The sequence below is a fragment of the Dreissena polymorpha genome, chromosome 1, assembly GCF_020536995.1.
Source record: "Dreissena polymorpha isolate Duluth1 chromosome 1, UMN_Dpol_1.0, whole genome shotgun sequence".
Lineage (NCBI taxonomy): Eukaryota > Metazoa > Mollusca > Bivalvia > Myida > Dreissenidae > Dreissena > Dreissena polymorpha.
This window is the reverse complement of record NC_068355.1, coordinates 5,783,159-6,071,516: the sequence shown is the minus strand read 5'-3', so window position 1 is coordinate 6,071,516 and position 288,358 is coordinate 5,783,159. Positions and strand designations below refer to the sequence as shown.

The window sequence follows — 288,358 nt, the reverse complement described above, 5'->3', positions numbered from 1 at the left end:
TACATGTCGCGTGACCTATCTTTTTATTGCTTAAATCAATTCGGCTTGGAATGCTCTTCGAGAAAAGGTATGGTTATGAGGGTCTCTATGCGCAAAAGTTTGACTTTATTTTTCGTTAAAGTTATTGCATTTACATTGAATTTGTGTAGGAAATCTTTTACTATATTGTAACCTAAACTAGCTTTAGGTAAAAAATGTAATATCATCTGCAAGTGCAAAATATGACTGGGAAAGCTGATTTTTGGTCATTTCTTAGCAAAAGAGAAGAAAATTAGTGCATTAAATGCATGAATTCAGATTATTTGACCTGGAATAGTTGTTTTTCAAGTTGACCCCCCACCCTTGTATAGCCAAATAAGGGCTTAATTGCTTTCCGACTTAAATTCAAAGGCATTTTGGTTGACCGTGTAGCGTTATTGTGCTACATGCAGTCAGAATTCAACGCCAAGGACTCCGCAATCCAGTAACGCAACAATAGCTTGTGCGTAAAGCATGAACATTCAAACAGAGCCCCATTTACCTACATGGAATGGCGGACATTTTTACAGTTTTGACAGTGCAACAGATGCTTAACTGAGCCAGCTTTCATATTTAGTACAATCATGCATATAACAAGCTTTATCACCTCATATTATTCATAGAAATACACTTAAAATACATAAATGCATGTTTTTTCTTCATTTTATATCTATTTCTATTGGGTATTTTGACTTTTTCAGGTAGAAGAATGTCTGCGACTAAGCCGAGGGCCACTTGATAAGGGTTGTTGATGGTAAAACAGGTAATAATACTAATTTATTATCATGTACACAGGCAAATAAGCATATTTATGATGCTTAAGGTGTGAAATACTGTCCTAATCAGTTTTGTGGTCACTCAAACTCTTGCCGTCGTGCAATTCCCATGCAGTTTGTATCGATTATTCCGCGTCCTGACACGTAAAGCTCCTGCTCTGTTGGCAGCAGAAGTTGGCACTCAACATGTTTATCCTTGTTCCTGAGCATGTATGCAGCACAGCTGAGTTGATTTGCTACTTGTTACCCTACAATTAGCTTGTGTTTGGTACTGTTTTCTCACAATATGCTTACAGTCATGGTTCCGGCTTGAGAAGATGTCGCGTCCGACTTAAACATAGGATTGTTGTAGCGAGTGTCCCCTTCATCGTTTACATTAGAGGGATCTTTTTGACAAAATTTGGCACTTTCAGCAACCAGTTTTGTTTTTTATTTGGTAAATGCTTCTCTCATTCAGTGATTTAAGGGCAGTATTGACTTTATTCGCTTGTCTTTGCATACAGAGGTGACATGGATCAATGATGTTTGATGTGTTGAGAATTCTGCGGGAAGCTGTGTCCCCAAAAGAAGTACTAGAAACCCCTTTCAGGAAGCCTGCATTGATCTGAGCTGCCTTTCTGCCCTGTTACTACATGGAACCTCATTTCTAAGCTTAAAATGCTTGCCTACATATATGTATCTTGTTCATTTTAACCTTTCCGTCCATTCTATACCCCCAAAATGAGCATTTTTCTTTCGCTTGGTTCTGAATCCCCATTTTTTACCCAGATTGCCACCATAAAAATAGTCAAAAGTACTTATTTTGTGCCCAAAATATGAAATTTGTATTCTCTTGAACCTCTAAATGAGAGCTGGCAATGCATATTGACCATCTGCTGCAGTTTAAAGGCACCCATGACATTATATGCTAGGATATATCATTGGCCTCTGGCAAATAAATGGGCTCCGAGCGACAAGGCGCGTTTCAAGATTTCACACTTTTATTGGTGCTAAACAACAAGTTATTGGAAGCTTATTGATTTCTTCTCTTCAAAGTATCTTTGATCTCTCATTTGTACTAATTTGTTATTGTCTTGGATGAAATTGGATTTTCTTTGCTTTGAAATTGACATTTTTGGGGTGATTTAAAAAAAAAAACACAAAAAAGACATTATCAAAATTGCTTAGAGTGAAAATATCTAACAAATTCATTCTTTCACCACCCCGCATAAGCCCCACGTGCATGTCCATTTGGTTTGTTTTGGTATTTTGTTGCAGATATTGAACTTAGCACATTTAAACCTTAAAGGGACATTTAAGCTTTAACAGGCCTAAAATGGCCTTCTTTGGACCGAAAACACCTGCGTGTGAAAATATGAAAAAAAATGGCCAAACGGACAGATAATCCAGCCAAACTTATTACATGTGTGCAATATGAATAGGAAGATAAGAATATGCAAGAAAAACACATTTTAATCAGAAGATATTTTTCCTTTAGGTTACAATATACTAAATCTTTTGGAGTGCAATGCTATACTCTCTAAAAACATGAACATCATTTATTTGAAGACACGGTTCTCTGTAGGGTCACTTGCCATGACTTTATTTTAGTATATTTCTGTGTGCATGTGGCAGGGAAAACATTGTTGTTTACTAGAAATTCACTCTTTTATCTGAAGATTGGAGACTACATAAGACTTTGACAGATGGCGGGAAACCCTCATGAACTGGATAGAAGCCGGTAAATAGATGGCCGTAAAACAGTGACTTTTGATTCGTGGCGAGTTCTTTCTTACATGTCGCGTGACCTATCTTTTTATTGCTTAAATCAATTCGGCTTGGAATGCTCTTCGAGAAAAGGTATGGTTATGAGGGTCTCTATGCGCAAAAGTTTGACTTTATTTTTCGTTAAAGTTATTGCATTTACATTGAATTTGTGTAGGAAATCTTTTACTATATTGTAACCTAAACTAGCTTTAGGTAAAAAATGTAATATCATCTGCAAGTGCAAAATATGACTGGGAAAGCTGATTTTTGGTCATTTCTTAGCAAAAGAGAAGAAAATTAGTGCATTAAATGCATGAATTCAGATTATTTGACCTGGAATAGTTGTTTTTCAAGTTGACCCCCCACCCTTGTATAGCCAAATAAGGGCTTAATTGCTTTCCGACTTAAATTCAAAGGCATTTTGGTTGACCGTGTAGCGTTATTGTGCTACATGCAGTCAGAATTCAACGCCAAGGACTCCGCAATCCAGTAACGCAACAATAGCTTGTGCGTAAAGCATGAACATTCAAACAGAGCCCCATTTTACCTACATGGAATGGCGGACATTTTTACAGTTTTGACAGTGCAACAGATGCTTAACTGAGCCAGCTTTCATATTTAGTACAATCATGCATATAACAAGCTTTATCACCTCATATTATTCATAGAAATACACTTAAAATACATAAATGCATGTTTTTTTTCTTCATTATATCTATTTCTATTGGGTATTTTGACTTTTTCAGGTAGAAGAATGTCTGCGACTAAGCCGAGGGCCACTTGATAAGGGTTGTTGATGGTAAAACAGGTAATAATACTAATTTATTATCATGTACACAGGCAAATAAGCATATTTATGATGCTTAAGGTGTGAAATACTGTCCTAATCAGTTTTGTGGTCACTCAAACTCTTGCCGTCGTGCAATTCCCATGCAGTTTGTATCGATTATTCCGCGTCCTGACACGTAAAGCTCCTGCTCTGTTGGCAGCAGAAGTTGGCACTCAACATGTTTATCCTTGTTCCTGAGCATGTATGCAGCACAGCTGAGTTGATTTGCTACTTGTTACCCTACAATTAGCTTGTGTTTGGTACTGTTTTCTCACAATATGCTTACAGTCATGGTTCCGGCTTGAGAAGATGTCGCGTCCGACTTAAACATAGGATTGTTGTAGCGAGTGTCCCCTTCATCGTTTACATTAGAGGGATCTTTTTGACAAAATTTGGCACTTTCAGCAACCAGTTTTGTTTTTTATTTGGTAAATGCTTCTCTCATTCAGTGATTTAAGGGCAGTATTGACTTTATTCGCTTGTCTTTGCATACAGAGGTGACATGGATCAATGATGTTTGATGTGTTGAGAATTCTGCGGGAAGCTGTGTCCCCAAAAGAAGTACTAGAAACCCCTTTCAGGAAGCCTGCATTGATCTGAGCTGCCTTTCTGCCCCTGTTACTACATGGAACCTCATTTCTAAGCTTAAAATGCTTGCCTACATATATGTATCTTGTTCATTTTAACCTTTCCGTCCATTCTATACCCCCAAAATGAGCATTTTTTCTTTCGCTTGGTTCTGAATCCCCATTTTTTACCCAGATTGCCACCATAAAAATAGTCAAAAGTACTTATTTTGTGCCCAAAATATGAAATTTTGTATTCTCTTGAACCTCTAAATGAGAGCTGGCAATGCATATTGACCATCTGCTGCAGTTTAAAGGCACCCATGACATTATATGCTAGGATATATCATTGGCCTCTGGCAAATAAATGGGCTCCGAGCGACAAGGCGCGTTTCAAGATTTCACACTTTTATTGGTGCTAAACAACAAGTTATTGGAAGCTTATTGATTTCTTCTCTTCAAAGTATCTTTGATCTCTCATTTGTACTAATTTGTTTATTGTCTTGGATGAAATTGGATTTTCTTTGCTTTGAAATTGACATTTTTGGGGTGATTTAAAAAAAAACACACAAAAAAAGACATTATCAAAATTGCTTAGAGTGAAAATATCTAACAAATTCATTCTTTCACACCCCGCATAAGCCCCACGTGCATGTCCATTTGGTTTGTTTTGGTATTTTGTTGCAGATATTGAACTTAGCACATTTAAACCTTAAAGGGACATTTAAGCTTTAACAGGCCTAAAATGGCCTCTTTGGACCGAAAACACCTGCGTGTGAAAATATGAAAAAAAATGGCCAAACGGACAGATAATCCAGCCAAACTTATTACATGTGTGCAATATGAATAGGAAGATAAGAATATGCAAGAAAAACACATTTTAATCAGAAGATATTTTTCCTTTAGGTTACAATATACTAAATCTTTTTGGAGTGCAATGCTATACTCTCTAAAAACATGAACATCATTTATTTGAAGACACGGTTCTCTGTAGGGTCACTTGCCATGACTTTTTTTAGTATATTTCTGTGTGCATGTGGCAGGGAAAACATTGTTGTTTACTAGAAATTCACTCTTTTATCTGAAGATTGGAGACTACATAAGACTTTGACAGATGGCGGGAAACCCTCATGAACTGGATAGAAGCCGGTAAATAGATGGCCGTAAAACAGTGACTTTTGATTCGTGGCGAGTTCTTTCTTACATGTCGCGTGACCTATCTTTTTTATTGCTTAAATCAATTCGGCTTGGAATGCTCTTCGAGAAAAGGTATGGTTATGAGGGTCTCTATGCGCAAAAGTTTGACTTTATTTTTCGTTAAAGTTATTGCATTTACATTGAATTTGTGTAGGAAATCTTTTACTATATTGTAACCTAAACTAGCTTTAGGTAAAAAATGTAATATCATCTGCAAGTGCAAAATATGACTGGGAAAGCTGATTTTTGGTCATTTCTTAGCAAAAGAGAAGAAAATTAGTGCATTAAATGCATGAATTCAGATTATTTGACCTGGAATAGTTGTTTTTCAAGTTGACCCCCCACCCTTGTATAGCCAAATAAGGGCTTAATTGCTTTCCGACTTAAATTCAAAGGCATTTTGGTTGACCGTGTAGCGTTATTGTGCTACATGCAGTCAGAATTCAACGCCAAGGACTCCGCAATCCAGTAACGCAACAATAGCTTGTGCGTAAAGCATGAACATTCAAACAGAGCCCCATTTACCTACATGGAATGGCGGACATTTTTACAGTTTTGACAGTGCAACAGATGCTTAACTGAGCCAGCTTTCATATTTAGTACAATCATGCATATAACAAGCTTTATCACCTCATATTATTCATAGAAATACACTTAAAATACATAAATGCATGTTTTTTCTTCATTTTATATCTATTTCTATTGGGTATTTTGACTTTTTCAGGTAGAAGAATGTCTGCGACTAAGCCGAGGGCCACTTGATAAGGGTTGTTGATGGTAAAACAGGTAATAATACTAATTTATTATCATGTACACAGGCAAATAAGCATATTTATGATGCTTAAGGTGTGAAATACTGTCCTAATCAGTTTTGTGGTCACTCAAACTCTTGCCGTCGTGCAATTCCCATGCACTTTTGTATCGCTTATTCCGCGTCCTGACACGTAAAGCTCCTGCCTCTGTTTGGCAGCAGACGTTGGCCACTCCAACATGTTTATTCCTTGTTCCTGAGCCATGTATGCAGCACAGCTGAGTTTGATTTGCTACTTGTTACCCTACAATTAGCTTGTGGTTTGTTACGTTTCTCACAATTATGCTTACAGTCATGGTTCCGGCTTGAGAAGATGTCGCGTCCGACTACTTAAACATAGGATTGTTTGTAGCGAGTGTCCCCTTCATCGTTTACATTAGAGGGATCTTTTTGACAAAATTTGGCACTTTCAGCAACCAGTTTTGTTTTTATTTGGTAAATGCTTCTCTATTCAGTGATTTAAGGGGCAGTATTGACTTATTCGCTTGTCTTGCATTCACAGAGGTGACATGGATCAATGATGTTTGATGTGTGTTGAGAATTCTGCGGGAAGCTGTGTCCCCAAAAGAAGTACTAGAAACCTCTTTCAGGAAGCCTGCATTGATCTGAGCTGCCTTTCTGCCCCTGTTACTACATGGAACCTCATTTCTAAGCTTAAAATGCTTGCCTACATATATGTATCTTGTTCATTTAACCTTTCCGTCCATTCTATACCCCCAAAATGAGCATTTTTTCTTTCGCTTGGTTCTGAATCCCCATTTTTTACCCAGATTGCACCATAAAAATAGTCAAAAGTACTTATTTTGTGCCCAAAATATGAAATTTTGTATTCTCTTGAACCTCTAAATGAGAGCTGGCAATGCATATTGACCATCTGCTGCAGTTTAAAGGCACCCATGACATTATATGCTAGGATATATCATTGGCCTCTGGCAAATAAATGGGCTCCGAGCGACAAGGCGCGTTTCAAGATTTCACACTTTTATTGGTGCTAAACAACAAGTTATTGGAAGCTTATTGATTTTCTTCTCTTCAAAGTATCTTTGATCTCTCATTTGTACTAATTTGTTATTGTCTTGGATGAAATTGGATTTTCTTTGCTTTGAAATTGACATTTTGGGGTGATTTAAAAAAAAACACACAAAAAAGACATTATCAAAATTGCTTAGAGTGAAAATATCTAACAAATTCATTCTTTCACCACCCCGCATAAGCCCCACGTGCATGTCCATTTGGTTTGTTTTTGGTATTTTGTTGCAGATATTGAACTTAGCACATTTAACCTTAAAGGGACATTTAAGCTTTAACAGGCCTAAAATGGCCTTCTTTGGACCGAAAACACCTGCGTGTGAAAATATGAAAAAAATGGCCAAACGGACAGATAATCCAGCCAAACTTATTACATGTGTGCAATATGAATAGGAAGATAAGAATATGCAAGAAAAACACATTTTAATCAGAAGATATTTTTCCTTTAGGTTACAATATACTAAATCTTTTGGAGTGCAATGCTATACTCTCTAAAACATGAACATCATTTATTTGAAGACACGGTTCTCTGTAGGGTCACTTGCCATGACTTATTTTAGTATATTTCTGTGTGCATGTGGCAGGGAAAAACATTGTTGTTTACTAGAAATTCACTCTTTTATCTGAAGATTGGAGACTACATAAGACTTTGACAGATGGCGGGAAACCCTCATGAACTGGATAGAAGCCGGTAAATAGATGGCCGTAAAACAGTGACTTTTGATTCGTGGCGAGTTCTTTCTTACATGTCTCGTGACCTATCTTTTTTATTGCTTAAATCAATTCGGCTTGGAATGCTCTTCGAGAAAAGGTATGGTTATGAGGGTCTCTATGCGCAAAGTTTGACTTTATTTTTCGTTTAAAGTTATTGCATTTACATTTGAATTTGTGTAGGAAATCTTTTACTATATTGTAACCTAAACTAGCTTTAGGTAAAAAATGTAATATCATCTGCAAGTGCAAAATATGACTGGGAAAGCTGATTTTGGTCATTTCTTAGCAAAAGAAAGAAAATTAGTGCATTAAATGCATGAATTCAGATTATTTGACCTGGAAATAGTTGTTTTTCAAGTTGACCCCCCCCACCCTTGTATAGCCAAATAAGGGCCTTAATTGCTTTCCGACTTAAATTCAAAGGCATTTTGGTTGACCGTTGTAGCGTTATTGTGCTACATGCAGTCAGAATTCAACGCCAAGGACTCCGCAATCCAGTAACGCAACAATAGCTTGTGCGGTTAAAGCATGAACATTCAAACAGAGCCCCATTTTACCTACATGGAATGGCGGACATTTTTACAGTTTTGACAGTGCAACAGATGCTTTAACTGAGCCAGCTTTCATATTTAGTACAATCATGCATATACAAGCTTTATCACCTCATATTATTCATAGAAATACACTTAAAATACATAAATGCATGTTTTTTTCTTCATTTTATATCTATTTCTATTGGGTATTTTGACTTTTTCAGGTAGAAGAATGTCTGCGACTAAGCCGAGGGCCACTTGATAAGGGTTGTTGATGGTTAAAACAGGTAATAATACTAATTTATTATCATGTACACAGGCAAATAAGCATATTTATGATGCTTAAGGTGTGAATACTGTCCCTAATCAGTTTTGTGGTCACTCAAAATCTTGCTGTCGTGCAATTCCATGCAGTTTTGTATCGATTATTCCGCGTCCTGACACGTAAAGCTCCTGCTCTGTTGGCAGCAGAAGTTGGCACTCAAACATGTTTATCCTTGTTCCTGAGCATGTATGCAGCACAGCTGAGTGATTTGCTACTTGTTACCCTACAATTAGCTTGTGTTTGGTACTGTTTTCTCACAATATGCTTACAGTCATGGTTCCGGCTTGAGAAGATGTTGCGTCCGACTTAAACATAGGATTGTTGTAGCGAGTGGTCCCCCTTCATCGTTTACATTAGAGGATCTTTTTGACAAAATTTGGCACTTTCAGCAACCAGTTTTGTTTTTTATTTGGTAAATGCTTCTCTCATTCAGTGATTTAAGGGCAGTATTGACTTTATTCGCTTGTCTTTGCATACAGAGGTGACATGGATCAATGATGTTTGATGTGTTGAGAATCTGCGGGAAGCTGGTCCCAAAAGAAGTACTAGAAAACCCTTTCAGGAGCCTGCATTGATCTGAGCTGCCTTTCTGCCCCTGTTACTACATGGAACCTCATTTCTAAGCTTAAAATGCTTGCCTACATATATGTATCTTGTTCATTTTAACCTTTCCGTCCATTCTATACCCCCAAAATGAGCATTTTTTCTTTCGCTTGGTTCTGAATCCCCATTTTTTACCCAGATTGCCACCATAAAAATAGTCAAAAGTACTTATTTTGTGCCCAAAAATATGAAATTTTGTATTCTCTTGAACCTCTAAATGAGAGCTGGCAATGCATATTGACCATCTGCTGCAGTTTAAAGGCACCCATGACATTATATGCTAGGATATATCATTGGCCTCTGGCAAATAAATGGGCTCCGAGCGACAAGGCGCGTTTCAGATTTCACACTTTTATTGGTGCTAAACAACAAGTTATTGGAAGCTTATTGATTTCTTCTCTTCAAAGTATCTTTGATCTCTCATTTGTACTAATTTGTTTATTGTCTTGGATGAAATTGGATTTTCTTGCTTTGAAATTGGACATTTTTGGGTGATTTAAAAAAAAAACACACAAAAAAGACATTATCAAAATGCTTAGAGTGAAATATCTAACAAATTCATTCTTTCACACCCCGCATAAGCCCCACGTGCATGTCCATTTGGTTTGTTTTGGTATTTTGTTGCAGATATTGAACTTAGCACATTTAAACCTTAAAGGGACATTTAAGCTTTAACAGGCCTAAAATGCCTTCTTTGGACCGAAAACACCTGCGTGTGAAAATATGAAAAAAAATGGCCAAACGGACAGATAATCCAGCCAAACTTATTACATGTGTGCAATATGAATAGGAAGATAAGAATATGCAAGAAAAACACATTTTAATCAGAAGATATTTTTCCTTTAGGTTAACATATACTAAATCTTTTTGGAGTGCAATGCTATAACTCTCTAAAACATGAACATCATTTATTTGAAGACACGGTTCTCTGTAGGGTCACTTGCCATGACTTTATTTTAGTATATTTCTGTGTGCATGTGGCAGGGAAAACATTGTTTTACATAGAATTCACTCTTTTATCTGAAGATTGGAGACTACATAAGACTTTGACAGATGGCGGGAAACCCTCATGAACTGGATAGAAGCCGGTAAATAGATGGCCGTAAAACAGTGACTTTTTGATTCGTGGCGAGTTCTTTCTTACATTCGCGTGACCTATCTTTTTATTGCTTAATTAAATTCATTCGGCTTGAATGCTCTTCGAGAAAAGGTATGGTTATGAGGGGTCTCTATGCGCAAAAGTTTGACTTTATTTTTCGTTAAAGTTATTGCGATTTACATTGAATTTGATGTAGGAATCTTTTACTATATTGTTGAACCCTAACTACTGCTTAGGTAAAAAATGTAATATCATCTGCAAGTGCAAATATGACTGGGAAAGCTGATTTTTGGTCATTTCTTAGCAAAGAGAAGAAAATTAGGTGCAGTAAATGCATGAATTCAGATTATTTGACCTGGAATAGTTTGTTTTTAAGATGACCCCCCACCCGGTATAGCCAAATAAGGGTCTAATTGCTTTCCGCCTTAATTCAAAGGCATTTTGGTTGACCGTGTAGCGTTTATGTGCTACAGCAGTCAGAATTCAACGCCAAGACTCCGCAATCCAGTAACGCAACAATAGCTTGTGCGTAAAGCATGAACATTCAAACAGAGCCCCATTTTACCTACATGGAATGGCGGACATTTTTACAGTTTTGACAGTATGCAACAGATGCTTTACTGAGCCAGCTTTCATATTTAGTACAATCATGCATATAACAAGCTTTATCACCTCATATTATTCATAGAAATTACACTTAAAATACATAAATGCATGTTTTTTTCTTCATTTTATATCTATTTCTATTGGGTATTTTGACTTTTTCAGGTAGACAGAATGTCTGCGACTAGCCAAGGGCCACTTGATAAGGGTTGTTGATGGTAAAACAGGTAATAATACTAATTTATTATCATGTACACAGGCAAATAAGCATATTTATGATGCTTAAGGTGTGAAATACTGTCCTAATCAGTTTTGTGGTCACTCAAACTTGCCGTCGTGCAATTCCCATGCAGTTTGTATCGATTATTCCGCGTCCTGACACGTAAAGCTCCTGCTCTGTTGGCAGCAGAAGTTGGCACTCAACATGTTTATCCTTGTTCCTGAGCATGTATGCAGCACAGCTGAGTTGATTTGCTACTTGTTACCCTACAATTAGCTTGTGTTTGGTACTGTTTTCTCACAATATGCTTACAGTCATGGTTCCGGCTTGAGAAGATGTCGCGTCCGACTTAAACATAGGATTGTTGTAGCGAGTGTCCCCTTCATCGTTTACATTAGAGGGATCTTTTTGACAAAATTTGGCACTTTCAGCAACCAGTTTTGTTTTTTATTTGGTAAATGCTTCTCTCATTCAGTGATTTAAGGGCAGTATTGACTTATTTATTCTCTTGTCTTTGCATACAGAGGTGACATGGATCATGATGTTTGATGTGTTGAGAATTACTGCGGGAGCTGTGTCCCCAAAAGAAGTACTAGAAACCCCCTGTCAGGAAGCCTGCATATGATCTGAGTGCCTTCCTTTCTGCCCATGTTACTACATGGAACCTTCATTTCTAAGCTTAAAGGCTTGCATACTCTATGTATCTTGTTCATTTTAACCGTTCCGTCCATTTATACCCCAACAAAATGAGACATTTTTTTCTTTCGGCTTGGTTCTGAATCCCCATTTTTACAAGATTGCACCATCAAAAATAGTCAAAAGTACTTATTTGGCCCCACAAAATTCAATTTTGTAGTCTATTTTGAACCTCTAAATGAGAGTGGAATGCATATGACAGCTGCTGCAGTTTAAAGGCACCACATGACATTATATGCTAGGTCATATATCATTGGCCTTCTGGCAAATAAACGGGCTACGAGCTAGCGACAAGGAGCGTTTCAAGATTTCACACTTTTATTGGTGCTAAACAACAAGTTATTGGAAGCTTATTGATTTCTTCTCTTCAAAGTATCTTTGATCTCTCATTTGTACTAATTGTTTATTTCTTGGATGAAATGGATTTTCTTTGCTTTGAAATTGACATTTTTGGGGTGATTTAAAAAAAAACACAAAAAAAGACATTATCAAAATTGCTTAGAGTGAAAATATCTAACAAATTCATTCTTTCACCACCCCGCATAAGCCCCACGTGCATGTCCATTTGGTTTGTTTTGGTATTTTGTTGCAGATATTGAACTTAGCACATTTAAACCTTAAAGGGACATTTAAGCTTTAACAGGCCTAAAATGGCCTTCTTTGGACCGAAAACACCTGCGTGTGAAAATATGAAAAAAAATGGCCAAACGGACAGATAATCCAGCCAAACTTATTACATGTGTGCAATATGAATAGGAAGATAAGAATATGCAAGAAAAACACATTTTAATCAGAAGATATTTTTCCTTTAGGTTACAATATACTAAATCTTTTGGAGTGCAATGCTATACTCTCTAAAAACATGAACATCATTTATTTGAAGACACGGTTCTCTGTAGGGTCACTTGCCATGACTTTATTTTAGTATATTTCTGTGTGCATGTGGCAGGGAAAACATTGTTGTTTACTAGAAATTCACTCTTTTATCTGAAGATTGGAGACTACATAAGACTTTGACAGATGGCGGGAAACCCTCATGAACTGGATAGAAGCCGGTAAATAGATGGCGCGTAAAACAGTGACTTTTGATTCGTGGCGAGTTCTTTCTTACATGTCGCGTGACCTATCTTTTTATTGCTTAAATCAATTCGGCTTGGAATGCTCTTCGAGAAAAGGTATGGTTATGAGGGTCTCTATGCGCAAAAGTTTGACTTTATTTTTCGTTAAAGTTATTGCATTTACATTGAATTTGTGTAGGAAATCTTTTACTATATTGTAACCTAAACTAGCTTTAGGTAAAAAATGTAATATCATCTGCAAGTGCAAAATATGACTGGGAAAGCTGATTTTTGGTCATTTCTTAGCAAAAGAGAAGAAAATTAGTGCATTAAATGCATGAATTCAGATTATTTGACCTGGAATAGTTGTTTTTCAAGTTGACCCCCCACCCTTGTATAGCCAAATAAGGGCTTAATTGCTTTCCGACTTAAATTCAAAGGCATTTTGGTTGACCGTGTAGCGTTATTGTGCTACATGCAGTCAGAATTCAACGCCAAGGACTCCGCAATCCAGTAACGCAACAATAGCTTGTGCGTAAAGCATGAACATTCAAACAGAGCCCCATTTACCTACATGGAATGGCGGACATTTTTACAGTTTTGACAGTGCAACAGATGCTTAACTGAGCCAGCTTTCATATTTAGTACAATCATGCATATAACAAGCTTTATCACCTCATATATTCATAGAAATACACTAAAAAAATACAAATGCATGTTTTTTTCTTCATTTATATCTATTTCTATTGGGTATTTTGACTTTTTCAGGTAGTAGAAGAATGTCTGCGACTAAGCCGAGGGCCACTTGATAAGGGTTGTTGATGGTTATAAAACAGGTAATAATACTAATTTATTATCATGTACACAGGCAAATAAGCATATTTATGATGCTTAAGGTGTGAAATACTGTCCTAATCAGTTTTGTGGTCACTCAAACTCTTGCCGTCGTGCAATTCCCATGCAGTTTGTATCGATTATTCCGCGTCCTGACACGTAAAGCTCCTGCTCTGTTGGCAGCAGAAGTTGGCACTCAACATGTTTATCCTTGTTCCTGAGCATGTATGCAGCACAGCTGAGTTGATTTGCTACTTGTTACCCTACAATTAGCTGTGTTTGGTACTGTTTTCTCACAATATGCTTACAGTCATGGTTCCGGCTTGAGAAGATGTCGCGTCCGACTTAAACATAGGATTGTTGTAGCGAGTGTCCCCTTCATCGTTTACATTAGAGGGATCTTTTTGACAAAATTTGGCACTTTCAGCAACCAGTTTTGTTTTTTATTTGGTAAATGCTTCTCTCATTCAGTGATTTAAGGGCAGTATTGACTTTATTCGCTTGTCTTTGCATACAGAGGTGACATGGATCAATGATGTTTGATGTGTTGAGAATTCTGCGGGAAGCTGTGTGTCCCAAAAGAAGTACTAGAAACCCTTTCAGGAAGCCTGCATTGATCTGAGCTGCCTTTCTGCCCTGTTACTACATGGAACCTCATTTCTAAGCTTAAAATGCTTGCCTACATATATGTATCTTGTTCATTTTAACCTTTCCGTCCATTCTATACCCCAAAATGAGCATTTTTTCTTTCGCTTGGTTCTGAATCCCCATTTTTTACCCAGATTGCCACCATAAAAATAGTCAAAAGTACTTATTTTGTGCCCAAAATATGAAATTTTGTATTCTCTTGAACCTCTAAATGAGAGCTGGCAATGCATATTGACCATCTGCTGCAGTTTAAAGGCACCCATGACATATGCTAGGATATATCATTGGCCTCTGGCAAATAAATGGGCTCCGAGCGACAAGGCGCGTTTCAAGATTTCACACTTTTATTGGTGCTAAACAACAAGTTATTGGAAGCTTATTGATTTCTTCTCTTCAAAGTATCTTTGATCTCTCATTTGTACTAATTTGTTTATTGTCTTGGATGAAATTGGATTTTCTTTGCTTTGAAATTGACATTTTTGGGGTGATTTAAAAAAAAACACACAAAAAAGACATTATCAAAATTGCTTAGAGTGAAAATATCTAACAAATTCATTCTTTCACCACCCCGCATAAGCCCCACGTGCATGTCCATTTGGTTTGTTTTGGTATTTGTTGCAGATATTGAACTTAGCACATTTAAACTTAAAGGGACATTTAAGCTTTAACAGGCCTAAAATGGCCTTCTTTGGACCGAAAACACCTGCGTGTGAAAATATGAAAAAAAATGGCCAAACGGACAGATAATCCAGCCAAACTTATTACATGTGTGCAATATGAATAGGAAGATAAGAATATGCAAGAAAAACACATTTTAATCAGAAGATATTTTCCTTTAGGTTACAATATACTAAATCTTTTGGAGTGCAATGCTATACTCTCTAAAAACATGAACATCATTTATTTGAAGACACGGTTCTCTGTAGGGTCACTTGCCATGACTTTATTTTAGTATATTTCTGTGTGCATGTGGCAGGGAAAACATTGTTGTTTACTAGAAATTCACTCTTTTATCTGAAGATTGGAGACTACATAAGACTTTGACAGATGGCGGGAAACCCTCATGAACTGGATAGAAGCCGGTAAATAGATGGCCGTAAAACAGTGACTTTTGATTCGTGGCGAGTTCTTTCTTACATGTCGCGTGACCTATCTTTTTTATTGCTTAAATCAATTCGGCTTGGAATGCTCTTCGAGAAAAGGTATGGTTATGAGGGTCTCTATGCGCAAAAGTTTGACTTTATTTTCGTTAAAGTTATTGCATTTACATTGAATTTGTGTAGGAAATCTTTTACTATATTGTAACCTAAACTAGCTTTAGGTAAAAAATGTAATATCATCTGCAAGTGCAAAATATGACTGGGAAAGCTGATTTTTGGTCATTTCTTAGCAAAAGAGAAGAAAATTAGTGCATTAAATGCATGAATTCAGATTATTTGACCTGGAATAGTTGTTTTTCAAGTTGACCCCCCACCCTTGTATAGCCAAATAAGGGCTTAATTGCTTTCCGACTTAAATTCAAAGGCATTTTGGTTGACCGTGTAGCGTTATTGTGCTACATGCAGTCAGAATTCAACGCCAAGGACTCCGCAATCCAGTAACGCAACAATAGCTTGTGCGTGCGTAAAGCATGAACATTCAAACAGAGCCCCATTTTACCTACATGGAATGGCGGACATTTTTACAGTTTTGACAGTGCAACAGATGCTTAACTGAGCCAGCTTTCATATTTAGTACAATCATGCATATAACAAGCTTTATCACCTCATATTATTCATAGAAATACACTTAAAATACATAAATGCATGTTTTTTTCTTCATTTTATATCTATTTCTATTGGGTATTTTGACTTTTTCAGGTAGAAGAATGTCTGCGACTAAGCCGAGGGCCACTTGATAAGGGTTGTTGATGGTTAAAACAGGTAATAATACTAATTTATTATCATGTACACAGGCAAATAAGCATATTTATGATGCTTAAGGTGTGAAATACTGTCCTAATCAGTTTTGTGGTCACTCAAACTCTTGCCGTCGTGCAATTCCCATGCAGTTTGTATCGATTATTCCGCGTCCTGACACGTAAAGCTCTGCTCTGTTGGCAGCAGAAGTTGGCACTCAACATGATATCTTATCCTTGTTCCTGAGCATGTATGCAGCACAGCTGAGTTGATTTGCTACTTGTTACCCTACAATTAGCTTGTGTTTGGTACTGTTTTCTCACAATATGCTTACAGTCATGGTTCCGGCTTGAGAAGATGTCGCGTCCGACTTAAACATAGGATTGTTGTAGCGAGTGTCCCCTTCATCGTTTACATTAGAGGGATCTTTTTGACAAAATTTGGCACTTTCAGCAACCAGTTTTGTTTTTTATTTGGTAAATGCTTCTCTCATTCAGTGATTTAAGGGCAGTATTGACTTTATTCGCTTGTCTTTGCATACAGAGGTGACATGGATCAATGATGTTTGATGTGTTGAGAATTCTGCGGGAAGCTGTGTCCCCAAAAGAAGTACTAGAAACCCCTTTCAGGAAGCCTGCATTGATCTGAGCTGCCTTTCTGCCCCTGTTACTACATGGAACCTCATTTCTAAGCTTAAAATGCTTGCCTACATATATGTATCTTGTTCATTTAACCTTTCCGTCCATTCTATACCCCCAAAATGAGCATTTTTCTTTCGCTTGGTTCTGAATCCCCATTTTTACCCAGATTGCCACCATAAAAATAGTCAAAAGTACTTATTTTGTGCCCAAAATATGAAATTTTGTATTCTCTTGAACCTCTAAATGAGAGCTGGCAATGCATATTGACCATCTGCTGCAGTTTAAAGGCACCCATGACATTATATGCTAGGATATATCATTGGCCTCTGGCAAATAAATGGGCTCCGAGCGACAAGGCGCGTTTCAAGATTTCACACTTTTATTGGTGCTAAACAACAAGTTATTGGAAGCTTATTGATTTCTTCTCTTCAAAGTATCTTTGATCTCTCATTTGTACTAATTTGTTTATTGTCTTGGATGAAATTGGATTTTCTTTGCTTTGAAATTGACATTTTTGGGGTGATTTAAAAAAAAAACACAAAAAAGACATTATCAAAATTGCTTAGAGTGAAAATATCTAACAAATTCATTCTTTCACCACCCCGCATAAGCCCCACGTGCATGTCCATTTGGTTTGTTTTGGTATTTTGTTGCAGATATTGAACTTAGCACATTTAAACTTAAAGGGACATTTAAGCTTTAACAGGCCTAAAATGGCCTTCTTTGGACCGAAAACACCTGCGTGTGAAAATATGAAAAAAAATGGCCAAACGGACAGATAATCCAGCCAAACTTATTACATGTGTGCAATATGAATAGGAAGATAAGAATATGCAAGAAAAACACATTTTAATCAGAAGATATTTTCCTTTAGGTTACAATATACTAAATCTTTTTGGAGTGCAATGCTATACTCTCTAAAAACATGAACATCATTTATTTGAAGACACGGTTCTCTGTAGGGTCACTTGCCATGACTTTATTTTAGTATATTTCTGTGTGCATGTGGCAGGGAAAACATTGTTGTTTACTAGAAATTCACTCTTTTATCTGAAGATTGGAGACTACATAAGACTTTGACAGATGGCGGGAAACCCTCATGAACTGGATAGAAGCCGGTAAATAGATGGCCGTAAAACAGTGACTTTTGATTCGTGGCGAGTTCTTTCTTACATGTCGCGTGACCTATCTTTTTTATTGCTTAAATCAATTCGGCTTGGAATGCTCTTCGAGAAAAGGTATGGTTATGAGGGTCTCTATGCGCAAAAGTTTGACTTTATTTTCGTTAAAGTTATTGCATTTACATTGAATTTGTGTAGGAAATCTTTTTACTATATTGTAACCTAAACTAGCTTTAGGTAAAAAATGTAATATCATCTGCAAGTGCAAAATATGACTGGGAAAGCTGATTTTGGTCATTCTTAGCAAAAGAGAAGAAAATTAGTGCATTAAATGCATGAATTCAGATTATTTGACCTGGAATAGTTGTTTTTCAAGTTGACCCCCACACCCTTGTATAGCCAAATAAGGGCTTAATTGCTTTCCGACTTAAATTCAAAGGCATTTTGGTTGACCGTGTAGCGTTATTGTGCTACATGCAGTCAGAATTCAACGCCAAGGACTCCGCAATCCAGTAACGCAACAATAGCTTGTGCGTAAAGCATGAACATTCAAACAGAGCCCCATTTTACCTACATGGAATGGCGGACATTTTTACAGTTTTGACAGTGCAACAGATGCTTAACTGAGCCAGCTTTCATATTTAGTACAATCATGCATATAACAAGCTTTATCACCTCATATTATTCATAGAGAAATACACTTAAAATACATAAATGCATGTTTTTTTCTTCATTTTATATCTATTTCTATTGGGTATTTTGACTTTTTCAGGTAGAAGAATGTCTGCGACTAAGCCGAGGGCCACTTGATAAGGGTTGTTGATGGTTAAAACAGGTAATAATACTAATTTATTATCATGTACACAGGCAAATAAGCATATTTATGATGCTTAAGGTGTGAAATACTGTCCTAATCAGTTTTGTGGTCACTCAAACTCTTGCCGTCGTGCAATTCCATGCAGTTGTATCGATTATTCCGCGTCCTGACACGTAAAGCTCCTGCTCTGTTGGCAGCAGAAGTTGGCACTCAACATGTTTATCCTTGTTCCTGAGCATGTATGCAGCACAGCTGAGTTGATTTGCTACTTGTTACCCTACAATTAGCTTGTGTTTGGTACTGTTTTCTCACAATATGCTTACAGTCATGGTTCCGGCTTGAGAAGATGTCGCGTCCGACTTAAACATAGGATTGTTGTAGCGAGTGTCCCTTCATCGTTTACATTAGAGGGATCTTTTTGACAAAATTTGGCACTTTCAGCAACCAGTTTTGTTTTTATTTGGTAAATGCTTCTCTCATTCAGTGATTTAAGGGCAGTATTGACTTTATTCGCTTGTCTTTGCATACAGAGGTGACATGGATCAATGATGTTTGATGTGTTGAGAATTCTGCGGGAAGCTGTGTCCCCAAAAGAAGTACTAGAAACCCCTTTCAGGAAGCCTGCATTGATCTGAGCTGCCTTTCTGCCCCTGTTACTACATGGAACCTCATTTCTAAGCTTAAAATGCTTGCCTACATATATGTATCTTGTTCATTTTAACCTTTCCGTCCATTCTATACCCCCAAAATGAGCATTTTTTCTTTCGCTTGGTTCTGAATCCCCATTTTTACCCAGATTGCCACCATAAAAATAGTCAAAAGTACTTATTTTGTGCCCAAAATATGAAATTTTGTATTCTCTTGAACCTCTAAATGAGAGCTGGCAATGCATATTGACCATCTGCTGCAGTTTAAAGGCACCCATGACATTATATGCTAGGATATATCATTGGCCTCTGGCAAATAAATGGGCTCCGAGCGACAAGGCGCGTTTCAAGATTTCACACTTTTATTGGTGCTAAACAACAAGTTTTGGAAGCTTATTGATTTCTTCTCTTCAAAGTATCTTTGATCTCTCATTTGTACTAATTTGTTTATTGTCTTGGATGAAATTGGATTTTCTTTGCTTTGAAATTGACATTTTTGGGGTGATTTAAAAAAAAACACACAAAAAAGACATTATCAAAATTGCTTAGAGTGAAAATATCTAACAAATTCATTCTTTCACCACCCCGCATAAGCCCCACGTGCATGTCCATTTGGTTTGTTTTGGTATTTTGTTGCAGATATTGAACTTAGCACATTTAAACCTTAAAGGGACATTTAAGCTTTAACAGGCCTAAAATGGCCTTCTTTGGACCGAAAACACCTGCGTGTGAAAATATGAAAAAAAATGGCCCAAACGGACAGATAATCCAGCCAAACTTATTACATGTGTGCAATATGAATAGGAAGATAAGAATATGCAAGAAAAACACATTTTAATCAGAAGATATTTTTCCTTTAGGTTACAATATACTAAATCTTTTTGGAGTGCAATGCTATACTCTCTAAAACATGAACATCATTTATTTGAAGACACGGTTCTCTGTAGGGTCACTTGCCATGACTTTATTTTAGTATATTTCTGTGTGCATGTGGCAGGGAAAACATTGTTGTTTACTAGAAATTCACTCTTTTATCTGAAGATTGGAGACTACATAAGACTTTGACAGATGGCGGGAAACCCTCATGAACTGGATAGAAGCCGGTAAATAGATGGCCGTAAAACAGTGACTTTTGATTCGTGGCGAGTTCTTTCTTACATGTCGCGTGACCTATCTTTTTTATTGCTTAAATCAATTCGGCTTGGAATGCTCTTCGAAAAGGAGTATGGTTATGAGGTCTCTATGCGCAAAAGTTTGACTTTTTTTTCGTTAAAGTTATTGCATTTACATTGAATGTGTAGGAAATCTTTTACTATATTGTAACCTATGTTAGAAAGGTCTACATGTAATGATCATACCAAGCGTTCATCATGAGGTTAACAGTATAATTAAACAATCCTTGCCACGGACGTTACATGCGTGCACTGCATTAAAGAAAACCATCTCAACATGTATCTTAAATCAGTCTTCTTAATTCATTCTTATAAAATTGATTATGGTTTCTTGAGTAATTTGAAACCAACATACATAAACAAGTCGAAGCCAATTCCTAACGTCACTCAATAAACATTATGTTCAAATTGTTGAATTTGTAAAGTGGTGAAATTGAAATGATTCCATCTGCGTAAATGGGCAATAAAATAGTTCAAAGAGTTGCATTTAAAACTCGCAAGTTTTTGCCCGATTTTCGTAAATTTAAAGGTCATATTTCTTAATTCCATGCATTGGCGATTTAAATATCCAATCAACTATATTTGAATGCGTTGCCATCGGTTTAGATATTTATAGACAAAATGGCGCGTGAGCCATGTTCGCAGAGTGGTATTGAGGCAAGGAACGACAACTATGCGTGGAGATTGTCCGAACGCGTGAAATAAAAAATATTGATTGCGCATGATTGTCGCGCGTCCGTATCGAGCCAATTTTGTCAATCGTAACATATTTCAAGAATATGTATTCACAGTTTTAACTCTGATTTGTGACTTGTTTTTGTTAACTTCTGTTATTGTTATTGGTGTGTTAATTCAGATATGGTAAATGTATAAGTGGTGTTTTGAATAGTGTGTGTGGCGGGTTATGTGCGTGTGTTTGACGTGCGGCATTTAGAGTGTGTCATATGGGAAAATGTAATCAACCAAAACATTTATATTCTTAAATACTTCTGTTAATAAATATTTGTCCTTGAGAACATTTCAATATTGGGAAGAGAATTAATAATATAAGAGAAGTCGTATAATATTTGCTTTGTTGACACTTCTATTACACTGTTACAGTATCTATGTCCGTCGACATCTTTGCATTAAATGTAGAAAATGGATATACATACCATAGTTGTTTGAAGGCCTCATTGAAAAATAAGATTGCCATTGTAAACTGTTTGCATGACTTTGTTTATATCAATGTTTGTCTAATGAGTACCTTCCGGAAAATAAAGAGGTATTATATTATATTATTATTATAATGGGACGAGGAAATGATACCTTCAGGTACGTTGTTTTTAGCTTATTCGTAACCGAATTTATTTGTTTATTCCTTCGGAAAATTAAGACAGGCAAAGAATATTAATGTATTTATGATTGCAACATTTTTAATGGGATTCCTCGGAAATGAAAAATTAAAGCGAAAACAGTCCTATGCGGTGCCGTATGTGTAACTGGGTCATGCACCTGGGTGTGTACAATTCATAGATTATTGTTGAACGCGCTAACTTAAAATTTTTTAAAGGCTCGATGAATACTAGTACAAAACAATTCAATGTCATTCCGTAAATATTGTCAATAATTAAACTAACACTTGTCGTTGTATAACAAGAAAGACAACCAATTTTCTTTGATATTTGTATGAGTGTCTAATCAATTTGATATATAATCGCAGGTTTAAAGTTTTATGTTGTTTGGGTATATGCATTGTGAAAAGGAGGAAAGGAACGTTATCAGTAAGATATCAACGATGTCCGAATATAAACTTATTGGAAAAAAAGAGATTAGTAAGAAATAAAGGCCTAATTAATCATACGCAGCCGGATCTCACTCCACATATAAACTGGGTCCTTAGTTTATGCGCCTTATAATCCACAGGTCATGTGTAAAAACGCGGTGAACAAATTTTTTTATTATGTGAGCAATTACAAAAGAATGGGTTATCATAACAAAAATGCTATTATACAAATAGATATGTATTCTACAACGCTTGGAATCAAAATCAAGAGAAATGGCAAAAACAGAATTAGATTCTTAAAAGAATGTGGCGGTGACGTCAACTGGACACAACGCGACTGACACGAGGCTTCGTCCATGTTATTACGGATTGAATTGTAGCTGAGCCATTATCGCGTTTATGGTCCACTTTGAAAATCAATATAGTGTTATTTGATATAGTTTTTCATCACGTTTAATTGAAAGCGTGTGCTGCAATGTTTGCACGCAAATCGTTATTTAGTGTATGCTTACGGTGCCAGAACGTGATGTGGACAAAATCTTTGAATTCATAAATTTTAAATGCTTTTGATATTATTTGACATTTCGCGAAAACGTTTGTATATGCAATAAAATTCCATAAATGACGTGATTTACGATTTTAAAAGAACGCATTTCTCTTGAAGTTCAATGAATATGCTTAAAGCGACAATCTGTAATCATTTCGAAACTTTGAAATTGTGTGCATTCGGCACCTGTTTTTCTTTGCTGTTTAAAAAATGCGCGTCAAAATCCAAAAGGCTTTCCGTTTTAAGGAGTAACGTAAGGCACCAGAGGCAGAAAAACTCAAGAGTCAAGGGAACTTCATTGTCAATAGGTTTCTTTAAATTTAAACGTCTTGACTGGTATATACCTGTATACCTGTACATTCGGACTGTTACATCCCGAGCTTATAGACTTATAGTTATTATCTTAATGCAATGCTGTACGCTTTCTATATGCATGAGAAGTCTTTAAAGATGTCTTCTCACGGTTTGGTAAATTGACAAAATTGAAAAAAGTGTTTCAGTTTCGCAAAGTTCGCTTTACTTTGATATTTGTGAGGGAAACAGGATTGCTGAACATTTACCATAGTCATATAGCATTAAATGTATCTTTTGACGATTTGAAAACCTAAAAAATTATAAAGCGTTGCACGCGAAACGATTGAATAATTATTGGAGAGTTCTGTTGTTGTCGTTAAATTACGAAACTACGAAGATTGCTTACATAAGGGTAAATATACCTAAACTGTGTAAAACCCGGCGGAATAGCCGAGCGGCTAATGCGTTTTTACCTCAGACTTACTCCAGGACTCCGGGGTCACTAGTGCGAGCCCTGGTACCGGCTTCTTTTCTCCTTTTTTTTAAATTTTATTTGATTTTTACTAGAGCTTTTAAGATCCAGTTACATTATAATATAAAGCATTTAATGACAAACTTCAAAAATATCCAAAATCTGTGAAAACGGCCCCTTAAAAGATGAAAGTAATACTCATGTAGATCTTTTTAAAAGTATTGTCTACCACACGATCCGATATCAAATACTTCAAAAACCGAATAATCGAATACCGATTTGCTTATCATATATAAGTCTTGCCTTTTACATTTCTGAAACTAACATATGTCTTGGTTATCGTAGGGATGTGTCCTCAAGTTAATGTTAACATTATCGAGGGTTAAGAGAAAATAAGAAGTAGTCACCCAATTGTGTACGAAGAAATGATGCTACTATTCTATTGTATTTTTGTTGTCGCTGTGTTTAAAAAAAATAAAACATCTGTCAACGATCTGTTATCGTTTTTCGAAACTCGGATAACTTAACAAATTTTGTTTTCATGACTATATCAAATCACAAAAAAAAAAAATACAAACTCTTTCCTCTGGTATCTCATGCTTATTTTTAACGGACGCTTTTTGACCTTTGTCCCGAAATAAAAGCAAACTAAATGATAGATGCTCATTATTAATTTGAATACCAAATCCCTGTTAATGTGTACATTTAGTGAACATAATAACCGCAACATATTCCAAATGCACTACGTATACTTAATGTGTACACAACTTATAATGAACAAGCAGATGTTACAGTTCGTCTAAGGCTCTTGGACACATGGTACATCGTGCGTGCACATGGAAAATGAAGGCGATCGGCTCTTGTCGATTGTGGGTTCTGGTCGTGGGCAAGCTACTCTTGACGAAAGGTTAGTTCTCACTTAATACTTTCTGGAATAATTAAATATATATCAATTGCTAGATTGGTAAACATGTATTGATTATATTATGCATCTAGCTATTTTATCCCCACGCTTTTAAAAGCAATGGGATATTGTATTGATCTCCGCTTTCTGTCCGTCCGCCCTGGCCACTATCCCCTCCTACACTATTAGCACTAAAACCTGAAGAAATTTACGCGCATGGTAGCTATGAGCATATGTGCGACGGTGACGGCGACGGAATTGATCGGACCCCCATGCCAAAAATTATGGGTGGTAAATAAATGGGTAAAAGGGTAAAAATAACTATGTTTTCTACTAACAAACTACGACGCGCATGATTATAACTTTTGACCCAGGGGTCAGATCAAAATTCCAAATAGTGCACCGTCGCACATATGCTCATAGCTACCATGTGTATTAGTTTCAAGGTTCTAGTGCTGATACTGAACATCTCTTTTAACAACATGAATTCATTTTTCAGTATCGTATTTGTTTTTTATGTTTAATTTTCTTTTATTCAATAATTATGGTACAAATAATAAATTCTTTTTTTCAGGTCTAAGATGCGATTGAGGGATCATTAACGATTGTAATGACTTTATGTAATGTGACGATCAACAGGTCATCCGTAAGTTAAGAATTGATCATGTGTTTGAAACATACATGTACTATTAAAAGCGTTACATTTTATTCATAAGCAGTATCGGTCAATCTGTATGTATGCCGGCAACTTGTTACTGCGTGATGCATGGTTTTTGCATAATAATGTTTTTCGCCTTTTTTCCTCTTTTTTTTCTTCAAGAACCTATACAAGAGAAAGTGGTGCAACATCGACATGAAAGGTTCGTTGATTACTTTGACTAATTCTAAATATATATTGTCTAGTGGACTATTCGTATGTACTCACGCATTTAATGATGCTAAGGAAATTAGTTACAGTGGTGTCACTAGATATCTTTAAATTGGCCTTATGTTTAACTGCATTGTCCTGACAGCAATTTGGTTCATGTCGTCATTGCGCATATGACCTAGACACGAGTAAATGACTAATTCGAGTACACAGCTTTTGTCGAAGAAGTCAAAGATATTTTTAAAAATAAGTAGATATCCGAGTGGTATGACAGAATGAATAGTAACACTTGTCCTTATAGAAAAGGAGGTAATAAAAATTGTGTCTGTATAAATGTGTTGATTCTGAACATGTTACTGAACAATACTGTAAATTAATTATCCAACGACAAGCACAATAAGTTTGGAATTAATTTATTAGTTAAGTTTGGCAAAATATCTGTCAAGGCTGAGTTTAAACAACAAATGCATAGTTATCTTTTGTAAGAAATAAAACATTAACAAAAATTATACAATACAATTATTATAGCTTATATCCCCCGACCCCGGAAGGATGTGTTATAATAGGATCATGCCAAAAAGATTCTCGAAAGAAACTCGTTGAGTGAGAGAATCTTCCGCAAAAAAGCGGGCGTGGTGGCATGGCAATATGAAAGTAATAAGCCGATAAATTTCAAGTACTGAAACCAATATAACAGCTCAATGAATAAATATAGTGATGACGTCATCAACTTCACTGCTTTAATTACCTTTGCAAATGATAAGAGCACAAATAAAGTTTATTTATGTGTGAATTTAAAAAAAATGTATTAAACCATAAAAGTAATATTGTTAATAAAAACGGAAAGTGAACAATGTTATAAACAACGAGTTCAATAGAATGCAAAACCAACGTAAACGTATAATTTAAATAGTCTTATTAATAAAAACGGAAAGTGAACACTGTTTAAAACGATCATTTTAAATTAAATATGGAATTGAAATTCAAAAACTCATGTTTACAATATAACAACATGCAAGACAAAATTATTCACTAAAATACATGTTCGCTAAATAGTCACAAAATTGTAGCTGAATTTAAGCTTTGCTTAATAATACAAAAGTAAACAAAACAAACCACGAACAAAATAAACAGATCCCGAACAAGATAAACAGATCCCGAACAAGATAAACAGATCCCCAGTGAAACACGAACAGCTTTCAAAATGTAAGCCGCTTTCAAAATGTCAAAAAACTGCACCACAAACAAATGGTTGAAGTAGACTTTAGCTGTTTATTTATAGATTCAAATATCGATAATCATACAGACACGTGATCGATCTATGTTATATCTAATCTTATATTTAATCTTATATCTAAAATCCAAAATATTATTATATTTCCCCGAAAAATATATGTACTAAATGTTTAGATAATAAATAACAGTACGAAAAACATTTTTAACTTTTACATAAACATCGAAATGCATTTAAAATAATACTTCAGACAAATTGTTTAAGACCAAACGCGTCGTCGGCCTATCTTAAATCTAAGAACTCATAAATATATATAAATATGTAAACTTATTTCGATATACTAACATGTATAAGCGACAAAAACAATTTAAGAGGTGCTCATTTGATAAGAGCTAAATAAAATTACACCACCATTTTATATACTAAAAAAGCGACAAAAACAATTTAAGAGGTGCTCATTTGAAAAGAGATAAATAAAAATTACACAGCCATTTTATAAACTAAAATGTTCAATCATGCGACATTTTTTTGTAAAATAAATTTTTAAGTAAATAATGAAATGGCAACTTACTCAGCAGTGAGACACTAGGGTAAAAAAACGCACTACACGTGGAATAAGAGCCTACTATATACTATGGTTCAGCGCCCTTACGCGGGGAAATAATTTTCATGAAAGAGAACCCTTGTATGACGGATAATACGTATAAATATAGTTAAATAGCTTGCGTTGGATAAAATGGTTTATTCTTAAGCGAATAAACACTAGTTATGCCACCTAGACATAGATCTGCGTTTTGTAAGTTCAAGTGTGGGGTAGCTCCTATTGGAATCGAAACCGGCAGGTTTGAAGGTTTACCAATTCAGGAAAGACATTGTCCATTTTGTAATAATGTTGAAGATGAGTACCATGTATTGTTCCATTGCCCAGTGTACTGAGAAACTTTGTTTAATCGTGCTTCCGAGACAAATGTGTCGTTCTTAACACCAAATGATGTTGACAAATTTAACTAACTGTTTTCCAATTATAATATCATACGAGCTTGTGCAAAAACCTGCTATCTCATGCTACAGAGCAGAGCCGTAGCCAGACCCAAATTTAAACCTAGGCAGTATCTTAGGTCCTTATAGGGGGGTCCGTGGGCATGCCCCCCCCCCCCTGAATTTTTTTTACCTAGAACGTCTCTGGTGCGTTTTAAAGGCCATTTAAACTAAATTTTATACCTAAATTATCGGAATCGTTACATATTAACGTTTGGTAACAATAAAGTTAAAAAATAAAATCTGCTACAAGTTCATTGTCAATTTTATATTCTGGTACCATAAACGGTGTTTGAAGTGACTATGATGTAACAAACTTAACTACAGAAAAATAGTCATATACTTCATTTGAAGTCAGATAGAAAAAAAATGAGACGCAGCTCTCTTACACAAGCCATAGTATGTATATGAATAATATAATGTGCTATACATATTATTATTGAAATACTAAAATAAAATAGATATACCTTATACTATGAAGAAACAGATCTATCAAACATTTTAGCGAATTATGTTTCATGAACATGTTTTTTTATTCTTCAACTTTTAAATATCAATCTTATTGAACGCCAATTCAACTCTCCTGTCTCCAGTCGAATCCTACATTTGAAGAATTTGTTTTCGATCAACTGGAATGTGTTTATGCACAAACATTCAAGCGATGCCATTAAGCCGTTCTCTTTCATAGTAGAACGTGTCCATGTTGTAAGCCTTCGCAATGCGCTTAAACTCCGCTCACATGTACAAGAACCAATAAAAATATTATTTCGTAAGTAAACATCAAATCAGCTTCCGCAAACTTGCTGTAGTAGTTCAGACAAGTTCACCGTGAAAAAATTCGTGGACGATTTGTTTTTCCATTTAGAGCTTGAAAGCACAATTGGGCTCTTTAAAGAAATATGTAAATGCATTAAATCAAAAGCGTTTTCAATCATAAACACATATCAAAAGGATCATTGATGGAATTTACTTAAACACGGACCTACTGGGATTCGAACCAACGCAGTGACAATATAATAGTGAGCAATAGATCCAGAGCCTGACGCCTTACCGATTGCGTCACATGAGCATATTGCTTATCATGAGGAGTACACGTTTTTAACTTAAATCAGTAAAGTTTTTGGCCATTTTTTTTCAATTTTCTTGTGTAACATTTTGTTTTAGCACTGCGCCATCATTTTCTGTCAGTGGACAGTTCTATCATCAACGTTCTATCATCAACTTCATTGACTATTAAAAAGAAAAGACTTGAACTTCTTTATATCAAAAAAGTTTAACACGCGGGATATCATAATTTGAAAATTCTAATGTAAACAAAGATTGTTACCACCTGAAACGGTCCCGGATTAAACTCGACGCCGGCCATAAAGAGGAGAATTCCAATAAAGGCGAAAACGCCAACCACCCGAAGTGTGTCTAGGTCCAAAATAGACGCAGACCTGGCCGTAAAACACCCGATCCTCGCTCGGTACGTTCCGATGTCCACAATGATTGTAAAATCGAAGTGTACAGTGCGACGCTTTGTTTAATATACGGATTTTCCTAATCATTTTGCTGAGCCATTTAGCATCATTTGAAGTTATTAAAATGAAATAATTTTCTTCCTCAACATGAACCAATTGTACTCAATGATACTATTTGTTTGTGAATATCATTGTGCCTTAAATTCATTAAATTGCCTCAATTTCTTATATAGATTTTATTCTTTGACATGAATTTTCCTTTTTTTCCTTGTAATCTCAACATTGCTCTGCAAATTTTAGCCTCGGCGACTGCCTCGGTGTGCCTCAGCGGGGCTACGGCGCATTTGTATTGTTATCACCATGTAAGTATATTGCTCAGACTTAAATAAAGATATACTACTACAGCTTGTGAATATTGTTCATGAGATTTTAATTCGGTATTTATTTGAATGTAGACACGATTCAATGTCAATCACATTGATTATCTGCACACAATTGTACACACAAATAGATATTACATGAGTAGGCATTCAAATACAGAATCAACATTGTCTAATATAAAGTTCGAGTTTCTGTCATGTGTTTAGTTAACTACATGTATGTGTATTTATTGACGGCCTGTGATGAGAAATGTATATGAACTATAAAAGGCTAACATTCTACTTCACTTATACTGAAATATCGAAATTAAAACATGACAATAACCACTGGTAAGACCATTCATGTTAATTAACCCGTTAACAATACTTTGAATGCTTTCCTATAGTTTTTGTTTATACATCGCAAATACCACAATACATACCCAAAACTGTAACAAACACAATGTTAAGATGCTGATAATTTTATTTTTAAATATCAAATCTCTATAACATGTAAACATACAGTTTCACAATGCAATATAGTCCATATGCATGTATAAATCTCCTAATGTCAAATAAAATTACAAAATAATGATTTATTCGCTGTTCTTTCTTCTGTCTCTTAACACTACGATATTTAAAACAAGAAGCAAGTTCTAATTTCAATATGTTATTTTTGCATTTTCCTGAAAGATGGAGATCATGAAAATTTTGTAATGATTGCTTTGGTATTTTTGTAGTCAAAAACATCGTTCAATCTTCCTCACACCATGTTTAACAAAACAAAACCTTATTTGTAAGCAGCCATTTGTACGAGCAAACGAAAAACTATAGGCTTTTACCCAGTATGTTATCATTTCAAAAACTTCTCTCCAATGGAAAGACAAAACTGTGATTAACAATGAATGAAAAACAAGTTTATAGTCCAAAACAATGACGTCAATGAGTCTATTGCGCGGATATTGGATGCCTATTCTTCGACACAAGATGAGTTGGACATGCACGTTGACACTGAGTGCGATTGGGCGTTGTCGATTGTGGGGTCCTCTTCGTTTACAAGCTATCACAACCACTCTGATGAAATGGTTGTCTTCATCTACTACTTGCCTGTAACAGAAACACATACATAATGCTAGAAATTATCTACATGTACATGTCATTTATGGCGTGATTAATCAAATCTCTCATCAAGCTTAGTGCTTCGGTTTAATTAAAACAAAATAATGGCCAATCTGATTAGCGAGTAACGCAAGCTTGTCGATTATAATGTTGACTATGCATTTGAAAAGACACACATAAAACATATTGACGTCAATACTGAAGAAAACGTAAGGTCAGAAACTAAGTCGTACCTCCTTTTCCTCCCATAGGCATCATCATCATCATTGGCATACCGCCGCCCATTGGCATACCGCCTTCACCGCCCATCGGCATTATCATTGGCATGCCACCATCCATGGGCATACCGCCCTCTCCCATTGGCATCATCATGAGCATACCGCCACCCATTGCTCCTTTGCCGGGCATACCGCCCATGGGCACACCACCACCCATTCCGCCACCCATCATCATTTGCATCATCATCTGTAAGATAAAGAATAACAATTACATGCACACATGTGGCCTAAATAAATTTTCTTGGAATTATGAAAAAAGTTGACAGCATTTATTAAATTGCACGTATAATTTGTTTTCAAGAAAACTTGCATAATTTTTATTAACGAATATCGGTGAAATTAATTTATCGCGGACCTATGTGAAATTTGATTTAAAAAAGTTAAAGTCGCTAAAGTGAACACCATTTGATGTTCTACAAAGTTTTTATCGTTTGAATTTAGAAAATAGAAATTAAACCACTTTTTGTATTTCAAAAACATGCCGATTTAAAGAAACTCATAGAAGCAATTACGGGCGATTAAACCACACAAGTTTCCGATTGATTTTTTGTTCAACATGTATTAACAATTGCTATTCACTTTTAAACAAACATACTTCTTCCACCGTAAATGTAGAAAAGGAAAATAAACACAATATACATGTATTTGAAGATGTAGACAGCGACAATGTTTAAATGTTTTTGTGGAGCTGAGAGATGCATTCGATACATTTGAAACTCTTTAAATTCTACAAATTACCTTACATGATATTGACATTACAGATATTTCACTGGATGGATTCATATAAGTCAGATAGTCTCGTTTCAATTGTTCTGACGCGCTAAACGGAACTCTATAAAGGTGCTTAAGCCGCTAAATTGCTGTCAGAAATGCACTTGTAGAATGAAACAACCCTTCCTTGGCTATTAAATACTTTAGCAACCGAAATTTCAATATATTGCAGCTGAAATATTGGTAAATACCTTGCAATAATAAGTACATAGGGACGGATGGGATGTACACTAAGATTTTACCCTAATAAGGGGATTTGAAATTGAATACACTCAGAATAGAGGTTGAATTGTTTCCTTTGCATTTTGTTGTGAACTTTGCACACATATCCACGAAAACCAGACCATTTGTAATTTGACTTTTTAATTTATCAATCTTATCCTATTCACGTGATTATACAGCCGTGTTCGAAGGCACTTCGTTATCCACAAATGAGACTAATGTTATTGTCCGTATAGGCAGGACGGAAAGAAAGGACAAACCCATTACGTTGGATAAAAATGCCCCTTAAACGGTTGTGGCACAAGGTTAAAATACACTTGAAGGCAGATAAAAACTGAAATCAAATGCAATTTGTGCTGTTAAATTTGCACTAAAAAGCTCTTTACTGTGCAAATCACTGAAAAGGCTTCTGAATTGCATTTAGATAATATTCTTAGCGCTTTCAAGATGTATGCTACCTATTGAAGTTAGTCTTACCAACACGACTGGCGTAGCGCTTGTAGCCTGAAAGAACACACACGACAAAATAAGAAAAATGCATTTTAAAACCAATTTAGTTTGATGAGCAAAACAGTAAATGTGTCATGAACATTAATTATTAGATTTTTAAAAGCAGTTTTCAAATTGTGTTTTACAGGAATCTTGTTCCAGATCTTCTTAACATTTACTTTATGGTATGTGCACATTTATTTTTATAGTTGAATTAAACATCGAAATCCTTTTAGCGCGAAAATTCACATTAATTTCAAAATTATGCACGGGTTTATTATAAAGATCCTTGTTAAGTTCTTGATCGAAAAAAAAAAGATTTATTTTTACATATATAATATTACATAAATTTGCCAACTAACGTTTTCCGCTGCCTGCAATTTGAAGTTCAATAAAAAAAAATCAGTTATATGGATCTTTTCCTGCTAGTCATATATGCATAACAAGATAGGATAGACAACAATAAAATGGCTATGCAGAGACTCATTCAAACCAAATAATCGATTTTAACGCGCTAATAATAGTATATAATATCTTTCAATACGAATATATTTCATATTGACTTATCAAATAATGATGTGCTCAATTTTAATGACAACAATCACGTTTAAATGTTTCAAAGTAGATATCGATTATCAGCGATCACTGTAAGACTTGAAATTTGAATTATAATACAATCTTTCACAGTTTTATGCGAACAACTTTTGGCATTACCTCCACCTGGCATTGGCATAGGCGTTTGCATCGGCATTGGCATCATCGGCATAGGCATGGGCATCCCACCACCCATCTTTCCCATGGGCATACCACCACCTTTACCACCACCCATTGGCATCATTCCCATACCTCCGCCCATTTCAATTAGCATACCACCGCCCATTCCACCGCCCATATGCATCATTTTCATACCACCACCCATCTCAATGGGCATACCGCCCATACCACCACACATAGGGATCCTTTCCATTCCACCGCCCATTCCCATTGGCATTCCACCGCCCATATGCATCATTTCACCCATCTTTCCCATGGGCATTCCACCGCCTCCACCTGTTCAGTCAAAAGAAAAATATAAAATATAAATAATGTTAGTTATCTTAAACTATTTCAATGGTGGCTACGTTAATAAGTTTTATTTTCGTGTCTTGTTACCAAGGTTATCTGATATATTTAAATATAATTTAAAACGCTTTTAACAGATTCGACGAGTCCACTAACATCCGTAGGCATACGAAATGGCAAAAAAATGCCGAGACGAGAGAGATCGATCTTCGCGGAGTCATCTTGGATGCTTTTCTGAAACGAGAGAAATTTAACCCATTGATGCCTAGTGGACTCTCCCATCCTTCTAAATAGGATCAATTTATTTCCAAAATTAGGATTGTCTATTATATTTATTTTTATATTCAGAATATTTCGTCATCATCAATTGGTAATAAAATCAACACAATGTCATCTTTATTAAAACCAGTGTTAATTTTGTCTTGTGGACTAAGTTCAAGGTCCTCAACAAATAAAAAAAACACAATCGGCTACATAACAATGTCTTGCCTCAGTCCAACCGCATGACTACAATAATCTAAACAAGGTGAACATGGTTAATAAAATTGCACTGTAGTGAATACAATATTCGTCCAAAATACAAGCACTTCCTGATGACTTATTTCGTTTTAAATATTTCATTTTACAGCTAACGCTTTCTACAGATATAGGTACGTCATGTTCTGGAAATGAATAATTTTCTAAGTTAAAATCATTATTTTAACAGAAATAATCTGTTTCAGAATAGATCTACCAAAAATCATATATATTGTTACTAAGTTTTCAAACAAAAAACGTTGTAGATTCTTCAAAAGATATTTTTTTTGTCATTACGTTGTCTTTCATTTCATTTTTCACCTCCAACATGCTTTCTCTTACAACAGGCATTCTTCTTACGAATAAAGTCCTGATAATTTATTTTACTTGTACATGATTTTTTTCTGTTTATATAACATATCGTTACTATATATAGTAACAAAATGAAGTCGCGAGCGAGACATTATTCGTATCTGGCGGGCCAATAGGGGAGACCAGGGCAAAGTGTTACATTTGAATTTTTAAACTCGTGACGTCATATTTTGCGTCATTTATTTTGTAACCTCAACAGAATATGTATCCCGCAATTTTTGTCGGGTCGTCGCCAGAATTCCATTTCGTGCGTGATCGTTTTTCAAAGATTGTTCCATTTTTCCGCCATGTAAGTAAATTTAAAATATATTTTCAAATGCCAATTTAGAAGTTGTTCACTCTTTTACTGGCAATTGAGTACAAGTGATCAGAATAAAGTAGGCATTCTACAATATGTTTAAAAATAAATTTTGACTCGAGCTTCCTTTTTTATTTTATATTGATTTAACTGTTGTATATGTGACTGGGGCAAAGTATCACAGGCCCCCGGGATATAGTGTTACAGTGTAACAAATTGCACCATTCGACCTTTGATCACCAGTTTGCCGTTCTAACAATGATCTTACGGAAAATTAGTCGACAGTTAATGGCTGAAACGCATACAAAGACCATGTTTCTTTCAACTATTAACAATTCTAACATCATGTCCTACAAATCCAATGCTTGAAATAATCTGTTTCCATTAATATAATTTAGCCATTTTTTCGCACGATCTAATTCCAGTAGAAATGCATATACGCACATTTGTTTCAACAGATCTAGATATTGACACAATCTATTTGAAATAGCCAATGCTAGGGTCTATTTGACTAATATAATTATAGCTATATTTCTTCTTGTTACAGAATGGTTCGAAACTACAAACGAAAAGTCTCATCAAAGAAAGTCCCGACGGATGTCATACAGCGAGCAGTCAACGATGTAATCAATATAGGACGAAGCATAAGATCCGTTGCTAACAAAACAAATATTAATCCAATGACGCTATGCAGGTACATCAAAAATGCAAAGCAATTAGGGTGAGACAAAATTGCAACTTTCTCAGATCGGACATTAAAGTCTGTCTTCACGGACACGCAAGAGATATTACTAAAATCATATCTCAAAAACTACAGCAAATGCTTACTTTGGTCTTAGCCCAAAAGAAGTCCGTGTATTAGCGTATGAATGTGCTGAGACATTTGTGTTTTAAATGCCAAATTCTTGGATTAGAGATAAATGTGCCGGGCCGGGCTGGTTTTCGAATTTCATGAAGAGAAATACGCAGTTGGCAATAAGAACTCCAGAAGCCACAAGTATGTCACTGGCAACCAGTTTCAACTGGGCGAACGTTAATCTTTTCTTTGACAAGCTCGCGCTTGTTATGGACCGAGAAAAATTCCAAGCAGGTGACATTTGGAATTTAGATGAGACTGGTGTGACAACAGTTCAGAAGACTCGAAGTGTGGTTGCAGCCAAAGGGTTGAAACAAGTTGGTTCACTAACTTCGGCAGAGCGAGGAGAACTTGTAACTTTGTGTGTAGCTGTCAGTGCTAGCGGTAATTCGGTCCCGCCAATGTTTATTTTCCCTATAGTTAAATACCAAGACCACTTTGTTCGCGACGGTCCAGTTGATTGCCTTGGCACAGTACACCCTTCTCGTTGGATGACAAGTGAACATTTCTTGAAATTCCTCATGCATTTTGTCACACACGAAAGCGTCCAAACAGAAAAAGGTGTTATTGCTGCTTGATAATCATGAGTCTCATCTTCACATTGACATTATAAATTACACACGTGACAATGGGGTTGTAATGCTATCGTTTCCTCCACATTGCTCTCATAAGTTGCAACCCTTGGGTCGATCTGATCAGCCTGCAAGTTGCACAATTAATTTAATTAGCATCACTTTCTGCCTAGACTAGTTTTATTATTGAAAATATTTTTTTAAAGAGACTTTCTTTTAAACGAAAAATTCCATAAATGTGGAAAGTGTCATCCCAGATTACCCTACTCTTTACATGCATGCATTAGTCCCGTTTTCTTTCCCAGAGCACTGTTGAAAAACTTCTATCAAAGTGTAACCCTACCTCGGAGAAAGACGAGGAAGGTGACACATGTTTGCTGGTGGCCCGGCTGTTAGCCTTACTGCTGGAGGGTGAGTTCTTCCCGCTGTTAGTGTAACCCCCATCGTGGTCCACCTCGGGCGTGATACCGCAGCCGTACACAAAGCTGGACAGAGCGTGGAAGTGGGAGAGGAGTATCAGGGCGTGCACGAGCTCCGATATAGACCAGTTGTCCTTGCCACTGGCTAGGCTCTGAAAAATGAAGCAAGAGATTTGCGTAATTTTTTATCACTTTTACGCTGTTGTTGTCCCTTAGAAAATGTAATTTCTTTCTTGCTCACATATACATTACAACTCATTTGTAATCCTTTAGAAAATTAAAATTAAATTTAATACCTTTCTTACTGGATTCAAGTTTAAAAGGCTTTTAAGGCCACTGGCATCTTACATATCCAATTTACTACTAAAATTTCTGAAAATATTTAAAAATAAAGCAAATAATTAAAATTGTCTGATGCAACTAAAGATTTTGGTTACTTGTTTTGAAACCTTTGTGTCAAAATTATCATTTGTATACATTTTCTAGACTCGATGCATGAACACCTTTTAATTTGCAAGTTCAAGAACCCAAACTTACTGCTATGTGTTCTTTTGAGATCATCCACGGGCGGTGTGCCAGTATTTTGTTCAACTCATACAGGTCTCGCAGTTTGTTCGGGATGTTTCCCAGCCCGTTCAACCAGGAAGGGTCACCGCCCGCAAGAATGAACTCCTGCGTGTGTAGGTTGATCAGGTAACTGCAATGGTGTCTGCCTGCAGCCTGCAAGACACAAAGTCTGTTAAGCCAAACAAGCTTGAGATTAATAGGGGTCTCTATAAGACTCAAGAGCCAAGTACATTACCCTGTTACTTTAACCAATCTTTTTAACGATAACTTGGCCCAGTGTCATGAATATTCTAAATTATCAGATCAACTCAGAAGAAGTTTTGAGTTAAGCTGAGCACTGAGAATGATGGTCAACTAATGACAAATCCTAAGTCTCAGCCATTTGCATACTCACATAAGGGGGCAAAGAAAGGTACCATGTGACATTGAAATTAGAAGGCACATGGTACCTTTTTGCGCAAGTGGGGTGATATGCTATTCATGCTCAGATTCATAGTTGAGTGAGACTCAATTATCTATGAACACCAAGATGATCATGATAATTATTCTAATCTATTTTGTTTAAAGTCAGAGTCAGAATATTGTAAGTATGTTTATGATACTAACCAGGCTCCTTTTAAAGCTTGGGTGAAAATTAAAACTTCAAATTCCTCTTCCAGTTTTGCATTGCATCCACCAACTTTGAAATGTTATAGAGATGGAATATTTCTCTGTTTAAGACTAAGAGGTAAATAACAGAAACTGATTGAATGATCCAAATGGTTTACTTCAAATTCTTGGTAAAGGAAATTAAAGGGCTAATGGGAGGTGAAGTGCTTTACAGCTACTGGTTAATTCATGTAGCCGGCACATGTGTAAACAATCATAAAGTAGGGAAATTTAAACAAGGGCTGTTTGTAAAACATGCATGCCCCCCATATGGGCTGTCCGTTGTAGTGGCAGCCATTGTGTAAATACGATTTTTGTCACTGTGAACTTGACCTTTGACCTAGTGACCTGAAAATCAATAGTGGTCATCTGCGAGTCACGATCAATGTACCTAAGAAGTGTCATGATCCCAGGCAAAAGCGTTCTTGAGTTATCATCCAAAAATCATTTTACTATTTCGGGTCACCATGACCTTGACCTTTGACCTTGTGACCTCAAAATCAATAGGGGTCATCTGCAAGTCATGATCAATCTACCTATCAAGTTTCATGATCCTAGGCGTATGCGTTCTTGAGTTATCATCCGAAAACCATTTTACTATTTCGGGTCACCGTGACCTTGACCTTTTACCTAGTGACCTCAATATCAATAGGGGTCATCTGCGAGTTATGATCAATCTACCCATGAAGTATCATGATCCTAGGCGTATGCGTTCTTGAGTTATCATCCGGAAACCATTTTACTATTTCGGGTAACCGTGACCTTGACATTTGACCTAGTGACATCAAAATCAATAGGGGTCATCAGCGAGTCACGATCAATCTACCCATGAAGTTTCATGATTCTAAGCGTATGTGTTCTTGAGTTATCATTAAAAAACCATCTTACTATTTCTGGTCACCGTGACCTTGACCTTTGACCTAGTGACCTCAAAATCAATAGGGGTCATCTGCGTGTCATGATCAATGTACCTATGAAGTTTCATGATCCTAGGCCCAAGCGTTCTTGAGTTATCGTCTGACAACCACCTGGTGGACGGATGAGCAAAGCAATATACCCCCTCTTCTTCGAAGGGGGGCATAAAAATAGTAGTAGTAGTAGTAGAAGTGGTAGTAGTAGTAGTAGAAGTAGTAGTAGTAGTAGTAGTAGTAGTAGTAGTAGTAGTAGTAGTAGTAGTAGTAGTAGTAGTAGTAGAAGTAGTAGTAGTAGTAGTAGTAGTAGTAGTAGTAGTAGTAGTAGTAGTAGTAGTAGTAGTAGTAGTAGTAGAGTAGTAGTAGAAGTAGTAGTAGTAGTAGTAGTAGTAGTAGTAGAAGTAGTAGTAGTAGTAGTAGCAGTAGTAGTAGTAGTAGAAGTAGTAGAAGTAGTAGCAGTAGAAGTAGTAGTAGTAGTAGTAGTAGTAGTAGTAGTAGTAGTAGTAGTAGCAGTAGTAGTAGTAGTACTAGTAGTAGTAGTAGTAGTAGTAGAAGTAGTAGTAGTAGTAGTAGCAGCAGCAGCAGCAGCAGCAGCAGCAGCAGCAGCAGCAGCAGCAGCAGCAGCAGCAGTAGTAGTAGTAGTAGTAGTAGTAGTAGTAGTAGTAGTAGTAGTAGTAGTAGTAGTAGTAGTAGTAGTAGAAGTAGTAGTAGTAGTAGTAGTAGTAGTAGTAGTAGTAGTAGTAGTAGTCGTATGCATTACAAAAATGCTGTTAGCCTTACATTTGGTAAAATTTAATTATATTACAAGGGAGGCAAATCTGTAACAATAAATTCAAACTTATTGCATTTGTTTCCCCTGTAATGTATTATCTCCCCTGTCCTGCGTATATTTATATTAATGAACAAAATTAAACATTAACACAATATTTAATATACAAAATATACAAAAAAATCTCATATTCTGATAATATTTTTACTGATCCATTGTATTTTACTAAAAGGATGATGTTTCATTGGACTGATAATTATAGATTTAGGATTACAGACCAGTTGCTTCAGTAATATTGTTCAGAGTGTGCCCTGTTGGCCGCGTATGCATTCTTGAATTATCATTCAAAAACCATTTTACTATTTCGAGTCACCATGACCTTGACCTTTGACCTAGTGACCTCAAAATCAATAGGGGTCATCTGCGAGTCATGATCAATGTACCTATGAAGTTTCATGATCCTAGGCCCAAGCGTTCTTGAGCTATCATCCGGAAACCACCTGGTAGACGGACGTACCGACACCTGGTGGACGTACCAACCGACCTACCGACATGAGCAAACCAATATACCCCCTCTTCTTCGAAGGGGGGCATAAAATGTTGCAAAACAGTCCTTTTTTTACTTTTGACAAATTCTTCTTGGTTCGTACATGACATATCTTTTTTATTGCACGAATCGACTCCGCTTAGAATGGCCTTTAAGAAAAGTTATGGGTACTGGGGTCTCTATGTGCAAAATCTGGCATTTATTTTCGCTTAAAGATGTCGCTTTTACATTGAATTATATAGGGAAACTATTTAGTATATTGTGACCTTAAATGTGTTACATGACCAGCTTTCCGCACTTTTATTTTCATTCAATTGATAACGAAATTTATGACGTATGTGACGTAATTTCTGTGACGAAACACAGTAGTTTTAGCTAGACTCTTCTGGATTTTAGTGAAACTATTTCGGACGTGGAGGGTGTTTATTTAACAGCAAATTATTTTAAGCCTCGAACGAATCCAAAGCGTATTTCGGACTGTTTGTTTGACACACAGGTACTTGAAAAAAATCGGTCCTTATTAATATAATAAGAACCAAAAACAAATTTTTCAAGTACCTGTGTACCTGCTGTAAATGTCAGAAAAAGTTAACAGTCAAATAACCACTTAATTTTATATAACTAGAACTACTTGTAAAACTGGTAGATGACTTCTAACTAACATAAAATCGATTGATGCTCCACGACATGATTAATAATTCTCCATTTTTTTTTCAAGATCATTTTTGTCGTGATAAGTTTGAATTTCTTTTAAGTAATCATAATGATTCGAATAATTAATTTTTTCTTTAAGGTCTCAGATTGAATGGTCAAGCGTTAGTAAAGAAATAGTCATCTTTGGTACTTACTATTAGATGTGTTTTAATTTTATTGATAAGCAGTATCGGTGAATCTGTATGTATGCCGGAAACCTGTAACTGCATGATAAATGTTTTTTGTATAATTATGTTTTTCGTTGTTTCCTCATTAAAATAAAGAACGTATACAAGAGAAAGTGTTGCAAGATCCACACGAAAGGTTCGTTGTTTACTTTAACCTATTCTAAATAAATCGTGCATAGTGGATTATTCTTCTGTGTTCACGCATTTAATAATGCTAAATAAATTAGTTACAATAGTGTCAATAGATGTCTTTAAATTGGCCTTATGTTTAACTGCATTGTCCAGACGGCAACCTGGTTCCTGCCGTCGTTGCGCATATGCCCTAGACACGAGTAAATGACTAATTCGAGTACACAGCTTGCGGGTATTTATGCGATTTTAATTGGGTATTTAATTGAATTTAGACACGATTCACTGCCAATCAACTTGATTATTTGCACACAAATGTACATACAAATAGCAATTACATGCGTTAGCCTTCAAAAACCGAATCCATTATCCAATATTAAGTTTGTGTCATGTGTTTAGTTCCGTATGTGCATTTATCGACGGCCTGTGACTCATCAATGTACCTGAACTATAAAAGGCTAAAATCTACTTTACTTATATACTGAAATATCGAAATTAAAATACATACATCGCAAGTACCACAATTCATACCCAAAACTGTAACAAACTCAATGTTAAGATGCTGATTATTTTATTTTTAATCTCTATTACATGTATACATAGTGTTTCACAAGGCAATATAGTCCATATGCATGTATAACTCTCCTAATGTTCAAATAAAATTACAAAATAATGATTTATTCGCTGTTCTTTCTTCGGTCTCTTAACACTACGATATTTAAAACAAAAGTTTCAATTTCAATATGTTATACTGGCATTTTACTGAAAGTCGCAGCTCATTACAATTCGAACAAGCGAAAAACTACTGGCTTTTACCCGGTATGTTATCACTTCAAAAACTTCTCAATGGTAAGACAAAACTTTGATTAACAATAAACGAAAAACAAGTTAATAGTCCAAAACAATGACGTCAATGAGTCTATTGCGCGGACGTTGGAAGCACCTGTCACCGATTCTTGGACACAAGAAGATTTTGACATGCACATGGACAATGAGTGCGATTGGGCGTTGTCGATTGTGGGGTCCAGGTCGTTTACAAGCTACTATAACCACTCTGATGAAAGGGTTGTCTTCATCTAATACTTGCCTGTAACAGACAAACATACACAATGCTAGAATAACATGTACATGTCATTTATGGCGTGATTAACCCAGTTATGCTTAGCATCTAGAAAAAAGGCATTGGCAAACAGCTTAGATTCAGATGAGACGCCGCATGATGTGGAGTCTCATCAGGATCTTCGCTGTTTGCTTAAAGGAATTTCTGTAAGAAATATTCTAAATATAGAAATAAATATACTAGAAATCCCTAATTTTCGAAATAAATTGATCCAACTTAGAAGGATAGGAGAGTCCACGAGGCATAATGGGTTAATCAAAGCTCTAATCGAGCTTATTGCTTCGGTATAATTAAAAAAAAGGCCACGTTAGTGAGTAACGCCAGCTTGTATGTATAATATTGACTATGCATCTGAAAAGACACACATTACACATAATGACGCCAAGAACGAAAAAAACGTAAGGTTAGAAACTAAGTCGTACCTCCTTTTCCTCCCATAGGCATCATCATCATCATTGGCATACCACCGCCCATGGGCATACCGCCTTCACCGCCCATTGGCATCATCATTGGCATACCACCACCCATGGGCATACCACCCTCTCCCATTGGCATCATCATGGGCATACCGCCACCCATTGCTCCTTTGCCGGGCATACCGCCGCCCATGGGCATACCGCCGCCCATTGGCATACCGCCTTCACCGCCCATTGGCATCATCATAGGCATACCGCCACCCATTGCTCCTTTGCCGGGCATACCGCCCATGGGCATACCACCACCCATTCCCCCACCCATCATCATTTGCATCATCATCTGTAAGATAAAGAAAAACAATGACATGCAAACATGTGACCTAAGATGTTTGTCTTGGAATTATGAAAAAAGATGACAGCATTTATTAAATTGCGCGTATAATTTGTTTTCAAGAAAACCAAAATACACAAACGTTCCAACTAAGTGTAATTCGTACCCCTTCCATCGGCATTCCTCCGCCCATTCCACCTTTATCTCCCTTTGGCATTGGCATTGGCATCGGCATCGGCATTGGCATAGGCATAGGCATAGGCATTGGCATAGGCATTGGCATAGGCATTGGCATCGGCATCATTCCTCCATTCATTCCACCTCCCATACCACCGTTGCCTGTGTAGTAAATTATATACGTTGTGTTTACATTCGCGGACAATTGTGTGTAAGAAAATGCCTTCGATAAAAGTTCATACAGTTAGTGTAAGTCTAATAAAATTGAGAGTTTAGTTGTATAATTTTGTTAACGAGTATCGCTGAAATAAATTCATCGCGGTCCTATGTGAAATTTGATTTTAAGGTAGTGCACCTCTAATGATTTCCCGCGATTTCTTCGAAGGTTGAAGAGCCTACTATTAGGTGCCGTAGCCTAGTGGTTAAGGCGATAGACTAGAAATATTTTGGGATATTCCCGCGCAGGTTCGAATCCGGCCGACGACGTATACTTTTTTGCGACGCGTTTTATTTATTTTCTAACGTAATTTGATTTAATATGGCATATAAGCTATATTTATTGTTAAATATGTTGCAATTTTTATGCACATTTTTCAATTATTTAAATTAAAACAACGTTATGGCGAAATTGGGTGATTTACTGTTGAAAATACGAACCATGCATGTTGCATTTTTATTTTTATTTAAAAAAGTAAACGGTAAATCTGTCTAGTTCTTGGTATTTATGCTGTATATAGTGTTTCTATAAAAACTAAGTTTAAAATATGACTTAAATGATACTATTTTGAATTTTATGACACTTTGTTTTTAACCGACCCAATTTTTACTTGGCTGAAATCACTTACATTTCATGGTGCTCTTCCATAGATAAAAATTTGTAAAAAATAAATGTCTGTAAAAGAATACTTATTTCATCTTGTTTAAACTTTAAACACCTTTACAGCATCTGTACACACCAACTGCATGCCCATATTTGGAAATTTGAATGAATTATGGAACTTTTATATACCCCAGGGGTGAAAATAAACTGGACAAAAGCCGAGCGTGGGGGTGGTTTTGAAAAAATCGGTATATTTTTTTAAAAAGCATGGAAAGCCTATCTACAAATTTGCATGTAGTTCAGTGAAATGATGCTGCTTAAGAAAATAATTAATTAGATTATATTTGGATATGTGCCCATTAGAGGTGCACTACCTTAAAAAGTTTAAGTCGCTAAAGTGAACACCATTTGATGTTCTACAAAGTTTTTATCGGTTGAATTAATAAAATAGATATTATACCACTTTTGGTATTTAAAAAAAATGCGGATATCAAGAAACGCATTAAAGCAATAACGGGCGATTAAACCACACAAGTTTCCGATTGATTTTTTGTTCAACATGTATTACCAATTGCTATTCACTTTAAAACAAACATACTTCTTCCAACGTAAATGTAGAAACGGAAAATAAACGCAATATATTTAAAGATGTAGACAGCGACAATGTTAAATTTTTTTTTATGGAGCTATGAAATCCATTCGATACATTTCACTTTTTTTTTTAATTCTACAAATTACCTTACATGATATTGACATAACATATATTTCACTATATGGATTAATATAAGTCAGATAGTCTTGTTTCAATTGTACTGACGTGCTAAACGGAACTCTTTGAAGGTGCTTAGGCCGCCAAATTGCTGTCAATAGTGCACTTGTAGAATGAAACAACCCTTCCTTGGCTACTAAATACTTAAGTCACCGAAAATTCAATATATTGCAGCTGAAATATTGATAAATACCTTGCAATATGCGTACATGGGGACTTATGGGAAGTACACTAAGATTTTAACCCAATAAGGGAATTTGAAATTGAATACATTCAGAATAGAGGTTGAATTGTTTACTTTGCATTTTGTTGTGAACTTTGCACACATATCAACGAAAACCAGACAATTTGTAATTTGACTTGTAAACTTATCAATCTTATCCTATTCACGTGATTATACAGCCGTGTTCGAAGGCAGTTCGTTATCCACAAATGAGACTTATGTTATTGCCCGTATAGGCAGGACGGAAAGAAAGGACAAACCCATTACGTTGGATTCAAATGCTCCTTAAACAGTTGTGAAACAAGGTTAAAATACACTTGAAGGCATATACAAACTGAAATCAAATTCCATTTGTGCTGTAAAATTTGCACGTAAAAGCTCTTTACCGCATGCATATCACTGAAAAGGGTTCTAAATTGCATTTATATAATATTCTAAGTGCATGCAAGATGAATGCTACTAAATGAAGCCAGTCTTACCACCACGACTGGCGTAGCGCTTGTAGCCTGTAAGAACACACAACACAAAATAAGGAAAATAGAATTTTAAAACCAATTTAGTTTGATGAGAAAACATATTAAATGTGTCATAAATATATTATAAGATTTTTAAAAGCAATATTCAAATTAAGTTTTACAGGAATCTTGTTTCAGACGTTCTTAACATTTACTTTATGGTATGTGCACATTTATTTTTTTAGTTGAATTAAACATCGAAATTCTTGTAGCACGATAATTCTCATTAATATCAAAATTATGCCCGGGTTTATTATAAAGATCATTGTTAAATTATTGATCGGAAAAAATATTTGTTTTGACATAAAAAATAATACATAACATTGCCCACTTACGTTTTCCGCTTCCTGCAATTTGAAGATCAATAAAATATAATTATTACTTATATGGATCTCCCTGCTAGTCATATAAACATTACAATGTAGGATAGACAACAATAAAATGGCTATGCTGAGACTCATTCAAACCAAATAATCGATTATAACGCGCTAATGATAGTATAAAATATCTTTAAATACGAATATATTTTATATTGACTTATCATGCTTAATTTTATAACAACAATCACGTTAACATGTTTCAAAGTAGATTTCTATTATCAGCGATCACTGTAAGACTTGAAATTTGAATTGTAATTCAATCTTTCACAGTTTTATGCGAACAACTTTTGGCATTACCTCCACCTGGCATTGGCATAGGCATAGGCATCGGCATTGGCATCATCGGCATTGGCATGGGCATTCCACCACCCATCTTTCCCATGGGCATACCACCGCCCATTCCACCGCTCATAGGCATCATTCCCATACCACCACCCATCTCCATGGGCATACCGCCCATACCACCACTCATAGGCATCATTTCCATTCCACCACCCATTGGCATCATTCCCATACCACCAGCCATAGGCATCATTTCCATTCCACCGCCCATGCCCATGGGCATTCCACCGCCCATGGGTATCATTCCACCCATCTTTCCCATGGGCAAACCGCCCATACCACCACCCATAGGCATCATTTCCATTCCACCGCCTATTCCCATCATTCCCATTCCACCCATCTTTCCCATGGGCATTCCACCGCCCATTGGCATCATTCCTCCCCCGCCTCCACCTGTTCAGTCAAAAGTAAATATAAATAATGTTAGTTATCTTAAACTATTTACATGGTGGCTACGTTAATAAGCTTTATTTTTGCGTCTTGTTACCAAGGTTATGTAATATATTTTAATATAATTTAAAACGCTTTTAACAGATTTGACGAGTTTACTAACCTCGGTAGGCATACGAAATGGCAAACAATGCCGAGACGAGAGTGATGCTTCGCGGAGTCATCTTGGAAGCTTTGCTGAAACGAGAGAAATGTAAGACCTCGCTTTCAAGGAATAGTCAATATATACATGTATATATATATATATATATATATATATATATATATATATATATATATATATATATATATATATATATATATATAATAAAAGTAAAAACACGTGTCTGGGATTTTAAATATATATTGATTTAGCCAACGCGTTTCGCATAGCTCTTCAGGGCATAATACAATATATTACAACGTCAAAATGTCATGGAGATAACGTCATATCAATTATGACGTCATAACGTCAATAAATAGTAAATGAAATTTAATTTGGGTTTAAATACATGTATAAAATGTTGTTCTTTTGCATACCTAGCTGAAATATTGTTCGAAAATAGCTTATAAAATGGAAATATTTTAAATTTTGGTTCATTATGTGAACATTCATCTAAATGTTTACTTAAAGGCATCTGTCTTGTTGAGGGGTCTCGCATTTGTTGTTCATGGACAGATCGCCTATTTCTAAGTTTATCGCCAGTTTGGCCTATATAATATTGTTTGCATCCATTACATACTAATACATAAATCACATTTTGTATATCACATGACATATAAGTTTTTATTTTGAACATTTTGCCATTAAAATCAAAAGAATCCCCTTCAATAATATAACCACACAGGGCGCATCTAGGGTCATTACATTTGGATACTCTTGGTTCTTGAGATGAAAAGTAAGATTTGGTTAACAGACGTTTTAAATTAAATTTTCAAAGAAAATATCCACAATCTATTACAAATACAGGTATTAAAAAAGCACTTTCCATCCCTAAACATGAATTACTTTCAAAATCAACACAAAAAGACAAGAGTAATATAATTCCATTTATTTCAACACAAAATCCAAAAAATAAAGAACTGTTTGGCGTATTAAAAAACAACATTGACATTTTACAAACAGACCTGGTTATGAATAAAATAATTTCAAATCAGAAGATAATAAAATGTAAGCGACAGCCACCTAATTTAAAACGTCTGTTAACCAAATCTTACTTTTCATCTCAAGAACCAAGAGTATCCAAATGTAATGACCCTAGATGCGCCCTGTGTGGTTATATTATTGAAGGGAATTCTTTTGATTTTAATGGCAAAATGTTCACAAAAAAAACTAATATGTCATGTGATATACAAAATGTGATTTATGTATTAGTATGCAATGGATGCAAACAATATTATATAGGCCAAACTGGCGATAAACTTAGAAATAGGCGATCTGTCCATGAACAACAAATGCGAGACCCCTCAACAAGACAGATGCCTTTAAGTAAACATTTAGATGAATGTTCACATCATGAACCAAAATTTTAAATACTTCCATTTTATAAGCTATTTTCGAACAATATTTCAGCTAGGTTAGCAAAAGAACAACATTGTATACATGTATTTAAACCCAAATTAAATTTCATTTAATATTTATTGACGTTATGACGTCATAATTGATATGACGTTATCTCCATTACATTTTGACGTTGTAATATATTGTATTATGCCCTGAAGAGCTATGCGAAACGCGTTGGCTAAATCAATATATATTTAAAATCCCAGACACGTGTTTTTACTTTTATTATATAATATTCACAATCTGGAATATTACATTTTACTTATATAACTATATATATATATATATAGCCATGACAATAATGACTAATAATGAGAAAGGTGTGTGAACAACCAGATACACAGACATACAAAAAGAAATACATTTTCCAATTTGAGACTTCGGCGTGTGCGCCTAGCTACGGTGCAGAACGAGACTATATATATATATTCATCCCTCGCCTCCACCTGTTCAGTCAAAAGTATATATAAGTAAGGTTAGTTACTGCTATATATAAATATATATATATATATATATATATATATATATATAGCCATGACAATAATGACTGCAATATGGTTTCAACATTAGTTTCACTTTATGTCAGTATATGCGTGATTAGTCGATCTGCATTGAGGCACTCTTATACTGTTGAGATACCCCTACCAAGGACAGAAAGATATGGTAAGAAATATGTTAGGCATGCTACTGCCAAACACTGGAATGACCTTCCGGAAAACTGCATCCTCTTTTAACCAGTTCCGATCTCTTGTTAACACTTGGCATGGCGAAAACTGCTCTTGTTTCTCGAGCGATGTCACATAATTGTCATTTCAATAGATTTGGTAGCGATCTACCTGGACTTCTGTTATTTCGTTATTTTGCTATGTTATGTTGCCAGCTTTTCTATGTTGTTCTGCTACTGCTATTTTATTCGCTGTTGCTGCTAGTTTATAGTTCATGGATAGCTTACCAAAGTCTAGAACGATTAGTTGTATGCTCATAATAGCTTTATTAGCCTGCAATGCTTTAAATGCTTTACATGTGCTTGATTATATGTGCTAAATACTAGTCTTAATCATATGTCCTTGGTAATATCTGTACTAGCTTATGTTTATTTTGAACGTCCGGCTTTAACAACGTGCTAACCTTGCTTAAAGTGCATTAATTGAATTATATGTATACTCTGTGTTGTGAGGTAGCTGCTGTAAGAGTTGTTCACAAATCTTATTTGAGGGGATATTCGATTTTTACAACATTTGTTTACTGTTTTCTTTTTATTGCTCTCCTTCTTTTGAAGACTTATTTGCTAAAATTCAAAAATACCAAGTAAACACTTACCTTGTTTGAGAGACGTCCGGGGGAGTCGATGAGGTCTGTTGTTTCAGAAGGCCTGCTGGATCGGTGTCAGCCAGGGGCTTATATAGTTCATGACAGGATATTGCGGCCGAAGACGGAGGCAGTCGGACATAGCGACGTAGGCGCCGTAATTGTCAAGACAACTGAGGGGCGTCTATAAAGTTGTTTCGTGCGTAGGAGCTGATAGGTTTGTGTAAAGCGTTTGGACTTGTTGGATCAAATGATTGTCTTTTTCGTTCAAAATTCAGCATTTTTAATGAACTTAACATTCGTGATTCAAACTTTTTTTTATATTGTCCACCCAGTAAATGTACTAGATACTGTACTGAAACGTGTATTGTAAGTTGTTGGACCTTCATGTCATAGATATTTTAAATATTTAGCATAAGAATGACACATAGTCTTGTGTTAAAATAATGAGGTAAGAGATATTTGGACCACATGTATAAATTTCCAGTACCTGGTAACCGCATGTCATAAACACAGTAGCATAGAGGATTTTCCTATCATCGCCATCATCATCTTCATCAGCAGCAGCAAAAGCAGACCCACCACCATCATCATTATAAGTATAGCCATCATCATTATTATCATTATAGCCATCATCATTATTATCATTATAGCCATCATCATTATTATCATTCTAGCCATCATCATTATTATCATTATAGCCATCATCATTATTATCATTATAGCCATCATCATTATAAACGCAATCGTCATCACCGCCACCGTATTCACTTGAAATAGCAATTGTAGTAGCCTCAAACGGCCAATCGACTGATAAACCTGGGAATGTTAAAAGATTTATTAAGATTTATTTGTTTTGTATACCAATGTATTTTCTGTTTAACAATAAACATATTGCACTGTGATAATAAGCACGCGTTATATAACATGCAAAAATTCTTTTTCTAAAGATATAAACATAGAATCATGTATTTATTTAGCATTGTAATGTTTTTATTTCACCTAATTAAACTCACCATTTTGTTACCTTGAACGACCCTTTCGTTTTATTGCGTCAATATAAATTGGAAACAGGAAAAATACACGCGCGAGAAGTTTTTATTATAAAGAAACATGTCAAGGAAATTGCAAACATGCCTCGATCGCCGCTTTGACTACCCACGTGAGTTGACGACCTTTAATAGAAGTGCGAACGTGTTCAACATGTGTATCGGTGACAAAACTAGTCGGACGACACATGTCGTGTGATGTTTGGTGTTTATTCATTAACGGGCAATTAAAGGTGGTTGGATAATTTCCCACAAAAACACGGTGGTAAGCCCGAATGATTAAACTCTTGCTCTGAAGTGGCCAGGTTGAACATTACAGGGATGAATATTTGCTTTTTGCAGTCATGCTAACCAAAGTGTTATTTATTTATTTAAATATTTATTTATTTTGTGTCGTACTTTTAACCTTTTTTAATTTAATTAAATGCATTTATTTTCTTTTTTAATGTATGTGTGTAATAATAACTACAAAATAAAATATTATTATAAAAAACGTTCTAAATTGAAAAACTGTAAATAACTAAAAATATATATTTAATAGAAATGCGCTTTAACAATTGTGGTCATTCAATAGATGCTTAATATTAAATGTATACAATTATTTTCCATCATGTATGTCTATGTGCATATGTGTTACACTCAAAACTTTTTCTTCTTGAGGGAAATATCATCGGTTAAGTACCATGGTTGCTTTTCATAGCACAATACAAGTTTTAACTCTCAAAGACGAGAAAATATTTCAAGGCACACTATGAAATAACTTAATAATTTTTGCGCATATTTGGTTTCTATGACCGCACATACTTCATGTGAAATAAAAATTCGATAGCGAAACATCTAATGGGGCAGACACGCAGTTATATTATATTCCTTTACAAAATACGATTTTAGTCTGAACTTATCTGAATTACTTGTCTTATTATTTACTTAATTGTATATGTCGTCCTCAGTTAACTAGAGGTGGGGTTTTTTTCTTCCAGAAAATCACCTCTTCAACTTTGATGTCATCTATACGCTTCAATTAAAAAGTAAACGGCGCTATTTTCAGACTCTTAATACGATTTGCATTTCCAAATTGGATTTCATATTATTTTGCCTATGCTTCGGAGGCAGTCTTCAGTTGTTCTTGAAAATCCCCAGGCCGACAACCACTGGTCTGCAAAACACCATCAAAACAAGGCCTCCAGTCACAATCTGAAAATAGATTCAGATAATATTCAGTGCAGCTCATCAACAGCTTGAAAATAAAGCACAACACAATGCAGAAAATGCTCTTTAAATTTACATATGGGGTAAAATGGACATTTTCGGGGGTCTTGGAACGTGCCCGTAAAATTTAATCAAAGCGCTGAAGGCACTGAAGATGTTCGCTATTGCATAATTTAACACGCAATTCATTTTTAAAAATCAATTGCAAGTTTGAAATGAACACACGCCATTCAACTTTATAAAGTGTGTGTCATAGCGCACGGGTCGAGTTTTGTGTGCACTTTTTATCATCCTTATTATTTCATAGAAATAACTACGACAAATTAAAAACAGCATGCTTTTTGGAAGTTCTGAAAGCATAGAAAGTATGATAAAAATGGTAATGAGAACTTAATATAAAGAAAATTTGCAGTCACCATCATATTAAAGGAATATTTTATCCAATATCAAATGACTATCTCACCAAGAATATAAATTCATAATGAAAGTTCCGTGAACAAAACTTTTGATTTTTGACACCATATACAAATTCAAAATATACAATAATCTTCGTATCTTGTATATGGAGGAATAAAAGTACATAAACATTGCTGTTTATGCTTTACTTGTTACCCGAGCAGTTCACACGGTGTCAACAACGCTAACATAAACATAGGTATAGAGCACTAATGCGCTTTAAGGCGAAGCTGTTTCAGTTTTCATCTTAGTGACTTTTACATAACGCCAACAGACACGCATGAATATTTTCGAATATTTAATAAGCTGATTCGAGATACAACCTCTGAATTTTTGCTACATCACTGCGTATGTGCTCAATTCAAAGGATGTAGCACTGTTCAGTGTAAGGAATTCCGGACTACTCTCTGTATGCTCAAACGACACAAATTGTGGCCCTGTTACAATTACGCGTTACAATCCATCTCGCAGAATTTCACTTTCGCCTCCAAGATAAGAAAACAATCAAAAGCAAAATAGTATGGTGTCACGATAAAAGAGAAAATCGTTTAATTATCATACCACAATGTTTGCCATACTTGGTCAGCACGTCTGGAAATCATTCCTTAATGTGTGGATAGGCTGCCATTATTAACAAGTTTGCTATTTTGAATTCAATTTTGAATCAAAAAGCATTGTTCTGAAATGTGGCAATTTCAATTCGCAATGAGATTTGTAATGACCCTCGTCATGCGAAAATGGTTCTTATTCCATATGCGCCCAACATATAAATAGCCCACTCAGCTATCCCTCCTTCTGGTAAGGAGAAACATAACATATTGAGTGATTTTAAAGCGAACAGCATCGCCTATGGCCTGACTGCGCAAGAGCACATGTTGGGTTTAACAAAGGCTTGCTAAAACGCATAAGACCCATTTTCGCATGACGGCGCTATTGACGTGTGATTTAAATGTGTCGAAAGAAAACTGCGTTTAAATCAAATATAAACATACGATATATTTCGATAGTGAAGAAAGATACTCATAACAAGGCATATGAGGACACATATGAAGTGCTCTCCCGTAGTATAATTTTTATTTTCTCACACTAATGTGTGGTTTGACAATGCTAACACACATTCCATGCGGTGAATATGCAGCTTACAAAGTGAAAAGCACTACACAATAGTTTAACTTTTGTTTAATTGTATTTAATTATTTAGAAAAGTAAATTGCTAACTTTATTTCAAAGTCAGCGTATACGCCGACTACATTTTTAAAAGACATTTATTGTTATAAATATATTTAATATAATATTTTTAGTTGTTTTCGGTTTTAGCGATCATAAAGCATTTTCGAGGTTGCCTATAGTATGCCTGTAGTAATTGATGAACTCGTATCCAACTGTCTATGTATTGAGAACTGTGAATATAAACAAGCTAAGCCTTCTACTAACCTTATACTATTGCGTTGCTAGCACCCGTAAATACAAAAGATCGACGCTATCTGTTGAGTACCAAAGCACGTTTTTCAGAAATACCCGCTGTAGTAGCATGAACGAGGTTATTAAACAGGTCATTCGTATTATTATTATAAATTGTTTGCTATATTTGTGTTTAGCGATTATGAAACATTTTTTTGTTTTTGTCTATCGTATCGCTGAAGTTATTGTTGAACTTATGTTCAAAGTTTTATAAATTGAGAATATAAATAAGCGTCAACTTTTTCCCAAATCTCTCATTTTACGACCTGTACTACGTCATTGAGTTGTATGCGAGAGCGTAACCTATTGCGTTGTTATCGCCCGTAAACTTTCCTTTGTTTATCGACAGGCGCACCTATTAATAGCCTCATATCATGAATGCCAAAACACCCGCGAAAAAGAACCACGTGACCAAATAGGACGCTAAACGCAAATACCATGCGACTACGACTTTTATTATGTAAGAACGCTCCGCAATTCCTTTGAAGCCGGGGCCTTGTGATTGCTTTTACGTAAAGAATTGACCTCTAACTGAAGTAAGCAAAGGAAACGCAGCACCTAATTGACCCATTCCTTCTATGTGCAAAGGCAGATTGAATTTTACTAATGTATGGTTTGCCTATTATAACACACATTATAATGCGGTAAATATGCGACTAAAAAGTAAAAAACACTATAATTAAACTTTTGTTTTGAATTAAGTTATTTAGAAACCAAAATTCCTAACCTTATTTCAAAACAGCAAGACTACATTTTTTAGAGAAAATTCTTGTTATATTTAAATGTTTTTTAACAGTCTCAGCGATAATGAAACATTTTTTATGTTGTCTATCGTATCCTTGTAATAATTGTTGAACTCGTGGTCAACGTATTATTAATTGAGACTTGTGAATATAAACAAGCGTAACCTTATACTAGTGCGTTATTCTCACCCGAACACCCCTTTGTTTATCGCCAGCCTCAGATTTATGAATGAGATGAGCGAAAATACTACGTCACGCAGACGCAGCAGAAGTGGACTATTTTAATCATTCATAAACAATCTCCTCCGCGACACATACAATACGATCATTGTTTTTTAATTCTTTTCTATAAAACACCATTCGAAGCTATTGAATTTAACACGATATTAATATAATGTTTCCATTTGTGAATAAACATAATTGGAGAACTCAAACCTCTTGCATAATTTATACAACTCTTTCTTCGCGCGCAGTAAGCGGGAATTGGGCTAATCATACCTAGGGCGTACCGACCTGAATTTTACACTAAGCACTTTAGACGGTCGCTAAAGCGACCATCTAAAAACCCAATTTATAGATAAACACGGCAATCACATTTATCATTCAGGGTTAGATTACGCACACAGTCGACAACATGCTTTGCACTATCACAGCAAATGCTTTCAAACTGAGCCAAAAATAATGGGTCATTACCATTAAACATTGTTTGCACTGCTAACCTATTTAAACCCACTGTTGAAATCTGTCAAATGTCGACTGCTTCAAGCAGGAAGTACATGTGTTTACTTCTCACCGAGCATGTGCAGAATGTTGACTAAAATCCAGGTCACTTCGTTTCGAATTACTGAAAACAAGTTAAATTACTAGAATATTGACCATTTATACTTACATTTCAGCTTCTGGAGCCGGTTCTGGAGTAAAAAAATAAATGTGTATGTCAAACACCTTAAATTAAGGAAATTGAACCAATGCGCAAATAGGGCAAAACAAATCTGTAGACTGCCTCCTTTCTTAACAAACATATTACCCATTCTATTTTTACATAGATGGTGACGTCACTACGTTATTGTCACCTCTATACTAAGACGCATCACATTCCCCTGTGGGGCATTATGCTTCCGCCAAAGTAAATATGCGTAGGAATGAAAATGTTAATAATGAAAGAAAAATCGGTTTTTATTGTGTGTTTTAAACGGAATGTTGTTTGAAGAAATGTAATTTAATTATGTTTAAATGTGAGTTTGAATCTCTATTAAGACTGATAGCGATTATTAGAAGCACGATTACCTATCCTACTTTCGCTTTCACTTTTCACTCGTAAAAAAAGTGCTTCCCACAATTCCTTTCGCGTTAGTACACATGCCAGTAAGACAGGTGTGTACACAATGCAATAAAACAGAAGACTACACTGTGTATTAGCAACCTGCTGTGGTGATACCTATCTTATTCCTTTGAGAATCAATTTAAGTTATCGCATATAGATCGGCCGGCTCTCTGATAACTTAGTCTGAATTTAAAATGTTTGTCGTAAAGTATTGTGGTCAGATTTTTCATTTAGAAAACGCACGGAGTCATAAATGTGTGCTTAGAATGTGTGGAAAGACAACTGCGTCTTAATGAAATACTTAAATACCATACCGTTCGTCAATCAGTTCCGGTTAATGATTATTATCATTGTGAATATATACATTAAAAGACTGAATTGTAAAATTGTTTGTTTGAAGCAAAATATCTAACCTAAAAGATGCTACACAATTTTATTTTCAATGCATCTGTATACCTTGGCATATTTTATCTTTATTGTCCGAGTGTATTAAACCACTTCCGGTTTACCAACATAAGGGACCATCTCAAACTGTATTTAACTGTCAGATTTTACAGGTATGCATTACATGTACAGTTTGCAGCAGAAAATTAAGAGTTAAGAACTTTTTAACGTTTTAATTCCTTCATATTACTAGTTTAAAGAAAACTGAAGAGCATCTCAATATAAATGCTTCCTTGTACAGTGATTTCTCACTGTTATGTTATAATGATAGTTCTAGCACATCAAAAGTTCCATAGAAGACCCTTCTAGGTTATGATTCAATGTTTCCTTTATAATCGTATGGTCATCTTTACAAGAGGTTGAAATCACAGAGTAACACAACTCCGCCTCCGGGTTCTTTTTGAAATGGCCAGGGTGGGTAACTCGGTACAGGGTCACCAGTGACAATTTCAGATACCTCGCCCTCTTAATTAATTTGTCCATGATTTACCTAAAGTGGGGTGCCGATGACCTAGGGACATGACCTATTGGCAAATCAACCACATCGCATAGTTGAAGTCGTCTTTTTTAATCAGTTTGCATAGAATGTTGGTCTTTTTGAAATGCATTAAATGGTGGAATCCAAACCAAACAAGCACACTTATCATGTATATAAGAATACTCTTGCTGACTAAAAAGGAGGCAATGTGGTTGTGTTTCTGGTGGCCTTATTTCAAAAGCATGGTAGCCTTTGATGACATAATTTATTCGGAAGCATGTGCCACGCTGTTTTGATCCACCACTAACATCTCGTGTCTACAAATGAAAAATAAATTTCTCAGATAAATAAAACACCAACAAACTTCAGTTTTCGATACCTTGTTACAAATCAAATAATACTGACAACAAATCTTTGGTATGCACATAATAAGGATTGGTCTAGTACTCCATAATTCATAGTTGCTAAGCAAGATATCATAATTTGTCACTGAAGTCTGATACAATATTAAAATTATATACAACAAAAAGTATAACATTATGATACATTAAGTAAATTGCAAACAATAGTTGAATACGGTCACCCAAGAAAAGTCTTACCTAAGAAATTTACTACGCAGAGGCCCTAAATATAGATTGCCAAGTGCCTATTCCTGTTGATTTTGATGACTGCATTAAGAAAATCGAAACATATTTACATGATTATTGCACTAAATGGTGCAGAAAGGAAAATGCTGAAATAACTGCACTCAATGAATGGAAAACTAAAGTATTAAATATGTCATTGAATAAAATATATTTTTATAATACAAATCCTCATTCGCCTAAATTTAATAAACAAAACTTCTGTAAATTGCTTGAAGACTTAACATCTAAATTCGTCATAGTTCCTGCAGATAAGGCTGCTAATAATGTTATAATAATATGACGAGTGTTTTATGTTCAAACTATTTCACAAGAACTTAAACAAACTTCTTCATATTGCGATTATAATACGCAACCTAATTAAATTATTGCCGACCATATTGACGAATGCAAAATATTAAATGTAATAGTTAATACTACTGAAAAGAAATAGCCATCACTTTACTGGATTCCTAAATTACATAAAACGCCATATAAAAGTCGCTTTATCGCTAATTCAGTGTCTTGTACCACCAAGCAATTATCAATGTATCTTACATATGCATTGAGTGCTATTATATATCATATAGCTAAATAGTGTAATAAAGTTTATGAAAAAAGTAATATTAACCTATTTTGGTCAATAAAAAAACTCCTTAGACGTGATTGATAAAATTGAAAAGAAAAAAATATATGATGTCACAAGTAAGCACTTATGATTTTTCTACACTAAATACAACGATTCCTCACGCTTTAATAAAATCAACACTTGTTTCTTTGATTGAAAAAAATTTGCTAGAGAAAAGTGTTCATATCTTGCTTTAAACACTAAAACAGCTATTTTTACTAATCAGATATTAGATAATTACATCAATTGGACTTGTCTTGACTTTTGTGCGGCACTTAGTTTTCTTCTGGATAACTTGTTCGTTGAATTTAATGGAAAAATATTGAAACAAATTATCGGCGTTCCTATGGGTACTAATTGTGCGCAACTTATAGCTGATCATTTTTTTATATTGTTATGAAAGCGATTTTATGTTAAAATTATCTAAAACTAAACAACTAGATTTAATTCAATGTGTAAACCTTACTAGTAGGTACATTGATGACATACTTAATTTAGATAACCCATTCTTTGAACAATATATTCACAAAATCTAACCGAACGAACTAGTCTTAAATAGATCGTGTCAATCCAATACAGACGCTGCGTATTTATACTTACATCTTACTACATGTATTCATAATAATATGATTAAAACTAGTTTATACGACAAACGGGACGACTTTAACTTTGAAATTGTGGATTTTCCGTTCCTAGATGGCAAGTTGGCAACATCTCTAAAGGTCCGTCCTATGGTATTTACATTTCGCAGTTGGTACGTTATGCCAGAGCATGTTCATGTATTAAAAATTTTAATGATCGTAATCGTATATTAACGAAGAAATTGCTAAAACAGTTTTTTTTTGTATCATAACCATAGAAGTAAATTTCACTCAAAGTATGGTGATTTAATTTCTAAATATAATTTTTTTTTTAAATGGCATTTAACTAATGGAATTTCCCACCCATCATGTTTTGAAGCGTGTTCGCAAATTCAAATATCTTAAAGAAAATGGTTATATTTAACATTTCAATTTAATAAACTCATTGTTATCAAAAGGATATGATGTTTACGTACTTAAAAACACGTGCTTGTTGGTTTTCGATTCACTATATCTTTCGTCTCTTAAAATTTGGAATCATTAATGGAATTACCATTTTATAAGTTTGATTCTTAAATATTTTATTACCTAAGCTGGTTTTATTAGTAATTCAATTTTACAGTACCGTCCTTTTATTATTTTTAGTTTTATGCTACAGCACTGCCCCTGGATTTTGTTCACGTAATCGTGTCCTCGCTTGTCAATTACGTCATACGATATTCTTTCTCTGTTCCTGGCTACATAGGTTTTTGTGACGTCATCGCTTCATACTTTCAATGTTTAATCTACATGCATAGGTCATTGGGATTAAAGCGTTCAATTGTTATTGTGTTTTGTCTCTGACAGGCGTTTCTTGTTTGATTTATTTTTAGCAGTCACATAAACAACCAAGCTATGTAGTATGGATCTTTTACACCCATTATTGCTGCTTCTTCCTGTAATTGCGCGATGATAATCTGAAATATTAACTTTATGACGCTATATTCTTAAATCTTTTTCTATAAAGAAGAATGTAGTTGACACTTGTTTACAGTTTCATTTCATCGTTCCTCAAAAATGTGTTACTCACTTGCTCTGGTTTCTTTCCTACCCTTGAGAAATTAAATGGAAATTAAATTGAATACGTTCTAATTGCCTTTTATTATTGTTTAATTTGAGTTACAATGCTATGAGGTTAAATTTTATTTACACTTAAATTTATCATGAATATTGCTGGGCCAAGTGTGAGGTTGAGCGCTCTAAAACCGGTTTAAACCCCCAATGCTTTGAATTGACCGTTCCAAGGCGGTGACCCCAGCTTTATTCTTATATGTGTTTTTGTTGTTTTGTATTGTGCTGTTTGGTACTGTTAAGGCAATCGGTCACATGCCTTAAATAAAGAACCAACTAATGGTATATAATAATAATTCAATACTGCTCCAGCAGCTGGAGTTTCACTTCTTTATATTTACTAGCTCTCAGGGTCTTACTGTCTCGGTAAAAAAGATAAATCTCAAGACAAATAGATTGTAAGTACTCAAATTTCAATGTAATGATTTGCTTGCAGTATCTGTCATACATTTACATGTGTGTATGTTTTTCATTGGCCCTTCATATTTTAAACAAGTCGCACTCAAACTTGCCACTTGATTCATCAAAGTCAAAACCCCGAGGAAGAAAGTCAACATGAAGCCATCCAGAACAGGCATCACATTGTACCCATTAGAGTTTGATCCTCACTCCAAGTCATTTCACAAGCCATGCAAGTAGCCTCATCACTTGTACCAAAGTCACATTCTAAGCTGGTTTCAATTTTCTCCATGATGACTCTTTTCGATGTTCTCACAAAGCTTTACCTTTGGAAGCATTTGTTGAGAACTTACCCTTTACCATGTAATTTACCAAAACTGTTTGTGCAGAATACTTTTTCTTGTGTGTGAATTTACAGGATGATTAAGCTTTCAGGTATGCTTGTTTTGCTCTTTTTTCCTTATCAGCAAACTTTCTTATCTTATCTAAGTTCTTATTTTCAACGTTTCTTATACATTCTGGGGAAGTTAGATGGTCAGGCAGTTCGTCTTAACCCCTTCGCGTTTGATTTTCTTTTTGATGACTTCAGGTAATTTTAATGCCTCTTTCAATACAGATGACACATGACTTTTTGGTGAATCTGGAATCTCTGGACCATTATCTTTGTTTATCAACAAGCCAGTAGCAACATTTGCAAGGATTTTTAGGGCACTACCTTCATTTGGACCTGCTTGGTTAGTTGAACTTGAGGTGCTTGGCTCAACATCATCTGCAGTCCCCCTTTGTTTCACCTTTGATTTAAGTAGTTTATATGTGTCATATCCTGGGGAAAATCCAGTCACATCATACTTTTCGTTTATACTCTGTTCATACTTCCCCTTCACTGATGTGGATAAAACGCTCTCAAATGCATGGAATACTTTATCATGAACATCCACGGCACCTTTATTTCCTGCTCTTGATCCTCAATTTTCTTGTCAGATTCCTTTTATATTGGGTCACTAAATGTTAAGTTTGTTTTGAGTTGTGCATCAACAATAGCTGCTCTGTTTGCAGGATATATTCCAGAGGATCGGAAGCATTACAACTGTGGAAGGTTTATAAAAGTCATTGCAACAGCCTTTCAGTTTTTCAGCAAACTTTATTTTGTTGATAGTCACACTTGGCTGTTCGCGATTGTGTTTCCGCACTGTCTTGTACCACTGCTGTTTAAGAGGACCAAACACCCCCTTATCAAGGGGTTACATTAGATGGGTCGCGTTAGGTACAATTCTATATAATTCAATTCCATGAGAAAGAACTTTGGAAAATATCTTCCTATTAATGTGGAATCCCACTGAGTCTATGAGCAATACCACTGGCTTCTCTGTAATAATGTGTGATTCAAAATGGTCAAGATACTTTTAAAAAGTTTCAGAGTTCATCAAGCCTTTTTCTGTGTACTCCACTTTACCGCCAGGCAAAGAGCAACTCAGCGATTTGTCCATTTAGGTGGTGGATCAGGGTACACATATTTTCTTTTTTGAAGACAGATATTTGAATGGTGGACTGAATATCATGTTTGATGAATTAAATGTACCATTTTCTGATCAGAAAGTTATGAATGCCTGTAAACAAATACACAATCGAAAATCAAGTGGTCCTGATTATCTACTCAATGATTTTTTTTAATTTGGGATTCACAGTTGTAGATTTTTAAAAGTTGTGTGTAATTTATTAAATAAGCTGTTTGTAAATGGGCACTTCCCTGAAATGTGGAGTGCGGGTTTTATTGTACCATTGTATAAAAAGGGAAGAAAGAATAATGTAAACAACTACAGGGGGGTTACATTATTAAGTACATTTGGGAAATTATTTACCAAAGTCATTAACAACAGACTGAATAATTGGGCAGAAAATTATCATGTATATATAGAATCACAGGCAGGTTTTAGACAAAACGTGGGTACTTTTGATAATATTTTTGTATTACATGATGTTATTAATTATTTACTTAATGAAAAAAAGAGATTGTATGCTGTATTTGTGGATTTTACTAAAGCGTTCGATTATTTGGTTCGAGATATTATCTGGTATAAACTTTTGAAACTAGGAGTTCGAGGAAAAATGATAAATATTATTAAATCTATGTATGTAAATGTGAAATCAAGAATCAAATTAGGTAATAGAATAAGTAAGGAAGACTTCTCTTGTTTATTAGGAGTGAGACAGGGTGAATCTTTATCACCATTCCGTTTTTCTATTTATTTGAATGATATTGAGGAACATTTGATGTTAAATGGTTTTAATGGGATTGATATTGGAATGATATTGGAATGATGAAACTATTTCTGTTACTATATGCAGATGATATTGTTATTATGGCTGAATCGGAGGAAGAACTTAATAAAGGTTTGTGCTTGTTGGAAGAATACTGTGATAGGTGGAAACTTTGTGTAAATTCAAATAAAACTAAAGTTATGATTTTTTTAAAAGGGGACAATTAAGGAGAAATATGAATTTTGCATATAAAGGCGAGGTTGTAGAAATTGTAAAATCTTTTACATATTTAGGAATTGAATTTACCACGGGAGGATCATTTACAAGTACTTTTGAAACTCTTGCTGGACAAGCTTCAAAAGCGGTTTTTAAATTCAATTTATATTCACTTAATTTTCCTTCAATCAATATTCAGACCAAATTACAGCTATTTGATCAACTAGTTTTACCCATTTTAAATTATGGCTCAGAAATATGGGGCTTAAATGAATCCATGACACTTGAAAGAGTGCATTTAAGTTTCTGTAAAAAATTATTAGGTGTGAAAATTCAAACTCAAAATAATTTTGTGTATGGAGAACTTGGTAGAACATCCTTAATCGTGAAACGTGCATTTAATGTAATAAGGTATTGGCTTAAAGTTACCCAGTTAGTAAACCATAAATATGTTAAGTGTATATATTTACATATGTGTAACTGTTTGATAAGTAAACCAAATATGCACACATGGGCTAAATCTGTTTGTAACTTGTTGCAGTCCTTGGGATTACATTATGCATGGATAAACCAAGGAGTAGGTGATGATAAGTGCTTTTTATCTCTTGTTAAATCCAGATTAAATGATGCTTTTATACAAAATTGGATGTCTGAACTGATTAATTCATCAAGAGCAGTAAGTTATAATCTTTTTTGTAAATTTGAATTCCAGCCTTATTTAAATGATGTTACTATTGATAAGTTTAGGTTTAGTCTGTGCCGACTAAGAGTATCCTCTCATAGATTAGAAATACAGTCAGGCAGATGGCATAAACCAGAATCTATACCAGTCCAGGAAAGAAAATGTCAAACATTGCAATGTCTTGGAGGATGATTTTCATTTTTTTTTTTGAATGTTCCTTATACAATGATATTAGAAAAAAATACATAAAGTAATATTACTGGAAAAGACCAAATATTCCAAAATTTATAGACTTAATACAATCTGATAACCAAACAATTAACAGAAATTTAGCAAATTATGTTCATAAAGCATTTATTCAAAGAAATGTCTATAAATATTATTTTGAGTAAGTTACATGTCAGAAAAGTTGACTTCTCGCTGTCAATAGCGCTATTTATGTTAACATTATAACATTATGTTGAAATACATGTATCCTTTTAACAATGTATGTATAGAACATAATATAGTTTGAATATGATCAATCATGTCATGAACTTGTATTTATTGATGACCGCTTGCATGCATTTTGTTTGTTTAAATATATTCAACATACATGTGTACCCATCGACTGTAATGTCTAATCTATCTTGAATAAACCACATAAAATGGCGGCATGATTGCCCCGCTAGCGCTTGCACAAAACATGACAGTTCAACGAGCGTTTGTTGAAGACCCCGACATATGGGGCACTTGATATGGAAACTTGTCTCTGCTCTGCTTTGCTTCCCATCTGAAAACCTGTATCATCTGCATTCCAAATATGTTCTGGTTTGTCTAGCAACTTTGAATACCAACTATTTAGCTTTTTACTGGTTAGTCTGCTCCTTCATGCCTCTAACAAAACTTCACGCCTCATTCTTATGATATGTTTATTTCGACCCATAAACTTTTTATACCACTCATATGATGTTTTATCTAGGCTGAATCGAGTAACCCTATTTTCTTTCTTAACAATCGCCTGTGCCAGGTCCAAAAATTCGCATGGCCTTAACCCCATTCCCCTTTGATCCATCTCACTAAGATAATTTGCCAGTTCTGCCTTTTCCGAATGGGAGAATACTGGAGCTGGACCATTCCTGGCATCTACTCGAGTCTCTCCTGTTACCCTTCTATATAAGTAGCTGTAACTTGAGTTGTGCAAAATAGATGATTTGTTTACTGTACGTTTCTTTGCCTTCACATCATATAGGGCACGCTTTTTCCTATTAAGCTTGTCTGGTGTTTTGGGCTTGTTATACTGTTATTTTTTTACTTTTTCAGCTGATATTATAATTGGACTGGTTCCATGCTCGACCTAAGATACAAACATTATAGTTTTAAAAACAAGTCCAACAAGAGCTATGTTTGTAAAACACAATGCCCTCTACTGCGCATGAAGCCGCACGGCTATATTACAAAAAAATGACCTTTGTCCTTGAAGAATGACCTTGACCTTTCACCACTCAAAATGTGCAGCTCCATGCCAATTATCAAGTTGCTGTCTTCAATAGTGCACAATTATGACCAAGGTTTTGGGACACACACATACAATGACAGACAGACAGGCCAAAAACAATATACCCCCGATCATGTGATCCGGGGACATAAAAAGGAGGTAAGAATTTCAAGAAAATAAGTTCAAAATACCTCATGGCACAATTCTGTCACATGAATTTAACGGATGATGATCTAAGTAAACAATGTATGCACCACATTTCTTTCAAAAGTCATTAAAATAAAAGCAGCTCTTAAGGCTGGTCTGTAGGTAGATTCTATATAATTACGAGCATAAATAGTCCCTTTTGATAGAATTTAACATAATAAATTAAATTAAATTGAACAATAAAATAAAGATTTTCGTATTCAATTCCATTTAATTAATTATGTTACAATCTTAGTATTGAAAAGGGCCATTAACCCCCAAGGCCATTGTCCATTGCCCGGGCTACTCTGCCTTAAATAACAGTTTCAGACTATATATTCAAACAGTTATACAATACTGGAAAATAAAAAATAGTCATGTCCCATTCTTTTCCATTTTATATGAAAATATTAAGATAACGCTGAGAAGACCTCCAATTACACAATGTACATGTGACCTTCACCGCAATTGGTTAAAAGCCTTACCTTAGAAACACCGCTCACACAGACTTTATACATACAGCTTTGCAAAAGATTTTTTGCCTGCTTAAAGAGTAATGATTACAAACTTTTTTTGCAAATTTTCTTTTTCTTTTTGGAGTCATTAAAGTATATTATTTGATAAATGTTACTAACGCTGTTCGTTTTGCAGCTGAAAATTGCAGCAGACGAGCGGGCACCTGTCTCGGTTAATAAACGCTTGACCGGATGTAATCAAAGTTAACAAAGTCAAAGTTTGTAATTTTACGGAAAATAGGTTCTTATCAAATAATGATAGTAATCAATAGAAAGTTTTATTCAATAAGTCAACATATTTTGATAATGAATTTTTGAAGATAAAACTTCACCGGAATTGCTTTATTTTCGGAACTGATTGATAAACTGTAGTTCAATCGTTAAGAACAGACTTACGTTACATACATAATATGCCATGTGAGGACGCATATAAAAGTGCTTAATGTAATATCACTTATATGTACGCACACAAGTCTGCAGTTTGAATATACGTTTACATGCATGCACTTGATATTTTCTACATGTGTTTTTTTCTGCAAATACCATAATAAGTGTATAAAAGTGCATGGGTAATGTGATATTGTTAGGACCCAGTCAACGCGTTAACAGAAATATGATGGGGATTTCGTTAAGTGTTTTCAATAAAACCAAAACCGAATAGCATGTCCATGTATTTTTATTCTCCAGCAAGAAATGCATCTTAAAGAAATGTTAATGTCGTAATATCAATTCAAATGTGTACTATATATGTATTCACTATTTTACTCGATGTTTCAATAGTTTTATTTTACTAGATATGACAAAGTTCGCTTACTGAAATTGGATTGTCAAGGTCGTTGTGCGAAGAGTACCTGTTTGCGGACTACGAACAATAAAACAATTAAAACACGCTTTTCTAGTGAAGAAATAGAACCGTCATCTCTGGAAATCTACAAAAGGACTCTAAAATATATCGTACTACCACACAAATACAAGATTCACAGAGAATTACCAAATCTCGAAACAATAACATTTCCAATCACTATTTTTCGGACAACCTAGATTTCGGAAATGACCATATCACCTTAGTTTCCAAGATGTATCGGACTCCATGTGTACTTTACACACTTTTTGCTTTTATAGGCTTTGGCCTACAGTCCAGTTGCATACCCGCATCATTCCCCACAGAATGGAATATATATGCTGACCATATTCTAAGATCCGGCGACTGTGAGCCAAACCCAGGACCGGTATATAAATTCCCGTGCGGGGTAAACAGGATTTAAGACCGACCACCACGTCCATTAACCAGACCTTTCTTTCGTATTCTGACAGTGAATTTGCCAGAGTCTGAGGGCTAAGAGGGCATCTTTTTGGCTAACCCTGGAAGAAAACGACCCATATATTGTCATAGGTTGTGAGACATGGCTGTACCCCGGTATCTTTGAAAAAGTTCTACCCAATGGTTACTACTTTGCTGCAAGAAAGGACCGCATACAAAACCGATAAGGAGGGGATGTGATTGTAGCCAAAGACACCATTTGCGGTACCCAGCTAGACATCAATACCAACGCTGAATTCATTGCAACTTCTATCCAATATCCGGGTAGCAGCCCTCTAATTGTTGGGTCTGCGTATCGCCCACCAAGTAGCGACAACGCATACATGGATGATCTCTGCTCAAGTATAAGAGAACTATATGCCTCACACAAAAACACCACTATTTGGATAGGTGGTGATTTTAACCTCCCAGATATAGACTGGAAACATGACACCGTGGTGGGATCTAACTATCAAAGAAACCTTAGTGTACAGTTACTCGACACCATCTATGATACGTCATCTGAACAAATTATTGATTTTCCCACCAGAGAATCAAACACCCTGGACCTCTTTATCACCAACAGGCCATCCCTGATCGAGAAGTGCAAGTCGTTGCCTGGAGTAAGTGACCATAACATCCACCTGGTACACAGGCTAGGAGAAACAAGCTACCAAGCAGAAAAATTCTCCTTTGGGATAAGGCCGCTCCTGCTGACATTCGCACCGCTGTCAAGGATTTCACAGATCAATTCCTTCAGAAATTTGACACACACTGCAACATTGATACAATGTGGTCTGCGTTTGTCGTTGGAACATCAAAGATAATAGATACCCTTGTCCCATCCAAGATGTCTACAACAAGACACAGTCAGCCATGGGTAAACAAGAGAGCGAAAAACCTGTCCAAACGCAAGCAGAAAACATACAACAGAGCCCGCCATACCCGAGTTTCCACTGACATGGATGAATACAAGCGCCTACAGAAAGAACAAAATTATGATTGCCGCAAAGCTAGCCATGCATACGTAAGCGACATGGTTACAGAAAATCCTAAGAAGCTTTACTCATTTGTTAAAGGCAAGCGGATGGATGGAAGCGAGATCTACCCATTACATGCTGATGGCATGACCCTGGTAAAAAAGCCTCAATCCTGAACAACCAGTTCACAGGTGTCTTCACGACTGAAGAGCTATCCGACATACCGTCTCTGGGAGAAAGCAACTATCCAGACATGCCATTCTTTGTTGCTAGAGCCGAAGGGGTCAAGAAACTACTTGAAAACCTGAATCCACACAAGGCCTCCGGCCCAGACAATGTCCCAACGCGCTTCCTCAATGAGTATGCAACAGAAATTACGCCAGCACTTACAATGGTCTTTAATGCCTCATTAGAACAGGGTGAAGTTCCATCTGACTGGAAGACGGCCAACGTTTCACCTGTGTTCAAGAAAGGAGACCGTATTAATCCAGCCAACTACAGGCCTATTTCTTTGACTTCTGTATGCTGTAAGACCCTTGAAAATGTGCTACACAGCCAAATCATGAAACACCTGGACACCCACCACATCCTTTCATACCAGCAACATGGATTCAGGAAAAGAACATCAACAGAGAGCCAACTAATCCTTGTACTCCAGGACCTGGCCTCGGCTCTTGACAAAGGCGAACAAGTAGATGCAATTCTTCTCGACTTCAGCAAGGCTTTCGACGTCGTTCCTCACCAGCGCTTGCTTGCAAAGGCCAACTTCTACGAAATCCGAGGATCCACACTGCACTGGATCCAAAGTTTCCTTTCTAACCGCTCACAGCAGGTTGTAGTCGAAGGTCAGTCCTCCTCCTCTGCTCCAGTCACTTCATGAGTTCCCCAGGGATCCGTTCTCGGCCCTCTGTTGTTCCTCCTATACATAAATGACCTCCCCCTGAATGTGTCCTCTACCAGACGGCTATTTGCTGATGACTCCCTGGTCTAACGAAAGATCAGCTCAGAGACGAATTCTCTTCTACTACAAGAAGATCGTGACCGACTACAGGAGTGGGAGAAGAAGTGGATGATGTCATTTAACCCAAGCAAATGTGAGGTGATAAGAATAACTCGCAAGAGGAACTCAATCAAGCATACCTACCAAATCCATGGACAGGACCTGCGCGAAGTCAAAGGCGGTAAATACCTCGGTGCTACAATAACACACAACCTGTCCTGCAACGGCCATGTTGAAGACACCGTGAAAAAGGCAAACAACAGCCAATTCCTGATGAGAAATCTGGCAAGCTGCCCACAAGAGTTCAAGGCACAGTCATACAAAACGCTTGTCAGACCAATCCTGGAATACGCCAGTTCTGTGTGGGATCCATAAACGCAGACAAACATCACCCAGATTGAGGCAGTTCAAAGACGGGCAGCACGTTTCGTAAAGGGCGACTACAGACGAACAAGTAGCACTAGCAATATGATTAGCCAGCTTAGATGGAGTACGCTACAACATCGCCGGGAAAACTCGAAAATGATTATGGTCTACCGCATAACCAATTATTTAATCGACATCCCACCAGTAAGTGTTTTCCATCATCTGACTCTTGGTGGACATGGCTATGGGCACATATTTCTCATACCATTCTGCAGAACAGATGTACTCAAGTACTCCTTCTTCCCCTCAGCGATTAAACTGTGGAACCAGCTACCACTGCAGCAGACCACAGCAGTAAGCCTGGAGGCCTTCAAGAGGGGTCTTGCAGGCACACCATAGACCAAGAATGAACTGTTTTTATTTGTTTTTAATCCGCACTTTACACTCCGCACAACGCCTTTGTATATACACCCCTGTACGAAAATTCCCCAGAGAGGGATTACTGTGCAGTATTGGAAGAAGAAGAAGATTTTAAATTAAAGTTGAATGGGAGATGTTCCCCAAATGTTCCAAAGTTAAGTTATGAGAAAATCTCAGCTTTATATACTACTGTCATGGCACACTGCGCCTTGTGCCGGGCACATCGGCACACTGCGCCAGGCACATGGCACAATGCGCCCGACACACGACACAGTGCGCCTACCACAACAAATTTTGCACCGGATGCAGCTATGCCTTAACAGCTGCTCATAGAAACTTTAAGAAAGATGCCAAACATTTAAGTTCTACAATACAATACATTCATAAATAACAACAATAGCCTATGAAATTGCAATCACCTCAAAAGAGCGTTTTCTGTCGCTACAATTTGAAAACATTTCCTTAAAGACTATTTAAAATCAATGGTGAACGCTTGTAGAATAACCTGTAACCTGGCAACGACAATCGGGTACAGTAAAAATCAAAAAGGCTGCCAGTTCATCCACAACAACATGTGTTAGAGCTTTAAATGGAAAAATCTTTGGATTAAGACAGTTTTAAGTGGTAACATTTACCACAGGAGTTTGAAATTCTATCAATATAGCTTATCTTATGGCTAAATAAAAAAAACAAACCTATATAGTATAAAGACTACATGAATGCAACGCAGCAGACCCCGGACCCGCCAATATTCCAGTATACAAGGGAAATTACTGGAAAAACAGGGTACCCTACATCGACTCATGGTAAAATAATCAAAAGGCCGGTGAAAGAAACTAGGAACACTGCTTACCGTGAACTACCTTTCTCATAATTCACAATTATTCAGCATATTCCGCTCATCGTCGGATCCATTGCGTGTTGTTGTTGTTTTTATTCACTGCGAATCTGTTTTTCCTTATTCACTTACGGACCCGCACCGTATCCGTACAGAACCGTACTGCAGAGAACAGCGGATGTAAATAATGTCACAAACTGATTCTATATCACTGGCCTTAAAATGTCATAGCTTTGTAATGACAGGCTCTTGTGGTACAGGAAAAACACACACGTTGAAGTAAGTATAGTGTAATTGTACTTAACATTTAGTTTCTTTTGTATATTATATATATATATATATATATATATATATATATATATATATATATATATATATATATATATATATATATATATATATATATATATATATATATATATATATATATATGCAAATATTGATATGCAAATACATCCCGCCAAAACAGAATACGTAAAATTATCAACTGTAAGAATATGACAGAATATGTTGGATTGGCAGTTTAAAGTCAGATGTGTAACAATATGATAGTTACCTCGCGAAAATACACATGTTCGAACTGAACAGTCATCTGTACACGCGTTCTGTTCATATGCGTATGTTGCGCCTTTTAAGTTTGATAGTTTTATTTCGTTGAGGCTTTAGTGGGAATGGCCTATGCGCGTTATATAAAACTGCAGCAGAACCAGAATTTGATTTGTTACTGACACTGTGTTGTCCTAGGATAATTTCCGTCTGAGACGGACCATACTGTGCCAACGTCGGATTGGTGTTGAGACCATTTCTGATTCCCCTTTGCTGGCAGAAGAAGTTTTCCACCAAATCTGAATTTAAGTAACCAGGGTTGATAGAATTTCCGTTTTTCAAATGAGATATATGAAACCTGTTATGGAAGAATTTATATATTCTCTGGTTTGTTGGGTCATCAAATTTTTCTTGTCTGTATAAGTAGTCGATGAAGAAATTTCAGATTCCCAGGAGTTGAAGAAATCAAGAACATCTTTCAAAACAGTTAATCTGTCGTCTGTAAGGGTCGAAATTGGCCTGTTTTTGTCTGAGAAAATTGATGCGACTTGCGATGTTTTCTCTAGTAACAATATATAAGAAGATAATCTCTCTGGATCTGCGAGTGTCGACTTATACATTTTCATAAGATAAAGCATGTCATTATCCAGCACCTGTATCGCTAAGTGGTTTCTCATTTTCGATGCGGGTGTCAGATTGATGTGCTCATCTGTAAGTTTTCTATGAATGGCAAATCCATTCCGAAAATTAAAATTAAAACACTCCCTCCAATGGTCCCAGACAACAGGAACATCCTTAATAATGAGATACCGTCCTTTGTCTTTGCTATGCTCTAAAGTACTTGATCAATATTGTTTCTAATTTTTTTTTAACAATGCATAATGTCCTGTATTGCACAGATGGAGTGTGTATGATCAAAGACATCATAAAATAGATATTTGGCCTTTCTCGGGTCTTTCATGAGCATATTAGTAAAGGATCTGTTTGTGGATGCTCCGTCTAGCATAAGGTAATCCACACAGAAACCATGTTCATCTAATTTATCAACGCAGTACCAAAATGTAGTATAGAGTTCATGTGCTGTTGCTGTGTTCGACCCAAAATACACCACAGACCATCTGTGTGATAAAAAATATATTGTATAATAATGTGATAAGAAATACATGATTAAACATTCACTTGTTGTCTGTAAATACATGCGTACCGATCCGCTCCCCCGTGATAACAATTGCTATTGCGGTGTAAAGTAATTAGAGCTTAAAAATTAGTAGCAAACGAAGTTTGAAACAATATTTTTGTTTGAATTTATGAAAAAAAGGTATAGAATGTCATGAAGGACAGGTTTGGGTGTAGAAGCAAAAACAATTCGGATAAATTTAAGAAAATTAAGAAAAAAAACTAAAAATTCGTACAAATATATATTTGTAGTTCTAAATATAACTTTTTTTTTCAACTAGAAACAAGTTTTTTTGGATAACCTTTATAAGCAGGGAAATAGATGGAACGCTTAGTTTCGCTGGATTGGTCATTGTCGGCTCGGGTACTACTTACATGTACCCCGGGACACTTAAGTATACTAACATGTACCCCGGGTACAGTAAATACACTAAGACGTACCCGGGAATTTTAACGCTAAATCGGTCGTTGTCGGCCTTTAAAAAAAATAATTATGTTCATATTAATGTCATTTTTATGTTAAATGGCCTTTTTTTTATCCAAACTCATTCTCAAAATAGATGTTTGTTTCGTAATTACGGTAATCGGTAGCGCGTTTTCCGACAGTGGATTTTGGGCGGGAATAAAACTCAGGTACAGTCTAATATCGGCTGGGAACGTTTTCGTATATTTACCGTACCTGGGGTACATATAAGTATACTTACGTGTACCCGGGGTACATGTAAGAAGTACCCTAGCCGACAATGACCAATCGAGTTAGTTTCGCCTATATTTTCAAAGTACGGCGAGACTTATGTTATGCTTATTTGTTAATTGTGTATCACTTTCCCAGAAATCTACATTATATGTACCTAAAACCAGTAAAACCATGGAACACGAACTGTAACGCATGCGTAGCCATCTCGACCTTTTTCTTTCCATCAGTAAGCACTTTAATTGCATTGTTAGTGTCTCCCATATCCACCATACCAACAATATTCCAGGTATCACCGGTTCTACTTATTATCAAGTCATCCTGAACAGTCATTTCATCTATCAAAATTCCACCATGGAGTCCAAATTCAGAGATGTTTTTCCTTTCGGCTTCCTTCTTCATCCAATCCAAATTTTGAGCGTTAAATCCAGGATGTTGTTTAACTATATTTTTATAGTACTGTAATATTCGGCGGGATGGTAATACAAGAAGTCCGGAATCTTTCAAATTTTGATAAGCCTGAGGAGATCTTAAAAGTATACCCAAGCATATGCTAATAACCTTTGGATCCCATCTCCTTTGATGAATGTCTAGTTCGTTACTACAGTTCCGTAACTGAGATTCTAGCAATAATTTGAAATGGCCAGCATTACCGTCTTTCAATATGTCTCCTAAAATGGATTTCATATCTGCATGTGATTCCTTATTTAGAACCATAGATGTATTAATGACACTGATCGATTGGATAGGAGTTGAAATCGGAATATTCTTGGTGGTTGAAGCAATATTTGTGCTGTCGCATAGTGGCACACGTGGTTGCTTTTATATTGTGGCTCCTCTCTTACACGTGTTTCGTCATATATCTCAGCAATGACCAGTTTATCTGCGCGTCTTTTATATTGATTATATGAGTCTAAGCATGTTTTACAAGTGTCAGTCTTACCATAGAGTGGTATAAGCTTTTTACAGGATTTAGAACGTCCAATTGAACAGACTGTGTTCTCATTATGAATAAAGGTAATAGTTTCCTTTTGAAATGTTTTCGGTAGCTTTTCTGCATAAGGTACACCTTTGCAGATTCTTATGGAATGTAGAGCCTGTATGGTCCCATCTAAGGTATTTTGAACAAGTAGTAGGGAATAGCCACATTTTGCATGTTGCCCAGCTACGAAGATAGTTGTATCCGTGTCTGTAAATGTAACGGTGCAAGTTTCTACTTTCCCATTGATAACAGTTATCAGGGGACATTGAATTTGCAACTTGCCAGATGTTTGTTCTGTAACTTTACAAAAAGGCGGAAAGCACATATTTGTATTACTGTCGACTCTTGACCTTAAATTGTTGTAAACAACAAAACGTTCGCCATTTTGGAATTGCATCCTCGGTTCTACTTTGAACATCCGTGCAACAATTTTAGATATAACATCCTTTGTTGGAGGAGGTGTCAGGTTTATGCATCGTTCATATAGCTCGTTTATACTAGTGGTTGACCCCTTGCACTCTTCAAAGTTTACGCCCAACATGCTGTAAATATAAATGATACATTAAAGCCATTTCATTATAAACATGTGCGTGTACATAAATTTAAAGAATCTGGTTTCAAAAAATGTTTGCTCATTGCAAACTACTACGTGGTAAAAGTTGTTGTTAGAATGATTTTCATTAAGTCATTTTAGTTTTTACTTTTATTCGAACTTCCAGCAGTGCTTAACTCTAAAATTGTCTTTCATATTTTAGAGAAACTATCAAAAGGTTGTCCACATCAAAACAAGTAGTAGTGACAGCTACGACCGGTATGGCCAGTTTACAACTGGGATTGCTTGCTACCACGCTTCATCATTGGGCCGGGATTGGAGATGGTCGTTACAGCTTAGAACATCTATCAGAGCTATTCGATAACGACGATAAGTACGCGTCAGCAAAGCAGAGAATTTTATCAGCAGAATGCCTTGTTATTGACGAAATCAGTATGCTGCCAAGGAAGATATTTGAGATGGTCGAGTACGTTTGTCGTGCATGTCAAGCGGAATGGTCTCTGTTTTGGTGGCATGCAGGTACGTACAAACTTATATCTTTTTATTCAGTTTAAACCTGAAAAGATTCACAATCAGTTTGTCATCCTAGTGAACATAATTTTTGAGCCTGTAAAGGTGGTTATACATTTTAGTTTTATGCTGTTAATGCATCTTAAATTGACTTTACCCCATATATATATATATGGCAAAAATGTTTTATTCAGATTATAATATAAGCCCCAAAATGAATATAAAAAGACCAAAAAAACAAGTGTTCCGCGGTCGGAGACATATGCCCCCAAACGTGATCTTCGCCTTTGATCTAGTGACCTGAAAATCAATAGGGGTCATCTGCCAGTCATGATCAATGTACCTATGAAGTTTCATGATCCTAGGCCTAAGCGTTCCGGAAACCATTTGGTGGACGGACCGACCGACGGACGGAAGGACCGACATGTGCAAAGCAATATACCCCCTCTTCTTCGAAAAATGCATCTGTTATGTGCGAAAAAACTGAAATACGTTTCATATACCAAAAAAATTAACAACACGCTAATACTAAAACTGTAACTTTAAAGAAAAGAGTCTGCGTGTAAAATAGTATTTGTATCTAATAAATTAATACAAACTGAAAGGATCAGGCATTTCCTATACAATTCTGACTGATATGCACAATTTATTTCCTTTTAGGTCATTGGCTGTGGCGATTACAAACAGCTTTCCCCGGTCCCAAACAGATTTTTGAACGATGACGGAGACTACTGTTTTAGCAGTCCACTTTTTGAAGTCACGTTTCCTCATCATGTACATCTGACAGAAGTACGGTAAGTTATTATTGAATTACTATTGGTAGAAGTGCAAACAGCTTACATACAAGAAACGATTAATATTGCCAGCTATTTTGACATATTTTCTTTTATAAATCACCTTTCAATTGCAGATAAAGTAATCTCTATTTTGCAAATTGAACTTAGAGCTGTAATGATTTGATAGCGTTTAACATTTGAATAAGATTAATAAATAGAATAAACTGCGTTCAATTATTTTTTACAGGTTATAAGACAGAAAGAAAAAGAGCTCGCGACGGCGGTGCAAGAGTTGTGTGACGGGTCACCGTCAGGAGCCACCCTTCAACTACTGAGGGGATTTAACGAAAATAGCACAGATTTGGCAGAAGATAGGGTGAGGTTGTTTGGGACTAATTTCGATGTGCGGTTTGTCAATGAAGAAATACTGGATCTTATGGAAGGAGAGGTTCATGTCTTTAAAGCAAAAGATGAAGGTATTATTAAAAATAATATTTATATAACATTTGAGTCGAGTTCTAAGAAAATTGGGCTTAATGCGTGTGCGTAAATCGGCCTCCCAGATTAGCCTGTACAGTCCGCACAGGCTAATCAGGGAGGCCAATTTCCGCTTTTATGTTAGTTTTAGTTTCAAGGAATTCCCTCCTTACCTAAAATCAAGTTAAGGCGGAAAGTGTCATCTCTGATTAGCCTGTGCGGACTGCACAGGCTAATCTGGGATGACACTTTACTCACATGCATTTACTCAGAACAAAGCTAATATTTTAAGCAACGAAGCACATTCATGGCAGACACATATTGAGTGTGCTTGATTATGACAGATATTAAGGAATCAACATATTTCATCAGATATCATGTCAATACATGCTTTTTTCAATATCAAACACTTTATCACACTAGATTAGACATCAACAAGCGTTATGCAGCGGTTAAAGTCAGGTTAATAACGTATACATGTTTTTATTCTTAGCGACATAAGCTTTTAATCGGTAAGCTAGCCTACGCTTTTGATCACAACCAAAATTTTATTAAGATACTTATTTTCATTTTACATGCAAAATATAAATATAAACAAAACGGTACCAGCTTGTTTACAACTTAAACGCCCCCTATACTGCTTATAGATTTTAACTTTTCGATTATGAAGTTTACTTGTGTTGTCATATGTGTAATAAACATTAATATTAATAATAATTCTCTATATAGCCCCGCTAAACCTATTCGAGAAAGGTTTTGTCCTGTACATCTCTCTGTTCCGTCACTTTCAATCGGTCTAGAATTGTTTTGTGACGAATAAGCCCTGGCTACTGTCATACTATACTAGTTTTATTATTTTAGCCGCGTCACTATAAAAGGCACCTTAAGGCAATTGCGACTAGACTTGATCAATATCAGCCTGAGAATGAAAGCGCATTCTGATCAGGATCCGAACTGTTCGATATTTAATCAGTACCTCTAAAGATATTAAGCGAATTGATCCTTATCAGACTACGTTTTCAAGGGCAGGCCGTTCTGGATCCAACCTGGTCGCAATCGCCTTAAGGTCCCCTTTCCCGTAACGCGGCGTATTTACTAATCCTTTAACATGTGTACCTAATGTTATATAGCACAAGTTTGCAGACCAGTGTTGCTTTTTTACTTTTCAGGAAACAAAAATATACTGCTGCGGTCTTCTGTTCCAAAAACGCTATTTCTTAAAGAGGGTGCTCCGGTCATATTGATAAAGAATTTAGCTGGTAAACTGTATAATGGACAAAGGGGTACTGTTCATAAACTTTTAAATGGACATCCGCCAATCCTAAATTTTAATGGTGAATTACATAAAATGATGCCTGAAAAGTTTGAAGTATTTGATGCGAGTCAAAATAAGGTATTGGCATCACGTTCCCAAATACCAGTAATTTTAGCTTTTGCTATGACAGTGCATCGTGCCCAAGGGCAGACAATTAAAAACTTGGAAATTGACTGTGCCTCGTTTTTCGCCCCTGGACAGTTGGGCGTAGCTGTTGGAAGGGCTGTTTGCAAGCAGGGACTTTGTATCAGAAATTTAAATATGACTTCTGCCTTTTTGAAACATCCAAAGTCAGTTTATGAATTCTATGAGAAGCCATTTAAAGCAGTGGAAGCCGACATATCTTGTTGTTCTAAGGTTTAAGATAAATGTATTGAAGATCGACCTAATGGACCACCTATGGAGACGGACACCTGTTTGTCGGACACTAAGGAGACGCAGAGGAGGGGGTCGGAATTGAACTACCCCGTGCAACCTGTCCATTTAACATTCAGGAATTCATAGCTGCAAATAAAAGTACTGAATTCATAACTCTTCTTTCACCAGAATTCATTTCATCAGAGCCATTTATTCATCACCTGGAGTATATTCAATTTAAAGCTATTGCATGTATAGAAAAAGATTCAAGCACACGACGTTTGTGGATGCTTTCTTACCAGAACTTGAACGAATTTTTGGTCGGGCAAGAACACTTAAATAGTATCAAAAACGTGTTCAAGGTAAAAAAAAGACAAAACTTCAAAATAAAATGTCTTCAAAACTTGCGTTCTGGGAGATGGACAAAATAATTCAAGTAAAAGTTCAGGAAGTAGTATCCCAACCAGTAGACCAACCAGAACCATCGACCTCCAATGCTCATTCATTTTCTGAAGCTGGAAATGCTAAATTAAGGTATATCGCTGGTGTGTGTGTCCACAAAATCAGAAACCGTTTAAGGGACTCTGTAGTAAGAAATCTTGGAGAAATTAATAAAAATAGCAAGTTTACCAGGCAAATAAATTATAAGAAAGAAAAAATGCTCAAAGCTCTCACAACGTCAGAGGACAGTGTGGATCCAAGAGACTCTTCAATGTCAGAAATAGAATTTAAGCAAAATAAATCTCGCGGTTTAACTGTTGTTAGTGATGAACTTTTTATATTTTTAAAAAATCTTCACTCCGCATTACAGACACAATTAACTAATAAAAATTTTCACAAACATGTTGACAGAATTCATACCTTTTGCAGAAATCATATTGATTATGAAAGTAATTTATTAGGTAGTTGGATTGGTTTATTTAGTTCAGTACAGGATGACAGCATTGAGGACGAAATTTTACTTGTACTGTTAGCAGAGTTGTACAAGGCCATCAGCGAACACTTCATAAAACTTTCAATTGTTGACAGCTTGAAGCACTTCAAATGCTCTATCCCAAGAAAGAAAAAGCAAGCGTTAAGAACAAAGATTCAAGCGTTAGGAGAGAGAGCTGCAGGTGGTAAGAAATCGGATAACATCGAAAGTCGGGATAAAGATTGTAAAACTAGAAAGAGAAAGGTAACTGGAAAGGGGAAAAGTAAGAAAGTAAAAAACACGGATGCCGTAGAAGACTTATTTATATGTCCAAGCTGTGACAATGTTTGCGAGGAGGAGCCAATAGATCGTGAAGGTGAAAGCATAGGCTGTGATAAATGTAATGAATGGTATCACTATGGGTGTGTTCAGAAGAACACTGTAGCAGAAAAAAACACTTAATATGTATTTATTTATTTATTATTTGTCAACATACTTGTCTTGTCAAAAGAAAAATACTGTTGTCTAATGTTCTATGATGATTATATGATCGCCGTAATATCTATACATATGTCACAGTGTGTCGTCATACATGTATAAACCAACTCCATGTCGTCTGCTAAAATGTCTTAAGCTTTATGTTTTAAGTTTTTTCCAAGTTCTCAAAATTCAGATTATTTATTGTTAAATTGTCGAACTGCTTGGAACCTGACCAGATCCCAGTAAAGGCTATAATGATCGACCTCAGCAGTAAGTTATCATTTTGTCTACTGGGTTTTGCGCTTCTGTTAAAAGTGTGCTACATTCTCAAATCGAAAGTCACCATTTAAAATCAATTATTCTTTTACGTGTCAAGATATAGGAAAATTAGCAACGGATTCGTATTCAGCGAGAAAACTTCATATAGATTTCACTATCTTATTGTTTTATTTCGATTGAGCGAACGAGCGAGCGATCGAGCGTATTTTGGAGTTAACTGCAAAAAGGGTGTTTAATGCAAAACATATTTTGATTTTAAGTTTTTTATTGTTTTTCATTTTTAATTTTTTTTCAAACTTTTCAACAACACTATAAACTTTTTATGTTTTAATTTATAAAAAAATTAAAAAAAAATTGCAATATGATACATGTGTATCCTTTAGATGAAGGTCCACGCCCCCCTGAGGTCGATACGGCCCTGACAGTGTGTCAAGAATATACTTCAGGGATTCAGCTGACAGTTAGCACGAGTCTATGAATTCATTAATGAAAAGAAAATCGGAATTATTTTTGTAAAAAAAATTGATTTACAATGTAAATAACACGTTTGGGCCCTTGTACGGAATCAATTAGTCATAGAGTGTGGTCCAATTATGGCATATCTTTGTGTTTCACATAGAAGTGGTCAGTTTTACACCTAACTTGACATTAAACACGGGGAAAACATACCATATCGCTGTGCTTAGATGACTGGCCATGATAAAATACCACTCGTTAAGAAATTTTCTAATATTCAAATTTCCCGCTACATGATCATTGGGTTACTTGCCCTTTGTTTATGTCGTTACAACAACAACAACAACTTCTTCGAATACAATAAACATTTAAATTAACTGACAAAAAACACATAATATTTATTTTTATGAATATTTATTATAACATATAAAATGAAGAATATATATCTTGCTATTTTTGTTATCGAAGTAACAGTACATGGCTGATTCGCAGTGAATAAAAACAACAACAACACGCAATGGATCCGACGATGAGCGGAATATGTTGAATAATTGTGAATTATGAGAAAGGTAGTTCACGGTAAGCAGTGTTCCTAGTTTCTTTCACCGGCCTTTTGGTTATTATACCATGAGTCGATGTAGGGTACCCTGTTTTTCCAGTAATTTCCCTGGTATACTGGAAAATGGGCGGGTCCGGGGTCTGCTGCGTTGCATTCCTGTAGTCTTTATACTATTTAGGGGTATACTTTTTTCTTTATTTAGCCATTAGATTAGCTATATTGATAGAATTTCAAACTCCTGTGCATTTACCAAAAATATGAAAAGTAGCATTTTAAATTAATAGGCATAGGTACTTCTTTAATTTACTGACGAAGAAAGTTATGCTTTAAGAAACAAATGTCTGCCTTGCTAACAGGAAGTCAGACTCGTAATTTTAAACAATGGAATAAACACACAAGAATGATTCTAGCCTGTATATGTAATTCTATTGACTGGCCGTTAAGTATTTAATTGATCAGCAATAATTATAATGTGGCCAGGCTAGACTAGACATCAGCTTAGGAGGAGAACAGTGAATTATGCAGCTGGAAATTAAGGTAAGACTTTAAACAATTCATAAAAGTAGCTTACAATAAATTAGATTGATTGACACTGGGGTCCAACAATATGTACTTTTTATTTAGTTATAAATTGTATCACCATGACTTCAAAATGTCATTCGCAAATATACAATACACTACACAAAACATTGATGTGGTTGATGCGACTTAAATCTGAAAAAAATCAGTATATAAGTAAGTTCCATACTACCCCATGCAAGTTTCCGAGAAACAGCTCCCGACAAACACGGGCGGAGGGACGAACGGTGGACGGATGGACAACGCCAAAACAATAGCCCTCCGCCTTCGATAGGGAAAACATGTTTAACAGAAATGTAGATACATGAAGATGGAAACTAATACTGTAAGTATAGGTTAAATCTAAAAGAAAAATAATACACAGAACATAGTAAGATATAAAATACATTTCCAGACGATAGTCCTGAAATGTTTCCCTACTTAAGAAGATAATCTACTTTTCCTTTCAAAATTGGGATTTACAAATTATGTCTAAAGGTGGGCAACTTCTGCCATAAAATAACATTTCCGTTATACGCCGGAAAATTTCCGTAGTCGCCCGTAGCATTTCAGAACGACTATCGTTTGACATCGTTGTATAATGCATGATTGTATGGTACTTTGTGCTTGGATGAAGCTCACATCTTGCCATCGTATTAAACCAACATACTCATTCCCAGCATGGTATATACAAACAATAATGCATCTGTATATCATTAAGCCGTATGTAAAAAGAAGCATAAAAAGGTGTCTTCATACAAATCGAAAGTACCATCAATATATATATTGAATGTAAAGGGCTAAACAATAAAGACGAACGTATAAAAATCTTCAAATGGTTAGACGAAAAAAAAGTATATGCCTGTTACAAGAGAGTCACTTGACACATACTTTAGCACAAACCTTAAAAGATGAATGGGACGGAGACATCTAGAAATGCAAAATAACAAAAGTCCAGAATCTGATGGCATCACAATAGAATTTTATAAAATATTCTGGAATGATATTAAAACGCATTTGATTAATTCACTTAATTATTCATTTAATAATGAAAACTTAACTACGCTACAAAAACAAGGTATAATATCACTCATTCCAAAACCTGGAAAAAACCTAGAATCATTATCAAACTGGCGCCCGATAAGTTTACTAAACAATGATTATAAAATTGCAGCTAAAAGTATATCAAACATAATTAAAAAAATAGTACCATCAGTCATTTCAAGATCTCGATCCGGTTTCATAAAAGGACGTTACATTGGTGAAAACGTCCGTCTTATACAAGAATGCATAAACTATTTCAACAATTCAAATAATTCTGGTCTAATATTCTTTGCAGACTTTGAAAAGGCATTTGTTTCACTTGATCATTCGTTTATGTTCGCTTGCTTAGAAAATATGAACTTTGGTGATAGTCTCATTAAATGGGTAAAACTATTCTTTACCGACATTAATAGTATAATTACTAACAATGGCTTTTTCTCAAACAGCTTTAACATTGAACGAGGGGTTCGACAAGGGTGTCCACTTTCATCATCGCTATTTATTATATGCATCGAGTATCTATCACATCATATCCAATCAAATAAACATATAAATGGCATATCAATAGAACCTGACGAAAAAATTAAACAGTCCCTATTTGCTGACGATGCAACTTATTTTTTAAATGACAATTACGATTCTTTCCATAACCTAATAAAGTCACTAACCCTTTTCGGAATGACATCGGGTCTTAAACTTAACAAAAGTAAATGTACTGTGCTACGAGTAGGTAAATTAAAACAAAGTAATTACCATTATAAAAAGAAATGAAATTTAACTGGACATCCGATGAAGCCACCACGTTAGGAATTACATTTACAAATAATGAAAATGATACAATTCTAAAAAACATACTGCCTAAATAAAACAAAAATTTAAAAACTGCTTAAAATCATGGCAACACCGTAAACTTACACTTATTGGAAAAAAACACAGTATTAAAAACGTTTGCACTTCCTAAATTTATGTTTTAACAGTTCTCCCAAATCCACCAAATGACATTATAAACGATATAAACTCAACAATATTTAATTTCGTATGGGACGATAAACCTGACAAAATCAAACGAACTCAGTTAATTCAATCCGTAGAAAATGGAGGTATCAAATTAACGAATATTGACTCATTTGTGAATGAAATCAAATGCAGCTGTGTTAAAAGATACTTAGATAGAACCAATACGAGTAAATGGAAACTATTCTACCAGAAGATCTTTAAAAAATATGGCGATTCCTTACTTTTTGAATGTAACATCAGCAATAATATCTTACATGAAATTTCAATGGAAATATATTTCTATCTAATGTTCTATCAGCATGGAGTAATGTTACTCATAACCTAGAAACCCAAACTAATAGTAAAACTATTTTATGGAACAATAAAGACATATTTTCAAACAATAAGACGTTTTTCTATTAAGATTGGTTTGAACGAAGCATAAAACACGTCGACCAATTATACGACTACAGAATCAAGGACTTCTACTGTTTTGATAATATATGTTACATATACAGAATACCCTCAAGTAATTTCCTGAAGTACTACGCATTAATAAAAATCATACCCATACATATTAAATCAATAATCAATACAAATAACACACCATGTACTCAAACAATATTTTTAGAAAACATACTTGCAAGACAAAACAAAACGAACAAAATATTTACACACTACAAATTATAAACCCTATAGAAAACTCCAAAATCCAAAATAAATGGCAAGTACTTTTTCGAGAACAAGGACTTAATTGGAAACACATATTTATCATGCCATATAAAGCAACTATTGATAGCACACTGAGAAATTTTCAATATAAATACGTCCATAGAATTACAGCTACAAATAAACATTTCTTTAAATGCAAATTAATGAAATTATCCATCTATAATTTATGTGACTTCTGCGGTAAAAACATCGAAATTATAGAACATCTTTTTTGGGAGTGCAAACACATCCAGCCTATTTAGAACCAGTTAGCAACTTAGCATCCTTTCTTGAACAACAACAACTAAATGTTAAACTATCCTATTTAAGTGTAAGTTTCGGAATTAACACATTTAAATCATTTGAAGGTAATAATAGTGTGAATTTTATTCTTATATTGATGAAATATTTTATCTTTAACATGAAGTACAGAAAACAAATACCAAATTTTAATTGTTTTATCCATAGTCTTAAACTTAAAATCCAGATTGAGAAAGAAATAGCCCTCAGTAATGACAAATTGCAGATCTTTAATAAAAAATGGAATCGAATTAAATTCTCATAATGCTTGTCCACTTATATACTATTCACTCTTATTTTAAGTTATCTTTTTCAAATATTTTTTAGTATTATTGTGTTTTTCTTCAATCTTATAAGATCATTAATAACATATAACAGAACCCCTACTGTTGTCATGGATCGAAATGTGTCACACCAAGGTCTAAAACTTTATCAGGAATAGTTTCTGTATACTTTGTTAGAACCATTATGTGCAAATATAAAATAACATGTAATTATGTATACAATATATGCTTTATAATGAATACAAAAAAAACATGACACAAACATTAAAATACAAGGATAGCACAAAAAAGGAAGTAAATCAATATTTCCATTGTGGTCCTTAATAGATTTAATGAAGTTGACCTAGAAACAACAACTTATTAAAACTAGAAAAAAACAAACTCAAATAGTAGCAAGCAGATGGGTTTTGACGGCGTACTTGAAATTGGGGAGGTTCTTAGCCTGTCTTATATGTTTTGGCATTTCTTTCCAGAGAGAGCAACCTTGATATGCAAATGACCGTTTATCAAAACCTTTAAACCTTTAACAAAATCTTCCAGTGTCTGTGAATGAATCACTGGAAGCACCGACTGACACTCTTAACATAGTGGGATAGTTATTAACTGAACTAAGTGGAATGAAATGCTCTTTTAGGTAACATGGTAATCTACCACTGTATATTTTGAATACATGGCACAACATGATTTGATAAACTCTTTTAGAGACTGATAACCAGTTAAGCTTGACAAATCGTCTTTGATCTTTATGATCCCTTGCCTCAAGATCCAACATAAACCTGATCATTCTGTTCTGGGTGACATCTAGTTTATTCCTAAGTTCCCGAGTCAAGCTGTTATACCAAATTGAACAACCATAATCAAAATGACACTGGATGAGGGATGTGACCAATAACATTTTAGAGTGGGGGTTAATGAACTTACTCTTCCTGTACAAAAACTTCAACCTAGCATTAACTTTCTTGATAGTTGACCGAGCCATTTAATCAAAAAATAGACTTTGATCAAGAGTGGCTTCAAGATACTTAACAGAATCCTTAGCTTATGTTTACCAATGCATACAACATTAAGATTTGGTCCAGACTTTAACCTTGCTTTGGAGCCAAACAAAACAAAATGAATATATTCGTGTATATTTCAAAGGCTGATGTTAGTGAAATCCTCTGAACTTTGGCTTCATCACTGTGTCTGTGCACAGCGTTACGAATAAAGCACTGTTCAGTGTGAGCAATTCCGGACTATTCTCTGCATGTTCAAACGACACATAGACACAAATTGTGGCCAAGTTACAATTACGCGTTAAAATCCACCTCGCAGAATTTCGGGTCTGTACTCGGTCACTAAATCGTCAGGGGAAGACATAATGACTATCGATAAACACAGTTTTGCTTTCAAGATGAGAAAACAAACGCTATCGAAATAGTATCCTGTGACGGTAAGAGGAACATCTTTTTATTCACTAATAAACATATATTTGCTTTACTTGCTATTTTGAATTCAATTTTGTATCGAGAAGCATTGTACTAAAATGTGCCATAAACAATTCGAAATGAGTTTTTACGGACCCGCGTCGTGCGAAAATGGGCTTTATGCCATATGCTCCCATCTTATCTATAGCCCACCAAGCCTGCGCGTCTCTCGGTCTGGTCAGGAGATACATAATGAGACCATAACACCTTGAGTGATTTAATAGCAGTCAATATCGCTTCTGACCAAATGCACAGGTTGGGCTTAAGCTACGCTGGCCGGAACGACATTAGACCCATTTTCGCATGACACGGCTATTCAAGTGTGATTTAAATGTGTCGAAAGAAAACTGCATGTCAATCATATATTACAATACGAGATATTTTATGGTAAAGAAATAAACTCAAAGTTAGCCATGTGAGGGCACATATGATGCGAACTCCCGTAGTATTATTTTTATCTACTTACACTAATGTGTGGTTTGACTATAATAAAACACATTTCATGCGATGAATATGCGAAAAACAAGTGAAAAAAACAACAACAATAATTACACTTTTGTTTTCAATTTAATTACTTAGAAACGTAAATTTCGATTTAATTAACTAGAAACAACTATAATCTTTGGTTCAATGTCAGCATTTACGCCGAAAATCATGTTAAAAGATATTTCTTGTTATATTTAGTGTTTTTTTTTAATTCGGCTTTAGCGATTATAAAGCTTTTTTGTATCGTTGTCTATAGTATACCTGTAGTTATTGGTGGCGTTCAACGTTATATTAATTGAGAACTATGAATATACATGTAGACAAGCCTGACCTTATACTATTGCGTTGTTACTACCCGTGCAATTAAAAATACACGAGATATCGCCACTGCCTGTTGAGAACAAAAGAACGTTATCCCAGACATATCAAATTAAATCCCGCTGTATTAGCAAGCACTATCAACGAGGTTACGCAACAGACGCGTGATAGTGTCTTGGACTCTCGATATCCCACTATACTTGTTGATCAGAAGTAGTTTTTTCCCCCTATCTATTAAAAGCCTCATATTTTGATTGACCTGTTCTGCGCAAAAATACCACGTGATTAAGACGCAGCAAAAAATGATTTATTGATTTAAATCATTCATAAACATTCTCTTCCGCGACACGTATAATTAAAAATTGTTTATTGATTTTTTTTCTATATAAGCTCCGTTTAAAAAATATTTAATACAATATTCACATTATGTGTCCATTTGTCAATTAATAAAGTTTAAGAACTAAAACCTATAGCATAAATATACAACTCTTTCTCGGCGTGGATGCGGCAGTTAAAAGGTAAATCGTACCTAACAAAACTAGCTTGAAAACGTGGTATTAACCTAATTTGTTCACGAGCGATCAATGGTGGCCTAATTGTGGATCGTATGCTGAGTTGAGGAATACTTGTATACTGGTATTGTTCGATTTGTTTAAAGGGGCCTTTTCAAGTTGTGGTAAATTTACAAAATATGAAAAGTTGTTTCAGACTCGCAAATTTTCATTGTTGTTATTATATTTGTGAGGAAAAAGAAATACTGAACATTTATCATGCTCTAAAATATCCATTATATGCATGTTTTGACGATTTGAAAACTTGAAAATTATAAAGCGTTGCAACGCGAAACGATTGAATAATTGGGAGAGTTCTGTTGTTGTCGTTGTATTTTGTGATACTAATAGGGTTGCTTATATAAAGTATCAAATACATTGCTCATTGTATGAGGAGAGATGGCCGAGTGATCTAAGCGGTAGACTTTTACTCCATGGGCTCCAGGGGGCAGTGGTTCGAGCCCAGTGGAGGGTTACTTTTTTTCTTTCTTTAATTTTATTCTTGTGTTTTACTGAAGCGTTTTAGATCCAATGTTAACATGTATCAATATAACGTATAATGACAAACTTCAATACAGGCCAAATTCTGTAAAAAGGCCCCTTTAATTCAAACGTTTGGTATTTTTCATTTTATATGAATTATCTTATATATGATTTTTAATGATTGTCTCCTTCATACCTTGTTTGGATAGATAACTGTGCGTACTGAAAAACGTTTCCATAAACGTTTTTTTAAACATATGTATGTGAAACTGATATATGGGTTTTAAAATCTTGACAATGCAAGAAGAAAAGAATCACACACACTTTGATCGAAGTATGTTTCAAATACGCGTTCTTGATAGTACAACATTTGTCCTTACCTGTGTGAAGTTACCCACAACAATTTTGTGGTCAGTATCGTTTTGTTAAAAATTTCATTTTAGTAATAATAATGATTAAATAATTATTTGCTCGTTTAAGATCTTACTTGCGAATAAGCAAATAATTGATGATTTAACAAAGTTTATGCAAGGTGAATATCAATCGGTCTTGTGAAGGTTATAGTTATATATACTGGTATATACTTATTTTTTAAATAAAGCGACAACAAGTTACTTGATAAAGTGTTTCAGTTGATTTGTATAAAGGCCCGAAAGTTATAGTATAAACTGCATGATGCATATTTCAGAAAGATGTTCTATTTGTTTGTGAGGCAAAGAAAAAGTCGTGCTATATCAATACTATACGTGATAAGGTATAAAAGCGCGTTTATTTCGTGGACAACCACAGGTGGTTAGCGTGTGGCTATGATATTAATTAGTGAAAACATCATTTTGAATGATAAATAATCATATTATAACGAAAAATTAAATTTTATGAAAAAAATATATATATAACAAGGTATGCAACTCAAAATCACCCCAAAACGTGGTGCATCGCTTTGAACAGCCATATCTTCATCAATTGTGCAGCGATTTTCACGATCTCGGTCTTATTCAACGCAGAAATGAATTTCCTTTCTGGAAATGTATATGTCTTGCAATATTTTTACAAATACTGGGTCAACTTTTAAAAAATAACACGATACACAACTCGCATGACCCAGTTGACAATGATCATACATTCGCCCTTCAGTTCGAGAGGCTTTTACTTTGGTTTCAGGTTAAGGAAGTATATCTATTGCCGTTCCGTATAAAGACATCCATTTATAGCATAAAAGGTTCCTTTATACTTCGCTCATACAGAAATATCAGTTTAAAAAAACAAAAAAATACTCTTATCACCTTCAATATTAATTTTTATCATCATCTATATTAATTAACCCACTGAAATTTATTTAAACTTCTTTTTTACACAAACAGAAAAAAAACAATATTTTGGTGCTCAATATTTTATTTTTAAATATAAAATCCCTATTACAAGTATACATAAAGATAAACATAAAAAGGCAACATATTCCATTTGCATGTATAAAGCCTCTTATGACCAAATAATAATACATACAAAATAATTTACTTGCTCTTCGTTGGGCAGTCTCTTTACATATTTATTAAACATTTCAAACACGTTCCAGCTCACATTTATATTTATATTGGCATTTTCCTGAAATTTATCGTTCATATACATTTCTTGTAGATCGTTTTGATATGTTGGGTGTAGGAAACTAACCTTCAATATACAAATCACGTCATATTTAACAGAGCAAAACCATATTTGTAATCTGCCATTTGTGCGTACAAACATCAGTCATAATATTAGCACTACACAAAATATCATATTACCAATTAATACAAGACCTGAGACAAAAATGTGATTAAGGATGAATGAACAAACACATCTACGTTTAGATTCAAGCAAAAATGGCGTCAATAAGTCTATTGCGCGCCGCTGTTCGAAGAACGTGTCATTGAGTGTTGGACACAAGAAGCATTCTGCATGCACATGAAAATGAGGGCGATTGGCGTTGTCGATTGTGGGGTCCTGGTCGTTGACAATTTATTATAACCACTCCGTAGAAATGGCAGGTCTTTACTACGCTTCTATTTCACCTTAAAAACAACAAACTCATGTTTGCAATACCAGACGAGAGGTTTATTGACGGGACACTGTGCAGCCAAATTCAACATTGAATACATAAATGGCAAGATTATGGCTACAAAATGTGAACCGACCGGAGAGGAAAATGGCAAGATTATGGCTACAAAATGTGAACCGACCGGCCAGGAAAAACCAGAGAAGGTTAACGCTGAAAACCTGTGCTCGTTTGCTAATTGTCGGAACACAATACGAATGTCGAGCCTCATTCATGTGTCTAGTTTCATATAACAATCGAAACATATACAAACACAACAACAAAAAAACAAATTTTCTTAGCACATGAAATTAAAATAAAACCGGTCCGCACTGACTGAAGACGCCTGATAGAATGAACCCTACCCCACATATTCGTATGTATGAGATCCTCGTGCAAGACCGACCAATCATTTTATTTATACTGTAAATCAGTAACGTTTCGCGTAAGACAAATATTTCACGCTATACTATCGAAACGCGTGATTACAAATACTCACCTATTACTTGCCTGTAAGAATAAAGTATTCAACAGTGCTACATAATCTACGTGAAGTATTCAACAGTGCTACATAATCTACGTGAAGTATGCAACAGTGCTACATAATCTACGTGAACTTAAATGTGTTATGGGTTCAAGACTCTTTTTAAGCAAAACTATTTAATTAAAAAATCATAATTGGCAGTCTGATGGGAGAGTTTATCAATGTTGTTCGACGTTGATAATGATGTTGTCAAAGAATTTAAAAAGACATGTATAACATATTGGCAATTTTTTACATATAAAAGGGATCTTTTCACTGTTTGGTAAATTGATATAATTGATAAAAAATGTTTCAGATTGGCAAATTTTCGTTGTAGTGATGATATTTGATTGGGAACAGTAATACTGAACATTAACCATGCTCTAAATTATCAGTTATATGCATCTTTTTACGACTTAAAAACTCACAAATTATAAACTTTAAAAAGGGAAACGATTGAATAATTTGGAGAGTTACCGTATGTTATTACCGTTTTATTTTGTGACAATTTGAGGATTCCACATATAATAAAGTATAAAATACAAGTTATATGAGCCAGTTGACCAAGTTGTGTTGGTGCAAGACTTTCACTCTAAGGGTCGGTTGTTCGAGCACAGTTGATGATTACCTTTTTCTTTCTTGTATTTATGCTTGTGTTTTTTTACTGGAGCTTTTTAGTTCCGATGTTTAAATTTATCAATTTAAAGCATTTAATGACAACTTCAATACCTGTTCAAAATCAAAATCTGTTAAAAGATCCCTTTAATAAACTCAATATATGTTAACAGCGTACATGACTTAATCACCTCCGGTAGCTCCACCTTTTCCACCGGCCCCACCAGCACCTGCACCTCCGGCTCCGCCTCCCGTCGCTCCGCCCATTTCTTTAGCTCCACCCATCATACCGCCTTTCATCATACCTGAGACAGACCTCGAACGATGTACGATTTTAAATAAGCCGGTTATGGCGTTTCATTTGCAAGCACGTGCTCAGGCGGTCTAAGCAAATGGAGTTAAAATCAAAGATGCAACGTGTCCTATATAAAATATGTACATTATTGTTACCTGAATAAGATCATATTTACATGTATATATTCGTCTTACCTCCTCCAGGCATCATCATCATTCCACCGCCCATTCCTCCACCCATACCTGATTCAAACAAAAACATGTGTGACTAATCTCTCCAAATTATGTACAAATTATGTAATATCTATACGGAATAATTTAAGTGAAAGTCAAATGCTAAAAAACAAAGAAATGTAAAAAGCACTAATTCTTACCTCCTTTGCCTCCCATAGGCATCATCATCATCATAGGCATACCACCACCCATCCCTCCTTTGCCGGGCATACCGCCATTCATGGGCATACCGCCTTCACCGCCCATTGGCATCATCATTGGCATACCACCACCCATTGGCATACCGCCTTCTCCCATTGGCATCATCATTGGCATACCGCCTTCTCCTCCCATTGGCATCATCATTGGCATACCACCTCCCATCCCTCCTTTGCCGGACATACCGCCATTCATGGGCATACCGCCTTCACCGCCCATTGGCATCATCATTGGCATACCACCACCCATTGGCATACCGCCTTCTCCCATTGGCATCATCATTGGCATACCACCTCCCATTGGCATACCGCCTTCTCCACCCATTGGCATCATCATAGGCATACCGCCACCCATCCCTCCTTTGCCGGACATACCGCCGCTCATTGGCATACCGCCGCCCATTGGCATACCGCCTTCACCGCCCATTGGCATCATCATGGGCATACCACCACTCATTGGCATACCACCATCTCCCATTGGCATCATCATGGGCATACCGCCACCCATACCGCCACCCATCATCATCTGCATCATAATCTGCAAAGAACAGTCTCACAATTACATGCGCTCATGTTCAAACTGTCTAACGGTGTATAACGTGTACATAATTTATTATGAAACACATATACAGTGTTCTCAAGAAAACCAAAATACACAAACGTTTCAACTAAGGTTAACCCTTACCCCTTCCATTGGCATCCCACCGCCCATTCCGCCTTTACCTCCCATCGGCATAGGCATCGGCATTGGCATTGGCATCGGCATTGGCATGGGCATCATTCCTCCGCCCATTCCACCTTTACCTCCCTTTGGCATCGGCATTGGCATTGGCATCGGCATGGGCATCATTCCTCCGCCCATTCCTCCTTTCATACCACCGCTACCTGTTTATACAATTATATACCCGGTACATGTTTTTCAAATTCCCGAATAATTTTGTTGAAAAATGACAATGTAAATTGTTGATAAAATCTTATAAGAAACGATGTTTCAAGTCAGAAATAGCCTTTGTACATTTTGTAAACGAGTATTGGTCAATTAATTCCTTGGGGTCTTAAGTATAATTGAGATAGTATGTAAAAATCACTTTCGTAAGTGCATTTCAGAATCATGCCAGTTTAAAAAATCTCAGAAAAACAATAACGGACTATCGAACCACACACGTTTCTAGTTGAACATTTTATGAAAAATTGTGAGGTATAAAAAATACCCATTGCATTGACACAACAAACTTGTTCAACCATATCAAAGTGTACATCGAAGTGATAAATGTAGAAATGGTAACGAACACAGTCATTGAAGATGTAGACAGCAACACAATAACAATGAGATCTGCGTTTGGTACATTTTACATTCTCATATTTCTCCGAATGATACTTTTTGATATTAATATTATAGAGACTCCTTCCACCGTCTATTGGTATTAAACTAAATGGAGGCACGATGTATTACATACAAAAGCACGTTGGAGTTAAACAAAATCTCTTATTAACATCATCTAACACAAGATTAACCCATTTATGCCATTTATGCCTAGCGTCTAGAAATAAGGCCTTTGCAAACAGCGTAGACCTTGATGAGATGCCGCATGATGCAGCGTCTCATCAGGGTCTGCGCTGTTTGTTTAAAGGAATTTCTGTAAGAAATATTCTAAATATAGAAATACATACACTAGACGTCCCTAATTTTGAAAATAAATTGATCAAATTTAGAAGGATGGGAGAGTCCACTAGGCATACATGGGCTAACGTTCCCACTGCCACTATTGGTAAACGCCGTATCAATATGCGAATTGGTGGACTGATGGAATGAACAGACAGATTTGACCGCAAGAATGGAATTTAAAACTGAACACAGTCAGACTATAAATTGAATTGATTAATTTGCATTTTGTTTTCTCAAATACAAAGGCGAATTTTAATTTGACTTGTAAAGTGATGAATCCTATCGTGCTCTGCACGTTTTGTTAAGCCTTTTCGAAGTCAATTAAGTGATACAAGGATGGGCCAATGTAAGTTGCCCTATCGGAGGACTAAAATAGAGGACGGATAAATGCCCTATCGGAGGACTAAAATAGAGGACGGATAAATGCCCTATCGGAGGACTAAAATAGAGGACGGATAAATGCCCTATCGGAGGACTAAAATAGAGGACGGATAAATGCCCTATCGGAGGACTAAAATAGAGGACGGATATATGGCGTAAGTAATGAATGCCATTAAAAGGCATTTAAAACATGTTAGTAATGGACTTTAATTCAGATGAAATCGTAAGGCAAATTCAATTTGGTCTTCGTACTTTGTATTCTCAGTCCAATCCAGAACAACATTCAGCATTGTGTAACGGACACTTTAAAGGGTGCAAATCACTGCACAATTTACCAAATAGCATTTACAGTAAATACAACGTTTATTCAAGGTGTATGCTACTTATTGAAGTAAGTCTTACCTCCACGACTGGCATAGCGCCTGTAGCCTGTAACAACACAACATAATTAAAAAATGCATATCAATCTCTTTGTTGTTTTACGAGAAACATATTTAATGTGTCTTGAAAATATGATGCGCTTTTAAATAAGCCGTCTGTTAAATATATGTTTTGCATGCATCGTCTTGCAGACATACCTAACATTTAATAACAACATGTGTACATGTCTTCTTACAGTAAAAATAGACATTTCAATTCGTGTTGCACGTTAGAACAAATTAATGTCAGAATAATGCATGTATATTGTGACAATCAATCTAATTGTATTAATACTTGATCAGATAATGGATTTTTCTAGACATTTATTATTATTTAACGACAACATATTAACTTACGTTTTCCTGGCATCGGCATTGGCATCGGCTTTGGCATCGGCATTGGCATTGGCATCGGCATAGGCATCGGCATTGGCATAGGCATTGGCATTCCACGACCCATCTTTCCCATGGGCATCATTCCACCCATCTTTCCCATGGGCATTGGCATTCCACCGCCCATACCACCACCCATTGGCATCATTCCCATACCACCACCCATTGGCATCATTTCCATACCACCACCCATGGGCATCATTCCCATGCCACCGCCCATTTTCATGGGCATCATTCCACCGCCCATACCACCACCCATTGGCATCATTTCCATACCACCACCCATTGGCATCATTCCCATACCACCGCCCATTGGCATCATTCCCATACCACCGCCCATTTCCATGGGCATACCACCACCCATACCGCCGCCCATTGGCATCATTCCTCCCCCGCCTCCACCTGTTACGTCAAGAGTAAAATATAAGTTGGTTAGAATATCATACATTCTTTTTATTTTTGTCGCTAAGGCTACGTTTTATTATTTGCGCGACTTTAACCCGGATAATAGGATTCATTTCGATACAAGAAAGAGCTCTTTAAGTCTGATCTGGTGAAGATTAAGGTCGATTGTCCCCTTACCTTTGTAGGCGTACGAAAAGGCAAACAATGCCGAAAGTAGAGTGATGCTTCGGGGAGACATCTTGGATGCTTTTCTGAAACGGAAGAAATAAAACTCCAACACATCGTGTCAATGAAGTGTCCTTTTGCATCGGATTCTCGTCATTTAGGCTCGTTATGGTATGTGATGAATTGCATTAACATGTAAAAGAAATGATCCGAAGTACCATTTGTGTGATAACAGTTGGCGGAGTCTAATATGCAAGCTTTCCGTGCAATAGGTCAAAGTACACATATCTACTACTTTATCATATTTTTGACCTCATTTTTTTATTGTATCGTCTTGTCATTCGAACTTTATATATAGCATGTATTATTTTCGCCTGTTTAATATCTAGCATGTTTTTTTTTCGCCTGTTAAATATCTAGCATGTGTTTTTTCGCCAAAGCATGCGACAGCAATGGCATATTTGTATATTTGTAACAACCTAAAATGAACAAGAGTGCAGAAATCTACAAAATGTTGTTAAATAAAATGGAAGTTTTAAATTCAACTTTTAATATCAACATAAAACAAAATCAAACTATAATTTGCTCGCGTTATAAGCTCAATGTTTGTATGTTTTAGCCTCGGAAAATATTATGAATATCTCGTTGAGTTATACAACGTTCAATTTGTTTTTTCAATTATTTGAATAACATTAGTTTAAAGCTCTTTGAAATGTTTCCTCTTTAAAAAAAAATAAAACCACTTGCTTATATACAAATTCACTGACATCTATACGTTCAAATACCATGTGAACACTTACCTTGTGTGAAAGACGTCCGGAGCGAGTCGATGAGGTCTGTTGTTTTTGGAGGCCTGCTGGATCTGTGTCAGCAAGGAGCTTATATAGTTCATGACCGGATATGGCGGCGGTAGACGCGAGCAGTGGGACAAAACAACGTAGGCGCCGTGATACTACAGACAACTGAGGGGCGTGTAGAAAGTTGTTTTTGAATGTGAGCTGATATGCCGTTGTAGAATGACTATCACGATTTTAGGTTTTGTTTAACATTAATCAATTTATAAGTACAAAATATTCATTGAATTCTCGCGTAATTCCAAATTTATCAAATAAAACAGCCCATTTCCATAAACGTTTACTCGTTTCGATATTGGAACATGTTTTGTAAGTTACTGTCTTGCCATTTCAGTAATCTTTGGAGTCAGAATGTTGTTTTTGTTAACCCATTTATGCCTAGCGTCTATAAAATAGGCCTTTGCAAACAGCGTAGATCCAGATGAGACGCTGCATGATGCGGCGTCTCACCAGGGTCTGCGCAGTTTGCATAAAGGAATTTCTGTATGAAATATTCTAAATATAGAAATAAATATACTAGACATTTCCTTATTTTGGAAATAAATTGATTCAATTTAGAAGGACGGGAGAGTCCACGAGGCATAAATTGGTTAAAGGGATCTTTTCACGGTTTGGTCAATTGACACAATTGAAAAAAGTTGTTTCACATTCGCAAATTTTCGTTTTAGTTATGATATTTGTGAGGAAACAGTATTACTAAACATTTACCATAGTCCAATATAGCCATTATATGTATCTTTTGACGATTTGAAAACCTAAAATGTATAATAACCGGAATAGCCGAGAGGGCTAATGCGTTTTTACTTCAGACTAACTCAAGGACTCCGGGGGTAACTGGTTCGAGCCCTGGTACCGGCTACTTTTTATTTCCTTTTTTTAATTTTATTATTGATTTTTTATTGGAGCTTTTAAGATCCAATGTTTACATTTATCAATATAAAGCATTTAATGACAAACTTCAAAATATGCCAAAATCTGTGAAAAGGCCCCTTTAAGTGCGGTAATACTTATTGAGACATTTACTATCAAGCAACTGGTAACCAAGTCAAAAATTGGCATGAGTGAACTTTTATATCGTCTTCTTATACATTATTTCGTTATATTCATCCTCGTCTTCACCAATCGCCCCATATCCTCGTCGCCAGCATCCGCACAACCAACAACTTCATCATTTGTATCATCACCATCACCACCACCACCACCACCAAAAACGCCAGTCGCAATAGCAATTGCAGTAGCATCAAATGTTAAGTAGATTAATAAAAAATGAGAATGTTGAAAGTTGTATTTATGTATACTCGAATAGAAGGGTGGGTCTTTTAAATAACAAAGATGTTGCATAGTGATAGCTAATATAACGTGCAAAAATCTATAATAATGATCAACACATAGGACCATGAAGTTACTTAGCGCTGTCACGTTTCTATTCAGTTATTTTCGTAATTATCATTAGATTTGTTTTCTTGAACGACCCATTCGTCTAAAAAATGGAAGCATGAAAGTTACATGCGAGAGGTGTTTGGGTTATACCGAAACATGTCAAAAATCTCTTCAACAGGTCTCGATGTTGTGCGCGTACAGATCAAACACTTCTTCGGAAACAAACGTGAGTTGACGACCTGTTACAGGGGTTGTTTAACTTGTGAAGCGGTGAGAAAAACTTGTCAGACTACAAATCGTGGCGATGTTCTGTGTTTTGTTTATCACAATGAAAACGATAACACACAACGTCTGTTTTGGAGTGTTTATTTCGAGGCGAATATTTGTGAAAATATGCTCGTAACACACTGCAAAAAATGAAAACGTATGAAAACGCTTGAGAAAAAAGTAAACTTCACCTAATATTATTCGTTGCATTGTAATCGTATATGAACTCGTTAAAGATGTGAATAAAAAGGTCGCGAGAAGAGAGTGGATTTGTTGATCGCCTAGGTCGCGGATTCGATCCCAAATAGTTAGGATCATCTCAATAGAACTGGTTCTTTAACGAAACGGTCATACGTACCTCAGATCAGTTAAACTAAATTATTTTATGAGCTAATCGATCCGTGGTACCTATTGTCTGCCCAAGACATATGGTCTTGGTCTATTATACGAGAAGCGAATTGAGTGATGTTGTATTAAGACCTGAATTCGCAGGAACAATATTAATCTATTTAACATGTATGTCAAATAAGTCGATTTCTAGAAATGCTACCCAAGGTAAACGTTTTTAACTCCACCGGCCAGAGGCCAGCGGGGCTTATGTCATGGTCCTGTGTCCGTCGTGCGTGCGTCCGTGCGTGCGTTAAATTTTTCTTTAAACATCTTCTTCTCCAAAACTACAAGTCCAATTCTGATAAAACTTCTCACAAATGTTTCTGGGATGAACCTCTTTCAAATTTGACCCCGCCCCGGGTGTCAATAAATTGAGCATATGCTCAAATAAAGCCTATTTTGTGCAAACTTTAAAAATCTTCTTCCCCATAACCATTGGGCCTAGTGCTACCACATTTGGTATGTAGTGACATTTAATAGTTCTCTACTTTGTTTGTTCAAATTATGCCCCTGGGGTCAAATTTGACCCTGCCTCGGGGGTCACAAAAATGAACATATGCTTATATAAAGCCTATTTTGTGCAAACTTTAAACATCTTGTTGTCCATAACCGTATGGAATAGGGCTACCAAATTTGGTATGTAGTGACATCTAATAGTCCTCTACCAAGTTTGTTCAAATTAAGCCCCTGGGATCAAATTTGACCGTTCCCCAGGGGTCACTAAATTAACATATGCTTAATTGGGCGTATTTTGTGCAAACTTTAAATATATTCTTGTCAATAACCATTGGGCCTATTTGTACAAAATTTGGTATGTATTAAAATCTTTAAGTTCTCTAACAAGTTTTTTCAAATTATGTCCCTGGGGTCAAATATGTCCCTTCCACGGGGGTCACAAAAATGAACATAATTATGCTTAATTAAGGCCTATTTTGTGCAAACTTTAAAAATCTTCTTGTTCATAATTATAATAGAGCCCAGGGCTACTAAATTTTGTATGTTGTGACATCTAATAGTCCTCTACCAAATTTGTTAAAATTATTCCCCTTGACTCTTTGACCCTGGCCCGGGGGTCAAAAACTGAACATATGCTTATATAAAGCCTAATTTGTGCAAACTTTAGAAATCTTCCTGTCCATAACCATTGGGCATAGGGCTACCTAATTTGGTATGTAGCGACATCTTATAGTTCTCTACCAAGTTTGTTCAAATTATGCCCCTGGGGCCAAATTTATCCCTTGAAGGCTCCCATAAAAAAAGTTGTTCAAGAAAATTTGATTCGTCAAAAAACATGACCACAGGAAGTCGTTGAATTTTGCATGTTTATGCGTTTTTGCTATTTATTCATTATGGAATGAATAAACTATTTTCTTCTCAATTTAAAAATCTATCAAAATACACTTGGAATTACTTTATAAAAAACAGTGGAGCGATACATGGCCAGCATGGCCCTCTTGTTTTAATTCTTTAAAATAGATTTCGTTTGTATTAGTAGCGAAACAAGTATTCAAATAATGTCGACCACAGTCCCACTAGCAGTGCATTTCTTTGCGATTTTTTAGGATTCGTAATCATTGGTAGAAAAAAGTGATGTGTTGGGTATAAATACTAGAACAAATCTTAGTTATTTAAAATAATGTATTTGATAATAAGCAACACGGAACATGGACATAAATATAAATATCAGTATTATTTACATTGGACGGAATACTGATTTTGTTTCATGCAAAAGCATGCGAAATACGGGAATTTATATTTAAACAAATTATTAATTTTAACATCTAACACAATACATAATAAAGCGGTTTTAATAGCAATACAATATCTCAACAAGCATAAATTAATAATTAAGCGCAACAAATCACAAAAACTGCAACAATAAGCACTCGTCAAGAAGGTACATAACGTCCATAGCATATTGCATACTCAGTAGTCGATAGATCAAGATTAATGGATGTCTATGTTTTTTCATATATTGTACAATAGTTTTTATCACTTAATTTTAACAAACGTCAAACCAAAGGTGTTAATATAAAGGAGATATTTTTATTAGTATATAGTCAATACAAACACAACTCCTAGTTCATATAAGCACACACAAATGTGCGCAGTTTTGAGCACATCTCACATAATGATCGTCTCAAGCCCACTCCAGCCTATTCCTATTTACGCCTGCAGAAGCAGAGCCACTCCTCCCAGGACCCACTTGCTCGCCTTCTCCTTAGACTTCAGGTTGAACGTCCAGACGTACGTTGGGCCGCGGGTCTTGGTCTTGTAGACGGGACACTCGTAGATGCTACGGAGATCCTGTCTGTCCACAGGAATGGCCTTGAGGAAGATGACCGGCATGGCAGGCGCCAGTTCCTTCAGCCTAGCCTCAGTGATCATGCCCGTCTGCATGTCCCAGCGGGCTCCCTCCATGAAGAGTCCGTGAACGTACGCGCCCTCTCGCGGTGGTCCCGCCATATCCTCACGCGCCTTCTTCGTGACATCACACTGCAGACACATGCGATCCAGCGGCCACTCGTTCTTTCTGGCCATCTGCTGCATAATGGCGGTAAGGAAGGACTGTGGGTTGAAGAACCCACCAAGCCAGACAGCGGCTGGAAGCTGGAAGTCTGAGGTCCAGGTTTCCAGCTCCTTGACACGCTGAAGCAGGTCAGCGTACCATAGGCTGAGACCCATCAGTGAGGGGTAGGCCTTTGCCTGCCATGAGGTGGGCACGGTGTCCAGGAAAAGGGAGTTACCCAGCTCCTCCATGGCTCCCGTGATGGTCAACTCGCCCTGAAAATAAACAGCACCAAAACTTTATTGATTACTGCCTTGTTTAGCAAGCCCTCGGATCTTTCTACCAGTTTTTTTTTAACCTGCTTAAAAATAATGGTTGGTGATTGTCTGATTCACATATTTATTTTGATTATGATGTCTTTTAAAATGCTTTATCAGAACTCTTTTGAGTTAAATCTGGTACGTGTTTAAAAAATTAAGCCCACTTTTTAAGCTTGTCCTATGTCCGCATAAGTAATAATGCTTGGTCAATATATTTTACAAATTTACTAAAGGTAAATAAGCTACCGGTATTCGTTCATAGTGGTATCAGCAACACAATTTTTGCAGGAAGCTTATGCTTTCTATCGAATGTCAACAGCCAGAACATACCTTAAGACCGAGGTCAAGTTCCTTGAGTGAGCGGCGTATCTGTGAGATGAGGCCGTTCATCCTCTCGCACTCCTGGAAGGCGACCACAACGTATGGTGTGCGCTCCTCGGGCGGCACCTTGGCCATGATTTCCACCATATTGAACTCCTCTGGAAGCTTCTCCATGATCTCATCCAGGATGGCCTTGATCTGGAGGAGACAGAGTGTAGGGGATTAGGGGCTGGTGTTTTAGTGATTAGTATGGCTGGTGGGACACTTCATGATATTATTGGGCGATTGCGATTAAGATGGTCAGAGCAGTCACTCTACAAGCTATTATATATATAATAAAAATCGGAATGTTCTCTACAATAAATAGATTTTGTAAGGCAATCAAAATGCCTCTTAAGCTTCCCATGCTCATATTCAGATGAGGTATATAGTTCTGTAATTACACAAAAAGTAATAATGAATACCTATATCTTTCCAAGTGCGAAAGAACCTCGGTTTTTTTGTTAATACTTTGTAGGTGAATATGTTATTAAAGTGTCCTGGGGAAGTATTCGCAAAGCTCCTTATGGAACAAACAGAATTTTTTAAATCTTTGGCTATTTTGTGTTTAGGTTATTTAACATTAAAATCATCGAAACACGTTACTATGTCTGAGTGATGATAAGAATGATCTGCTGATGCAATTGCAGTTTTGATTTGTTTATATTCAAATAACTATTACTTTATCAATTCGTAAGCAGAAACATTTAAACAGTTTTTAGGAAAAAATGATCTGAAATGTTCCCAACTTAAGTTTGTATTAGCTTGCTTTGTGAAAACCAGCCTTAAGACACAAAGGCCACTGCATTAAAAACAATTCCAAACCCTTCACATACATGCAAACATAACTTTTCATAAACCCTATTACCTTCTCTTCCCTGGTGGCTCCCCCAGCTGCGGCAGCCCCAGAGTCACGTGGCTGCATCTCAAACACGATACGGAACAGGTTCTCAGAAGTGTTGGTCAGGAACTCAATCTCGGCGTTCGGGTGTAGACCGTACAGGTAGGGTGTCTCTGGTGGCAGGCATTCGTCAATGTAGTTGTGGTAACCTTTGAAGTCAGTGTTGGACGGTAGGGGGAAGCCTGGGGCTAGGTAAAGCTCTCCCTCCAGCTGTAAGAAAGAAGCCATGTATAATGCCGTTTTTTACCTTGAGGATCATATTGGTATAAATGGGTGAATTATTGTCTGTATGGTTATTGCATTCAACGCCCTGTGTGACCAATAACTTGGAGATAATAAAAACTTCTTAATTTTCATACATTTTATTGGTGTGCTATTACGTTTTTAATTATTATTACAAAAGGGGTCTATTTATATCAAATTTAACTTATACACATATATAACAGTTAATAGATCTTAAGTGTGAAGAAACCACCATAATTAAATGCAACAATGCCTTTCATGTCTGCATCAAGACCTACTAGCAACTTGGTGTTCATCATCCATGAACAAAATACCCTCACATAACACAGCCACAGGAGACTTACCATGTCTGAGTGCATGTAGACCTGTAGGTAGGTACGACACAGGTTCCTGTCCCAGTCATCCGTGATGTGGCCACCGTACATGATCTCCCCAAACAGGTAGCGCAGATCCTCCCAGGGCACCTGCAGATACATGGGAAATCATGGTTATAGTAACACAACCTTCGATAGGTCAGATAAGAAACAAATAAACGAGGTGTATTTGATACAATTAACATAGGAAGTGTTCCACTCACTTGAAATTCCTGCTAAGCAGTTAATATCATGACCGTCTTTAATGCATATAAAGATAATTCCAATCTGACCATATTTGTGTCTTAACAGATAGGGACTGTGCTGTGTTAAAAGCAGGTTTCATGCATGTGCCTGAAGTGTCGTCCCAGATTAGCCTGTGCAGATTAGCCTGTGCAGTCCGCACTATGATCCATTTTCAGACACTTTTTGCCTAAACTGCGGACTGCACAGGCTAATCTGGGACTACATTTTATGCACAAGCATTAAACCCCCTTTTCACAGAGCACGGACCATATCATGTACTTAAACCAACTGACTTGACAGAGGATATTCAGAGTGTGATAAAAGGAGTAACTTGCCTTTGGGTTGGCTTCCAGGTAGTTGTAGAGCACATTGACAGAGATGGTGAGGTCTCCAGTGTTGAATGGGTACACTCTGTTCCAGCCCTGGGCACCAAACTTCCTACGCTCGCATACGACCGCGTGGAAATAGCACAATGAGAACAAGATGGATTTGAATTCTGTCTCTCTGGCGCACATCTCCATGGTTTCCTGCAAAGATGTTCAGATAAGGACTTCTAAGTATTATTGCAAATATAAAAATATACATGCCAGTCATAATCCTACCATAGCATAGCAACACTACATTAAAGGTAAACTGTGCATGTATACATGTAAGGCCTTTAGAAAAGACAATACAGGACAACATTTTACATGCACTTGTATCAAGAAAGAATTACAGTTCTGTAACATTTTTTTTTATGAATAACATTAAATCTAACTATCCAAACTGATGGTAAAAGCATGATTAAAGAAATGTTCAGAAATGTATCTTTAACAATAAGGTCAGATTTCTCAAAAATTTCTTCAGCCTTTTTGAGAATACATGGCTTAAGATACGTCTTTCAAGTTCATGGTTTTGTTCTTAATTGAATTGATATGGTTCATTTCACATTTAATTTTCATCTGCTGCTTGACATAGTTTTACAATGAATGTTTTGTGCACTTTATTTCAATAATAAAAGTGAGCTGAAGCTAATCCATTCAAAACAATTTAATGTATTGATTACCTGTGAGAAATTATCTAGGGCCTTGTGGAGGTTGGCCATCATACCAGACGGCGGCTCGTTGGTGATCTTGATGGAGGCCTGCAGAATGCCCTGTGGGATGATGTGGGAGTCTGCTGAGGCCGCAGGCTCTGCGCTGATGAACAGGCGGTAGTTGGGGTTGCTACCCACCGAGTATTGCTCCACCAGCTTCTCAAGCTTAGGCAGCCATTTTGCCACCAAGTGAACATTCTGAAATGCAGCATGGATATCATGAGAAACAAGCAATATTACAAATGTAATGGAGGAGGGTTACCACTCTAGATTCAATTTAATGGAATTGTTTTATCAAAAGACGAAAGAACATTTGAAAACAATATTAATAGAGCTCATGTTAGAAATTTTAATTGATACACAGGTACCTTCACATGAAATAACAAGATTAAGGGAACAAAAAGTGGATTAATATATTTTTCTCATGGTAGACTTAATAAAAAATATAACTATAAAGATTAAGTACCTGCAGAACAACCCAGTGTCCCTCCTTTGCACCGAGCTCCATCTTTTGCTCGGCCACAATCTCCTGACCTTGACCCAGTGACACATTGTGGAAGTTTCCGTTGTCAGCCTTGAAGCCCATTTTGTTGCCAAGTTTCTCCACGTCCTTCAGTGGGTCCACACCAGGAGACAGGATGAAGAAGATGGGGGTAGCAATACCAGACTCCTCAAACGACTTGGAAAACTCAGTTGCACGACCCTCTACATACTTGGTTCCCATTTTCTCCTCAATGAAGAGTCTGTTCAATATACAACATATATAAATGCAACTGTATTTGGATTACTAGCATACATTTTTTATGATTTTGAACTACTACAAAAAAAACTTTTTGCAACATACTTAAACAGCAACGAGGGAATTTGTTTAATTGTCCTGTCATTCAAAACAGCCTAAATATTAGCTCAAAGGACCACCCACCTAAGAGCGTATGTCATTCTGTCTGGACGCAGAGCCCTCATCATGCACAGTTTTTGCAGGGACGTCTTGTTCTTCCATTCCTGTGGGAACTTTTCCTTCTCAGGGCACTCACTTTCAACAAATTTCTTCCAGCGTTTTGCCGAGCCTTCTATGTCCCTATCAAGGTTACGGAAGTCCTCGAAGTTGGCCAGAGCCTGTGAAGAAACTCACCATGTTTAATCTACTTTAAACAAGATGTGTTTGTGAATCACTATGTCTCCATATATTTGACCTTTGACATTGAAGGAATGACCTTGACCTTTCACCACTCAAAATGTGCAGCTCCATGAGATACACATGCATGCCAAATATCAAGTTGATATCTTCAATATTGCAAGTGTACATTAAATGAGCGATTTTGACCCATATATTTGACCTTTGACCTTGAAGGATGACCTTGACCTTTCACCACTCATAATGTGCAGTTCCATGAGATACACATGCATGCCAAATATGAAGTTGCTATCTTCAATATTGCAAAAATTATGGCAAATGTTAAAGTTGGCGCAAACAAACAAAGCAACAAACCAACAGACAGGGCAAAAACAATATGTCCCCCACTATAGTGGTAGGTGACATAAAAAAAAATACCATTCTTCTGTATTTAAAATAGGCCTTGCCTGTGGAATATTCAATTAACATTAGCATTTCATAGTCCAATATTTAAAATATAAAACAAAACATGAATTTGAATCAATTTTCTTGTACTTTACAAAGAATTAATTGGCTTCATTTATACTAAATTCAAACAAACTAAATAGCAAACTCCAATTTCATCTAAAACGCTTTTACAATATTTGACATAGCTTTGTTTATCCTGATTCAACAGCTCCAAAGCCTCAGGTAAGACAAATTGAAAGACAGCCCTTACCTTTATTCCACCCCAGCTGTTGTTGCTGAGGAAGTCCACAGGTGTTGTTAAGTTGGGGACAGCAGGGAATCGGAGGAGGAAGTCCAGCTCAATGGGGTTCAGTTCCTTTGCTATCAGGAGGATCTACAAGATTACGATATTTAACAGCCTTAATCTTATTAAAAATCTTTATCTAGCTGGTTTACAATTTAAATCTTTGTATGAAATACTTTAACGTGTGTGTTAATTTGTCAATAAGCATGTGGTTGAAGAGAAATTGTTTTAAACCTACTGCCCCATAGAAAATTTATTTGAAATATTTGTTAACAGGATACATTGGCCCGATAATGATGAATATACCCCGAAATATGGTAATGTAACAAAACTATCATTTATTTCGAGCAATTAGACAATAATATTTTACTTTATTTTAGTAAAAACCTATTTATCAAAAAAACTTATATACAATTTATTTCATGCAATAATGTCTGCAAACCATAATGTTGGGGTAAGTTTTAATAAGGTTGTTACGCGTTCACAATATGTTAAACTGGACCTGTTAAACATGTGCAGCATTGGAATGTTTCAAGCTTCCATGGGATATACATCACAATCAGTATATAAAGAACAAAATTGTACGCATCTCTTGCCGTCTTGTTTTTTTATTAAAAAATTAAATACTTATTTTATAACTGTGCTTTAAATGAATAGTGATTACCTGAAAGCACATCTGTGTTGTGAAGATGAGCTTGTCCTTCTCAAAGAGACCTCTGGCTGTGTAGGTGTACACAAAGAACGTGATGCAGTCAATCAGATTGATTACACGCTGCTTCACGTCTTCTGCAGGCTCAGAGCGATCAATAGCCTTCTCAAATACTACACTGAATGCCTAGAATATAATCATTGCAAAATGTGAATTATGTACATCTTGAAATTAAAAATGTATTGCAGAAAAATATATTTGACAATGCAACAATTAAAATTCTAAGACAAATGCATATTTATTGATAAACATCATGCAACAATGGGTCTAATACCATACGCTGCAACTGCACAGTCTGGTAAGGAGCTAACCTTTTTGCTAAAAAGCCATACAGTTTTGTGGTCAATAAGTGGACAGTATAGCTCCAGAAACAGACAAAGTTCATGCGTAGGCTGTGCTGGTGACATATTATTGGATAAGACCCATTTTTGTATGATGCAGCTTAATTTATTTAATGTTCTCAATAGAAGCCCTCATACCTTGAGTGAGAATTGGTACATGGGGTTGATCTTGTTCAAGTCATTGAGTATGAAGTACAGCAGAGATGCACGGGCCGCTGCTGATCTGTAGTGCTCACGAGCCTGGTTGATCTCCACCTCTGTCTTCTTGGCCTCTTCTGCCTTCACCTCAATCTCGGCCGCTGTTCTCTTCGTGATCTCAAGGTTCTCCACTAGGGCATAGTCTCCCAAGAAGTTTCCTTCGGCTGCTGAGAGGCGAGCCAACAGATTGTCTTCCAGTTCTTTCAGGGTAATCTTGAACTGGTTCTGCTGCCTGGTCAGATCAGATTTCAGTTTCTCCAGATCTGGTCTCTCCTTGCTGACCACATCAGCCAGAAGCTGATCTTCTAGACCGTCCCTTGTGACCGTGAAATTGATCAGCGTGGTTTGGGCCTGCATCTCAGGCTTGTAGTGAGGATTGGCCAGTTTTGTGTGCAGGATTAAACGGAAGTCAGGGTGGTATTCCACCTCCTTATCACCCATTTTGATGGCACGACCCTTCTTGATGGTGTTTCTGCCAATGAGTGGGTCAAGGACTGGGTCAATGGACTCCTGCATGTTTTCAATCAGCACCACATCACCCGATGATACGGCTCGCTCAATTGCATCCAAATAGCCCTTCTTGTCTAAGCTAATAACCTTTAAGTCCTCACCATATCGTGTTTTGATCCATTTTGAACCCTGCAGTTGAGGGTCAATCATCAATGGCCAGCGCTCACAGTTGGTAAGGATTGTTGCATTTTCTGTGGACATTCTGTCACTGGGTAAACCCTCATTGTTCCAGGATGCAACTGTTGCATCATCTGTCAAGAGAGACAATGGATCAAGGCCTGGGGAGACTGGAATTGGGTTCTTCAGTGTCTTCAAAAATGGGGTCCAGCAGTCATCCTGCAGATGGAGGCGGTACTGTTTAGTGAAGCAACCCACGTACGAAGCAAAGGCTGTGATCATAAGCACATCTCCTGGGAGAGTCTTTTCTTGTATCTTAAAGTTCTTCACAGCATCAGCCCAACGGACATTTTCAGAAGCCAAGCCTCCCACCAAGCGGTTGGCCAACTCAATTGTTTTTGCTGTAGTCTCAGCTTCATGCTGGCAACGAAGTTTCTCATTGGTGGCTTTCTCAAACTCAGCAGTGAGTGTTGCCAAGTCTGACTCTAGTTGAGCGATCTTATTGGTGATGATTCTCAACTTCTCTCTGGCAGCACTCAGCTCTGCATTAGCCTGATTGAGAGCAAGTCTCTTTGGCTCGACTTCACAGAACACTGTGTAGTACATCATGATATTGATGACCCAGGAGCATAAACCAGCAGCGGCTAATGACTTGCTACGGATGAACTCAGGGTCAAATTCAGGGTCGCTAAGGTATGGCTGTACTGCCTTCTGACAGTTCTCATGGATGTTATCCTTGTCATAGTTGATCAAACCATCTAAGAAGGCATCAACCTATACAAAAACATAACATACTGGTTTTAAACTTCTATATCATTGATTGATTATTGGAAAGGATAAAAGAATTAATGGCATTGTATTTCCAAACAAGAAAACACACATACAACTTGCACAAACCTTTGACATGATTGTGCTCTTGGCTGCCTTCCAACTCTTGTCTTTTGGAACTTTGCCACCTGGTGCCAACAGGCACATGACAGCTGCTGTGACGTTAATGACAGCTGGAGGTGGGGAACCGAAGGACTTCAACTCAGTCAAATTGCCCTAGGTTATAAAAATTAGAAGTATTTTCAACTATGGAATCAAAAGAATGTCTTGATGATCAGTCATATGGAACACCATCACTCCCAATCCAAACTTCACTTGAAGGAGTGTAATAACTTGACACAAAAATACAATGGAATTTGCATTTGTCAAAACCAACCTTGTTTAGAGTGTTCAAGGCCTCCTTAGCAGCAAGAAGGGCAGGTTCTGCTTTTGCAAGATCATCACTACAATCCTTAGCCTTCTTTGAGACCTCTTCATTGATCTTAGACACTTTCTTCTCCTCTTCATCGGCAATAGCCTTTTCTTTGGACACTTTCTCAGTTTCAGCTCCAACAACAGCAATAAGTTTGTTTGCATCCTCATTCTTCTGAGCCAACTCTACTTCTTGTGAGGCCAACTTTGCTTTAAGGTCATCCACCTAAGTATAATTAGAAATATGTTGTTATGTTGTTGTAGTTTAGAAAACTCATACTATCAATAAATCATACCTGCTAGCCTGTTCTATTACCATATGCAAAGGTAGTTTTGTGTATTAAAAATATATATTCATTACATGCATTCAAAAGAACACATCATGATTGTAAATAAGTAACAAAAATCAGCTCGCCAGCAAACTTACAATAGCTTTAATAAATTTCTTAAGAATCCACAAAGTATGCACTACTATTTAACTCAGTCATCCACAAAGTATGCACTACTATGTAACTCAGTCATCCACAAGTATGCACTACTATGAAACTCAGTCATCCACAAGTATGCACTACTATTTAACTCAGTCATCCACAAGTATGCCCTACTATTTAACTCAGTAATCCACAAGTATGCACTACTATTTAACTCAGTCATCCACAAAGTATGCACTACTATTCAACTTAGTCATCCACAAGTATGCACTACTATTCAACTCAGTCATCCACAAAGTATACACTACTATTCAACTCAGTCATCCACAAAGTATGCACAACTATTTAACTCAGTCGAGTTTAGGAATTTTCAAACAGACAATAGCTTAAGATATATTATACATCAACATTTACATGTCAGAACCCACCTGAGCAGCAGTGCTTTTCAGTTTCTCGAGACCGTTTTCTAGACGCACAATCTTAGCCTGCAGATCTGAGTTCTTCTTGCCCAGCAGGTTTTGGTAGAGGGTGATCTGCTCCAGGAAGCTCTTGGGAGTGGTGTAGTTGTAGCGTTTCTCATTGGCCAGGTACTGGGCACTTGTCTCGTTCACTGACTTGTGCACGTAAGCCATGAATTGGGAAATGGACTCGCACAGATCAGGCTGAAAATAATTTGATATTCTAGGTATTTATTACTGTTTCAAGTATTGCATATGATTTAAAAAAAGTTTAAATTTATAAGGCAGGAATTTAAAGAAAATAAATATGTAACATTTTTACAAAATAGTTCAAGTAAGTATATTTTAGCATTTAAATTCAATCCTTATATAGAACAAAATATTTTACAAATATGACTTTGTACCTGAAGTTCAGTGCCCTCTGACAGGAAGCGAGCTGATACGGAAATCAATGCATCCTCTGGCCACTCGTGGAACCAATCAATGCTGGTGCAGTTGGTGAGAGCCGGGAACTTGCGGCTACGCACACGCAGGGTCGCTCCAACAGGAGAGAAGCATAGAACAACCTGAAGATCATAATAGAATGTATCAATGTACTTGTAGATAAGTATTCAATATTTTATAAAAAAAAATATGCAATTTGTAAAATAAATACATCACGACAAATTCAAAGCCAACATAACATGACAATTTATTTGATAGAGTTGTCATTTGTAAATAAATTGTTCATGATCCAGAGTTTTCTCAAGTCATACACTTTCAGATAAACATGACAATTTTAAATAAATCTGTATTGATTGTGTTTTTATGTTGTTAAAGCTACTTATATAGAATAAGTGCTTAATTACCTTAAGTGTCCGGCGCACTTTATCAATGAAAAAGCTCCAGCAGTTATCTCTGGAATCTTCCATTCCCATGCCCTTCACTTCGTTCCTCACACCATTGATGATGTTTTCGTACTCATCTTCAGCAAACAAGTCTGGGATTTCACCAGAGGCCAGCAAGTCGTTAATGAGGACAAGGAACTTCTCATCGGCTACCTGGGCGTCAGTCATCAAGAACACCAGCCCCATGTTCTTGAGCCCAGCCTTCTGATACAGCTGGGCCAACTCTGCCCTCAGATCAGCCACAGAGTAACCCTTCTTTAGTTGAATCTGGAACACGTCCAAGCTGCTGATAAACGAGGCCAGGCGGGACAAGCTCTGTTTGCCGCTGCCTCCGACACCAATGAGCAAGGCATTGCCACGAGGTGACTCCAGAATGCGGTTGATTCTGCAGATGTGTCTCATGGCATCTTCGAACAGAACAAGGTTCATTGCAGCATTAAGTTCATTGTAATTGTCCAAGGCTTCCACAAGGATTTTGTTTAGAGTCGCCCAACTGTCCACAGGTAGGTACTTGGCCTCACCAATGCCCTGGGCAAAGTGACAATAGATCACAGGTTCCTTGTACAGGAGGTTTTCATCAACGTCCTGAAATTGACAAGAAAAACCTTAACAAACCTATGAAATTTATACAGACTAAACTGGCCATTGCATTATGTTTGGTTTTTCATCAAACTTTTGATTCACATCATACAATAGGAACTGATTATTAAACGAAAACATATACATCTTATTCAAGACCCTATTTCACTCATTTACTATCCAAATAGTACTGAATCTGAGCACATCTTACAGCTAAACGTTCTTACATATTTTTCAGATCATGTTAGAATCAAAGTAATTATTGCCCAATCATTTTTCAGCCAATTGAAATATCTGTTATTCTGTTGCATGATCAATACCTTCATAGTTAAAATTCCTATGCATTAGAACTCCAAATGATTGTTTATTGGCAGATTAAAAATAATTTCTTAATTAAAAGATTTCAAATATTTACCTCAAACGATTTTTTTATAATTTCCTTCTTCAGTTTGTCATAGGTATCCATGTCAATTTCGTCCACCAGCTTGTCTCTGTACACTCGGTCAGACTCGTGCATCCACAGTCGTACAAGGTCCACTGGTGTCTTCGCGCAGTCAGGCATAGCAAACAACACACCCTAATGAACATATTAAGTAGTCAGTAATTGAGAAATAGAAAGTGTTATCAAATATGCTGTAATGTTTTTATAACAATTTTAAAATAAACAAGACTATTGACAAGCAATATGGTCCCCTTCCGGTGAAACTCCACCATTTTCAGCAAAATGTCTAGTCTTTTTGTTGCCAAAGCAACCAGAATTCTTGATGTAGGAACAAAATGAAATGACGTGCATAATCTCCATATTGCCATCTATAAATGTTTCAAGTTTCATGAAAAAATATGAAGAACTTTTTAAGTTATCGCAGGATCCACCATTTTCAGCAATATTTCTACTCTATTTGTTGCCATAGCAACCGGAATTCTTGACGTAGGAACAAAATGAAATGACATGCATAATCGCCATATTGCCATCTGTCCAAGTTTCAAGTTTCATGAAAAAATATGAAGAACTTTAAAAGTTATCGCAGGATCCAGAAAAGTGTGACAGACTGACTGACTGACTGATTAAAAAAACAGAGTGCAAACAAGGTAGGGGACAATAACAGGTTTTTATTCGATATGTGCATATGGCAAGTGTAAATAAATCATGCCATACTAATGTCTCATTTTCCACAGGTAATTTTCATTATGAGTCAATTGAAGATACATACATCAGAGCAAGTTAAACTATATGTAGTTACTATGTTTCAAATAACAATGGGCATTAATGGGGATACTATGGTATGAGAAACAGAAATGTTAAATTAATGCAACAGTGCAACCACCTATTTTCAATTTCTGAATTACAATGCAAGCAAATTACCTGGAAGATGTTGGAGAGATCTCGAAGGTTGAAGACGTAATGGAACTTGATAGCAGTGGGCAAGAAGGTGGAGGAGATCTTGTTGTGAAGGTTCAGTGCTCCATTAATCAGAGTGGTGGCATACTTCTGCACATTTCCAGCAAAGCTGTTGAGGGCCAAGTGCTGGAAAAGGATGCTGGTGTAGATTGTTATCAAGGCCTCCTGGTTGGGGAAGTTCACTGAGAACACGGCAAAGTGCCTCTGGAGGCGGGAGTCAATGGTGAAGCTACCGGCTGTGGGGTTCATGCAGGCCACATACTGTGTGTTGTGGATGTCCTTTAGTGTTAGCTTACTCCTATCATACCAGTGCTGGTGGTCGATGTGCTGCCTCATGAACGTGTGGGGCTGCACCGTGAAGTACTTGTCTACCTCAGGCATGTTCAGATCGTCCACAAAGTAGATCAGGCGTCGGGTGCCAGGTGGACCAAAGTTGCGACCAGCCTTCTTTTCCAGCGGTTTCTCCAGAATGCCCTGCAACATCTGAGATGTTGTGTAGAAGTTGAACGGGACATTTGCAATCATGAAGTCTTCAGATAAGCTCTTCAGCTTGTCATTCATCAAGACTGTCTTTCCTGTTCCGGCGTTGCCGACCAGCATCACGGGGTGTCTCTTCTCAATGAACATGTCCAGGAACCATTTGACACGCGTGGTTTCTGAGGTGTGCACCAAAGCAGCCTGCAAGCAAAAATATCGAGCAGGTCAATTAAGTTTTTAGTCATTCAATAGAGTTGAATGTTTTTTTATTAATTAATTTATTACCAGTATTTTCATGAATATATTTTTCACACAACTAAATATATAAATAATATCCTTAGAATACTAAACAAATGTTTAATGTGAAGAAATCTCTAAGCAAATTGGACAAGAAATATGAACAAACAGATAAAAAGGACATTTAGTTGAAAAAGTGCAATAAAAGGGTACCTGCAATGGAAGATCAGGGTCGAGCTCAAATTTTTTCACCATTCTGGTCCAGGGCTCAAACTTTTTGGTCTCGTTGTCTATGTAGTAGTCAAAAATGGTGCCCTGGGCTGGGAATTTGACCACCTTGAATTCGGTTGTCCACCATTTTGTGAACTCCACACGATAGTCAACCAGCTGTAATAAAAATGTTCACAAGATGTATAGATTTTAAAGGATAAAATGATTGTGCTAAAATATATCAAGTGATTCATTCTAAATTTTACACACTTCTGGTATAATTCTGTAAACAAATTATAGAAAGGCACATAGTAGTTTGTTTTAGAACTGTAGACAAACACACTTTATGTCAAGTAATGAAAGATAATTCATGAGTGACAATTTTATCACCACTCTTAACAGCAGCAGGTAGAATAGTTTCATGCTCAGCTCTCAATATCAAGCCCTGGATGTACCTGATCCTGGAAGGTACAGCTGCCAAAGGCCCAGACTGCAGCAAACACGAAGTAGAGTTCATACAACTCCTTGGGACAGTCGGGTGGAGTGTTCTCTGGGGTGAGCAGACACTCCAGTAGGTGACACAACATCTGAACGTGGCTAATCTCCACTATGGGTGTGATCTTCTTGAAGCGATTCTTCATGATGTCCAGGCACATGGGCACATACTTCTCAAAGAGGATCTGCAGGTTGGCTTTCTCTGACTGCACCTCACGAGTGTCGATCCAGCTCGACACAAACCTGACAAAGTATGACATAATGTGTGAGAAAATATCGCAAGACAGCTAATATTCAAACATGTAATACAATCCTGTGGAATAAGTATTATGAATAAGTCATAAAAAAAACTACAGCAATTAATTTGTGTGCATTTATTCATAAACCTTTTACAGTAGGTTGGCTAACTTACGGGTTCCATCCAAGGTCAGTAGAGTTGATGAAGAGGATACCGGCGCGGGAGACTGTGGCGGGGGTGGCAGTCCTCAGGTGGGAGATCTCAAACAGCAGTCTCATGGTTGGGGTCAGTGGGATCCTCTCGTTACTGGCCAGTGTCAGCACCTGAACATTTCATATATCAATGCTTGGTATTCGTCTGAGTGTAAATTAGCTGTATTAAACAACATTTTATATTTAACAATTAATTGTACATGTTTTGAAAGGGTTGAAAGTGGCAAAAGCATAATAAACTTGCACAGGTAAAGTTTAAACCAAGCTTTTACAATTTAATATTTGTGGGCTATACAATTTTTTTGCTCTAATGTTATGATGTAATATTCAGGCTCGCTTGACCAAATTTCCTAGATCGTTGACTTGGTTATCTAATAAGGAAACAAACAAAAAAACTCTTTTCAGGATGAAGCTAGACTTTTAAATATGTAGCTACTTGTGTTCAACAAACATTTCTATCTCATTATAATTTATATGAACTTTGCCCTGCAGAATTTGGTCGTATACCATATGTGGCCAGCATAGCTCCAAGCTGGTTTGGTGCTAGGCTGGCAGTTCATGGCACAAGACCCATATTTGTATGACGCAGCTCATATAAATACAACCCGTCTGTTAATCTTGAGCAGTGTAAGATTGCTCTGATTTACCTTATTGTCATCCATGACAGTGTTGAGAGACTCAATCCACATGGGGTCAATGTCACCGTCCAGGACAATCCACTTGGGGCCATCTGTGGTCAGGTTGGCCAGATCTCTCATGATCACAGAGAACAAACCTGCAGGATTGACCATGTATACGTCATGTTACCAGCTCTCAATGATGAAATCAATCTTCATGTAATTATGAACTTGGATGACGCTATAAGGTTATTTACAATATGATATACCTTTTTCAAATTACTTATTAAAATGTAATTCTTAATCCTATAGAGGAACCTGAACAAATAATTAACACAAATCAAAGTTGAATAATATATAGATTAATTCTGCAGGGGAAAAAAAACTAGAAATATTACTTTATTAAAACTTGACAAGCCACACTAACCAAATTTGATCTTTTTGCAGAGTACAATATTTTCTGACATTGTTTTCACTTAATCTTAAATTAACCAAATAATACAAATATAGTTAAATATCTCGTTAGATAGTGTTCAACAATCCCATAATTAGATTTTCATTTCTGTCATACCGTCTTTCCACTCTCGAGTGGCTGGATTGATGATACCAAACAGCTCATTGTTTGTGACGGCCTTGGGGTCAAGGTCAATGGCCTGGGGTTTGCGCCCCTGATTTTTGTAAGTGCGGTTGAGGGTGTTCCAAACCTTACTCTTGCCGGCACCAGCAGCACCCAGCAAGAACACTGAGTGACGGACATCAAACAACTCTTGCAGTTGAACCACCTACAATGTATTATAGTGTGCTACAAGTACTTTATTGTTTACTGTTTCTGAAAGGATAATTTCAAAGCAATTCTGTAAGCATTTTGTTAAAAATGATGAAAATGATTATACATATTAATACTTGATACATTAATACTATTCATAGGAATTCAAGAAACGATACAAAAAAGTACTGATAACATTAGTCCTATACAAAGAAATTTTAGAAATTATGTTACAAAGTTAGAAGATGTTTATAGCTATGAAAATACAAATTATCATCTTGCCTCTAGATTAACACTGATGAGACACATACCTATTTAATACAACAACAAAAAAACCCAGCCCTTAAGCATTGAGACCCATTAAATTTCATTTACTTAATATTAATAATCTCTAAACCAAACAGTTACCTTAAGTATGAAGTTGTCTTCTGGCTGCAACTTCTGATCAAGTGTTGCCTGGCGAATCTGTTTCTCAAAGTCCATGTCACGCTTTCTGGGTACCTCAAGTGCCGGGAACAAATCTCCGATGAGACCCATGATGATTGGAACATCGTCGGTAACGATCTTTGGAAGGTTGAAATCTCTCAAGGCTCGCATAAGCACCTGAAGTAGCAAGACGTTTTGGATATGAGCCGGGCTTTGTGAAATGAAAAGGTTTTTTATGCATGTGCATCAAGTGTTGTCCCTAATCAGGGATGATATTCTGCCTTAACTTGATTTTTGCTAAGAAGAAACTTTCTTTTAACAAATATCATAAAAGCGAAAAATGTTACGCTGACTAGCCTGTGCAGACTGCACAAGCTAATATAGGACGACACTTTGCGCACATGCATTCAACCCCCCTTTTCACAGAGCACGGCCTATATCAAATATGAGCCCTTATTTTATGAGACTCTATTGTAATTACAAGCTTAACTATTTGTATACCAAACATGTGTATTCAAATCATGCTGTATAATTAACTAATAATAGAATACAGCTCCTTCTTTCTGCGAGTTAAATTATCAACATATTGAGCAGATGGCATTTCAACACACTTGTTATTGGCACCCCTTGTGATTTTACATGAAAATCTAATCCGTAATTTGCTGCCTGTTTAGCTTTAAACATTTTATACAAATGTATAATGTGATTGAACCATGGTTTGTGATATAATTCAAATTTAAAGAAACAATTTATATTTAACACTTTTTAATATAACATGCACGGTTACCACCACACTTTTTCATACTTTGAAAACATGGTTATTTTACATGTGTGAAAAAAGAAAAGAAAAATAAATAATGAAAAAACATACTGTGCAAGACAAAACATGTAATCATGCTAAAATAAATATGCTGCATTGCCATTCTGTAACAATATATAACACATTCAGGTAACAATCTACAATTAAAGTACAATATTAATTTTGGTTACAACAGAAACAAGTGACAACCATTCCAGTTAAAAGTATCGGAACTTAATAATATTATCAGATGATGATAATCGAAAATTCATTTTACAAACTTAGAAAAAAAACACAAAAAACAGACAAGCTTAATAAAAAAGGTTTCTATCCAATTTTTGACACTTCAATATGCAATAGTTGCCATACACAAAATCATATATATAGTGAGTGATCATCGCATAATTCACAATAACCAAGAATGATTTGTCTGACATTTTCTTGATGTCTGAACAGTGCCGGATTGTAAGTCCGTTTGGGCATGAGGGGGTCATCGGTTTCAATCAAATTTGACTGAAAAGTAAACAGTACAAGTATACAATGTCCACGAAGCATACAGTGTCCAGCAGCAACACAGACAGTGTATACCTTGGCCTCTGAGGGGCTATAAAATGTTGTCTGAACCTGCGGCAGATGCTCAGGTTCCTCCTCTTGTTCTTTAAGACGTAACAAATCCTTTTTGTTCTACCATTTTTAAGAGAAATATATTAAATATTACAGTAACAACATTAAGCATAATTATACATACAGAACCATTTGATTATTTTATAAATAAGATACTTAAGACAATTTTCTAATATCGTAAAGAAAACTACTCATATTTGGGGAAAAAGTTTCAATAAAGTAATAGAATGAAAATATTTTAGAAATAATATGATACATAGAGGATAACAGGTTTATGCCCAATTGTTATGAAATAGATCAGGTGAGGCTTGAAATTAAGAATGGAGAGGCTTGCAGGGCTCTTGTCTTATTAGCACATGATATTACACAATAAAATATGACCCACCTTCAAACAGTGACTAATAAAAGAACTTCCTGTTGATATGACATAAAAAATGTATTAAGCAGAATTATATTAGGCATATATCAACATAGTGGTATGATGAACAGTAAAAACCTGCATAAATAGTTTGTATTTACATATTTCAAATACTATATTTGTTATCAAGTTAAATACAGATCTCCGAGAATATAAGATGGAAATATATTCTAGACTATCAACAAAACTCTAATATATGCAACTATTATTAGCACTAACAATTGAGCCTTATTCTTGGACCTCGAGGCTTAATGCTTGCGTGTAAAGCCTCAGGAACACCACTTTCCACCTGAACTGGATTTTGTTCAGCTGAGACCTCTGTAATATTCTATAAAAGTTTAAAGTGTCGTCCCTGATTAGCTTTTGTTTACTGCATAGGCTAATCTGGGACAACATTTTACGCACATGCAATAAGGCTAGCTTTCCAAAACATGGCTCATTTTTTTAGCGCAAACATGTGCTGCTAACTGTGACCGTACCTGATCCTCGGGCCTGTCAGGGTCGGCTCTCTTGAGAGCACCAGCCACAACCAGCACGGACTTGATGGCGCGCAGTCCCCAGTCGTAGTGATCCTGCTTAGACAGCAGCTCTCGACACAGGCTGTACAGCGTCAGGAACTTACGGGCAAGGAGACGGGCATCAATGAAGCCCTCAGCCACCAACATGATTTCAGCGATCAGTTCAAAATCCGGAACAACCATAGCGCAAGGTCTATTTGATGACATAAATTTTTTTTAATTTTCTGGTTTCAACAATTGAACTGCATTGAATCATACATTTTGCTCGATTAATGCTAATTCTAGTGTACTTAATCATTTAGATACTTAAATAATAAATAGCTTTATATAAAAAAGTTCCAACAGCTTATTTACAACATGTATCAGTCAAACGTGATTATAAACTAACAGTGTTTAACCCATTTATGACTAGAAAAAAGGGTTGGCAAACAGCATAGAATCAGATGACACACCGCATGATGGGGCATCTCATCAGGGTCTGAGCCGTTTGCGTAAAGGAATTTCTGTAAGAACTATTCTAAATATAGAAATAAATATACAAGACAACCATAATTTTGGAAATAAATTGATCCTATTTAGAATGATGGGCGAGTCCACTAGGCATAAATGGGTCAATCTAGAAGGTAAGAGGAGCGTGACATTTTATTTTAAGGCACTTATTGGCTTCAGAGAGAGCATGGTGGGGAATCAATAGAGAGGATCAGCAAAGCAAGCACTGATAAGACCTAAACAAAACACTACCTGAACAGAGCCTTCAAGTTCTCAGGCAGCTCAGTACGGCCAGCATAGCCAGGGTTCATGGTAATGAAGATACCGACTGTCTGCTTGAGGACAATGTTTTCTCCTAGGAAGTCAAAGCGAGCCTTTTTGCCCTTGACTGCATCCTGAATGCACTTGACCTGCACTGCAACCACAGACAACACCTCTACGGCGATACGGTTAAACTCGTCAAAACAACCCCAGGCGCCGGATTGTGCCAGACCTTTGTAGATGTTGCCAATAGACTGTAACATCAGACAATCATGCATTGACAAAAATGAATTTACAGAATGTAAGTATGAAATGTCTGAAATATTGAGAAATACAAGTCCTGAGTACAATTAAAGTCAAAATCAACAGATTCAAATATCAAGACCAGAAAATGTATCTGAATGATTAAGAATATTCTTAACGTCGTACTGAAATCTTCTCCTGTTTTTATACAATGCTAATTTAAAAATATTGTCTTCGAATAAAAAAAAAATGAAGTCTTCATTCATTAGATTATAAACATTATTTATGGAATGAGTGCATTGTTTATTTTAATTTGTTACATACATAAGATATTTTTTATCCTTTTGACTGTATTTGGTACCTTGTAGTCCATCTGTTCTGAGCAGTTGAACACATACACCATGATGCCAAGGGCACGACCCAGATCCTTGGTTGTCTCAGTCTTGCCTGTACCAGCTGGCCCAGCGGGGGCTCCACTCATGATCAAGTGCAGGGACTGGGTCAATGTGATGTAACATCTGCAGCGAGACACGGATCCAATGTCAACCATGTTAATTTTGGTTGAGTACATTAATTAAGACCATAAACTAAAAAAGAGGATTTTTTAAAAACTGAAAATTTGTTGTTGGTCAAAAAACAATATATATAGAACAAGAGATGTGTTCGTCAGAAACACAATGCCCCCTATTGCGCCGCTTTGAAATAATAATAAAAAAATCTTCTTCTTTTTGACCTTTGACCGTGAAGGATGACCTTGACCTTGAACTTCCGCCACTCAAAATGTGCAGCTTCATAAGAACGCCGCTTTGAAATAAAATTATTTTTTTACCTTTGAGCTTGAAGGATGACCTTGACCTTGAACTTCCACCACTCAAAATGTGCAGCTTCATGAGAACGCAGCTTTGAAATAATTTGTTTTTTTTACCTTTGACCTTGAAGGATGACCTTGACCTTGAACTTCAACCACTCAAAATGTGCAACTTCATGAGATACACATGCATGCCAAATATTAAGTTGCTATCTTCAATATCGCAAAAGTTATGGCCAACGTTATTTATTTTTTCGACGGACGGACGGACAGACTGACATACTGACGGACAGTTCAACTGCTATATGCCACCCTACCGGGAGCATAAAAATATAATGACAAATTATAAAGGAATGCCCAAGTAAACCACTAGCAACATATATGATGCACCCTCACACACACAGATAAGATTAACCAAAAAAGTACAGACTTTATAAATTAATAACCTGTAATAAAACTCAAAGCGCAATTGATAATTCATGAGAATAATACTATGATTCACACTGACATCCAACCAAAGATGACGTTACCTGTCAGTAAGTGGTGTGATGACCAGACGTGGTGTGTTGCCCAGGTACTCATGGGAGTATCTGAACTGGGCGTCACAGATGTTGGCAAAGCAATCCCTCTCATTGTCGTCCCAGCGGTGGCGGAGCTGTGACAGCCAGGCAAACGCCTGGGAGCTGTCTACCTTTGTGGTGATCAGCTTGCTGATGACATCACGGGCGTGCACATCAATGGTACAGATGGTCATGATCTTCTGACGGTCTCCCACGCTCAGTTTACCAATCAACATGTTGATAAGAGCAACCAGCTGAGCGACCTGGAATGAAAAAAATGAGGAAGGTAGGTATAGCCAAGCAAGTGAGTTAAATTGCAATAAATTAACTTTAGACAGCATTTATATGCATTATAAGCAAAATTAAAAGTTAAACAATTTGAAGCATCTAAAAGTTTTTTTCATAAGCTTATTATTTTTTTCGTTAATAAATTGTTAATAACAATATAAACATAACTGTCAAGAATATATTTGTAAATTATCATCATACTAAAAAAGCTTCGTAAGGGCTTAAATTTTGTTCTTTTACTGATGTGTTTCAATTGTGGTATTGATTACTTTTTTTCAGCAGGCAATGAGACAGTTCCCATGTAACACACCTGTTTCTTATTGTAGTCCTTGAGGGCGTTCTCATATCCTTCTTCCAGCCTGGCAAAGGCGATGTTCACCTCAGTGGTCCACCAGATCTGGGTGCCACACAGCGCCACCTGGGCAGGGAAGTCAAAGAGCCACTGGTCGCGTGGCTTCTCCTCATATGAGGTCACTGCCTCTGTCATCTGGTAGCGGACTGTGGCACAGTGGCGCTCCAGCAGGCGCATCAGCCACACCTCAACCTGGTGAATAGCCATGCAATTTGTGGTTAAGTTGGCACATTAGTTTCTATCATACATGGACAACACTTCTTTATTTGAGCAAAGTAAAAAAATAACATGCAGTTTGTTTCACTTACAGACAGAAACATTACTTCCTCAGCAGTTTTCTTTAACTTTTTCATCAAAGTTTTACGAGATTCATCATGACAAAAGATCATGGCATTTGTAACAAAATAACTTGTTTTTTATTTATTTGTTTGACAGTAAACCTAATTTGCACATCTGCAATCGAGGCAGGTCAGGCAGGTCAAATAAATACCTGTCCGTTAAGGTCACATTCCTTGTCAAGGTCCACATATTCCCCATCCTTACTGAACATGCCTAGGGCCATCTTAGTGTTGTTGCCCTTGTCATCCTGCTTGAACTTCAGCTTTGCCATGCTGTCAAACAACTTGGTCAAGTGCTTGGCAACCTGCAGGTCACATGGAACATACGCGTTAATTATTTATTCCCTTCATATTTCTATATAGTACTTTTTTACCTAAAACATGTCATGACAATTTAAGTTAATCTAGCCTCTTGCTGAAATATTACATAAACCAGATAAGAAAATTACTCGCATAAGCATACATGTATCAAATAAACTTAATATTTCATTAGCCTGCTGAACAAGGTTATGAAACCATTCATATATTTATGACTAAGCTGGCCTTAAAATGACTAATTCTATTTGTGACATGCTCTGGTAAAAACCAGACATAATCCATGTGTCTAAAGTATAGTCCCAGATAACCCATTGTAGTCAGCACATTTTAATCTAAGAAGATGCCTTATGCACTCAAAATAAAGCTCTTTTTTTGTCCACAAGATACATACCACAGTTGGGTTATTGCCATTGGACAAGATATCCAGAAGATCTGCAGATGAGACGAAGTAGAATCGTGGGAAGGCCAATCTCTTGGTCTCCAGGTACTCTGCCAGTGCCTTCTCACACAGGGTTAACTGCCCTTGCAGATGCTCCAGCTTGTCATACAGGTTGGGAACGTTGGTGGCGTCCACACAGTTCTTCGTCTTTTCCACAACGGTCACAAGTTCCTGAAGGTAGTTAACAGTAATGGTCAATACTGACTGGTCGTGAAACTCAGTGGCATATTCCCATAAGTGCAAGAAGTTTTTAAAGAGGTATTCATACATTTATGGTTTTACACCAACAATTACATCAAACTGATGCAAACATTACAAAAGCTGTGATTTAAATACATGTTTGGAATGTGTAAAATTAATCTTAAAACACAATGGCATATAAATATTATATTGAAAGAATAAATTATATATGAAATTCATATCACATAATTTACCTTGAAATCGGTATCAATTCTATCAAATCTATTTGAGTCTTCAGGTAGTTGGTTTCTGATATCTTCTGAGCCAATGAAGATACTTTCCAAGTGAGACCATGTGCGCTGGACCTCCATCCAGATGCCAATGACTTGGTCAGCAGTGGACAGTTTCTTCTGCCATGCAGATACCTCTTGCAAGAAATGAGCTATGTACTTAGAGGTAAGCATGTTCTGGAGTTGTACCTGTAAAACACCAGTAAAGCAAGGCTGAATTTCTGTCAAAACAAAAGCTCTGTCAATTTATATGTTAGAAAAACTTGAGATGCTAAGTTGTTGTTTTCTATTTATAAAAAGAAACTTCTGTATATTAGATAAATTAATATTAACATATCATCATACAGGTTGACAGCAAGAAACATTGCCGAAATTACTACTTTTCTTGAACAGCAAAAAAATAGTGTGTCATGCATTTGGAATATTGATGAATTTATGCACATTTCGTTTTCAACTAGATGCATACATGATGTACATAAATACAATAGGCCAATTTACCTGGTTGTCTTCAAGAGTTTCAATGAGCTCTTCACTGGTTTTCAGCATGGTGATGCCAGTTCTTGAGTGTGCCTCATGTTCAAACTCCATCTGTGCCCAGGTGACGTCGAGTTCTTTAAGCACCTTCTCCATGCTCATTTCCTTGACGGCCTTGTCCACAATGCCTCGCACATCGTCCTCAAAGTTGTGAAGGTTCAGCGACAGCAGGTCAGCAAGCGTTGTGCTCTCATCCATCACGAAACGCACCTGAAAAACAAGAACTTTGTATGTGAAGGAGTAAGCCTAGTACATAGTTTATCCAAAATGTAGCTTTTTGTTTAATACAAACCCTGAACATGCACTTTCATTAACACCATAATGCCCCATAAAAACACACTCACACAAACAGGTTGTTTAAAAAACGATCCCTTTTATATAAAGTCATCAGATGCTATAAGTCAATGGTATATAGTGTTTTTCATTAGTTTACTGGTACATTTCAGTGGTAGATTATTGAACAAGGTTGCATAAACCGAACTTCAAACTGTTGACAAAACCAACATATTTTTTTTAATCTCGTCAAATAAATGAATATGTATTTGATTATGTTAATATCTATAGATTCCATGTCATCAAATGCTATGGTATACCTTGGTGGCCTGCATGAGCTGCTGCCAATGCCTCTCTCTGATGGCCGGGTTCTGTAGCTCACTGACGGCTCGCAGGGAGGTCAACATGTTCTTTACTGTGTTCTCTACACCAGTGTATGTGTCCCATGCTCGCATCTCCTTGTCAAGAGACCTGAAACATAGGGTGAAAGTTAAGTAAAAGCTTCATAGTGAAATATAAAAAATACAGCTCAGATAAAATCCTATATCTATGTAGCTGTAAAACATTTTTCAAAGACTATTGAAAAGCATGAAATAAAAAAGTTTTTTTTTTACAGCATGATAACTGGTTATATCATCACTGGATAGGGGCACTTTTTCTATTATTTTTTTAAAACTTTTGCAAATATTAACTGACTCCCTTTTCTGAATTGGTAGAACCTGTGAGAAAATAAAAAATATATACAAATAACCTCTAAATATCTCATAACAAGCAGCAACAAGGTCACACATTTATTTATTTTTCATGAGAATCAATATTTTAATACAATATTTTACTTCACAAGAATTTCGGATTTTACCATGAAAGGGAGTTGTCACACTGTTTATCAAGAGAAGCCTTGTTTCCCTGCCAAATTACACCAACCAATGTTATGATCATCACCACTAAGAAGATGCAAACATAAACATGCTAGTTTGGGTACCTGATGTCCTTGGAGAACTTTTTGCAGTCCATGTCCATCTGCTCTACGTTGATTTCCTTCCAGGGTGTGGTCTTCCAGTCGTTGATGCTGCTGCGGACCATGATCACGTAGTCCCAGAGCGTCTTGAGCAGCTTGATCTCCTTGCGGCACTGCTTCAGCTGCTTGAAATCAGGCACATTCACCTCGAACAGCTGCGCAGACTCCAACAACGAAGTCATCTCCTTTTCCATTACAGCGATCTCCTCATGGAACTGAAAACATTCATACATGACTTAAGTTATGAGTGGAGTTGACACCATTGACTTCTATCTTATAGTGTTACTCTTGCAATTAAAAATTCAAACTTGGAACTTTTTATTTATATATTTTATTTTCACGAGATACATTTGGACAATTTCATCGTTCTTCCCGTGTTGAATACTACATACAGGAACTAGACAGAAAGGCAATAGATGGACTTTTATTTAAATAGCTAAAAGATGGGCAATAAGACCAATCAGATCTGCCCTCTCCAGACACAAATCTTTACCGACTATACCGTTGATATGGCTTTAAAGAAACATTCGCGTATTCTTATTTATTTTATGCTTTCCGGTGGTTTATAGAGAAATATCAGTCAAATAAAACTGGTATTCCACTGTTTTAAACAGTGAAAAATAACAGTGAAAAATATCGATATTTGTCACTGTTTTACTGTGAAATGACGTCATTTTTTCAACGAAATGACGTCATAAATCCAGCAAAAGTATCCAATTTAACTCATTTTCAATGTAAATATACGGTGAAAAAAAGCATAAAATAAAAAGAAAATTTGTTGAATTCGGTGGAATATCGGTTTTAATTCACTCGTGATCATAGAAAAAATATATTTTCACTCGTGGCTGCGCCACTCGTGAAAATATTGTTTTCTATGATCACTCGTGAAATACAATCGATATTCCACCGAATCCAACAAATAACCTCTATTTATTATATCATAAAATTGTTACTTTTTTATTATTGAAGGGGAAAAAAAAAAATCCTACGAAACAAAAAATATTCAAAGCTTTAAGAAGAAAAAAGTTCAAACCTTGTCAAGGGATTCATAAGGTCCAGTGCAGTCATATCTGAAAGGTGGAATGGAACGGAACTTTTCTCTAAACTTGTACTGGTTGACATCAAATGTGGCACTCTTTCTACGAATGTTGGCCACTTCATTTGCCATGAGAGGAGCCACTTGTTGCTTGCCGGTGATGGCAATCTTTTTGGTGTTGTTCCACTGCTCTGGCAACTCCTGCAGACAAATGATAAATATAACATATAGCGTTTTGCCAGAAAACAACTTAGGATATTTATTGATGTAAATGTACTATTCACTTTCATTTTATGATGATTATGTAGGTGAAAAAGAGTGAGCATTTCATCATTACAGGAACAATAGTGTTACTTTTTCTTTTCTAACAATTCCTCATTCACTTCTTAAAGCCAGTAAAGGGTTGAATGTTAATGTTATTTTTCATTATCGAATAAAACAGTGTTAAAAAAGGTCCTATAGAAAAAATACTCCAAATCCAAATCACAATTCACTGCCTGTTGTTGACAGGTCATGAATGACTTAACCCAGTTAAATACAACACAACATGTCAGATAGTATCAGCCTTTCATCTGACCTGTAACTGCAGATGGACCTCCTCGGGCATTTCCTGCTCATATGTCTTCAAGAGCTCAATGGTCTGTTTCAAGGGCTCAAACATGTCATCAGTGGTTGCCTGGCGGTCTTTGACTGCGGTGAGGTTTTCCATGCACTCTACAAGGCCAGCATAGTCTCCATCTTTTACTTCCTTTGTCAAACCCTTATCTGTCACCTTGATGAACTCGTGAAGCTCCTTCAGACTGTAGGGATATAATTGTAGACCAATTGACCCTTCGTTCTGGGAAAACTAGGTTAATGCAGTCCAATTAAGCTAATCAGGGAGGACACTGTCCGCTTTTATGGACAACAATCCAGATAAAGCTTCAACCCTGATTAGCTTGTTTGGGATGCACATGCAAGTTAGGGAAGAAACTTATCGCACATGCATTAAGCTCAGTTTTCTCAGAACAAGTATAATGAGTTTCAATTTAGAGTTCATTATTGGAAAATTAATTTTATTTCTTTGTTTATTGTTTACCAATTAATTACACTATATTTTTCACTATTAACCAATTACACACACATTGCATGGTTAATCTTATTTTGATAATGGACACATAACTACTGCTAAATGTTCACCTGTTGGTCACATGATCAATGAGATGCTGCTTGAACATGAAGCTCCATCTCTTGATGATGTTCAGGAGGGCCTGTTTGAAGGGCTTGCTGTCGATGCGGAACCAGCTGTCAAACACCTTCACTGGGGTGATCTGCTCACATTCCTCATAGATCTTCTCATAGGTGTCGATCTGAAATGGTGTTACCATGGACATTGTAATGCCTTATGTAATACATGTGTGAGTATCAACAAATATAAATATTTTATACACTGTAACATTAAATGCCTGTATCATAATGACAGATGTAAAAAGACAATTCTTTTTTAAAACAAGTCTTGTTTATTTAATATACAAAATTTACAACAATAAGGATTCCTTGGAAATAATTTGTATATTATTCAATTGTGCAACAATTCAACTAGAGAGCAATAGTCACAAAGATACTCGCAGCAGCAAGTAAACATTCAGGTTAGCTCAGGTTTTACCATAATAAGACATTTTTTACAAAACAGGTGAACAAAAATCTGAAAAGATTACAATGATAATTATATTCAATTAGATTATATTATCTGAGAAATGATTATGCGTCTAACATTGTTTTAGGAGAACCTAAGCGGAAATCAACAGTACTCGGTGCACATTCTTATCCAATTTACAATCATCTCCGATGCTCTACTTTGAGACTGGTGTTTACCTGTTCCTTGAACTGCTTGAGGGTGGGAGGCTGTTCTGGTACTCCATCCTCTGCATGAGCCTCAATCTCCTCCGTGGTGAGAACATGGCCGTACAACAGGAACTGACGCATGAACTCAGTCCTACAGTGGGAATAAGGAGGAAGTCGCATTACAAAATACTTACTATATTTCAGTGCTATATAAAGATCTTTCCAAAATTACCTAGTACTGGTTATTCTCAAGATTTACATACTCTGTGCAGAATCTATAAATCCTTGACTTTCTGTGCGTTTCAACTTCAATAAATATGCTAAATTTACAATATTAGTGATGTGCATCTTCAATCTAAACCATACTTGTCAACATTCTACCAGCAGAGGTGGTCATTGCTTTTGGAGGAATTATATATGTTTATTATTTTTGCAAAGGCAATACTGACCAGTAATCAACTAAGATGGAGAATGGGGTATTGAAATTAAAATACATTGTTCAAAATTCCGCAACACTGCTACTGGACTACTGACCTATCATCAACCCAGAGGTAGGCATAGTTGTCGAATGAGTTGCGGTACTCCATGCTCTTGTTCATGATGTTCTGTATGCGGTCCATGAGCTCCTGTCTCATCTCAGACAGCTCCTCCATGTCCTCTAGGTCTGGCTGGTAGTGCTCCTGAACAACATACACAATCTTATGATACCAACAATATTTTCTACTAAAGCTATGACATTCTTTTATCTGAATCAGAGTTTAAAATTAGTGTTAATATTATTTAATTCTACTTTTACAACATTTTAATTCAGTCTATAAAAATAAATCTAACCTTTTTGATAAAAAGTGAAACAATTATTTTATATTTATTTTGCATAATATGCAAATGAATAATTCATTAACAATTTCTTAAAAAATAAGTCAATGCAATCCATTTCAGATACATTTCTCTCCTAAACAATCATTTTACTTATTGTGGTAAAACTATATTTTCAAATAAACGAAACCAATAATTTCCTATATAAATACATTTCATTCAATTAAGTTACCAAATAGGAATACATTAGTTCTGAAACCCTACAGACCTGGCCAGTGTGTGCAGCAAGACGCTTGATAAGGGAAGCCTGTTTGTAGATGTCTCCAACAAGACCATCCACCAGGTCATAGAATCCGTCTGGCACACCAAACTCAAGGGATGGCAGGAACACCATCTCGGGGGCTTGCAGCTCAAGCATGGCCTGGAATACACTCAATTATGCAGCACACAACAAATGAGCCTTGTTCTGAGAAAACAGGGCTTAATGCATGTGCGTTAAGTGTAATCCCAGATTAGCATGTGCAATCTGCACAGGCTAATCAGGGACAACACTTTCCGCCTAAACTAGATTTTTGCTAAGAAGAGACATTCTTTCAACAGAAAAAATCATACAAGTGGAAAGTGTTGTCCCTGATTAGCCTGTGTGGACTGCCCATGCTTTTCTGGGATGACACTTTAACCCTGAGGCTCATTTGTCATCAGTATGACTAGCACAATGCAATGTGATAATCTGAACATTATCTGTATTTAAGACAACATGATAATCAGAAACAACATTTTTTGCATTCATTTTCAGCCTTGTTATCATGATCAATCAACAGAAGAAACTGTGGTATAATCTATTGTTAAAACCAAAACAACATGATCATCATCATCATCTTACTTATCAGCCTCATATTTTCCACTATCTGATCCTCCTTAAAACTGTTTAAACCTAATATAATGAAAATGAACAAATCAGCCTGCAATAGTAGTGCAGTACTTAAATACTTTAATAAGTACCTTGAAGAGATCATCGGGCTCATTCTTGGCATCTGTGTTGTCCAGCAAGAACTTGAGACTGCAGTGGATTGTGTTGAAGAATCCGTCGACCACCATCTCATCCACGTAGTCCACATACGCCTTCCAGATGTCAGACGTCTTGTCAGCCTTGAACAGCTCCAGATTGCTCTGTAGGGGGAAGAGATATGGGGATTAACAGAAATTTAACAAGATCTGTGTTTGTCAGAAACACTATGTCCCCTTTTGCGCCGCTTTGTATTTTTTTTTTACCTTTGACCTTGAAGGATGACCTTGACCTTTCACCACTCAAAATGTGCAGCTCCATGAGATACACATGCATGCCAAATATCAGGTTGGTATCTTCAATATTGCCAAAGTATTCATTTAATGAGCGATTTTGGCCACATATACTTGACCTCTGACCTTGAAGGATGACCTTGACCTTTCACCACTCAAAATGTGCGGCTCCATGAGATACACATGCATGCCAAATATCAAGTTGGTATCTTCAATATTGCCAAAGTATTCATAAAATGAGCAATTTTTGCCACATATATTTGACCTCTGACCTTGAAGGATGACCTTGACCTTTCACCACTCAAAATGTGCGGCTCCATGAGTTAATGCATGCCAAATATCAAGTTGCTATCTTCAATATTGCAAAAGTATTCATAAAATGAGCGATTTTGGCCACATATATTTGACCTCTGACCTTGAAGGATGACCTTGACCTTGACCTTTCACCACTCAAAATGTGCAGCTCCATGAGATACACATGCATGCCGAATATCAAGTTGCTATCTTGAATATTGAAAAAGTTATTGCATATGTTAAAGTTGGAGCAAACAGACCAGACCAACGTACAGACCAACAGACAGGGCAAAAACAATATGTCCCCCACTATAGTGGGTGGGGGACATAAAAAGTTAACTAGAATAGATGAACTTGTATGAGACAGGGGCAGAATCAGATTGTTCTGTAGGGGACAGAGATTTGGAGGAATTAAAAGAAAGTGTAAGGCTTAACTAGATATATTGTAGGGAGGAAGAATGTGAAAGGGGCAAATGTATCATATTATTGCTGATAGGATATTCTAAATGAGCAAATCAAGCATTTTGGTTGTAAACCCTGCTCAAGATAGTGAAAATTAGCTTTAAATCAATTATTGTATGGGTATGTTTCAGTTTTGTACTGGCATTTAATACTTTTGGGGATTCCCATGCACCAAACTATTTGAGCCTCGCTTAGTAAAAATGTGCGTAATGTGTAGTTCCAGATTAGCCTGTGCAGTCCACAGGGGCTAATCAGGGAGGAAACTTTCCGCTTAAAAGGATTTTTGCTCAGAAAAGATTTTTTGTAAATGAAAATTCCATTCAATTGGAAAGTGTTGTCCCTGATTAGCCTGTACACACTGCAATATGGGACGACACTTTACGCACATGCATTAAACCCCCTTTTCACAGAGCACGGCCAATGTCCAAATTATATACCCTTACGAAAAACATTTGTTACTGGTAACTGAGGTAAATGTTGGTAACTGAGCCACAATAAAGTTGCAATCCCCACATACCGTGAGCAGTGTGTGGATACTGGCGCCAATGTCTGTGATCTCCTTATAGCGCTTGTCAAGTCTATCCTTGCGGTCGGACAGATTGAGCAGTGTGTCGTTCTTCTCCTCCTTCCTTGTGAACAACGGCAGTTTGCTCCATGTTGACATCAGCTTCTGGACCTCCTCAACGTTGTTCTTGGCCCGTTGAACTCTAGACTCTAGGTCAATCACTTGGTCTCGGGTGCTCTGAATGTACTCCCAGATACCTGGAAATTCAAAATGTATTTATTTAATCTTACAGTCATTTCGATCATCATTTGTAAAGATTGAAATCTGTTAAGGTTCAATTGTGGGTTTACAACCAGGTATGCAGCTCAGACATTTACAACCCAGATATTATTACTTTCACTATTCATGCATTAAAATTACAATCATCAGTAGTAGGGAAGCTCAAGAACTCAGGTGCCAATATAACCAATTAACACAAAGTATTTTGTTCTATTTATTATATTGTGACACAACTTATCTCCAATCTCACCACCATAAAAAACTAGCAAATCTCAAGCCCTACAAAACTGATGAACAGCATACCATCTGTGTTCCAGTTCAGGGTGGTTTCAGCCTGCTTCAGTTTGCTGTCAATGTCTGCAATCTGGGTCTCAATCAGCGGGAACTCCACCTCCAGGACAGTGTTTCGCACCTTGTTGTACAGACTGACAGTGAGGTCAAGGTTTGTAGTGAACTTCCAGAGCGTGTCATAGCGCTCGTAGATTGCCTTGGCAGCTGTGGGAACCTCCTCCTCACTTCGGACTTCGAGGTACTTCACCTCACGAAGAACCGCCACCAGCTGGGGATCAAAGTTGACAACGATGAGTTTAGTCTCCTCGTTTCGTGTGATCAGCGGCTGGTTGAGGTTGAAAGAGCATGCCTCATCCACCCCGGCCACCCACTCCTTGAATATCTCCTGGTCCCATCTTGAAATCATGCATAAACTTATTATCAACTAAGGCACTGCTAAGCAAGTTACAAAGCTTAGTTTTAACATCATTAGTGTGCTTAGCCTTTACCATTTTTATTCTGTTAGCAGAGCAATTCTTATAATCAGATATAAAGTGTATAGAATATTTTAAAAACAATTTGAAGTGTTCTCTTGGTTCTTTACGAGTCTTACCTAGTATGCTTCATAAAGTGTGATTTGATGATGACAAAAGAAATTATGCACAGGTATCATGCATACTTGGAACTGCACTTTTTTAAGAGTCTAAGAATATACAAATATTCCTTAAGCTCAATTGTGTGATTGGGTTTGGAATACACAGAGGAGTTCTAGTACATACTTGGCAAGCAGGTCGAGCATTTCTTGGTGCTTGGTGAAAACCAACTTTGCCTCCTCGCTGTCCATCACCCTGAAAAAGTGCCAACTCAATAAATGTTTGAATATACACATTTATATAAATTAAACTTGTATGGCAATATCAATTATTAAAGGGCATTTTCTTTGTATAGATATTTGGATCTTTTAATGTTTTAAATTCTGCAGCTTGGAAATGAGCTGTACAATATACATATACTTTGGTCAGACAGACATATGAAATGAAGAGAATTTGTTTCATTATATTTCGGCATGTTACTTAATTTAATTGGTTATTTTATGACACAATATTAGAAAGAAAATTAATTTACATTCAAATCCATAAACATTAAAAATAAAATTGTATTTTCTTTTAAAATGCACTTACATAACATGTTTTAGATTTGTTCCAAGATACATTTACATAAACATATATCAATAATTTAAATTAAACATAAATATTCACTCTTAATAAATTTTGTTTTTGTCTTTCATTGTTAATTGTTTTAAGTATAATTCTAAAGCTATTAGATGCAAGCAACTAGAAAACTCGAACGCCATGTGCTGCAAAAATAAGTTTCTTGACAGTATATATTTTATAATTGCATTTCTTTTACACTACACCGTCAATATTCAACATAAAGTGTGCTACAAAACAATGCTCTGTGCTACCATGACCGTTGTGGAGAATTGCCTCATTCCAATATCTTTTTGCCTTCACAAATTGAACTACACATACATCCAACATAGACTGTCACAATTTAGTTGGTAACCTTAGCCATAACCCATGTATGCCGTTTCAGAGGAGATAGGAATAGCTATAGCATCAGAGCAAATCATAATTCAACATTCAATCTGAGAAATCACACTGTGCTGCAAACCTTGCCCAGGCCTCATAAAATTCAGGTGGGCTAGCACTAGAGATCTGACGCATGGCTTGCATGGAAGCAGCCTTAAGATCCTCGGGTTGAGGCGAGATCGCACTGATTAAATCCTGAAACCTTTCCCTTGAAGGAACCAATAATATGGTATTTTAAATGCATTTTGCACTGATAACATTTGGTGGAATGGGCTTGTTTCTTCGCATGTTCTTATTAACATTTTAATAAATGCAACAGGTTAATCAGTTAACCAAATAAATAATCCGTTTACAAGTTACATCTTCCAGTGAAGGTTAATCTGGACCTGTTTTTAAATTTCTTATGAATAAATAGTTGGAGTTTATCTGCACCTGGCCTTATGCCAATTAACAAGGCTTACAAAAGTCACATTGATGCAAATTAGGGCTGTAACGATACATTCGAATATTCGAATTATTCGAATTACTCGAATATGGCTGTGGACGAATCGTATTCGTTATTCGCCACCTCCTGAACCGAATATTTGATGAATACAAACAACGTGGTTTCGAGTTTGAAAGTAATACGAGTGATTTGATGCACACGTACACACAAAGGATTAGCAGATTGAATTTCTTTTTTTTTTAACTTTACGACAATGATTGTGCAACTTATCAACAAACATGGAGCCTAGCAAAGGGAATGCTATTGATATCGTTGACTCGCCTGCCAAATACACGTCAAGTTTTTTCAAAAGTTTCAAAACTGTGTTCAAAGTTTAAGCAGTTCTAGTCAGTGTTTTGTTATTTCAAAGTGTTGTATTTCATAATTTCAGTGTGCAATTATACTCAATTAGTCAAATTGACAAATAATCATAGTTTCATACTATATAATGTCATGTCAAGTTATCAATTTTACTTCTGTTCATTGAAATTCATATTCTCGAATAAATATTCGTATTCGCCACCCTGTATTCGTGATACGTATTGTATTCGTCTCCTAGTGTATTCGTTACAGCCCTAAGGCAAATATTAGTAATTTTTAGATGTGGAATGTCCTATCCCCTATTCTGCTACATAGTGATTTATTTTCAACTACAGCCTATAAACATCTTTCATGGAATCAAAATCAGTAGGAAATTAACAACCTGAGAATTTTTTTAAAACTAAAACAGGTTTTCGCAAGTTCACAAGTTACATATACAATTTGACTGCTATGAAATAATCATTGATACAGAGTACAAAAAAATTTGGTCCTGCATATTTATAACAGTATCTTACACTAACATTTGAATTAGCATTAACCCTTAAACTGTTCAGAAATATAAACAATACTATTCTTGTTCATGTGTATTTTGTGAACAAATGCCATTTGCTCTAACAAATTTATTTGTTTTCTCACTCCCTATGTAATCTGAGATAGAGAAATGTTGAAAAGCTTCTAGTAATACCGAAATCAGTCTTAACACACGGGAATTCAACTAAAAATCCGAAAACATAATTTAAACACAACAGTTCTAAAACCTCCTTTAGGAGAAAGTATAACTATGGAAATTTCAGATCAACCTCTTTGCAAACAAAGCTCAGAAAAAGAAACTTAAAGAAAGGAAACAAATATTTTGACAGAGTTTTTTTGTCTATTGAAATCTATCACATGTACTGACCAAGTTGTTTGACTGAAAGCAACAAGAGATCCTAATGAAAATTTTCTTGGCAACAAGATTTTATATCATCATGTTTTTTAATGCTGCAAGAAATATTATTGTAAACATGCAATTGCATACATCTGTAACACTCAATTCAACATTATGAACATCATACTTACATCCTAAGACATGAAAAAAAAGCAACACAATTAAAAACAGGAACCAACAACTCGTATGTAACACGAAGATCCTATTACCTGGTAGTAAAAAATACAAACACTGATAGGTCAAGAAATACTGATATTACATCCAAAAATAAACTTAGGGATGGACTTTAATTTTTAAATTGAAACAAATTCTTTTTTACACATGGTTAAACTCATAAACTTATTGACTATGTTTTCTTTTTCTTTTTTTTCTAGTTTCACAATTTGGACAGTTTTATTCTAAAAGTTAAATTAAAACATCTCCAAATCTAAAAAACAAATACTCATAAATCTAGTTTCCATAACATGAAAAGCATCAATACATACGGGTGCTCCAGGTGCTTGAAGTTGCTCATTGGAATGCTGATTCGTTCACGTAACTCCTGGGCCCACTTCAGCCCGCCGGTCACGTAGGGCATGTTCTTATGGATAGGAACCTTGCCACGTTCTGCCTTGACCTGCATCTGAAGGTCGTAGATCTCCTTGGCAATGTCCAGCTCCTTGTTCATTGAGCTCACCAGGATCGGGTACTTCTCCTCAAAGTCCTTCTTGATGAGTGGCCGGTCCAGCAGGGAGCCCATGATGTCCAGCAGCTGGAAATGTGCAGAAGTATAACTACGTCATGCAAATGTTTGTTAAACAATCCTTTGAATAAAGTTGTATTTCCTTTAATAGCAGAAGGATGTACAATTATTGCATGCATTATCATAACCACAAAACAAAGTGTCAAGTTGAACTGTTTTTGTTAAAAACATTACAAATCTATTGCAGTAAATTTATAAGAATTAATAAAAGTAAACAAGATATTAACAGGCACAATAAGAAAAATCTTCCATATAACATCTACAGGTTTACTTTCACAATGTACATTCGAAACGCCCCTAATTCACTGATTGATGGAGACGCCTAATCAAACATCTGTGTACTATAAACGTTTTTAGTCATACATTTGATTTAGTAGACGTGGTTATAATCCAATATTGACTGGTCAATTCTATATGCCAACCTTAAATGAGCTCTCCAGACCACCGGCATCATCAAAGCCTTGGCAGATAATGGTTGCCAGTCTGCGGTCAAAGTCCTCCACGATCTCCTTGAACTTGTGATACTGGTTGATGAATGTCTAAATAAACGAAAAAACAAAATGATTAAATAGAGAAGCAGTCATTGTGAAATTAGTTACAGCTCTTTGTACAATCTTTGTAGTACAGTTGATTTTACATTATTTTGGTTCATACTGCTGTTCTTAGTATTTCACAAATATCTTGTTTCATAAAACAGCCTATTTGAATGTAGAATTTATATATTTAATAAATAAGGCCATTTATAAATCTAAAATCTTGTTGTCTTCAAGATATGTGATGGCTACTTTTCTCCATACCGGGTCATTTGGATTGAGACAGTCGTACGTGGCATCAGTGAAGACCTTGTAGTGGACCCCAAACTCTTCAAAGATGTTCAGTACCTGCTGACTGAGCACCTTGCCCTTGATACCTCCCAGCTCCACCTTCTCTAGCTTCATGAACTCCAGCGCAGACTCCATCAGTTCCTGGTGAGAAGATACAGTCTTGTAGAAGGAACATCATGTGTGTTTATATCAATGTGTGTTTATGCTTGTTATCAGTGTTGTAAATCAGCATTTGCACCAATATAATAAAAAATATTGGTAAAAATATATTTATTTTAAGCCCAGTTGCAGTTAAAAGACTAAGATTAACTAGAATATGTCACAGATGTGATAAATACCCACAGACTCTGCATGAAGTAATATGTAGCAAGATGTAACAATGAAAAATCTGACCCTATGGCATGGCCAGTTTTACCCCTGGGGCTTTTTTAACTAAGTGCTATGAGAACCACAGCAATATAATAATTAAAAACCTTCAGGCCTTGTGTTTTTCAGAGTGCAGTGGTTGTCTTTAAATTATTTTGCAATATAACTCTACAGAAATCATTTGATTGCCTGTAGGTGTGACCTGAGTCTTGACCCTATAGTATATATTTGATGAAACTCATCAGAAAACCAATATACAATAATATATATAATATTAACAGTAGGCATAATAAAGACAGTTTTTAAGTTCAGGTCCATTTTCACATTTAGTGCAAGCTATAAGTTTTTTAAAGTTATCTTAAAATGACATTTACAAACCTTGACAGTTTCAACTCGCTCACAGAACTTGTCGTAGCGAGCAAACACAAGAGCCGGGGCGAATTCCCACTTTCTCTCTTCCTTGCCATCCTTGAAATAGGTGTCAAGTTTCTGGCGGTGCACCTCGTATTCTTCACGGAAGCCCTTGAGAACATCACATGCTTTGCGTACCTTGGCAATGGTCTCTTCTACCTCACCCTTGAATAGCTCATGTGGCTCCAAGAAAGTGGTTGCCTACATTGATATAAATTATATACGCTTTTTAGGTATTCATATGTTACTAACAATATACAAATAATGTCCTAAGTAATTACACATTGGAAAAAGTTCTATCTTTATCTTTTAGAATTTATATTGTGTTCAGCAAATAGAGTGCACAAACTTTTGTCACTGCGTTGGGAGTAGAGTGTGGCATTATTATTAGGGATGGCAAAATTATTCGAATATTCAATTGAATGGTCAGCATTCAAATAATAAAAATGATATTCACATATTCGCATTTTTATCCAAACGTAATTTCACCAATATTTAATGACCTGCGAACCGCTTACTAAAAAGCAACCGAAATCACCTGGGAGTAACATGTTTGACGTGACGTTATTCGTGTCAAACTGATAACGCGGCCCGTATCAGTGTTTATTGCGCAATGCAATATACACGCGCTAAGAAAGGCCCCGACTGTTTTCGCCAATGGGGTGCCAATTTACGGTTTCAATTGACTGGCGAATAATAATTAAGTTTTGTGATCACAGTATGTACAGCCATTAAAATGTGTGAATTACTCAAACCGCGCAATGCAATATACTTACTATAAGAAAGGGCCCGAACTGTTGTTTGTCAATTAGGTACCAATTAAGGGCTTCAATTTACTTGCGAATAATAATTTAGTTTTTGTATTCACAGTTTGAACAGACATTTAAATATGTGAATTACTCAAAAGGAACAGATGATATAAACTAAACAATCATCAAGGAATCATAATTCAAATCTGAAAATGCCACCAGCCCCTTCTGCAGTATGGAATACTTTACACGGTCTACGGATAAGAATTCTGCAACGTGTAATGTGTGTAAACTTAGTTTTACATATGCGCGGTCTGCTACAAATCTGTGGAATCAATAAAAAATAAAATTCTATGACACGATGTTTTTCATTCTATTTGTGCCCGATCACAGTATCGGTCATAGTATTACTCGACAGCGTACAATTTTTAGATAGCAACGTTATTTAGCAAACGGATATAACTTACAAACCAATGGAAATTAACACATAACAAGGTAAAATCAATCCAGCCGTTTTATGCGAATATTCGATTATTCGATTGAATGAATTTGCGAACATTCGAATACCGATATTGGTATTCGATGCCATCCCTAATTATTATCTTTCAAATAGAAATGCTAAGAATATACAACAGCATCACACTCAAACTCAACTCAACCATGATCATCATTTTGAATATTTTAAATTTGGACCAAGCACAGTCAATATGTCATCAAAACAATCATAATTATTACTAGTATTGATATGAAGGTTCTATTGTCTTCTTGCATGCATTCATTTAAGATTACCAGTCCTGATTTGTTATCAATATGAACTTTCTTATGTAAAAGATCAAAGTTTGGGCTTCGTTCCAAAGCAATGGCAACTGTTCAAATATCAAAATGTACATGCTATAGCCTTTAGATATTCTTTTATAGGCTGATAAAAACCTGTGTTTACAACAAATATACACATAAATGTAATTTAATTCCAGAAGCTTCTAAATGCTAAAAATCATACTGCAAGTGTGATTCTAATATGCATATTATTAAAACAAGAGCACCGCCTTGCGGGTGCAGACCGCTCATCTATTTTCTTGTTAAAGGTGAAGGGACTCTCATTTTCAATCACAAAGGAGGGAGGGGTGGAGTGAAGAGGGGTGTATAGTGTGGGGTTGTGGACATTTATTACATTATCTTCCAAAAAAGCGAAAAAAAAAAAAAAAATCGGGGGGCGGGGGGGGGGGGGTGGGGTGGGGGAAGGGCGATGGGGGGGGGGGGATTTTTTGGGTGCGATGGTTGGACGGTATTTCAAACATAACCGTTTAAAAAAAAAAAATGGGGGGGGTGGGGTATAGTGTGAGGGTGTGGTGGTAATTTGTGAGATGATCTTAAAAAAAAAAAAAAAAAAAAATTGGGGGGGTGGGTGGGGTGGGGGTATAGTGTGAGGGTGTGGTGGTCATTTGTGAGATGATCTTAAAAAAAAAAAAATTAGGGGGGGGGGGAGGTGGGGGAGAGGGGGGGGAGGGCACGGGGGACGGTTTGGGTGGAGTCTATTGTGGTATGTCAGGTAAGAGTAGTTTCGTCAAAGTATCAATCAAATCTAATCAATAAATAAAGAAGTAATGGCAATTTTAGCAAAATTTAATAATTTGACCTTGAGAGTCAAGGTCATTCAAAGGTCAAGGTAAAATTCAACTTGCCAGGTACAGTAACCTCATGATAGCATGAAAGTATTTGAAGTTTGAAAGCAATAGCCTTGATACTTAAGAAGTAAAGTGGATTGAAACACAAAATTTAACCATATATTAAAAGTTACTAAGTCAAAAAAGGGCCATAATTCCGTAACAATGACAACCAGAGTTATGCAACTTGTCCTTTTACTGTACCCTTATGATAGTTTTTGAGTGTTCCAAGTATGAAAGCAATATCTATGATACTTTAGGGGTAAAGTGGACCAAAACATAAATCTTAACCAAATTTTCAATTTTCTAAGTATAAAGGGCCCATAATTCCGTCCAAATGCCAGTCCGAGTTACATAACTTTGCCTGCACGGTCCCCTTATGATAGTTAATAAGTGTTGCAAGTATGAAAGCAATAGCTTTGATACTGTAGGAATAAAGTGGACCTAAACACAAAACTTAATCAAATTTTCAATTTTCTAAGTATAAAAAGGGCACATAATTCTGTCAAAATGCCAGTCAGAGTTACATTACTTTGCCTGCACAGTACCCTTATGAAAGTTAGTAAGTGTTGCAAGTATGAAAGCAATAGCTTTGATGCTTAAGGAATAAAATGAACCTAAACACAAAACTTAACCAAAATTTTCAATTTTCTAAGTATAAAAAGGGCACATAATTCTGTCAAAATGCATGCCAGAGTTATCTAACTTTGCCTGCCCAGTCCCCTCATGATAGTAAGTAAGTGTAACAAGTTTGAATGCAATAGCATTGATACTCACTGAGAAAAGTGGACCTAAACGCAAAACTTAACCAAAATTTTCAATTTTCTAAGTATAAAAAGGGCACATAATTCTGTCAAAATGCACGCCAGAGTTATCTAACTTTGCCTGCCTAGTCCCCTCATGATAGTAAGTAAGTGTACCAAGTTTGAATGCAATAGCATTGATACTTTCTGAGAAAAGTGGACCTAAACGCAAAACTTAACCGGACGCCAACGCCAACGCCAAGGTGATGACAATAGCTCATAATTTTTTTTCAAAAAATAGATGAGCCGAAAATAAGAAGCTAACCATCTGAATGATCATGTTGCACATCTCTTGCAGAAGGACAATGATTCTAGCTGGAGTATTGTAGTACTCAGAGTTGGCCCACACTAGACACAAGGCGTTAAACATGGGCCCAAAGAACTTCTTGCTGTCATCAAACTCAGCCTGCTCATAGTCCTCAAAGTGGTGGCGCATGGGCTTCAGGTACATATTGATATCCTGTGCTTCAGTCAGAGCTGACAGAAAAAAAAGAAAAATAATTAGCACAGCGTTTTAAGATAAATATCATATTTTAAATAATTTGATAACAGTAAACAGCAAGTTACTCTTGGGTATTTGATAAGATTCAACGTGAATATTCACCTGCAACACAGTCCCTGAAGATGTCCTTGAATGAGAGGAAGTAGCTGCTCCCAGTCTTCTCAAGGAGTTCAGCCATCTTTCTGACCTTGGGATCTCTGAGCTACAATAGATCATAACATCACCAAACTGTTCCTAGTAAGAACCAGAACTCCAACTTCCATTGATTTCCCACTTAGATGCCCATGACTTAAATTTCCAAGCTTGTTTTTATTATTTAAAGTTAATACTGAATATGTTGAAACATATTAATTCACAAGTAAAAAGTAAATTTGAACAATACAATTTAAAGATTGAGTACAGAACCTATCAAAGGATGCCATTGAGACTTAAAAAGAAACTTTACCTGCTCATAAATGCACTCAAGGTTCATAGCTTTGTTTTTCCAGAACTCGAGTTCCACAAAGGGTGTGGGGTTCAATCCTTCAAGCAAAGGCTGAGCTGAATCTCGTTTTAAGACATCTTGGATCTGGTGAGTCCATTCAATCACCATGGATTCAATGGTGTGAATGAGGGCTCTGTCCAAGCTGTCAGCACTAAAAACATATGGACATTTGAGGCAAAGTTCCATCTATAAATAAAAACAAACTGACAGAAGAATAATAATTAGAAGATGATTTATATTTTCAAATCTAAACTTACCCATCAAGTTCAATTTCATGCACCCTCTCAGCACCAACAGGTAGTGGAAGGAGCGTTTTCCCCTTGGCTTGTCCAGAAACAACAAAGACATTTCCTTTCAAATTGTGAACATGTCGCGTGACATCCTTGGAAACAACATTCGGCCAATGATCATGGTTCCTCTCATTTGACAAAAGTGGTACCAGCACCTAAAAATATACATGTTTTTGCAACACTTTTGAACAGAATATCATAGACAGATGTATACCCAGAGAAGCATCCACTAAAGTCTTGAATTCATTATTGGCCATCTGGTTCTGGTACTGACCCTTACCTTCATAAATTCTACAGAAGTTAATAAACAAGCTTAGTGACAGCGTTGTATGCGCGACCACTGTCAACTGTATCAGGACTGCACTTATAAATTCACAGTTGGATTATCCTCTCTTGTTGCGACCTAGGCCCTACAAGGCCCAGCCTGCAACGTATTGATTCAGAAATGCTCTAAATAAACCTGTTTCAAGTTCTGATATTGCATACCATATTAGTCCAAAACTGAATGGCTGAAAAAAAGGAAGATGTACACAGAAAATTGCTGAGAACCACGCAAATTGTAAAAACCACCAAAAAAAAGCATGTGAAATTTCCATGAGCTACTCCAAGAAAAAAAAATTGTATGTGGTTACCCTTCGGCATTAAGTGTTTTTGTGTTATTGACGTTGTTTAAACACGTGTTTTAAACATGAATTGCAGATCTTTGTTGACGTTGAAATATCTTTGAACATGTTGTATAGTTTTAAAGGTCAAACTGTAATAGCAAAATAATTATTTTATGCAGTTTTATTTCACATACACATAGTGTAGTGGAATAAGGTAATTTCAAACAGCCTTTCTGGATCTTTAGCAAAATGGTTAGGGTGTCTTGACTACCACTCTGGAGGTCGAGGGTTCAATACCCTGCTGGAGCTCAACTGTAATATGGTGACAAGGGAAAGACAAAATGTGAATATGTAAATGGGTCTGAGTAATGGTTTCAACAGGTGCCATGATGAACCTGCTTATGAAGTTGATGGCACTTCTGTAGTGGTTGGGGATTTGAAACATTATGATGGAGGATTTTAGTGAAATAAGCTTGGTCACTTTCAATAGCCTTGCTTCTCCCAAGTTCTGGGTTCTGTATCTGTATCTGTATGGTACTCGAAACTAGCTCACTTATGAGCAAAACTTATCGAGGGTGTGGTGTGTGCCCTTTGATGTTAAATGTTAGTAGCACGATTTAATTAGAACACTTTTGAATTGTTCAATTTTAGTACAAGTCACTACACTGTCTGGTAAAGAGTTCCAGTCCAGTTGGCATTTAAGTTATGTTATAAGGGTGTCTGACTACCACTTTGGAAGTTGCAAGGTATTTTCGGTCAGAGTTTCAGCATTACATTTAAAGTATATCATTAAGATATTTAGATTACAGTGGGGTGACACTGAGCGGGGCTGAACCAAGAGTAAGATTCCTACTTAGACCTTTGCCAAGCATCAAATCTTTTCGTTTTTGAAAGGACTTGTTTTAACAAAATACATCTACGTTGATAATACCAAACAATTTCGAAATTTCAATACGTTCAATGAATTGATAACTTAACATACCTCATCAACAAATGCAGAGAGCTGGTCCAGTGGTGAATATGAGAGATCCCCATACAACACCGCCTGTCTGAAAGGGACGTCCTTGGGGAGAGCTTCCCTTGATTTCTTTACAAAGTAACAGGCTTTCGCTTTTGGGTTGGATGGCCACTCATACTGAGCGGTAAGAGATCCTCCAGGATTGCTGACAATAACCAGCGACTGAAGATCGGGTTTCTCGAACCATTCCATGATCAATTGTTTCGTCTCGTCGGCGCTGTACATTTTCGTGAACTTGTCCGGTTTGCATTTTGTTGTTTTTATAACGTAGTCCGCAATGAATTCAACACGGCTGTCGCCCAACTCCAGGTCGGCCGACATTTTAAAGTTCTGTTTTACACGACCATGGGAATCTTAATGCCAGCGTTCTATTAACCTTCGGAATGCATTCGTTTGTTTGTTGTTGCTAAGCAAGTCGCCACGGATAAACAGGTGCCCGTAACGAAACATCCGGTAATTAATATACTATCCTGTCGTCGTCGATTTTGGGACATCATCGACATGGATTTTCGTCCTCACGCTAAGGATCTGGAGAATTTTCATACGAATTTTATGTAGGTTGTGAGACAATCTAATACACAAAACCCACGATACACGTCTATGGTGATAATTCAGCGTTGCGAGCAATAGTTTCACTGCCTGATGAGGGATGAGAAAATAGCATAGAATATGAAATTGGAAATGGACATCTTTTGTCACACGTAGATACAAATAATTTAATGTAATTACGAAATTATTTTCCCTACAAATTCAAAGTTTGGGAACGTCAATTGGACCCTATCTCACAGCTTCGCAAAATGACATATTTAAGAAAAACATGGATCAGCTACATATGGAGTAAGGTTAATCCCATGTGTCTTCAGTTAGTTTCTGAAATAATCTAGATCTAAATGTAAAATCTAAACTTTTACGGACTCGACTGCATCCGTCTAAATGATCGAGAAGAGTGTAAAACGTTAAGGCAATCCTCATGTTATTATTGCTAGAAAGACGTCTTTACTTATTGTGTAAAAGCCAGTCATGAAAAGGAACGCACAAGAGCAAACTGGTGTATCAAATCAAATCTTTAAAAAGGAAGCGTAACTTTAACGTCATCAGGTACAAGCTCTTTTTTAGTTGAAACCAGGCTTTCAATTATTGAAAATCGTTTTGATGACTTTACAGAAGAGGCAAAACAAAAAGATGCATATATATATATATATATATATATATATATATATATATATATATATATATATATATATATATATATATATATATATATATATATATATATCTCTTTTGGTGAATATAAAAATAAAATTATAATGTGTTTACTCAATTGTAGAAGTCACCATAGAAACCATACCGGCTAAGACTATAACGAATCTGGTTCTGTTTTTAAAGAAACAAATCGTTGTTTTAATTTTAAATTGTCTGAACAATCGAAGGTGCTCCTGATAAACAAAAGGATCTCATCAATTTACTGAATATGCAATCAATATACTGAGGTTTGGTTTCGGTTTTGAATTTGAACAGTGGTATATTCTTTAATTAAGCTGAATGAACGGTTAAAAAAAATAGTGCGTCTGGCTTTGTTATGAATGTGTGAGCGAGCGCTCTTCAATAGTGTCCCAAAAGTAAAATATGTGTGAAGCTAGCCGTCCATTACAGAATCCGGTTATAATATATATTGCGCCAAATTGAATATAGTAAAATTGTTTTGTTACCCCCGTTCACACATAGACGCCGCTCCTACTACGACCAAAGCGTGGCAGAAAACGTGACCGATCGTGACAAATCGCAAGAGTCTTCATAAGCGCAGTATGATCGCGGTAGAGTCTTCATGATCGGAGAGCTCTACGCTCTCGCCAGGCTTATTTTGAACATGCTCAAAACATGCGTAGCGGGATCGTGGCCAACAAGAATCGGTGTTAAGTCGTACAAAGAGCATAGTTAAAGCGCCGTAATCGTACAGGCAGCATCGTGGAGAGATTTTCATGATCGTAGTAAAAGCGAAGCAAAAGCTCTGCTTATCGTCGTAGTATGATCTTGAACGTCGCGGCAGTAAACGCAGTAAGCGTTTGACGTAGGGGCATCGAAGAACGGTCGAAATGACGACCATAATTTGCCAAATTGCTCGATTTAGACTCCGATCGGCCTTGATCCTTTTTTTCAGATCTTGGCTTGATCGAGATGATCGTCGTAAAGTCGCAGCTATGTGAGAACGGGGGTTAGATCGACACATGCCACTAAACGCTACGCACGATACGACATTCGAAAATGACCACGACATTGAATGTTTGATGCAAAAGTTTCCTGCCAAAACCCAGCCCGAAAAAGGGACATTCAAATCTTCAAATGTCGTGGGTTTAATGTTATACGATTTGTTAAGTTTTAAAATATAGATGATATACCCCTTATGATTTTCTAACAAATGAAGATAAAAACGTTTTTCTAGTAAAATATTATATATCAGACATGCAGCAAGCAACATGCGTGTTGCGATTGTGCGATCTGGGTATATTTGGGTTTTCTGCGAACATGCAGGGTCCAAGTAGCCCTTAGTGCCCAAAATGTCCGAGAATTCATACGTGCTAAAAGGAATGCCTGAGCACGGACTCTAGATTCAATATACACTCCGTGGCCTGAGGTATCATTAACTGAGGGCCCAGTGTGTGTTCAAAGTTCGTAATTAATAGGGCTTTTTCACGTTTTGGTAAATTGGCCGAATGAAAAAAAATTGTTTCACATTCGCAAATTTTGATATTCATGAAGAAACAGTTATACTGAATATTTACAATGCTCTAAAAAAGCCATTATATGCATATTTTGACGATTTAAAAAACTGAAAATTATACAGCGTTTCAATGCGAAACGATTGAATAATTTAGAGAGTTTTGTTGTCGTTATATTTTGTGATACTACGAGGATTCCTTATATAAAGTATTAAATACACCCAACATTGAGTTAGGATTGTGCTAGGATGGTTTGCCGAGCGGTCTAAGCGATAGACTTTTACTCCATGTACTCTATAGGTCAGTGGTTCGAGCCCATTTGAGGGTTACTTTTTTTCTTTTTCTAATTGTATTCATGTTTTTTACTGAAGCTTTTTAGATCCAGTGTTTCAGCTATTTAGTTTGTTTCCTATTGAAATAAATATTTGTCGGATCAGCATTAGACATATCATGTCCCCACCCCCATGACGTATGGAGCAGTTGCAACATAGCTTACCCCCAACACTTATGCTATACGTGCATTTCGTTTAAAATTTAATAAGAAACAGTTATTTGTACTACAAATGAGCGGTGCCCCTAGTATGATATGTATTGCGAATACCAAGTATTGCTAATCCATGCCAACGATTAAAGACATATCCATTTAATCCAACACGTTTGGTGTCCCTTATCTGATCATTATCGCTAAGATTATGCATTTGCGACTGGACGTTGGAGATTCTGGACAGCGGGACATAAAGAGTACCTAGAGATTCAGGATCTTGGCTGACACAAAGTTGATATTGGTATCTCGAATGCACAAAGTCGCTTTACGAACATCGATGTGGGCCATAGAAGGCCCTATGGGCAACTATCACGCATATATAACAACCAGTTGGTAACCCATAAACGCTGCCCTTTAGATGCGTCAAATCGACTCTTAAATATGCTTCTAGAAGCTGACCATCGAAAGGACATCTAAGGACGTGGGATTGAGCTGGCGTTTTACAGGGCGATAACTTATCAAAAGGCTGCAATATCCGAAGACCTAAAATAAGTCTTTGCAATATCTAGCGGCCGCAATTCATCCGCATTTCGTCTAATTCTATTGGAGTTGTATCCCTTAGTATGATGAAAATTATTTCACAGGTAAGCGGTGCGACCTCTCTTTGATGTCGTTTTAAACACAGGTAAATCCGACGAAATGTGATAGATCGACCGGCTAATCAAAATACACAGCGGGATATTACGAACTGGACTGGCGAATTGATGAATCGAAACCGTAATTATTGTTCAATGAAACTTGAAAATATAATTGTGCCTGGTGATTTCAAAATAAATTCCTATCGGGTCAGAGCGTGTCATTATATTGGATTAATTATTTAGAGAATTTTAGATCACCAGAGGTTTATACAAAATGGCGGAATAAAACACATTAGAAAATGTCCAAATGTAAACAAAGTGTGTGACAAGCATAATGTTGTGAAGCGTGGGTTTAGCATTAGGAATAACGTTTGTGTCTGGGCTCAGAATCATGCATGGAATTAAATAATAGTCATGGAAAGTAATCACAAGCAAAAGAAGAAAGATAAGGTAACAGTAAAACGAGTAGATAACTTTTAATTTATTACTCATTTAATGTTAAGTTTACAATGTACACGTTTTTTTTATGAATGAATAAAATTATAAATTATGTAAACATGCTTATTAACCATTACTTAGTTCTGTCATAGTTCATGTCTAAATTTGTGGTGATGATGATGATAATAAGGATGATCATGATGAAAGTGCCTTTTAGTGGTTATAGGATTGATAATGATGGTTGTGATAATATTGATTATCAGGAATAAAAAGAGGTTCAATGTAATGCTTATTGTTAAAAATCATATATACTTGTCAAACCATAAGTAACAGACAAAATTACTATGTAGACAAGATCTCATTTAACTATACAGATATCTAGAACTACAGTACTTAAAATTGTGTGTTGTTTCTTATATATGTATAAAAGCATATAATATTATTATATATATATATATAAGGACAAAAAAAATGTTTCAAGTACCCATGTCCAGAACTGTTCTGGCATTGTATATTGATTAAATGATTGAACAGTACTTGTATGATAATGGTTCAGTCCACTTACTGATAACATGATAAAGAAAACATTAAAAAAACTCAGTGAGTCATTCAGTCAGTGACAAGCTTTTATTATTTAGTATTAACCCTTTGCATGCTGGGAAATTTGTCGTCTGCTACAATGTCTTCTGCTGAATTTCTAAAATTAGCATTTCTTAAAAAAAAAATAAAAAAATACTATCAGAATAGCAAACAGTTTGGATCCAGATGAGATGCCACGTTCTGTGGTGTCTCATCTGGATCCAAACTGTTTGCAACGGCCTTTAAAATTCGGTTCCCGCACTGAAAGGGTTAAGTAATTGCACATTTTATGATCCCCCTGTGCAGGATCTAGCTGTGTTTTAAGGTCAATGTTGCTCTTTTTTACCAAAAAAATATCACTAAGTTATAGTTAATATTCTTAGACCTGGTTAGTGTTAGTGAATCACACCGTAAATTTTTCCCTACAAGTTATAAGTTACTTGTTGCATGGATATTTTGTTTACCATTGATAGGCGTTGTCGATCAATGCTGATATCACAGGATATATGTGAAGGATTCAGATTGCATATGCATGTTACAAGACATGCCTTCATTTTGACAGGCTTATCTGTATTGGATCATGCACCATTTTAAAGAAGTTCTACAACTTAATAAATGTGTGTAAATTAATTGTGTGCATTTTGATGATTTTTGCTAAAAGGACAACATTGCCTCATGTCTTTATTCAAAATGTACATAAACATTTTGACATTCCATAATCTTTGGCTGTTATTCAATAATCCCAATGACTGATTTATTGATATGTAGTGAACATTTTGATACGAGTAGTTACTAAGAAATAGTCAGTGCTCCAGCTAGAGTTTGAAAAGGGCAAGGGGGGGGCTATTTTGTCAAATTATAAGGGCACTTTTGATTGCGCCAATATTTTGTCAAAAGGGCACTTTCAAGCGCGAGTGCTCCCTGTTGCATATTAATTTTTATATTATTAATAATTGTAAGAATATATGGTTCCATTTTAATTAAACCATGCAAATAAAATGTCTACAATAAGTAATAAATTAATATCAATGTAATACAAGATTTATTAATTATAATATTAATTTTCTAAAAAAAAAAATTATTTGTTATTTTTTAATATATATTAGGGCAGGACGGGGCCTAATGGAAGGGCAGACGGGGCCTCGGAAGTGCACGGCGGGGCTTTGGAAGAGTAGGGCGGGGCGCCCTTCCATTTTGTCATAGAGCACTGATAATGATATAAAAATATAACATGAATGACAAAATGAAGATATGTTACTAATATTTTCTCACAGATCTGCCTGGTAATGCATTTATGAAATTTATTTTAGTGGAAAGAATGTATGAATTAATTGTCCCCCTAATTCACTGCAACAATATTTAAAAATAAATGAAATGTGGTTTATTGAATAATGTTTGGAATGGTGTGAATACCCAAATCCCATAATAATGCTGGTCCATTGTATTCTCTCACAGCCTGTTAAATCATACAATGTACAATAGCTACTTGGTGTGGTTGTTTAAGACAGAGTTACTGATAACAGGCACAGAGAGTCTCTTAATCACACCAGTTTGAATGGTTAAGTATCCTTTTCAGGTGATTAAATCACCCCACTAAATTGACTTATCTGGTAGGGTACCACTTATGATGCATACATAACGGGGCTGCTATATATCTGACTTTTAATTTAAATTTAGTAAACAGCCATTATAAACGGTTTGTGATTATTTATCTTAGGCAATTGCCCTACTTCAGTTATTTTTTTCTGTTTTTATAACATACCAGAAAACAGTACATTCCCAATTTGGAAAAAACTACAAATTTCCCAATTGCTGTCCAAAAAAACAACCCATTTGAAGGTTCATTTTTTAAAATATTTTTTATATATTTTTATAAGTTAAATGCAAAATTAAGTTAGTTAAATACCTATTCAGCTCTATGGCTTGAAGAGCATATAATCAGTGATTTTTTTTGCTTTAATTTGTTACAGCCTGTGCCATTTGAATTGGGAAAATTAGCGCGATAAACCGTGAAATTGGGAAAAATAGCGCGATAAACCATGAAATTGGGGAAAAATAAGCATTATAAATAGGATTATAAGTAACAGAATTGATATTGTTTTTAAGTGCATGTTCAGGGGGTTTTCTAGAAAAGGAGTCTGGTCAAATTTTTTAAATCAATCAAAGTGGCAAATTTAGGAATGATTTATTTACAAAAAATACTAAATTAAAGTTGTATATTTTGTAGGATGTTTAAAAAATAATGTTGAGATCTAGAGTTAAGAAATCATTATTAAGTCATAAGAGACTTCTTTCTTTAAAAAAAGAAAAAAAATATTTTTTATTTTTTTTTGGAAATTGGGCTTTTTTTGGGAAATTTTTGTCAGATTTTTGGGAAAAAACGTGGATTTTTGCGATTGGGAAGCAGCCGAAAATCGGCTGTAATTTTGAGCAAAAAAAAATCACTGATATAATATTGACAACTCTTAGTTTAATATCAATTTTTAAGTATTTGGGAGAAATTTTTTAATACGCTTACTTCCCAATATAAAGACTTCACAGCGCAAATTTTCCAAATTTCAGTTTTTTTCGCACTACCAGTATTTTTTCCCAATTGGGCTGGTACCGGTACTTTTCACAATTGGGCAAAAAAAATTGCTGTACTTATGCTGATATGTGTTAATGAGAGTATAAGACATAGTAAATATCGTCAACCTAACTTAAAAAGAAATATGAGTGAACTTGCAGTCAACTAAAATTAAGTTTGCTTATCAATCAAAGTCTTCAGCCAGACATATCCCAGTATTTTTCCTAACTATGATGCCCTGGTGGAGCCCTGGTGCGTGATCCGGGCTCTACCGGGATGAACCAGGGCTCTACGGGGATGAACCGTGGACAACGGGGGCTCCACCGGGAAAGTATTAAAATATTTAATACCTCCGGGATGAACAGGGAGTCACCGGGAAGGACCGGCAATGACCGGCGCAGCACTGGGAACAACCGGGATTGCACCAGGAACAACCGGGACGGCACAGTAGCTCCACCGGGGCCCATACTGACCCTGGCAGAGCTATGGCAACGCCCTGGTTGTCGCTGGTGGTGCCCTGGTGGAGCCCCAGTAAATGCCGGCAGAGTCACGGTAAAGCAACGGTACATAGGTAAACTGGCGCTCTGTCGGGACAACACCGGCATTCACAGGGGCCCCGCCGGGGCATTACTGGTGATGACCGAGTTAAACCAGGGCGTTTCCGTAGCTCTGCCGGGGTCTGATGCGGGTATAGCCCCGGTGAGTGCCGGCGGAGGTACGGTATACCGGGGCTCTTCCGGGACGCTGCCGGCTTTCACCTGGGCATTACCAGGGCTCTGCCGGGGCTTCATAAGGATAAACTGTAGCTAGTGCGGGACTCTGCGGGGTTGTTGACCAGCTTCAACCAGGAAATAGTGTGACCGTGTTTAAAAAAAATTACGAATCATCCCGGTTCTGGCCGGTCGACCGGCGTTAGCAAACCGGGATGGATTGGTGCTCTACCGGCAATAGTGAGACTTGGGCTTAATAACAATACAAAGTACAACATTTAGTAAAAAAAACAGTTTTGCAAGTACAGTCTGTTCCTGCTTGCAAAACATTGCAAGTTAAACTTTGAAAAAACTCTGCAAATTATATTTTGTAACCTGTCGTTTTAAAAATTCATAATAACCTTTCATTTTCTAAAATTCTCGCATATACATGTATTTAAAGAGAGATGTTCTATTATTGTAATGTTTACAGTTATGCTTGACTTTAGTCATCATAATCACAATTATCTAGTCAAATTATCCTTATTTTCCAGTCTTGTTCTGTGGAGTATTTTTACTATTGCGTCTTGCAATCTTTAAGCTTTTATCCTTACAGAATTATACAGCTCAAACAGCTATTTGCAGTTTCAGTAGCTGTGAGTTGAATTATTGCAGCTGTATTTATACAAGACCAAAGTATTCAGTCAGAAGGGAATAACTACTGTGGTTTCCGAAGATGTGTCCAGCTCTTGTTCTGTATTGCATTTGCAGATTTTCTTGAAAATATTTGAGCCATGTTTTGTGTAAAGGAGGTTTAATACATGTGCATAAAGTCCGCACAGATAAATCAGGGACAACACTTTCCACCTTAATGATATTTTCTGTTTAAATAAAAATTCTTCTTAGCAAAAATCCAGTTTCAGCCGCGGGAAAGTGTCATCCCTGATTAGCCTATGTGGACTGCAAAGGCTAATCTGGGACAACACTTTACACACATGCATTAAACCCCCTTTTCACAGAGCACGGCCCATTTACTTTTATCATTTCCACAGTCTCACCCAATCATTTTGTTGAGACAAATTTGTTATTATGTAGGACTCCCAAATAAAAAGTCTTAATATTTGTCTGATATGATCTCTTCATTTACACAGTGTATTTTAGCTTCACTGCAATAAATTAGCTCTGATATTCAGATCTGCAAAGAGATAACATTCTAGATAACAAAGGTGACATTTTTATTCCTTCTTAGTTTTATTTGACATAGAAATTTATTGCGTGCAGGTTTATTACATTCGTTTATAAATAACAGCTAGGAAAATTCTAAGGTTGTTAATGCAATTGGCAAATGTATTAATTAATTATATAATGGATATTTTTTCCTTAATACACGGATCCCTCAGCGCAAACAAAAAACTATGACAAAGCATCATTTTTAATGCTGAAAATGATCACAACTAAGACTTAAGTTTAAAGAAATTAAATTTAGATGATTCCATTAAAAGCTTATTGATTATTGAGACTGTTGAGACTGTTCCCTGGGTAAAACCTGCTCTTAGTGTCATTGGGGTAGCGAATATTGTAGATCTTGAGATAGCTTATACAGTGGGAGTTGACCCTTGGATCTCCCAATAGCTAGACAGACTTCATGTACACTACATCACAGCAACTATTAAGATAAAACCATAATTACTCTAAAGTTTTCGGACACTTAGTTTTTGGAAACATTACAACAGAAATGCTCTGTTGATTGAGCAAGTTGTTTTGATAAACCTGATTTAATCAAGCACATTAATTTGTCCTTGAAAGGGAAATTTCAATTTACCAGTACTATAAAGAAATGGGAAAAAAGCTTAAACTTAACAACATTATATTAGAATGCATTTCTTTTGGGACTATTCTTAACTTTAAAAAAGATTTTATTATGTTGTAATATTAATTAATAGGCCATTCTTTAACAATTGTAAATTTGTATCTAAATATGTTTTACAGGGCACCAAAAATTTAAACCATGCTTTCAGTCATTAGCTTTTGATACAAGTTGGATGCACAATGGAAACTCTGAGCTGTTATTGATGCACAATGGAGACTCTGAGCTGTTATTGATGCACAATGGAGACTCTGAGCTGTTATTGATGCACACTGGAGACTCTGAGCTGTTATTGATCCAAAATTAGTTGAACTTACATTTTAATGGTACCATTTTTATTGCACTAAGGGAACATGTATTGAGCTGTTTCATTAACCAGCTTAAATAAAATCAGTACTTTTAGATCAGATGAATTATAAAGCAGTGATGCAAAGAATCTGAGGTGTGGTAGCCAAGCTTGAGAGTTTTTATCCCCACGCTTTTTGAAAAGCCTGGGGATATTGTGGTTATCTCCGCCGTTTGTCTGTCCGTCTGTTCTGGCTTCTATCTCCTTCTACACTATTAGCACTAGAACCTTGAAACTTACACACATGGTAGCTATGAGCATATGTGCGACCCTGCATTATTTGGAATTTTGATCTGACCCCTGGGTCAAAAGTGATGGGGGTTGGGGTGGGGCCGGATCAGAGATTTTCACTCATTTTGTTAGGTTATTATTATGCCCCCCTTCGAAGAAGAGGGTTACATTGTTTTACACATGTCGGTATGTCCGTCGGTCGGTCCGTCCACCAGATGGTTTCCGGATGATAACTCAAGAACGCTTAGGCCAAAGATCATGAAACTTCATTAGAACAATGATCATGACTGGCAGATGATCCCTATTGATTTTCAGGTCACTAGGTCAAAGGTCAAGGTCACAGTGACTCGAAACAGTAAAATGGTTTCAGGATGATAACTCAAGAATGCTAAAGCCTAGGATCATGAAACTTCATAGGTACATTGATAATGACTGGCAGATGACCCCTATTGATTTTCAGATAACTAGGTCAAAGGACAAGGTCACAGTGACTTGAAATAGTAAAATGGCTTCCGGATGATAACTCAAGAATGCTTACGCCTAGGATCATGAAACTTCATAGGTACATGGATCACGACTGGCAGATGACCCCTATTAATTTTCAGGTCACTAGGTCAAAGGTAAAGGTCACAGTGACTCAAAACAGTTAAATGGTTTCCTGATGATAACTCAAGAATAATTAGGCCTAGGATCATGAAACTTCATAGGTACATTGATCATGACTGGCAGATGAACCCTATTGATTTTCAGGTCACTAGGTCAAAGGTCAAGGTCACAGTGACAAAAAACGTATTCACACAATGGCTGCCACTACAACTGAGCCAATATTGGGGGCATGCATGTTGTACAAACAGCCCTTGTTTACATTAACTTTCTTCATTTCGACACCGATTTACTTCAAATTGATACTGAACCTCTCTTATGACAATACACTCAATCTCAACTATGCATGGCCCTGGGGCACCCCTGGGTCAAACATGCGGCGTAGGGATACGCGTCGGCCTCTGCCACGCCATTTCTAGTTAGTCCCCTACCGGTTTCACCGGAGGGCACTTATGGTTTGCACTCTGTGTGTCTGTCAGTCCATCTGTCCGTCAGTTTGTCAGTCTGTGAGTCTGTCACACTTTTCTGGATCCTGCGATAACTTGTAAAGTTCTTAATATTTGTTCATGAAACTTAAAATATGGATAGATGGCAATTTGGACATTATGCACATCATTTCATTTTGTTCCTACGTCAAAAATTCTGGTTGCTATGGCAACAAAGAATAAATATTCTGATTATGGTGGAGCCGGTAGGGGACTTTAATAGCTTGGCAATAGTCTTGTTTACAATTATATTTACATAAGTTAAAACTTTAATGGGAGTTTTTATCCTTCATAAAGACGTTATTCATGTCATCTGGATACATGTTTTTCTTTAATTGTTCATAAAGAATTATTTTCATTTTAACAGAAATGGTTTGAAACTTGCTACTGTGCTTTGTAATCAATCAAAAAAGTAAACAAAATTACAATGAATGAAGGCAACAATACACGTATAAAGTTGACACACAAATATTTCATACCTATCATTGTATTTGGAAAAAGAAAAATATATAAAGTTCAATTAATGACTTTAGCTATGTGCTTTGTCAAAAGTTTTCAACATTTTGTATTGGAATATAATTCTATTAAATGTACCATTGTACCTGTATTGTGCTTGGCTTAAATAATACTTAACCAGTTGTAAACTTGCATATTCTACTTATTTAATATTTTCTTTGGCTGTTAGTAGATAGCAATCACCTTTAGAAATCAGATTATCTTGAAGTATTTGAAACTTGGGCTGTAAAAAAAATATTGTCACTATAAGAAAAAAAGATGTACATCATTCTCCAAAAACATCAATTGTTATACAATAGTCTTCAACTTGTTTTATGTAAATACACTTGCTAGTGATATATAGCTTTATAAATCTGAATATTATAAGTGGTTCTGTATTTTAACATTCCAGACCAGTGGCGTAGCCAGACCCAAATTTTAGCCGAGGCAGTATCTTAGGTCATTGTAGGGGGATCCTGGCATGCTTCCCCGGATTTTTTTTGTATACCTAAACCTCTCTTGTCAGTGATTTTTTTGCCCAAAATTACAGCCGATATATCGGCTGCTTCCAAATTGCAAAAAATGCTGTTTTTCCCTAAAAATTTGATTAAAATTTCCCCAAAAAAGACAACATTTTCCCAATAAAGCCAATAAGATTACAATGTAATTTAGCAATAGTTTCGAACGAGGGCCAATCGGGTTTGTCGAGTCGTCGCCAAACGACAACTGACTTACGTATTGTTCGCGAATTTAGCCGAATACGATTTTACATTGCTATCCACATCTCTCTATATATTGCGGAGGATACCGAATATAGTCGATGTATCCCCATTGTAAACGCCTGTTTTTACACACGTCCAAGATGGCGGCAAGCAGACGAGAAATTTGCGATGAGTGGCAAAAATGATTAATAACATTCAAATTAACAACGGATATCATATGGTTATTACGGAATAATTTAATGCGTGTGTCATTATTAACGCAAAATACAAAGTTTGAGATAAAAACAACAAATATTTATTAGAAATCTTCACAGTGAATGTGCATCACGGAAATCAGTGTTGGGAAATCAGAGTTAGTCTACCGGTACTCACAAAGTTAATGCATTTAAGATGAGTATCGTTCGAAAATGGAAAGAGACAAACATGATATGATTTATATGTTAGTGGATCTGTGTATAGTCAGATTCATATGCATATTCTGCTTTATTATGTTTGTCACACTTTACAGTTTACTGATATAGCATTGAACGGAGGATGTCAAGTGCAAGATGTTGAAAGGTAAAGAAATGAAATAAATTATTTTAGCTCCATTTAATACATCATTGACATAGCAAGACCACTAAAGCGTTTTTTAGCTCATCTATTTTTTGAAAAAAAATTATGAGCTATTGTCATCACCTTGGCGTCGGCGTTGGCGTCGGTGTTGGCGTCGGCGTCCGGTTAAGTTTTGCGTTTAGGTCCACTTTTCTCAGAAAGTATCAATGCTATTGCATTCAAACTTGGTACACTTACTTACTATCATGAGGGGACTGGGCAGGCAAAGTTAGATAACTCTGGCGTGCATTTTGACAGAATTATGTGCCCTTTTTATACTTAGAAAATTTTGGTTTAGTTTTGTGTTTAGGTCCATTTCATTCCTTAAGTATCAAAGCTATTGCTTTCATACTTGCAACACTTACTAACTATCATGAGGGGACTGGGCAGGCAAAGTTAGATAACTCTGGCATGCATTTTGACAGAATTATGTGCCCTTTTTATACTTAGAAAATTGAAAATTTTGGTTAAGTTTTGTGTTTAGGTCCACTTTATTCCTACAGTATCAAAGCTATTGCTTTCATACTTGTAACACTTATTAACTATCATAAGGGGACTGTGCAGGCAAAGTTATGTACCTCTAACTGGCATTTGGACGGAATTATGGGCCCTTTATTCTTAGAAAATTGAACATTTTGTTAAGTTTTGTGTTTTGGTCCACTAAACCCCTTAACTATCATAAATATTGCTTTCATACTTGGAACACTCGCAAACTATCATAAGGGTACAGTAAAAGGACAAGTTGCATAACTCTGGTTGTCATTTTTACGGAATTATGGCCCTTTTTTGACTTAGTAACTTTTAATATATGGTTAAATTTTGTGTTTGGATCCACTTTACTTGTAAAGTATCAAGGCTATTGCTTTCAAACTTCATATACTTTCATTCTATCATGAGGTTACTGTACCTGGCAAGTTGAATTTTACCTTGACCTTTGAATGACCTTGACTCTCACCCAAACCATCCCCCGTGTCCTCCCCCCCCCCCCCCCCTTTTAAAATAAAATAGATGAGCGGTCTGCACCCGCAAGGCGGTGCTCTTGTTTTAAAATGTGTTAATGTTTTCACCATATGATATTTAATTTAAAAAAATACTGAATTAAATTCTTACTGTTAAAGAGGTTATGATTAAATGGTATATTTAAGAATCTATATAGATTATTGCAAGTTCAAAATGCGTGTCGGAAGGATATTAACTTAACATTGTCTTCATTGTAAGAACACATTAAATTAGCACTTTATAATATAAAAATGCTGTCAAACATACTTTAATAATTTTAATTCTGTTCTTATAATCATATTTATGATGTTTTCCCAATTTCATGGTTTATCGCGCTATTTTTCCCAATTTCATGGTTTATCGCGCTATTTTCCCCAATTTCATGGTTTATCGCGCTATTTTTCCCAATTTCATGGTTTATTGCGCTAATTTTCCCAATCAAAATGCCACAGGCTGTAACAAAAAAAATCACTGCTTGTCCGTTTAGTATCAATAAAGTTAACAAAAAATCTGCTACAAGTTTATTGTCAATTTATTTTGAAAAAAGGACGTACTGGGGTTCGAACCAACACAGTGACAATATAATAGTGATCAATGGATCACGAGTCTGACACGTTACCGCAGTACAACACGGCGGCTGCATGTCACGGGGATATATTGATTATCATGAGGAATACAAATATTTTAATTAAATTAGTAAAATTTCTGGCAGTTTTTGTATATTTTCCTGCGTAAAATTTTGTTATAGCACCGCGTCATCATTTTCGGTCAGTTCTATCATCAACTACATTGACTATTAAAAAGAAAAGACTTGAACTTTTTTATATCAAAAAATTTTAATACGCGGGCTTTCATAATTTGAAAATTCTAATGTCAACAAAGATTCTTACCACATGAAACGGCCCCAATTCTTGCCACATGAAACGGCCCCGGATTTAACTCGACGCCGGCCATAAAGAGGAGAATACCAATAAAGCCAAAAACGCCAACCACCCGAAGTGTGTCTAAGTCCAAATAAGACCCAGACCTGGCCGTAAAACACTCGATTCTAGCTCGGTTCGTTCTGATGTCCACCATGGTTATAGCATCAAAGTATACAGTGCGACGCTTTGTTTAAGATTTCCAAATCATTTTGCTGAGCCATTTTGGCATCAAGTGAAGTTATTAAATTGAAATAATTATCTGCCTCAACATCAACCAATTGTACTCAATGATAATATTTGTTTGTGAATATCATAGTGCCTAAAATTCATTAAATTGCCTCAATTTCTTATATAGATTTTATTCTTTGACATAAATTTTCCTTTTTTTTCCTTGTAATCTCAACATTGCTCTGCACATTTAAGCCGAGGCAACTGCCTAGGTGTGCCTCAGCATGGCTACGGCGCTGCTGCGACGGGATGATTGTGACTTGTATTTGGTAAAGCCTGATTATTTTTCCAAAGCGTTGAAATTGTGAAATATAAAAAGTTATTTTTTTTTTAGTTTAAGTGATTTGTTAGAGATTCTTTAGGTGGCCTTGTGAAACAACTGATCAAAATTCTACGGTTCCTGAATTAAACTGAATATTCTTTCAGTATTTTAACAAAGCCAATTATTTATTTATAATGTTCTTTGAAATTGTACCAATAATGCATTTTCTGTAGATTTATGCTATTAATAATTTTACTGAACATCTATATACAATTAAACATCTAAAATATTTGTACAACTACAGTTTGGTTTGCAATAGACCAATTCTTATCTTTGACAAATGCAACGCGATTTATTTGAATAGTTAAAGAATGCTTTATTAGATTGTATTGGGTGACATCGGAATTCTGTCAATATTTGAAGCGTGTGCGCTGTGATGATCTTCTTTTCACTCTCACCGGATGAATTACTTGAATCTCAAGCTTTATAATGTTCTTTTGTAACATTCTTCATTAAAGGGACAGTTTCACAGTTTGGGCTCGTTTGTGTTATTCCCCGGAAGTATAATCTGATCATCCTTCCTTCTTTTTGTCCAATATTATTTCCGTCTTCTTGTGCTGCGCAAAACTCAAATACCGGGTAGTATTGAAAGGGACTTGCATACAACTTCATATGATGGTAGAGGGTACTAAAAGATCATGTAGAGGGCAAAACCCATAACTCTCCCTTCAGGATTTACAGTCCAGTTGTTGCGATGGAGTCAATTTTCTTGTGCAGAGCATAACTCATTTTGTTTTTAACCCTTTGCATGCTGGGAAATTTGTCGTCTGCTAAATTGTAGTCTGCTAAATTGCTAAAATTAGCATTTTCTTCGATTTTTTTCAAAGAATACTATCAGAATAGCAAGCAGTTTGGATCCTGATGAGACACCACGTTCTGTGGCGTCTCATCTGGATCCAAACTGTTTGCACAGGCCTTCAGAATTCGGTTCCCGCACTGAAAGAGTTAATGTATTTTAGTATAACTTTGCATATTGGAAAAGGACAAATTGAGGAAATGCAGAGTGCAAGCAAATCAACCTTATAATAAGAACAAGAAATATCTTTAAAAAAGATATACGGCGTTGATTGTGGTTGGAGTTTATGAAAGGTAAAGAGTTCAATGAATGAGATCAAGGATAGCCTCAATGTCTTTTTCAGTGCAGTTCTTAGCTGCATCACACGCAGTACGGGATGTTATGCGGAGTTTTCGCGGCTTATTTTACATTATTACATATTGCTGGTCATAAACCTATAGATACAAAACAGAAAACCAAGAGAAGAATGGAAGTGATATTAAAACATATGAGTCAACCGGCCACACGCGAAGTATCCGTACATATTTTAAAAATGTATACACGCGTTCTTCGAACAAACCTGTTTTAGTGGTTTGTCGGGCATTGCTATTTGATTTCATTAATAACAGTTTCGAGAATTATCGCGCTCATGCTTAATACATTAGTTAATAAGGTGGAATTATTCTTGTTAAATTAATTAAAAATAATATGAATCATGGTATTGTTGAAAACGCATTAAGAATCTATTATTGACATACCATAATATCATCGCTGGATATCTACATTTAACATCATTCTGGTCTAAAGAAAATTCCAGTTTACCTAGTTCACGCTATAGCGTCTTTATTATATAATGATTATTTTACTGGCCATGAACTACGGTCAGCACATAAGGTAGTCGTGAAAGACGCAGCGATGACCTGTATATAAACTCTGACATTCACACACACAGGCCGCGAATTGACCCTGATATCTTGCAGGTTGAAATGCAATGCATTAAAGTGACAGGCCTCGCTTCCACTGCTCTTTATACTTTTAAATGTTAACATGTTGACAGGAATATGGAAGTCAGTACTAAATATAAGAACATAGCCTTTAAGTACAAACGTTCTAGCGCTGGCAATCCTCTGTAAATAAAAGGTGCACGCACAAACTGTATTGATGTCAAGATTGAGTGTAAAACTGTTCTATCAATTAAGCCTTTTCATTAGAGATAAAATTGTTTCATGCTGAACACATAGTAAAACAGTTTCCAATGTTCTGGTTGAATGCTCAAATCAGCCCATGGGATAAATGAAGTGACCTAGGGAAATTTTATTTGAATTTTATATGACAGTTACAAAGGTCAGGTAAGGTGAAAAGCTGGCGTATAAAGCTACGCCGAAAAACATCAAGTTCATAAAATGATACATTTACTCCATAATACTCCCATAATTATTATAAAGTTTAAACCCCTTTGAGGTAAATATCTTGTGCAGAGGATCACTTCTATAGTAGTTCAGGTATTCAAAAGGAACTTTGTACATTGATAGAGGACATTATAAAACTTCTCCTTTAAAACATTGACTGTTTGAAAAGTGAATACACTGATCACAACTACTCCTATTAACAATGGAAAGCAACTATACACTTGTCACAACTGACCCTGTAAATATTGGTGGATTGATCAGTGGATTTAATGTTCAAAACTGCTCCTTTATATATTGACTGATTGGAAAGCGAATACACTGTTCACAAGTCTCCCTTCAGAGATATGCTGATTAAAAAGCGAATACACTCTTCAAGTCTCCCTTCATGGATTTGCTGATTAAAAAGCGGATACACTGTTCACAAATCTCCCTTTATAGATTTCCTGATTAAAAAGCGAATACACTGTTCACAAGTCTCTCTTTATAGATTTGCTGATTAAAAAGCGAATACGCTGTTCACAAGTCTCCATTTATTGATTTGCTGATTAAAAAGCGGATACCCTGTTCACAAGTCTCCCTTTATATAATAGCTGATTAAAAAGCGAATACACTGTTCACAAGTCTCACTTCATAGATTTGCTGATTAAAAAGCGAATACACTGTTCACAAGTCTCCCTTTATAGATTTGCTGATTAAAAAGCAAATACGCTGTTCACAAGTCTCCATTTATAGACTTGCTGATTAAAAAGCGAATACACTGTTCACAAGTCTCCCTTTATAGATTTGCTGATTAAAAAGCGAATACGCTGTTCACAAGTCTCCATTTATAGATTTGCTGATTAGAAAGCGAATACACTGTTCACAAGTCTCCATTTATAGATTTGCTGATTAAAAAGTGGATACACAGTGCACAAGTCTCCCTCCATAGATTTGCTGATTAAAAAGCGGATACACTGTTCACAAGTCTCCATTTATAGATTTGCTGATTAAAAACGAATTTACTATGCACAAGCCTCCCTTAATATATTGGCTGATTTGAAAGCGGATACAATTTTTGCACCCTTAAAGACACGGGCAATTTTTTTGGGGTATTTTCCTTCAATGTCTTTGTTTAAGTCTTAACATCATTTATTGTGGTATTGACATCAGCAGTGTGACTTGACATAAAGTTTGTGATACCAAAAGGTTATTCAAGTTCAACTCAACGATAAATTATAATCTTGTTTTCAAAGTCTTTTCTTTTTCAATTATACTTTAGGACATAAGATTATATATTGCTGTTACGCAATAAATTTGTTTTGATTTTCTTAGATATGATGTGTAACAATTAGTATTGCTAAGTATTACTTAACGCAATAAATGAAAGTAGAGGTACCCAACTACGCTTGCATGTTAAAATTATACATTTTGTATAACAGTATTCTTAGAATTGATTGTAGGTACAAAAAATTATTTTCTAATTGATTTTTTAAATTGATGAATGAAATGGCTGATTATGGTTTCAAATAACAAAATAAAAAAAAAACTCAAACACTTTAAAGCAGAGATTGAGTGCTTGTACCGCAGCAGTTAAATCTGCCAAGGACAGTCCAAAGCCCACGCTGAAATAGGAGGAGGGTTAGGCTTAGGGCTAGATACTCTATTCCGTTGAAAACTTATTTCTACAGAAGTGCAAAAGAAAAACAAACAGACATCATGGACCTTGGAGTAGATGGACCTCCAGATGGAAGAGGTATCACGCCAGACGATAACTGGAAACTGTTAGACTGAAGACCATATTATTTTCGGGGTAGACAAAAGAAGAATTATTGAGAAGAACAAAGCAGCAGCCTATTGAAGAAGACGTCCTTCAGAGATGTGTGCGACGGATATGCCACATCCTTTGCAAGCCTGTGTCCAATACAACAACAGCGCAATCTCTCACCTGGAACTCCCAAGGGAAAAGGTAGAGATGTTGGCTTAGAAACTCCCGGCACCGCACTCTGGATGCAGATTCTAAGTAGATGGGCCAAACATGGGAGCAGCAGGAGATACTCGCCCAGAACTGAGATGCCTGGAGTAGCTGGTATGCAGCCTACCTGGTATGTCCCAGATGGGACCACTGTGAGACAAAGATGAGATGAGATTTCCACAGCAGTTATGCCTAAGCTCAAGAATACAAATAATTATGTTGCAAGAATACACTGTTATTATTTGTGTTTTTTCTTTACAATTATGCAATTTACATACGAAGTCACTTGTGAGGAATCATATGTCATTGCTGGCACTAACAGCTTTGTGCTGAAACAGGTCTTACAAAAGAGCATTGTGGGCTTGGATATTGGCTACAACGAACCATGCAAGACTGTGAACTTGACACGAGCTGCATTCTTTGTCATACAAATACCCTGCATAGTTTTGACTATTCAAGAATGACATATAAGCCTGCGTATTTTTTTTAAATGATGGTAAAATTGTAGAACAGGTCTTTCACTATTTTGTCTTTTGTCCAGAATAAAAAGCCTAGGAAGATATGGGAGAAGCTATCTGATTTTATCTTTAACAAGTTAAGTTTTTTTGGCAACTTGTGTATCCTTGTGTTGAACTTGAGCCCAGGGTTGTATAATCAAGTTTGAATTTATTGGCCAGCTGTCAGCAATAACATTGTGTGACGAAATGTATGGTATCAAAATGACAAGATAATGAACTTAAAGACCGTCTTCAAATAATTGCCATCATATCCAATATACAGCTGATGTTGTTACATTGTAAAAGTGCTGCTACTTTATATATTTAGTAATTAGGATTTCAATTAAATCAGAATCTTGCTTTTTGATGCCTTGCATCATTTTAAAGCAAATGTTGCAATGAAACTAACATAAAACTGTGCTTTATATTACATAAATTGTGTGTGTTTTTCTAAAGTAATATACTGAAATTTATACAACGCAACAATTTTGGAGCAATAATTAATTATATATAGAAACACAATATCTATACCGCATAATTTTGAACACTGAAAATTTCATTCGACCCTTAAACATTTTACGGAATCGATCATTTGACTTTTGGTTTTAAAACGCTATTTTAATACTTGGGAAACACGTTTCTTACATTACTGCGTATGACGCAATAAAACATTTCTTTGTACATGTATTGTGTTGCAGTCAGTTTAGTTCACATTCTGTGGGTATTTGAGAATGTATGTTTTCTGACAGTGAAATGCTAATTGCTTTGTGATTTAGGGATGTATTATCTGATTACCATTCAAAATGAGAGTTATGGTAGGTACTTTTTATTGTCTTTATTTTGTTTTGTTTTACATGTATTCTACAGTGTTGTTAAGAGTTATTATTTTGTCTCAAAGCCTGTATGTTGCTGTATTGAATGTTACATAGTAACTGTCATTGGTTTTCTTTCAAAATTCTACCGATATCTTGATGTTTCCAAAGAAGTATAGTTTAATCTAGTCAAGTGGTGGTTGATTTTAATGTTGAAAACTCCATATATATCTCTTTCTACTTTATGGTCTTTTATAGAAGTAATTAAATACAATCAACCCTTCACTTGTAAACAAGATTTCCGTGAGCTTTTGTGTATTTGATTCAAGTTGTCACAAAATGCGATATTGGAATCACATTGGAACAAAAACTCTTTTTGTTTCAAAATATTATGAATATCTGAAGTCATCTTAATTTGTCATAAAATCACCCAATATGAGAGAGGGGAAACTTAATATCTTCAGAATAGAATATAAGCAGAAATGGATTTTTTTTGCCTTTCAAAGGTGATAATGCAGTATGCCTTCCCGCTTTCATGGACATTCACCTTCCAGTCCCTCATTGTTCCAATGTTTACACACGAGTCTCCTTGCAGGAAAAGCTTATTGCATGTGGTTAAAGTGTCCTTCCAGATTAGCCTGAGCAGTCCACACAGGCTAATCAGGGACGACACTTCCCGCTTTTATGTCATTGCGTAGTTTTCGTCGTCCATCCGTCCGTCCGTGCGTGCGTTAGACTTTTTCTTGTTTACTCAATAAAGTCCACAGTTTTCATCCGATTCTTTTCAAACTTGTTCAGTGTCTTTATATTAATGAGGACTCGAACCATATTGAAAATGGGTTACATCAGAGTAAAAAGTCCAGAATTATCTCCCCTTGAATTTGAAAAATTGTGAAATAAGGCTTGTTTACGCAATAAACTCCACAGTTTTCATCCAATTATTTCCCTACTTGCACAGTGTCTTTATCTGAATGATGAGTCAAACCCTATTGAAAATGAGCAATATCGGAGTATTAAGTCCAGAATTATCTCCCCATGAATTTGAGAAAAAAATGAAAATTCATTTTTTTCATGTGATTTTTTATAAGTATATTTTATAAGTCCATTATTTTCATCCAATTCTTGGCAAACTTGCACAGTGTCTTTGTATCAATGAGGACTCAAACCCTTTTGTAAAAAGAGCAATATCGAAGCAATAAGTCCAGAATGACTTTCTCTTGAATATGAGAAAATTTTGAAATCCCGCTTGTTTACGCAATTTTTTCCACAGTTATCATCCAATTATTTCCAAATTTGCACAGTATCTTTATATCAATGACGAATTGAACCCTATTGAATATGAGCAGTATCAGAGAAATAATTACACAATAATCTCCCCTTGAATTTGAGAAAATTCTCCTTGTTTAAGGCGCGATTAAGTACACAGTTTCCATCTTATTCTTTCCAAACTTGCACAGTGTTTATAGCAGAAGAGCAATTCAGGCCCTCATGGGACTCTTTTTCAGAATTATTTTAAAGCTTTCTAAAGCACAAGTTTAAAATGAACACAACCCATTCAAATTTATAAAGAGTGTTTCTTAACACACTGGTCGAGATGTGTGTGCACAGTTTTTATCCTCATATTTATGTTATGAGATAACTTAGACAAAATAACAACAACATGTCTCTTTTATATCTCTTTTTTGACGTTCTAAAAGCATTAAAATATGATGAAAATGGTATAATGAGAACCAGTTAATATAAAATAAAAATTGCAATCACCATCATATTAAATTAATATTGTTGGAATATCGAATACATTTCACAATAAGAATATAATTTTATGTTGGAAATTCCCTGTGCAAATGTTTTTTGACACCATATACAATTCAAAATATACAATAAGATAATTGATGAAAATAAATATTTAAAAAATGTGCGGGCTTTAGTTTTTATTCACGAATTAGGTAGTCATAAAGAGAGGGCTGTTTAACCTTACTTTGTTGTTGATACATTACTTGTTACCCTCGTAGTTCACACGGTGTCTCGTACCTTAACATTGGTAAAGAACACTCGTGCACTTTTTCGGTGTAGCTGTTTTCCAAGCTTTTCTTCTTAAATGATTTCTACATAATGCCAGCAGGCACGAATGAAAACATTCTAATATTTTATAGGCCGATTCAAGAGAAATTCCCTGAAATTTGGTTGCCTCACTGTGCGCAAAGTAAAGGATGTAACACTGTTCAACGTACGGAATTCCGGACTACTCTTTGCATGTTCATACGTCACATAGACACAAATTGTGGCCCAGTTAAATTACTCGTTAAGATCCATCTCGCAGAATTTCAGGGTCTTTACTTGGTCACTAAATTGTCAGGGATGACATAATTTACTATTGATAAACACAGTTTTGCTTTCAAGAAGAGAAAAAAAACTTACGAATTAGTATAATGTCACATTTAGAGAAAATTGTTGAATTATCTAACCAAAAATGTTTGCCGTACTCGGTCAGCATGTCTGGAAATCTTTCCTTAATGCCTGAATAGGCTACCCTTATTTGCCAATTTGCAGTTTTGCTTTTTTAAATTCAATTTTATATAAAAATGCATTGTACAAAAATACGCCATTTGCAACTGTCAAGTAGATTCAAAAAGAACCGCATCATGCGAAAATGGGTCTTATGCCATATTCGCTCATCATAGCTATAGCCCACCCAGCCTGCGCATCTCTCAGTCTGGTCAGGAGATACATAATGATACCATAAAGCTTTGAGTGATTGTATTGCAGACAGCATGGCCTCAGACCAGACGAGGCAAATGCACAGGCTGGGCTTGAGCTACGCTGGCAGAAACGCCTTAAGACCCATTTTCGCATGACGCAGCTATGAATGTGGGATTTGAATGTTTCGAAAGAAAAAAAAACGTGTTTAAGAAATAATTTGTGTTTGTTATAGTTTGTTGTCGAAAAAGCCACGGCCGGAAATTTAGATGCGTAGGGATTAAATCAAGAGTGTGAAGCACGAGTGATTTGAAACCATGCATCTAAACTTCCGGCCGCGGGTTATTCGAAATTAAGCTATAACGTACACAAATTATTTTGATTCTAACACGATTTTTACTAGAGATTTATACAATGAATCTTATTTTTCTTGTGTACTATTTTATGTGAAGTTCCGCCAATAAAAATAACTTTCGGCTGTTCTGTCAATCCGATCAACTTTCATTAATAAAATACCGGATTATTACGCTGGTGGAAAATCTATCAGCATGTTTTGTTTAGTTACGGCGCGTGCTTGCAGTGTATAAGCTCTGCCCATAATTAATCTTCAATAGGCAGTCACGCCTAGATCAACATTTCTTTAGCCTCGGGTTATAAACTTTGACTTTGCACAAGGCACATCAGATTTTGCACGCGTTTCCTTTTGATATATGTATTTCGTTTTTAGTAAAAAGAGTCTCTCCAACCATAGCGGATGGAAGAGGTCGTAATTTCTTGCTGTCGAGGTCAGGGCCCGTTGCGGGTCTTCACTTTTATTGTCCCCTACCGGTGAAACCGGTGGGGTCTTATTGTTTGCGCCCTGTGTGTCTGTCAGTTAGTCTGTCAGTCAGTCCGTCACACTTTTCTGGATCCTGCGATAACTTTAAAATTTCTTCATATTTTTTCATAAAACTTGAAACATGGGCAGATGGCAATATGGAGATTATGCTCGTAATTTCATTTGGTTCCTTTGTCAAGAATTCTGGTTGCCATGGCTGTAAATAGACTAGAAATGTTACTGAAAATGGTGGATCCTGCGATATCTTTAAAAGTTCTTCATATTTTTTCATGAAACTTAAAACATGGACAGATGGCAATATGGAGATTATGCATGTCATTTCATTTTGTTCCTATGTCAAGATTTATGGTTGCTATGGCAACAAATAGACTAGAAGTACTGCTGAAAATGGTGGAGTTTCACCGGTAGGGGACATTGCTTGACAATAGTCTTGTCTTGAATTTGACAAACATTTGAAAATGTTGTGTTGGGTTTAAAAAGCAGAAATAAAACTATGAATGCTGAATTGGACTTTGTCTACCTTTCGTATTTCTCCACAAACTACGTCACAATTAGTTACTCAGAATGTTCTCTAATTTCAGCCTGATTATGCACGCCAGTCATCCACAGGCTCCGCCTCCAGCAGCATGCATATTCAAATACACGATGGAGTCTCTGCCCACAGTCAGGCACTTTTTGTCCAGAAGGTGCGGGAAAGTTATGATGCTGTTGGTAGAGGTGATTTTCAGACAGCAATTAAGGCATACTCTGAGGCCATTGATCTCGAGCCCACCAATCATGTGCTATACACAAACAGGGCTGCTGCCTACGCCAAGATACAGCAGTTCCAGAAGAGCCTTGTAGATGCTAGAAAATCAAGGGAGCTCAACCCAAAATGGGCTAAGGTAAGTTTTTGCAATTCTGGTCTTTACAGATTAGCATGCTTATTGCTTTGGGTGTTACGATAGACTGGAATATCGATATACCACGGTACATGCAAAAGATATATTTTATCATGGTGTGGTTTTGCTCTAGAGGATTTAAATGTAACTCTGTTAACAATGATTGAGACTTGTATTTTACCCATTATTTAGGGTTTTAATGCCCAGAATTTGTGATTGACTTTGATTTTATTCTCAGTAATTAACATGCATGTGTCATGTTGACACACAAATGGGATTGGTTTATGATGCATCAACTTTGCATTATGGTGGGGATTTTTTATTGTCTCTCTGCTTAAAAATGCATGTACATATTAATTATCCCCACGCTTTTTGAAAAAAAGGTGGGGATATTGTGGTTATCTCCGCCGTCCGTCCGTCTGTCTGTCCGTCCGTCCTGGCCACTATCTCCTCCTACACTAAAAGCACTAGAACCTTGAAACTTACACACATGGTAGCTATGAGCATATGTGCGACCCTGCACTATTTGTAATTTTGATCTGACCTCTGGGTCAAAAGTTATAGCGGTTGGGGTGGGGCAGCGTCAGAAATTATCACTCATTTTTTTAGGTTATTTTACATTTACTTCTTTATTTCTACACCGATTCACTTCAAATTGATACTGGACCTCTCTTATGACAATACGGTCAATCTCAACCATGCATGGCCCCATTCCCAACCCTGGGGCGCCCCGCCCACATAGGCCACACCCACCAAAAATTTCCATTTACTATAATTTTTTCATTTCTACACGGATTCACTTCAAATTGATACTGAACTTTTGTTATGACATTAGGGTCAATCTCAACTATGCATGGCCCCAATCCCAACCCTGGGGCGCCCGCCCACATAGGCCACACCCACCAAAAAATTCCATTTACTATAATTTTTTCATTTCTACACGGATTCACTTCAAATTGATACTGAACTTCTCTTATGACATTAGGGTCAATCTCAACTATGCATGGCCCCATAACCAACCCTGGGGCCCCGCCCACATAGACCACACCCACCCAAAATTGCCTTTACTATAATTTCTTCATTTCTACACCGATTCACTTCAAATTGATATTGAACTTCTCTTATGACAATACAGTCAATCTCAACTATGCATGGCCCCATTACCAACCCTGGGGCCCCGCCCACATAGACCACACCCGCCTTAAATTGCCTTTTACTATAATTTCTTCATTTCTACACCGATTCACTTCAAATTGATACTGAACTTCTCTTATGACAATACGGTCAATCTCAACTATGCATGGCACAATTACCAACCCTGGGGCGCCCTGCCCACATATGTCACACCCACCCAAAATTGCCTTTTACTATAACTTCTTCATTTCTACACCAATTCACTTCTAATTGATGATGAACTTCTCTTATGACAATACGGTCAATCTCAGCTATGCATGGCCCCATTACCAACCCTGGGGCACACCTAGGTCAAACATTCGGCGTGGGGATACGCGTCGGCCTCTGCCGCGCCATTTCTAGTTTATTGATTGCTTGACATGAGATAATATTGTTACAGGTAACAATTTTGTTGTCACACATCTTAAGCACATTAATGACAAGGTGCAAAGCTCACAAAAAAGTGTAGACATTGCTTTCAATTTGGGTTATTATTATGAAGGCTTATTGAAATTTAATGTAACTATTTTTTGTGTCAAAATGTGTAATAAGAGAAAGGGAAATTAAGAGAGAAAATACACCCTGAGAGAATGACCAGAATTTACCAAAAATATTTTTTATATAAAATATTTTCATCATCTCTGAGATTTTGTTTGTGTAAAGATGCTAGAAGTTCAAACAATTATAGTAACACTTAAACTTGAATAAATTAAAAAAAATATTCAGATTCAATTGAAGCTCTGTTAATTGATATCATCATGCCATATTCTATTCAATGTGGATTTTTTTAAAGAAATAAATGAAAATCAGACTTAAATGAAATGCCATTCATACACAATTAAAAAGTACTCTTTAAATAAGCATACTGTATAAATCAAATCAGTGTTTTAGAACAAACAATTAACAACAAAATGTTTTAAGCTGGCAACTATTGCATGATAAAGATATTTACTATCAGTGTTCCAGGTATTTCATTCTGAATTCATGGTATTCAATAATTTACTGCATAACAGGTCTACTGAATAGCTATCATTATCACACAAATATGGTTTATGTTAGTCAATTTTCGAAGGTAGGTTATATTTTTGGCGTTGTCCGTCTTTCCGTCCATCCGCCGGCACTTTTGTGTCCGCAGCCATATCTTGGAAGTGCTTTGATGGACTTTATTGAAACTTGGTATGAGTATAATGGATAAGAGGATGATGCACATTGGCGTTGTCCATCCGTCCAGAAAACTATTATTATGGTGTTTTAATACAGTATGGTCACAAGTAAAGTTATGGTACGTTTATTCAATGAGACCAACCTCATGGCGGTATTAGTAATTAAAAGATGATTATTTTGCCATGAATGTGACCTCATGACTACTGTGTGTAATAAATAAGCACTGTCAGTTTATTAGTAAAAAACATCCCTTTGTCAATTATATGTGCGATGTTTCATTATCTGAATAATTATATTATTGCCCTCTCATGCATATAAACAAAAGTAATTACCATGTTTATGATTATAAACCTGTTTATAAGGCATATACTGAAGGTTTGTGTCTGACCTGTCATAACAAAAGGTAATCTCGTCTTAATACATTTTTTGTGCTAAATAAGTTTGCTGTTTTGAAAGCATTACACTGCAAGTCAATGATTTAGAATAATGATTTTTTTTTATTTGAAAAATTAAGAATCAATATTTTAACAACGTTACCATTTACTGAATGAAACAATGCCACTCCATGTTGGGCTTAAACAATACATATGTTGGATAGTTTGGAAGTTGTTCATTTGGATTCACTCCATCGCATTACAATCAGGGGGGGAGTCAAATTTTTAACAGCATATTTACATTTGAGGAATGAACTTATGCACATTTCTCAAGAAATTAAGTGTTAATTTTAAACATGTCATCACATTGAATTGTGCACAGGATGTTCAAGACCCAGTGATCCCAACAGTCCTGATGTATCCCCAGCTGTAGTTTTTTTATTTCATTTCGAAATATCCTGTATGTGGTAGGGTGTGTGCTGATAACAATCTATCCACTAACAATTTGAGGTGTTTAATGTTGTGGTGTTGTCAGCTCAGAAAGTGTTCATGCGCCAGGTACAAAATGATAAAAACAATGGTATAACTTTATTGGGCGTTGTAGACTGCCCTTGAAAAAGAGTTTCACAACTATTTAGTTTAGTTTGTGGCAAAGCTCTAGTTTAATTTTATTTATTTTTCATGCTCCCCGAAATAAAATTTAGGCGGAGCATATAGTTGCCAGTTTGTCCTTAATTCCATACTTCCATGCTTCCATACTTCCTTACTTCCATCACACTTATGTTACAGTTTCTCATAGCACCCTTAATTCTTTACCAATCTCTTTCATATTTGGCATGTAGGTACCTTGCATGGACCTCTTCCTTTTATGAGGTTTGAGGTCACTGTGGTCAAGGTCAAGGTCACCGAGGCTAATATTAGATTTTTCCGTCACACTTTTGTTACAGTTTCTCATAGCACCTTCAATACTTTACCGATCTCTTTCATATTTGGCATGTAGGTACCTTGAATGGACCTCTACCTTTTGATGAGGTTTGAGGTCACTGGGCTCAAGGTCACCAAGGCTTATATTAGATTTTCCGTCACGGTTTTCTTACAGTTTCTCATAGGGCCTTCAATACTTTACAGATGTCTTACATATTTGCCATGTAGGTACCTTGCATGGACCTCTACCTTTTGATGAGGTTTGAGGTCACTGGGCTCAAGATCACCGAGGCTATTAATATATTTTCCGTCACGCTTTTGTAACAGTTTCTCATAGCACCTTCAATACTACCAATCTCTTTCATATTTGGCATGTATGTACCTTGCATGGACCTCTCACTTTTGATGAGGTTTGAGGTCACTGGGGTCAAGGTCAAGGAAGGTTACCAAGGCTAATAATAGATTTTTTAAGGTGGTTATTAACACATAGATTGACAAAGCACATCATCGGGGAGCATCCATCAGTTTCACTGATATTCTTGTTTGTTATTTTTGTTGTTTTTCCGGGGGGGGGGGGGGGGGGGGGGGGGGAGTAATGTAACCTCAAAGAAATATTGTTTATGCCTAATGTATCTTGGGGACTTATTGTGGATTATAAATTTTATTCAGGTAAATTTAAGCAATATTGCCCAATACTGAATCATGACGTATGTTATGTCTTTGTATTATACATCTACTTAATGATAGAAATATAGTTAACATTCTTTATTGCTAATGGGGGAAAGCAGACATTAATGTGGATATCAAATACGCAAGAAAGTGATTACACGAAAAAATTTGATTAAGATAAAAATAATATAGCCATATGACAAAACAATGATTCAGGCAATGCCAAGAATAAGGTACACAAAAAGTGTATACTAAATGATGTGTAAAACAACAAAACTTTATAAAGAGATGATTATCAGTTGATTATCTGGGCCAAATATTCTCATCAGAGCTGGCTCTTCTAAATGAGTCTGCAGTGATCATAACTCCAGGCCGGCAAGTGCTCTGTGCAGAGTGGTCATGACCTTTCCTGTCCGTTATAAAGTCGCGCAAGGTCTCATGGTCTCATTAGCAGACATTATTGGTAGCTCCTGACCTGACTTTGTGGATGCTAGCCTCGAGGCACGCTGTCCGCATAAGACCCATTTTCAAAAGAAGGAGAATATTACATTCTCATTATACCGACATAAGGAATGTTTTTTTCTGTACGGTGGTATGTCACTCAGGTAATTGTATAACAACTTCATAATTGCTAAGGCGCTATTTTCTTCCTTAGCAGATTATTTTCATGTGAATTTTGGCAGGATTTTGGCTAAAATATCTTGGCGAATTTTGAAAAGATTGTCAAAGGAATGTGTGTAACACACAAATCCCAATCAATATTGGCTATCGCTACAATTTTCAAGCGATTGAAATACAAGGGTCAATGGAAGGGTAGCTAATTGTTTGACGTCCATTGTGTAATTGCGATTGTTTGACATTATTTTTTGTTATCAGGTTTGAACATCTTTCAGTTAATCTACAAAAGTCGAGTAATTATGTCTGGTGCGGGAGACAAAATTAGGTTTCAATGGTTACAAATTGAACTTACATGCAACTGTAATTCGATGTTTTTAAGTCCCTGATGAGAAACAAATTTTTTATCATTTTCTCAAAGGTTTTCAAATGATTTATATTTTTTTGAGTCATTGTTTGTTTTTCTTTTCAAATTCAAATAATGTCATATTATTATCAGCTATAGATAACTGTTTATCTAATAATCAATGCTAAATAATACAAATCTTAATAATGTCGTCAACCTTGTTATTAAGCTTTGTGTCATTTATTAGAACTATTAATGGAAATTGGTTGATAATAAAGTAACAGTAGAGCAATCCATTAAAACTTTGATAGTCAAAGGGTATTTTTAGATATTTAAAAAAATGCACATTTTCAATTAAACTTATAATTGGTCTATAGAAAATTGTGAATGATATGTCAGTCAACTTATTAGAGACTGAAGACAAAGATGTGTTCGATTTGGTAGTAATATGAGGTTTCTTATGCCCTGGTTAAGCTTTTCAATTCAACTTTAACTTTAAAAAGGCTTTACAATCCTGAATATGTAGCATAAATCGATGAAACATTTGGTTTAAGGTCATACTGTTATGCATTAAGTTCATTAAGAACATTTTAATCTCAATGTTAAGTTGCAACAACTAGCGGATTCTTTTAAAACTTGTGGTTTTCATTTGAATGCAAAATCTCAACATGTTAAAACGTGTGAGGGTATTTTTATAATATTGAAGGTAAATGAAGTATCATTTCACAGGATCTTTTAATCTTGTTTTGTTGATTTTTAAGATTGTTGCATGGGTTTTGCAATCTTAGCCTGACTTAAACTATGGGCTGCTTTTTTTTCAATTCCTGAAATTGTATTGAAAGTCACAAGGTTTAACGATTGTCTGTTTAAGGTTCTATTTTCTTTCAAATTTAATTTCTTTTTTCTATTAAGCCGACCCTCAGTATTTATTGGCTGAACATCCATAAACAAAGCATGTTGAAGAAGGAACCAGTTTCATTATGAACAGCTTTAGTTGTGCTGTCTGTCCCTCATCTGTCATTAGTGTCTTTATGCACTTCAATGTCTGTCAGTGTTACATTTGTGTCCTATTTAAGTATTGAAGCACTTGGCATTTTATCATGGGCATTAAATATCAGCCTTCAAGAACATCCTATCATAATTTGAGCTTATTGCAACGCTCGAGTCTCCTGCAGGTCTCACCACAGCGAAAGATAGGTTTGACGTCAGTGTTATCTGTCTGTCTGTCTGTCTGGTCTGACTGTCTGTCTGTTGTTCGTTTGTCCGTCCGTCTGTGTATCTAACTATCATTGAAAGGGGCACCTGTCGACGACTTCTGAATTGCTTGCTGTCCATCAGAGCATTTTTTTAAATAGATCTCTTAAATTTGGTGGCATCATGAATCATCATACTTGGATGCATTTATCTTTATAATATTCATTCTTTTTTAGGCAGGTCATAAAACAAACATAAATTACATGAAATGAAGCTTTTGTTTTGTCTTGAATTTCAAATCATGTTCAGTTGCAAAAAAATGGCTATGGTTTGTCAATATTAGATGACTTCATCTAGTTTGATCATTCAACTGTGGGCACTGGTGCATTATTTTTATAGCTTAAGGAGTTTGTTTGAAGAATGTTTCCAATCATGTGTAAATATTTGCAGACAAAAAAGAAAACTTTCAAATGAGACAAAACATGTGTGGTTCTTTTACCCCCCTGGTCAAGGTGAAGCATAATGAATAGTTACACCAAGGATTATTCGTTTATGCAAATATTACAATCTGAGAAGTTGAAAGGTAAATTATGGATTATAGATTAATGGGAAATTCATTAGGCTTCAGGTGTCACTACATTTTTGCATATTTATACATGTAAATTCTTAAAAAAACATTCACTGTACTTCGTGTATTTTGCCCATGAGTTTCTTTTATTTAAGTTGTTTCCTCGCCAATTGTGTTAATTGAGATATAAAGATCTGAATCATTCCACCTTTATTGAGTCAGTAGTCAGTTACTTACCTAAACTCTTAAATACTATAAACATGTGTAAATCACGCGATGTGCAATCGTCGAGCACTGTTCTTATTTTCAACCAATCGTCAGTTAACTGTATATTTAGATTGATACAATATGTACAAACTATTTCCCGAAAATCAGTAGAAACAAAAGTAAATATATAGAGAATAATAGGTTAGTGTTGATTATAGATCAGGTTTATCATGCGAGGCTTAGAAAACAAAAAGCACGAGCCTTGGCGAGTGCTTTTTCGTTTCGTGCCGAGCATGATAAACCTGATTTATAATCAACACTAATCTATTATTCTATTTATCCCATTTTTTATTTTGTAAACCTTTTTGTTTAAACAAAATTAGTTTGACTGGATAATGTCGCTGGATTTATGACCTTATTTTGTCGAAATATTGACATCATTTCCTGCCGTTGATTATAGATGATATTTAATCAACGGGGCTTTAATCAACCGAATTCGCTGTAAAAGTGGGATAAAATTTATTATGTGACAAAGCAATGTGTATAAGGCCGTCCATAAAGTATGTCATGATCCTGGGGAGAGGAGGGGTGTAAGAAACAGTGACAGTTTGTGACATGGGAGGGGGGGCAGGCCATGTGGGACATCACACAGTGTAAAACAAAGGCTAATAGCCGATAACTAAGCATAATAACATAATAACATTTCTACTAAATAATACAGAATAAAGTTTTATAAAAAAAAATAATTTCATAAATATTTTTAAACTAAATATATGACTTTATCAACAATAGAACTGTTGTTTACTCATGCATCTCGTTCATTCAGTAAATTCGATAGTTTGTATTTAATTAAATTCATTGGGATGTATTTTTAAATAAAGATTGTCGCATGTCATTAACGTTACGTCCGAACAAATAAAAAAGCGGATTTGCTGTCATAACCCAAAGTACAATTTAACTGTTTCGTTTTAATTTAAAGAAAATGACGCCAAAATCTTGTTAAACAATATTTAGTTTGTTACAAAAGTTGCAATTCAATGTATTTTTTTTCTAAATAGACGATCACTAATCCTTTTATCGCTTTCCTATGACAACACTCGCTAGCATAGTGTTATTTTTAACACCTTCTCAGCAATAAAGATCTATTGACTTTGTCACGCGCTCATGCGTTGTCGTTATGAATGCAGCCGATGATTGTTAATAATAGACATTCTTATTGTAACGTGCATCTGTTTCATTTGTGTTATTAATTTTCGCAACTCAAAACGACTGACACAATGGCCGTTGTTTTCAGTGAGTTCAAACATGGCTTTTGGAGTGAAATATACTGGCTGTTGGCCGTTACGGACAGTTTACCGTTATTCTTAAGTGTAATATAAATGATTTTCGTCAGGGTAATCCAGTAACTGGCTGTTGTCTGCAATTGACCGTTGTTCTCAAGTGACCGTTAGGTCATTTTCGACTTTATAATTTCTATAATCAGTGACACACTTATTGGTTAAAATAAAATAAAAAAGTGATGATGGATATATATTTTACAGTATTTGAAAACATGTTATCTTTGTTTAATATCCATGATATATGTGATGAAATTCTTATTAAAAAAGATTACTTGTTTGATCCTTTTAAACCAAAGCAATATATGCATTTTTGAACTCAAACACAGTGATATTTTTCTTTGCTCTTCAAAAATGATACTCTGGTAGACTTTTACCACTGATTTGAGTCATTTTTTTATAGCGCCCAATATTTGTTCACATAGAGATTTGCAAGCTTTTAATTGTTGTATGTTGACAAAACGTTCTTTCAGATTACTAGATCCAAAATTCTTTTGTGAACATTTTAAATGCATTTCGCTTCTTTGTGTCATTGAGGTAAAACCTGTAATTTTGTTGAAATATTTTCCTTTATTCAAACGTATAATCACTTTTTTCCCTATAAATCATGTTTGTAAAGCAATAATAGGAATGAAAAATTACATTATAATCTTAGACTTAAAATATGCCTGCATTCAAGCCAGTATTATACTTTTTCAAATGAGACTGTTTGTGTTATGGGAGTATGTTTACTAAATGAGAAAATGGTGAATAATAAGTTACAGTAATGAGTGATTTTTCGGGTTTCACTTTCACATAATTATGGTTAATTGGGTACATTGTAAGCCAAGACAGGGTATAATACATGTACTTAGTCAATTTATAGGGAAATAATAATAAATAAAATTATGAGAGGTTATAATTTTGAAAATGTAGAGGATTATTTTTAAAATATGTTTGGTTTCATATGTTGTAGAAATAAATTCTATACATGATGGTTATTATTGCCTTTTGAGCAGTATTTATGATTTGACAAAACTTCAGTTAAAAACATATGAAATTGAGCTTGAGCCTGAGTTCATTATTTCCTACTGATTTAACCCTTTCACACTTAGATTTTTCACGCATTTTTAGTCCCTAATAGAAAGTTATATTTAATCTAAGACCTTTCTTACTAGATTTGAGTTTTTAAGGCTTCATCTCCAATCCTCAGATACTGATGAGCAGCAAACAGCATAAAACCTGAACAGACTGCGAGTTACTCGCAGGCTGTTCTGGTTTTATGCTGTTTGCACATAGCCATTTTCACTTTGCTACTAACACGGCCTATACCACATGACTTTTTCGGATCTGTGTTGGGAGAATAAAGCACGACCCCGCAAACATTTTTAAGGATCTCTTTTTAAATATTTCACCATTTTTAATGGGATAAAGGGGAGAGCCCGCTCATTTGTAAGAGTTGTCTATAGGTATCATGATCTTTTTAAACAAATATGTATTTTTTCAGTTAAGTGCCACCGCGCGTTTGAACGGTTAGAAAAAATGTCGGATCAGTGTGGGGACTTCATATTACAAAGGCCCGGTTGCACTTTACTGAAGAAATACTTATTTGTTTAAAAAGATCATGATGCCTATAGACAAATCTTACACATGAGTGGGCTCTCCACTTTATCACATTTAAAATGGTGAAATATTTTAAAAGAGATCCTTAAAAATGTTAATTGGGTCGCGCTTTATTCTCCCAACACAGATCAGAAAAAGTCACGTGGTATAGGCACCGTGTCTAAGTGGGAAAGGGTAGACAGATTGTCCAATTGATTTTTTCTTGGGCTGATTTTAATGAAACTTCAAGAAACTGTTCCTTTAATTGTCCTATGACAATAAAACTTTATGACTCTGGTCATGAATACATCTTTTATTTAAGAACAATAAAAAAGCATTTTGTTTGTCCAGTCTCATTAACACTTGCAATTTTTGGCTGCAATTCATGCATATAAGTATGGAATTAATGTTCCCATTAGAATTTAAACATGCTGCCTACTTAAGTATAATTTTGGCCACAACCACTTGAACAAATCTTAGCAGTCAACGTTTTCCCGATAAAATGCAAACTGAAAGTACACTTTCCAATTATTAACCTTTCATGGCAAACATATCTTGATTGTGTCTGGTTTTATTTCAAGATGTGCCTGGTTGCACTGCACTGTCATATAGCAAAGTCTTGCTATGGTGTAGCAATAGTAAACCACTGAAAATATATATGCATGATGTTTATAATAAGTTAACCTTTTTGGAATGTCTTTTCCTATAGATACCCAAGTAATAATTCAAAGACGTTATTTTTAGCTCGACTATTATATATGAAATATATATAGTGGAGCTTTCCTACTCACCCCAGCGTCGGCGTTAGCGGTAGCGTGCAAATGTTAAAGTTTGCGTACCACCCCAAATTTTTCCTATGTCCCTTGACATATTGCTTTCATATTTTGCAAACTTCTTTACCAACATGACCCCAACCTATAAACAAGAGCAGACAACTGTATCAAGCATTTTGTAAGAATTATGGCCCTTTTTCCACTTAGAACATGCATATTATTGATAACTCTATGTTAAAGTTTGCGTACCACCCCGAATATTTCCTATGTCCCTTGACATATTGCTTTCATATCTTGCAAACTTCCTTACCAACATGACCCCAATCTATAAACAAGAGCAGACAACTGGATCAAGCATTTTGTAAGAATTATGGCCCTTTTTTCACATAGAATATGCATATTATTAATAAATCGATGTTAAAGTTTGCGTACCACCTCAAATATTTCCTATGTCCTTTGACATATTGCTTTCATATTTTGCATACTTCTTCACCAACATGACCCCTATCAATAAACAAGAGCAGACAACTGTATCAAGCATTTTGACAGAATTATGGCCCCTTTTATACTTAGATAATTGAACATTTGGTTAAGTTTTGTGTTTTGGTCAATTTTACTTCTAAAGTATCATAGATATGCTTTTTAGACTTGGAAAACTCGCTAACTATCGTAAGGGGACTGTACAGGGCAAGCTGCGTAAGTCTGGTTGGCTTTTAACAGAATTATGGCCTTTTTTGTCTTTGTAACTTTGAATATTTTGTCAAATTTTGTGTTTAGATCCACTTTACTTCTAAAGAATCAATGCTATTACTTTCAAACTTTAAATACTTTCTTACTATCATGATGTTACTGTATCTGGCAAGTTGAATTTGACCTTGACCTTTGAATGACCTTGACTCTCAATGTCAAATTAATAAATTTTGCTGAAATTGCCATAACTTCTTTATTGTCCCCTACCAGTTTCACCGGAGGGGACTTATGTTTTGCGCTCTGTGTGTCCGTCAGTCAGTCAGTCAGTAAGTCCGTCACTAATGTGAGTCTGTCACACTTTTCTGGATCCTGCGATAACTTTATATTTTTTCATGAAACTTGAAACATGGATAGATGGCAATATGGACATTATGCATGTCATTTCATTTTGTTCCTACATCAACAATTCTGGTTACTATGGCAACAAATAAACTAGAAATACTGGTTAAAATGGTGGTTTTCTGGATCCTGCGATAACTTTTAAAGTTCTTCATATTTTTTCATGAAACTTGAAATATGGATAGATGGCAATATGGAGATTATGCACGTCATTTTATTTTGTTCCTATGTAAAAAATTCTGGTTGCTATGGCAAAAAAAAATCTGACAATGCTGGAATTTCTGACAATGGTGGAGCTGGTAGGGGACCATATTACTTCACAATAGTCTTGTTTATGATCACATTTGATTCATACTTTGACAAAACAACACTTACCTGACATACCACAATGGACTCCACCCAAACCATCCCCCACGCCCCACCCCAGAATCCCCCCCCCCCCAATTTTTTTTTTCTTTTCTTTCTTTTTTTTGAAATATCATCTATTAAATGACCACACACCCACATTATGCCCCCTCTCCATGATGGCTTACGTTATACTGTCGACACTCGAATAGTCGAGCGCGCTGTCCTTTGAACGCTCTTGTTTTAATTGTTTTGGTGTGTGTGTATATCAGAATTTATTTTCAGGTCCTACTTGCCTCTTCACGATTCTTTGTAGCCCGACATGCCCCTGTGACCTTTCAGTGGGAAATATTTAATTTAGAGCCTAAGTAGGTCAAATTTACCCTGGGTAACTGCGTTTATGCCAAAAATGTTTTTTTTTTTATATAAAAAGTTCAGTGCATTCTGGCCAATGAGACCTTAATGTGCCTTGAAACGTGTGATGATGCTCTGATGTGGATTATGTTGGGTGTATTTTATATGTGTGTATGTCTGGTCGGAAGTGGGAGGGTTGGTCAAATCATTCGTGTCCTTTGGTCGTAAAGGCAGTTGCGTTGAGCTTCAGTTCTCAGAGTGTGGGATGTTACTTTAATGTGCCCTGGGTCTTGTGGTGGTGATCTGTGGATGGTTATGTATAGCATATTATAATATAGCGTCCGTCAGTCAGTCACAGAAGGCAGTAGCTTCTCGTCGCAGTTCCCAGTGTGCAAAGTACGCCGCCCTCGCACAAGCACATGCATGCCACACAGGCCAGACCCCGCTCGCCCGCACACACACATGGTCTCGCCCGGAGCCTCCAACCGCCAAAGTCTCTTAAGACAAATGCACTCTCATCCACCCTCTTGCTGCGCGCGACAACAAATCAGTCTATGGTCAAGCAAGGAGGCTCACAGCACAGCACCCCATCCGGAGTCGCCATTGCTCATTCCCACCTGCTTCCCAAGCATCCAGGCAGCACCCAAAAGCTGGACCATTTTTGATTTACATTTATATTTATATTAACTGCTTTAAATTAATAGGTCTTATAGTGATGAAATAATAGTATATGATGAATGGATGGCGTTATTTTAGAATAAGGTTTAGCCCCTTATTATAGTTATTAATATTATGCAGTATTCTTGTTATCTCAAGGATTAATATTATTGTTATTCAGGCATTGTTATTGGTTTTCTTATACTAGAGTGTGGTTTTTATTGTCTCCGCCCCAAGAGAGGTGTTAGTAGGGGTTTGAGCATTAAAAACTTGTATGCCTGGGATGATTGTATTTACAGTTTACAGGTCATATGTCTTTTTATCAGTATTCTGTTTATTTCACTTTCAAATGCAAATGTCAATGTTTGCCCTGAGCATTCCTATCTGCCATTGTTTTGACAAAAGGCTGTTGGTTTATGATGAAGGGTGTCTGCAAAGAGTTTGTCAATATTTGATCCTTGTAGATATGGCATTTATGTTTAAGGTTTGATTTATTCTTAGGCACCGTGGATTATAGTGGTAATTTTTCACCTCTTGTAATGTCCCTCTCAAGTGGCCCTTTCATGCTTTATTTGTTTTACCAAGCCTGTCAAAATATCAGTGTGTTTGCACAAAGAGAATTGCTTCGATTTCTTCTGTGTGATGTTTCTCATTTACAGTTTCTTTAATTGATGTCAAAATTTTCAAATATGATAACGCACTTGAGTGAGCACCAGGTATATGCGTAATCAATAATATGTGTATGCGTCTTAATGATGTGGTATTTTTGCCCAGCAAAGGTCATTTTTAATCTGAGACTATTAATAGATGCGGAAAATAAAAGTAAAGCTCAAGGGATATGGAAAATCCAATACACTATCATGCATCTGTTCCATAACCTTGTTAATAATACTTGCCACTAAATCGGGGTTAAATTTTATACGTCTGGGAAACGTTCTTTTGTTCTTAACAGATAGCGGTGATCTCTTGTATTCACGGATGCTAAACAACGCAATAGTATAAGGTTAAGTTTGTTTATATTCACAGTCCTTAATTTATAAAACGTTGAACATGTTGTTGTTATTTTGTTAAAGTTATCTCTATAAAATAAATAAAATGATAAACAGTGCACATGCATCTCAACCTGTGCGTGAAGACACACTCTTTATAAATTTGAATGGGTTGTGTTCATTTCAAACATGCGATTTAAAAAGCTATACAATAATTTAGAAAAATAAGTTGCGTCTAAGATTATGCTGTAGCGAACAACTCCAGTGCCTTCAGCGCTTTGATATTTGAACTGCTTTGCTCTGTACTGTATTTGTTTTGAATTTGTACATTGTGATGATCTTTAGTGCAGCCGTATTATTTGTAGTTAGTTTATATAGACACCTGAGTTCTGGCAGGTGTCTGTCTTAAATTTCCACTTCTGTCGTAAAAAATGCTGGAAAATATCAGCTGCTTAACACGAACTAGCTTGGAAACTTCCATTATCGTCGTGCGCGTCAAACATTTTACAATCTGTTCAGGGACCTGAACTGTCGGGGAGCATACGTTGTGAAGATAATTCCCTCTATTTTAACTGCGCAGGTGGTGATGCAAAGTAAGTTATTAAAATATTCATTCTCAAATGATCCCACACTTGGAAGGCATTCCCGAAATTTGCGTTTGGTCTACAAAGCCCCCTTTTTTTTCTGAGGAAAATTTTGCCAAAAATTAGGGGAAGCCACCAATATTCTCTGTACAGTCCAACCTGCCCGAGCGACCGCCTGTTAATAGCGACCGACAGTCAATAACGACCACACCGATTTCCTCCCGAACGATTTCACTATATATTGAACCTGCGAATAAAGCCCACCTGTGAACAAAGACCAACGACCACCCTTTTACATTCCCAAACTCCATTTTGATAGCTTACAACGACCACTGCAATCATAAAAATCGCAACTTTCAAAAAACAAAATGGCCGCAGGACGCTGTGTAGTCACATGATACACATCTTACCAGTGGACTCGTCGGTCGCTATGGAGATATTGGCAAGTGACAGTTTATTGCACTCGATAGCAGTTGTTTGTTTATTTAACATGCATTGCTAATTGGTAGTCGCCTGCTTCTTTTATGCATTTGACAGTTTGTCAAAAGTGTAAAAATTTGCCTTTGTATTTAAGTGACTCGCGATTAATGTACTAATTGCCGAAAATATCAAAGACAAATTTGGCTTTCATAAACTCATTAAGGAAATTAACGGTTTCATATCATTTACGATGCCTATTAAAGACAAACATTTTGATAGTCATTCTCTTCTTAAATTTCTCCGTAATAAGACGTTCATAGATTATAGAAAAGTAAATTGTCAGTTCAAGTTAACCATCATGGCTTCCAAGCGTAAGTTCTTGACTTTGGAAGAACGCGTTAAGGTCATTAGTTTGTTAGGTGAAGGACACAGTTGTAGACGAGTGGCTAGTGATCTTGGTGTAGGAAAAACTCAAATTCAGAGCATTTTAAAGCGTAAACGTGAGATTATGGACGAATTCGAGGAGAACGTAAACTGTGAAAGTAAACGCCCTAAGCGTGAGTCGGAATTCGCGTCAGTGAATGACTTAGTGCATAAGTGGTTTGTTGACGCAAGTGCAAGGCTCTTGCCTGTGTCTGGACCTATGATCCAGGAGAAAGCCTTGAAGTTTGCGTGTGAGTTAGGATATTTGGACTTTAAGGCTAGCAATGGCTGGCTCGCGTCTTTTGTAAAAAGAAACAGCATTGTATTTAAGATTCAGAGTGGTGAGCGGGGTGAAGTCAAGAGTGATATTGTAAGAGACTGGAAGGAGAGGCTACCCACTGTGTGTGCCGGGTACGAACCCAAGGACATCTTCAATATGGATGAGAGCGGTCTATTCTTTAGGGATTCGACCCGGTCGACCTACTTCACCAAGGGTGAATCGTGCGCCGGCGGCAAGCGATCAAAGCTTCGCATCACAATTGCACTCTGTGCATCCATGACAGGTAATGTAACATTATGTTAGTGATATTAGACGCATTTTTCACAGTTGAATTGAGCTGAAAATAATTAATAAAAGTTGTTTATTAAAAATATATTTTATATTCCATATTTTACATGACTCATCCAGTCCTCTAAGCCGAAATGATCCGTAAAACAAAATTGTGTCTGTGTGTCGTTCGAACGAATCTGCAATAAAACTTCACATCGTACATGCATGATCAGTTGTCAAACGAAAGATTGACAAATTGATATTCAAATGCATTATTTTTCTCTTTAAAAATGAGAACACATCATTATCTTAAAATTTATGTTTGTCTTTTTAGGCGAGAAGCTGAAGCCGCTCGTTATTGGAAAGTCACGGAAGCCGCGCTGCTTTGGATCCATAGACGTACGTAAGCTACCGGTCCGTTATGAGGCGAATCGAAAAGCTTGGATGATCACCCCTCTGATGGAGGTTTGGCTCAGGGACCTTGATCGCCAGATGGGGAAGCAGAAGCGAAACATCCTGTTGCTGCTCGACAACGCCCCAGTCCACCCCGACATCAAACTGAAAAACGTGAACTTACAGTTCCTTCCGCCGAACAGGACGTCTTTGGTACAGCCAATGGATGCGGGAATAATTAAGGCGGTGAAACTTAAGTTCCGGAAGCGGCAGCTCAAGTACGTCCTGGAAGAGATGGACCGTCATCCCACCAAGCTTGGTCCCGAAATACTGCGCGACATCTCGATCCTCGACGCCATCTATTGGATCTCGGCTGCTTGGCGGGAACTCTCAACAGAGACGATTTCAAAGTGCTTCGGGAAGTGTGGCCTCACACCTGACTTCCTAACAACGGGCGACCATACGACCGTCGTGAGTGACACTGATTTTGAACCTGAGGACGATCTTCCCCTGTCCATGCTTCGTGTCTCCAAGGAGCTCTTCAATTGTGATATCACTGAACTCGACAAGATTGACAACAATCTGCCGACTTGCGATAGCAACATGGATTTCTGGGAGCGACCGGCACCCCAGATCCTCGCTGATCTCAATGGAAACACCGCCGCCGATGCCGCCGCTGAGCATGACGAGAACGACGATGGAACAGAAGCTCCCAAGTGTGTAAGTGTTAGTGAAGCAGCTGAGTGCCTTCAGAAGCTGCGCTCGTTTGCAGTTCTTAAAAATGACTGCTTGCTGAACTCAATCATGGAAGCACAGGATGTGTTTATCAAATATAGGATGGACTCTAGTGTCAAGCAGAGTAAAATAAGTGATTTTTTTAAGTGAGTGTTTTGATTTTGTGTGTGTCTTGAGTGAAGGGGGACGGGGTCGTAGTGCTTATTGTGTGTTGTTGTTTCTACAGGTATTTCATGTATAAATGTTTGCTATGTTATGTGTATTTTGTACTTTGTTCTTTGTAGAATTACATGTACATGTACGTATACATGTATGTCAATAGTTATTTATACAGTATATGACAAATTAAATAAATAATTAAAACATAAGGGAATAGAAATGCAACATGTAATAAATATACAAATGTAAAACAAAACTGTGTTTTCAATCCTTTATTTCATTATACATGCATAAGTATTCAAACATTTAAACAATAGAGCACATACATAGATAAGGTACCAGTTAAAAAAATATTAGCATATTTTGCAAAGTTTCGATCGACCCTGCGAATAAAGACCACCTGTGAACAAAGACCACAACGACCAAATCCCTTGAGTGGTCTTTATTGACAGGTTGGACTGTATAGTCAATGGATTATTTTCATAGAATTTCTTGCTAGAATTTCTGTCTCATGCATTTGATCTAAGGCATGTAAGTTATTTGTTGTAAAGTAAATAAATTCAACACAAAGTTGTAGCTCCAAAGCATTGAAACAGAATAATGATTGCTGGTATTTTATTGCTCCTTTAAATAGTTCTTTAAACAAGCAATTTTTATGCCCCCGGATCAAATGATCGGGGGTATATTGTTTTTGGCCTGTCTGTCTGTCATTCTGTCTGTCTGTCATTCTGTCCCAAAACTTTAACCTTGGTTTAAGTTAAGGTTAAAGTTTTGCAATAACTTTTGCAATATTAAAGATAGCAACTTGAAATTTGGCATGCATGTGTATCTCATAGAGCTGCACATTTTGAGTGGTGAAAAGTCAAGGTCAATGTCATCCTTCAAGGTCAAAGGTAAAAAAAAAAATCCAAGGGAAGTAATAAGCTTTAAAGGGCGATAATTATCTGTACCTGCCAAATGATAAAAAATAAAATAGAACAAAAGCGGGGCATAAGGGGGCATTGTGTTTTTGACAAACACATCTCTTGTTTCTATCATGCCTTACCAATAGCATTTTTGACAATAGAATGATTACTGTGTGATTCTGGTCACCCTAAATAATTTATTATGTAAACGCGCTGTCAATACTGAGAGTTCCCATGGCAATAAAGTAATTTAATTGTGATACATACCATTAGTTATAAGAGGATCATCACTATTTGTCAACCCACATATTCTGTTTGTAATGTTCACTTGTTTGGGTCAATATAGGTGTTAGGGTCAATGAAAAAAAACACCTTTTATTGTAGAAGTAAAAACATACTTAAATCTTAAGCCATCATCATAATTTCCACTACAAACATTACCCTTTTATAATTACCTCACATAAGGAAGTAGAGTGGGATATACTGGATATGTCATGAATGACTACATCTGTCTTTCCGCAATTCTGTCTGTTTTCCCCCAAGCCATATGTCAGTCTTTCTGACCTTAGACACAAACTTGTCTGACACAGTATTCTTGCACTTTCCTATGTTCAGCATTCAAGCTTGCATGCATAGGTCCTTATGCTCATTTTTGAGTTGTAAATATGCAATTGTTATTTGCCTTTGTGAAAAATTTCTGAAGTTATGTCCCTTTTTGTCAACTTTGACTTTCTATAACATGATTATTAGAAATTGTTAGTGACTAGGTCATCAGGTTTATATCGTTTATATTGTTAAACTTTATTAATATTTTCTCTCTGACAGGCGTTTCATGTTTGATTTATATTTTTAGCAGTCACATAAACAACCAAGCTATGTAATATGGATCTTTTACACTCATTATACCCCCACAAACGAAGTTTAGGGGGGTATATAGGAGTGAGCTTGTCTGTCTGTCTGTCGGTCGGTCAGAAGTTGTATCTACATGATGTCTAGGCCAAGTTCGAACATGGGCCTTGTCGGGTCAAAAACTAGGTCATGGGGTCACTTAGTGCATTTTAAACATTCAGCATATTGTCCGCTCTTTAATTCAAGTAGTTTTCATCCGATCTTCAACAAACTTGGTCAGAAGTTGTATCTAGATGATGTCTAGGCCAAGTTCAAACATGGGCCTTTCCGGGTCAAAAACTAGGTCACAGGGTAACTAAGTACGTTTTACACATTGAGCATGGTGTCCGCTCTCTATTTCAAGTAGTTTAAATCCGATCTTCACCACACTGGGTCAAAAGTTGTAACTAGATGATGTGTAGGTCAAATCGAACATGGGCCATGCCGGGTCAAAAACCAGGTCACGGGGGTCACTTAGTGTGTTTTAAACCTCACCATGTTGTTCGCTCTCTAATTCAAGAAGTTTTTATCCAATCTTTACCAAAATTGGTCAGAAGTTGTATCTTGATAATGTCTAGAGCAAGTTTGAATATGGGTCATGCCGGGTCAAAAACAAGGTCACGGGGTCACTTAGGGTGTTTTAAACATCACAATGTTGTCCGCTCTCTAATTCAAGTAGTTTTCATCTGATCTTCACCAAACTTGGTCAGAAGTTATATCTAGATGATCTTAAGGCAAAGTTGGAACATGGGCCTTGCCGGATCAAAAACTAGGTCATGGGGTCACTTAGTGCGTTTTTTAACATTCAGCATGGTGTCCGCTCTGTAATTCAAGTAGTTTACATCCGATCTTCACTAAACTTGGTCAGAAGTTTTATGGAGATGATCTTAAGGCCAAGTTAGAACATGGGCCTTTCTGGGTCAAAATCTTGGTCAAGGGGTCACTTAGTGCGTTTTAAAAATTGAGCATGGTGTTCGCTGTTTTTTGTGAAGACGACATGCAAAATATTATGTGTCAATGGGGCATGTGGGTGTATTCATCACGTCTGTAACAAAGCTCTAGTTTAATTTCATCGTTCCTCAAAAAGTTGTAACTCTGTTACACTGGTCTCTTTCGTACCATTGAGCAATTAAATGGTAACTAAACTGAATGCGTTTTAATTCCCTTTTATTATTGTTATACCCCCATTACCATTGGTAATGGGGGCTATATAGGAGTCACTTTGTCGATCGGTCGGTCCGTCCGTCCGTCAGTCTGTCCCGAAACTTTATCCAATCTTCACCAAATTTGGTCAGAAATTGTATCTAGATGATGTTTAGGTCCAGTTTGAATATGGGTAATGCCAGATCAAAAACTAGGTTACCGTGTCACTTAGTGTGTTTAAAACTAAACGTTTGACCGGACAATAACTATGTCATTTATCGTTAGATTTTAAAATGACTTGATACATTTGTTCACCATCATGGGGCCATAACTTTGTCATTTATTGAGAGATTTTAAAATCATTTGGCAAATTTGTTCACCATCATTGGACGGTGTGTTGCGCAAAAGAATTACTTCGATATCTCAAAGGTCAAGGTCACACTTTGAGTTCAACGATCATAAATGAGCTTGTCCGGGCCATAACTATGTCATTCATTGTAAGATTTTAAAATCATTTGGCACATATGTTCACCATCATTGGACAGTGTGTTGCGCGAAAGAATTACGTCGATATCTCCAAGGTCAAGTTCACACTTAAAGTTCAAAGGTCAAAAATGGCCATAAATGAGCTTGTCCAGGCCATAACTATGTTGTTCATTGTGAGAATTTTAAATCATTTGGCACATTTTTTTAAGCATCATTAGACGGTGTGTCGCGCGAAAGAATTACGTCGATATCTCCAAGGTCAAGGTCACACTTTGAGTTCAAAGGTAAAAAATGGCCATAAATGAGCTTGTCTGGGCCATAACTATGTCGTTCATAGTGAGATTTTAAAATCATTTGGCACATTTGTTCACCATCATTGGACGGTGTGTCGCGCGAAAGAATTATGTCGATATCTCATAGATCAAGGTCACACTTTTTGCTTAAATGTCAAAAATGGCAATAAATGATCTTGTCTGGGCCATAACTATGTCATTCATTGTGAGATTTAAAAATGACTGTACATTAATTTTGTTCACAGTCATTAGACGGCGTGTTATGTAAAAGAATTCAAGAGTTCAAAGGTCCAAATGGCTATAAATGATAATTGCTAAATAATTCTTAAAAATCGCCATAAATTAGATTCTCTTGTTTTGTGAAGACAGCATGCAAAATAGTCTGTGTCAATGCAGGGGGGGTATACGTCACGTCTGTGACAAACTTCTAGTTTAATTTGAGGTTAAATTTTATTTACACTTATATGTATCATGAATATTGCTGGGCCAAGTGTGAGGTTGAGTGCTCCAAAACCGGTTTAAACCCCCATTGCATTGCATTGACCGTTCAAAGGCGGTGACCCCAGCTTTATTCTTCTATGTGTGTATGTAATGTTTCCTATTGTTCTGTTTCGTACTGTTTTGGCAATTTGTCACTTGCCTTAAATAAAGGACCAACTAATTGTATATAATGAGAATGCAATACTGCTTCAGCAGCTGGAGTTTCACTTCTTTATATCAGTGTTTTTTTTCACAAATAGGGGAATGGTGGCGGGGCCCATCCAAAGGGGAAAAACGCGTCGTTTTTTTAGAAAAAAGGGAAAACAATAAAAAAAATCACTCTTTTTATATGTTATGATATTTATTATATGAATACACATGATTGTATGCATGTAATATTCACAGCTGAATTTCTCTGTCCTTTTTCTTAAATATATATATCAATGATTTTTTCAACAGTAGTTTCAGACAATTCAGCCTTCATGCACAGTCTCAGTTTTCCTAGCCATATTGAGTCTAATCGGGATTTTTTAATCGATAAAATAGCAAATTTGAGCATTTTTTTCAATAAAATGGACCAAAGTGGAATGTTTTTATCAAAAAATATTGACACAATATAGATACATCATGCCTTTTCCTGACCATTTTGGGAAAAAAGGCAATTTATATTATGAAAAGTCCAGTTTTGGGAAAAAATAAATTAATATAACTCTTTATAATAATATAAAAAAACATATTACTTTGTTATATACTTTGTTACTTGCTTATGAAATAAATTTGAGATATATTAATCATTAGAGAGTTCTTTCAAAAAAAAATAAAAATTTTTTTTATTTTTTTTATTAACTTCTGGAGGGGATTTTTTCTACAAAATAGGGGGAAAATATATACTCTTTTTTGAGGGGAATGGGGCCGAATATCGGCCCCGAAATTGCCATAAAAAAACACTGTATATTGAATGATGATTGTACATCAAAATGTTTACATCAAGGGCAAATATTTGGTATACATGTGGACCACTGAAATAATAGCGGAAGCTGGTATTCAGAGCACTCCTTTGAAAGGTCTTGTTTTAATGAAATTGTTGATGCAAACTTATCATGTATAACATTGCAAATATTTACACATGGATATCATACTCTTCAAAATGGGGAAGCACATGGATTAGATAAGTCAGTTGCCATGTTTGTACAAACAATTATTAAAGATTGCAGTGCCGTGGTTGCCTGCTGGAACAACAATGAAATAAATATGTCACTGTGATTTGATAATTGCTAATTAATCAAATAATTAACAGAAGCGGAAATTACTTGCTTGTAGAAAATGTTATTTTTGAATTCTTAGCCATGGTTTAGGAGACAGTCAGCTTGAAGCATATCTTTTCATGAAGGGACTAAAACTTATTGATAAGAAACATGTCCACTTGTTATTTGCAAATCAAATATTTAAAAAATGCTGATAGTCAGTATCAGTTTAGTGATTTGTCATACAGTATGAGAACCAAAGTGTTTAATTTTGTATGCCTTATGTATAATTTCATTAATCAATAAGAAAAATTAAGTGGAAGAAGATAGTACAGGTACAGATACATGTTGTTTTTTGTGTGAAAAAGGGTGGTCAAAATTTCATGAATGTTAGGAACTATCGGTATACCACAGTTGGACGGTTTAATGCTCCCCATATATATATATATGGGGGGCATATAGTTGCCAGTTTGTACTTCCGTACTTCCTTCCGTCACACTTTTGTTAAAGTTTCTCATAGCGCCTTCAATTTTTTACCGATCTCTTACATATTTGGCATGTAGGTACCTTGCATGGACCTCTACCTTTTGATGAGGTTTGATGTCTATGGGGTCAAGGTCATGGAGGCTAATAATAGATGTTCCGTCACAATTTATAGCTTGACTATTATATATGAAATATATATAGTGGAGCTATCCTACTCACCCCGGCATTGGCATGAGCGTGAGCGTGCAAATGTTAAAGTTTTCGTACCACCCCAAATATTTCCTATGTCCCTTGATATATTGCTTTAATATTGTGCATACTTCTTTACCAACATGACCCCAACCTATAAACAAGAGCAGTAAACTGTATCAAGCATTTTGAAAGAATTATGGTCCTTTTTTAACTTAGAATATGCATATTATTTATAAATCTATGTTAAAGTTTGCGTACCACCTCAAATATTTTCAATGTCCATTGACATATTGCTTTCATATTTTGCAAACTTCTTTACCAACATGACCCCAGTCTATAAACAAGAGCAGACAACTGTATCAAGCATTTTGTAAGAATTATGGCCATTTTTCCATTTAGAATATGCATATACTGTAAAACCATTAAATTTCGTGTGGTTCCAATTTTCGTGGATTTTGTTGGTCCGCTGAACCACGAATTCAAGTACCAACGAAAATATATACATTTTTAATCTGAAATCGGTCATTTCGGAATGTCACATCCGACATTTTCTTTTGTTGTCAGTTATCCCATATATTTGTTTTTTGTAAAAATTACTTCACTTCAAATAAACTTAAACAGTTTACAGATTTATCACATGTGTCAATTAGTGCCAATTAGAGTTACAAGTTAAAGTTAAAAGAGACATAACGGTTTTCGCACGTGTATTTTGGGGACCTTATTACTCAATTGTTACTTCTAGGGGACCAATTGTGCTGAGAATTGCAAATATTGTCAAAACAAAACTGATGGCAATTAGCGAGCTGGTATCCACAGATGCGCCGCTTTATCGCTCTTATCGACAATTATCGGCGACACTTTCATGCTTCAGTGCACATTAACCTTAAGCTTGCTGTCAACACAGATTAGCAGATTATGCTTTATTATTACTCTGGTTGTTTTAATTAAAGTTTAATTATTATGACAGTCAGTCTTCCCCGAAAATTTGAAATCCACGAAATTACGTATCAACGAATTAGATGTTTTTCATTGAAATCCACGAAATTACGTGTCAACGAATTAGTTGTTTTTATTTAACCACACAATTTCATACCAACGAATTTCTATATGTTTACAGTAATTGATAAAACTATGTTCAAGTTTGCGTACCACCTCAAATATAGTCAATGTCCCTTGACATTATTGCTTTCATATTTTGCAAACTTCTTTACCAACATGACCCCAATCTATTAACAAGAGCAGACAACTGCAGCAAGGATTTTGTAAGAATTATGGCCCTTTTTTGTCTTAGTAACTGAATATTTTGTTAAATTTTGAGTTTAACTCCACTTGACTTCTAAAGTATCAAAGCTATTGCTTTCAAACTTCAAATATTTTCTTACTATCATGAGGGTACTGTACCTGGCAAGTTCAATTTGACCTTGACCTTTGAATGACCTTGACTCTCAAGATCAAAAGAATAAATTTTAGTTAAATTGCCATAACTTCTTTATTTATGATCAGATTTAATTAGTACTTTGACAAAACAACACTTACCTGAATACCACAATGTATTCCACCCAAACAATACCCCACGCCCCAACCCAGAATCCCTGCCCCCACCCCCCCCCCCTCCCAAAAAAAAAGATCGTCTTAATAAATGACCACACACCACATTATACCCCCCTCTCAACACTCCTCCTACCCAACCCAAAAAGGATATTGTTTTCTTTGAAACATGGTTAAAAAAAACAACAATTATTTATTTACTTTACTTTTGAAGGACCTTCCAAACTTCCCACCCAAGCTATTGCTATAAAACTTGAAGTAAAATCTTATTAGTTTGTTTTATGTCTTTACAAATGTTCAATAGATTGTGGAAAATATACCTGAACTATTACCTTGACCTTATTGAATAATTTGAACAATTTCCCCATGATGGCTTACGTTATACTGTCAAGCAATCGAATAGTCGAGCGCGCTGTCCTCTGACAGCTCTTGTTTAAAACTGTTTTACATAGCGCCTTCAATATTTTACCGATCTCTAACATATTTGGCATGTAGGTACCTTGCATGGACCTCTACCTTTTGATGAGGTTTGATGTCACTGGGGTCAAGGCCACCGAAGCTAATAATATATTTTCCGTCACACTTGTGTTACAGTTTCTCATAGCGCCTTCAATACTTTACCGATCTCTTACATATTTGGCATGTAGGTATCTTGCATGGACTTCTACCTTTTGATGAGGTTTGACGTAACTGAGGTCAAGGTCAAGGACACCGAGGCTAATAATGAATTTTCCGTCACACTTTTGTTACAGTTTCTCATAGCACCTTCAATACTTTACCAATCTCTTACATATTTGGCATGTAGGTACCTTGCATGGACCTCTACCTTTTGATGAGGTTTGATGTCTATGGGGTCAAGGTCAAGTTCACTGAGGCTAATAATAGATTTTTTGTCAAACTTTTGTTACAGTTTCTCATAGTGCCTTCAATATTTTACCGATCTCTTGCATATTTGGCATGTAGGTACCTTGCATGGACCTCTACCTTTTGATGAGGTTTGATGTCTATGGGGTCAAGGTCAAGGTCACCGAGGCTAATAATAGATTTTTTGTCAAACTTTTGTTACAGTTTCTCATAGCGCCTTCAATATTTTACCGATCTCTTACATATTTGGCATGTAGGTACCTTTCATGGACCTCTACCTTTTGATTAGGTTTGAGGTCACTATGGTCAAGGTCACAGAGGCAAATATAAGATTTTCTCAAGGTAAAACAAGGGGAGCATCCATCGTTTTCAACAATACTTGTTTTTACTATACTGTCCTTTGAAGAAGAGGGGGTATAATTTTTTTGCTGGATGTTGGTTTGTCTGTCTGTTGGAAGACCAGTTTGTTTCTGATCAATAACTTGTGAACGGATTGACCATTGGCTTGTTTTTTCTCATGTGCATTGGCCTTTGCCAGTAGATGACCACTATTGAAATTGCGATGACTAGTTCAAAGGTCTAGGTCATTGTCTCAATAAGATTTTAAATTGTTTCTGACCAATTACTTGTGAACAGAGGGACCAATTTGCTCGATACTTACCATGTGCATTGGCTTTAGACAGTAGATGGCCCTTATTGAAATTGGGGTCACTAGTTCAAAGGTCAAGGTCACTGTGACACTAATATGACCAGATTAACTCTTATGGTAAGTTTTGTTGCAAAAAATCCTTTGTGAAGGCCCTGTTTGGGGGGACTTTTGTCTCTGATCCAGGAGCTTTTGTTAATTTATTGAAAATGTTCACAAAGTTGGCAACTTAATGCACATGTTTAAGGTTAGAACGTTGTCTTTGTTACTATACATTCCTTAAAAATTGTTATAACTTATAATGAACATGAGGATATTGTTAATTTAAGTATTTGTGATTTATTCAAAACTAACAGTATAATATTGTATTTTGTTGTTAATTGTTTAATAGGACTACACATGTATTTCATGATTATTATGCTCCCCTTCGAAGAAGAGGGGGTATATTGTTTTGCACATGTCGGTTGGTTTGTCGGTCGGTCTGTCCACCAGATGGTTTCCGGATGATAACTCAAGAACACTTAGGCCTAGGATCATGAAACTTCATAGGTACATTGATCATGACTGGCAGATGACCCCTATTGATTTTCAGTTCACTCGGTCAAAGGTAAAGGTCACAGTGGCTCGAAATAGTAAATTGGTTTCAGGATGATAACTCAAGAATGCTTAGGCCTAGGACCATGAAACTTCATAGGTAAATTGATCATGACTGGCAGATGACCCCTATTGATGTTTAGGTCTAGGGCTGCAACGGGTACCCGAAATATCCGATGATATCGGATCCAACTTCAGATTCGCGGGTACGGATCCACCCCTGAAAATTTGAATATTTATTTTCATAGTTGTATGTAACCTAGCGCTGTTTTCACGAGTATTGTTTTTATACAGACTGGTGCTGTTTAAAATATAAAAGATACGTATTATAGTCGATATTTATTGACGTCTGATAGTCAAATAGCAGATCATTCGAGATCCTTCGGCTTTTATTGTCTAAGAGTGTCATTGGACATTCCGTAATGAGCGCCGAAGCAAAACTAATTCAAAATCATGGAGGATTTACACATTACAAATGCAATTCCTAATGGCAATAAGTAAGTTTTCAATCCTTATTGTCTTTCTGGGTTGTATTAAAAACAAGGTAGTGGATCCAGTGTGGCTGGAATGTTATTCAGTAAATTTTGCATAATTTCGCGACCTGTCAAATTATGTTCCTGCATCATGTATTGTCTTAAAAGCATCTTTTGTCATATACTAAGTTTAAATGCTATCTTGTTTTTAGTCAAATTATACTTCTAAAACATTGATTTCTTTAATTTAGACAGAATTTTCTCTTATCTGAGGGATCCGGATCCCAAAAAAATCCGAAGAAACCTTATTTGGATTCGGATTCGGATCCGAACAAATTTTTTGGATTCGTTGCAGCCCTATTTAGGTCACTAGGTCAAAGGTCAAGGTCACGGTGACTTGAAATAGTAAAATGGTTTCCGGATGATAGCTCAAAAATGCTTAAGCCTAGGATCATGAAACTTCATAGGTACATTGATCATGACTGGCAGATGACCCCTATTGATTTTAAGGTCAAAGGTCAAGGTCACAGTGACTCGAAACAGTAAAATGATTTCCGGATGATAACTCAAGAATGCTTACACCTAGGATCATGAAACTTCATAGGAACATTGATCATGACTGGCAGATGACCCCTATTGATTTTCAGGTCACTAGGTCAAAGGTCAAGGTCACAGTGACTGGAAACAGTAAAATGGTTTCCGGGTGATAGCTCAATAATACTTAGGCCTAGGATCATAAAACTTCACAGGTACATGTTTTTAATTTTTTAAGGCTAGAGAATCTTCACATTTCAAAAGGTATTTCTTTTCTTTAAAGGATCATTATATATAATTGGCATATTGGCATCTCATATAATGTAATAGTTAACAGTAATTCTTGAAGAATTTTCTAATACTTCATACTCCTCTAGCTCTCCTTAATTTTTGTAAGATGAAGTGTTTGCTCTTTCAGAATTGATAATTGAGTTGTAACCATGATTCTAATTGTGCTAGATATTACAAGATTGTTCTCAATTCAAATTATCATTTAATTTACTATCAAATAAAATTTTGTTTGTACAAAATAGAAATATGTGTGGTATTAACAATTATAAAGCATACACTTGGCCATAATTAACACATTTCCATACTCATTAGGGCATATCTGGAGGATTAGGTCTTTAAAAAGTCAATATTGCATTTATTACTGACCAGTCAACCAAAGATAAAATAAAGAGTGTAACTATAAGCACTTGTACATGGAAAGCTTAAAGACAAATAATAGCTAAGCTGAACTAAATGTCATTAAGTATTGTTGTAGACTGAACATTTGTAAATGAAAGGGAAAGTTTACAAACTCCTACACAATTTTTTTTTTATGTCCCCCACCACTATAGTGGGGGACATATTGTTTTTTCCCTGTCTGTTGGTTTGTTTGCTGATTTGTTTGTTTGTGCAAACTTTAACATTTGCCATTACTTTTGCAATATTGAAGATAGCAACTTTATATTTGGCATGCATGTGTATCTCATGGAGCTGCACATTTTATGTGGTGAAAGGTCAAGTTCAAGGTCATTCTTCAAGGTCACTGGTCAAATATATGGGTCAAAAGTGCTAATTTAATGTTCACTTTTGCGATATTGAAGATAGCTACTTCATATTTAGCATGCATGTGTATCTCATGGAGCTGCACATTTTGAGTTGTGAAAGGTCACGGTCCTCCTTCAAGGTCAAAGGTCAAATATATGGGGACATACTGATAGTGTTTCACAAACACATCGCTAATGTTTAACTTTGTTTAACAAATTTGCAATGGCAAGTTGTACATTTTAATAGCCTGAGTTTCTGTCTGAATGCATTTTATTTGATATGTTTTTTTTGTGTGTGCGAACTAGTGGTTAACAAAGAAAGTCTAATACATGTAGTTTTACCACATGCAGCAAAAGTACTCAAATAACCTCATTCAGATCAAAGGGACAGACATAATGATTTAAATTAAGTTTGCAAGGACCTTGTAGATTAAAAATGCATTTAGCAAAAATGGCTGGTTAATGGTGAATAAAATGGTTTGTTCTTTTACTTTTCCTATATTATAATTATTCGGTTATTAATGAAGTTTTTTAAAGCCATTTCTTGACATTCAGGACTTCTTAAGTCTCTGTTTTATGATTGATTTAATTATTGCATTTGAGGAATCACATTTACATTTCTAAATAATCTCTAGTTATTTGTGAAATAATTGGTACATATAATATAGGGACAATACGTGTAGGCTTTATACATTCCTGTTGGTTAAGTACTGTGAAGAAATTGGCTTTAAACTGTTGAGGTAGAAAATACACATTATATTGTCTCAATCCCAAACTAATCTAGCTGAAATTATGCCATGTTTTCTTATAAAAATAATGTTAAAGATATTAATTTATTTTTGAAGATTGCTATGCATTATTTAAAAAAAAATGCTTTTGTGACAACTTATGTTATTGCAGTTGCCAGTCCTAAAAAAGTCATGTAGCCAGCTGACTCGGTGTTTAACCCATTTATGCCTAGTGGACTCTCCCATCCTTCTAACTTGGATCAATTTATTTCCAAAATTAGGGATGTCTAGTATATTTTTTTCTATATTTAGATTATTTCTTACAAAAATTTCTTTACGCAAGCAGCGCACTAACTGACCCTGATGAGATGCCGCATCATGCTGATTGCCAAGGCCTTTTTCTAGACCCTAGGCATAAATGGGTTAATCATTGGCAACTTGGTTAAAATATTTTGATAGATGTAGTTCACAAAAAACAACCTGACTTCAAATTGTTTAATGTATAATTCATGTTCAGTTTCTGAATTAATTTAAACGGTATGTGATGTGAATTCTTGTCATGATCATTTTTATTATGCTAAATCACAGGTGCCTTAAGGTTTTGCGTAAAATTTGATAATAATCACTTAATTACATTCCGACTAAAGTGTCCAAACAAACGGTACAACTTAATGGACCAGTTTATGGCTAGAAAATGGGCTATTGGGCACCGAAAATGCCCTGAAAACTGATTAATGTTTGTAAGATGGCAATATTTTTTCGATAAGACATATTTTTGGCATAAAAGATCTCTGATTGAACCTGAAAAAATCGATGTAAAAGGCATAGAGTCATATGATTTACCACATTAACTGAAATCAGTATTTTCATCAAAGGGAACATATGACACTATTATTCTGTCTATATTAAGAGATGATGATATGGAGCAATTATAGCATCTGGTGGGCTCTTAACAAATACTTTAATGAAGTGCAGTCTGAAAATAATTGTGTAAAATAAATTATCAAATTAACAAACAAAAACTATCATATGTGACGTTATTGCTTAAATTTGTAACTTAAAATGGGAAAGCTACATAATGACATCTGTTTAAAAAAAATATATATATAAGAAAAACACCAGTTTTGTTCCATCATTTTTAGGTGGGTTTTAATTTGTGAAATTTCTTTTGTTTTAATGTTTTATGTATTTAACATATTTAGTGTCAATTGTATGATTGTATGTTATTTTATGTATCATAAAAAATCTTTTATAGCAAATATGTTAATTTTTTAGTCTGTGGACTTAAATAATTTTGTTAAAAACAACAATTTGTAAATAAAGTACACTATCTTAAATTTATAATGAGGTTTGAAAAAATTGTTTGATTTGTAAAGAATATTTCAGGTGCTATATTTGCCTTTTATAATCACAGAGTTATTAAAGTCATTAAGTCATCATGCCATGGCAGGGTCTTTGAAAATCATAAAAAAGTAGTGACATTATAATAAGTATCGTGTAAATTAGCTTTCATTAATAAGAATTAAACAAATTTGGTGACACTTTTGTGGAGTTTTTTCATGTCATTATTTTTAGCATTAATCTTATTGGATTAATAAATTATATTGGCAATTACTGACAACTAAGTATTCATGATTATACCCCCACAAACAAAGTTTAGGGGGGTATATAGGAGTGAACTTGTCGGTCAGACGGTCTGTCGGTCTGTCTGTCGGTCAGTATTAAGTGTCCGCTCTCTAATTCTAGTAGTTTTCATCTGATCTTCACCAAACTTGGTCAGAAGTTGTATCTACATGATGTCTAGGCCAAGTTCGAACATGGGCCTTGCTAGGTCAAAAACTAGGTCATGGGGTCACTTAGTGCGTTTTAAATATTCAGCATGTTGTCCGCTCTCTAATTCAAGTAGTTTTCATCCGATCTTCACCAAACTTGGTCAGAAGTTGTATCTACATGATGTCTAGGCCAAGTTCGAACATGGGCCTTGCCGCGTCAAAAACTAGGTCACAGGGTCACTTAGTGCGTTTTAAACATTCAGCATGTTGTCCGCTCTCTAATTCAAGTAGTTTTCATCTGATCTTTACCAAACTTGGTCAGAAGTTGTATCTAGATGATCTTAAGGCCAAGTTCTAACATGGGCCTTGCCTGGTCAAAAACTAGGTCACGGGGTCACTTAGTGTGTTTTGTTAACATTCATCATGGTGTCCTCTCTCTTATTCAAGTAGTTTTCATCCGATCTTCACCAAACTTGGTCATTAGTTTTATCTAGATGATCTGGAGGCCAAGTTCGAACATGGGCCATGCCAGATAAAAAACTAGGTCACAGGGTCACTTAGTACGTTTTACACATTGAGCATGGTGTCCGCTCTCTAATTCAAGTAGTTTAAATCCGATCAAGTTCGAACATGGGCCATGCCGGGTTGAAAACTAGGTCACGGGGTCACTTAGTGTGTTTTAAACATCACAATGTTGTCCGCTCTCTAATTCAAGTAGTTTCCATCCAATCTTCACCAAACTTGGTCAGAAGTTGTATCTAGATGATGTCTAGGTCAAGTTTGAATATGGGTCATGCCGGGTCAAAAACTAGGTCACGGGGTATCTTAGTGCGTTTTAAACCTCACCATGTTATCCGCCATCTAATTCAAGTAGTTTTCATCAAATCCGCACCAAATCTGGTCACAAGTTTTATCTAAATGATCTCTAGGACAAGTTTGAACATGGGCCATTCCGGGCCTAAAACTAGGTCACAGGTCACTTAGTGCGTTTTTTAACATTCAGCATGGTGTCCGCTCTCACATTCAAGTAGTTGACATCCGATCTTCACCAAATTTGTTCAGAAGTTTTATGGAGATGATCTTAAGGCCAAGATAGAACATGGGCCTTTCTGTGTCAAAAACTAGGTCAAGGGGTCACTTAGTGCGTTTTAAAAATTGAGCATGGTGTCTGATTTTTTTGTGAAGATGACATGCAAAACATTATGTGTCAATGCGGCATGTGGGGGTATTCGTCACGTCTGTGACAAAGCTCTAGTTTTATTTAGAATAGATTCTAATTTGTTTGTTCGCTGATTTCAGATGAACACAGTCACTTTAAAACCAACACTTCAGGCTTCAAGGAGTTTTTTTGTAAAACCTTGTGCTATTCGAGTACTTTTAATATACATATAATTTGTATCCAAACAGATTTGTGTAATAAATTGTAATCCTCGTTTTAAAAAGTACATCTTTCTAAGCCTCTTCCCCCAACTAGTACAATGACCTATCTCACAATGATGGTTGATGTCACCTGCTTTAATTGGTTTTTTGACAGACTTCTTTCTCTGCATAAAGTCCTCTCCACATGACTTGAAAAGAAAGTCATTACAGGGTGTAAATAGCTGTTTTAAATGTAAATTATATAACAATATGCTTGTACTATTGAAATAACTTGTGCATGGAATGCAATAAATACTGAAATAACCAGCGCAGTGGGAAATCAGTGGGATCAGTTAAAATATTTTAATATGAATATTTTAAGATGTTATATTGTATTATAAAATGAGTTTATAACGGCCTTAAAGTGTGTTTATCAACACTTTAAAGTACATTTTTAACTTCTATAGGCAGTAAAGGATTGCATCTGAAGTTTTATTTGCCCATATCTAAAATTTTATTCCCTTTGGTAGATTATAAATCACAATTTAAACATAAAAAACATGCTGGTGGCAATAAAATGATATTAACAATCTGCACGTGTCTGTCACTGATATAAAGACGTGAAATATTTTGATTTACAATTCATTTGAAGTCTTTAAATTAAGACCTACTTATTTTAGCTTGATTTCATGGAAAGCTAAGGGTTATTGTGACTTTCAGGTCCGTTTTGTTATGGTTATTGTATGTAAGGTCTTATTTACAGCTTACCAGACACAGTGAAATGCAAGACTGTTGAACTTACTGTCTGGTAATTTGTATGCCCCCGGAAGATTGCCATATAGCAGTTGAATTGTCAGTCCGTCTGTCAGTCTGTGCGTCCGTTAGAAAACTTTAACATTGGCCATAACTTTTGCAATATTGAAGATAGCAACTTGATATTTGGCATGCATGTGTTTCTCATGGAGCTGCACATTTTGAGTGAAGAAAGGTCAAGGTCAAGATCATCCTTCAAGGTCAAAAAACAAAATCCAAGGGATTTAACAAGCTTTAGAGGGAGATTTTATATCATTTGGCAAGAACAAATCATTTTCACAAGGAAAGTAATATTTTTTAAAGGGATATACCCCGGTAATAAAAAAAATCATTTTTTTTAATTCAAAGCAGCGCAGTAGGGGGCATTGTGTTTCTGACAAACACATCTTTTGTTGCTTCAAAAATTGTTGTCCACTTGCAGTTTTTATGACAACATTATTTTGTGGTTACCAGTTTATGATATATCTGAATAAAAAATAATTTTCATCGATTTCGTAAGTCAGTGGTTTTCTGAAGCATCGTTAAATTCCGAGAATAATTCCATATATTGACAGAGCGTTTTGAGTTGTCATAAGGCTCAACAATTTTTTTGTGAAAGTAGCTGGACATATACCATTTAAAGGTTGCGTTGCGTACATGTTGCAAATATTTCAAGAAGGCGGACGATAGATGTGAAGAAAATAATAATTCTCAAAGCTAATGACAAATAACAATCAAATTAACGACGGATATCATATAATTAAATGTGTATTAATGAAAAACGTGTATCATTAAGCGATTTAGAATAAGATTTTAGATACAATTGACATTTTGTAATGAGAAATTTTTGTATTTGAATATCACATAAAGAATGTTTGTAATTTGGAGTTCATTCTACTCACAAAGAAAATGCATCTAGCAAGATTATCGTTCGAAAATGGGAACAGACAAACATGGTCCGATTTATATGTTTTTGAATCTGTGAATAATCAGATACATTTGCATATTCTGCTTGATTATGTTTGTCAGTCTTTACAGTTTTCTGTTATGGCATGTTAGTGAAATGGAATATATGGTAGATTCTTGTTGAGACCTGGGATCTTTTTGAGTCGTGGAGAGATCACGTGAAATCACATGATACTGAACATGTCCACATGTTTCAGTATATCGGACACAGTCACCATCGTTTTGCTGATAAAAAAAGCGACAAAAACAGGTCATTATTATAATTAATCAGAACTCAATACAGTCATAACAATCATGTCCTTGTGTGGAATAACACCTCTTTTGAACAGTGCTAATACTGATAATAAAAGTAAAGAGACTAACACTTAAAGCTTCTTAAGAAAGTTCATGTAAATAAGGAACAACATAAAGATAATTAAATAGTAGTTCAGCAATTGAAATGCCTCAATTAAATGTGTCGCTTTCTGAGAAAACTGGGCATAATGTCTGTGCATAAAGTGTCGTCCCAGATTAGCCTGTGCAGTCCACACAGGCTAATCAGGGACGACACTGTCTGCCTTAACTGGATTTTCGTGTAGAAGAGACTCCCTTTCATCGAAAATTACCATAAAAGCGGAAAGTGTCGTCCCTGATTAGCCTGTGCGGACAGCACATGCTAATCTGGGATGACACTTTACGCACATGCATTAAGACCAGTTTTCTCAGAACAAGACACAAGTAATAAAATCCATGCAGTTATTTCAATCTGGTGGTGCACATTTAAATTTAAAAGTTCTGGCAAAGAGTTTTGATTTAATGCAATTTAGGCTCATGTGTGCTATCTTTCCACCAACTGGTTATTTCATTAGCAAAAAATCCCATTAAATTGTCAAGCTGTGTTATGTTTGGTTGAAAATTAGAGTAGATTTATATTTGAAGCAGATCATGACGACAAAATGGAGATAAAAAGCATTTAATTTAAGTGTTGTCCACCAGGATCAGCCTGTATAGACTGCAGAGGCCAATGATTGTTGCATGGTTAGATTTAATTGATGACAATTAAACAATTCATTTTACATTCTGGTTTCCCAGGCCTCGTGTGCAGAATAATCAAGAGGAGCCAACTGATTGATAGACCAGTTTGCATATTTGATATCACTAGTTTTGTTACATTAAAAGAGCTGGTTCTAAGGTTCAGCTACTTAACAGACATGGAATCAATTTTTAAGTTGCATTCAGGTCTTCCTATCTCAATATCAATTGATAAATGTCACAGAGTTACAGGCCCGCTCAACCAAGCTATTCATATCATTACTCAGCTGTTTAATAGCATGTAATCATGAAACTGTCCAATGATCTAACGTTAAATTGTTAATCTCACATTTTTTTATGATAATATGTGGAATAGATTGCCAAACTGATACCTATTTTGCCCAAATATCTGTTCTGTGAAGCATTTCTTTTGATATATTTTTTATTGACATTCATGTATTTAACTGCTTGAGTAAACCATTGGGCATGTTGTAATTATGTAAGTATAGTTTAGTGGAACAAGGTCAAAAGAGTAGCTGCCCTTTGATTGGTGGATATAAATGTTTTTAAAACACAAAATAATGTATTAAATGTTAGGGCTGCAACGAATCCAAAAAATTTGTTCGGATCCGAATCCGAATCCAAATATGGTTTCTTACAGTTTTTCGGATCCGGATCTCTCATATAAGAAAAGATTTGAAGTTTCTGTCTTAATTAAAGAAATCAATGGTTTTAGAAGTATAATTTGACTAAAAAAATTAAATATTTATTAACAAAAAAAACATAACAAAGTTCTCGTTTAACATTGTAGCAATGTCAAAATAAAACGAAACCTTAACAATTATTCACTTAATAGTTTGTTTGTGAACATATGCTTTTCACTGTTCATACAGTTTGATGTTTGTTTTCACAAAAATTAGCATTTCAACATTGTCCGGGTCCACTGCAAGCCCTATGAGCACTGGCGAGATCTCCTGCCGTGCAGAAGATTCTCTCACTGGGCACTGAGGTTCCTTGCATCACAAGATAGCATTTAAACTTAGTAGATGATGCTTTCCAGACATTACAATTTACATGATGCAGGAACTCAATTGGACAAGTAGTCCATATAAACGGACTCCCAGAGCCTTTGATAATTTTTGCTATGGCGGCTCTGGGATTCCATATGCACCCATTCATAAACATGGGTGCAGGTCAGCGCAGCGAATCTGTGCGCTTCACTAAACAGACGTCTTAAGAGACAAATTGATGAAAATAATGAATGAACTTCATAAACATGTTAAATTCACCTGAATGGCAACCTACGGATGTTATCCTTTGCATGCACCCTATAAAATCACGACGATGTTTCAACACACTTTTCTCGCTGATAACTGTAACTATAAGCAGCCCGTTGGGCTATAAAGCGTAGAGTTGAGTTATTGCAACTATTGAACAGGTCGCAAAATTATGCAAAATTTACCTGAATAACATTCCAGACACACTGGATCCAATACTGTTGTTTTTAATACAACTCAGAAAGACAATAAGGATTGAAAACTTACTTATTGCCATTATGAATTGCATTTGTAATGTGTAAATCCTCCATGATTTCCAACTAGTTTTTCTTTGTCGCAAATGACACTCTTATACAATAAAAGCCGAAGGATCTCGAATGATCTGCTATTTGACTGTCACACGTCAATAAATATCTACTATTATACGTTTCTTTTATCATTTAAATGAAACCAGTCTGTAGAAAAAACAATACTCGTGAAAACAGTGCTAGGTTACATACAACTATAAAAATAAATATTCGGAACCGAAATTTCCAGGGGTGGATCCGAACCCGCGAATCTGAATTAGGATCCGATATCATCGGATATTTTGGGTACCCGTTGCAGCCCAATTAAATGTTGTATATTTCTGGATTTATGAATATGTTTTGCTTTTGCTATAAAAATACTTAATTGAAAAAAAATAAGTATTAAAAACAAGTGTTTGTACAATTTGTGCTGGAAAGTAACTTAATTATAGTCTTTGCTTGAAATAATATTTGACAATAAAGAAGATTTCCTTTCATGATGAAACTGAAAACCATATTTTTCACTCAGTTAATAAAGTTCCTTTCTCAGAAATATGAAAAGGTTATATGTTAAAGATAGTTCACAATTTAACCCTTTCAGTGCGGGAACCGAATTTTAAAGGCCTTTGCAAACAGTTTGGATCCAGATGAGACGCCACAGAACGTGGCGTCTCATCTGGATCCAAACTGTTTGCTACTCTGATAATGTTCTTTGAAAACAATCGAAGAAAATGCTAATTTTAGAAATTCAGCAGACGACATTTTAGCCGACGACAAATTTCCCAGCATGCAAAGGGTTAATAGGTCTCAGAATAGTCTCATACTCTCCTATAGATTCTGCCACCCCAGTTTTGGGGAAATTTTTGCATGTATGTGATAAAACATATGTTATTAATTGTAAGTTACACAATTAACTCACATAAATATTTGTTAAGGTTCAAACCACTTAAATTATAGCATTTATTTTTAAAAAAGTTTGGTAAAAATTAAAATAATTTGCTGTATATAATGTGTAAATGCCCGAAATTTGGAAACAAAATCATTTGAAACCGTAAGTTTGTGTTTTAAGTCTATGAGAAGATTTATTTATTGATTATCATCAAAATTGTTATGGAAGTTTAGTGTTTTCCTATCAAAGTGATGACTGAACTGTTTGATGGGAAAAATATGAATAAATAAGGCAGGGGTTGAAGAATCCACTCAACCGCTCACATATGCGAGTGAAGTTGATGGTCGGGCGAGTAAAATTTGTTAAATACTCGACTGACCGGGCGAGTGCTGTTTTTCAAGTTGAGAAATATAAATTCAGTTCCAGAACTTCCATACAAATTGCGAACAATTTTTCGAACGAACAAAAAATATGTTTAGTACACTAAGAAACTGCACTTTCGTTTTGACAATGAAAAATGACGTCACGGGCACAGTAAAAATAATTATCGAAATCCGCTGCGCTCTTTTCGTCGTTGTCAATGCTCTTAGCTAATAGTTGAAAAGTGAATAAAACTGTTAAATATATTGGTCATTCCGTGAATTTTAATGTAAATATCAATAAAACAATAATACATCACTGGTTAATTATAATACTTCTTATATTTAATTAAAAATAAACAGATTTTTTTTTTATTAATAAACAGAATAATTCCGAATTTTGTGATCAGGTGCCTTAGGCAAAATTTACCATATTGTAACCATTTGTCAATCAAGCCTGTCTTTCAGTAAAAGTTCGTCTGAAATATTAAAATGGAAAAGGGTTCTATTTTAAAATATCTGCAAGGTGGTGGCGACAGGGAAAAGATAGAATTAGAAAGGTCGTCAAAAACGAGAAGCGGAAAGAATTGAGAAAAGGAAAGAGGTGCAGAAAACGTAAGGAAAGCAAATATAATCCATCAGATAATGTAGTTAATTTGTTTGCAGTTTAGTGTCACTATGTTAAGTAGGTTTAAAAGGTTCTGGTTGATCATAACTATTAATATAGATATCTATTTTTTTAATGCAAGGCGAGTAGATTAAAGTGAAGGGCGAGTGGATTGTCAGGCCTACTTGCCCTGCAGGGCGAGTGGCTCTGGAAAAATTCTTCAACCCCTGAATAAGGGATGTTAGTGTGTATTGTAGCTAGAACCCAGGACTTTTCTAAGGAAATATCCAATTTGTTAACCACTTGGCCTTTATTTTGTTGTAAAGATTTTAAATAATAGTTATACGGCTCACTTATGTTAAATTGTTTTCTTTCAGTATAAAGTCAAAATCACTCTTAAATGGCTGAATATACAGTAAGATTGGCTAGATTCAATTTTGTGGTTTAAAATGGACTTTCTTTGTAAAAAAACACAAAATATTTTCCAAGGGAGGCTATTCTTATAAACAATGTCCTTGATCATAAGTTATTGTGCAGTTGTTTCCCTTATTCAGGTATTCATCATGGAAAATAGAAGCAATTGATTTAACTGACATGCTTTGGTTTTTTATTCATTTACCTTTTGAGTGAAACTTAGTATCATATATTGTATTTTATAATAAAAGTATATCATTCGCCTTAGATATTTTATAACAATTTTTTTTATTTATAAATTGACAATTGAAATACAATATAAATAAAATTGAAAAATAATGTAAAAAAAATTAATTATTAAAAAGTGTACATAACAAATGAATAAGAATAAGAATATGACAGTTTATTCTCTTTAAAAACGTTTAAAAGTGCGGAATGAAGTAACAGAGTAGATATCTGTGAAATCATCATTAAACTTTGACTATTGAATTACAATAGAGTGGCATTAAGCGTTAATTTGCCTACTGCCTGGGGATAAAAACTGCGTTATTTTTCTGAAGTTTCTGATGGACAGCGTTGATACACAATTTGTAACAGTTGCCAATCAGCGTTCCGTGTTGGTTTTCCATAAGATCCTTCATTGTTCTATGGAGATATCTGATTTAGTTTGCATTGAAGTATAAAACATTGAGCCGAATACCCACTATAGAAACACTTAATTCTATACTGTTAATTGTTAAAGCCTGTTGTTTGCAAAATGTGTGGCAAGTATCCGCAGTTGGATTGAATATACCCATTAAAGTTGCAAATTACAAATGATAAAGAGCATAAATGTTATTTTAGTTGTGGAATGCAATTGTTAACAAGAGCACCGCCTTGCGGGTGCAGACCGCTCATCTATTTTCTTTTTAAAGGTGAAGGGACTCTCATTTTCAATCACAAAGGAGGGAGGGGTGGATAGAAGAGGGGTGCATTGTGTGGGGGTGTGGACATTTATTACATTATCTTGCAAAAATGCGAAAAAAAGGAAAAAAAATCAGGGGGGGGGGGGATTCTTGGGTGCGATGGTTGGACGGTATTTCAAACATAAAATTATAAAAATAAATATTTGTGTTTTGTAACCGTTTCAAAAAACATAAATTGGGGGGGGGGGTGAGGTGGGGGGGGGGGGGTATAGTGTGAGGGTGTGGTGGTAATTTGTGAGATGATCTTAAAAAAAAAAAAAAAAAATTAGGGGGGGGGGGATTCGGGTGGGGGGAGGGGGGGTGGGGGGGTGTTTCTTGGGTGCGATGGTTGGACGGTATTTCAAACATAAAATAATCAAAATAAATAGTTTAGTTTTTAAACCGTAAAAAAAAAATGGGGGGGGGAGGGGGGGGGGGGGAGGGGGGGGGAGGGGGGGGGGGCACGGGCGATGGTTTGGGTGGAGTCTATTATGGTATGTCAGGTAAGAGTAGTTTTGTCAAAGTATCAATCAAATCTAATCATAAACAAAGAAGTTATGGCAATTTTAGCAAAATTTAATAATTTGACCTTGAGAGTCAAGGTCATTCAAAGGTCAAGGTAAAATTCAACTTGCCAGGTACAGTAACCTCATGATAGCATGAAAGTATTTGAAGTTTGAAAGCAATAGCCTTGATACTTAAGAAGTAAAGTGGATCGAAACACAAAATTTAACCATATATTCAAAGTTACTAAGTCAAAAAAGGGCCATAATTCCGTAAAAATGACATCCAGAGTTATGCAACTTGTCCTTTTACTGTACCCTTATGATAGTTTGCGAGTGTTTCAAGTATGAAAGCAATATCTATAATACTTTAGGGGTAAAGTGGACCAAAACACAAAACTTAACCAAACTTTCAATTTTCTAAGTATAAAGGGCCCATAATTCCGTCCAAATGCCAGTCAGAGTTACATAACTTTGCCTGCACAGTCCCCTTACGATAGTTAATAATGGTTGCAAGTATGAAAGCAATAGCTTTGATACTGTAGGAATAAAGTGGACCTAAACACAAAACATAACCAAATTTTCAATTTTCTAAGTATAAAAAGGGCACATAATTCTGTCAAAATGCCAGTCAGAGTTACATTACTTTGCCTGCACAGTCCCATTATGATAGTTAGTAAGTGTTTCAAGTATGAAAGCAATAGCTTTGATACTTAAGGAATAAAATGGACCTAAACACAAAACTTAACCAAAATTTTCAATTTTCTAAGTATAAAAAGGGCACATAATTCTGTCAAAATGCATGCCAGAGTTATCTAACTTTGCCTGCCCAGTCCCCTCATGATAGTAAGTAAGTGTACCAAGTTTGAATGCAATAGCATTGATACTTTCTGAAAAAAGTGGACCTAAACGCAAAACTTAACCAAAATTGTCAATTTTCTAAGTATAAAAGGGCACATAATTCAGTCAAAATGCACGCCAGAGTTATCTAACTTTGCCTGTCCAGTCCCCTCATGATAGTAAGTAAGTGTACTAAGTTTGAATGCAATAGCATTGATACTTTCTGAGAAAAGTGGACTTAAACGCAAAACTTAACCGGACGCAGACGCCGACGCAGATGCAGACGCCGACGCCAAGGTGATGACAATAGCTCATAATTTTTTTTCAAAAAATAGATGAGCTAAAAATGTAATATTTGTTCATTGACTAACAAGGTTAATTTTGACAAAAAATGATTGCAGGTAGATTTATTGTTCAGAATACTTACCTATTTATTGCTTGCATTATTCATATAGACCACCAGCATTTGAACTTAATTATTGGTCTTTGGAACAAGCAGCAGGGCAACAGATAAGGCTTGTTTCATCGTTTTTAGCTCATCTACTTTTTGAAAAAAAAATATGAGCTATTGTCATCACCTTGGGGTCAGTGTCGGCATCGGCGTCCGGTTAAGTTTTGCATTTAGGTCCACTTTTCTCATAAAGTATCAATGCTATTGCATTCAAACTTGGTACACTTACTAACTATCAAGAGGGGACTGGGCAGGCAAAGTTAGATAACTCTGGCTTGCATTTTGACAGAATTATGTGCCCTTTTTATACTTAGAAAATTGAAAATTTTGGTTAAGTTTTGTGTTAAGGTCCATTTTATTCCTTAAGTATCAAAGCTATTGCTTTCATACTTGCAACATTTACTAACTATCATAAGGGGACTGTGCAGGCAAAGTTATGTAACTCTGACTGGCATTTTGACAGAATTATGTGCCCTTTTTATACTTAGAAAATTGAAAATTTGGTTAAGTTTTGTGTTTCGGTCCATTTTATTCCTTAAGTATCAAAGCTATTGCTTTCATACTTGCAACACTCACTAACTTTCATAAGGGAACTGTGCAGGCAAAGTTATGTAACTCTGACTGGCATTTTGTCAGAATTATGTGCCCTTTTTATACTTAGAAAATTGAAAATTTGGTTAAGTTTTGTGTTTAGGCCCACTTTTTTCCTAAAGTATCAAAGCTATTGCTTTCATACTTGCAACACTTACTAACTATCGTAAGGGGACTGTGCAGGCAAAGTTATGTAACTCTGACTGGCTTTTTGACGGAATTATGGGCCCTTTATACTTGAAAATTTGGTTAAGTTTTGTGTTTTGGTCCACTTTACCCCTAAAGTGTCACAGGTATTGCTTTCATACTTGGAACACTCGCAAACTTTCATAAGGGGACAGTAAAGGACAAGTTGCATAACTCTGGTTGTCATTTCTACGGAATTATGGCCCTTTTTTTACTTAGTAACTTTGAATATATGGTTACACTTCTAAAGTAGCAAGGCTATTGCTTTTAAACTTCAAATACTTTCATGCTATCATGAGGGTACTGTACCTGGAAAGTTGAATTTTACCTTGACCTTTGAATGACCTTGACTCAAGGTCAAACTATTAAATTTTGCTAAAATTGCCATATCTTCTTTATTTATGATTAGATTCGATTGATTGAGACAAAACAACTCTTACCTGACATTCCACAATAGACTCCACCCAAACCATCCCCCACGGCTCCCCCCCCCCCCCCCCCCCCCGAATCCCCCCCCCCATTTTTTTTTTTAAATTAAAGATCATCTAATAAATGACCACCACACCCTCACACTATACCCCCCCCCCCCACCCCAAAAAAATAAATAAATTTTTATGCCCCCGGTAGGGTGGCACATAGCAGTTGAACTGTCCGTCAGTATGTCAGTCAGTCTGTCTGTCCGTCCGAAAAAAACTTTAACATTGGTCATAACTTTTTCACTTTTGAAGATAATAACTTGATATTCGGCATGCATGTGTATCTCATGGAGCTGCACATTTTGAGTGGTGGAAAATCAAGGTCAAGGTCATTCTTCAAGGTAAATTTTTTATTATATAAATTTCAAAGCGGCGTTCTCATGAAGCTGCACATTTTGAGTGGTGGAAGTTCAAGGTCAAGGTCATCCTTCAAGGTCAAGTTCATCCTTCAAGGTCTAAGGTAAAAAAAATAAAATCAAAGTGGCGTTCTCATGAAGCTGCACATTTTGAGTGGTGGAAGGTTAAGGTTATTCTTCAAGGTCATCCTTCAAGGTCAAAGGTAAAAAAAAAATCAAAGCGGCGTTATCATGAAGCTGCACATTTTTAGTGGTGGAAGTTCAAGGTCAAGGTCATCCTTCAAGGTCAAGGTCATCCTTCAAGGTCAAAGTAAAAAAAATATATATACAAAAATTCAAAGCGGCGTTATCATGAAGCTGCACAATTTGAGTGGTGGAGGTTCAAGGTCAAGGTCATCCTTCAAGGTAAAAAAAGATAAAAAATTTAAAGCGGCGTTCTCATGAAGCTGCTCATTTTGAGTGGTGGAAGTTCAAGGTCAAGGTCATCCTTCAAGGTCAAGGGCATCCTTCAAGGTCAAAGTTCAAAAAACAAAAATTCAAAGCGGCGTTCTCATGAAGCTGCACATTTTGAGTGGTGGAAGTTGAATGTCAAGGTCATTCTTCAAGGTTAAGGACATCCTTCAAGGTCAAAGGTAAAAAAAATAAAATCAAAGCGGCGTTATCATGAGGCTGCACATTTTTAGTGGTGGAAGTTCAAGGTCAAGGCCATCCTTCAAGGTCAAGGTCATCCTTTAAGGTCAAAGGTAAAAAAAAATAATATTTCAAAGCGGCGTTCTCATGAAGCTGCACATTTTGAGTTGTGGAAGTTCAAGGTCAAGGTCATCCTTCAAGGTCAAAGGTAAAAAATGAATAAAAAATCAAAGCGGCGCAATTATATATGAGGGGGCATTGTGTTTCTGACAAACACATCTCTTGTTTTTTTCAAACATGGTTAAGAAACACAAATATTTATTTTTATTATTTTATTTTTGAAATACCGTCCAACCATCCCACCAAAGAATCCCCACCCCCCCCCCAATTTTATTTTATTTTTTTTCATTTTTTTTTGCATTTTTGGAAGATAATGTAATAAATAACCACACCCCCACACTATACACCCCTCTCCACTCCACCCCTCCCTCCTTTGTGATTGAAGTTGAGATAGGTCCCTACACCCTTAAAAAGACAAATAGATGAGCGGTCTGCACCCGCAAGGCGGTGCTCTTGTTACTATTTGTATTTGACTGAAAACGAATTGAAATTAAAAATCAATCGTACATAAAACGATTATGAAAATGGAAAACGAATTGAAATCAATTCTTCGTCGTTTTAGTTTTTTTCGTTTTCCGCCGTTCCGAGTTAAATATTATTAGTGTACTGTAACCTTTAGTGCGGCCGTTATATTTTCAGTTAGTTTATACAGACCGGTTTTGGACCGGTGTCAATATAAAAAGATACTTCCGCCGAAATAAGTTCCGGAAAATGTTCTCTGTTAAACGCGGATGGGCAGGTGGTGACATATTCTGAAATATTCGGCTCAAAACAACGCTGCGCATCTGTGTCTCAAAAACTAATAACAACGTAATTTCCACTGGCTTGTCATTCATGGAGAGGGTTTGTCAATGTGAGTGAGCTCTGAGACTGAAAGGCAGGAGTGTTGAAACTGGTTGAAAGAAAATGACTCCATCATCCATTTGTTAATATACAATTAATACTAATATTTACAAACAAACATTGTCACTGTGAATTAATAATGACTTAATTGGAATAAGAATTGCTGAGATTTATCAATATCCAAAAATGAAGCAGCGCTCATCTGATCCAGAAATATAATTATGTACGTTTTGATCAAATTGTAAAAAAACTCATTGACAAATAGTTTTGAGGGAAAAAACTTATTGTTACAAAAAGCTTGCAGTGAAAACTTATTGACCCAAAATCTTATCTGTTGTCCTGAGCAGTTATGCATTTATATAAAAGCAGCCTTAGAAAGGAATACCAGTAGTGATTGATAAGTTTGGGGACTTATTATCCCCTGACAAAGGCAAAGGGATATAGAATTAACCTTGTCCGTCCGTCTGTCTACAAAAATGTTTTAGGCCTATATCTCAGAAACTATATAATATATCAACATGAAACTTCATGGGTGTATAGATATTAATGAGAAAAAGTGCCATGCACACAAATCATAACCCTACACTTTCTTATGCAAGAGTTATTGCCCTTTGTTGTGTTTGTATATAATGTTATTTTCAGGTGTACATCTCAGATATGATACAAGAATTAAATATGAAACATCATGGTAGTGTAGAGATTTATGAGGCGAATTGCCTTACACAAAAAATATAACCCTACTTTTTGTATGCCCCCAGATCAAATGATCGGGGGATATATTGTTTTTGGTCTGTCTGTCTGTCCGTCCGTCCGTCTGTCTTAAAAAGCTGCCGTGCAGCATTAAAGAGCAGTAGGGGGCATTGTGTTTCACAAACACAGCTTTTGTTTAAATAAGAGTTATTGCCCTTGGTTGTTTTTGTATTATGTAACTTTTTAAAGCTATATCTCAGATACGATACAAGATTTAAACATGAAACTTCATGGGTGTGTAGAGATCAATGAGGAGCATTGCCTTACACAAGAACCATAACCTACTTTTTCTTAAATAAGAGTGATTACCCTTGTTTGTTTGTGTGTGATGTAACTTTTTATGACTATCAATGAGTAGAATTGCAATGCATAAAAACAATTGCCCTACTTTTTATAATTTGTTGAAGGATTACAGCGTTTATCAAGGCATTTGCACCCATCTATAAACAAAATTTATATGGCAGGGATATCAATTCAACAAATTTGCTTGCTCTGTTGCTTTTTATTGGTTATAAGGGATCAAAGCTGTTGTTCTTCAGGAACAAAATAGGAAATGATTAGTTATAACAAAGTATTTCATGAAGATGTTGTGTGGTTTATGATCCAATGTTATTATACTGTACCACACATAATGTTTAATTGCCTCATTCAAATTGTTTATGGCTTTATTAATTTTTCAAGACAATTGTTGCTTAAAAGTTGATTTAATAATTGTTGTAATGGCTACACAAATGAAATCATCACTGTGATCTTATACTGGAAAGACAGTAATTAATATGAAGTTAGACAAGGGAATAGTGAGTAATACAAAGGTATGAGCACATTCATTTTTAATGCCCCCATGTCTTCTGAAGCAAATAGGCAAAGTGGGATTTGCTTGTCTCTTTTTTTCTTCCCTCTGTACTATGGTGTACGAACCGGTCCAAAAGTCTAAACGGTATGATATCATCGTATCAGACGGTTAAGCTAGAATGGTATCTTATGGTTTTGCGACCATAAACCGTCTGATACGACGGTTTTGACTTTTGGACCGATTATACGCTTTACTGTTTGATGCAAAACCATAATGATACGATTCGTATCATATGGTTTACGATTCGTACCATACGGTTTACACTAAATAAATCTAATTTTAAACAGCATTTGACACTGGATTAGACATTGAATAATACCCGTCATAAACCGTCTGATACGATTTGTATCATACGGTTTCGGATCATACAGTTTAACGTACGAACCGGTCCAAAAGTCTTAAAAGCATATTATACAGTTTAAAGCATATCATAGGGTTTATAAACTGTATGATACGGTTCTAGCTTAACTGTATGATACGATTCAGACTTTTGAACCAGTTGGTACACCATACTGTACATCTAAACATCTGTGCTAGGTTACCCATATATCACATACTTCTTATAATATCAATAATGCTCCCTACAAAGCTTACTTTCAAGGATGTTATCTATGGAATATCTGAACACACATTACCTGACCTCATGTTTACTCTGACCTTCTTTATAACTTGTGAAAAACTGGGCTTAATGCATGTGCGTAAAATGTCGTCTCAGATTAGCCTGTGCAGTCTGCACAGGCTAATCAGGGACGACACTTTCCACTTGAATGGTATTTTTATGCCCCCATTAGGGTGTCATATAGCATTTTAACTGTCTGTCCTAATTCCGTCCGTCTGTCAGTCCGTCCGAAAACTTTAACATTGGCCATAACTTTTGCAATATTGAAGATAGCAACTTGATATTTGGCCAGCAAGTTTATCTCATGGAGCTGCACATTTTGAGTGGTGAATTGTCATGGTCATCCTTCAAGGTCAAAAGTAAAAAAAATACAATCCAAGGGAAATAATAAGATTTAAAAGGGAGATAATTTTTAAACCTGCCAAATTATATATTGAAATTTTATTTCAAAACGGTGCAATAGGGGGCATTGTGTTTATTCCCCTGAAAGGTTGCTACAAAAAACCTCGTGAAGAGGCCAGTAGGACCTGTAAATAAACTCTGATACACACACGGGCATTGTGTTTCTGAGAAACACATCTCTTGTTAGTTTCAAGGAAGTCCCTCCTTACCAAAAATCATGTGTAGGCGGAAGTGAAAGACTGCAAAGGCTAATCTGGGATCACACTTTACGCACATGCATTAAGCTCAATTTTCTCAGAACGTGTCTCAACTTATTCTTTTTTACTAAAACAGAAGGTCCAAAGTTTCATATAATACCAATACTGCTCGCTACAGAAGTTTGATACTTGCTTAGATGTTATCAATCTATCTTTCAACACAACCACATTGCTGGACCTTGTTTTTACTTTAACTCACTGTTGTATTAAAATGGGCCAATAAGTCAATACTCAGACATCACTTCAACTGTGGTCAAAAGCAGTCATTGGATGCAGCATATCGTTTGCATCAGGTGGGTGGTACTCTGTATAAGTAAAATTTGATTCAAGAAATTGTTTCAATCTTTGTTGAGTATAACATACACCCCAGCTGTAGTTTTTTATTTCATTTCAAAATATCCTGTATGTGGTAGGATGTGTGCTGATAACAATCTATCCACTAACAATTTGAGGTGTTTAATGTTGTGGTTGTGTCAGCTCAGAAAGTGTTCATGCGCCAGGTACATCATGTTAAAATAGAGAATAATAGTTGAGTGTTGATTATAGATCAGGTTTATCATGCAAGGCTTAGAAAACAAAAAGCACGAGCCTTGGTGAGTTGATTTTTGAGTTTGTGGTTGATTCATGAGACAAGCAATAATTTGTAGTTCCCATTTTGTTGTAAATGAAAATTAGTCATTATTTATTTAAGAAACAAAATTTATATCAAGCAATATTTCAGTCTAATGTTCCATGCCAATGAAGGTCACAGGTGATAATTTGATGTAAGAACTCTGATTGTGCTAGATGTGCCATACCAAAAAGAATAAATGATTGTGAAAAATGATCCATTGATTGACAAATTAGTTTGACTGGTAACAGATGGCCTGTTATCTTTTGTATAAGTTGTGAAAGTTCTCATAGTACCTTATTAAAATATCAAGCAACACATGCAAGCTGAGGGAAAAACATGCAGTTTAAATGTAAACATTTGTGTAAAGCAGTCAAATATAATTGTGAAAGTAATGCATTTAGTCTACTACAACCACAATCTTTTGGATTGACATTAATTGCTCACCTGGTAAACAGAAACATTTAACTAAAAAGTAAATCAGCTTGGATACATTATCTTTGCAGGTCTGCCTTGGAAGGAAAAATGATTTAAAAAAAAACTTATTAATGCAAACATAGGTCTTATGCCATTTGCTCCCATCATAGCCTCAGACCAGCAAGCAACATCAGGTCTGGAGCTACCTGTCTCCTTATAACTGAGACAACAAAACCTTGTGTGGCTTTACCACTTAGATACTATTTTCACGCATTTGTGGTCCCTACGAAAGTTATATTTAATTTAAGACCTTTTTCACTAGATTCAAGTTTTTAAGGCTTCATTTCCAAACCTTTGATAGTGATGAGCAGCAAACAGCATAAAACCTGAACAGATTGTGAGTTACTCGCAGGCTGTTATGGTTATATGCTGTTTGCACATGGCAATTTTCACTTTGCTTCTAAGTGGGAATACACCGAAGCTCCTGGCCAGACTGTGCAGGCTTGTTTGGACCTACACTGACAGCATATGAAATAAGATCCTTGTTTGGACCTACACTGACAGCATATGGAATAAGATCCTTGTTTGGACCTACACTGACAGCATATGGAATAAGATCCTTGTTTGGACCTACACTGACAGCATATGGAATAAGATCCTTGTTTGGACCTACACTGACAGCATATGGAATAAGATCCTTGTTTATTGAAGTTAAATGGTTCAATAATTGTGACAGTCTGAGCTTTACAGTGGAATCCTAACTAGGTTTGGGGATGCAAATGGATTCCAAATGTTTCTTTATGAGGAGCAAATGGTTGTTTTACAATGAAATCTGTCTTTATGGTTTGCTTTAGAAATCGTATGAGAAAATAACATTAGTCTATTACTGGTGTGGTAGGTTCAAGTATGTAATATATTTTGTCAGACACAGTCAATATTATATTGCCAGGAGATTTCATATAAAAATCGTCTAGGTAAAAATATATTAAAAACTAGAATAACAGCTAAATATTTTGAAAGATATTTAATAATTCTGTTTTCAAGGTCAAAAATGTAAATGCTATAATATGGATGGCCATATCAATAGTATAGCATTATTTACAGTAGCAGATCATACATGAACTTATGAAATATGATCAACTATTTACTGTGCACAAATATTAACAGCAAAGTAATCATTTAGAATATAAAACTTACTCAGGAAATGAGTAATTCTAGCCCATTTATGCTGAATGGGTCAAGTTCCCCACGGGTACTACTTCCCCGTACCCCGGGAACTTTGAAGTATACTTCACCATAAACCGATTTTCAAATGATACTTTTGGGTACCCCGGTATTCTTACAGGTACCCCATCTTTCCTAATTAAAAAAATTCGTACCCAATTTTTTCGTACTCATTTTTTTTTCGTACCCAAATTTTTTTCATACCCCAATTTTTTTCGTACCCACATATTTTTTTTTCGTACCCACATTCTTGTTCATACCCATATGTGAAAAATGTGGGTACGAAAATTTTGCGAACAAAACTAAATTTGGGTACAAATAAATTGGTTAAGAAAAATAAATATGGGAAAGAAATTTTTTGGTAGGAAAAAAAAATTGGGTACGAAAAAAATGGGTACGAAAATTTTGGGTACGAATTTTCTTTTACTAGGAAAGATGGGGTACCTGTAAGTATACCAGGGTACCCAAAAGTATCATTTTAAAATCGGTGTACGGTGAAGTATATTTCAAAGTACCCGGGGTACGGGGAAGTAGAACCCGGGGGGAACTTGACCCATTCAGCCCCATTTATGGGCAGTCCCCTAACACCCACACCTGCCCACCCCTCTCTCTCTCTTATATCATGCTCATTATAGCTTAGCCTTCCATGCAGAACTGTATTGGAATCGTCAGACATTTCCAAGAGCTGTCACCCTTCAGAAACTCACTGGACCCAGAGGAAATAAAGCCACCTGGCAATGATAACTGGCTTTGTTTCAGCTGAAACGTCAATGATTTTCATTCACTTTGGCGCCCTTTTCTGGGGAAAATTGGATATCTCACCTCACTGAACATGTTATGAAGTTTTTTCTTTTGGCATTTAAATTACAAAACAATTTCAGTACCCTTCATGTTTTTACTAAATTATTCCCAGTGGACCATTCTCATTGTGGGCTTCATCTTTTCCTTCTTTAAAGTAAACATAAACAGTGGCAGAGAGTTATTCTTTTTTAGCTCACCTGAGCGATAGCTCGAGGTGAGCTATTGTGATCACTCAGCGTCCGGCGTCCGTCCGTCCGTCCGTATACAAATTTGTAAACATCTTCTTCTACTTAACCATTGAGCCAATTTCAACTAAATTTCATGTGGAGCATCCCTAGGTCATGGGACAAAAGAATTGTTAAAAAAATTTTGATCACATAACCAAGATGGCCGCCATGACCATATATGGTAAAAACCTTAAAAAATCTTCTTGTCAGAAACCGCTCATCAGATTTTCAAAACATTTCACAGGGATGACCTTTGAGGGCTCCCCTGAAAAAGTTGTTCAAAGAAATTTGATTCGTCAAAAAACATGGCCGCAGGAGCTCGTTGAACTTTGCATGTTTATTCGTTTTTGCCTATTTTGTGAAAACTTTCAAAAATCTTCCACATTTTTTGTCCGATCCTTTCCAAATTTGCACAGTGTCTTTATATCAATGAGGACACAAACCCTACAAATAATGAGCATTATTGGTCCATGAAGTACAGAATTACCTCCCCTTGAATTGAGATAATGGTGTTTATGCAATAAAGTCCAAATTTTTCATCCAATTCTTTCCAAACTTGTAAGGATTTAGCATGGTTCAAACAAGGGAAACAACTATGGTTTATGCATGTTCTTTTTATTACAGATTTGCCTCCCTTTAATTCATTCAAAATCTCATTTTACAGCAGAGATTCCAAATCTGACCTGTAAATGAGCCCCATATTTACTGCTGGTGCTATGTTACCTTTTACCATTTGATCATTCTTAAGTATTGGTCTTGTAATGCTGCTACTGCTACTGCTACTGCTACTGCTACTACTACTACTACTACTACTACTACTACTACTACTTCTACTACTACTACTTCTACTACTACTACTACTACTTCTACTACTACTACCACTACTACTACTACTACTACTACTACTACTACTACTACTACTACTACTACTACTAGTACTACTACTACTAGTACTACTACCACCACCACCACCACCACCACCACCACCACGTCTACTATTACTACTTCTACTACTACTGCCACTACTACTTCTACTTTTAACCACTACTACTACTACTACTACTACTACCACTACTACTACTACTACTACTACTACTACTACTACTACTTCTACTACTACTTATACTACTACTACTACTACTACTTCTACTACTACTACTACTACTACTACTACTACTACTACTACTACAACTACTATTACTACTACTACTACTACTACTACTACTACTACTACTACTACTACTACTACTACTACTACTACTACTACTACACCACCACCACCACCACCATCACCACCACCATTCACAGTGACAAAAAACGTATTCACACAATGGCTGCTACTACAACTTATAGCCCATATAGGGGGGCATGCATGTTTTACAAACAGCCCTTGTTTCTATGGGATTTTAACCACAACTGTTCATGTTTATCTCCGACACATATTTTTAGGTCACCTGTCATGAAGTGACACAGTGAGCTTATGTGATCGTGTGATGTCCGGCGTCCGTTGTGCGTGCCTGCGTGTGTCCGTGTGTCCGTCCGTCAACAATTTGTTTGTGTAGACAGTAGAGGTCACAGTTTGCATCCAATCTTGATGAAATTTGGTCAAAATGTTTATCTTGATGAAATCTGGGTTGCGATTTTATTTGGGTCATCTGGGGTCAAAAACAAGGTCACTAGGTCAAATAATAGAACAACCTTCTGTAGACAATAGAGGTCACAGTTTTCATCCAATCTTTATGAAATTTGGTCAGAATGTTTATCTTGATGAAATCTGGGTTGGGATTTTATTTGGGTCATCTGGGGTCAAAAACTAGGTCACTAGGTCAAATAATAGAAAAACCTTGTGTAGACATTAGAGATCACAGTTTTCATCCAACCTTTATGAAATTTGGTCAGAATTCTTGATGAAATCTGGGTGGGATTGTATTTGGGTCATCTGGGGTAAAAATCTAGGTCAAATAAATAGAAAAACCTTGTGTTGACAATAGAGGTCACAGTTTTCATCCAATATTTATGAACTGTGGTCAGAATGTTTATCTTGATGAAATCTGGATTGGGATTGTATTTGGGTCATCTAGAGTCAGGAACTAGGTCACTAGGTCAAATCATAGAAAAACATTGTGCAGACAATAGAGGTCATAGTTTTCATCTGATCTTAATGAGTCAGGTGAGCGATTCAGGGCCATCATGGCCCTCTTGTTTGTACTTATAAGAACTGACAAGTCAAGATCTACGGGAAGCAAACAGATAGTGAATATAAAATGGCTTTTTATCTTGTCTAGAGCTTCTGTAATCCCATAAATATTGGAATCGTTATTACATTAGACAGGCAATTTATATTTCTTTGGTGTATTCAGCCAAATTGGGAATTATACCCTGAAATGTTGTTCCTAAATGTTACCATGGCTCTCATCATGTACTGCAAAGCTAAGGCACAATGTGATGTCATTCTTCAGCAACAAAGTGTTCCTAAATGGTCTCACAGGATTTCTAAAAGACAAACCAAAAACAAGCACTTGAACATTTCTGGAAAGGTTTTCAAGATGCAGCGTTTTTTTTGTTGGAATTTTAAGACAGAAATTCTGGTGAGAATTGCAGCTGTCAGAATGACAATGCAGTGGTCCGAATTGTTTTTCAAGACTGCAAATACAAGAAGTTCTCAATAAAAAATGTGTCTTTTTATACTTACCCATTCAGTCAGGCAATTATGCACTAAAGTTAAATAGAACTTTTTATTTAAAACATTGAATTATGGTAGAAGACTAGATATGTGAAGTTCTAAAACGATGTATGACTTTAATTCAATATCAGTAGTGCTATGTTAATAACCTCATATGAGGTGTATTTGGTATTTACACCTAAGGTCGGAAATTGCCACCCTTGATATTTCAATAAACAAATCTCAAGGTGCAGATTGTATAACACCAGAAACAACAATAATTGTATGTCTAGTGTACTGTTGTTACATATGCAAAATGCACCTCAATTTATGGAGCCAGGATAAGATCAAAGAAGATCAGCCTGGGTCCCTGCTGGATGTTACACAATGGCAATGATGGGTTGTACATATTTAATTGTTGAAGCTGTCTGGTGTGAGTGACGGTGTCCATCTGGAGAGAACACAGTAGACATGTGTAATGACTGCTATATTTTCATCTGTCAGGTTTTTTATGAACTCACTGGTGTTTCTTGGTAGCGTCTTGCTTTCTGAAGTAAGTAATATGGTCACAAAGTCCATTCTATTAACATTTACAGAATAATAATGAGCTTTTTTATGCTCCCCAAAATAAAATTTTGGCGGAGCATATAGTTGCCAGTTTGTCTTTCCTTCCTTACTTCCTTACTTCCTTCCGTCACAATTGTGTTACCGTTTCTCATAGTGCCTTCAATACTTTACCAATCTCTTTCATATTTGGCATGTACGCACCTTGCATGGACCTCTACCTTTTGATGACGTTTGAGGTCACTGGGGTCAAGGTCACCAAGGCTAATAATAGATTTTTTCCGTCACACTTTTGTTACAGTTTCTCATAGCACCTTCAATTCTTTACCGATCTCTTTCATATTTGCCATGTAGGTACCTTGCATGGACCTCTACCTTTTGATGAGGTTTGAGGTCACTGGGGTCAAGGTCAAGGTCACCGAGGCAGGATTCCCAGCCAACCTGGAAATCAGGGAAAATATGGAAAAAGACTTTCACTTTTTCCTGTCAGGGAAAAGTCAGGGAATTCGGAAAAAGTTCTTAAAATCAGGGAAAAATCAGGGAATTTTGTTTGGTCAAACTTTCCTGACTTGGTCGAAAAGTCCATACAATTAAAACAGCAAATCAATTCCTCTACATGGCTATGTTGAATTACTTTACAATATGTTCCAATTAAACTGTTGCAAAGCAAACATTAAATGAAAATAAATGAAAAGGCGAGGAAAGGATTGCTGTGACGGGGTGATGAGAAGCCATTGCTTTAAAATAAAAAAAAATAAAAAAAAAGTATAATACATGTTATTGTCTGCAACTGCTATTAAGGGTGTCTAAAACAAGAAATAGGTCGAAACTATGATCCTGGAATTTTTATTTTCCATCAGGGAAAAATCAGGGGAAAATCATAAAATTTTGTTCGTACAAAAAGCTGGGAACCAGCTGCGAGGGTAATAATCGATTTTTCCTTAACACTTTTGTTACAGTTTCTCATAGCACCTTCAATTCTTTACCGATCTCTTTCATATTTGCCATGTAGGTACCTTGCATGGGCCTCTGCCTTTTGATGAGGTTTGAGGTCACTGGGGTCGAGGTCAAGGTCACCAAGGCTCATAATAGATTTTTCTGTCACTTTTGTTACAGTTTCTCATACCACCTTCAATACTTTACCGATCTCTTTCATATTTGCCATGTAGGTACCTTGCATGGACCTCTACCTTTTGATGAGGTTTGAGGTCACTGGGGTCAAGGTTAAGGTCACTGAGGCTAATAATAGATTTTTTTAGGTGGTTATTAACACATAGATTGACAAAGCGCATCATCGGGGAGCATCCATCAGTTTCACTGATATCCTTGTTACCCCATGTTCTCAAGTTATTACTTTTTGAGAGAATATTAAATTCAATAGAACTTGTTGTAATCCACTTATCTCATTACCAATTTACAGTGTTTTCACGTGAATTTTTTGTCATTGCAAACAAAGATTGACATGGTTTATGTTGGAGTTTTACACTGCTGGCGTGTTGGTTGGTTTGTTGTATGGTTGGTTTGTTTCACGGCAAATAAATTGCGGACCACACTTCTTTTACATTTCTTAAGCAATCGAGTTGAAAGTGGAAATAATTTTGTCCTCACAATGAATGGCAAATGTGCAAGACACAATTTTCACCTGCAGTTATCCATTTTGTTTGTTATTTATGTGCCTTTTAAATTAGCAATGACATGTCACTGCAATACTGCGACAAAGTGGTGTTTGGGTATTTTCATCAAGTTGTGGCAAAGCCTTTCTTATGTGAAATAAAATATGTCTTATCAAGTTGCTTTATTCCTTTACCCCCTTTTTTCCAATACATAGATGAACAATACAAAAAACAAGCGGATAGGAAGTGAGAAAAGGGACTTCAAATAATTTAGAAAGGGAGTCACTTTGATAATTTTTTACTTACGAGTTAATAGACCACTTTGTCTCCATATTTAAAAGTTACAATAAGTAATTGATAGATTTTTGTTTTAAAGCACCCAAACTTAAACATATGTATTTGACAGGGAATGAAAAGTATTTTAGTAAAAAATGACATCTTATGTCTGCTTTTATTTACTTTATACCTTTCAATTGTCTGTATGCAAGTACCCGGTAAATCAATGTCAGGTTATGCTGTACAAGGCAAACAAAATCAGACACGTACAAGCTGTATGGCTTAACGGACTTAGTAGGATATGTTGTTATACAGATGGAATAAGAGTATCTATAATTAATATGACAGTTGTATTTATCTAATATTCTAACCCTCTGGATATGTTTTCTCCCTTTCACCAAAATGTATTTAATGGATTTTAGTGGTTTATCCAAGTGTCAATCTGAGAAAGGCTCCCTGAAGCTGATGGGACATAGATTAACTACTACATTTTAAGATTGTCTAAATTTAAGTATCACATTTGGTTAATTTTATTATATCTGATATTTATTATTTGTTTTATTTCTTTTGTTTCAAATTGATTGGCAATTGTGAGTGCTGGTGCAGTAGAAGAAAATTAATTTGAAAAGATTAATTGGCAGAGAAATTAAACGTGTGTAATATAATATTATCAGCAAAATAAATATAATTATGTTTGCTAATAATAATAAACTAGTTCATATTATTTTGGTATTTAAATTTATTTAAAATTAAATTTTATATTGCATTTTTATACGAATCATATTCTAGCTTTTTCATTTGCATTTTATGCAATTATTGCAACAGAAAATTTTCATATTAAATTGATTTCCTCAGATGCACACCTTTTGCTGTCCCTTAAGGGCCCATCTGTCATGGCCCCCAATACACAGGTTACACTCAGCCAATAGGTCTAGTCTGATGGGTCAATGACAACTGAGCTGTTATAATTTCCGATCTTGTCATTGTAAGAGTGGAAAGTGGACGTTGTGAGACTTTGTGAATAGTAAATTACGAATGTTGGATTATTTTATTTTTGAGATATATTATAAAGCTAAGCTATAATATTTAGTTTGTCATGGTGTATAATTTTTTAATGGAAAACTTAAGTTAATAATAAATTTATTACAAAAGTTATTTTTTTAATGTAGCATTCAGTAAATATGGCCATAAATTGTCAATGGTTTAACAATTATATTATCCTTGAAAAAGTATATTATTAAAGAATGATACAATAAAATAGATTAAGGGAGGTTGTTCCATCAAATTTAAAATCAGATTATATTTAACATTATGTACAATAAAATATGCATATTTAAAAAAAGATATTGTATCTAATTACACTTATTAAGTTCATTAAAATAAACAGTTTATCAATCTAATTACACTTATAAAGTTCATTAAAATAAACAGTTTATTATTGATATTGTATTAAAAGATTAGTGTCAGATCCTTCGTTGGTTCTCTTTAAGGCAGATAAAATATGTAGCAGGTACAATATAAATAATTGTGTAAATCAGCAAAGAGACAAGTATTATAACTGCTGAGTTCAAGGGCTGAAACAGTGTGGTATTAAGTTCCACAATTATTTCTTTAATGCAAGTCTTCAGGCATCAAACAAGAAAAGCGAGAAAGCTAAAGTGAAACCAAAGACCAAATTGCAATCTATTAAAACGACTAGACTATCATTGCAAGTAGCCTGGGTTAATGCATTTTAGATTGTTTGTTACCAAGTCTTTCCTTTTAGGTTAAAATTACAGTCAAATATTTTTGTGGATCAAGAATGTAATTTTCGAAGAAATTATCAGTAATTTGTGGATGAAATTGAAAATGGAGTGTACTAAATGGATTACTTGGCTGTCAGTTTGAGGGAGCAAATGTGTGTGTCACAAAATGCACTGAAATGTGAGAATATGAATTACAGATTATGAAATATTGTATGTGAATCACAATCCGATAAATGTTGAAATATTTGTATTTTGTTTGAGGAGTTTTTAGTTGTAGTTAATAATAACAAACACAGATCTTGGATACACATGAACATTAAAATGTATATTGCTTGAAATAATTTGCCCAATGTCTTGTGCTGGCATTGCTAGGACAATTAGTAACATGATGGAAATATCGAAAATTGGAAAAGATTACTGAATGTAAATGTGTCAGTGAACAAAAGTCCCATGAGCAGATGTTTTTAGCTAATATTATGTCTTTGAAAGTTAAACAATTATCTGCCTTCAAAAATTGTGAATGATAATATTTTGTTTGCTTGTAGCTACTGGATCTGTTTGAGTGATATTTAAAGTCTACCATTGATAGTGGTAAATCTTTTCCAGTATTAACTTTTTATCTGGTCCCATATGAACTGTTATCTGAAGAATCCTGGCTGGCTGGAACTTAGGTTTGAAAACTGGCAAATATGGAAATATAATTGTATGATAAGATGTGAAACCAACTATTGATAAGATGTAAGAGAAATGACAAGTAAATTAATATGTATGAAAGATGAAAACCATTCCTGACATGTGTACTCATTTAGTCTACTTTTTAATAATTATTTCAGTTGTCATTGTAATCCAATGTGCATCTATTTTATATAAGGTGTTCTCTGTGAAAAGGGGGTTAAATGCAGTCCGCACAGGCTAATCAGGGACAACACTTTCCGCTTTTATGATATTTTCTGTTTAAAGAAAGTATCTTCTCATCAAAAATCCAATTTAGGCGGAAAGTGTCATCCCTGATTAGCCTGTGCAGACTGCACAAGCTAATCTGGGACAACATTTTACGCACATGCATAATAAACCCCTTTTTAACAGGGTGCAACTCATTTATAAGGAATATAGAGTTCTCAACTCATTTATAAGGAATATAGAGTTCTCAAGTGCTAATCGTTGGCATTTAAGGCTTCCCTGCTTTTACCTCAGATTAAAGAGATAACATCATGACAATTTTGTAATTGTGATATTGGAAGTTATGAAAATTTTGCCTGGAGGTGAAATCCATTAGTCCTTTATTTAAAAAAAATCAAACCTGAATGGTATTTGTAAACAGTATTCATTTTAGACCTTAGTGTTCATGTAGCCTATGTTTGTCGGTATACTTATTTTAAACTTAAAATTGTGTGTTCGGATTGTTCGAAGTAGATGAATTAATAGACAAATATGTAATCGATTTTCATAGCATTACAATACCCAAAAATATTTCCAAAAGTTTTAACAAGGTATAAAAAAATGAAGTCTCACTGATGCTTTCTTAAATTATTATCTTTAAATTGTGTACAAATTATAGAAATTACAATTTCAGCAGCTCTGATTTTCATTGAGTAAAATAATTGGAATACAAAGGATTTGTGTAACTACTCGCAGAACAAACGGCTTATCATGCCCAGGTGTTTCTTGTACTAACCTTGAATGGGAACATAAACACTGATTATTGACTCCAATTATAAAAGAGCTTCTCAATTTCAGCGATAAGTGAAACAAACATGTTTCCATAAACATGATTAAATCAGGTAGGAGAGTAAGTGTCAACAAAAGAAACTTTTGTTCCAGTGCAAGTGTTGAGGTTGATAAAAGTGTTTCAGATATTTAATATGTTGAAGTGATACATCAGTTTGACACAAAACACATAACTTTTGAGTCAAAGATTGACCCTTTTGTGGTCCTTTGCTGGACAGATAGAGAGGTTACAGCCCAACAGACGATCACAAATATTACAGCCTTGCAGGGCTCTCAATCAGTGATAATGCCAAAGATATTATTAGTTTTATCACATCTTGGATTAAAGGTTTATCAAAACGGTAGTTGAAGGTTGCTCTATAGTTGACACAATGATAGTGGAGATTTAGTTATTAAAGATTTACATGCGAATATTCATTGTGGACATTTAACATCTGTTCATATTAGTTTCAAAACTTTCAATAGCTGATCTCGGGCAAAGAACGTGCTTTATGTGCAAAATGTGTAAAATAATATTAAAGCTTTGACTGATTATATGGGCCATGCTCTGCGAAAAGGGGGTTTAATGCATATGTGTGTAAAGTGTTGTCTCAGATTAGCCTGTGCAATCTGCACAGGCTAATCAGGGATGATACTTTATGCTTTTATGGTATTTATAATTTTTCTTTTACAGAAGGTCTCTTTTTAGCGAAAACCAAGTTTAGGCCGAAAGTGTCGTCCATGATTGGCTTTTTGGACTGCACAGGCTAATCTGGGATGACAGTTTACGCGCATGCATGAAACCCCTTTTTAACTCTTTCAGTGCGGGAACCGAATTTTTAAGGACTTTGCAAACAGTTTGGATCCAGATGAGACGCCACAGAATGTGGCGTCTCATCAGGATCCAAACTGTTTGCTATTCTGATAGTATTCTGTGAAAAAAATCGAAGAAAATGCTAATTTTAGAAATTCAGCAGACAACATTTTAGCAGACAACAAATTTCCCAGCATGCAAAGGGTTAACAGAGCAATGCTCACATGCTATCAGTTTTCCTCTTGCAACATTTGAACATTTAAACAAACCTTTAAATACTAATTTATTTAATATTATTATCAGCCATTCATGTTAACCACTGTATAATAATGCAAACTATTGTTGGTCCACTGCATGTCATCATTTGACATTCTTTTAATTGTTTTTATATATTTCAATCCGTTTGTCACTTCAGTGCACTGTAAAGCGCGAATACCCTAGTTGTTAATTCGGTGTCATGAAGTGCTTGATTGACTCCAAGCATTTATTCACAAAGGTCTGGACTTAAGTAGAGGAGCATTGTTTGAACATATTGTAACATACCTAAGACGGCTGTGTAAAATGTTTAATGTCTAATGTTGTCTGACAGCTTACATGTTAAATTAACTTCTGAACAAGTGGGAATTACAACATGGATTTGTAATTTTATTTGTGTCTTGATTATTTTCTTTTCAATATCACTGCAATTTAATTAACAAATGAAACTGATTGTTTTTTTGTTTTTTTTTATACCTGAGGTTTAATAAAAAATTCACTGTAAATGGTTTTCACGTTGTAAGTGAAGGTTTTAGTAAGAAATATATGATTAGGGATGATTGATAAAATATTTTACAATTTTACCAGCCGCTGTATGGTAGTGTAGGGAGTGACATACTTGAGTGATTGATTTCTTAACGGATTAATGTTGCAAATACCCAAATCTATTGGCATAGGTGATTACGAATGGTATTTGAATGGAAGAAAAATGGTCTTTGAAGTGAAAAATATCTATAATTCATGAAAGAAAGTGAAATTAGGAAGGTCTTTGACAATACTTATTGTCAGTCATATTGATCTGGCTGAAGACATGAAAATAAATTGGATTGTACAAATAATTTGGTAACAATAGCAGTAAAATAGATAAGTGGTTGTAATTATTTAGAACTACGTGAAAATACAAGCTGAATGTTTCTGTGTAGCTTCTATTGTAAAAAGCAGTTGGTGCAGACACGTAATTACAAGTGTGTTTTGTAAGTTTAATTTTATTTTTAACAAAACTAAAAACTAGAAAATGCAGTTTCTTACATAGGTTTTATTTAATATAATTGCTTAATTACAAGTTTGCAAGCCTAATCAATAAACAAAAACACACAGCAAGTGAACAATTTCTGGAATCTTAAGTGTCAGTGCTAATGACTGAATGTTCATTGGACTCTGAGACCCTTGGGACAGACAGAAAAGGGCCTAGGGAACAAGCACAAGGGATTCAACAATCTTCAATGGCATTTGCAGACTCGTGAAGCTTGTGTTGGCTTGCTGCTCATATCAGTCATTGAGTGGAAAGCGTTCTTGATAGGGGATTTCTAGGAACAGATTGCCTTTCCTGGAGAGATGCAATTATGCCTTTGGAGTCCTAATAGTGTTATTGTGTGATACACAAGTGTTTGGCGGAAGGTGTTTTCCAGCTAGTTACCAGTTGTCAGTGCCAGTTTCCTTTTCTTTTTCAGAATAATTGTGCTTTTATAGACAGGAAATACGTGTTTAAGAAAGAAATTGATATACTGCAGAATAAATATCATGGAATATACAGCATTTATCTATCAGAAAATCAAATAATATGTGAGCATTTCTGAGAAACGTTAAACCAGAATGAAGAAACATAGATACTTTTATGGAGTGGATGAAGTGTCAGAAAATGTTATTACCATTATATTAAGGTGAAGAAACTTTGTGAGTTAATGGACTTAACCTCTTACAAGGGAGGTAATTTGGGTGTTGAAAAGAGAGACTAAACGGAAAATTGGATTACTATGATGAAATGGTCCTATAAGCAAAATGAGTGCACTGTCAAGGGGAAAAAGGTAAGGATATAACCTGGCTTTTTCGCATTTATTTAATATTGAACAGATCGGTATTTAAGTGGCTAAAACTGTTGGCCAAAGCGTTCATTATGCCATTACCTTTGCTTATGTCTATCGACTATTATTGATGTTGAATAGCATTGTCATTGATTATGTGCCATTAAAATAAATAACACAATGTTCAATATTTGATCAAAATGAATGCTATAGTTTGCTTTCTGTTTATTGAGGAGAGAATTGTCTATAATCTTTATATTTATAACACCGACAATTTTCGCAAAGCAGCTGCCTCTGAATAAATGCAGAGTTTTCCCTAAGAACCGGCCGCCGGCCAAATTGACCGGTTCAATCGATTTTCTGGCCGGTTCAAATGCTGGTAACAAAAAAAAATAATGAGAGGTTTTGCAACTTTGATCGATGTAATTGTTAAAGTTAAGAAAAGACGAAATTAAACAAGCGAAAACATCGATTTAACATCGTTTTGTTTATGTTCTTTATACTTCCGTGTGTACGTTTTACCGAACAAGTATAATTTATAACGGCGCTTCTCATTGGCTGATTATTTTGAGTACGCAAATAACTACAAAACGGCGCTTCTCATTGGCTGATTATTTTGAGTACGCAAATAACTACAAAAATCGTAACCACATGGTTTTCTCAAAATGAAACGAACCCTGAGAGATTTTTTCAGTGTGACAGCGCCTTCAAAACGTCAGAAAGGTTTGTATTGATGAAAATCTCGATGAAAATGCATGAAAGAAATTACAGATGTTTTTCAATGATATGGTTCTTTATCAACAGTTCATTCCACCAAGCTTTGTCAAAGAACTCATGAACTGGCTTTGGCATAACCAGTAGCTTAGTTATTGACTTGTTTCAAAATTCATCGCACACTATGCACAGTATAATTATTTGGCACTCCCCTCACAAATTTTTTAAAAAATTAGAAAAATTCCATAAGTGATACACAAAAAAACAAGTAATTTTCATCTCTAAAATTTCTGTCCAAACCCCCCCCCAAAATGCACCATTTTGCGTCTAGATTTTCAAAATTTTTCGGGGGGGCATGCCCCCGGACCCCCCTAGCAGGAGTGCCTTGCTTGGCCGGTTCAAATTTTTATTTGGCCTGTTCAAATAAAAGGAAGGGAAAACCCTGAAATGAATTAATATTGTTTTATGTTTGAGTTTTTTCTTGCAAATTTGTTTAACCCTTTCCCCCCATAAGAAGCAAAGTGAAAATGGCTATTGCAACCAGCATGAAACCAGAACAGCCTGCCAGTAACTAGCAGTCTGTTCAGGTTTTTTTCTTGTTTGCTGCTCATTAGTAACTTAGGTTTGGAAATGAAGCCTTTAAAAGTTGAAACTAGTAAGACAGGTATTTAATTAAATGTAACTTTCGATGAGACTAACAAATGCGTCAAAATACGTATCTAGGTGGTAAAGGGTTAAGTAAAGTAAATGTAGATATAATAAATAATCATTTGACTTTGGTCATAAGTAAGTGCAACTCTGCTTTCTTTATCGAAGATATATAAATTTATACAATATTATTTAAACAAATATTTTTGCAACTTGCTTTTTATTGCTAGTTGCTAAATAAATTTTATTAACATGAAAATATATTTGGACAATTGAATAAAAATGCTATAGTTTTATATATTATAACAAAGTTATTATTGTTTGGATAATTCAATTCTTTAGAAATAAAATTGCCATAGTTTTATAAAATTACGATTTTATAATCAGTAAATAACCCATACAACTAGTCAATATTGAGCTATTATCACATTGTTCAGATAATTATCATCAAGATTGAACTATTTTAAGCCTATTGAGTGACTCTCAATATTCAGTTATGTTTACTTCTAGATAAAACTTATGGTGTCACTTTTAGAATTTCACATGGTGTGAGTAGAAATTATAACTTTGTTATAGCAGCAATAAATCCATGGCCAGTTTATAATTTTACAATGATCAATAATGGGACAATTTAGGACAGGTCGGCAAAAACACTTCACAGAGATAAAGGAAAAGTGAAAAACACTCATTTAGCATTCTGAGTGTATCAGTCAATATTTGAAAATTGAACGCTATTGATTCATTGACCCTGTAATGGTGTGATCAGTTTAAATGTGAAAAGCATTATCTCTGGAACAGTTTGCGTCATAGTAAGAAAATGTTATTGATGGTCCTTATTATGGAGTAGTTTCAATACACCAGTAATATACTTTAATTCACTTAAATTTACACATGGTGATAATGAGCTACATTTTTGCTTTAATCTCCCCACTTGAGATGACATTAAGCCCTGTTTGAAGTTGCTCATTTCAGTTTCCATTTCTTTTCTTTCTAACCACATGAAGTAATTTACTTTCAATTTTCGATTTACAATTGAAGAAATCACACACACTTGATTTTGTAATTGCTTTTTATAGAATAATTTTCAGTCTTAAATAATTCAGTTTTGTGTCTTCATGTCTTGAAATTCATTGTTGTTGTGCATTATACCTTTGCTATTTGTAAGTTAAGCAAAAGAGAGCATTATGTAAGTGAATTATTACAGCTAAGGCAATGTTCATTGCAAAGAGCATCTATGGGGTTCTGAAAAAAATCTTTGTTAAAGGAGCCTTTTCACAGATTTTGGCATGTTTTGAAGTTTGTCATTAAATGCTTTATATTGATAAATGTAAACATTGGATCTAAAAAAACTCCAGTAAAACATCAAGAATAAAATTTAAAAAAGGGAAAAAAAAGTAGCCGCAGTTAAGGGCTCAAACCAGTGACCCCCGGAGTCCTGAAGTAAAAACCAATTAGACCACTCGGCCATCCTGCCAAGTATGTATGAGGAAGGTATTTTATATTTTATATAAGCAATCTTTGTAGTTTCACAAAATTAATCAACAACAACAGAACTGTCCAAATTATTCAATAGTTTCGCGTTGCAACGCTTTATAATTTTCAGGTTTTTAAATCGTCAAAAGATGCATATAATGGCTATATTAGACCATGGTAAATGTTCAGTATTACTGTTTCCTCACAAATATCATAACTAAAACGAAAACTTGCGAATCTAAAACAACTTTTTTCAATTTTGTCAATTTACCAAAACGTGAAAAGATCCTTTTAACATAATGTGAGACTTTGATAAAATTATTGGAGAGTATTTTGTGAAAGTAGGGGCAATACAATTGCCGATCATTTGCTGTGTGACAAAAGAAGTACTTTGACACCAGTTGAAATTCATGTAGATATTAAATTGCAATTAAAGTCTTTATCGTGTGAAGCATTTTTCTTTATTGTATAAAAAAAGTAACATATGGTGTAGAGTAACAACAAAGTTAACAACCATTTGTATAGTTTTATTGCACAAGACCACAGATTGAAATTGATTTGTTTTAGTAGAAAAACTAAGTTCTAAAGAATTAATTCATAGGCTTAGCAGGTGGATCAAGACTTCTTTTCACAAGTCAAGAGATTATCAGCAAGGGGCTAATAAAATGCTATTGTCGGACAAATGGACTTTTATATCATATTGCATAAAGCATTTCATCTGATTCCATTAAAATCTATTATTGACTGCATAATGCCACACTGAAATTTCAAATAACTACTGCAAATACTGGCCCATATTATTTTATTGTATTGGCTTAATATTTTGCAGGTGAAAAAATGAAAATAAAACCAGGTTGAAATAATCTCCTGTTGAAAGGCTTAATTAGTTCATAGAGGGTTCGCAAACCCTTTTTAGTAAACTTACCATAGTAAACTTAATTTCATGAACTGGTCCTTGAATCAGAGTTGATGTAGTTCATGAACAAGAATTTAGATTAATGAACAAATGATGATTTAGTTGTGCATTATAAAACTGTTCATAAACTTTTTGTAGGGAAATGGATTTTCCTCGTTGTAAAACAACAGCATTTGTGTAAGCCTTTGTTGTAGACAGATTACTTGGATGAGAGTCTTAAGGAATTTCAGAGATAATTGTACAAATGCCTGTTATTGTCATCATGAATGCAATACTTTGATTATTATCAGGCTGTTGAACCAAAGTGTAATCTGCAGAGTTATTATTATGACATGGTAATAGATTCCTTAACATAAATGTATTTGTAATACAAATTAGATTTCTAGCTTTGTTTGATACATATATAAAAACTTTCAATAACATTAGGAAAATAATATTTACGATAATTGATAATAAAAATTAAACAATTACTGCAGTAATCTTTAAAAGCACATATTATTTTGTATTGTTGAAAAAGTATTTTTTCTTGTATGTATTTTTCTGCAAGCTAAAAGTTAGCATTAGGATTTTTAAGAACAATTTATGAACTTATTTATATTAATACAACCTAAAAACTAATTTGTATGTATCCAAATGCAGTTTTAAAACTTAAATTTTGAAAGAAACTCTTAAAAATGTTTCCTCTTAACTGGTACATTAAACCTCTAATTCACCAAGTTTAATACTTATTTAAAGTTTTAAGCTGTTTGGCAAAGTCATTAGAAATTTTTTAGTGAAAAGAATAGATAACAATATGTGTAGTATTTGAAAGGAGATCAAAGCAAATTGTGTCTTTCCTGTTCTTGGCAGCCAATGTGAAAAATGGGACATTTCTTGTGGCAAATGGGGCATAAAATATCTTCGTTTTATGGATTGGAAAAGTCCCTTGATGGAGTTATTGTGATTATTTGTTTTTCTGTGAAAATTGTCATATGTTTGTTTATTGTTTGTTGTCTACTAAAGTTTGGTAATTATGTGAATGTGTTATTTAAAACAATTAAAACAGTCTTGAAATGTCTTTTAAAAATAGTTCATCAAATATTTCGAATTATAGCATCCCTCTCACTAAACGATGGTCATTATAACTGTTGTTATTTTGTTGTAATTGTTATTTGTAAACATCATCAGATTCTGTAAGATTACAAATTACTCAAACTTGCTGCTGATTGTTGCTGAGCTAATAATAACAAATTTAATCGTTAATAAAGGATTCTATAGCTTCAATCAGGTTTCGTCTGGTGCGTTAATATGGATTTATTAGAAATGTGTTTTTTGCATCCCAGTACATAATCTGGTTCAGATGGATTTCCTCTCAATAATTCTTGAGGAACAATGTCTTCCCTTATAGAGTGGACTGAGATTGTCAGACATCTCAGAAACATTCCTGTATGATAAAAGAGAATAGATTACATAGAGAATACACAGTTTGTGCCGGATGGGGAAAGTTGATGCATAAAGGCGTCAAAAGCGAAAATAGGAAAAGCTTAAATAATGAGTATATTCCCTTTACGGCTCTCCTTAGTCACATATTGTGTTTCATCAAAGTATTGAGCAAGGTTGATGAAACGTAGGTATGTGGATTATAGAGGGCCATATGAGGAATATGCTCTTTATTTGTGTTGTATTTTTGTAATTTTTTGTTAGACAACAATTTTTGTTTAACTGTTACAGAAATATGTAAAACTACGATCTGGATCCTGCAACAACTAAAATGGTAGCTAATTAAAAACTAAAATCTGCATAATGCCATAACAAAAAAAAAGTACTTAAGTTTGGTAAATAAAACTTATGGGGATCCTATTTAATCTTTGACATAAACTATCCTTTAGGGTAATACTGTTTTTTAGTTGACATTAGCTGTTGTTTTTTATGTCTTGGAAAATATATGCAACATAGTTGATTTTCATGCAGATATAATTATAAAGAAGGGAAATACAGACACCATCAAATTCACAATTTGTTAAAACATTTTGTATTATTTAAATAATTAAGAGGTTTATTACATGGTGTATTTCAATATTTTTGTTTTGACTGCAGAAATTTGTGAAAGGAAGTTTGTCATGTACATGTCTTTCTCCAATTTGTGGGACGCGTCTGAAAAAAAATCTTGAACATTTTTTATTCATCTTGCTTTGGCTTCCTGTAGATATGGAAGTTATCACAACTATTAAGGGGCCAAATTTCTTGTAAAATTACTTTGCTGACATGTATAATTGGCATGCCATTATCAGGACTGAATAATAACAACAATTGTAAAGCATTTTCTCTCTTAATAATAAACGTTAAAGAAAGACATTTTCTCTGAAAATTATGGTTGTGAGAAGTTATCACATACTCTTTAAAAATAACTTAACTTTCAAAATATTAAAGAGGAACTATTTTGGTGTTTTTATAGTCTGACCTGAACTGATACTTAAGTGTTTACTGGTTTTATTCTTTACCCCATACTGATGTACAATGGCTTTTTAAGACCATAATAAGAAAGGCTCAGAGTGGAATGTAAAAACAAAATCATAGGCAACTGTATAATTAGTCTTTGGAAGTCCCCCTGCAAAAATTTGTTCTAGAAATTGGAACGGTTCTGGAACTGTTATAGAACATCAAGAAAAGTTCTAGAATGTTCCATATTTACGTTCTAGAACATATGTTCTGGAATTGTTCCAAAACAGTTTTCTAGAATACATCCAGAACATTTGTGGAACATGGCAGGTGTTCTGAAAATGTTCCAATAATATTCAAGAACATTTTTAGAACATTTCAAGGACAAAATAAGTTCAAGAAATTTCAAAAAATGTTCTAAAATGTAGTTCTAGAACACGTTTAGAACTCTTTAAGAACCAGTAAGTTCTACAAAAGTTCTAATGGGGAATAAGAACACATATAGAACAGGTCTAGAACCTACAATTGTTCCACATGTACATACTGTAAAATCATTAAATTTCGTGTGGTACGAATTTTCATGGATTTCGTTGGTTCGCTGAACCACGAATTCAAGTACCAGCGATTATTTATAAATTTTTAATCCGAAATCGGTCATTTCCATATGTCATTTCCGACATTGTCTTTTGTTGTCGGTAATCCGAGATATATGTTTTTTGTTATAGTTACTTCAATTCAGTACGTCACATTTCACTATATCTAATTAAAATATTTGCGAATTAAAAATGGTGTTGTTATTTTCCACTCATTTGGCGTAAATTATATATGTTTAAACTAAGATGTTTATGATTACTTAGTATGATAAGAACTACGATGTTAATGATTACTTAGTATGAATAACAAGTAGTGTGTTAATATAAAATATCATTTTTTACGCAGTTTTCAGATTTATCATGTATGTCAATTAGTGCCTATTAAAGTTAAAAGAGACGAGAGAGATAACGGTTTCATTTTGGGGACCTTATTAGTCAATTGTTACTACTTGGGGACAGATTGCGCTGAGAATTACGAATATTGTCAAAACAACATTGATGGCAATTAGCGAGCGGGGACCAACAACTGTGCCACTTTATCGCTCTTATCGACAATTATCAGCAACACTTTCATGCTTCAGTGCACATTAACCTCAAGTCTTGCTGTCAACACAGATTAGCAGATAATGCTTCGTTATTACTCTGGGTTTTTAATAAAAGTTTAATTATTATGACGGTCAGTCTTCCCCGAAAATTTGAAATCCACGAAATTACATATCAACGAATTAGTTGTTTTTTTATTTGAAATCCACAAAATTACGTGTCAACAAATTAGTTGTTTTTTATTAAACCACGAAATTTCATACCGACGAATTTCTATACGTTTACGGTATTTAAAATAAACTAATTCAGACAATGATAATTTGACTTCGATTTCAAATTAGTAAGTTCTACAAAAGTTAGAATTGGGAATAAGTACTCATATAGAAAAGGTCTAGAACCAAGGTCTACAATTGTTCTACATATTTTAAATAATTATGTGTAACAGGGTGATATTTCCTCCCTTTATAATGTTCTTTCTTTGATTAATTATACTTATTGTTTATATATAATGTTGGTGTGAACAATATTATACTTATTTTCTAATTGTGAAGCTATTTGAAGTATATTGTTGTAGTTAAATAAAGTTTATATATTTTCTCATATAAACTTTATTTCATGATGTAAATTTAGCTGGACATCATTCCCACCAGTTGGACAAGGTAATCAGGTTGATCCTGATGAATAGTATGAAAAAGAAAAAAATCCTGATGAATAGTTCTCTGTTACAAGTTCTGAGTGGAACAATGTCCTACAACTGTTCAAGGACATTTTCAGAACTGTTCTAGAATGTTTGTTCCAGACTTATTTGAAGCAAACCTTTGGGACTGTTCTAAAACATTTTTCAGCGTTAGCTGTATACGCCAGCTTTTCACCTTAGCCTGACCTTTGTTAGTGTCCAATATAATTCAAATAAAACTTCTCGCGGCCAAGTACAGATGAATACACTTCATTGACTGCATTGGCTGATTTGAGAATACGACCAGAACATTGGAAACATGTCCGCGTCTTTGTAACACTGTTTTACTGCGTGTTCAGCATGAAACAATTTTATATCTAATGAAAAGGCTTATTAGATAGAACAGTTTTACACTCAATCTCGACATCAATACAGTTTGTGTGTCCACCTTTTATTTTCAGAAGATTTTCAGCGCGAGAACTTTTGCACTTAAAGGCTATGTTCTCATATTTAGTACTAACTTCCATATTCCTGTCAACATAAAGTATAGAGAGCAGTGGAAGCGAAGACCCACTTTAATGCATTGCATTTCAACTCGCGAGGTATATCAGGTCAATTTGCGGCCACTGTGTGTGAATGTCAGAGTTTACATACAGGTCATCGCTGTGTCTCTACCCTATGTGCTGATCGGAGTTTGCGGCCAGGAAAATAATCGTTACATAATAAAGACGCTATAGCGTGAACTAGGTGAACTGGAATTTTCTTTAGACCAGACAGATGTTAAATGAAGATATCCAGCGATATCATATGGTATGTCAATAATAGATTCTTAATGTGTTTTACAACAATACCATGATAAATATTATTTTTAATTAATTTAACAAGAATTTTGCCATCATATTGACTAATGAATTAAGCATGAGCGCAATGATTCTCGATACTGTTAATAATCGAATCAAATAGCAACACCAGACAAGACAAACCACTAAAACAGGTTTGTTCGAAGAATGCGCGTATAAATATTTAAATTATGTACGGATACTTTGCGTCTGGCCGATTGACTCATATGTTTAAATTTCACTTCCATTCTTCTTTTGGTTTTCTGTTTTGTATCTATACATTTATGACCAGCAATATGTAATAATTTAAAATAAGCCGCGAAAACTCCGCGTATCATCCCGTACTGCGTTTGCTGCACAGAAAAAGACATTCGCTATCTTTGATCTCATTCATTGAAGTCTTTACCTTTCATTAACTGCAACCACAATCAACGCCGTATATCTGTTTTTAAAGATATTTCTTGTTTGAATTGTACTTGAACACACTGACTAGAACTGTTCTGTAATCAAACTGAAAATGTTCTAGAATTATTAAGGAACAGTTGTTGAATGTTAAATAAGAACAAATGTCTAGAACAATTGTTCTAAAACAGTTCTGGAAATTTATACAAGAACAATTCTGGAATTATAGTTCTAGAACAATGGTTCAATAATTGTTCTAGAACAAACCTTCAGAACTGTTTTAGAACAATTGTTCTAGAAATTATTCTCATTTATCGTTCAACAACTGTTCTTAAATCATTGTAGAACATTGAAAGGATGATTCCAGAACACTTCTAGTCATTTGTTCCAGTACAATTCTAGAAATTTTATAGAACAGTTCTTAAATGTTTCGCAGGGGTCAGCCTTTAATACAACTCTCTGACACCAAATGAAATAAGTATGTTTATTTTTCATTTAATGATCATCAGTATCTTAAGATGCACTGTCATCAAACTCCAGGCAGTGGTAACTGAGTGTATTCTGAATGTTGAACCTCCAAACTCCAGGCAGTGGTAACTGAGTGTATTCTGAATGTTGAACCTCCAAACTCCAGGCAGTGGTAACAGTGTATTCTGAATGTTGAACCTCCAAACTCCAGGCAGTGGTAACTGAGTGTATTCTGAATGTTGAACCTCCAAACTCCAGGCAGTGGTAACAGTTTATTCTGAATGTTGAACCTCCAAACTCCAGGCAGTGGTAACTGAGTGTATTCTGAATGTTGAACCTCCAAACTCCAGGCAGTGGTAACAGTGTATTCTGAATGTTGAACCTCCAAACTCCAGGCAGTGGTAACAGTGTATTCTGAATGTTGAACCTCCAAACTCCAGGCAGTGGTAACAGTGTATTCTGAATGTTGAACCTCCAAACTCCAGGCAGTGGTAACAGTGTATTCTGAATGTTGAACCTCCAAGAACTGAGTGCAGCTGCTAATGTTCCGGGAATTCATTTTCAAAATTGCACCCTGCCCTTTATGTTCCATATTAAAAGGGAAGAATGTTGGTTGCAAAATAAGTAAGATTTAGAGACATGCAGTAGAACTACTAGTAAGATTTAGAGACATGCAGTAGAACTACTAGTAAGAATTAGAGACGTGCAGAAGAACTACTGTCTTATAAGATTTAGAGACATGCAGTAGAACTACCTTCTAGTAAGATTTAGAGACATGCAGTAGAACTACTTTCTTATAAGAATGAGGCTAATAATTATGTCAAATGTCAAATTATGCCAGTTGAGATTCATAAATGGAGGTAATTCTCTGAAATTAGACTCTTTCTTTTGCTCATTATTTTTGTTTTCCTGCCAGTAATTATCCATTTTTACATCCCTCTAGATCCCATTGGTGTATCAATCATCATGTGAGATCATGAAAACTGTAACAGAAAAATGAAAATTGCAGCTAATCTCTTTCTGGAAAACATGCCTTTATGTAATTTATTGTTTAACAGCAGTGTATTGAAGCACAGAAGCAATGTTCATCTTTCAAAGAAAATGGCTTTGTGTCCATTTATCTCAGTAATGATTGCCATCCTCTACTTAAAACCAGGGCCAAGTTAAATTATGTTTGTTTCTCTTGCCTCAACTGGCCCTTGCAGCATAATTGTTGTGATAAAAAAAATTGAAGACCAATGAAAACACTATTTTATATGTAATCTGATATCATGCCTTTGCTGGAGAGAATTGTTCCAAATTTAAATACTGGTAAATGTACCTGTATACAAAAATCTACTTCAAACAAATCTTCTGACCATAACCCACCAACTGTGCATCATTCAGGTAGGGGTCACAGGAGAAAAACCAATATTTTAATTGCAGCCCCATTTTCACGTTTGTCATTTGAAATTATGCATTTAATTTAAATATTCAAATTAGCACAGATTAACCCTTAAAGCGCTGGAGCTGAATTTTAAAGGTCTTTGCAAACAGTTTGGATCCAGATGAGACGCCACAGAACGTGGCGTCTCATCAGGATCCAAACTGTTTGCTATTCTGATAGTATTCTTTGAAAAAAATCGAAGAAAATGCTAATTTTAGACATTCTGCAGACGACATTTTAGCAGACGACAAATTTCCCAGCATGCAAAGGGTTAACATTCTCTCAATTAATCTTGGAATCAGTACACGTCAAGAACATGAGACTAATAGCAGTGTACAAAAGTGTACCGATGTATTACCATTCAACCAGTAGCTTAGTTAATATGACGTTGACAAATCTGTATGCCTTTCACAAATGTGACTTTCATTTAGTTCGTACTTTGGCCTCTTACCTGCAATGGACGACAGAGACCTAAATGCATTTATGTTTATTTCATCAATCAAGAGAAACCTTAAAGGTGTAAAGGGATTTCTTAAAAAATACTGTTTTGAATCAATCTTGTGTTTTTGGCCCACGATTTTTCTCTTCATGCTTTTTACTAGTCATTTCTTTGATAATTAATTTCTCTTGATAATCTCTTGTAATAAGAGGCATAGTGTGTATTGAGGCAATTCTATTGTAAATAGATGTTTGCATTATCGACTGCTTCCATCCCATACAGGCAAATTTAAAGGGGCCTTTTCACAGATGTTGGCATATTTTGAAGTTTGTCATTATATGCTTTATATTGATAAATGTAAACATTGGATCTTAAAAGCTCTAGCAAAAAATAAAGAATAAAATTTTAAAAAAGGAAAAAAAAAGTAGCCGGTACCAGGGCTCTGACCAGTGACCCCCGGAGTCCTGGAGTAAGTCTGAAGTAAAAACGCATTAGCCCTCTCGGCTATTCCGCCGGGTATACACAGTTTTTAAGTATTTTATACCTTATATAAGCAATCTTCGTAGTTTCGTAAATTTAAACGACAACAACAGAACTCTCCTAATTATTCAATCGTTTCGCGTTGCAAGGGTTGATAATTTTTAACCAGGTTTTCCGAAGGAAAAAACTGGTTATTAGATTGGCGAATGCGGGCGGGCTGGCTGGCTGGCGGGCTGACGGGCTGGCTGGCTGGCGGGCTGGCGGAATAAGCTTGTCCGGGCCATAACTATGTCGTTCATTGTCAGATTTTAAAATCATTTGGCACATTTGTTCACCATCATTGGACGGTGTGTCGCGCGAAATAATTACGTCGATATCTCCAAGGTCAAGGTCACACTTTGAGTTCAAAGGTCAAAAATGGCCATAAATGAGCTTGTCCGAGCCATAACTATGTCGTTCATCGTCAGATTTTAAAATCATTTGGCACATTTGTTCACCATCATTGGACGGTGTGTCGCGCGAAATAATTACGTCGATATCTCCAAGGTCAAGGTCACACTTTGAGTTCAAAGGTCAAAAATGGCCATAAATGAGCTTGTCCTGGCCATAACTATGTCATTCATTGTGAGATTTTAAAATCATTTGGCACATTTGTTCACCATCATGGGACGGTGTGTCCCACGAAAGAATCACGTCAATATCTCCAATGTCAAGGTCGCCACGACTAAAAATAGATTTAAAAAAAAAAAAAAATTACAAAGGGGGTTAATTTTTTTTGGTCATTTCAAAAGTTCAGTTTGAGTTTTCTCCCTTTATCAGATTTTTTTTTCACAATGAAAACCTGGTTTTGTGACAATTTTGTCCCTTGTTAGGTTTTCAAATCGTCAAAAGATACATAATATAATGGCTATATTGGACTATGGTAAATGTTCAGTAATACTGTTTGCTCACAAATATCATAACTAAAACGAAAATTTGCAAATCTGAAACAACTTTTTTCAATTTTGTCAATTTACCAAACCGTGATAAGATCCCTTTAAGGAAATGTTTAATAAAGTTTTGCTGTGGTAGAAAACACTATTGACTCCAGTGTATCCAGTAAGGCACCTCCAAATGCTACCATCCAAGTGAGTTGAGTGAGCTGATAAACGGATTAATAAAGCTAACAACAGTCAATTCCTTTTAAAAGAATAGGATTGACGTATCCTTGTAAAGTTTACATTTATCTTTTCTATCTGGTCAATTGAGGAACATTTCTCAATTTTGTTTACAATGGATATGGCATTGTATTTCTTTCTGTATTGCATAGAAACTCAATTCATATCAATTGCAAGAGAAGACTGTCATGCTGTTATGATCAGGTCTTGAACTTTCTTCTCTGTTTATCATTTCCCAGGGCTGTGTGTACAAATGGAGACTTATCATATATCAGATCTCTGGAACTATCCAATTTACTTATTATCTTGTCCAATTTTGAAGCAAATTTTATGTCAAATTTCTTCCAATACTTGTTCTCTGATTTTCCCAGCACGAACAGACCTCGATGTTTATTTCTGAAGCAGGTTTTATATTCTTGTGACCAGATTTAGATTTGCCATCAAAAATAATCCTCACAAAAATGGTTTATAAATAAATGTGCTCTTTCTTTGAAATTCTATTGTTAGTGCGTTTTTTGCTTGTTTGTTTTTTACATGTAGTAGAACCACCAACACATATTGGGGGTCGTTTGAGTGAACAATTAACGAAAACATTCTTTTCATCAAGTTTTAAAATTAAAGCCCAACATGTGCCAGTGAAATGTTTGATTGCTTTAATTAACCCTTTGCATGCTGGGAAATTTGTCATCTGCTAAAATGTCGTCTGCTGAATTTCTAAAATAATCATTTTCTTCACTTTTTTTCAAATAATACTATCAGAATAGCAAACAGTTTGGATCCTGATGAGACGCCACGTTCTGTGGCGTCTCATCTGGATCCAAACTGTTTGCAAAGGCCTTTAAAATTTGGTTCCCGCACTGAAAGGGTTAACAATGTACAATTGGCTCCAATTTGGGGACTCTCCAAGACTGTGGACTTTCACTCCTGTACTGAGCACGCAGATCATAAAGTCTTTATAGTAATAGTACACCCTGATTACATCTTTCATCTTTATGTATCAAATTTCACTTTATTTTCTATTTTTTGTTGTCTGTCCCAGCGACAGCAATTTGTCTGGTCTGTCTTCCTCTTTTTTTACGGAGCTTTGACCCTGAACAATCATAATATGCAGTAACAAGTCGCATTGACAATAATCATTGCTGAGCAATACATTTTTAATGAAAAGGCTTTTTTAGCAGTAGTATGCATTATTATTGGCAGAATAATTACGTATAGCAGCAGCTGGAAATGTTAAAACACCAGCATTTTGTCTTGAGGGAGAAAGACTCAAATAGACCGGTGTATGATAAAAAAGACTCAGTATACGGATAAGGCACTATGAACAATGAAACATTCTTTTTGTTAACCTAGAATATTGGGCCCAAGATATAATTAAATTAGCAATAACTTTTGTTTATTGTACAACTGGTATACTGTGTATTGCACTAAATGACAGACAAAAGCAGTTTGTACCCAATTATACGGCTCACTGTTGTTACACATTGTCAGTCAGAAGAGCTATAAAACTTACCTTCACTCATTAAACTATCCAAACTAATGATGTTTATGTCATAGTCCCCCTAGCCCTGTCATTGTAGCTGTCTTGTTATTTTAGTGTTGTCTATTGTTGTTATTTTAGTGTTGTCTATTGTGGTCAAGCAATATCATGATAGCAAAATTATAACTAAGCACCCCCCCCCCCCTCCGAATAAAAAACAATAACATAAATATTTTTAAATGCTATTTAGCTATTTAAAAAACTGATAATTATTTTGGGCTTGTTCAATCTTATGATTGAAAACTTGTTTATATATAATGAAAACATATGAGCTAACAGATTAAATATGCTTTAAAGTAGAATAATGTTTGATCTATTGTTTGTTTTGGTATTTCTTTACCAATGTATCACCAGTCATAGACTGATTGTCAATACTTAACTGGAAAACTTTCAACTTGGTCATTATTTCAAGTAGCCGGTATTACCTTATTGATATCACAATGTACCATTGGCATGTGTAAGCACTTTGAGAATTATAATGTGAAATGTTCACAGAGAAATAAATGACTTTTCGACAGATCTCAAGGACCTCATCCAGATTTGTCTTATGTTCAACCTACATATCTTATCATGATTAAGGCACTTCATAATCAACCAAAATACACACTTAAATATGACAGAAAGGATGTCAATATATTTATTTTCTTTTTATCTTTTCTTTAAACTTGTGTGTACGGGCTAGTTAAAATTCAATATTTCTTTAAGTGTCTGTTGTCATTTGAATACGATTAATTTCAGTCGCTGACATTGTCCAATAGACATAATTATAATCTTAATCTGGTACCAAAATAATGCCTCTAATGGCTGAAACAAACTTCTACTTTTATAAGTATTTAAGATTCATGGAGTACATCAGTACTGTCTTGTACAAAAACAAAGGTGTGATACTAATGTTTGAATTCACATTCATAAAATTGTTTTAATATTAAGGGCATCCTGCCTTTCAAATGGACTCAGGGTAACACAAATATGTTATCATGTTCAATTAATAGTCAGCAAATAGTTATAAATTAATCCTTCTTATAAAGGTTTACTCTATAGGCGCCATATCAATTTTCATTACTGATAAGAATATTAGATTAACCCTTTCAGTGCGGGAACCGAATTTTAAAGGCCTTTGCAAACAGTTTTGATCCAGATGAGACGCCACATAACGTGGCGTCTCATCTGGATCCAAACTGTTTGCTATTCTGATAGTATTCTTTGAAAAAAAATGAAGAAAATGCTTATTTTACAAATTCAGCAGACGACATTTTAGCAGACGACAAATTTCCCAGCATGCAAAGGGTTAACATGACTGCATGTTCTTCATCTTGAGCTGAAGTTACATGACACAGTTGACCGTTCAATTAGGCATGTTCATATGTTTTTTCTCTATTATTTTTGTCAAAATGTCACCACTGAACTTTAATGTGTCGTGACCCATTGTATAGCATGGTCTCATCAAGATTGATGCAATTTCATTTTATTTGCCAAGGTATTGATTGTCCTCCATTAAGTGTTTGACAAATGACTTGTGATCGGCAACATTTTCGCAAAAGAAATGGATGTTTTTACACTCTTTTATAGCAATTGATGGTTACAACAAAGTATCACACAACAATGAATTTACTGAGAATAAATGTACCGTAAATCTACGAATATAATACACACTTTTTTACCTGCCGATTTTTTCTTCAAGTAGGGGGTGCGTATAATATACGAGTTTAGAGCAGAACAAAATTTTTCCTGTGCAAATTTTCAACTTAATCACTGTTATTCGCTTCGCGGCAGCCATTTTGAACTACACCATTACATCAAAGGGGTGCAACAAGGCTCACGCTTTCGTTCGCCATTTGAGTCAATTGCAAAAATATTGAGAACTTGGCTCAATAAAAATTCAATTTGTGAAAATGCAAAAATCTAGTAAAATTTCATTGAAAACATCAGCCATTTAAATTGGACTTTTTCTACCGCATATTTACCATATCTGAAGTAAAGAGTGGCAATTAAATAATTAGTTTTATGATGCTAATAGAGTCTATTACACCTCACAGTCTGCCGATTGCCGAATTAAATTGAAAGGTGATAATTAATTTATTTGTTTTTTACTCCAAAACTAGCCTTAATGACAGCAGCGTATTTTAATTAAAGAAATCATGAAAAACACGGGCAGTTTAATTGTATTTTAAGTTATATTAAAGTATCGAGTTTGTAACACTTCGGAAAAGTAATTCATCTAGACAACTTTAAAAACGGAAGTAACCATTTTGTCTTCTCATTACTTTATTATTATTATAATTATTATCGTCCAGAATATTGTCAAATTGAATTAAATGTGAAAACAAAAAACAGCGTCTCTGCTTCTTTCTTTTGAAATTATGACTGCTTGACCCGGATGTCAGCAAGGGGCCTTTGTGTTATCGGTCACAATCAATGGTAATATAAACAATAGACAGAGATATTTATTATGCAACTGTCATAACAACAGCACTATAACGCATCCTGATCAATATACCGGGGTATTACTGTGAAACAGATAGTTGACAACACCAATTTCTTTTGATTTGCTATTTTCACAACACAAAAATATATTGACGCATTTTTTCGGAAATGGCCGATTTCGGACACTGATTTTTTAGTGCGTATTTTACTCAGATTTTCAATTTTTACCGATAACTTTTGACCAAACTCGGGGGTGTATTATATTTGTGGATTTAGGGTATATAAAGTGATCATACATTAAGTTCAAAACTTGTTTTGCTATGCTTTTATATGAAGATACATTTTTTTCTGATTAATCAATTAAAAAATTACAAACACAAATAAAAAACAGCATACAAATAAAAAACACCATCAGTTATTTAGACTTAAAATAATTATTTAAAAAATCATACATCGTATATACATAATTATAATGAAAATAGTTTCAATATTTTTAAAGTGTTGAGTTGGTGACTGGCAGTAATGTGAGATGTTTCAGATTGTAGATTGCGCCCAGGCTTTTTTAATAAGCTCATTAAGAGTTACAGTTAAACGACTGAATTGAGTCATACACCAACAATATAAAGTTGGAATAATAATAGAACCAGAATGTGGAGTATGCTGAAATGTGTATCACAAAGAGTCCTGGTACAAATTTAATGGCTCATGTTTCAAGACCAGAATTGTATTGACCCATTGATCTGTTTTGATTGGAAACACACCCATTCCTAGGATTAGAAAAACAGTGCTTATTAATGAATTTCAATATTTGTAGAAGGTTTTTGGAGAGTTTGTTGAAAGAATTTGATCAACAAAGGTTAAGGGGTTAACGACATTCAAGTCTGGACATAATGTCCTATATGATTTCTTTCTTTGAGTAAACTAATGGCCACTGCAAGTGGAAATTGAAATTCTAGACAGCTGGTGGTAATTTGTTTGTTTTAATTGTTGCTGTCATCTAGTGACACTCAAATTGTCAAAAGTCAGACTTTTGTTGAAATGTGTGATTTTATTGACATGTACTGTCATCCTCCTGTCCCATAATTGTGAGAATTCATATTTGATGTAGGCAACCAGTACCAATTGTCAGAGGTACAAGTTGCAGTTTTTGATTTTATGCTATCAAATATTGGGGGAGCATATAGACCCCACTTGAAATGGCAGTCTGTCTTTGAGAATGCAAATTTTTTGAAGGAATTAAGTGAACATGGGTCTGAAACAAATTTATCAGATAAACGTTTCTGTCCCACACCATGACTGTCTGTCCTGTTTGGCACTCTTTTCGTTTCCGCACTAGATCTCAGACACTAATGACCAAATTTGATGATGTTTAAATTGCAATATCCTTAAAAGATGCACATTTTCATCCTTGTCCTTATTTTCCTTTTCAATCATTTTCAGTTAGTTATTGCCCTTTTTTAATTATTCTGTAACTTTTTGTTTCCACATGAGATCTCCAACACTAATGATTTGAATTTGATGAAACTTGACATGCAGCATTCCTATGTGGTCATAATATAAATCCTTGTGAGGTCTTTCCACTCCATTGATTTTTCAGGCAGTTATTGCCCTTAGATTATTTATTTGTCACTTTTCATTTCCGCACAAGATCTCAGGCATCAATGATTTAATGAAACTTTATAATATGGGGTGGAGGTTTGCATTCTTGTAAGATCATTTAAGTACAATCAATTTTCAGAGGGTTCATATTGCCCTTTGATTATTAACCCATTTATGCCTAGTGGACTCTCCCATCCTTCTAAATTGGATCAATTTATTTTCAAAATTAGGGATGTCTAGTATATTTATTTCTATACAGTAGATTTCGCTTAATTGAATATCCCATTTGTCACGTCCAAATATTCAATTATCCGGAGTATTAAATTATACGGAATATGTTATATTTCCAATGTAATCACTAACCGGGTGTAATCCTTTGGAAATTGTGCTTTTCATGCATAATCAAAACATCGTTTCGACACATAAAGCGTTTAAAAAAGTTAATATTGGAATTAAAAAAAGAATACATTATAAATATAATATAAATGTTTTGTTGAATTCCCAAATGAGAATACAATTTTTTAATCCAAAACACACTTTCTAGCTTTAAATAAAACGTCCAAATGTATTTCCTTTACCCGCAACAAAAAGCTAGCGAAAACCATTCAGCAATGTACAATGTCACGCCATACGGTGCGTGTAATGATTTTTCCCATTTTCATTTTATTGCTTACCCAACGCTTACGCTAGCAACATCTATTGCTCATGTATTGTCCTGGTAAAAAGCGCGCGAAAATTAGCGTGGGTGTATATACACTGTCGAAGGAAAACTTTGTAGCGAGGACAATGCTGTATCTTTGACGTTACGCTCTTTCAGGTAGTTTAGTATTGAAACTGATAATGAACTGTGTACTGATTTGCCGGAAAATCTGGTCAATACTGGATTTAATTTTGGTTATTGTGAAAACATTATCAGCAGTGTTAAGACTGCGATGTTTTGACAAATGTGCGCGTTTGCGATTGTTCGACATCATGTTTAGATGATTTACTGTGACGCAGTTGTGTAGGTTTATAAACACGAACTGAGAATATAGTGTAACATTCCATCACCTATTGCAAACTGTCGAGCAAGACACGTCAACAGTTTGTTTCTAAACAGCAACACACTCTTTGATTGTTTCTAAGCGACAACAACAGGTTTCGACATTTACTTTTGAAGCCACTTGTCCCGTCTGTCAAGTAAAAAAAAAATCCACTTGTACTGACCCAAAAGCAACTTGTCCTGACCATTATATCTTTTAAACAAAACAAAAGTGTGTTGTACAGGTAACCCGACTCTACCTACAATTTTGGTCCCGACCCTCCTTTTTTTTCGTCTTGCATAAAAAAACGATCTCGGAAAAAAAGTGCCAGAAAATATTTACGCATCTGCCACTTACGCGTTCGTTATCAATCATCCGACTGCACACTATAATCAATCGTAGAATCTCATAAATCTCCATGGATATGCATCGTTTTGACGATTTTGACAGACACGCTCCATCATCCGCAAAGAGTCGCTTTCGCACATTTTAACTGTCCATGCGTTTGACGTGGTGTTGTACATGTAGGGCATAATTTGCGCGCGCTTTTCTCTAGAGAAAGGATTAAAACACTGTACATTTGCAGTTTATTTGAAGAATGTGATAACGTCGATTAAAAATTTAATTGGGAAGAGTGTTTCAGATTACAAATTTAATTATGCGCATTTGAGAATTCAACAAAAAAGTAATACGGACCTATTTCTAGGACGCTCATACTTCGGTACGATGTGTTTTTTCTCCACATAAATAACGGATTTAAAGGCATTTTTTAAAGTTATTAAATAATAACGACCACTTGTCCGTCGGACTAGCTGATTCTTTATTTACTTGTCCGGACTGACAATTTGGTTGTCCCGGACAGTCGGACTACCGTTAATGTCGAGCCCTGAACAAACTGTTGAAGTGTGTTACTCGACAGTTTGCATTCGAAAGTTTGCACCTGACTTCACACCGGAGACTTCAGTGTTTGCATTGTACTTGCTCGCATCCTTCACCTGTTAGTCACGTGACGCTTGACAGACGCTGCATACATGCATGGTGTGAAATGAAAACAAAGGCAGTCGATTGATTGTGTCTGTCAAAATCGTCAATACCATGCGTATCCTTGGAGATTTGTGACATTCTTTGCTAGATTATGGTGTGGATTATAGTGTGCAATAGAAAGTTGGCTATTCAATTAACCGAAATACGCCATATTTGCTATCAGAATATGTGGAGTTTTTTCAACGGGAAGAGATGCAAATGGTTTGGTGTTTTCAATTTCTATTCAATTAACCGAATTATTCGATTATCCGATATTCAATTAAGTGGAATCTACTGTATTTAGAATATTTCTTACTGAAATTACATTAAGCAAACAGCGCAGACCCTAATGAGACGTCGCATCATGCATCATGTTTGCCAAGGCCTTTTTTCTAGACGCTAGGCATAAATAGGTTAAATGCACTTGACCTTTACTTTGGACATGTGCATGCTAAAGGTCGTTCTTCTCCTTTTGACAGGACTTTTGTCCTTTCAATAATAATTCAAGTTTGTGTTTGATCCCTCAGACACTAATGTCCCAGCATCCCTATAGGTTTGACATGAGATTAATTTGAGTTTGTTCCACTTCAATGATTTTTGAGGCAGTTATTGCCATTTGATTTAAATTATGTCATTTTGTAATAAATTTAACATGTCTGTGTCAGATCTTAGGAATCTAGGATCCCAATTTAACCCTTTGCATGCTGGGAAATTTGTCGTCTGCTAAAATTTCGTCTGCTGAATTTCTAAAATTAGCATTTTCTTTGATTTTATTTCAAAGAATACTATCAGAATAGCAAACATTTTGGATCCTGATGAGGCGCCATGTTCTGTTGCGTCTCATCTGGATCCAAACTGTTTGCAAAGGCCTAACAAATTCGGTTCCAGCGCTGAAAGGGTTAATGAATTTTTTTACAGAATCTTTGCAGGGTTGACATCCTTGTTTCACTCCCGTGAGTTTTTAGGGGAATATTTTCCCCTGAATAATATTTTGTTTCCAAGCAAGTATTTTTCATACATTGACCAAAATAATAATTTGGGAGTCACATCAGTTCCACAGCTAATCACTGATAATTTTGTTGTTGCAGCTGATGGAGTCAGGAATGTGCAATTCTCAAGACAGTCATGTTGATTCTGTTTGCATACTTGACTTGGTAGATGTACTTATGTTTATTTGCCTGGCATTAAATTATGTTACCACATTCATGTAATCCTCACATATAATCCATGTTAAATATAAATAGTAAAAGTAAAAAAAGTTCTGTTTTTCAATGATTATGATTATATAATAACAATGAGGTCTTGCAGTTTGTTGCTGAGAACATACAGAAGGATTTGTAAAAGAAATGGAGGCTGAAATGAACATATTACTTGTCAATATTTGATTTTCACATGGGATTAAGCCAGAGAACTGACTTTATATTCTTTCCCAGGGATAAACTATATAGCTTTCAAACATTTTATTTATCCAGAAGCCATAAGATTTATAAAATGTTGATAAATCATGTGTTAAATTCTTTATTATTTATTAAGCGGCAAGAATAGATTTATTTACACATCTTTATGTGTCTCTTCTTGTTAACATTACATTTATGAAGATCAATGACAGTGGTAGCAACATAAATCAAAACGGTCTCATTAATATACTTAATACATAAATGCTTGCTAAGGTATTAACAAGTTTACCAACGCTCTTGGCTATAAATATTAGGCCAAAAAACTGAACATATTGGAAATCTTACCGTATTTTACCATGCATAGCGCGCAGTTTTTTACCTTCAAATTTCAAAATAAAAATTCAGTGCGCGTAATACATTGACACAACGCTTTCCTGGTTGCTGAATTGCAAAAAATCCATTTCGTGATCGTAAATCTTCACAATTGCCGCCATTTTTTTATTGCAGAAAACTACACCCTATAATGTTATAGACTGAAGGGGCCGTTGTCGAAACAACAAATAGCAGGAAACGGTAGGAATGAACGGGGTAGTTACAGTTTTGACAAAAATTAAAAGATGAAAAAAATGTCTTTGTTGGTGTTTTCACACTTCTTCATTGATTGTTCATTTAAAAAAATCGAGGTATATCGATCCCCACGTCGTCGTGGTATTGTTTGTTAAAGTTTTTGTTGTCATGAAAACTCGTCTTATTTGAAATGACGATAATTATTTCAATCATATTTCTCAACTTCGCTTTTGCTTTATTTTGATAATTTAATCCAAAGTTTAATGTTAGCAATTCCGAAAAATTAACACTCTTTGTGAATTGACAGTTTGACGTCATCAAAGGAAAGCCGCTTCCTGTCTGAAGCAATAAAGCGACAAGTTTCTCGCCGACAAAATTGGCTTCCTTTGTCTAGCAATCAACATGCCGAACCAATCCTGTGTTTGTCCCTCAATGGCAATCGTCCAATTAAATAATAGCACATTCAAAGCTCCGCCTTCAAACCTTTTGCAGAGAACGGAGGTGGAGTTTAACTGTTTATTGAGCAAGTGTTTTACGTAAGTTGAATTCCGATTTGCCGAAATTACTCGGCCCTAAGCATTGAAACGACGAATACATTTATCAATGATTTTCTGATCTCTGCATTAATATGCTACCGTGCGAGTATACTACGTAGGTTACAAACCAACAATAGAGATATAGACTCGTTTTATTTTCTTTCAATAGAGACAAACAAATGATATTTGTCTAATGGCTTTACGCTGATAACGCCGATAACGCCAACTGTATGGAATTGAACGTTCGGGTGTATTGTTTGTCTCACCATAAATTAATTAACTAGACGCAGTGAAGGCGCGAAATACCGGGTCAAACTGGATTTAATGGGAGCATCTCTTAATGGGGAAATATTTTAAGTCGATGAAAAATAAAATGGGATCCACGGACGATTTGCGTAAAATTGGACATTGCGATGTTGCGGGTCTGCAGAAGACTATGTCATACGATGTTGTGAGCGGCATGTAATAAAAATGTTACACTGTTCAAATAAGAGGAATAGGTAATAGTGGTCCAATTTAACGCGCAGGGGTCTTGAAAAAACACGCACAGTGCGCAGCAATAAGGACATGTACGGTGTTCTTGAGAGAATAATCTTAAAAATTGTTGAAAAATATAGTGCCCTGCAACGCATGCTCCTGATCGTATAAACGCTCCCTACTTTAAAACAAAATATTAAGCGCCCTAAAAACTTAGATTAAATGATTGCGCAATAATTAAGAATGGCGGCCATTTTCGGCCCAATTTTCAGGTTTTTGGTCTTGAATTCTTTTTTTTCTCCATTTTGGCTTTAAAAAATCGCATGCGCGTTATACATGGGAGCGCGCTATACATGGTAAAATACGGTATTTAATTTTAGCCAGCCATCCATACTGTAGAAAACTGATCTTTTTGTTAAGGTCATTACAAATAGACATGATGGCTGCTCTTTAACGCCAATTGAGAGGTCTTGCTGTTCACTTGATTTCCTTCAAATCAATGATAGCTCAGATAAATGGGTTAACTGTAATCAGCCATTTGAGAAACAAAATGTTGTCAATTCAGTTGTTTTTTGTACAAAAATTTAATGGGGATTTTAATGTTTAATATTATAATCTTGTGAGACACAATGTTCAGTATGTCGCCCCGAAATCCTTTAAGTGCATAACATTTATACTCACATGAGCACCAAATGTTGTAATGTTGAGTTGTGAAAATATTAATCAATAAATTATCACATAATTTTCCTAAATATTTGTTGCTGATTGCATGTTTCCCATATAAATTATTGATAAATCAATCTGTATAACTTAAAATCGCTTACATTAGGTAAATGTCTTCATTTTTCTGAAGACAACACCACATACAATTGTTTAACATTCTGTTCTACAGTAAAAATATGATGGTTAATATACACTGATACAATAATAATAACATAGAAGAATAAACCAATGTTACAGACAGTTTTAAATGTATGGTATTTTAATTTTGTGAACTAAATTTGTTTTTAATTCATAGTAATTAATGACAAACATAAATATGTCAATAATTTGTACAACATTTAAACACTGTGAGCATTTATTTGAAGTAAAGAAACACATGCATATTGTTACTTTTTTTGGTGCCATCAATCTACTTAAAGCTTCAAACAGTATCAACCTGTTGATAGCAGTCATTTCAAAACATTTCTTGTCCAATTGTAACAAAACGGTTTGAAACATGAAATATTGAGGTAACTCTATAATATAAGTCTTTATTCTTGTAACCACCCAAGGTTTGTAATTGAGCGTAATATATCACAAAGCACATGTCAAGCATGTGACAGGTTGTAGTCTGTTGTAGGAATACACTGTTAGATCAATTTACTAGGGCAACATTTTATCTTCCAACCCATTATCAATTAATGACACAGAACTTAAAATAAAAAAAATACATTTATAGTAGTTAAGATTTGTAAAAGGGATATACTCTATCACCAATTCAACAATTGGCTCTTGACACTGTCTTGATCCACTATATGAATAATGTCTTTCTTTGTTAATGTATGAGTTGACACGATATTTTCCTGGTTGATTTCTGGAATTATTACAACTCATTTGCAAACATTCATCCAATTATATATTAAGATACGCGTAATGGGGTGTTATTAATTGCACCTTAATAGGGTAGTGACATTTTTATTAAGTAGAACAAGTCATTATACATTTTGTTATTTCGTATACCACCATTCTGAATTTGCATGCATTACCGATATGGTATAAAATGCCAATTTTTAGATACTTTCCGGATTCACATCATTTCAATGTTAATCCAAAAGGCATCAAATTCTTTTGACATTTTCATTTTTATTAATGCTCAAGAGAGGATGATGTAATTAGAACACCAGAAAATTAATAACGTTACAAAATATGTAAGGGAATTTTAGAAATTCTCACGTGGAGCATGAAATCTTGTGAGTCAATATAACTTCATTAGTAGCGCCATTGTTTTATTAGCCTGACTGGCAGTAAATCATTGCTTGTCCTCTAATTAATGGCTATTGAAAGTCCAAAGCCAATGGAGGGGAAAAACTTTCACTTTTAGGACGTAGAAAGTTGGCGACTTCACAATTTATGTATTGATTGCTGTGTTTTAAGTATTTCTTTGTAATTTGAGCTTTCTGTAATGGGCATGTGTTGTTAAATGGGTATTTTAGTCGACAGTTTCACCTAAATGGGTCTTAAAAAACTGTCTGTATTCTCTGATTGAGTGATGATTTGTATCTGCAGTAACTAACTGAAAAAATGAATGCTAATATTAAAATAATCTAAACAAATAATGATCATCTATTTTCTTAATTAATGTAATTTGAAACAGATAATCATGCACAGATTCTTTAATGAATATGACCTCATACAATTTCATGTATGTTTGGTTTTGAACTGATCTATACCTTAGATGCATAATGCAACAAAACAATAATTTCAATAGGTGTATATTTAACATATTTAACTGATCCCCAATGTGTGTTCGTCTATTTCCAGGCAATTATCTGAATGTTTTGTATGCAATTGAAACAAGTCTACAATTACATGTGTTTATTGGAGGCAAACAATCATTAGGAATTTTTTATAGGGAATTGTTGACATGAAAAAGGGATAATTTAGACATTCCTTATGTATTTAACAAGACTATGATAAAGTTGGACTGTATCCCTGACATTACAGGCATGTCAATGAATAAATGGAGCAATTATTTTAAGTGATTACTCAGAATATGTTCATATGATATTAACACTTTCAGTGCTGGAACCGAATTTTAAAGGCCTTTGCAAACAGTTTGGATCCAGATGAGACACCACAGAACATGGCGTCTCATCAGGATCCAAACTGTTTGCTATTCTGATAGTATTCTTTGAAAAAAATCGGAGAAAATGCTAATTTTAGAAATTCAGCAGAAGACATTTTAGCAGACGACAAATTTCCCAGCATGCAAAGGGTTAAAACTCCATTCCATGTTAGCCAAACAGTGTCTCTGTGTTTTGCAGGCATACATTCGTGAGGGCTCGGCACTCCAACTGCTGGGTCAGCACGCGGACGCGCTGGCGGCATTCGCTGCCGGTCTGGCCCAGGACACCAACAACACCGCGCTGCTAACGGGGCTAACAGAGGCTGCTGTGAAATGTCCGCTTAAAGGTGGGTTACTCTGTCAAAAAAAACTATAAGTCATTTAAACATGCATTATTGGTAACAATTGTTCATGTTTTAAATGCTTTAGCAGAATAATTGCAAACTTCCCAATACTGCTATCTTTTTTTTATCAATGTTGTAGCATTAAAGCAATCGGCCCTAAGAAGGAATTTGTACATACATTGTGTTTTCAAGTTAATCATGATGGTTCGTTTGTTTTTCCATTATTTATAGTCTTTTAAAGTACAAAATGCACCTTTAGGTGAATCTCTGCTTTGTTTTACAATTTATTCATTTATTATAGACATTGTAAGTTTATTTGTTCATGATTTCATGGTGTTTAAAGTCAGGTTGTGTAAAGGTGTTACTCCTCAGATTATTAGTGGAGTAACACAAACATTCTTCCCTTTGGCGATTGACCTGATGTATGACAAAACGAAAAGAAGTGTATCAGTCTTAAGCAGGTTTGTAATTGGCTGTTAAAGACAGACATAAACATTCTGTGCAAACACTTGTACCGGCTGTGTTTTAACAATGTTTTGCATGTTTGGAAGCATATGTATCTTCCAGTTTCCATGTCAGTGGCGTTACTTTTATGCTTGTTTTCTATCTGCAACATTTATCTGGAAGTTGTTTTCAGCTTTTATTCAAGTATTTAATCATTGTATTTTTAACTTCTTTTTTTCTTTGAATATTACATATATTTAGACAATTTCATCAAGTAAGACAAATCTTACAACAGCCAACAAATGCATTGCATTTTTGGCGATGAAATGTGAAGACTGATTTATCCTATTTACCTTTCCTGTTACATTTCCAAAATTACACCCTACAATGTCTTTCTAACTAATCATGTAAAGGCAAAATCTATCGAATAGTACAAATTCAATTAACCACCAAGCTTATTTAAGTAATACTGTTGAGAATCAGGAGACTGTTGCAAAAAGCTCCTGAAATTGATTTACTAATTGTATGCTAGTTCTTATTCTTGCAACTTATCAATTTTCTTAAATTCCAATTGTTAGTGAATTATAATTCAGTAACGAGACATTCTGAACAGTTGCCAGGAGTTTAATTTGCCACTATTTGTTTTTTCTTCCGAACAGAGCGCCTGGAACCAATCTTTCAGCAGCTCCAACAGCTCAAGCTGGACAAGAGCCCGTTTGTCATCATCTCTGTGATTGGTCAGGAGCTGTTGCAGGCCGGCCACTACCAAGCCTCCACACAGATGCTCGAGTCTGCACTGCATATCGGAACATGCAGCCTCAAGCTACGGGGGTCTGTGTTCTCCGCGCTCAGTAGCGCGTTCTGGGGCCTCGGCAACATCGACAAGGCCATTGTCTACATGCAGAAAGACCTCCAGGTTGCCAAGAATCTAGGTACACTGTTTTTTTCTTTTCAAACATTATTTCTCTATTTGGACCTTGTTCTTGTTAAATATAATGGTGGTTGTATCATTCTTCAGTGCTCCTGTGGCGTTTAATCACCCAACATTTCCTTTTTTATTGTGAAAAACATGGAAGAACTCATTTTCTGTGACATCAATACTGTTTATAAGGTTGTTTTTCAGCAGAATTTGGGGTTTTAAGTATTGATAAATTTAATTCCAGCAGTCTCTGCCTGCAGCATCTAGCCAATTAAATATTGAATAAATGTATATAATTGTTTGGGTCTCTTGAATGTAATAGTAATTAAAATCAATATCATAGAAGTTGTGTTAATTGTAGTACCAACAAATAAAGACTCTTTTGTAATTTCAAACAACTAACATTGTACTATACCCCGGTACATGTACTTATCTTTAACAAATTACTCAGCATTCAAGTCCACATAATTGCAAAATACTTTGGTTTTGCATGTTTACTGATTAACTCCAAAAATTCAAAGATCACGAACTTCGATACCCCTGCGGACAAAAGATCAAAACAATGCCAAATTGACAGCCATTATGACATAGCGTCCATAACAACTCCATTTGAGTCATAGAGTTATAGTACTGGTGTCTTTAACAAAGACAATTTCAAAATTGGTTCTGAATGGTCATTTTTGTGTTAAATATATCACACACAAATGCTTAGTCCTGTCAGTAGTTGTTAAATTGATTTTTTAATGCTTGAAATATTGTCTGACTAGCAATAATTTGCTGTAATTTGCCTACTCTGCGTGTAAGTGTGATAATTGTATTATAATGGAGAGCTGAACATTGGGCTGGCTGGTATGCATGGTTTTTACCTGTGACTCCTTAAGGACGTACGCGGCAGTTTTAATGCAAGTTTTGCTCCACTTTGATAATTTTGGGTATTTAGGTAGAACAATCTGTTGTGGCTAGAAAAATAAAATAAAAATCATGGGTCACCAGTGTTGTTCATTTTTTATTTGCACATGAACAACAAGCATATTTCAGCGCAATAACAATTCACCAATAAGGTAATAACATAATAACTAGAGTAAATTAATTAGAAAAGTGTTGAAAACAACCCCTATTTCTCACAAAATATGTAATACTGCTTTAATATGAATGCAAATTAAATTTCTTTAACATGGATCCATTGATTCATGTTTTTTATCAATTTTTAAACATGAACAAAAACAACAGAATTTCACATTTGAAAATAAATAAAATGCATCAAGGTCATTTTTATTTTAACATACCTTCTTCCACCTAGATTTTTTCCAAATTAACCTAAATGAGTTTAATGAGTTATGACTCAATACAAATATAAAAAGGAAACAATAGGTCACCAGGGTCGTTCACAAATGCAGTTTAACTGCATGTATTAAAATACAATTTAAAAACACAGTGAAAACCATGTACATGGTGCAGGTAAAAATACATACTAGTACATGTATTGCTGTATGCCAATGAAAAAGTAGATTTAAATGTAAATGAAAACAACAATTATGTGTAGCAATAAGAGTAAAAGAATAATAATACAGTAAATAACTGAAAACAAGATGTATACAATATATTAAAGAGGCCGTCCGACAGATTTAGGCATGTAGTGAAGCTTGTCATTAAATACTTTAAATGCTGTATATTGGTAGATTTAAACATTTGAACTAAAATGATGTCTCCAGTAAAAACAAGAGAAAACAATTGAAAAAAAGGAAAAAAAAGTAACCCTCAACAGGGCTCGAACCACTGACCCCTGGATTCCTGGAGTTAAAAGCCTCCCGCCTAGACCACTCGACCATCCACGCTCATGTTAACATCGGCTGTATTTTTAGCTATATAAGCAATTTAAATTTCATGGGCAAAAACTGTCCATATTTTACCGTTCTTTCGTTCTAACATAGTTAACATTCTTTATTATCCGATTATCCAAAATATATTGCTCTTATTTCGCAACCGGTGTTTCAGTAAAAATAATATTTGCGTGAAACTAAACTGCCGCGAACGTCCTTAAAAAAAGAAAATGATTAATTTGAACATATAAATAATCAAATGATAACTACTTTAGGTAGGATCGGATGATGTGCAAATTGTTAAATTTAATCTGTTTTGTCGGTTTCACTCATTTTTTGAAGTGATATTGATCATTTATATTTTTTCATGTATATCTATTCTTTTAAATATTATTGGCATAGTTGACCTAGTTCAAATGTCAAGAATAAGAATTAATTATACTGAATAAGTGAATTTATTCATTTTAGATATTGATGATAGAAGACATGTTAACAGATCTTGACGTCAGCTAAACATGTAGCGATATTTACTGGAATTTTGTCTTTGTACAGTTTATTATTTACTTTTAGTTTTAGAGGTTAAAAAGAAATCCAAGTTTTTTTTATGTTTTACATTTTTTTGCGTGATAAGATTTTCAAACAAAATCATTTAAAGTTTTGCATTTGTCATCCACATTCCAACTATACAAATATTATACCCAGAATAAATGTTTTAAAAGTGACAAATCATGTTTTCTTTTTGTAAATGGAAAAACTTTATCTTATTATATGGTTTACTTGGCAAGGAAACATTGGATTTGAATGTCATGCAATGTTATCATGTAAATCTTGAATGTTGTTCTTGTTATTAATATAATGTTTTTCTACTGATCACATAATACATCTTACTAACTACAAGGACCCCACTCAATCTTGTTGACTTTACACCTTAACAATTTCACAATTGTAGGTCCTCTTAATTACCGTAATTACTCTATGATTTCGGACACTTAAAAATAAAAATAAAAAATCGTGTCGGAAAACTTAGATACGAAAAATATTCACAAAATATAGGTGTCTGAAAACTTAGAGTCGAAAATTGAAGTGTCCGAAAAAAGCTTGTATCAACGACTACAGTTAATAGCACGCGCTTGTAAAATACCATGCCTTATAGTATAAATTACATTAATATATGTTTGCATTGCATTTTAAATAATTTTTAATCCTTAATTTATTTGACAGAAATTTGCTACAAGGTTGTACTTTGACTGAGTTCAAAGATGAGCATGTGATGTACCGATACTCGCTAGTATGAACCTGTCACAGTTATTTTACTCAGAAGGGGTAGTACCATTGCGGTAGATAATTGAACTGTTAATTGGTACTACCCCTGGTAATTGTCATAACGCTTATGCTATCGGGCCAAACCATTGTTTAATACCCCTTTACAAGGTTATTTACCCAATAACGCAAATGTAATGGTCCGTTGCCTTCAGACATGCACCTGTCGTGTTTTATGATGTTTATATGGTTGTTAAACCCCGTGAACGAAGTGTCATTAGATATCTAAAACAGGACCGAATTTTGGTAAAATAGCGCTGTAAAATATACTGTCCGAAAACTTAGAAACATTAATTATGGACGAAAACTCGTGTGTTCGAAAATTAAGAGTCACGAAAATAATTAATTTTGCTAAAAAAAGGGGTGTACGAAAAGTTAGAGTGTCCGAAAACATAGACTAATTACGGTACGTTTAAATCCATAATTCATACCTTATATTACTTAATTGTTCCAAATTGTTACATTTTTTTTAATTTTTTTTTTGGGGGGGGGGGGGGGTTAATTATTCAACAATTGCAAAATAATTTAGTGAACAATTTGAATTGTGTAAATTGCCAATAATGTTTAGAATAAAAAAGTTGTAGTTTTCTATTTAAAATGTTTTGTTCATATATGTATAAAATAACAAAAATTATGTTAAATTTGTCATATTTTATAATATATGGTTTTTATGCCCCCTGTAGGGTGGCATATAGCAGTTGAACTGTCCGTCAGTATGTCAGTCTGTCCGTCCGTCCGAAAACTTTAATGGTCATAACTTTTTCAACATTTAACATAGCAACTTGATATTTTGCATGCATATGCATCTCATGGAGCTGCACATTTTGAGTGGTGAAAGGTGAAAGTCAAGGTCATCCTTCAAGGTCAAATGTCTAATTTATGGCGTCTGTCCGTCCGAAAACTTTAACATTGGCCATAATTTTTTCACTATTGAAGATAGCAATTTGATATTTGGCATGCATGTGTATCTCCTGGAGCTGAACATTTTGAGTGGTGAAAGGTGAAGGTCAAGGTCATCCTTCAAGGTCAAATGTAAAATATTCCGTCCGTCAAAATACTTTAACATTGGCCATAACTTTATAAATATTGAAGATAGCAACTTGATATTTGTCATGCATGTGTATCTCCTGGAGCTGAACATTTTAAGTGGTGAAAGGTGAAAGTCAAGGTCATTCTTCAAGGTCAAACGTTAAATAATCCGTCCGTCCGAAAACTTTAACATTGGCCATAACTTTTTAAATATTGAAGATTGCAACTTGATATTTGGCATGCATGTGCATCTCATGGAGCTGCACATTTTGAGTGGTGAAAGGTCAAGGTCAATCTTCAAGGTCAAGGTCTAAGGTCAAATTTTGCAATATTGAAGAAAGCAACTAGATATTTAAAATGCATGCGTATCTCATAGAGCTGCACATTTTTGAATGGTGAAAGGTCAAGGTCATCCTTCAATGTCAAAGGTCAAAAAACTAAATCCAAGGGAAGTAATAAGCTTTAAAGGGTGATTATTTCTATACCTGCCAAATGATAGATAGAAATTTTATTTCAAAGCGGCGCAGTAGGGGGCATTGCGTTTCTGACCAACACATCTTTTGTTTAATTATCAAAATGCAAGCCATATATTTCATTTTTAAGTATCAATAGTAAAACAATAATTATATATACAATGTTAATAATGTGTATACAATAATAATGCTTATAACTTGTCAACATCTTTTTTTCTTTTTTTTTAATACAAAAAAACATGCGCTAAATGTGCGTGAACTGAACATTTGTTTTGTCATTTGACGGCAAACAACATAAATGCTATATATTGTCCAATTATTAGTAAATTTCAATGGTTTCATTTGGTAATTAATTGGGATAAATATAACAAGGGTAAGACATGATCCTTGATTAGCTTAAAATATGTTCCCAATCTGGGGTTGATTCTGCATTTATAGTACAGTTTTATCCATCTTTTTGTAGGTGCAATAATGTATGTATGATAGGTTACACCCAATCCTCAATTTCTAACACAAATAAAGTACACTCCATCTGTTGACAGGTGATGCGGATGGTGAGTGCAGAGCCTATGGTAACTTGGGGTCTGCCTATTTCTCCAAGGGAAACTACAAAGAGGCACTGTCACACGACCGGTTCCAGCTAGTTCTAGCAATGCGGCTGAAAGACCGGGCAACTGCAACCTCAGCGCTGGGTCGGCTGGGGCATGTGTACACTGCCATTGGAGATTACCCAAACGCTCTTCAGAGTCACAAACAGTGCGTGCTGCTGCTGAAACAGAGCAATGAGAGACTGCTCGAGGCACGAGAGATTGGCAACGTCGGGTCAGTGTACCTGGCTATGGGAAACTTTGAAAGTGCTGTTGAGTGTCACTTGGAACACTTGAAAATTGCTAAAAGTTTGAAGCATAGTGTTGAGGAGGCTAGAGCCTTAAGCAATCTTGGCAGTGCATATCATTATAAAAGGAATTATGAAAAGGCGATAGTGTATCATAAGCAGGTACTCAAAATTGCTGAGCAGAAAAATGACAAGTGTTTAGAAGCCCGTGCTTATGCTGGGCTTGGGCATGCAGCAAGATGCATGCAGGACTTTGCAATGTCCAAGACGTACCATGAAAGACAATTGGACAATGCTCTTCAGACCCGAGATAGGGTAGCTGAGGGGCGAGCGTGCTCAAATCTGGGAATTATCTTCCATCAGTTGGGTGAATATGAAGCTGCTTTGAAATTACATAAAGTACATTTAGACATTGCCAAGGAGTTGGGTGATAAAGCTAGTCAAGGAAGAGCACTCGGAAATATAGGTAATGCATATTGTGCTTTGAATAAGTATGAACAGGCAATAAAGTATCACAAGCAGGAATTAGCAATATCCACTGAAGTGAATGATCGGCATTCAGAGGGCTCCACGCATGGCAACCTCGCTGTTGCATATCAGACTTTAAAGATGTACGAAAGTGCTCATCAACATTATGTCGCTCACCTGAACATTTCCAGGGAGTTAAAGGACTCACACAGTGAGGCTAGGGCCGTGTGCAATCTGGGGAATTTCCACAGTTCTCGAGGAGAGTACACAAATTCAATACCATACTATGAACAATATTTAATGCTTTCTCAGGAATTACATGATTCGGAAGGTGAGGCAAAAGCATGTTTTTGTCTCGGTTATGCGCATTGCGCTCTCAGCAATTATCTAGAATCTGTCAGATATTACAAACAAGACTTGTCTATTGCTCAGGAAAAGGACAACAAGCTCGGAATAGCAAGGGCTTTCTGCAATCTGGGTCTTGCCCATAAAGCTTTGAACAATTTCAAAGAAGCTCTGGAATGCCAAAAAGAGTGTTTGAAACTGATGACTTCCTTGAAAAATATGAAAGGCAAATTTAGAGCCCTTGGAAATATAGGTGACATATTGCTAAAAACCGGTGAAACTAGTGAAGCAATTCAGTACTATACTCAACAGTTACAGTTGGCCAAGCAGTGCAACAATCAGGATATGACGGCTGCTGCGAATGGGGCCATGGGGTCAGCACATCGGTCCCTGCAGCAGTATGACAAGGCCCTTGCCTTCCACACGCAGGAGCTGAGCATTCGCCAGGACATGAATGACAAGAAAGGTGAATGCAGGGCACATGGCAATCTGGGGAGTGTTCACATGTGCTTAGGCAAATACATGAATGCATTTAAATGTTACGAGGAACAGTTAGAAAAGAGCCGTGAGCTTCAGGACAGCGCTATGGAGGCCAATGCGTGTGGAAATCTTGCCATTACCAAAATGAACATGGGAAATTTTGAGGAAGCTATAGGCCTGTTTGAACAACAGTTGGCAATGTTGGAACAAGTGCATGGGAATAATGCTACTTTCGATCGTGGCAGGGCTTTTGGTAACCTAGGAGATTGTTATGAAGCCCTCGGCGACTTTGAGGAGTCTATCAAATGTCATGAACAGTATCTGGCAATAGCTCAAAGCGCAGGACACAACTCAGACCAGGACAGGGCATATAGGGGCCTTGGAAACGCTCACAGGTCTGTTGGAAATCTTCAACAAGCTCTTGTGTGTTTTGAAAAGCGCCTGGTTGTTGCTCACGAACTGAACAGTGAGACAGCTAAGGCATCAGCATACGGTGAACTTGGCTGCCTGCATAGCCTGCTGGGGAACTTTGAGCAGGCAATATCGTGTCTGCAGCACCAGCTGGCCATTGCCCAACAGATGGAGGACAGGCTGTGTGAGGGGGATGCAGCCTGTGGGTTGGGAGGGGTCTACCAACAGATGGGAGAGTATGACAAGGCTCTGGAGTACCATCAGATGGACCTGCAGATAGCAGAGGACACCAACAACAAGACGTGCCAATGTAAGCACTCACAGAAATATTACTAACATCACAAAATATCTGAATATTTATGCTATATAAACAATATATAGCAGTATATTCTTTCACATTATTTTACAATTGAAAAATTCAACGGTTGCTGTTATGTCTGGGTAAGAATTGACATACATTTATTTGACAGTTGTTGATATATTAATTTTGTTCTTGTATAATGTACATGTGATAACAAATTCACAGAATTAGCCATTATTTCCATGTTGTTTAAAAGTGATACATTTATCATTTAAATAAATGTTTAATTTTAATTAAATGAATGATATTTCTTGTCTATCTCCATGGTAACAACTTTATTCCATGTTCAGGCCGTGCCTATGGTAACCTGGGTCTGTCCCACGAGTCACTGGGTGGATATGAGCGTGCAATCAGATACCAGGAGCAGCATCTGAGTATTGCAGCTGAGATGAATGACCGCGTGGCAAAAACTCTAGCCTACAGCAGTTTAGGTGGGTGGCTTGCGTATTGCAATTGTTTGTATTGCAGAATTAATGTTTGCTTTTCATTTAAATGTTAATGAGAGAAATATAAGGAAGGATTAGCTGATGTCCCAAATGTTTTATTTTTGTCTTTTAACAGTTGTTGAGTAATAATTTAAATTTGTGACATCAAAAACAGTATTGCTTATTTGATGTTTCAAGAAACAAATTAAAGCTTTAAATGCTGTTTACATGATCATGAAAAAAAGTTGTTTGCTCATATAAATAATGAGCATGTATTTTTATCACAAAAAGGCCGAGTCCACCACGCTCTCAACAACCACCAAAAGGCAGTGGAGTACCTGCGTCAGGGTCTCCAGATAGCGGAGCAGCTGGGGCGCATGGAGGACGAGGCCAAGATACGCCACCGCCTGGGACTCGCGCTCTGGGGCAATGGGAACCACGAGGAGTGTCAGCAGCAGCTCTACAAGGCCTCCGAGCTGTTTGAGAGTATTCGACGGGATGCACAGTTTAACAGCGAGTACAAGCTGTCACTGTTTGATCTGCAGACAGCGTGCTACCAAGCGTTGCAGGTATTATTATGGTCTGACTTAACAAAATAATACACACAAGATTTTCACAATTTAGCCTTCCATCTACATTTAGTATGATAGATTTAAGTATGTTACCAAGCTTTGCGCACTCTTGGCTTGCTCATTTGGCAAAGTTCTAGACAGCCATTCAGACAATCATAAATCTGAATCCCAATTTTGCCTGAAAACTTGTTTTCAATACATTTTTTTTCTGGCGCCATCCTCCCCTACCTAAGATTCAAGTTTAAATTCTTAGATTGGCTTACTTTGTCTAAGGAAATTAAATAAGCTAATAGACTACAATGAAATTAATCTTTGCAATAAGTGTCATGTTTAATAAAACAAGTAAAATATTGAGTGTATATAACAATAATATTGTCTACAACAATATCATCATGTTAATTGCATGGAGATGGAACACGAAAGAGATGTATTGTGTAAGTCAATATTTAATAAAAAAAAGCTTTTTTAAACGTTTGCTTAGTTACATTATTTGAAGAAAAAAGTTTTCATCATTGATCAGGAATGGATAATTAAAGGAAGGTGGAGTCAGTAAAATATGTGGTTAACAATTGAGTGTAAGAAAAGCATTAAAAGGCAAGTCAAATATTTCACTTTAAGCCTATTGTGTTGTATCACCATTTGTGGTTAAATGTACATTAGGGACCAAACTTTGGTCTTAAATGAAAGAATTTTAATGGGAAAACAACACTTATATGCTGAAGTTATTTCCAGAGGTATTGTTTTGATAGCTTTCAAACTTACAACATCAGTATCACATAAATATTGGTTCAGTTTGTTTACAATGAACATCCATTGTTACTGCTGCATCTGAACCAACATCAAAGAGACCTGACCTCGAATTCATTGTTTCAGGAGTCATTAAAATGAAAAAAAAATGAAAGAAATCTTATAAACTCAATTCCTTTATAATCATGTAACAATTTTAAAGCATACAAAGGATATTAAGATTTTCAATTTGTGTATATTCAATTAAAACTTGTCTTTCTTGAGTTCAATCAAAACTGCAAGCTAAAGATATGGTTTTATCGATATTCAAGCTCAACAAAAAAGGAAAATAAAAAACAAACCATCGGCAGAGCCTTATGTTGTGTAATTAGTTCCAGGAAATATAAACAAAAATGTTTAGTAAAATATTCGTGCTTGAATGATTAAGCAAAAATATGAAAAACAATGTCTGGATTATGCAGCACAGTAAAACAACATTAGCTTTATATCTGGTATTTTTAGGTTAACAAAAAGATATGTCAAGTGACTGTTACTGAAATACTGATAAATAAACTAAAAATAAAATCCAAACAATTTCTTACATATCTAGCGCGTCTTAGTCACCCTGAACAGACACCCTGAGGCTCTGGTGGTGGCTGAGAGGGCCTGCACCCGGGCATTCATAGACCTCCTGATGGAGAGACAAACAGGAAGTGATGGTTTCTATGGAAACCATGTAAGCGACCCTCCACCCATCACCACAGACCAGATTACAAGCATAGTACAGAGGCAGAAGAGCATGGTGCTGTACTTCTCTGTAGCATCGGGCTTCTTGTACAGCTGGCTAATGACACCCAGAGATGGTGAGATTTGTTCAACATTTCTCAATATGCCACTATAAGGAAGACATGTTTTGCCAACATTTTGTATTTTTCCTTTAATCATGTTTAAGTATTAATTGATCATGCAAGATAAAGCATTAATTAGGCATTGATGTTTGTAAAGATTGAACAAATTGAATGGGTAGTGGACTTTATTAGGGAATATATGGTTATTCATTTCAAGTTTCTGTGCAATTAAACCAAAATATCTTAGTACAAGAGTTAAATCAATAGTATTGAATGATGATATTTGAATAATGTTCACAAATTGAGTCACAAACTTAAGATTAAAAATTCTTCAATGGAGCTGTCCTCTGTGAAAAGGGGGTTTAATGCACGTGAGTAAATTGTTGTCCCCAGATTAGCCTGTGCATGTTCGCAGAGGCTAATCAGAGCGACACTTTTGGCCTTAACTAGATTTTTGCAAAGAAGAGACTTTTTTTTTTAAATTATCATAAAAGCAGAAAGTGTCGGCCCTGATTAGCCTGTGGGAACTGCACAGGCTAATCTGGGATGACGCACATGTATTAAAACCCTTTTTCACAGAGCATGGCCCCAATGTTATTCAGGTATAGTGAAATTCCACGAGACAAGTATGACAGACATTGAGAATGAGGTGGACGCTGGCGACAACATCAGTATGAAGTCTAGCGTGAGTTTCTCTGCGTGCTCGCTGCTAGACAACATGGTCGGCCAGATACGAGAGTCCATGGGAGTGGAGTCGCACGCTCCTAGCGGTCTACATAGGTCAGTAGAGACTCTTAGATTAGAAGCACATTGGAAGATTTGTGTGAAAAAGCTTACACCTGTTGAGATTTATTTCAAATATAGAAGATGACTTTATGACATCACTTGATTGTTTGATGTATGAGTTGTTTAATAAAAATCATAAATGCTATTGTATTTTTAATTTTTATTAATTATTAATTCTCAATCATTAAAAGTATTCTAATTGTCAATATTTGATTGTCTGTGTTTCAATACATGTGTTAAATCAGGTTTTTATTTGTTATTGTTAACATAGATCCCATATATATTATATAAGAAAAATATGCACAAAAATTCATGCTTATACAGTATATTATATTATATACATATTTATTGAACACAGTGTGGGTGGCGTTGCTTAATTTTAATTTAATATTGCAGCAATACAGAAAAAATCTTATATATACCAGGACACGATAACAAAACGAGATATTGGGGATCATAAACTTATGGCTAAGACAAAAAAAATGGGTTATTAGCGCCTCATCATATAATTTATGTTTATTAAAATCTTAAAGTTGCAACACAGTTTCAACATTTTGATAATCACAGTAAAGCATGCTTTAATCTTAATTTATTGTGCTTTGTTTGCTAGATCATAGACTGTAAATACCTTTAAAAATAGCAGGAAACTGTCACCAATACAATATTTCGGTGAAAATGTATTTTTACACCTCTCATGTGAACCCAACAACACTAAGCTGCAAGTAATGTTCTTAATTTTGGGATATTAGTGAGATTCTAATATTTGATTATTACTGGCCATCCTTAGTCATCAAACATGTGACTCCGATGATTTGATGGAGCAGTCCACACAGGCTAATCAGGAACAACTTTTTCTGCCTAAACTTGATTTTTGTTAAAAAGAGACTTTCTTTAAACGAAAAATATCATTAAGGCAAAAAGTGTCGTCCCTGCGGACTGCACAGGCTAAACACTTTACGCACATGCATTAGACCCCTTTTTATACATAAGTATTTTTTTGAAATTATCACCACAGTGAATCTGTTCCCGTATTGCAGGGGAGCTTCCAGGTCTGTGAGCCTGAATGACAGCACCCTTGACATCGAGGACAGCTGGGAGCAGCAGCTGGAAGAGCTTGGGGACAAATTGAACGCAGAGAACGACCGCACTGGCTTTCTGCGCATCGTGAACCGCAACCACCTCTTCAACAGCAGCAACTACAGCCTCGGCAGTATGCTCAGTGTCAACGCCAGTCTCAACTTGTCTTATCCTGGCGGCGGTTTGAGTCGTAAGGGTAGCGTGAAAAATAAGTTTGGGAACCAGTCAGCGATATCGGCCCTCTATCATCTCCTTATTGAACCCTTTGAGGACACAATGAGAGAGAAAGTGGAGGAGGTGGGCTCAACTTCCAATGATCTTATTCTGGTTCTGCAAGGTGATCTGTTCTTGATTCCATTTTCTGTGCTTCGCAAGGATCAAACTATGGAATATTTATTTGAAAGATTCAATTTGATTGTGGTGCCCTCCTTGTCATCATTACAAAACAGCAAGAACGAACGACAAGGTCGACCTGTGATAGATTCATCAGGTGCAGTGGTTGTGGGTAACCCAAAACTTACATCTTCCATTTGCCATCACTGGCACCTACAGGACATTCCTTCATCCGAGTATGAAGCAAGAATTGTGGGTGAAATATTGACAGCTAGGCCTCTGATTGGCCAGGAAGCCACAAAAGGTGCTGTGCTCAATCAAATCGAACAAGTGGAAGTGATACACTTTGCTGCCCACATTTCGTGGAAACTTTCGTCTGTGATACTGTCCCCAGGGGAGGTTGCCTCCCATCCTCCAGCCAGATTTCCAACCATCGATTCGGATGACAGTGCAAGTGACATCAGCACGTTTGACGGACCATCGCTGGCAGAATATCTCCTCACAGCAGCTGACATACTGAACTTGAAACTCCATGCTAAACTTGTGGTTCTGAGTTCTGGGTACACAGATGATCGTGCTGGACGCATCAACACTGACGGAGTGGTAGGCTTGACAAGGGCCTTGCTGTCTGCAGGGGCCCAGGCGGTCCTGTATTGTCTGTGGCCGGTACCAGACCAGGCCTCCAAACTCCTCATGAGAACTCTCTATCTAGGCCTGCAGGAAGGCAAATGTGTGTCCCAGGCATTGACGTTTGCGGTCAAAACCGTACAGTGCACCAAGCAATTCTCCCACCCGTCCAACTGGGGAGGCTGGGTTCTGATAGGCCAGGATGTGAGGTTGAGCAGTAAGGTTGCCCAGATGGGACACGCCATCTGTGAGCTGCTACAGAACCCCTCCCAGTGCAGGGAGGCCATGCGAGTGCTCCTACATCTGGTAAGTTGGAAGATCAACATTTGGATTCTAATATGCTGTGATTTTTTGTTTAAAAAATAGGTATTCAATTGTTAAGCATTATACATTCCATCTGTATGTAGTGTAACCAAATGCAACATAGTCAACTTGTGTGAATTTAATATTTAGTTGGCCCATCTATGGTTTTCATTTTAATTGGTAACAAAGGCACAGTCTTGCATTATTTAATATGTTTACTTACAGTACAGTACTTACAGTTAACACATTGGAAAGTCTCACAATGATAAATACATGTTATAAAGCAGTAACTATGACGACTATGTTGGCCATTTTCAGATTGAGAAGTCCTTGCAGCGTATCCATCAGGGCTCCAAGAACTCCATGTACACAACTGCACAGTCCATAGAGAACAAGGTGGGCGGGCTCAATGGATGGAAGGACCTCCTGCAGGCCGTAGGGTTCAGGTTTGAGCCCTCCCTCAATGGTCTCCCACCGGCCGTATTCTTCCCGCAGAGTGATCCTGGGGACAGGCTGACTCAGGCCTCGGCCAGCTTGCAGGCGTTGCTAGGTGAACATTAGCTGGGCTTACAAAACAACTCATTTGTCAATAGACTCTGTTAATCAATAAAATATTAATTTCGAGTGAGTCACTGTCATTTTTGTATGAAGAATAAATTTGAGAGTAATTGATTTCAGTGATTCCTAAGGAGATTTGTTGATACTGTGTCTTATGGTTTGAATTTTTAGAAAATAGCTTATCTAATAAAGTTTAACTGTTTTTATATGCACAGAATTCAGAGCTTTTTAATGTGGATGACATTTTATGGTAAAAATAAATTCCAAGAATAATGCTCATGAGGGTTGCTTTTTCAGGTCTACCACCAGGAAGTTGTCAAGCTTTCGCCAAGTTCTTGAACAATTATGAGGCAGGGGAGGCAATCATCAGAGTTGTAAGTTGGGCTTTTGCAAGTTACCTCCCTTCCCATTGCTGACTGATTCATGTTATGCCCCAACACATAAGGAGGCACTAATAATTAGACTCTTCTGTCAATACATGCTGATGTACAAAGGTCCAGAAGCTTGCGTTTGGAACTCCTCCTTACCTAGTTAGTGGATCTCGATCAAACTGGTGTTGCTCAATGTGTAGATGATTTTGAAGATTAAAACTTTGGCTTTGACCCTTTTTGGATAGTTTTGGTGTTTTGTCTGTTTGTCCACAACAGAGCATGTAGATGCCTGAGGTTTTCATGTCCTCTTTCATTACTGGATCTTCTGAAACTTTTACAGTTTTATTACCTTAACCCTTTGCATGCTGGGTAATTTGTCTTCTGCTAAAATGTCGTCTGCTGAATTTCTAAAATTAGCATTTTCTTCGATTTTTTTCAAAGAATACTATCAGAATCTTACACCTTATCCATATAAAATGCAAAACATATGGTATTTTAAAACAAAACAACCTGTACAATACAAAGTTTTGCCATGTTTAAAAGCACCTATAGCAAGTGGCCTACCTATAATCCAGAATCTGTGGCGTCTCATCAGGATCCAAACTGTTTGCAAAGGCCTTCAAAACTCGGTTCCCGCACTGAAAGGGTTAAAGCGTAGATGATCAGTAGGAAATGAAAAATTTCTGCAACAAGGTTTTGCAGAAATAAGGCCCTGAATCTGTTTTTCTACCTTTTAATATAGTCTCAACATTTTCTGGTTTCAACTCTTGTCTTTGACACATTTCTAGTTGATCATAGACATACAAATAGTTTTATTAAATCATACATACATGGACTAACAAAAGGCTTATAAACTAATCATATGAAACAAGTTAAAACATGTCCCATTTTTAACCATACTGGAATCACCAAGGACGGCTTTTTATCAGTAGACGAAAATTTGTTCTTCACTTTTAATTAAATGTTCTATGGTCAAACTTTCAGGCATTGTTCAAAATGATATGAAATAGTACCTTTTATATTTGTATTGTCTGATGTTGAAACAATTGTAAAATTATGCGCTTTTTTCAATTTATTTAGCCTTTCTGCTAAATCATACAATGCATGCCACATGCTTCGTCAAGAGTTTATTTTTAATTACTTTTGCAATAAATTCTATTTTTTATCAACCATATAATGTATACCTCATGTTATGTATACCTCATAAAATGATTACCTAATCTTTTAAGTGAAGAGTACAGAGACCATCTTAATAACAAAAATTATGGTAAAATACTATCAATATGAGTCATGTTCTGAGAAAACTGGGCAAAATGAATGTGCGTAAAGTGTCGTCCCAGATTAGCCTGTGCAGTCCTCACAGACTAATCAGGGATGACACTTTAGGCCTTATCTTGATTTTTGCTACGAAGAGACTTTCTTGACACTAAAAATACCATTAAAGCGGAAAGTGTCGGCCCTGATTAGCCTGTGTGGACTGAACAGGCTAATCTGGGACAACACTTTATGCACATTCATTTAACCCCCTTTTCACAGAACAAGACCCATATGATTATCATTGTATATGATGAATGTGATTGACAATCAGTTTATGATGACAAGAACACAATACAGAAAGAAAAGGCCTGCAATTTATTTTGCAATTTACTCTAATATTGCAATTTTTAAAGACAAATGTCATAAAAGTATTTCTACATTTGTACCATTTCTGTCCCAGATGCGGGACATCCTGAGCAAGATGGCTGCCAAGGACTCCAACATGGATGTGAAGGTCAATGTGAAGCTGTGGCGTGTCAACGGCTGCCATGAATTCCTCGCCTCACTCAGTATGCACAGCTTGACATTGTCTATTTACAGATGTACTAAATGTTAGATTTTAATTAAAGCCAACGTTGTCTGGGAATTGGACCACTGGTTTCTGGATAATAGACAAATGGTGACTGGCGAATCTGTCTTGGAAATTCATAATGTATATTAAATGATTCAATAATATTTGTGCCTTAATATGCTGTTATCTGATGGTTTGTCTATTTTTGAAAGCATGGTTAATATTTTCTGGATTATTTTTAGCTGTTTCTAAAATTATTATTATTACCCTTGTAATACAAAAATGGGTCTTTTGCCATGTGCAAATGTGCAGTGTTGTCAGATGCTACACTTGCCGCTATTGAGTCATGACAGGTTGTGTGGTCTCATCAGTGGACATGTTGGCTCTTCATCCGAGTGCACAAATTCTGGCCGCATAATTATGGCACAAGTTTTGCATGACCCCAGTTATAAAGACTAGTATTTTGACATTTGAGCTGGTTCAAGATGCTTATTGTTTTAAGTTTCTATTGTTTGACATATTGCATTCTTAGTATTTTGAATGCATGTTTAGACACTCAATATGATGTGAACAAAAATCTGGATTAGAAAAGTTCTCTTATGTATTTTTATGTCCCCCAGTCTATACTGAGGGACACATGTTTTTCCCCCGTCTGTTTGTAGGTTTGTTGGTTTGTTTGTTTGTGTCAAACTTTTTACATTGGCCATAACTTTTGCAATATTGAAGTAAGCAACTTGATATTTGGCATGCATGTGTATCTCATCGAGCTGCACATTTTGAGTGGTGAATGGTCAAGGTCATCCTTCAAGGTCAAATATATGGTGGGGGGCATAGTGTTTTACAAATACATCTTTTTGCAAATGAAATTAGAACTAAACTTTACTTTGCTCTGCCCCTTGGATTTCATTTTGCTTGATGTAATAATATGAGTATAATTTATTATATAATTTTATAAATGAGTCTCTTGGACAATCAGGCTTCATGCATGTGTGTAAAGTATCTCACATTGGCTTTGCAGTCCGCTGGTTTGAAACTTTCCACCTGAAGTCAGGATTTTGTGTTTCTTTGAAATTTCAAATGTATATCATATATGTTACTTTCTGAGAGAACTGGGCATAATGCATGTGCGTAAAGTGTCGTCCCAGATTAGCCTGTGCAGTCCACACAGGCTAATCAGGGACGACACTTTCTGCCTAAATTGGATTTCTGCTAAGAAGTATGGACTGCACAGGCTAATCTGGGAAGACACTTTTATGTACATGCATTATGCTCAGTTTTCTCAGAACAAGACTCATGTAAAGCATGGTTTCAGGTATGGACCTCGTTGAAGTGGGAAATGATGACATCACATTACGTCTGGGCAAGCAGGCCAACAAACGCCACCTGCAGTTTGCTCTGCAGTCTTTGGTTGCTGTTTTTGGTAAGTGCACATTTACATATGATATTTACAGCCGTCAATACCCACAAAAGCTTTTCTTATGCACCTTTCTTATAGTTCTAATTTTAAAAAAAAGCCTGAAGATATAAACTTGAAATTGCGCCCAATGTTTTTTCAGGCCTTTTTTTTCAATTTGAAAGTTTCACTAAAATAAGTTGTATATGACACTTATTTACTATGTGCCAGCTTGATTTGCTTGGCTGAATAGGCAAATGGAAGTATGCAAACAATTATCCTTTTGCATATCATTTTATCTTTTGCCAATATTATATTTCTAGTAATTTGATTAAACAAGTTCTGTGTGTAATAACTTGAACACAAGCTCATACCACACATGCAGCACATATATGACACAAGTATCACATCACATGTAATTAACATTTTCTCTGCCATCAAATTACCCCATCCATATTATAAAGAACATTTTTGTGACATGTTGAACATGGGTGTTAAAACATTACCTTCAATGCTCTGTAGCAGGGAACTTGAATGTTTCTGTATCCCAGAATTTATGAATATTTCATTGGCATTAACCCATTTATGCCAAGCGTCTAGAAAAAAGACCTTGGCAAACAGCGTAGACCTAGATGAGGCGCCGCATGATGCGGCGTTTCATCTGGGTCTGCGCTGTTAGCTTAAAGGAATTTCTGTAAGAAATATTCTAAATATAGAAATAAATATACTAGACATCCCTAATTTTGGAAATTAATTGATCCAATTTAGAAGGATGGGAAAGTCCACTATGCATAAATGGGTTAAGCTTATAATATGGGTTCTCCAGGAGATAAATGTGTGTGTCTGTCATTGGAGCAATGAGTTGATGTAAAGGATACCGAGCAACAATAAATTGATGCTTTGGTTGCATGACTATTAAAAATTGAATGTCTTATGATTTTCACGGAAAGTAACTATATTTTGAGCTGTAATTTTGTTGTTTAATGATAATTTATCGAAAGGTTGATTAATTAAAATATAAATTTGAGGAGATATAAAGATATAATATATTTGTTTATATTCATATGTTTGACAAAACATGTTGATAAAATATTTGAGAAATTATCAGCAATTTTAGTGTTGTTTTAGAATTGCTTTTAAGTGTATGACTGTGTACTTTATACCGGTGTACAATTCCTTGGTATTCAATTTAGACTGGGGAAATGTTTAAAGAAAAAGACATTAATAGAATTTTCAGATGGTAACATTTAATCAAATCGGAGTGTATTATAAACAAAATGAAATGGGCAACTTACCATTTTAACTTACACTATTAGCTGTACAATAAGTATGATGCTGTTTAAAAAAATACCCCAAACCCCAAACAAAAGATAGAAAAAACAGAATGGCCTAATACTTGCATGTTAAAGTCCTTATAATCTGACCTTTTTCCTGAAAAGCCATGGAAGAGATCCAACGTTCCAGAAGCTTTCCTAAAACCCTTCAATCCAATACTATATAATTATGGAATATATTTTTTAATCTCATTTCAAGACCATCGTTCCATTTCGTACAATCCTTATTTTCTCTCCATTCCAAAGTCTATTTACTGCCCACGCCTGCTGCACTTTATGTTCACTGTTGCCATGTTGGGCTGGTACTACTTTCAGACACCCAAGAGGCACCTCGCTCCCTGAACATTGACAGCTCGAGCAGCCTCGAGAGCCTGTCTTCCTCCCACAGTGGCTCCACCTCGACCTCCAACTTCTCCAAGGGCAGCACCCCACCCCTCTCCCCCCGCGGAAAGAAGAAGTCCCTGTTCAACCCAGCCGAGATGGAGAAGATGAGGATCAGGAACAGCCGCATGAGCCAGGTGGGATCCTTTTTTTGGGGTGGCTTTTACCTCTACATTTTGTTTGTGTATAATGAGTAAAAAAAAATTATAGGTAGGCCACTTGCTATAGGTGCTTTTAAACATGGCAAAACTTTGTATTGTACAGGTTGTTTTGTTTTAAAATACCATATGTTTTGCATTTTATATGGATTAGGTGTAAGATGTAGTTTTTTTTTTACAAAATAAGTACAATACCATAACCCTGGCAAATTTGTAAATATTTAAACAGGCCAGCTCAATTAACATAAGGCTTGTAACATTTTTAGCTGGACTATTATATATGAAATATATATCGTGGAGCTATCCTACTCACCCCAGCGTCGGCGTTAGCGTGCAAATGTTAAAGTTTGCATACTACCCCAATTATTTCCTATGTCCTTTGACATATTGCTTTTATATTTTGCATACTTCTTTACCAACATGATCCCAATCTATAAACAAGAGCAGACAACTGTATCAAGCATTTTGACAGAATTATGGCCCCTTTTATACTTAGATAATTGAACATTTTGCTTAAATTGCCAAAACTTCTTTATTTATGATCGCATTTGATTCATACTTTGACAAAACAACACTTACCTGATATACCACAATGCACTCAAACCAAACCATCCCTCATGCCCCCCCCCCCCCTAAAAAAAATTATTGTTTCCTTGTTTTTGAAAGATCATATATTAAATGACCACACACCCACATTATACCCCCCCCCCCCCTCTCCATGATGGCTTATGTTATACTGTCAAGCACTCAAATAGTCGAGCAAGCTGTTCTCAGGCAGCTCTTGTTTTTCTCACAACCAACATTATAGGACTTTGGATAACTGCTGTTTTTCTACAAAATGACTCATAAAGATCCAGATAGTTTGCATCATATTTCTTTTCCCACTGTTCATATGCACTGCATGATTGTTTTAATGCTATGCCTGTGTGTCTCTTTTAGGGTGGTCTTACTGGTCGTAAACTGTTACCAGGGAAGTCACCGCGGGCGGTGAGCAGTGATCCAGCCCTGTGTTTGCAGTACCAAAATCAGATCAAAACCATGTACCGTTCCCAGTCCAACAGTCCCCATGAGATCTCTGTGGTCGCCCTTAGTGACAGTGACACAACTGCCAGCCCTACCTTGGGAAGCAGCTCTGCTAGTGATAAATTCCAGGATTTACAACATGCCGAGCCATTCAGTCTAAGTTTTGATGGTCGCAGTGACAAAAGTGGCTATAGTGGCAATAGCGAAAAGAGTGGGAATGAAACTTTTACAAAGGCTTCTGCATTGACTGGTGATGATGTAAATGATAAGACATATATTGAGGATGAGCAAGAGGAGAGGAGAGACTTAATGTTCACAAGAAATGGTGAAAATAGGCATTCTGATATGTCTGACAATAGCAGTATAAGTCAAGGCATTCAAGCTGACAAGGATATGCACAAACCAGAATCAGACATGTCTGATGTGAGCATGACGTCTGAAGGTCGCTTGACCCCCAGGAATCAGAAAGATCTGGAGCATTTCCTTCAAGTAACTGATGAGTCTGGTATTGTCTCTGAGACGACATCGTCCAATCACAGTGAGGCTTCACAACAAAGTGATCAGACCAACTACAGGTTTGATCCAGCAGAGATTGCACAGAAGATCATGACAGATGTTTCCGACAAAAAATCTGCCCTGGAATCAATGCAGATGTTCAGTCGCATACAAACTCAGAAAGAAGTTGACTTTATGAGAAATGAGTTTCAAAGACAGACTTCAGAAAATAGTGCTAAACAAAGTTCCAACGAAAGATTATCAGAGGCAAGTTCTGTTGTCTCTGTTAACTCTGTACAGACTAAAATCAGTGCTCTGTCTGGAGCAAACATTTCAGCATTTTCAAGTCCTGCTCATAAACCACGCATTCCACCACCAGTGGCTTCCAAGCCAAGTTCATACAAGTCCAACTCCACAGGACTGAGAGAAAAATCCTCCAAAGTACTGAACCTTTCTGAAGCATCAAATGTTGAAAAATCACCTGTAGCAAATGACCATTCAATATCTACAAAACTTCCACCAAAGCCATTCACAGGTTCAGTACTAAATCCCACAGCTTTCTCCACAGCACCTATAGTGTTGAGTAAAAAAGACAGCTTCACTTCCAGCACAAGTGCAGGCTCTACTATGTCATTCAGCTCATTCCGACCCTCGGGGAGAGCACCCGTCTCTGACACAAGCTCATTCCACCGTCCAGATAGCTCCACCAGCACCAGCAGCTATTGCTCTACTCCCACCTCCATACAAACTGTCATCTATCGACCCCATGGGGACAAGAAGACAGCCCCAGATTCACCGTGTGTTGTTTCTTATGACTCTTCCAGTGACCAGACCTCTGGTTCTGGATCAGCAAGCACCATGACACCTGTCAGCGAGTCTACCAGCCAAGTAGGCATCGTTTCCAGCTTGAAGCGTGATTCCTCCCCAGCACTGAGTTCCAGTTCATCGACTTCTGGAACAAGTGGAAAGCAGAAGAAGAAAGTTAGCTTCTCTGATTCTGATCCATCTGACACCCCTTCACCATTAGACTCGAGTTCAAGCTCAACTCATTTATCATACTTTGATTTCACAAAATCAACACTGACTGGATCTGTCTCAAGCAATCTTGCACAAAATCGCTACTTGCCACAAAGCTCATCAAACAGTTCATTGGAAAGTGCTGGATTTCACAAGAGCTATGGTAGTGCAGTGCGTCCACCACCGCCCAGTTATCAGTATGCAATCAGAAACTCTCAGTTACTTCTCAGTAAATCACTAGATGAGAAGACATTCAGGCCCGCACTTCAGAAACAGTTATCTAGTCAGAGTGTGTCCCCAGGTTCCTCACTGAACAGTTCCCTCGATGAAATGAGCCGTTTCACTCATGGGCAGCAGTCCCCTAGATCGGTCATGCAAGGAATGGCACACACATCAGCAGCCTACCCCCAGATTGGCCCTTCAGGCAGTCCTTCTTCACCACAACATTATTCCCCACAAAGCCAGCCAACCCAGTTCAATGGGCCAAATTTGACTGGTCAGTATAATAATGGACAACCCCAGTTTTACCAAAGTAGACAACCACAAGTGAGTGGCTACAAACACCAGTTACCCCAGCGTGTTCTTCATCCAGTTAGCCCAGGTCATGGCTCCAACACAACACCTGAGATTCCACCAAGAGGTATTCTTCCACAGAGACCCTCCAATATCACAATTAATAGCAGATCGCCAAACTTCCCAAATATGTCGCCAGGACATTCTCATGTCCAGACAGTTCACAGTGTGCCTATTTTACCGTCCCAAGGCACCAACAGGCTAGTCATGTCCCCTATAAAGGAGGGAATTCCACTGATGAATGTCAATTTCAGTAGCCAGGATGCCAGATTCTCTCAAAACTCTGTCACCTCGCCCACACGACCTGTTGTGCTTTCTCAGCCTGTGCAATTGGACCACGGTGCAACCCGGCATGATCAGTACCAGCTTCCGGCCTCTAAGGAGCCATCAGGTACTTCCTTCCCCAACTATAGTGGCCAATCAGGGATGGCTTATCAGCGAAGCCAGTCCATGGATTACATCAGCCAGTACAGCAGACAGAATCCTAGCAAGCCTTTGTCTCACAGCTATGAGATGACGGACTTTCCACCTCAATTTTCACAGTCACACACAAACATAAGTCAAAACACAGCGGTGTTAGACAGAAGTCAGGGCTATCCATCAACAAATGACAGTTTGCGTCAGGCTATTTCAAATCTGTCTCTTGGTCATCAAGCAAAGAGACGACCCCCTGTCCCACCAGCTAGAATTGACAGCTGGGAGAACATGGACAAACATGTCAATGGAATGTCTATGGTTCAGGAAAACATCCGACAGACTCCTTCAATGCAGCATGTGTATCCCCAGAATAGCCAGTCTGAACTAATCCGGGGCCACTTAATATTTGGACAGCCGGGCAGTTCATTGTCAGCACCTAAATATACTGGGGAGAATGGTCAAGTGTCTATGGGTCAGTTAATGCAGGGGGTTCATGGGCAAACTTCTATGAACATGTACATTCAAAATAGCGACACTGCCTCTACTACAACACCACACAATGCAGTTCACAGAACACAGGTCATCGCCAACGGACACTGTGCCCCCAGCACCTCACATGCCCATAGCAGCATGAATGGCTTTACTCAGCAGCAACCCAGCAATCCCAGTCTGATGTACAGGCCTCCTGAGCCTAGGGTGCCCCAGACGGAGATCATGCCCCTGCCACTCACCAATGGAACTACCCACAGGCCGGACCACACCCCCATGTCACCTACTGTCAATGGACCCCTGCATCGGATAGGAATCGGCACTGACAAGAAGAGCTTTGCAAGAACTAATGTTATTCAGGCATCAAAGTGTTGATAGTTTGAACAGTGCATATGTGATAATCAATGTTGCATGTTTGTGGCCAGTAAGCATACAGGCATTTGTACTTGAGTTAATTGAGATACAAACAAGTTAAGACTTCTTTGTTGTGTTTAATGGTTTTAAGTTATTGCTCTTGATAATGACTAAATATTTTTTAAAACATTTGTATTTTAATCATATGAGATCTTTTCCTCTTTGATGAGCTTGATACGATGAAAAGGCCCATTTTAATAACATTTATTAACAACTGTTGTTACTGATTGCAAACAAATTCTTACATTAACCCATTTATGCCTAGCGTTTACAAAAAAGGCATAATGCGGCGTCTCATCGGGGTCTACACTGTTTGCTAATAAAGGAATTTCTGTAAGAAATATTCTAAGAATAGAAAGATATACCAGAAACCCCTTTAATAGGAAATAGACTCCTCTAACTGTTAAGGTCAGAAGAGTCCACTAGGTCTAAATGGGTTAAAAAAATGTAGCAAGATATTCATGAACCATTCATTGACTCTTCCTTTTACCTTCTGGAAACACACTCGCACATGAAGGAATCATTTTTCAAAGTTGTTATAATGTGTTATATATATCTAATCATAGATAAATGTAAATTCATATATTTTCTCAAATGACTGGAACTAGTACCATTCGCGAGGTAGTGAGGAAATAAATGACTTTCATCATTAAATTTGTGCAAATTGCAATGTTCATTAAATAATTGTTATATATACATTATTGATATGTGTATTTTGTAGGCTTAATAACTTATTAAAAGTGTGTGAATCTCTGGACCTTGTATCTTGTCAGATAATGTTATTGCATTTATTTCTGTTTAGTTGGTTGTTGTTTCTGTGAAATATAACTTCATCATATTTTTGTAATCACTCTTGTTTTCAATCTTGTAAATATACTTATGTTCATTTAGTAATATATGGTATGCATGTCTCTAGCGCAAACATTTGTAAATAAGACATATATTGTAAATTGTTTTAAACTATGTTGAACTTGTGTACAAATGAGTTGTACACTCCCCATGCACACATTTTATTATATACACATGATGTGCTGTAAATAATGACATATTTATAAACAAATTTAAGTGTTATTATTATGTGCTGGTTATTTTATGAACTTTTTATATTTGTTATTAACAGAAACAATATTGAAATGTTTCCTGTAAAGGAACAAATAAAACTAATTACTGAACACATGTTCGTTGTTTAAATTACAAACACTGGTGAAAACTGTAGCCAATACTTCTAAAATTTCAGCAAATATTTGATTAGCCTGTTCAACGATCAAATGTGTCATATTAATAGGTTAATTCACAGCCTTGTGAACATTACTGTGATATGTTTTGTGTTAGTACACAGCTAATAACCTTATTGGAAGAGCCGTTAGACAAGTCCAATCTTGTCAGCTGTGTGTCAGTACAAATACTCAAATATAAGACCTTTGAAATACATCACATTGTTGTACATACCGCTGTTAATTTATCGTTTTATTACCGCCTATGCCCATATGTACTTAAAAAAAAAAATTGGTCCTTATATAGATTCATATATATATATATATATATATATATATAATCAGGATTGCTTTCATGAAGTTGCATACATTGCAAATAGAAATACACAGACTTGTCATACACATTGTGCACAGCCGCAGCAGAGTTCGGGAGCATTTCGTGCAAAGAATTAAACCCCAATGTCCTGTGTGTTCTGCTGTGATAAATGTTCTTGAAAGGTTGACCATATCCAAATATTGTACCCAAAGTGCTGCTGTTGGATAATCTAAAATTGCTAGATTTGCTTTTTGTAAGGACGTACACATTTCATCTCATACCCTATTGCTGTAAACAGACGTACACATTTCATCTCATACCCTATTGCTGTAAACAGACGTACACATTTCATCTCATACCCTATTGCTGTAAACAGACGTACACATTTCATCTCATACCCTATTGCTGTAAACAGACGTACACATTTCATCTCATACCCTATTGCTGTAAACAGACGTACACATTTCATCTCATACCCTATTGCTGTAAACAGACGTACACATTTCATCTCATACCCTATTGCTGTAAACAGACGTACACATTTCATCTCATACCCTATTGCTGTAAACAGACGTACACATTTCATCTCATACCCTATTGCTGTAAACAGACGTACACATTTCATCTCATACCCTATTGCTGTAAACAGACGTACACATTTCATCTCATACCCTATTGCTGTAAACAGACGTACACATTTCATCTCATACCCTATTGCTGTAAACAGACGTACACATTTCATCTCATACCCTATTGCTGTAAACAGACGTACACATTTCATCTCATACCCTATTGCTGTAAACAGACGTACACATTTCATCTCATACCCTATTGCTGTAAACAGACGTACACATTTCATCTCATACCCTATTGCTGTAAACAGACGTACACATTTCATCTCATACCCTATTGCTGTAAACAGACGTACACATTTCATCTCATACCCTATTGCTGTAAACGGATTATTGTACAATCCAACAAATTCTTCTATTGATTCATTACAGGCAGTATGCTCCTATTCTCTTCTGGATACTTCTTTATTGCCATTTGAATCAACAGTATCTGATGATTTGTCCAAATAGTGTGGCATTAAGAGAATGCTCAAAGCAGTTGCTGCAAGAGTGTCCTCTTGTTGCCCATTTATGCCTAGCGTCTAGAAAAAAACCTTGGCAAACAGCGTGGACCCAGATGAGATGCCACATGATGCCGTGTCTCATCAAGGTCTGCACTGTTTGCTTAAAGGAATTTCTGTAGGAAATATTCTAAATATAGAAATAGATATACTAGACATCTCTAATTTTGGAAATTAATTGATCCAATTTAGAAGGATGGGAGAGTCCAGTAGGCATAAATGGGTTAAAACAGCGTTGCCACTCGTTATATGAGGTATTACATTAGAGGCATGTACTGTCTCCATGAACTCATTCAAACTGAGCCCCCCCCCCCCCATAATCTGACTGATACAACCAAAACACATAATACAATGAAAAGGAGGCTTATGTCATTTTAATTGCTTATTATTCTGATTGCTTTCCAATACAATGAGTGCTCAAAGGAAACTATGGCAGCTTGTAATACTTGCATGAATGCTTGCTGACAATTGCCTGGGTCCATATTTATCATTGGTAAAATAAAAAACAAAGATAGATTGACCGAGAAAATTTCCCTTTCTCACCATTTGCATGGACCCGACCAGTCTGGACCTGCCTTTCTCAGTGGCCAAGTCATATGGTGCAAGAAAAGTAATCTTAGCACCAGTGTCAGTCACTTTTACTGTAACAGTTTGATTGGTGAATATTCAAAGTTTCCCGGGGTAACGCACGCAACCAGACCCATACCACGAAAGGTGTTATGACCATCAAGAGTTCTGTGATTATGATCCGCAGTATCAGCTACATACTGTATGAACATGTCATTTTCAAATTGAAATTGTATCGAATACGATTTCTTAACGGGAACCAACTGACCAATAATCTTTTTTTGTCTTACAAACGTCTTGAATTGTCTTCTGAAAGTCCAGAGTCCGGACAGCAAATATTTCATGACCCTTTTGTCTGACTGACATCATAACACCTAAATACAATTTAAGATATTGCATTTGTTATGTCAATATTGTTTTATTAATACATGTATTCTTGTCCATAAAAAATATATACTCGTTAGTCATTAGCATCAAGGTAAAGGTGGTCTGAAGACTAAACACCGACAATTTCACAAAACAAAGCTATGCATTAGCCGTTTTA

General features: G+C 35.9%; 7 protein-coding genes and 1 long non-coding RNA gene across 9 annotated transcripts in view; 4 read left to right on the top strand and 4 right to left on the bottom strand.

The window, feature by feature from the left end:
* Nucleotides 1-8,493, top strand: part of LOC127869371 (uncharacterized) — a 10,462-nt gene extending 1,969 nt beyond the window's left edge. The window contains exons 2-5 of the long non-coding RNA XR_008044535.1: nucleotides 720-781; nucleotides 3,287-3,348; nucleotides 5,857-5,918; nucleotides 8,444-8,493. This is a non-coding gene — a long non-coding RNA (uncharacterized LOC127869371). The remainder of the gene's footprint in view (nucleotides 1-719; nucleotides 782-3,286; nucleotides 3,349-5,856; nucleotides 5,919-8,443) is intronic.
* A 27,890-nt stretch (nucleotides 8,494-36,383) lies between these two features.
* LOC127864917 (sestrin-1-like) lies at nucleotides 36,384-37,580 on the bottom strand. The gene is made up of 3 exons (XM_052404807.1): nucleotides 37,536-37,580; nucleotides 37,057-37,239; nucleotides 36,384-36,671 (listed from the first exon to the last, which is right to left on the bottom strand). The coding sequence occupies exons 1-3, from the start codon at nucleotides 37,578-37,580 to the stop codon at nucleotides 36,384-36,386; spliced, it is 516 nt and encodes a 171-aa protein (XP_052260767.1).
* A 3,945-nt stretch (nucleotides 37,581-41,525) lies between these two features.
* LOC127869343 (uncharacterized) lies at nucleotides 41,526-49,434 on the bottom strand. Its single transcript, XM_052411847.1, has 8 exons — nucleotides 49,378-49,434; nucleotides 46,618-46,691; nucleotides 46,020-46,457; nucleotides 45,678-45,689; nucleotides 45,307-45,333; nucleotides 43,005-43,177; nucleotides 42,514-42,847; nucleotides 41,526-42,058 (listed from the first exon to the last, which is right to left on the bottom strand). Exons 2-8 carry the CDS (start codon nucleotides 46,676-46,678, stop codon nucleotides 42,048-42,050), a joined length of 1,056 nt encoding a protein of 351 aa, XP_052267807.1. The 5' UTR covers nucleotides 46,679-46,691; nucleotides 49,378-49,434; the 3' UTR covers nucleotides 41,526-42,047.
* Nucleotides 49,435-75,604: 26,170 nt separating this feature from the next.
* Nucleotides 75,605-79,105, top strand: LOC127865306 (uncharacterized). The gene is made up of 2 exons (XM_052405313.1): nucleotides 75,605-75,822; nucleotides 76,993-79,105. The coding sequence occupies exon 2, from the start codon at nucleotides 77,887-77,889 to the stop codon at nucleotides 78,868-78,870; it is 984 nt and encodes a 327-aa protein (XP_052261273.1). The 5' UTR covers nucleotides 75,605-75,822; nucleotides 76,993-77,886; the 3' UTR covers nucleotides 78,871-79,105.
* Nucleotides 79,106-88,753: 9,648 nt separating this feature from the next.
* On the bottom strand, nucleotides 88,754-95,634 carry LOC127869337 (uncharacterized). The gene is made up of 9 exons (XM_052411834.1): nucleotides 95,543-95,634; nucleotides 94,755-94,828; nucleotides 94,137-94,574; nucleotides 93,763-93,789; nucleotides 91,999-92,198; nucleotides 91,257-91,851; nucleotides 91,078-91,125; nucleotides 90,780-90,893; nucleotides 88,754-89,427 (listed from the first exon to the last, which is right to left on the bottom strand). Exons 1-9 carry the CDS (start codon nucleotides 95,632-95,634, stop codon nucleotides 89,411-89,413), a joined length of 1,605 nt encoding a protein of 534 aa, XP_052267794.1. The 3' UTR covers nucleotides 88,754-89,410.
* A 3,619-nt stretch (nucleotides 95,635-99,253) lies between these two features.
* Nucleotides 99,254-143,780, bottom strand: LOC127869329 (dynein beta chain, ciliary-like). The gene is made up of 54 exons (XM_052411826.1): nucleotides 143,334-143,780; nucleotides 141,714-141,901; nucleotides 141,418-141,607; nucleotides 141,075-141,174; nucleotides 140,736-140,947; nucleotides 137,222-137,455; nucleotides 136,451-136,618; nucleotides 136,076-136,192; nucleotides 135,397-135,662; nucleotides 132,366-132,434; nucleotides 131,620-132,002; nucleotides 131,050-131,294; nucleotides 129,480-129,647; nucleotides 128,746-128,898; nucleotides 128,196-128,341; nucleotides 127,692-127,812; nucleotides 127,017-127,186; nucleotides 126,415-126,637; nucleotides 125,835-126,038; nucleotides 124,766-125,016; nucleotides 124,104-124,254; nucleotides 123,475-123,720; nucleotides 122,941-123,165; nucleotides 122,459-122,677; nucleotides 121,902-122,054; nucleotides 121,370-121,603; nucleotides 120,742-121,034; nucleotides 119,765-119,921; nucleotides 119,152-119,414; nucleotides 118,372-118,603; nucleotides 116,034-116,228; nucleotides 115,431-115,641; nucleotides 114,890-115,017; nucleotides 114,205-114,353; nucleotides 113,753-114,035; nucleotides 113,301-113,474; nucleotides 112,338-113,051; nucleotides 111,390-111,551; nucleotides 110,357-110,980; nucleotides 109,913-110,074; nucleotides 109,479-109,712; nucleotides 108,585-108,845; nucleotides 108,278-108,424; nucleotides 106,694-108,154; nucleotides 106,170-106,340; nucleotides 105,473-105,595; nucleotides 104,563-104,756; nucleotides 104,107-104,383; nucleotides 103,611-103,838; nucleotides 102,901-103,092; nucleotides 102,311-102,430; nucleotides 101,691-101,933; nucleotides 100,793-100,981; nucleotides 99,254-100,417 (listed from the first exon to the last, which is right to left on the bottom strand). Exons 1-54 carry the CDS (start codon nucleotides 143,688-143,690, stop codon nucleotides 99,800-99,802), a joined length of 13,398 nt encoding a protein of 4,465 aa, XP_052267786.1. The 5' UTR covers nucleotides 143,691-143,780; the 3' UTR covers nucleotides 99,254-99,799.
* Nucleotides 143,781-147,271: 3,491 nt separating this feature from the next.
* Nucleotides 147,272-285,757, top strand: LOC127869321 (tetratricopeptide repeat protein 28-like). Of its 2 annotated transcripts, XM_052411787.1 has the most exons (16): nucleotides 147,272-147,658; nucleotides 168,856-169,158; nucleotides 259,388-259,535; nucleotides 260,636-260,908; nucleotides 266,080-268,386; nucleotides 268,728-268,868; nucleotides 269,154-269,431; nucleotides 270,771-271,023; nucleotides 271,611-271,788; nucleotides 272,832-274,137; nucleotides 274,453-274,684; nucleotides 274,990-275,066; nucleotides 276,781-276,889; nucleotides 278,204-278,311; nucleotides 279,934-280,136; nucleotides 281,097-285,757. In XM_052411787.1, the coding sequence occupies exons 1-16, from the start codon at nucleotides 147,623-147,625 to the stop codon at nucleotides 284,544-284,546; spliced, it is 9,402 nt and encodes a 3,133-aa protein (XP_052267747.1). In that variant the 5' UTR covers nucleotides 147,272-147,622; the 3' UTR covers nucleotides 284,547-285,757. The 2 variants fall into 2 exon arrangements, with proteins under 2 accessions (XP_052267747.1, XP_052267756.1); XM_052411796.1 differs by lacking the exons at nucleotides 147,272-147,658; nucleotides 168,856-169,158 and adding an exon at nucleotides 232,174-232,590.
* LOC127869327 (tigger transposable element-derived protein 4-like) lies at nucleotides 184,503-186,805 on the top strand. Its single transcript, XM_052411811.1, has 2 exons — nucleotides 184,503-185,504; nucleotides 185,826-186,805. The coding sequence occupies exons 1-2, from the start codon at nucleotides 184,769-184,771 to the stop codon at nucleotides 186,767-186,769; spliced, it is 1,680 nt and encodes a 559-aa protein (XP_052267771.1). The 5' UTR covers nucleotides 184,503-184,768; the 3' UTR covers nucleotides 186,770-186,805.
* Nucleotides 285,758-288,358: the final 2,601 nt, after the last annotated feature.

Bases quoted from the DNA above. Each gene is read 5' to 3' on its own strand.
- LOC127864917 (XM_052404807.1), bottom strand. From the start codon at position 37,580: ATGAATCTGAGCATGAATAGCATATCACCCCACTTGCGCAAAAAG. The intron at 37,240-37,535 runs GTACCATGTGCC...TGTGTCTTGCAG, and splicing joins CACCCCACTTGCGCAAAAAG to GCTGCAGGCAGACACCATTG. The intron at 36,672-37,056 runs GTAAGTTTGGGT...TTCATTTTTCAG, and splicing joins TCTCAAAAGAACACATAGCA to AGCCTAGCCAGTGGCAAGGA.
- LOC127869343 (XM_052411847.1), bottom strand. From the start codon at position 46,678: ATGACTCCGCGAAGCATCACTCTCGTCTCGGCATTGTTTGCCATTTCG. The intron at 46,458-46,617 runs GTTAGTAAACTC...TTGACTGAACAG, and splicing joins CATTTCGTATGCCTACCGAG to GTGGAGGCGGGGGAGGAATG. The intron at 43,178-45,306 runs GTAAGACTGGCT...TTTACTACACAG, and splicing joins GCGCTACGCCAGTCGTGGTG to GCAACGGTGGTATGGGAGGT.
- LOC127865306 (XM_052405313.1), top strand. From the start codon at position 77,887: ATGTCTTCAAAACTTGCGTTCTGGGAGATGGACAAAATAATTCAAGTA.
- LOC127869337 (XM_052411834.1), bottom strand. From the start codon at position 95,634: ATGAACTATATAAGCTCCTTGCTGACACAGATCCAGCAGGCCTCCAAA. The intron at 91,126-91,256 runs GTAAGAATTAGT...TGTTTGAATCAG, and splicing joins GCCTATGGGAGGCAAAGGAG to GTATGGGTGGAGGAATGGGC. The intron at 90,894-91,077 runs GTAAGACGAATA...GGTCTGTCTCAG, and splicing joins GATGATGATGCCTGGAGGAG to GTATGATGAAAGGCGGTATG.
- LOC127869329 (XM_052411826.1), bottom strand. From the start codon at position 143,690: ATGTCGGCCGACCTGGAGTTGGGCGACAGCCGTGTTGAATTCATTGCG. The intron at 108,425-108,584 runs GTTGGTTTTGAC...TTTATAACCTAG, and splicing joins CCTTGAACACTCTAAACAAG to GGCAATTTGACTGAGTTGAA. The intron at 104,384-104,562 runs GTGGGTGGTCCT...TATATTGAACAG, and splicing joins AGAATGACATACGCTCTTAG to ACTCTTCATTGAGGAGAAAA.
- LOC127869321 (XM_052411787.1), top strand. From the start codon at position 147,623: ATGGAAAGTAATCACAAGCAAAAGAAGAAAGATAAG. The intron at 259,536-260,635 runs GTGGGTTACTCT...TCTTCCGAACAG, and splicing joins TGTGAAATGTCCGCTTAAAG to AGCGCCTGGAACCAATCTTT. The intron at 278,312-279,933 runs GTAAGTGCACAT...TACTACTTTCAG, and splicing joins GTCTTTGGTTGCTGTTTTTG to ACACCCAAGAGGCACCTCGC.
- LOC127869327 (XM_052411811.1), top strand. From the start codon at position 184,769: ATGCCTATTAAAGACAAACATTTTGATAGTCATTCTCTTCTTAAATTT. The intron at 185,505-185,825 runs GTAATGTAACAT...TTGTCTTTTTAG, and splicing joins ACTCTGTGCATCCATGACAG to GCGAGAAGCTGAAGCCGCTC.